Source organism: Biomphalaria glabrata, chromosome 1 (genome assembly GCF_947242115.1).
Source record: "Biomphalaria glabrata chromosome 1, xgBioGlab47.1, whole genome shotgun sequence".
Classification (NCBI taxonomy): domain Eukaryota; kingdom Metazoa; phylum Mollusca; class Gastropoda; family Planorbidae; genus Biomphalaria; species Biomphalaria glabrata.
In genome coordinates, this window is record NC_074711.1 from 86,822,831 (window position 1) to 87,042,956 (window position 220,126).

Sequence of the window (220,126 nt, forward strand, 5' to 3'; positions counted from 1 at the left end):
TTTAATCATCTTTCACTGCATATCACACAAGCTGGTCTCTCTCTGACAACAAAACACACTTCCGGTCATTCGCGCAGATTGTAAAAATAGATTATACATACATACACACATTCATCCGTGACAATAGCCATAGAGAATAGAGCAGAATCAAATGTTCTATCTAAGGTCTTTTATTCGTATCCCAAAATAGTTTCAATATGAAGGAAATATTAGACTTTCACTCTTTGACTTGAACTGACAAAAAGACCAAAATGGGCAGATAACTAGCGGGAATCAAGGAAATGTGATATGAAGATGATTAAATGTATAGCTACTCTTAGAGAAGCACAATTATTATTATTTTTTTTTTGTTAAATTTAGTTGGCAACACTGAAATTCAATTTAGCGTCCTTGACAGTGTCTAGTTGCTCGTGTAAATCTCCACTCAAAGTTAATCTTCTTTTGTTTGTAAAGTTGTTTTCGAACTCATTTTACGATATACATAAAATTTAAGAATTAGCTGATTCTACGGGCCAGCATATACTATATCAACAATATGATCTTATGTACATAAGATGGATGGCTGCCTGGTCGTGCGGTTTGCACGCTGGACTGTCGTTCGGATTTATCGACGGTCGAGGGTTCAAACCCTGCCCGCTCCCATCCCCCGTCGTCCTGCGGGAGGTTTGGACTAGGAAGGAACATCCGAAACTTGTAAAAACAAAAAAAAAACCCAACAAAATAAGTACACATGCACCTCGAAACTAAAAGGGAAAAACAATAACAAAACAACAACAGCGAGTAGCTTTATGGAGGGGGGCGAGGGCGAAAGGGGAGCTTACCCAGTACTAGCGTCAGACTGATCATGTTATTTGACTTGTCCGCCGGTCTATTGATTAGAACTTAACCGATCTGAGTATCTCTATTTTTAACAGCTACCAACAGACACATTTTATCTTCCCTTCCCCCCCCCCCCCAATTCTCTTGCTATTATCTTTTCTTGGTGATAGCTCTTTTGTTTAAAGAGATTTTTCTTGCACAGCAGCAATAAAGAGCGCAAACATTGAAATCCAGAAATGTAAGAATTAATTCCTAACATAAAGCAAAAATTGAAACACTTTCGGTACACCATTTTAACTATTAGGCCGATAATGAATACAAAAAAGTACAAGCCTTAAACACAGACCTATATATACTATATCTAGACTGGAGATCTATTATCAATACAAAAAAAAAATAAATTTGGAAATTTTCAAAAAAGCTGAAACAAGGCGTTGTTTTGTAAAGTATTTTTTTTTTTATTTTAACCCTAACCTATGTAACATACAATAAATGTTTAAAGTAATTGAACACCGAAAATAAGAGCACTCATTCTCATAATTATTATTTTGCAATTTTTAGATAGATAATCTAGAAAGATCTAGGTAATCAATTTAAATGTACATAAGATGATTAAAATCAACAGACGTGAATTATTTCGATCTAGGATTTTCGAAACATTATCTCAAAGGAAACTAACAAGAAATGGCTTTGTTTCATTTATTTGCGAGAATAGGCCCTATATAGTTCTGTGATTAATAGCCCATTCTATTAAAAAATTCACAAAATGGTATTGTACTATTTCTAAATTTTGAAAACTAAAGATTTCTTTTCTAATATAGAAAAGATCAATTTTTATAGATTCGGTGCGACTTCCCTTACAGCTTGAATAGGAGTAACGTAGGTCTACATATCAATCTCTCTATATAGGTCTGTGAATTGATCAATCGCGGATAAGAATTTCTTTCCGCTTTCCAGTCTAGATATTGTATATATAGGTCTGTGGCCTTAACTAAATAAAGAGCTTGCTTGATTTTTATGCAAACATTAACACTGTGTCAGATCTAGCCCGTGGAGCGTAGTGTATAAGTTTATGTCTGGTTAAATTGAGTGATCCGCCAGACCAGATCGGAGGCTAATTCGCATTTATATTTATATGTAAATCTGGGACAGAATGATATGAAGTTTTTGACTAGCGCAATGCTTCTCAAAGTTTTACAAATGACGCATCTCCAGATGAAAAGAATAGCTGTAGAACCCCACTGGTGGTGACGTTTTGAACATGAACTGTAGAAACCCACTGGTGATGATGTTTTGAACATGAACTGTAGAACCCCACTGGTGATGACGTTTTGAACATGAACTGTAGAAACGCATTGGTAATGACGTTTTGAACATGAACTGTAGAAACCCACTGGTGATGACGTTTTGAACATGAACTGTAGAACCCCACTGGTGATGACGTTTTGAACATGAACTGTAGAAACCCACTGGTGATGACGTTTTGAACATGAACTGTAGAAACCCACTGATGATGACGTTTCGAATCTGAACTGTAGAAACCCACTAGTGATGACGTTTTGAACATGAACTGTAGAAACCCACTGGTGATGAGTTCATACCCTGCCCGATGCCATCTACCGTCGTCCTGCGATAGGTTTGGACTTCAAAGTGGATTATCTTCAACTCTGAAGGAACATCCGAAACATGTAAAACATTTCCCAAACAAAACAGCTGAAACAGCGTCACTTGATGTACGGTACTGATTACTTTTTTTTTATTGGTAAACTTGTCGAGAATTTATTCATACAAAACTACACCGTTTTTTGGTTCTCTATAAAAAAAACAAAGCAACAAAAGACAATATCCTCATACTTAAGTATAGAATATACCGTATCCTCCGTGAAATGGAATAACGTGGAAGTAGCGAATACTCTTGCAGAGGTATTTATTTATAGCTTTCAAACAGTCTTTAATTGTAGTCTTCGATTGGTCATTAGCCATTCATATGTTTTAGTTAAATTGCTCAAAGGAAGTGATCTTTCTAGGTAGCCTCGCAGTTGTCTATAATGTTAGCCGTGTGTATGTTTTTTAACATACAGTCTTATTACAGATTTTCATGCATGGCGGGAAAACAAACAAACTATAAATAGCTGGCTATTTGGTGCATCCGGTCTACAAAATAAAGGGAGAGAAGGAAGTGTTGAGAAACTATATTTTTAAAGTGTTCATGCTAAGTTCTGAGCAATTTCAACACAACAGAATCTTATCTTATCTTATATATTTTCTAATCTGTCCCGTTTATAACGCAACCCCCCACCCCCAACAACCCCCCCCCCCCAAAAAAAAAAAAACAAACAACAAAAAAACACAACAACAACAAGGGTGAATCATTAGAATTCTTAACTTAAAACTTATTATAAAAACAAAAAGGCAACTAGCTAGCGGGAATAAGACAAAAAATGGACGCATTGAGATGTTGCTACAATTCTAGTACCATTCCTTTCTAGTTAGTTAGCAGCAGTAAAAGGTCAAGTTAACGTCCTTGACATTATTTAGCTGAACTTGCAAATTTTCCTGTATTGATCCGGACCTTTAATTTTAAACTGCTAGAGGTGTCGTTTAAAATGCATAACGCTTTCACGTGTCGCTTACTGAACTTTAGTTATGCTCATGCGTACCTGTGTTTAATTTTAGTTGCGACATTTCATACTAGGACTAATCGATGATGTTTTGCATTATTATTCACCATGTCACTATGAACTTACATTCTCTTCACAGGTGCGAGGTGGAAGGAAAAAAGCTGGTCAAAAGTTGGAAGTAGGATAATGTACGAAGCTGTAGGCGAAGTTGACAACACGAATGTCGTGGGTTCGATTCCCCCATACCGAGCAAGTTTTTTTTTTTCAATGACCATCTGATCCGATTCCAAGAGATCCCATTCGATCAGATCCGATTACATCAGCCTCCTATTCCACCAGATCCGATTCCATCATATGCCATTCCATCAAATCCCATTCGATCAGATCCGATTACATCAGCCTCCTATTCCACCAGATCCGATTCCATCATATGCCATTCCATCAAATCCCATTCGATCAGATCCGATTACATCAGCCTCCTCTTCCGCCAGATCCGATTCCATCATATTCCATTCCATCAAATCCCATTCGATCAGATCCGATTACATCAGCCTCCTATTCCACCAGATCCGATTCCATCATATTCCATTCCATCAAATCCCATTCGATCAGATCCGATTCACTAAGATGCCATTTCATCAAGTTCCATTTCATCAGATCCCATTTCATTAGATCCTATTCGATCAGATTTGTTTCTACCAGATCCGACTCCATCAGATCGTATTCCATTAGATCCCATTTTATCAGAGCCCATTCTAACAGACCCGATTCCAAAATATCCTATTCCATCAGATTCCATTCGATCAGACCCGATTCCTTCAGATCCGATTCAGGCAGAGATCTCATTTCACCAGATCTCATTCGATCATATCCAATTCAATCAGATTCGGTTCAGATTCCATTCGATCAGATTTTATTTGAACCAAAGGAGGAAATAGATTTAAAAAAAATTCTCTTACTTGATATTGACTTAAATTAAATTACTATACATGGTAACGGAGCCGCTGTAACGCTTACAGGATGACATACAAAAGCAACGACAGACAAAACATTCTACAAAGCCATTCTATTCTACCCCCACCTAAGGCGAGGCTCTATCCGTCTCAACAGACCCAATTCACATAGCCCACGGATGGCTAAGAGACTTTGAAAAAAAAATGTCTACATTTGTGTCAAGACACGGGGATATAACGTGAGCGTGTGAGGACTCCCTCGCTTTTGAACTAAGGCTGTCGCTCCACTGGCACTGAGTGCGGGGTGTTGGTCGGTGTATCACTCACGTAACGAAACTATTGTTTTCTTCAATTCATTATCTTCTGTTTTCCGGTTCCGTAAATAGCTTTGTGTGACGTTAAAAAAAAACAGAACGAAACGGAAGATACAAATCAAATAAACAACATGGCCTACATTAGTAGCATACACTATCTAGCGTTTTTTTTAAAACTTGGAATAAGAGAATTCTAATGTGATTTGGTTTCGGAGACCGGCTTCATTGTTAAGAACTATTTAACATAGGTCTATATAACGGATTGTTTTGTGTATCAAGTGTGACACAACAGATATAGACTTCATGGATTTGGGAGACAAGTAAGGAACATTTCATTCTTTTATACCATACATATGTCTATAAAAAGGTGTATATCAATGTCTATTATGGTCTATATCTATGTTTATCATGTCTATATCTATATTTATGTCTAAATTTATATCAATGTCTATGTCTATATTTATTTCTAAGTCTATATCTATGTCTATATTTATGTCCATATCCACACAATCTATGTCTATATCTAAGTTTATATCTATGTCTTTATCTATGTCTATATCTTTGTCTATATCTAAGTCTATATGTCCATATTTATGTCTATATGTCCATATCTATGTGTATATATGTCCATATCTTTGTGTCTATATGTCCATATCTGTCTATATGTCCATATCTATGTCTATATCTATGTCTAATTGTCTATATTTATATCTTTGTCTATATCTATGTCTGTTTATCTATGTCTATATCTATGTCCATATCTAGGTCTATATCTAGGTCTATATCTATGCATGGTGTGATAGTAAGTGTATGTGTTTTGCGTGGCTGGTAGTGCTGTGTGTGTGCCTGTGTATGAAATGACCAGTGGACCTTGAGTGTACATGGTTGAGTGAACAGCAGTGTGTCAGGACTGTGTGTACAAGGAGGTCAGTTTAGAGAACAAGTGGCTGGAGTAAAGAACAGAAATAGAGACTAATAAAATCATTGTGTTTATTGAAGCCCATGTTGTTTTACTGTGTCTATTACTCATGGCATGGCTGCCTTGTCGTACGGTATGCGCGATGGACTGTCGTTCAGTCATCTTGATATTCCAGGGTTTACACCCTGCCCGCTGTCATCCCCACGTCGCCAGGCAGGAGGTTTGGACTAGGGTTCAAATCATCTTCAGCCCTGAAGAAACATCCAAAACATGTCAAACATCTAAAATTCTAATCACTACTCTAATGGGCACCTGAAATAGGTTTCATCTAGTAATCCTGGTATTTTAAAGTTTAATCTTTTTTTTTTCTCATTTACAAGACCTTGTATTCCTTTCTGTCCTCCTTTCTGTCCTCCTCTCTGTCCTCCTTTCTGTCCTCCTCTCTGTCCTCCTTTCTGTCCTCCTTTCTGTCATCCTCTCTGTCCTCCTCTCTGTCATCCTTTCTGTCCTCCTTTCTGTCCTCCTTTCTATCCTCTGTCCTCCTCTCTGTCCTCCTCTCTGTCATCCTTTCTGTCATCCTCTCTGTTCTCCTCTCTGTCATCCTTTCTGTCCTCCTTTCTGTCCTCCTTTCTGTCATCCTTTCTGTCCTCCTTTCTGTCCTCCTCTCTGTCCTCCTTTCTGTCATCCTTTCTGTCCTCCTCTCTGTCATCCTTTCTGTCCTCCTCTGTCATCCTTTCTGTCCTCCTCTCTGTCCTCCTTTCTATCCTCTGTCCTCCGTTCTGTCCTCCTCTCTGTCCTCCTTTCTACCCTCTGTCCTCCTTTCTGTCCTCCTCTCTGTCATCCTTTCTGTCCTCCTTTCTGTCCTCCTTTCTGTCATCCTTTCTGTCCTCCTTTCTGTCCTCCTCTCTGTCCTCCTTTCTGTCATCCTTTCTGTCCTCCTCTCTGTCATCCTCTCTGTCATCCTTTCTGTCCTCCTCTCTGTCCTTCTTTCTATCCTCTGTCCTCCGTTCTGTCCTCCTTTCTACCCTCTGTCCTCCTTTCTGTCCTCCTCTCTGTCATCCTCTCTGTCATCCTTTCTGTCCTCCTCTCTGTCATCCTCTCTGTCCTCCTTTCTGTCCTCCTTTCTATCCTCTGTCCTCAATTCTGTCCTCCTCTCTGTCCTCCTTTCTGTCATCCTTTCTGTCCTCCTCTCTGCCCCCCTTTGTGTGTACAGGTGTCAGGTAGCAATACGTTTATACATTAGTGGCGTACGTCATTCGTATCAACTTACATCACATCTGAGGTGTCAACGTTTACCAACTTACATTTCAAACACAAGTCAAAGTAATGAGAAGATAATTTATCTTGCAAAAAAAAAAAAAAGTGAAAATTAACCCTGAGTCGCTGTGTAGTTAGCAGTTAGGACTGGTCTTTGAGAGGCTCTCAAATTTGAGCCCAGCTTGAGGTCATCCTGCAGGACGGTTGGGCTACGAAAGGTTTAGCACAGTGATGCCCAAAATACGGCCTGCGGGCCACACCAGTTCCACGACGTGGCTCTATCGTCCCACCGAAAAGTCAGCAGAAAGTGTAAAAAATTCCATCCTAAAAAAAAGTTTGGAAAATGCATCTTTTCCAACGTTAGGGCCCTCACTATTAACCTTAAACATATTAGTTTTTATGAAATGGGACTCTGAATGTAGAATCTACCAGGAACATAAGCCAACATATTTAAGTTCTAAAGAAACATAAATAAAGGCATTATGAAATACATCTGATGACATGCTTGGTTTGAGCAGCAAATAAAAGATTGTTAAACTACGCTTAGAGATTGGAGGATTGATGTGAATATTTACCAAAAAGAGACAAGAAAATGAGTCGGTGGTAAATCAGCATACACTGTTGCTCACATTTTACGTAGAGAAATGAAGCCTCTTTCCGACGCGTAAAAAAGATAAAATTCCAATGTCTCATTAATTAATGTAAGTTTCTAATCAAATTGTCTCAGGTCGATTTCATTTTATTTCTGTACCCTTTTATTCATGTGGCCCGCGACACGAGTGCTGGAAATTAAAATGGCCCGCAGGTCGAATTAGGGTGGGCATCACTGGTTTAGCATAATAATCTTATGACGTCACGTCATCATCATCATCTTTCCTTTGGGTTCCTCGAACATAGGGCCTCAGTAAAAACACGCCACTCTCCACGGTCTCTTGCTAGTTTGTTTAATGGCTCCCCACCTCTTTCCGGTCCTCTCGGTTTCATCTAGCACACTGCACCGCCATGTTCTCTTTGGTCTTTCTCTATGTCTTGTTCCCTAGGCTAGGGGTTCCACTCTAAGCCTGTCTAGCTCTGTTGCTGGTATCTTTTCTAAGGGTGTGACCAGTCCATCTCCACTTCCTCTCTAAGTTCTGTACCTCTTTATTCCTCTGCCCACCCATCTCCCACAGTTTGGTGTTTTTTATTCTGTCATACCAGTGTATTTTAAAGACATTTCTCAGATATAACGTCAGCATTATACAAATTATGACCTCTTATCTTTACAAATTTAAAATGCTTGTTGATCTAGATGATGTTAATTATAGACACCTTTGCTGCACAGATGGCACGTCGTGAGGCAATATGAATTGAGATTTGTCACATGTGCATTACCTCGACAATAAACAATATTATTCATTAAAAGAGTCTTAATGATTATTTTTTGTTTATTTTACTTATATACTGTACCAATTGGAATTTAGACTTATATATTTATTAAGTACATTATATCATGTGGGATGTTAAAATGCAAGGGCCCAGAAAGATGTCTAGCCCATCGGCACCCAAATCCCTAGCTACGCCCTTGGTTCGAACCCTGCCTGCCTGCCGCAGTACACTGCCACCCTGCAGGTAGTTTGGATAGAGCGTAATAATCTTTATTTTTGAATTGACTTCTGAAAACGTACAAGACAATGAGCAGCTCAAAAAATTAGGAGAAATAAAAAAAGGTGTGGGGTAATTTATTTTGTTTTAAAGAAGATAGGGGAAAAAAAAACCCAGCAACAACTAATCTTGAAAAGAAGAATATAGTTATATAGGTAGGTGCCAGTGCTGACAAACTTTTTTTTTTTTTTTTTAGAATGTGATAATTCGGTAGCTATAAATAGCCCGAACTGTTAATTATGCATACACCACGCGGTGTCACCACTCATCTGTTGAGGGTTTCGGGACTGATCACGTGCAATTCTTGGTATTAGTGCGCATGTCATTATCTTCCCGACCTATGTCGTTGTTAGTAATCGCTTCTTCGTTTCAGGATACAGTTTATTGGGAAGATATGTATATTATTGAAAGCTGGTTTAATATCGAAAAGAAATACAATTCACCACTAAAGTTTAACAATTATTTTACTTACCAAATATAGTTATGATACCATAAATATTGTTGCTATTTTGCAATGTATTTTTTTGGATAATAAAGTGGGGAACCCCCCCCCCCCACTAAATTATGGGGAAAAAAAACATCATCATATTTGTCCTAAAAGGTGCTCAGACAAATATGGCAGATAACGTTTTGTCCTGATAGAGGTCAAACATGGTAGACAGGAAGGAGTCGAATTAGTTTAGTCATCCTTGTCATTTGCAACACTGTGTTCTCTGTAACAACCTGAAACAAAGAATCTCCATCCAATGTTATCAAGTCGACATATGGTTCTATGCAAGTCGCTTTTGAAAAAAAGATAAATTACCATAATATCTCGCCTACTGTTAAGATTAATTTTGGTAAAACTACTAGTGCTAAATCAGCATCTACATTCATTGTTTTAAAACCGTATCGCTTTCCCTCTTCGGTACTTACAGGGGAATGATAGTAAAGTAAATAAACTTCGAAGACGGTACTGTAAGAGAGGATACTTTGAAGAAGATACTTTGAAGACGAACTTGAAAGATTATGCTTGATCAATGAGGCATATCTCACTAAACCAGCTTTCATCGATTGATCTTTCACCATCCTTTCTCGCTTAATCCACGTAGTTTTTTTTTTATATTGTGAGGCGTTCACAGCGGGTGGGGTAATATCCTTAAAACCCATGGGCTGACCATGTCTGCATAGATGCATGTGGAGAAGAACGTCATTTAAGGATGATCCCTTATTGGTAAACTGAAGGGGAAATTAAGAACACATTAGCCTATAAAGTGGCATAACACCCATTGCCAGAAGCAGCTCATAGCGCTCGGGGCCACTTTCCTTGAAAGATAGTCGCTTATTACTTCTCACAAGACATACAGGCAGACAGCATGCGCAGCGGATGAGTGGTTAAGTGCTTGTCTTCCGAACCTGGGGTCCTGGGTTCGAATCGCAGCGAAGACTGGGATTTTGAATTTCTGGATTTTTAGGGCACCCCTGATTCCATCCAACTCTAATGGATACCTGAAATTAATTGGGGAAAGTAAAGGCGGTTGGTCGTTGTGCTGGCCACAAGACACCCTTCTCGTTAACCGTAGCGAAAGAAACAGATGACCTTAACATCATCCGCCCTATAGATCGCAAGGTCTGAAAGGGGAACTACAAGTAGAGAGACTCTTTATATCATTACTTAAAAGGAGTTGTTATTGAATTGAGTGGAAGAACATTCTTATCTGTAAATGGTAGTATATACATTGGAGTGTCTTGCATAAATGCTCTAATATTTTATTATATATACACGATGACTCGATTTGGTTTTGATTACTTTCAACCATCTTGTTCCTTGGCTCCTGGGAGGTGGGAGGAACCACCACCATATTTTAAAATCCAGTCTCTTGATGACCTGATAAACCACACGGCTAGCTTAGAGTTGATAGGCTTATGCACCGCTTGGCTCATTGAGTAGATAAGTATAGTCCAAAGAGTCTTGAGATTTCTTCTCAGCATCGCCCAGACCAAAGCTTATTCTAACAAAAAAAGGGGGAGTGAAATGAGGCAAATGCTGTGGGGGAGGAAGGCTTTTTTTTTCTTCCTGGTGCGCTGGGGAAGTATTAATCTGTTAAGATCATGCAAGCAAAACCGCTTTCAATGTCAGGCGTCTGTAGTCTTTATGACTCCGTTGTTCAAGAACGTGTGGACTTAGTGCTCTGATACCGAAGAGAATCGAGTACAAGTATTGCGAACTGTACACTTGTTGCTAGGAAATCGATTCCACTATTCAACACAACATATAAAACATCCTAAGTTTAACCATAGTCCGCCCCAGATAGTTTTAACTATTGACGATGCCAACGTTGATTTTACCCCCATGAAACTAAATTGATTTTTTTTCGATTTATAAACTTTAATTTGTGTTGTGTAGAAAGAGCACTTATTCTCTTATAATTCAATACCAAATATATTATTTTCTGATTACAAACAAAAAAAAAAGGTTACTGAAATGTAATCATAAGAGGATAATGAAATACAAATGAGCAAAACTGATAATACTATCGAAACGAGAAAAATAATTACGGAGAGAAAGAGTTAATATATTTGATAGACCAGTTAGAGATGATCGCATTGAGATTTGATTTCAAGACTTTTCGTGTCCATGTTCTACTCGAAACACTTACTCCAAATAGAAATATAATTCATATTGCGACATTATCTATTTCATTGCCACACTAGCTGACAATGACCCGCGGCCTGCAGGCCTTTGTTTGGATCTTACTGATCTAGTGACTTTGATTTAGATCTAATGTCAAACATGGCGAATGTTCCCTTAACAGTTTTAAAAATATTTTGACAGCAAAATGAAAGTGGAGTGTGAAATCGGGTTTACCCGATTTTTTTTAAAAAAAGTTTCATTCTTTAATAGAGATAAATTTAGGTACTTTTTATTTTTTTTTTAGGGCCTTCTGGTTGTGGGAGCGATATGAAATATACACTACGGTCTCCGCCATGATCAAAGCAGCATTTATGCCAAGTTTTATCAAGAATGGCCAAACTGTTTTGATTTCTATGTGGGACATACATACATACTAATTACATTCTACATTATATATTACATTACACATAAATAAATATTCATACACATACAAACTTAAATAGAGACTAATGGAAAGGACGTAACATGAAATGTCAAATCATACATCATTCCCAGATTCCTCGAAATCTAAAAAGTTATGAAATAAATATATCAACTGGAAATTATTACTATCTTTCGTAGTTGACCGGATTAACCAAAAGAGACATTAAACCCAAACAAATAGAAATTAAAATAAATATTACAAATATATTATAGCTTTTATATAGCGCTACTTTCATGCTTATAGCATGCTCAGAGCGCCTTTGGTCCAATCTCTTTTGTGGACCTGTTGGTGTGTGTGTGTGTGTGGGGGGGGGTATGGGGTATCTAGGAGTTGGTTTTCCGTGCTGCAATTAGGCGCTCAGTAAACACTGACTCTGCCCGAGTCGGGTGTCGAACCTCGAGCCCTCTTCTAGGTAGCCAAGCCAAGTTCAAGAGCACTTAGCCTCTCGACCACGCTTCCCAAATAAACAAGTTAACCTCTGGACAAACAGCTTATAGCAAGTTCTATTGATTTACTCAAGGTTAAATTAAACAATCCCTTGAGCACTCTACTTTCATACGCTATTCGACCACCCTACCACACAGATATCTTTCCTTTTCTTTTTTCACGCCTTCATAGCCGGATGGATGAAGGAAAGAATTTCTATTTATGTAATATCAGACCTAAGAAATAAATAGATCATTAGTTTGGTGTCTGGTGCATGTCAAGCTTGATCTGATTACATGACGTCATTGTCCACTTGCGCTCAGCAATTCTCCCCCCCCCCCCCACGCTCCATAGTTTGTCCCTGTCTGAGACTACCTCTCTAATGCTTAAGCTTAAATTCTTTCGCAAAGGTCAGCTGGTCAACTAGGCTAATGCCTCTTATCCCATGACAGCTGTGTAGATAACACAAGGTCTAGGTTGACTGCCCTCTCAATTTCACCGTTAAAAGAAACTCGCGCGGGGGAACCTGAATGAATAAACAAATCTTCGTGGATTCTGGCTTTTAGAGAAGTCCTTATTGTCTTGCTAATTGTCTCGCTTATTGTCTTGCTTATTGTCTTGCTTATTGTCTTGCTTATTGTCTCGCTTATTGTCTTGCTTATTGTCTTGCTTATTGTCTTGCTTATTGTCTCGCTTATTGTCTCGCTTATTGTCTTGCTTATTGTCTTGCTTATTGTCTCGCTTATTGTCTTGCTTATTGTCTCGCTTATTGTCTTGCTTATTGTCTTGCTTATTGTCTTGCTTATTGTCTTGCTTATTGTCTTGCTTATTGTCTTGCTTATTGTCTCGCTTATTGTCTCGCTTATTGTCTCGCTTATTGTCTCGCTTATTGTCTCGCTTATTGTCTCGCTTATTGTCTTGCTTATTGTCTTGCTTATTGTCTTGCTTATTGTCTCGCTTATTGTCTCGCTTATTGTCTTGCTTATTGTCTCGCTTATTGTCTTGCTTATTGTCTTGCTTATTGTCTTGCTTATTGTCTTGCTTATTGTCTTGCTTATTGTCTCGCTTATTGTCTCGCTTATTGTCTTGCTTATTGTCTCGCTTATTGTCTCGCTTATTGTCTTGCTTATTGTCTTGCTTATTGTCTTGCTTATTGTCTTGCTTATTGTCTTGCTTATTGTCTCGCTTATTGTCTCGCTTATTGTCTCGCTTATTGTCTCGCTTATTGTCTTGCTTATTGTCTTGCTTATTGTCTTGCTTATTGTCTCGCTTATTGTCTTGCTTATTGTCTTGCTTATTGTCTTGCTTATTGTCTCGCTTATTGTCTCGCTTATTGTCTTGCTTATTGTCTTGCTTATTGTCTTGCTTATTGTCTCGCTTATTGTCTCGCTTATTGTCTCGCTTATTGTCTTGCTTATTGTCTTGCTTATTGTCTTGCTTATTGTCTTGCTTATTGTCTCGCTTATTGTCTTGCTTATTGTCTCGCTTATTGTCTCGCTTATTGTCTCGCTTATTGTCTTGCTTATTGTCTTGCTTATTGTCTTGCTTATTGTCTCGCTTATTGTCTCGCTTATTGTCTCGCTTATTGTCTTGCTTATTGTCTTGCTTATTGTCTTGCTTATTGTCTTGCTTATTGTCTCGCTTATTGTCTCGCTTATTGTCTCGCTTATTGTCTCGCTTATTGTCTCGCTTATTGTCTTGCTTATTGTCTTGCTTATTGTCTTGCTTATTGTCTTGCTTATTGTCTTGCTTATTGTCTCGCTTATTGTCTCGCTTATTGTCTCGCTTATTGTCTCGCTTATTGTCTTGCTTATTGTCTTGCTTATTGTCTTGCTTATTGTCTCGCTTATTGTCTCGCTTATTGTCTCGCTTATTGTCTTGCTTATTGTCTTGCTTATTGTCTTGCTTATTGTCTCGCTTATTGTCTCGCTTATTGTCTCGCTTATTGTCTTGCTTATTGTCTTGCTTATTGTCTTGCTTATTGTCTTGCTTATTGTCTTGCTTATTGTCTCGCTTATTGTCTCGCTTATTGTCTCGCTTATTGTCTTGCTTATTGTCTTGATTATTGTCTTGCTTATTGTCTCGCTTATTGTCTCGCTTATTGTCTCGCTTATTGTCTTGCTTATTGTCTTGCTTATTGTCTCGCTTATTGTCTCGCTTATTGTCTCGCTTATTGTCTCGCTTATTGTCTCGCTTATTGTCTTGCTTATTGTCTTGCTTATTGTCTCGCTTATTGTCTCGCTTATTGTCTTGCTTATTGTCTTGCTTATTGTCTTGCTTATTGTCTCGCTTATTGTCTTGCTTATTGTCTTGCTTATTGTCTTGCTTATTGTCTTGCTTATTGTCTCGCTTATTGTCTTGCTTATTGTCTTGCTTATTGTCTCGCTTATTGTCTCGCTTATTGTCTTGCTTATTGTCTTGCTTATTGTCTCGCTTATTGTCTCGCTTATTGTCTCGCTTATTGTCTTGCTTATTGTCTCGCTTATTGTCTTGCTTATTGTCTTGCTTATTGTCTCGCTTATTGTCTTGCTTATTGTCTTGCTTATTGTCTCGCTTATTGTCTTGCTTATTGTCTTGCTTATTGTCTTGCTTATTGTCTTGCTTATTGTCTTGCTTATTGTCTCGCTTATTGTCTCGCTTATTGTCTCGCTTATTGTCTCGCTTATTGTCTTGCTTATTGTCTTGCTTATTGTCTCGCTTATTGTCTCGCTTATTGTCTTGCTTATTGTCTTGCTTATTGTCTTGCTTATTGTCTTGCTTATTGTCTTGATTATTGTCTTGCTTATTGTCTTGATTATTGTCTTGATTATTGTCTTGCTTATTGTCTTGCTTATTGTCTTGCTTATTGTCTCGCTTATTGTCTCGCTTATTGTCTTGCTTATTGTCTTGCTTATTGTCTTGCTTATTGTCTTGCTTATTGTCTTGCTTATTGTCTTGCTTATTGTCTTGCTTATTGTCTTGCTTATTGTCTTGCTTATTGTCTTGCTTATTGTCTTGCTTATTGTCTCGCTTATTGTCTTGCTTATTGTCTTGCTTATTGTCTTGCTTATTGTCTCGCTTATTGTCTCGCTTATTGTCTTGCTTATTGTCTCGCTTATTGTCTCGCTTATTGTCTTGCTTATTGTCTCGCTTATTGTCTCGCTTATTGTCTTGCTTATTGTCTCGCTTATTGTCTTGCTTATTGTCTCGCTTATTGTCTCGCTTATTGTCTTGCTTATTGTCTCGCTTATTGTCTCGCTTATTGTCTCGCTTATTGTCTTGCTTATTGTCTTGCTTATTGTCTCGCTTATTGTCTTGCTTATTGTCTTGCTTATTGTCTTGCTTATTGTCTTGCTTATTGTCTTGCTTATTGTCTTGCTTATTGTCTTGCTTATTGTCTTGCTTATTGTCTTGCTTATTGTCTTGCTTATTGTCTCGCTTATTGTCTCGCTTATTGTCTCGCTTATTGTCTCGCTTATTGTCTTGCTTATTGTCTTGCTTATTGTCTTGCTTATTGTCTTGCTTATTGTCTTGCTTATTGTCTTGCTTATTGTCTTGCTTATTGTCTTGCTTATTGTCTTGCTTATTGTCTCGATTATTGTCTCGCTTATTGTCTTGCTTATTGTCTTGCTTATTGTCTTGCTTATTGTCTTGATTATTGTCTTGCTTATTGTCTTGATTATTGTCTTGCTTATTGTCTCGATTATTGTCTCGCTTATTGTCTTGCTTATTGTCTTGCTTATTGTCTTGCTTATTGTCTTGCTTATTGTCTTGCTTATTGTCTTGCTTATTGTCTTGCTTATTGTCTTGCTTATTGTCTTGCTTATTGTCTCGCTTATTGTCTCGCTTATTGTCTTGCTTATTGTCTTGCTTATTGTCTTGCTTATTGTCTTGCTTATTGTCTTGATTATTGTCTTGATTATTGTCTCGATTATTGTCTTGCTTATTGTCTTGCTTATTGTCTTGCTTATTGTCTTGCTTATTGTCTTGCTTATTGTCTTGCTTATTGTCTTGCTTATTGTCTTGCTTATTGTCTTGCTTATTGTCTTGCTTATTGTCTTGCTTATTGTCTTGCTTATTGTCTCGCTTATTGTCTTGCTTATTGTCTTGCTTATTGTCTCGCTTATTGTCTTGCTTATTGTCTTGCTTATTGTCTTGCTTATTGTCTTGCTTATTGTCTTGCTTATTGTCTTGCTTATTGTCTTGCTTATTGTCTTGCTTATTGTCTTGATTATTGTCTCGCTTATTGTCTTGCTTATTGTCTTGCTTATTGTCTTGCTTATTGTCTTGATTATTGTCTTGCTTATTGTCTTGATTATTGTCTTGCTTATTGTCTTGATTATTGTCTCGCTTATTGTCTTGCTTATTGTCTTGCTTATTGTCTTGCTTATTGTCTTGCTTATTGTCTTGCTTATTGTCTTGCTTATTGTCTTGCTTATTGTCTTGCTTATTGTCTTGCTTATTGTCTTGCTTATTGTCTTGCTTATTGTCTCGCTTATTGTCTTGCTTATTGTCTTGCTTATTGTCTTGCTTATTGTCTTGATTATTGTCTTGCTTATTGTCTTGATTATTGTCTCGCTTATTGTCTCGCTTATTGTCTTGCTTATTGTCTTGCTTATTGTCTTGCTTATTGTCTTGCTTATTGTCTTGCTTATTGTCTTGCTTATTGTCTTGCTTATTGTCTCGCTTATTGTCTTGCTTATTGTCTTGCTTATTGTCTCGCTTATTGTCTTGCTTATTGTCTTGCTTTTTGTCTTGCTTTTTGTCTTGCTTATTGTCTTGCTTATTGTCTTGCTTATTGTCTTGCTTATTGTCTTGCTTATTGTCTTGCTTATTGTCTCGCTTATTGTCTTGCTTATTGTCTTGCTTATTGTCTTGCTTATTGTCTTGCTTATTGTCTTGCTTATTGTCTTGCTTATTGTCTTGCTTATTGTCGTAAATAAAAACAATGACCTTGAGGGGGACTTAAAAAAGGTCAAGAGGGAGACAATCCAACCACTAAATTCTGAGATATTACTTCTGTCACGGTAAATCAAAAACAATAAATATTGATGTCACATTGGTTAAACTCGCGTTGTCACAATATTTGTCAATGGTTTTGCGTGTTCCGGGCGTACCCAGTTGAAGATATCTACTTCTTAGTCCGAACCTCCGGCAAGACGACGGGGGATGGCTTCAGGCGGGGTTTGAACCCGGGACCATCGAGAACAATGAACGACTGTCCAGAGCGAATAGCTTTACCTACTCCCTTCTAAGACTATCTTTCTTTAAAATTGTACACTAGAAATGGAATGTCAAACTCTCTCGCCTAAATTTGGTTTCGTCACCAAGTAGGCGGGACAATTCTCTTGTCTCTTTTTGTTATGTTATAATACAGTAGAACTGCTAGCACAGTTTCAATGCATTCATATGCTATATCAACCGATGCTACCAGTAGTACTAGAACAGTTGAAACATCATTTTCTAACATTTTTTTTGGTCTTAAACGTTATGAATATATTAACGAGTTTGAAAGAAAAAAAATCTCGACGAATGCAAGGCTGGCTTAAAACTGAGCATTATTTTAAATATTAGCCAGTAAAGTAAAGTTCCCCTTTCAGACCTTGTGGTCTGTAGGGCAGATGATATAAAGGTCATCTGTAGCTTACGGTTAACGACGGTGTCATGTGGCCAGCACAACTACCAGCCGCTTTTACTTTTTCCCTACTAATGCCAGGTATCCATTAAAGCTGGGTGGACTCGGAGACGCCCAAAGATCCCGAAACTAAAAATCCCAGTCAACAGGATTCGAACTAGAGATCACACAAACTATTATAATTTAGATATTCAACTTGTACAACCTTTCTACCAGACAGACAGAGTGAATGGATATAATCTTGGTACAAAGATAGTCGGAGAGATAGAAACACCGAGACGCTGTAGTAGTTGTTTACACTGTAAGCCTAAAGAAACATTTACATTACATCGGGAGTAGAGGATTTCGGCGAATACTTATTCTGCTGCTTCTTGAATATAATTAACTCAGCTTAATATACTTGTACGAAGATGATAAAAAAATCCTGGACAACTCTCCACACTGTGTCTCGTGCCTGTCTGCCTGTTATCTCCCCCTCTCCCCATTAAATCAAACGCCAAATCATTACTGGAATGAGAACTAACTCAATTCTGAATGCTCTACTTTTTTTTTTTTTTCTGGTTTCTTCCTTAAGGCGATCAAGTGGTAAACGTCTGCAATCTCTTTCAGCGCATTATGGAACTAACAATGTAAATTAGTATTTAGAATGTTAGACCACTTTGACAGCAATATGTACCCCTATTCATATTGTGCTAATATGTTCATATTGCGTCATTGTTTGTTGCGTATGTTTTTGTGAGAAAGTGCGTTAAAAAGGATGTGACGTAATAAAAAAAAAGGAGAGTCTTCAATGTCTACTTGTATCAACACATACTCTCTGTTCATTAATGGTTACTATTTATTTTTATTTATTTCTCTGTGACAGCAGAAGACATACCATGTGGCATAACTTATGGACTGTGGATATAAAAACAAGTAGATTATGACGAAGGCCTACTACTCTCTTAAGAAATACAATGCCCTCCTTTATGAAGCCAACGACTGTTTTGTAAGAGCGATTATTTTGCTCTGAATGAATAACGAATGATAGATTTAAACCAAAATGGAACATTAATACTCCGCCCCTATCCTCATACACACACACACACACACAAATTCTGGTTAAAGTTTAAACGAATGTATAAATCTACTCAGAGTATATGCAATTCTTTATGATAGTCCTTTATATTATCTCGTCTTATTTAATGCAGACGTTACTTCAAAAAAGATGATTACGTCATACGCGTCATGCATTTAGTCATGCATATTAACCAACGACCTAAATTCTGCCAAGTCACTGGTTTTCCTGGCTAGCTCAGGCAACCCATTCCATGCTCTAATAGCATATGGATCGAGGAATGTGCCTTTCTATCCAGACTTACTACAAAACGGTTCTCAAAATGTTCTTGGACGTCTATTTATTAATTAAAATCTTTAATGAATAGGGCCTAAAAGCGGGAAAATCCTCTGGCGTATTTCTGTTCAAGATAAAGATTGTCTAGACCTCTAGCTAAATTTAAATTTATTTTTATTAAAATTTGACAAATTATAACGGTCAAACCAGTTCCCCAGTGTGGCCAATAAGCTGCAACTTTCCCAAAGTTACACCGACTGTCAAATTTCTTGGAAAATTGTTAGAGCCGTTTTCGAGAACCGCGTCAAAACGGGTTTCCGCCTTTTTTGGTTTTTTGATGACACGATGAAGATTTCGCAATCCGAAAAGAGGAATTGTAATAAATATATCCACTAAATCACTGAATCACCAATCTCAGTCTACAGTGTTTCAATCGGACATCATGGGTCATGGTGTCAGAGCTGTGAAGCGCTTGACTCTCAAACTTAGTTTAAATCCCGATGAATTTAAGAATGTTTAATTAGGACGACCATTGAGCTCCCCCTCCCCCTCCCCCCATCTGTAATGGACTGTGTTTGCTGTTGCTGACGCTCCTTGATTTGTAGCACCAAGCCGCTGGTATACAGCTAAACCGTTGTCTTTATTTTATCTATATTCTAATAAAATCTATTGTTGTGACACGGTTACTGTGTGGTCAACCGTGACACACGGTCAAGCGTTGGGTAGGGGACTTGGGGGAAGTGAGGAGTGTGTAAACAAGAAGAGAGGAAGTCAGCGAGTGAAGTAGGAGATCTGTATATAATGTCTGGATTGTCTGCCGTGTATATATGTTATGTTGAAATGGTTCACAATTAAAAGGCACTTTAAACGTAAAAGGACTTGTTTCTTCACAGCTATGTTTAGTATTGTTCGCACAGAAGTTACTAAAGTTTTACTAGTTAAGTTATGCCTACAGCGGTTTAGTTATCGACCAGCAATTTGGTTCTTTAAGTCAACGACCGTCCACAATACCCCGCTGTAATAAACACTTGACATTAGTTGTGGAAACTAAAGGGCAGTTGGTCATTGTGCTGGCCACATGACATTCTCGTTAAAACTCAGCCGTATACTTACATTAGGTTTACACCTTCTGTCCTATGGATCACAAGGTCCTGAATGGACATTTTTTTTACTTTGTATTCATAACATTATTTCTTGTAGTATTAAAAAAATCTTATTTATAGTAGTAAACTTACCTGCTGTTTAAAAAGTACAAATTTAAAGCAAATATTAGTGGTGGGAAGACAACATTAAAGAATGGACGGGCCTGCCATTGAAAGAGGTTCTCCCCAAAGCAAAAGAAATAAGAAGAATGGAGAAAGACGGTTGACAGATCTTGTGTGGTGCCTAAGACTAAGAGATAGGTGAGGTGAGGGTGATGTTCCAATACAAATGGAGTCTCTTATTTAGCTTTTGTTGAAACCAAGCAAATATTAAATCTTCTACAGTCTGACCTATTTATACATTTAAAATCAAGCGGAATAAAAAAATTAAAAAGCAGGAAAACCCACAGCAATAGCCCCTGGCATAGAAAGTCACGTGTAAACTTTAATGACTAATCAATTTTGCTCCGAGTGCACTGATAGAATCACTATGTTCTCTGCAGCCGAACTGAAAAAAAAAAGAAATAAAAATATCTTCTTTTCAAATATAATTTATATACCTAATTGTGTCAATGCAAATAAACATACCAAAATACATTTTTCGTCCGATATAGTAACTAATCAAGTATGAATACGCTATAATATATATTATAAATATTATTTCGATTAGGCCTGTATATTTTGTTAGGTCGAGGTTGGCTCCAATGTTTGACATAGGGTCGACTGGGTTACTGACTCAAAGTCTTATAAGCTACAGACGCTCCTTCCAAAGAGAGTATATTTACGTGCAACGCGTATCATTGTGCTAATCTTGTTGTGCATGTTAATTAGAGTTAATTAAACTCTGCTAAGTCGTTAGTTACGTTGGCTGATCCATCAACTCGCTACAAGCTCGTATTGAGCAGTAGGTCGCACAGATATTAACCCTATTTCTCCGTCACTGGGTTTACTGGACTCCAATGACCAGGATATCGATACGCAAGTCAATATGCTAAACACAGCAGTCACAGATACAGCCCTGGAAATATTAGGGAAGCTCCGCCCGCCCAAAAAACCCTGGGTAACAGAGGATATACTCCAACTCTGTGACAAGCGACGGGAGCTTAAAGGGAAAAAGCTGTCCGACCCAAAATATGTCCAAGAATACAAAAGCGTCAACAAACGGATTAGAAAGGGAATGAAAGAAGCGAAGAAAAAGTGGATAGAGAATAGGTGTCAAGAAATTGAACAGGGACTTAATAGAAACAACAGCAAAAAAGCGTACCAATTAGTAAAGGACCTCACTACTTCAAAGCATGGAAGAACCAACACAATACAAGACAAAAACAACAAATGCTTAACCGAGGACAAAGATGTGTTGAAAAGATGGACGGAATACTGTTCAGAGTTGTATAACTTTGAAATATCAGGAGATCCAGAGATACTAAATGTCCCGACAGTTTCCAACATTGACGACTATCCGATTCTTCGCTCGGAAGTAGCAGCAGCAGTAAAAGCCCTGAAAAAGGGAAAATCGGCCGGAGTTGACAACATTCCTGGCGAACTTCTTCAGGCGGGAGGAGAAACTATGATAAACGCACTCTATATGATTTGCAACAAGATCTGGCAATCAGGAGATTAGCCCAAACCCTGGACCCAATCACTCATAATAACCCTTCCAAAGAAAGGCAACTTACAACTCTGTCAAAACTATCGCACCATCAGCCTCATAAGTCATCCCAGCAAAGTACTGTTAAAAATCATATTAAACCGGCTAAAACCGATAGCAGACAACATCATATCAGAAGAACAAGCATTATTTTAGACAAGGTCGCAGCACAACAGAGCAAATCCTAAACCTCAGAATACTCTGTGAGAAATATCTCCAACACCAAGAGAATCTTTTCCATGTCTTTATTGATTTCAAGAAAGCTTTCGATCGAGTATGGCACGGAGCACTCTGGGCGACAATGGAAAAGTACAACATTAATAAAAACATAATCAAAGTTATCCAGAACCTCTACAAGGAGGCCACCAGTGCGGTGTACTTCAACAATAATATTGGGGACTGGTTCAAAACCACAGTTGGAGTAAGACAAGGCTGCCTACTGTCACCAACACTCTTCAATATCTTCCTTGAAAGGATAATGGAAGATGCCCTCGAGGGCTATGAAGGTACTGTTAGCATTGGAGGAAGAAGAATTACTAACTTGCGCTTCGCAGATGACATTGACGGCCTAGCAGGGACAGAAGAAGAACTAGCTGACCTGGTGATGCGCATTGACAAGACTTCCGCAGCATATGGCATGCAAATAAATGCCGAAAAAACTCAAATTATGACCAATAGCCACCAGGGCTTTAAAAGAGGCATCAGTATTGGAGGTGAAAAGCTGACTAGTGTTAGCAGCTTCAAATACCTCGGAGCTATTGTCTCAGATGAGGGAACAAAACCCGAATTATTGGCCCGAATAGCACAGTCCACAGCAGCCCTTTCAAAACTTAAAATAATATGGAAAGATAAGGGCTTAGCCCTCGGCACCAAAATCAGACTGATGCGCTCTCTGGTCATGGCCACATTTTTATATGCTTGTGAGTCGTGGACGTTGAATGCAGAGCTTGAGAGGAGGATCCTAGCAATGGAATTGAGATGCTACAGAAGGATCCTAGGCATCACATTCAAAGACCGCATCACAAACCAAGAAATCAGAGACAGGGTTACTGTAGCGATCGGAGCTCATGACGACCTGCTTACTATTGTGAAAAAACGAAAGCTTAAAACCTTTGGCCACATTACGAGATCTACGGGGCTCGCAAAGACCTTTCTCCAGGGAACAGTGCCAGGGAAAAGAAGAAGAGGCAGACAGAAAAAGCGATGGGAGGACAACATTAAAGAATGGACAGGCCTGCCATTGAGAGAGGTTCTGAACAAGGCAAAAAAAAGGGAGGAATGGAGAAAGACGGTCGACAAATCTTGCCTGGTGCCCCAACGGTCCAACAGACTAAGGGATAGGTAAAGGTAAAGGGTAAGGGTTTACAATATCGCCCACCTTCTTAGATTTGTCGTCTCGGACAAAATCTACATCAAGACATGGGGGTGTGAAGATTTACCGATGCATGTGGGGGTCTATCGTTCGGAGCGGCAGTGGGCTTGTATTGCTCATCATGATGGAGCCATAATAAAGATGTAGCGTATCGGTTTTAGTAAAAGTTCCACTTTCACATCTTGCGATCTATACGGCAGATGATGGTGTAAAGTTCCTCTGTTTCTATGGCCTATATAAACTATCAACCGCCTTTACTTTTTCCTAACTAATGTTAGATATTCATTAGAGTTTGGTCGACTCAGGGGCGCCCTTAAAATCCCAAATCTCAAAATCCCAGTCTTCATCAGGATTCAAACCCGAAACCCCTCGAATCGGATGCCAAGCGCTTTATCACTCGGCCACCGCGCCACCCCTCAGTGTTATTGATAGATAGGAAAACATTGTTAGCTCTCTGGGAAGCTTCATATATTGAGGGTGACAAAACATAGATTAACAAAATGGAAGCCACAAACCACCATGAATTTATGGAGCTACAAGAAAAAAGCTTAACTGATACAAAGAATTTCTATGTATCTTTTCATTACACAATAACTAGATCTAGCTGGGAAACAAATTGCATAGGATATAACAGCGCTGGCAGAAGAAAAGCGTCAGAGAAAAATGCAAGGCCAATGACTCCAGCTGGAATAACCTGCCCAGTGTGCAGCCAACATTTCGGGCTCACACAGGCCTCAGCAGCCACACGCGGAGGCACAAAACTTTTAGTACGAAGCCCTCAGCCCCCTGGTTTAAAAAAAAAGTGGTCATCGAACCACGATGGACGAACCATAAATATACAACATAACCAGAATTATTTTCTTGATATTGAGAGCTGGAAAACTAGTTTCTCCTCTATATTGACAAAACATGTTTTACAAAGCTTATATTACTCACTCTTTTCACAATTACTCATTGTCGTTGACAACACACACACACACACACACGCACACGCGCGCGCGCACACACACACACAAAATTGTTGAAAAATTTAACCAAGGCGTTAATAACTTAGTTGGAATTAATTATTAATTGTTGTTTTTATTCAGAAAAGGGAAATAAATCTTGCACTTTTGAGAGAAATAACAGTTATTTCCCTCTTTTAAGCTTTGTTTTTACAAAAGTATTCTTTTTTTTTTTTTATATTTTGCTTTTTACATTATTGAAATTAAATTTGAGTAGGAACGCATACAAGCTTGATTTTAAAAATTTTAATTTTGAAATAATATTAAATTTGGATTGGGGCATTCTCAAAATTTAGAACCGCTGTGCTGGCTACAAACAAAGCAATACAAAACAACTCTTGGACCATAAAATGATGTTATTAAAGGAAAAAGACTCACAGATAACCCAGAATTGTATTGATTTATATCCTCTGTTCGACTCAATAGCACTGTCATTACCAGAAGTCAGAAAACGTTGAGTCAACTAGACACTATGACCTTAAGCGCTGTCCTGAATTAGTTGACACTGCTAGGTGAGACACACTTTCTATTATCAGACTAACGTCTCGTTGATGGAGGCGTACTGCTAGGTGAGACACACTTTCTATTATCAGACTAACATCTCGTTGATGGAGGCGTACTGCTAGGTGAGACACACTTTCTATTATCAGACTAACGTCTCGTTGATGGAGGCGTACTGCTAGGTGAGACACACTTTCTTTTATCAGACTAACGTCTCGTTGATGGAGGCGTACTGCTATGTGAGACACACTTTCTATTATCAGACTAACGTCTCGTTGATGGAGGCGTACTGCTAGGTGAGACACACTGTCTATTATTAGACTAACATCTCGTTGATGGAGGCGTACTGCTAGGTGAGACACACTGTCTATTATCAGACTAACGTCTCGTTGATGGAGGCGTACTGCTAGGTGAGACACACTTTCTATTATCAGACTAACGTCTCGTTGATGGAGGCGTACTGCTAGGTGAGACACACTTTCTATTATCAGACTAACGTCTCGTTGATGGAGGCGTACTGCTAGGTGAGACACACTGTCTATTATCAGACTAACGTCTCGTTGATGGAGGCGTACTGCTAGGTGAGACACACTTTCTATTATCAGACTAACGTCTCGTTGATGGAGGCGTACTGCTAGGTGAGACACACTGTCTATTATCAGACTAACGTCTCGTTGATGGAGGCGTACTGCTAGGTGAGACACACTTTCTATTATCAGACTAACGTCTCGTTGATGGAGGCGTACTGCTAGGTGAGACACACTTTCTATTATCAGACTAACGTCTCGTTGATGGAGGCGTACTGCTAGGTGAGACACACTTTCTATTATCAGACTAACGTCTCGTTGATGGAGGCGTACTGCTAGGTGAGACACACTTTCTATTATCAGACTAACGTCTCGCTGATGGAGGGGTACTGCTAGGTGAGACACACTTTCTATTATCAGACTAACGTCTCGCTGATGGAGGGGTACTGCTAGGTGAGACACACTTTCTATTATCAGACTAACGTCTCGTTGATGGAGGCGTACTACTAGGTGAGACACACTTTCTATTATCAGACTAACGTCTCGTTGATGGAGGCGTACTGCTAAGTGAGACACACTTTCTATTATCAGACTAACGTCTCGTTGATGGAGGCGTACTGCTAGGTGAGACACACTTTCTATTATCAGACTAACGTCTCGTTGATGGAGGCGTACTGCTAGGTGAGACACACTTTCTATTATCAGACTAACGTCTCGCTGATGGAGGCGTACTGCTAGGTGAGACACACTTTCTATTATCAGGCTAACGTCTCGTTGATGGAGGCGTACTGCTAGGTGAGACACACTTTCTATTATCAGACTAACGTCTCGTTGATGGAGGCGTACTGCTAGGTGAGACACACTTTCTATTATCAGACTAACGTCTCGTTGATGGAGGCCCATGCTAGGTGAGACACACTTTCTATTATCAGACTAACGTCTCGCTGATGGAGGCGTACTGCTAGGTGAGACACACTTTCTATTATCAGGCTAACGTCTCGTTGATGGAGGCGTACTGCTAGGTGAGACACACTTTCTATTATCAGACTAACGTCTCGTTGATGGAGGCGTACTGCTAGGTGAGACACACTTTCTATTATCAGACTAACGTCTCGTTGATGGAGGCCCATGCTAGGTGAGACACACTTTCTATTATCAGACTAACGTCTCGTTGATGGAGGCGTACTGCTAAGTGAGACACACTTTCTATTATCAGACTAACGTCTCGTTGATGGAGGCGTACTGCTAGGTGAGACACACTTTCTATTATCAGACTAAGGTCTCGTTGATGGAGGCCCATGCTAGGTGAGACACACTTTCTATTATCAGACTAACGTCTCGTTGATGGAGGCGTACTGCTAGGTGAGACACACTTTCTATTATCAGACTAACGTCTCGCTGATGGAGGCGTACTGCTAGGTGAGACACACTTTCTATTATCAGGCTAACGTCTCGTTGATGGAGGCGTACTGCTAGGTGAGACACACTTTCTATTATCAGACTAACGTCTCGTTGATGGAGGCGTACTGCTAGGTGAGACACACTTTCTATTATCAGACTAACGTCTCGTTGATGGAGGCCCATGCTAGGTGAGACACACTTTCTATTATCAGACTAACGTCTCGCTGATGGAGGCGTACTGCTAGGTGAGACACACTTTCTATTATCAGGCTAACGTCTCGTTGATGGAGGCGTACTGCTAGGTGAGACACACTTTCTATTATCAGACTAACGTCTCGCTGATGGAGGCGTACTGCTAGGTGAGACACACTTTCTATTATCAGGCTAACGTCTCGTTGATGGAGGCGTACTGCTAGGTGAGACACACTTTCTATTATCAGACTAACGTCTCGTTGATGGAGGCGTACTGCTAGGTGAGACACACTTTCTATTATCAGACTAACGTCTCGTTGATGGAGGCCCATGCTAGGTGAGACACACTTTCTATTATCAGACTAACGTCTCGCTGATGGAGGCGTACTGCTAGGTGAGACACACTTTCTATTATCAGGCTAACGTCTCGTTGATGGAGGCGTACTGCTAGGTGAGACACACTTTCTATTATCAGACTAACGTCTCGTTGATGGAGGCGTACTGCTAGGTGAGACACACTTTCTATTATCAGACTAACGTCTCGTTGATGGAGGCCCATGCTAGGTGAGACACACTTTCTATTATCAGACTAACGTCTCGTTGATGGAGGCGTACTGCTAGGTGAGACACACTTTCTATTATAAGACTAACGTCTCGTTGATGGAGGCGTACTGCTAGGTGAGACACACTTTCTATTATCAGACTAACGTCTCGTTGATGGAGGCGTACTGCTAGGTGAGACACACTTTCTATTATAAGACTAACGTCTCGTTGATGGAGGCGTACTGCTAGGTGAGACACACTTTCTATTATCAGACTATCGTCTCGTTGATGGAGGCGTACTGCTAGGTGAGACACACTTTCTATTATCAGGCTAACGTCTCGTTGATGGAGGCGTACTTCTAGGTGAGACACACTTTCTATTATCAGACTAACGTCTCGTTGATGGAGGCGTACTGCTAGGTGAGACACACTGTCTATTAAAAAAATCGAAACTTCTGATTCTTCAAAGGAGCTATTCAGTATCACCGCTGAAATGTTAGGGGGAGCAAATAACGAACGTTTGTCGTGATCTATCCCAGTATCTGAACTCCCCGATTTTTTCAATAAATTCTTCATTGGCAAGATTGAGTATATCAGAAATGACATGCCATCCCTCTCGTCACAGCTTGACCACTCTCCAACATTAGCAAAGCAAGAATGTAGTGCAAGGCCCCCACCAATTGGGGGCTCTAAGCAGTTTGTCTATGTCTGAGGCTGACCTGTGCCAATAAGATCATTGAGATATCAATCCCAACAATACTTTTGATATTCAATGCTTTATTTTATAAAAAATCCTGTTTTCCACAGTCAAAGCACGTGATCCATTAGTTATTACACTTGCCATCTTGTACAAGCCGACCAGACACTTTCAACACAGTTTTTGATAGAATTGAATAAATACTGGCTTGTGTTTGTCTTTGACTGAGTGTTTCGAAATATTGCCATTAAGAATAATCTTCGTTTACTTTAAACTTTTTAGAATGACATTTAAAGACAATGTTTCATTAGTCTCTTCATGATAAGTGATAAGAATCAAAAGTATAAATGCTTCTAGATCTATAGATATTTACAATTATTTATTTAAATGTATTTTCATTTTTAAATGTGTAATGTGTGGGCTCACCTGATTTCTTTAGGTGTCGGCGGGCCGCATAAAACACTCTGGCATGTGGCCCGCGGGACGTAATTTGCCCACCCCTGCGCTAGGCCATGAAGTTATGATAGCCAGATTCTCTGCCACTTTTGGTTTAGCAGGAATCGTTCTTAAGTGGCTTGATTCCTACCTGACTGAACGCACCCAAAGTGTCGTTGGGACAGAATCTACAAGCTTACTCTTGAAGTACGGAGTACCTCAAGGATCAGTTCTAGGCCCAGTACTGTTCACTATGTATACATATCCACTCAGCGGTATCATACGGCCAACCGGCATCGTATACCACTTCTTTGCCAATGACTCACATGAGCGTAGGATTGGCGGTTTCCATATTGAATAACACCCCAAAATGACAATAGTTGTCTATATATTTCAGGAGATTTGTATGAGTTTTCAAAAGATTTTAATAATTTCCTGAGATTTCTAGGACTTTGTCGTATATTTTGCAATTTCAGGAGATTTCCAGAAGGTAAATCAGGCCTCGGAAAATCTGTTATGAGTTATAAAATGGTTTAATTTAATAATTTACACCCAAAATTAACGCGGGTCCTATGAAAGTGTGGAGCCCACTGCGGTTGGATAGGTTGCTGTGGCCTATGACCGGCCCTGCAAAATAGCGGCGTATGCTACGCCTTGGGTCGACTAGTTCTGAATATTAACAATAGGATAACAACATCAACAACGTCCTCCAGCCAAAGAATACTCCCACTTCTGCAACACTTTGACCCCACAAGTCTAACTTTTATTGCACAAAGGTCAAAGTTCACACGGGTTGCATGATTTAAAAAAAAAAAAAACAAAGAATTTTAACCGTCACGTGAATCATTCTACTTTATTTGCTCTGGATTTGAAAAGTCGTACAATTGGGTACATGTTATTTATAGGTTGTCTACAAATATGGATTCCATTGACAGCATTTTTATTTAAATAATATTAGATACAAATCCATATAAAAGTAAAGCCATACACATTATCATTTTGTTCCTCGATTTGAAAGCTCAGTTTATAATCTCATCATTCAAAATATTGACATACTAACACACTTTGTTAGGAACCCTCTAAGGTGCAGTTTAAAATTATTTTTTTTTTGACATAATGTGTAGGCAACATTTCAGACAAAACTTTAGGCAATAAATAGTGGATGTTTTAACATTCGTTTTTTGACTAAATGTGTCTCAACAAAAAGGCAGATTTGAGGAGTCAGTTATAGAGATCAGGTCTCAAACAAAGAATTCCTATGCCGAATTGGGAGTCGACCACTTAACGACGTAGTGACCGAGTTTCGCGTGAGGTTTGCTGGACATGTCCTCCGACAGAATGATTTAAGCAAAAAAGTTGCGATGACATGGAGGCCAATACGAGGAAAGCGCAAACAGGGACGTCCTCGTATAACTTGGCGTCACACTTTAATGGAGGTCCTCAAAGCAGTGGACACCAGGTGGGAAGAGGCGTCAGATCTTTGACATCTTGAGAGATCTTTGTATAGACAGCTTGCCGCCTAATGCGCCTAACTGCACTGGAGGATCTATGTCTAAATAAGTAGGCAACATTTCAGGCAACACTTTAGGCAATATTTAGTGTATGTTATCCTTTGCCGTTTTAAAATTCTAACATCTCTTAACGAGGTATAGGCCGCAAACCCCCACATTTCATTGCATTTAAGACTCAAACAAACATTTACTGCTGCAGGGGTGAACGACTGTATAGAAAATACGAAAAACATGCTTATATGTAACCCTGCCGGACCAAGTAAAATAAAGGACGTCTGGGCAACGAGGCCTTCATCAGCTACAAAACAAACAAAACAACTTGGTCCGGCAGGGTTACATATAGCCATGTTTTTCGTATTTTCGTTGCGTTAGTATCGAAAATGTCTGGTTTTAAGGGTTTTATATTTTGTGGGACGAATAAGAAATTTACATTTATGCAGAGAGTGACGTACTTGTTTTTAGTTTGAATAGCTTACTGTTTTCAATCATGATTATTCATAGGCGTCATTCAGACATCTCGCGAAATACTTTTTCGTGTGTGTGTGTGTAGAGACCTAGTCTGGAGAGACACTCCCATCCACGTACAGCGCAGGAATATCGGTTCTGGTGGTCGAGGAAGCAGCTATTTTTCTTTTGAATCTCTTTTCTTCCAGAGGACATTGCTTCTCAAGAGTGTCTAGTGTATTTATGTTGTTGTCCTGTTGTACTATTGTCTATGTGAAAGAGAGTCAGAGAGAGAGAGAGGATATAGTGAGAGTGAAAGAAGAAGTGATTGAGACAGAGAGAGATCGAGAGAGAGAAAGTGAAAAAAGGAAGAGAGAGATTGAGAAAGAGGGAGAGAGAGAGACAGAGAAAGTGAGAGAGAGAGAGAGAGATCGAGAGAGAGAGAGAAAGAGGAGTGATCGAAAGAAACAGAGATAGAGAGAGATCGAGAGAGAGGGAAAGAGAGAGAAGGGGGAGAGATCGAGAGAAAGAGAGCGAGAGAGAGGGAGAGACAGAAAGATTTTAGAAATGGGCCTAGCTGTTTGTTGGTGTTATTAGATTTTTGGTAAAGCAAGTGTTGGCGGGATTTGCTAACAGTACCAATCAAACAATTTTTTTTATGAGTATCGTCTGCACCGATCACTTCCTCCCAAGTTTCTGCTAGGCGGATTGGCCAAGTCTTAGGAAAGTTTGCAATTTATAATTTTATCAGACAACAAACAAGACAGCAATCAGACACAATTACTTTAGAGAAGGTCGATGTGCAGGCTGGGTCCCCGATCTTCACCTATGACCATATTTCCACAGATATGTATTAACTTACCTCATTAGTCGTAAATAAAACGTTTATCAAAAGAATAAAATCAGATCCATCCGCCATTAACATTTTTTTTAGAGCAACTCTGTGACCATCATTCTCTAATCAAAGAACGATAACTGGATTTAAAAAAATATGACATCAAAGGTTTGATAGCAAGTCTTTGATTATAATTTTGCATTGTTCGTAATTACAAAACATTTTGAAAATAATTATCATTTTAGAAACAAAATTAATTTCTTTATGGAGACTTTGAAAACATTAAAACAAAAATTTATACCAATCATAGATCTTAAATAAGTCTTTGATAAAGGTTTCTGTGACAAGTCAAAAACTCGCTGTCAGAGTCACTCTAAATTATCACAGCATTAATTATTATTTTTCATTATTTATTTATTTTATTTTAATTATTTCCCCATCCTAACCCTGAATTCTCCACCCTCACCACCTTTTCCGCTCCAGGCTAGACTTAGTTGACCACATTGGAGATAGCTAAAGCGCGTCCTTTCATTCATCTGCCCTTGATCGGGGAAAGGTAAACACACAATCTCTTTTATCTTGCCCGCCGGATGTCTGAAGGACGGTCGCGGTTGACACCACCTTGGAGAAAATTAGGCCAGTCCTTTCATTTATCTGCCCTTGACCGGGGCAAAGATAGACACGTTCTCTTTAGTCTTATCCGCGGATGTCCGCCGCGATTGACCCCCCCCCCTTGGGTGGAATGCAGGTCACTCTTCCCCCCACGTCTCTCTTTGATCTAAGAGATTACACGGATCAATACACCGCGTGGTACTCCAAGGTGTGACGCTTGTCGGACTTCACCCACGTGTAAGCTAATTCTTAGCCTAGGACGTTTCCTGTGTTCGCCCACATTTCCCAGGCATATATAAAGTAAACCAACTCAAATCAGACTCTCTTTCATTTTCATTCGAGCTGATCTATCGAGTCTGGACTATATCACTTATTCTTTCTCCTAGAGGAATACCTGGTGGTAAGCCGAACTTAATCACAAGTTCCATCTTAATTACTCTGTGTATATTTCCATTGGATTTTATCATGTGTATTTTGCTTAGTTCATTTATATTTAATTAGTGCATTGTGTATTTCTCACTGGCGTAAGTAGAAAACATAAACATGTCCTATGTATTTATTTATGTATTGCATTAATCTATTAATGCTACGTTGCTCAATTGATCGTTGATGCAACCATGTATATATTTGTACATCTTAGTCTACTTCCTTTATCTCGGTTGACCGCCTTGATAATTTTACTAGCGCACTGATACTGCGTCTAGAAAAGAGATAGGAATTATCTCCCCTGTAAGGAATTATCTCCCCTGTAGTCATTCTACTCTTATGAGAGTTACCCCGCTCGAACGGACACACTCTCCATTCAAGCGTGCTCCATTGTTCTCGACCCACGGTCATATGTAAACAATCATCTGGGTCGCTGACCACCGCCCAATTCAACCCCCCCCTTTTTCTTTCTCTATCCACCTGTGTTGTTTATGTGAGATTATTATCTCCCCTTCCATGTACATTTATAATTATTTCCCCTTTTATGTACATTTGTATATTGCTACTATCGGCCATCTATTTTCCAAATCCCATTTGTCATCATCTCCCCGCTGTGCTCTTAAGCAATTTTACCAATCTGACGAATGCACCTCAGTCGAGGGCATCGATAAGATGCATGAGAGACATGTCCTGACTTGTCTTTATTTATCCGCAGCCTCCCTCAGGTGTCTGCCTATTTATTTGCTGTTGCTGTTCAGTGTCTACACGACACTACTCAACTCTACTACTTGGCGCTATCGGCATTGCCCGCCTATTCGACAGCCCACCTGTCAAGCTATTAGGTGCGACGTCCCTATGGGCTCAGGTCTGTGTGAGACGTCATAGCTACGCCAACCCTCTGCAACTCACTGGACATATCCTGTCAACTACGCTGCCCACGGCAGATCCGCTCTGCCCGCAGTAACCTTGTGCCCACGGTAGCCGGCCACCCGCCCTACTGTGCCCACTACAGATAATAGATTTTGGGGATTGAGACTCCACAAGAACTATATCGCCGGCGTCCCTCTATCCGCTAGAGCGCCACCTCCAGCTGCAGAACCTCAAGCCAGGACACAGCCAGCTGCGACATCAACAGGAATACCAGCTAAGTCAGAGGACAAAGTGACATACTCTCTTATTATGTGCAAGAGTGATGATTAAATATAGGATATACTAGAGATAGATGCAAACCCTCCCCCTTTTATTATTATATGTATATTTATGTAAATAAATATCCTTTATTTTAACTTTTGTATCTATCTTTCATTGCTTTGTCTCGTTGCGTGTCTGCTCCCGATTCATATGCTGATAAGTGGGGGTGTGATAGCATTAAAAATAATCATCCCCTAGACATAAAACGTACCAAACACACGTCACATTTCCCCACCTGTCACAGTTTCTACCTGATTCTTTATGAGGTGCATAACATACAAACGTTCTATAGAATGCACACACATAAAGCAAACCTAGATTGTCACATAATTCTGTATTTCAGCAGAATTTTAATAATACTATAATGTAGATCTTAGGCAGGAACTCAACAAGTCTTCAACTGCTCTCTTGCGCACATTCCAATTGGCTTCCCGTGAAAGCAAAAAAAAAAAAATGACTACGATTGACCACACTTTGTCATCAGTACATCTACAATCAAGAAATGCCCTTGTACCTTAGCCGACTGATCACTCCATATGTCCCTCAAAGAGCCCTGCGCTCCATGGACTCAACGCTTCCAGTGATGCCACGTTTTTACCCCAAAAGTTACGGTTCGCTGGCTTTTTTAGTACACGGACCAAAGGTTTGGAAATCACTCCCCATTGATCTCAGACAGACAACATGCTTCACTACATTCAAGAAGAACATTAAGACGTATCTGTTTAAACTTTTTTTTTACATTAGTCTTGTCGATTTAGCTGTCTTGATTATGTTTGTAATCGCAGCGCCTTGAGCCTACATCATGTTTGTTAACAGCGCGCTATACATTAAATTATTATTATAAACGAAAGAGGATCAGATAAGAAGAAAAAGTAAAAGATTCCATTTCACGGAAGTCCATCTCTGAAGATCAACTCTAATACCTCAAACTGTCCATACTTGGGCGGGACATACATGGAGTTTTTAGTGCTGAAGCAAATTAGGAGCGACCAGGTACCAAAGTAACATCCACGAGACTCTGGATGGTGATACGGGACCAAATAGCTACACTCGTTTGAACGCTCTTGGGAGAGTTAAAGTGGATGATTGGTACCTGGTCGCTGCTAGGCGATGGCTCCTGGTCGGGTCAGTTGTTCGAGTCCTCTTCTAGGCCTGTCTTATTTTAGCCATTTTCTCTTCACCTTTTTCTCTCATTTTATTGCCCCTGTTACATGGGCACGACATGGCTTCAATTGTGCCGAAGTGCCGAAAACCCAAAATAAAAAAAAATATCAAATTATATGATACATGGGCACGACATGACTTAAAGTGTGCCGAAGTGCCGAAAATCCAAAATAAAAAAAATATCAAACTATATTATACATGGGCACGACATGACTTAAAGTGTGCCGATGTGCCTAAAACCCAAAATATCAAAAATGTCAAATTATATGATACATGGGCACGACATGATTTAAATTGTGCTAATGTGCCGAAAACCCTAAATATAAAAAAAAAATGTCAAATTATAAGTTACATACCATATTTATTGATACTTGTGAGGAACTGTTGTACTACTAAAAACATACCGTGTTTGTGTCCTTTCTAATAAAGTGCTCACCTTCTATACTACCCGACTGCTGGTGTGCAAGGTAGAACTACAACACTGACGAACGCTTTGGGATTATTTTCGAGTTTATTTGAACGAATTTCGCGTTGTAGCCCACTCGAACTGAAAGAATTTTATGATTGCTTAGTCCAACGTTGCCTGTGCCGAAGAACGCCTGTACATTTGAAGAGTTCCCATTTCAGGCCTTGCGATCTATAGGGCAGATAATGTTAAGGTCATCTGTTTCTTTGGCCAACGGTTAAAAAACCGGGAGTGAGATAGGAAAGAGAGAGAGAGAGAGACGAGAGGAGAGAGAGAGAGAGAGAAGTAGATGGAGAAAGAGAGTGTGGGAGAAACAGAAAACATAATAAAAACTATTGCTCTATGTCTGACGTAATGCTATCAACACTTTGGACACTGAATCCGTTTAGATATATCTTTATTTATAGGCCCCGCGCGCTCTATGCGAAAACTGAACCGGTGTTAACTGTAAAAATTCCCCAGCACAGATCCGCAGATTCAAGGTGTCTGTTCTACATCTTGAACGTATAGCCGAAGTCTCAGTACTTCTGCTAGACAATAAGAAAAAAGGTGTACACATCTATAGGAGCAGACACAACGAGTCTACATGTACAGGTTCATAGATTAAGGTAAGTCAGGTTACCAAGTCTCATGTCAGCCCACTCCTCGTAAAGATTAGGCCCAGACTCACAATTTATAGACGCATTCATTTTAAATGTGACATTGACGTTTTTTTTTTCTACTAGACGCCGTACGGACGTTATTACGCCTATTATATATTGTAGAAGATAGAGTAAAGTTTATCCTGATCTTAATATAGCGTAGAAGATTATATGTTTCTGCTGTTTAACATAGAAGATTGAGTTCGATATTTGATAGTTATTTGCCTGAAAGTTCGATCCCTGATATTTCGATGTATGATAGTTCGATGCCTGATACTTCGAAGCCTGAAATTCAATGTCTGATAGTTCCATGTGTGATAGTTCGATGTCTGATAGTTCAATGCCTGTCTGATAGTTCGATGCCTGATAGTTCAATGTCTGTCTGATAGTTCGATGTCTGATAGTTCGATGTCTGATAGTTCAATGTCTGTCTGATAGTTCGATGTCTGATAGTTCAATGTCTGTCTGATAGTACGATGTCTGATAGTTCAATGTCTGTCTGATAGTTCGATGTCTGATGTAGTATACATATAAATATATTGAGACAAATTTCTGATCAGATTTTCTTGAGCCTACACATACAAACTTATTGGGGTGTTTTGGTGTGTTGTCCTTATCTAGTTTCTTATTAGTGTCTTAATGTGGTGTCTTGATGTAGTGTCTAGATGTTGTGTCTTGATGTGTGTCTTTATATGGTGTTTTGATGTGGTGTCTTGATGTGTTCTCTTCTGTAGTGATTTATGAGTGTCTTGAATCTTGATGTGTTATGTTAATGTGGTTGGTTTCGTGATGTAGTTTCTTGATGTGGTATCTAGATGTGGTGCCTTGATGTTGTGTATTCATGTAGTGTTCCCATGTGCTGTTTTGATGCTGTATCTTTATGTAGTGTCTTGATGTAATGTCTTGATGTGCTGTTTTGATGCTGTATCTTTATGTAGTGTCTTGATGTAATGTCTTGATGTGCTGTTTTGATGCTGTATCTTTATGTAGTGTCTTGATGTAATGTCTTGATGTGCTGTTTTGATGCTGTATCTTTATGTAGTGTCTTGATGTAATGTCTTGATGTGCTGTTTTGATGCTGTATCTTTATGTAGTGTCTTGATGTAATGTCTTGATGTGCTGTTTTGATGCTGTATCTTTATGTAGTGTCTTGATGTAATGTCTTGATGTGCTGTTTTGATGCTGTATCTTTATGTAGTGTCTTGATGTATTGTCTTGATGTGCTGTTTAAATGCTGTATCTTTATGTAGTGTCTTGATGTAATGTCTAGATGTGCTGTTTTGATGTTGTTCCTTGATGTGGCGTCTTGATATATTACATTGATGTCGTGTCTTGATGTAAAGTCTTGATGTGGTGTCTTGATGTGGTGTCTTGATTAAGTATTGATGTAGTGTCTTGATGTGGTGTCTTGATGTGGTGTCTTGATGTGGTGTATTGATGTGGTGTCTTGATGTTGTGTGTTCATGTAGTGTTCCCATGTGCTGTTTTGATGCTGTATCTTTATGTATTGTCTTGATGTAATGTCTTGATGTGCTGTTTTGATGTCGTTCCTTGGTGTGGCGTCTTGATATATTACATTGATGTCGTGTCTTGATGTAAAGTCTTGATATGGTGATTTGATGTGATGTCGTGATGTGGTGTCTTGATGTGGTGTCTTGATGTGGTGTCTTGATTAAGTATTGATGTGATGTCTTGATGTGATGTCTTGATTAAGTATTGATGTGGTGTCTTGATGTGGTGTCTTGATGTGGTGTCTTGACGTGGTGTCTTGATGTGGTGTCTTGATGTGGTGTCTTGATGTGGTGTCTTGACGTGGTGTCTTGATGTGGTGTCTTGATGTGGTGTCTTGATGTGGTGTCTTTACATTTTCCTACTAACAGACAACTCTAAATTAACGTTCTATACTAACAAATTGTTTCCCTTGCTTGGACTTGTTTTAGTTTTGTTTGTGTGCTCCTAATTTTTCCAAAACTGTTTTGTACTTGCCGTGTACCAAGAATCTCTTATTCTTCTCTCAAAATACACTACAATACCTACGCTTCCCCCCTCCCCCGACACGTAGTTTATATATATATATATATATATTTATTTATTTTGACTTTTGATTTTTTTCCTTTCATATCCCCACACATAAAAGCAAAGCTTAAATTAGCGTAGCGGAAAATGTCAAAGAACCTGTCAACCAGAAATTCGATTAACTCTTGAACCAAAATATATGTCTTTTACTGTCGGCTATAAGTCTTCGATAAATTCTATAAAAGGCACATTCTTATTCCATATGCTAGGACAACTTTGTATAACCACTCCTTCCCGTGTGCTATTAGAGCATGAAATGGGTTGCCCGAAAAAGGCAGGAAAACCAATGACTTGGCCGATTTTAAGTCACTGGGGCCCCTCTCCACGTAGCTGATGTATCCTAAGAACGGTAAATGCCAATGCAGTTTGTGATCAGCAGCGTCGCAGGTTCTATTTAGGCATTTTGTAGGTCGTGGAGGGCTTATATCCATTGCCACTTCGGAATCATGGCAAAATAAGCTTATTGATAACTATTTTTAATATTAACACTGAATTTTATTTCATCCTAGAGAAGGCACATGGGCCACTGTTGACTCAGTATTTTATTTCTATAAAGGTAAATTTCTTGCAAAGTTAGCCGCAGAAATATTTAGTTTCTGATTATCATTTCTTTGGGAACGTGGCGGCTGACTGATAAACTGCTTTTTAAAACTCAAAACCCTGTAAAGACTAGAATTTTGAATTTCTGTATTTTTGGGGGCACCTCTGAGTCGACTCAACTGTATTGGGTATCTGACATAGGTTAAGGAAGAGTAAAGGCGTTGTGCTAGCCACGTGACACCCTCGTTAATCGTGGGCCACAGAAATGGCTGACCTTTACTGCCCCCGAGATCTCAGTTAAATCATTTGAAGCTTGTAAAGAAAAAAAAGTGTACATAATGTATACGGTTAAAAACTATGTGGGCAAGCTTAAATGTATAAAAGAACTATAAATGTATTTTGAAATTTAAAAATTATGAAAGAAACATGGTGCTAGAAATTATGACAGTTTAAAATCTTTTCGTAATAATTCTTAAGACATCAGTTATTACCTGACGTATATGAAAATAAATAGTCAACCAAACTAGAATCTTTGGACATTGCTAATGTTTATTGCGACAATAATGTTTTACAAAACCCAAAGTTTACGACAACAAAATACAATAAATCTAGTCTATGAAGTCGTCGATGTGGCTCTCAGCAAGAGGCATCATGGGACTGACTTTTTATGTACTGTCCTACGTCACGAGATGTCAAGCCGTGAATATAGAGAGACGTTTATTTGATGGTTCCGCTTTGCGTCTTAGGGCAGACGATAAGTTCTGGAGTTGCTGTTTGATGTACAGTAAGTGGCCTGGTAGGGAGTTGGACAGCTTGGCTAATGGACATTTGGTTTGCAGGCAGTTTGGTTAATCGAGAGGCTGGATTATAGGCAGATTAATTAGTGGACAGCTTGGTTTGTAGAAAGGTTGGTTAGTAAACTTGTGGTCAGTAAACAGTTTGGTTTGTGGTCAGCGATCGTGTTGATTAGTAGACAGTTTGGTCAGTGAACATGATGATTATTAGAAATGTTGGTTAGTAGACAGGTTAGTTATTTTAATATTCTTTATTAGACCAATAGTTAATTAACTAGCTGTTTAATTTTTAGCGGCCCCCGAAAGGGGAAAAGACGCTATTAGTTTTGAGTGAAATGTCTGTCCGTCTGTCCGTCCCGTTTAGATCTCGTAATTAATATTCTTTATTAGACCAATAGTTAATTAACTAGCTGTTTAATTTTTAGCGGCCCCCGAAAGGGGAAAAGACGCTATTAGTTTTGAGTGAAATGTCTGTCCGTCTGTCCGTCCCGTTTAGATCTCGTAAACTAGAAAAGATATTGAAAATCCGACATCATAATATTTTAGTCCACTTAAAGTTCTGATGCAACGGCTACTCTTTTCTTTTCTAAAAGCGAAAAATCTAATTTTTAAAATCACTTATGCAACAATTTTTATAATAAAAATACACCACTTTTACAACTATTCACTATTTATAGTAACAAATGCTGGAGGCTACTTTCTATGTGTCAAAAGCACTTATGCAAACGGTTTTTGAATTTTTGTGAGGAATTAGATATTCATTATAAGACATCAGTTAGGCCAGGTTCACATTTAACTTCACATTCACATTGCCCTATCCTTTGATTTGGTGGACCGCTGGGGCACCACACAAGATCTGTCAACCTTCTTTCTCCATGTTCTCTGTCATTTGTCTTTGATCGAATTTAATTCTGATGTTCTTTCTGAAAATATTGATACCTGCCCTTTTGCCTGCCTGGGTGGACCACTTCAGGGGCCGATTTTGAGTTTTTGGTTTTATTGGTTCATGTGTTGTCATGTAAAAGAAATAATTGTGTAAAATTTCAGCTTGATCCGAGATTGGGTGTCGGAGAGATACGTTTACAAACTTTTTACCAGACAGACAGAGGGACAGACAAAGTGAGTTAATAAAAGCTTTGTAAAAATGTTTATCGCGATGGTTTAAAGTGGTTGCTTAGAAAACATGTTTGTGAGATGTTGGACGTTAGACAGAGTAATTTAGTTTGACCGTTTGTTCAGTCTAAGGTTAATTGGTGACTTGTCGACACTGTTTTCTGCTTCATTTTCTTATACAACAGATCGAATGAGGAGCGCCTCTGCCCTAAACGTTTAAAATCTCGTATAATTACATTTCTAAGCTTGAATAGTTTCATGAAAACACATGTTTAAATAATGTATTAAATCAGTGTTTCCCAAACTGTGTTTCGCTGAACCCTAGTATTCTTCGAGGTCTGAATATATGCTCCACTTGGAATATTTAACTCTAAGGTCACCTATGAATTGACCTCTCTTAACAAATAAGCAAAGTGTTCCAGTAAATACTCAGAATGTGCGAAGTGTTCCGTTACTGAGAAAAAAGTTTTGGAAACACTGTATTAAATTATATAAACATTTAAATTGCGAAACATGTGTGTAGTCCATATACACCGTGTAACGCCTTACGGTTACCTTTTTTTGTTAGCCTATTATCATTGGGAAAAAGATAAATTTAAAAAGTTGGCCAATGTATTCTCACGAAACAAAGAAATCTAAAAAAGAATCATGTTACATGTTCAGAAATGAAAGGGAGAGAATGTAATTACAGTATTTAAGGCCCCTGTATCTACGAAATACTTTCGCCCTTATCACTGTTTGGACACTGTAATCATCTTTTTTTGAAGTAACGTCTGCATTTCTTAGGATTCATCGGATAACAACCTGATATTTTTAAAAAAACTTTATTATATTATAACATTGTGTCTGGATACAGATGCACACTGGGGTAAATACCATTATGTAAAATTAGGTATATTATGTTATGATGTCTTAAGAGTCATCATTAGGATTACGGTAAAAGTCATAATTTCTATCACCATGTTTCTTTCATTTTTATTTTTTGATTTCCAAATACATTTATAAATCTTATATACATTTAGCTTTACACATACATTTTTGCAACCGTACACACTATGTACAATTTTATGTTTACAAGCTTTGCACAAAATGCGGGGAAATATGTAGTTTCGTTTGCGGATTTTAATTAGTGAAGGCCCTGGGCAGTATTTTAATGGAGGCGCCTATCTTGTTCAAGCTTCAATATAAATTCACGTATAATCTAATATATATATATATCTAAAATACCACTGACCGACTTACTAACTGACTGACTGGCTGACTGGCTGACTGACTGACTGACTGACTGGCTGACTGACTGACTGACTGGCTGACTGACTGGCTGACTGACTGGCTGACTGACTGGCTGACTGACTGACTAACTGACTGACTGACTGGCTGACTGACTAACTGACTGACTGGCTGACTGGCTGACTGACTGACTGGCTGACTGACTGACTGACTGACTGGATGACTGACTGACCGACTGACTGGCTGACTGACTGACTGACTGACTGACTGACTGACTGACTGGCTGACTGACTGACTAGCTGACTGACTGGCTGACTGACTGACTGGCTGACTGACTGGCTGACTGACTGACTGGCTGACTGGCCGACTGACTGGCTGACTGACTGACTGACTAACTCACTGACTGGCTGACTGTCTGACTGGCTGGCTGACTGACTGACTGACTGACTGAGTGACTGGCTGACTGAGTGACTGGCTGACTGAGTGACTGACTGACTGGCTGACTGACTGACTGACTAACTGACTGACTATCTGACTGACTGACTCACTGACTAACTAACTGAGCGACTGATTGACTGACTGAATAACTTAACTGACTGACTGACTGACTAACTAACTGACTGACTGGCTGACTAACTGACTGGCTGACTGACTGACTGGCCATAAGAGATCTTAAGGAAATAGTCATCTCTATACTATTTCGGCTAGGACTTTTATTTTAATTACCTTTGAAAACTTTAAAAGAAGAAAGTTGAATAATTCCTTTGTTTATTTGTTTATTTACTACTACTACTACTAATCTTTAAGATCCATAAGGACATTTGTCTAACAACGTATGCATTACACCAAACAAAAGACATTATAACTATAGAAAACCAAAATATACATTCACAACAGACTCACTCGTAATTTAAATGCGAAAAGGTTTTACTATATCACATAGTTTCTATTTAATGATTTGATTTCCCGGGGAACAAGAGTGAATGTGTCTATTTGTCTTTATTATCGGTGTCTTGTATCTCTTTTGTGATGGTAAAATCACAAAATCCTGACCTAAAAGGTGATTTTTTTATTTCTAAAGTCTATTTAGCCTTTTTTTTATGAATCTTTGTCTCAAACAGCTGCCCAAATGGGGTTTGTGTTTCAACAATGACTTTACCAGCAGCATTTAGGATTCTATGAAATTTTTTTTTTATTTTTAATGTTCAGATTGCCATGCCAGGCAGGGATGTTAAAACTTAATATATTGCAGATGTAATCAATATGCTTTAATATAAATATCGTATTCCGTATTGACCGCTTTTGTTGTTTGGCTGTGTGGTAGGCGAACCAAACGATTGCCACGATGGACCTAGCTTCGAACTCTGTCCCCCACCGTCCCCTGCCCCTGCTGGAGGTTTAAGTTAAGTTAGATCGTAATCATTGTTTTCTAAAGGAAATGTAACTCGTGAAGTCAGAAGTAAACTATTATTTCAAACTCTCGAATATAATACTACCACTAATACAAATAATGCTACTAAAGAAAAACGCCAAGTCATCAAATATTTATTTGGAAGATTATTCTAATTTTCTCATATGCTTTGCCTTATTAATTTATATTTAATCATAATATCTTTGCATAGATACCTATCAGACGTGACCTATTTATGTATACATTTTACGGCCGTACAAAAAACAATTCAGTTTCATTCGTTACAAGGCCAAATGTTACTTCGAATCGATCCACGCCCGACTCCACTGTAAGTGTCCAACAGACCATCTATACACCGAAGTCAAAGGTCAAAGGTAAACTATTATTTATATCGCAGCGAAAATAGGTATTGAAGGACTGATTCAACACTTTTGACAGCTAGCTAGGAAAGAGATAAAAGCTCTTCTGCTTGAACAGTCCCGTATATAAATATAATATGCAAATATACGATACCAATTATGAAGTGCTTAGCAATGAAATTAGACAAAGAGTCAGCCGCTCTGACATATGCTACTAGCTCGCCACACAACGGAAAATTGTTCTAAGGATAGCTTATTATCTCATCACGTGACGCTTATCTACTTGCAACTTATGTGAATGAAGACATGTCCTAAAGAATGCAACTCAAAGAGGACATGTCACAGCACATCCCAAACCTAGATATATAACAGAATTTCCTTCAAAACAGAAGATAATTAAGTCCTACTCATAATCGATGTGTTTATCTGTTCGTCCATGCCAATTATAAACTTAAAGTCTGATAATTCTTGGTTTTCTGTGGCCCTAATGACATTAGGGAATAGAATAAAGAGTACTTTAACAAATTATTCCTACCATATGGAATTAGAAATTTACCTTTCCCTTGTGAATTTCTGAGTTTTGTTTCTCTAATTTTTGGCTCAGTTTATTATTTGTTTTTAATTTTATTATCTTAAATTAAAGAGAGATGTGTCTGTAAATGTGCAATTCTACCCCATATTTGAGCCTACTTTTTAAAAAACATTTTTCTTGTTTATATTTTACTCGTTAAAATTATGTTGCCGTTACAAGTGTCAATGCAGAATTTAGGGGCAATAACTAAGATTTAGCTCTCGAATTAGCAGACGACCTGTTTGTGTTTGTAAAATTAAGGTAAGATGTGCAGCAGAAATGTTTGGGGAGAGAGGCCATAGCCAATGTCCTATAATATGTAAAATTATGAAGCTCTATTATCTCTTTTATCTCCCTCTGGTCTACTCACTCTTTATCTCTTTCACTCTTCCTCTTGCGTCTCTCTCTCTTTTACACGTTGACTTCCATGCTGTCGAAATAAAGACAAAAAGACATTGTCAAACTTTTCTCTTCCCGAATACTGCTTTCTTTTGAAATCTCTTTTTACATTTGTGATGTGCATTTAAAAAAGTACCAACAATAAAAATTCTCCGTTTTCGATACTAGGCGAAACAAAATCAAGCATCCAATTTAACTTCAATTTGTTTTTCTATTACTTGGATTTTATTAAAACTTTCCCGGTCTCAATGTTTTAATAAATTTTACAAAATTAAAAAAAAAAATGAAAGAAAAAAAAATCTCTTGTGCCCTGGAGAAAATATCGCGTGCTCAATGTGCTGACAGATCAATCAAGTTTTGTTTCCTTTCTAGTGTAAAAAAAAAGTAATCTCATTCCACATTCTTCTTTGCTCACAATTCACGACATTTGTTTCTAGTTTTTTGGTTGGAAACCAGAGGTAACACCATCTTAAGTTAATCCAGTTTACGACTTCCGAGTCAGCGACGTCATTACAAAGCTTATATTAACTCAACTGTCTGTCTGGTAAAAAGTGTGTACACGTTTTTTTTTTCCTACACCCATTCTCAGATCAAGCTGAAACTTCGCACAATTATCCATTGGCATAGACAAGACATGAATCAATAAAAAAATTACCAGTTAATTAATTAATTACTGGTTATTCATTATTTTGCTTAATTGCAACAAGGGAAACTAATACTTCAGTATTCACTAAGTATGACTAAATTCGTTGGGTTCTGTCCCCCTTTAATAATTGTAACGCTATATCAAGTTGATATGATACTTTTAAAAAAATATTTATGGCGCCTAACAAAACACACATCAATAAACAAAAATACTCAATTAGTCAATTAATTATTGGTCATTAATTATTTTGTTTGATATCGAATTAGAGAAACAACTTATACATTATTGGTAGATATAGTTTTAAGGACGGGATTCTTCCCCTTGAGATAAGCTTTTTTTTTTAAAAAAGTATTTTTAAAAATAATTTGCTTGTCTTAGAACTGAAACCAAAACTTGAACCGAGTCTAACTACAGCTTTCAACTTGATACACTTGTCTTTGTTAAGGCTTCCGCGCGGTGTTGATTCTTGGAAATATATCTAGTGTAGATCCACGTCTGACTGGAAGTAACACTGAACTCGAACTACTTCAGTAACACCGGCGAAAGGCCGAAACAATCAAATATGTAGTCGACGCTGATGTTGTTCTATAAATATATTTAATAATCAAGAAGGGAATCGTCCGATGTCAGCTATGTCCGTAAATCCGTATATCTATTCTACTGCTGTACAAGAAGCGTCTTCTTTGTAGCGTCACTTAGAGCGTTCTTGTTTTTTAACCCACTTTACGTCATCGTCGCTAAGTAAAACTTTACCCTATTTCCGAAACAAATAACTAATTCCTAATCATGTCATAACAACTTACACAGCGTTGATTACCCGCATACATACTTTGAGTATAATGATGTCTTTTTTTTTTGTTGGAAAGCTATTCAGTTCTAGTAGCCACAATAAGGGATAGATGCATCACCATCAATAAGAGGTAGGGGGTCGTTTAAAAACGATTTGCATTAACATTAGATAATAATGTTCTTCAGACCAAGGGAAGTTAATACGAGACTTTTATTTCCCGTACAAAACGTTTAGCAATGTCTTGTGTAACTTGCATCATGTCAAACAGCCGCAGCAATAACATTGGTTGGCATCACGGAGTCTACGAACATCTGTCTTGCGGTCCACGAACATCTAGGTTGGGGTCCACGAGCATATCTATGATGGTCCACGAACATCTGGCTTATGGTCCACGAAAAATCTGGATTACGGTCCACGAAAAATCTGGATTACGGTCCACGAAAAATCTGGATTACGGTCCACGAAAAATCTGGATTACGGTCCACGAAAAATCTGGATTACGGTCCACGAACATCTGGCTTATGGTCCACGAAAAATCTGGATTACGGTCCACGAACATCTGGCTTATGGTCCACGAAAAATCTGGATTACGGTCCACGAAAAATCTGGATTACGGTCCACGAAAAATCTGGATTACGGTCCACGAAAATCTGGTTTATGGTCTACGAACATCTAGCTTATAGTCCACGAACATACCTTTAATTGTCCACGAACATTCTATAATTGTCCAAGAACATCTCTATAATGGTCCAAGATTATCTGGCTTATGATTTACGAACAATTAGGTAATGCAGCTACTGAAATTTTCTGGCACTGATTTTAAAAATGTTTTTTTTTGTGCAAAATTTTACTCTGAATGCAAACTTTGCAAACCCGAATTACATTAATAAGTAAGTCTTGAATAGACTCGCATTTAAAGTTTATTTTTTTTGCACCGCATGTACTTTTCGCACACTTAGGGCTCAATTCCAAGTCCTTATTGAACACAAGATTTGCGAGTGGTCCTGGCATTGAACACACAACAATTACCCAAACTTATGCAAGAAGACCAGGATTCCATTTTGCAAGAACTACTTTTCAGAGCTTAAAGTCACAGTGACCTGACTTAAATATGGTGGTGAACGTGTTTATCACGTGGCGGAAACAGAACTGCGACTTAATAAATCAAGTCCGAGAGTCTACTAGGTGCCCATCCATTAACTTTATTGTAAGGGTTTCATTCGAGACGTAGCCTAAAGAAATGGGATAAAGATGACAGCTGGTGTAACCATTAAAAAAAAAACATCTTCATTAGGCTGAGCGGGAAGACGACCAGTAAAAAAAAATGCAATGATCACGTGACTGATTGAGCAGAAGTAAGGCAAACAAGGAAACAGTTATGCCGGAAACGAGTTTTTTTTTTTAAGTTCCAAAAAGAGGCAATAGTCAAAAGTCACGTAACATTTGGATCACTTTGTCTTGCTTGATGCTGATTTTTGTTTTCCTTTAAAACAACTTGTAATTGACATTCAGATCACAAGGTTTCTTAGTCTCTTGAACCGTTGGGGCACCACACAGATTCCCATTTGACTAGAGTAACACCTTTAGTAAAATCACTAAATTTAGAAAACCTTTAGAAGAGAAGACTCAAAAGTAATGTAGCAATTATACATAAAACACTGAACCATAATCTTCAAATACAAAGACAAAATCTAATAAAATACTCTGAAAGACACAAAGATAAAGGCACATTCCTCGTCCCATATGTTAGGACAAATTTGTACAAATGCTCCTTCTTCCCTAGTGCTATTAGAGCATGGAATGGGTTACCTGAGTCAGCCAGGAAAAACAGTGACTTGGCAGAATTTAAGTCATTGGTTAACATGCATTCCTAGATGCATGACGCGTAGGACGTAATCATCTTCTTTTTTTGAAGTAACGTCTGTATTATATAAGATAAGATAATAAGATGATTTGTTGACTCTCTTCACTCGTCATTGTCAAACCAGGATGTCTCTTGCATTTGACGAGCGTGTCCATTCCTTGACATTATCTTCCCATCGCTTCTTTTGTCTTCCTCTTTGTCTTTTTCCTGGTTCTGTTCGCCGTAGAAGGGTCTTAGCGAGCCTTACGGATCCCGTAATATAACCGTACATATTTAGCTTGCGTTTTTTGACGAATGTCAGAGAATCATCGCCATTGTGATCCATTTTATGATTTCCTTATTTCTGATGTGGTCTTTTTAGGTGACACCTAGAATCCTTCTGTAACATTTCGTTCCGTGTCTAGGATCCTCCTATCTAAATCTTTGATAGACTCCAGGACTCGCAAGCGTACAGCAAGTAAGTCGCCATGACCTAGGAGCGCAACAGCCTGACTTTTGTGTCTTTTGTCTTCGCGCATGACCACTGGCAATTAACTCCTTCTCCCATTCAACGCAATAACCGTTATCCAGACTATGACTCTGCAGTCATGAGAAACAAAGAGTTGTGTAAGATGAACGATACTTGCTTGGAAACAGAATGAATCTGAAACTGACGAAGGCTGGGGTGGGTTTAAATACAATTATTGTGTATTTTGCATGTTTGTAGAGTTGAAATGCTTTGAATATAGGAAGTCAAAATCTGATAAAGGTATTTGCAATAGGCATTTCGATGTTGAATTGGAAATGCGGTAGGGCATATATTTATAAATAGAAATTATTTTGTTTCAAAGAGTGTTTTTGAGCTCTTATTTTAATTTTTTTTTTAAAATAATTTTGTATATGTTAATATATCAATTTGAGTGGTAAATATATTTTATGTGATCAGCACATTACTGAAGGGATCTTTTACGCTTGAAATATGTATAGTGTTTGTACTGAAGCACTATCAGGAGTCAGCCAGCTCCATCAGAACTACGTCAGGTCGTCGCGAAGTGGGCGACTGCTGTCAATCAAAACAAGAACAGAGCGATACAAAAACTCGTTCGTACCTCACTCGGTCACAATTATATCACCGCCACTCGTTGAACAGGGAACATGAAAAGCACCAAGATGCCTATGCTTAATGAACTCTTTTTGTTTTATTACGGCGTCGTATACTATATTTTTCTGTTGTGTTGTCTTTATATGAGAAAAGAGTCCTTGTAATCACAAGTTTCCGTAAGGATCAATAAAGCAGTCTTAGTCTTAGTCTTATTAATTATTTTTTTTTACTTTTCATAATGTAAAATTACGAGAAAATAACTCGCTTAGTTGGTGAATATTTCATTGCTCATTTGTCGTTCAAATCGCACATCTGCAGTTTAAAAAATAGTCTCTTCTTCCCGATAAAAAACATTTTGAGAATCGTCTCCCCCTTCCTGGCAAAGAACATTTACCTCCCTTTGAAGATGTGAAGACAATGCCGGTGATTTGTTAGTTGGTGTTTAACTAGTTTTCTGACTTGAAAAAAAAAAAAGCAACAATAAATTATAGTTCTCAGTGACAACACCTACGTCTGGTGCTCTTCAAGTTTCACCGTTCTTACAGATTTTTCGAGAATTTGTGATTCCGTTGTGGTATTTATGGAAGTTGTCAGTTTTTAAACGGTAGAGAAATAGGGTTAAATATAACACACATTGTTAATGAGTCAGATCGGAGGTATGGCAATAAAAGAACAAAATATGGAACAGATACCTCCCCACCACCCAAAAAAACATTTTTTTTTAGCCACTTCCATGAATGTTGAGGCCGCCTGTGATTTGGCATTAAGAGTTTTATAGTCTTTATAGTCTCATTATCAACAACAAGAGAGATATAAATAATAAGTGTAATTGTATCAATGGGTCTGGATCAGTCATGAAATTATATATGCACAGTTGACCTTGACCTACTAAATCTGTGCGATTAGAAATATTTGACCAATTTGTTTTTTGTTTACCGTTATTTCATGCTGTTAGCTTTCTCGGTGCGCTTTGATCCTATCTCTTACCTGGGCCAGTTAGTGAAATGTGGGCGGGGGGGGGGGGGGGAAGAAATATCTGGGTTAACTTTACCGTATTCGCTTTTTCAAAGCATATTAAAAAAAAAAAGGGAACGACCTGAATTCGAATTTAAGGTTCAAGCCTCAGGCCGACACACTGACCACTCTGCTAGTGAGATACCTATGAAAATAGAAGATTCTATAGTTATCTATTGTTTGTTACAAATTTTCATTTAAGCGACCTATAAAGGGGATTAATTCAGCTCAAACCACCACTTCAGACAAGAACGATTTATTTTCCTTGTTCTAGATTCCAAACAAAATAGTTAATTACCAAAAATTGTTCAACTAATTTGTTCATTGTTTAGATTGATTCTTATATTATCAGGTTAAAGAAATAATTTTGCATCATTTCAGCTTGAGCCGACATTTGGTGTTGGAGAAATTACATTCACAAACTGTTTACCAAACACAATGGTCCTTTAACATCTGCAGGAAAGTATTATCAAGACCAGGGGTTCTCAGCCTGTGGAACGAGACTCTCTTGGGGGTCGAATGACGATTTGCCAGGGTGTTGCCTAAGACCATCGAAAATATGGATTGTTATTGTCTATTCTTCTATTGCTGTATGTGTGTGTGGGGAGGGGGGGGTCGCGGCAGAGTGGGGGTTTCTAAAAAGGGGTCGCCAAGCTTAAAAGGTTGAGAACCGCTGATCTAGAAAGAACATTGCTTAAATAGCGCTTACGTAAAATCGCAAGGTCACTTTAAACCCGAGTCTCTGTGCTGTCTTACACATTACACTTGCCAAAATTTTATCTTGACAGAACACATTTTTATGATTTTTTTTTCACATCTTATTAAAAAAAAAACCCAACAAAACAAGTAGTCTAAGTGCCATTGTATCAATAATTTTGATTCAAATCATAGAATTAATTTCGAATAGATCTAGACTAGCAATAATACATTTCTGCGTTTGGAAATATTTTTTACCAACCGTTTTAGCTTTTTGCACAATTTCAATCTTTTAGCATGATGAATGCGCTATTCTACCATCACTTGTGTGGACCAGACGGGGTGGGGGTGGAGGGTGGTGAAGGAGGGGGTATATGGGTGAAGGTTTTTTTTTCAAAAACTATTTTTTAAAAAGTGGCTAGATTTGAATTCTAGCTAGAGGCTCAAGCCTCCTTAATGGAAGGACGACACGCTAGTCACTGAGCTAGACAAGTGCTTATGAGAAAAAAAAAAGGTTTTATAGTTATCTATTGTAAGTTTCGAATTTTTAGTCGACGATCTAATTCTCTACACAAGGCTTATCTCCCCCTTATCAGGCAATTTCTCTAAATAAAACCAAATGAAATTAATTACGAATAAATGATAAAACAACTGGTGAATTTTCCGGATTGCTTCACGTGTCGCTAGAGACAATGACCGATTTTATGCAAAGTTTCAAAAGTTTCCGAGATTGGGAAGCTTGGTTTGTAGCCTGTTATAGGCTCTGATTATTTATGTCTTTCTGGACTTCTGGTAAAGCTTTCCTTTCAGTCCTTGCGATCTATGGGGCAGACGATGTTAAGGTCACCTGGCTGTAGAAACAAATGACCTTACTAGACTTATCTACATATTCATATTGCGTGTATTTTGAACAGTTAAAAAAAAGATAAAGATGATTTTTAATTCAAGAGGCTTGGCTTGGAGACAGGAAATGGAAAATTATGGGCTCAAGGCCGGATTTAAGTAAGTAAAGGCCCTGGGCAGTATTTTTTTTTTCTGGATGGAGGCACATAAAATATTTTGATTAGTTTAATAAAAATGTACAGTATAGCATAAATACATTTTAAAGCATGTTATATTTTGTGAAGAAAGACACATACAAGTCAGCTTCATTTAACCTGCCTTTTTTAAATGGTTAATGGCCTATTTTTGTTAAATTCTATACAATATATTTTTGATACAGTGGCTGATGATTAGTGTTAGTATAATCCAAAATAAACACTACGGTTGGACCGTAACTTAGGTATGATATTTAATCTAAAGTCTTCTTTGCTAACAGCTTATGTTTAGACAAGGGGCACAACTCAAAAAGAAACAAAAAGCGTACATCTTGCAATACATACATCAACTGTTGGGGATCCCCTTGAGGATAGGGCCTAGGACGGCTGGACAGTCTGAACAGCCGTAAATCTGACCCTGGGGGGCGAAGGAAGGGAACCCAGACGAAAACGGTAGACAGCTAAAGGATTGCTGCATGTCTAAGATTAATTCTAAAAATGGCATAACCTCTTGTTGAATACTGTCAGTATGGGGGAATTCTCGTACGAGGAGAATCCAAAAATAGCAATCTTTTAGGTGTATCCGGTGGATAAGGTTATATTTAGAGAAGTATTCGAACATTTTTTTATTTTTTTTTTTATGTTTTTGCAATTTTCATCACAACGTTAAGCATACTTAATTAAATTTTATCTGTATAAACAAGTAAACTACTTTAAAAAAAAACAAATAAAACGTATATCTAATGTAATCGTTTCAATTATTCTGAATTAATAATAATAATAATAATAATAATCTTTATTGTCCGTATGCAAATTTGTCTTACAATTTGTGCATTACCAAACAAAAAATATTATAACTATAAGAAACCAAAGTGTACATTCACACCTGGCTCACTCATAATTAACATGTGACAAAGTTTATACCAGATTGTTCTTATTTAATGATTTGATTGCCAGGGGTACAAAAGAGTGTTTGTGTCTGTTTGTCTTTGCTATCGGTGTCTTGTATCTCTTTTGTGATGCAGCTGCCCAAATGGGTTTTGTTTTTTTGCCAATGATTTTACCAGCAGCATTTAGGATTCTATAAAGTTTATTTTTATTTTTAATGCTCAGATTGCCATACCAGACAGTGATATTGAAACTTAAAATATTACAGATATGAGCGTGATAAAACATAGCCAAGGCCTTTTCGCTAACATTCAACGAGAACAGTTTTCTTAGTAATCGTAATCTTTGCTGCCCTTTATTGCTGATATAATCAGTATTTGCAGTAAAATTTAGTTTATTGTCTAGGATAAACAGTTGTTAACATTGACATTATCATGTAATTGAAGGCTCAGTGGCTGAGTGGTTAAGCGCTTGGCTTCCGTACCGGGGTCCGCGGGTTGGAATCCTGGTGAAGACCGGAATTTTTAATTTCGGGATTTTCGGGCGCCTCTGAGTCCACCCAGCTGTAATGTGTACCTGACATGAGTTGGGGAAAAGTAAAGGCGGGTGGTCGTTGTGCTGGCCACATGACACCCTCGATAACCGTAGGCCACAGAAACAGATGACCTTTACATCATCTGCCCTATAGACCATAAGATCTGAAAGGGAACTAATCATGTAATTAATTTGAAATAGATAAAAACTAACAATAATAAAACTATGTGATTGGAAATTTTTTTACCAATTGATTTTGTTCAACGAAATTGTTTTGCTGCGGATAGGGGGGAGAAGAAAAAGAAAGGCAAGGCTCCCGCAGGACGGTGGGGGGGGGGGGGGCGTCAACGGACAGTGCTCGAGACTATTGAGACGACAGCCCAGAGCGCATACCATCGAACAGGCAGCCATCCAGTAATCTCATGGACATTCAAAATAGTGTTGGCTACTCAATTCTCACATCCACTAGAGATAAAGAGTACTCTAAGCCAGTCCGACCAGACATTTCTTTTGGAGCGACACTCAGATTCGTGTGCGACGTCATGGGTGACATTCGTCTTCGTCATAATGACGTGGCATATCTCGTTGTCAACATGGGGAATAAAACTGTCTGTCAGATATCTAAACCCGCGCTCATGGAGTTATGTACAGGTGTTAACTTCCACAGGGATTCTCAAATGTGTCATGTCTGGAAGCCAGGATGTATCTTAAGTACATTGTATTAAATGTAAAGCAATTTTTTAAATACAATTACTTGTGTATAGCGCATCTTTATGCATGGGCGCCCGCAGGATTTTTCGCAGGGCGATGCAAGCTGCCACCTATGGCTCAAAGTCGTAGCCCCCTCCCCCGCTTTATACTTATGCAATATTAAGTGCACGGTAATACTTGTTTTATGACATTAAAAAAAAAAACCAACTAAACATGTGAACAAAGTATTTGCCTGGTCGGGATGTCTGCCTGGTCGTGCGTTTTTTTTGCGCTGGACTGCCGTTCAGATTTATCGATGGTCCCGGGTTCAAACCCTGCCCGCTCCCATCCCCCGTCGTCCTGCGGGAGGTTTGGACTAGGAAGTAATTATCTTCAACTCTGAAGGAACATCCGAAACATGTCAAACATTTTTTTTTACAAGTATTTACTGTACGCGTCGGTGAGTTTATCCGTGCGGCCCGTCCCTCCCAACGGTCGATCAAATAAAAACTGCAAAAGTTGACTGTGACTGCCGAAACTGTCAAAAACTTTACAAATGAAATGCTTCTCGTCACGGTGGACAAGCTGGCAATGAAGGCTTATCAAGCTGTTCTGATATTCTTCTTCACGTTGCAGCTATTGCATCGTTTTAGGATGAAGACTAAACAAGTGGAACTGAGCATGATTATTGCTCGAAAAGCGTGACGTAATAAAGAAGATTAAAACAACAATATACGTAATGTAAAACCGTGTTCTGTAATAACTCACAAAATCCAAAAAATTTGCTTTTTTTCTCGGTATGCCAATCGTCTGCAAATCCTCTACAGAACCAACTCAATACCAAGTTCGTGCTGATAACGCGAATGTCGTGGGTTCGATCCCCATACTGGCCACCAATGTCAAGTCCTAGGGTGATTTGATAATGTATTATATCAGGGCCTCTTCTGGCCTTATTAGAATGTTCTCTGTGCTTCAAATTAAATTACTTTGCCTTTATCAAGCTTGTTGTGGCGTAGTGCTACTAAGGTTGCTGAGTAATCAGATCACGACACAAGTATACAGAAGTAACACTTTCTCGGCAGACAAATATTTAATAATCATTCAAAATAGTACATAATAACTTAGGCAAATCCAGCCATCAGGAGATGTATATTGTGTCAAACATAAATCCAAATAGAATAATCTTGGATGTACAAGTATCATATCAAATCTCATAAGTCATTTTACAGTATACGATATTACACAGAGAAAAAATATATCGCTCCTTACTCCACTGGAGCTCAGAATCAACTCTTGGTTTTCACCCCGTGTTCAGTCACAGTTTCAATAATTTCTTCTTAGCAGAAGTCAACTGATTGGTAGGTGTAACAGGTTGGCTAAAATATGACTGCTCAGAACTCAGAGGGGTACTCTTACATTGTCAGCCATCCACTCCTGATACGCCTAGGCTAGCCTATGTTAACATATCTTAACAACTGTACTTCAGTCACCAGTAGAAGCACTACTTTTTTATTTGTTATTTAGATTTTAATTAATTTGAATTAGCAAAACAAAAAAAAAATGGCTAAAATGTGGCTACTCAGAATCCAGGGGGGTGCAAGTGCACCACCTTGCACCCCCATGCGGGCGCCCATGTCTTTATGTTAAAGTCATGCTCAGCGCACTCTGGTCCAATCTCTTTTGTGAGTGGGTTGGTGGAAGGTAAGGCATCTGGGTGAAGGTTTCAAATGCTCAGCAAAAAAACTCATCCCGAGTCGGGATTGGAACTCGAGCCCCACAGAGTCTAGATCAGCGAGACTATTCGTTATAGAAGGCCTCCACACTGACCTGCAACGTCACAACCTGTGGGCCATGTAGACCAATAGCTCGTTGCCTGGTCGTATAGACATGTGACGTGGCAAGGAGATATTGGTCTCCGCTGCACACAGGTTGTGACGTTGAAGGTCAGTGTTTAGGCCTTCTAAGACGATTGGTATGGGTTTAAGCCACTCAGACACGCATCCCAAGCATTGTGGGATAGGAAGGTTGTATGAAACATTTCTACCTTTTAAAGCGTTTCTTTTTTTTTTTTTTGTTACATATTACGTTGGTAGACTAGGAGTGTCTCGTTAATTAGGTCTTTTCGTCCATATCTTACTTAATTTTTATAAATTACGGACGGGCCTTTTGAACAGATGATAAGAAGCTTCTAAGTAGTTAGTCTAGTCGTGCATGTTAGAGACCGAAACTCTGCTAGGTCGTTGATTTTCCTAGACGATTCAGGCATGCTTAAATGAAACTTTAGACGAAAAAAGCATTTGTAAGAATTCACCCTAGCCGACCTGCGTATGGAAAAACAAATTAGCATGTATCTTTTTGTCTTTCTGAGTATTTTATTAGCTTGTGTTTTGTATTTATAAGGTATGGTGCAGTGTTTTATTGCTTTTTTTTTCTACTTTATGGTCCTCTATCGTGGAGACTACGTGGCGTGACTTCAAGTTTAGTGATTTTTTAAAAAAACTAATGCTCTTACGCTAGCCAAAGGTAAATATTCATTAGTTGTAAATCTTACGACTATATCTTATGTCTTTTCTTCTTTTTATAATATGTTGCTTGATGTGAAGCTTCAAACTGATGACGTGTATTCTAGTATTGCTATAATTATGGTCACATAGTCTTGTAGAATAATGTTCTTGTTTGATTTGCAAAAAAAAAAAATCCATTTAATACGCCCATATGCTTTTAAAATAAAATATTTATTAATTATTTCGTTAAAGTTGGAATTACTTGATAACATCTGTATGTTATGGGGGGGGGGGGGGTGTTCCCATGTTATATGGAAAGGGAGTATTTATTGTTAGTTGTATAGGTAGAGTAAAAGTAAAGTTCCCCTATTAGACCTTCCAACCTATTGGGCAGATGTTGCATAGGTCATCTGTGGCCTGCGGTTAACGAGGGTGTCATGTTTCCAGCACAACGACCAACCGCCTTTACTTTTCCCCAACTAATGTCACGTACCCAATAGAGCTGGGTGGACTCCGAGGCGCCCTGAAGATCCCAAAAGTAAAAATCCCAGTCTTCACCAGGATTCGAACCCGTGACCCCCGGTTCGGAAGCCAAGCGCTCACCACTCAGCCACCGCGCCTCCAAATATCATTTATAATTAGTTTTATTCACAAAAATTTATTGAAGTTATTTCAAGTTTTATATGTTAAATATATAATAAGCGTACATAGGTTCACCTGTCTACCAGCAGTTTGGTGTTATAGGTCAACGACCGTCGACAAGTATCTCCGTACACAAAGATGAGCTCTCTCGGCTATTTTCATGTACACACGGATGAACACTTTTTGATCCTAATCTTCTTCTTCTTCTACTTCTTCTAGCCAGCTTATGGTGCTGAGCTGTCAGCTCTTTTGCAGACTGTGCCAAGGAAAAATAGTGTGCTGTTTTCTTCAGTTGTTCAGCACTGCCGTACAGGGTGTTGGTTATGTTGGGCTGGAGTGGTAGTAGGGTCTGCCTAAGGTGGATTAGGAAGGGGCATTCAAAGAGGATATGGTTTACGGTTTCATAAGGGTGGGCGCGGTGTCTACAAAGGGGGAGTTGTGTGGGATTTATTTTATTGAGATGGTAATGTGACAGAGGTGTGTGTCCTGTCCTTAGTTGGAAGATTGTAGATTGCTCTTTGCAGGGCAGGAAGTTAATACCGTCCAGTTTGTTAGGCATGTTCATTTCTTTGTACATGGCTCTGCCTGTGTTTCCTGTTGCCCATTGGTTGAGGCACTCCTCTTTGTGGTTGTTGATTAACATTGACCTTAGCGTGAGGTAGTTAACAGGTCTTTCTGGTTGTTCCATAGTTGATCCTGCCTTTGAAAGCTTATCTGCCCTTTCATTTCCCATGGCGCCGATGTGTCCAGGGATCCACAGTAATGTAATGTTGATGTTTAATTTAGTCCTTATAGTTGTACACAAAAAAGCTATATTCGCTAAATTAATCTAATAATCTAGTTCAGTGCTAACCGCTATATCTACGTACTCAACGAAGAGCACTATCTGATGCTAATCACACAAATTATGTGAAAATAAACCTAGATAAACCACGAACTGTCGTCTTACTCGGCCTGTTTTAATGTAGTCTCCGCTGGGTGACACCACCCCCTCCATCTTTACAAATTACTTGTTTTTTTTTTCTTTCAGTACTGTCATCGATCGTATTTGCCGTATTTTTAGTCCACTAAAGACCCTGTCTGAAAACTGAGCTAAGTCTATTGATCGACCCTGGGAGACTGACAGGGGGTGATTATTAATGTACTTAATCCTGGCATTCAAATCTTGTTTATTTAATCTTCCGAAGTGTTTCAACTTTCGTAGAAGATCGCCTCAAGCTAACAACTTTAGTTTCAGCTGTATAATCAAATATATTTGTACAACTCTGTGTCTGGTAAAAAAAAAAGTTTGTACACGTTTTTTCTCCCACTTCCCATTCTCTGTTCAAGTTTGAAACATTGGCGCAATCATTCATCGGCCTACATTGCCCTACACAAGACATGAATCAATCAAAAAATGAACCAATTAGTCAATTCATTGTTTTGTTTGTTACCGTACCTTCCAACAAGGGAAAGTAACTCTTCAGTATTCACATATACCGGTAAATATGTAGGGTTTATTCCCTTAGGTAATTGACCACGTTATTTCTCCCACACCCATTCTCGTATCAAGTTGAAACAAAAAAAAAAACAACTTATTGTACCTAATACGACATAAACGAATTAAAAAAATTAACCAATTAGTCAATTAATTATTGGTAATTAATTACCCTGTTTGATATCGAATATGGGAAATAACTTCTACATTATTAAGATATATAGTTGCAAGTGCGGATTTCTTTTCTCTAGATAAGCTTTTTTTTTTTTTTTCTTTAAAAGGATTTTTTTTTTTAATTTATTTTGCTTGTTTACAAATATAATCAATATTTCTGAAGTTATTGCCCGAATATTCAAACCATCTGCACATTTATATCACAATATGCCTGTCCTAATCATTTCTTCAAATAATTTCTTTTTTTTTTTATCATACCGGCAAGCAATCTTGTTCAACATTCTTGTCTTTCATTATATTATTAGCGTCTGCCAGTCTCTTATATTATCTGCCTTTATATTATACTGCCTCTCATACAATTAGACTGTCTGTTGCTCTAATTTATAGCCTGCCATCCACTTCGTCCATCTATCCATTCATTACTTTTGTAACTTCTCAAGAGCAAGACTTCAGCAGACGATCGGCTCACAATAGTCGCTCTTCGTTCAAGAAATGTCAACAAAAAAAAAACCCAGATAAAAATTTTTTTTTTTATATCCTTTAACTACACCACAGTCTAGGTCAACGAGGAATAGATTTCACAAAATAGCAGTCAAAGGCTTAATGTGATTCGGTCTTGCTTGGTGTACAGACCAGGACGTCTGCTCGGGTGTCCAGTGTTTGGATTAGATCCCAAGTAATCTTCTTAGTACTAGATCTAGTTCAATCTGACCAGGCCGTTGTCGTTTCTCTTTTCTAGTGTACATTCATATTTTCTCGTAATGTCGCTGACTTGTCGGTGGTTTTGGTTGTATGTTTTCAAAATATAAAAAAATTACATTGGAGAAAGAGAGGAAGTAGGTCGCAATTGTAAGTAATCAATGTCAAGGTCATGTCTTGGTAGTCTTTAAATTGTGTTGGTACAGCTGACGTACGATGTGATCTTGAGCTGATGGCTAACTGCTAGGCTTGTCTTAAGAGTCCGAAGATTAAATAAGGAATGGAATGTTTCCCGTGGCAACGCAGCCCCAGCTTTGACCTACATATTTTGCCACATCCAGCTCAGGCATAACCATTGTCCGCATCATGGTCGATTTAGATGATGAAAGTCAACGAAATATTTTCAGCGCATTTTCTAAACATTGTGACCCTCAGAAAAGAATGAACATTCCATAAGCTGGACTAAAGTTCAGAAGCGTGAAGGGCAAGAAACTTTGAGGCATACATTTACATTGAGGAGGAATCATAGAGAGATAAACGCGTCAACGACTAGTGCCATGAAACTAGAACTTTAAACAGCTATAACAATAGATAAACATTGAAATAGGCTGTACAATAAATAGTTAAACATTTAAACAGACAGTATACAATAGATAGATAAACATTTAAATAGGCTGAACAATGAATAGTTAAACATTTAAACAGACAGTACGATAGATAGATTTAACTCTTTCTCTCCGTAATTATTTACCACATTCTGGTGGAATCAACGTTGGTATCGTTAGGTAGGAGAGAAAGAGTTAAACACCTAGTACCAAAGAGAATTATTTAAAGCATTTTCCCTAGGTCCATCTTTTATACTTATGCTTATGTGTTGTACAGCATCATTACAGCCCTCAGACAACGCCGCTTGCGCCTGGCTTGGACATGTTCTCCGGATGGAGGACAAGCGCATCCCGAAAGTCATCCTCTATGGTCAACTCGCGACTGGCACAAGAAAAACTGGTCGCCCCCACCTCCGTTACATAGATGTAATAAAACGTGACCTCAAATCAGTGAACATCAATACAGACAATTGGGAAGACATAGCTCTAGACCGCAACAGGTGGAGAGAGACAGTGACCAAGAAAGCTATGGACAGTGAAAGTACATGGTCTCAGCTCAGGAAGAAAAACGCACAATCCGAAAAACGGTCAGCTCCTCTACCACCGAAGCAAAAGCCACCTTAACCTGCGCTATCTGTGGACGGGAGTGTCTCTCCAAAAATAGGGCTCCACAGCCACATGAGGAAGTGTGCTCTGAGATGAACCATAGTCGTTCTACGACTGAAGGAGGCCAATGAATGTCTTGTACAACTATTTGAGTGTAACTAAAATGCACAATATAGACCTAATGTGACACTATAAAACAACCTGGCAACACTTTTAAATAGTTTCCTCCTATTAAAATCCAATTAAAACAATTGTTTTTACAGTCATAAAATATTTTTTTCAAAAAGTACTTATTTACATTGAAATGGTGCAGTGACAATTTGTTTCTACTGTAAGGAGTTTGTTTGGACATCTGCATTCAACTTTGTGGTTTAGTTTGTCAATTTTTAAAACAATAAAGATTTTTTTGGTATTATAATTTTGTTTAAATATATTTTTTTAAGGAAATCTGAAACTGTTCCGTCTTGTTCAAACTTACTTACTTAGACTTAGGTCCTCCCGCGCCGTTCGGCGCAATGGGCGGCAAGCTGTCTCCATAAAGATCTGTCTCTGGCAATGTCTGAAGCCTCCTCTCACCTGGTGTCCACTGTTCTGAGGTCTTCCATGAAGGTGTGTCGCCAAGTAATACGAGGATGTCCCTGTTTGCGCTTTCCTCGTTTTGGCTTCCATGTTATCACAACTCTTGGTGTGCGTAATTCATTTTGACGTAGAACATGTCCCGCAAACCTCATGCGACGCTCAGTCACAACCTCACTAAGTGTTCGACTCCCAGTTCGGCATAGGATTTCCTTGTTTGAGACCCGATCTGTGTAACTGACTCCCAAAATCCGTCTCAGCCATCTCTGTTGAGCCACATCTAGTCTTTTCTCAATTTTGACAGATGACTTCCACGTCTCACATGCATATGTAGCAGTTGGAATGACGATTGTGTTGAGAAGGTGTATTTTTGTCTCGAGCCCAATGGCTTGGCTAGTCCAAATAGGCTGCAGCCTTTGGAAAATGCTCCCTGCCTTTCCTATTCGGCACGCTACATCATGGTAAGCATCTCCATCATTTGTTATGATGCTGCTAAGGTATCTACCTTGTTCAAACTAACTCATTAAATTAAAAAAAAAGTTTAAGAATAAAGCTATTAATCTTTGTTCACACACAAAAAAATGGACTAATTGTTTTCTCATTTTTTTTTGGTTACCATTAAGCCAAAATAGTTTCTGAATTCACCTTAGATTGTACATCCAATAACAGATTCTGAAAACGAGGCTTACTATAATGGTTTGCTTTCATCTCATACAGAATTCATTGAAATCTAATCTAATAAGGCACGTGCTAAGAACAGACAAATGCCAGCGAGGATTGGATTAATAATTTGTTTGATTTCTTCGTCAAAGAAAATCTTTAATTGATATTCGATACAAGAGACACATTTTTTTTTTCTTTTCAAACTTGTAACTTGGGGAATACAACCTGATACAATATTAGATAAAAAGAAGCAAATCAGCATACCGCTACAATGACATAATTACAAGACAAAAAAAAAAGCCTTCCAGGACGAAGGGATGACATTTTACACAGTTTAAAAGATTTCATTAAAGAAAACTCTGGACACTTTTTTTTTTTTTTTATAGACGACAGACAGTCGAATGGACAATTGTGATTATCTCCCTTTGTTATAAAGTTAGTATTGTTTCCATTTACTTCTTGAAGACGGAGTAATTATCTCCCCCTGTCACTCACTTGTCTGCGAGTCTTTCAGGACACGGACAATTTTTAGTTAGGAATGGCTTTTAATGAAGGCATATGCGTGTGTGTGTGTTTCAATGTGTGTGTGTGTGAGAGAGAGAGCGAGAGAGAGAGAGAGAGAGAGTCTGCTAGTGTGTGGGTGTATTGAAGGCATACGTTTGAATGCGGAAAGATATAAAATATATGATGGGTGAAATTCCTTGTATACCTAAGCGAATTTCCGAAAATTAAAATGGACAAGACTGGCTTTTAACAGAATTGTAAATATGGATTTATTCCTAATAACTTTGGAAAATGTGTTTCTGTCTATCAAGTCCCTAATTGCTTTAGTTGTCATGGCATCTACTTTAGACATCACAATTCAAAATCTATTGCGCCATTAGAGAATCACTGGAATAGAGTTTCTTCTTAGATTTTGGTGGCTGCCCAGACGTGTGGTATGCGCTCTGAACTATCGTTCGACGGTCTTGTTGGTCCTGGGTTCGAACCCTGCCCACCACCTTTCCCCGTCGCCCTGCGGGAAATTTGTGCTAGCATGTCACATTCACCTATCACTTATCGTGTTGAACCGTTGGGGCACCATACATGATCTGTTTTTTTTTCTTGAGCCAGTCGCAAATTGTCCGTAGAGGATGACTTTCGGGATACGATTGTCCTCCATCCGGCGAACATGTCCAAGCCAGCGCAAGCGACGTTGTCTGAGGGCTGTAAAGATGCTGGAAATACCTGTTCGCGCAAGGGTCTCAGTATTGCACACTTTTTCTTTCCATGTGATTTTCCTACGGAGCCATCCGCAAATGGATTGAGTTTAGTTTTCTCTCTTGCTTTGCGTGGGTGGTCCATGATTCACTGCCAAACAGTAGGCCATACAAGGCATGCGATATGAGTACACTACTGTATGGCAGTGAGTCATGGACCACCTACGCAAAGCAAGGGAGACAACTAAACTTTTTTTTATTTATTTATTTATTTTTTTTATTTTTTTTTTCGTTTATTTCAAAGTATACTTATTACACTTATAACTTAGTGCTACCCGTATTTCTTTTTATTGAAATAAAAATGGTGTATGTTATTTGGACTCAAAGGCCAGCATAATAAACAATCCCCCAAATATGTCAAGTATTGGACTTTGAGGGACAGGAAAATCGAATTTTTGATTTTTTTTTTCTTGATTTTAAATACAAAATAGTTTTTATTTTTTAGTTGGCATCAGTGTTCTTTCATTAAGGAGTCATTTACATTGTTAAGTTGACCTTTTTCACCTAATTTCTCCAATTTTTTAAAATTTGTATGGTCTAAAGTTTTTTTATAAATTGGATTCGCAATGGTTGGGTGGTAAAGCGCTGGTCTTCCGAACCGGGTGTCCCTGGTTCGGATCCTGTTAAAACAGGTATTTTTACTTTCGGGACGCCTCTGAGCCCACTCAGCTCTAATGGATTCTTGACATCTTTTGGGGAAAACTGAAGGCGGTCGGTCGTTGTGCTGGCCACATGACACCTTCTTTAAACATGTGGCCATAGATAGAAAGACACATTCCTCGTTCCATATGCTAGGACAAATCTGTACAAATGCTCATTCTTCCCTAGTGCTATTAGAGCATGGAATGGGTTGCCTGAGCTAGCCAGGAAAACAAGTGACTCGGAATTTAAGTCAGTGGTTAATATGCATGACTGGATGCATGACGCGTAGGACGTAATCATCATCTTTTTTTTTTGAAGTAACGTCTGAAAGGGAACTTTTTTTTCCTTTAAGTTACTTTATACCCCCCCCCCTCCCTTTTTTTTTCATACAACTATATTAACCTTAACATTTTAAGCTATTAGAAATGCAGACAAAACCAATTCAATTACTTTGTTAAGAGTTTTAAGATACTTTCTCATAATTATTGTTTCCAGAGAAAGAACTCTCACACCTAAAAAGATACAAACCTGAGCAGGAAATGTTTCTGTGGCCTTTTCTAGATCATCAACTATACGCTCATCTCTCTTGGCCTCTTGTACAGGAGAGCATTGATCCGAATTTCAATTTCCCTACGTCTCGTTAACACAGTGTAGTGACCCGATAGGCAACCGCTGAGTACTGTAAGGGGAAACTATGTATCTTCTAGGTTGTAACTACGCATTACTGGACAAGGGTCCATTTCAACATATGAACAGGTGGTTAAGAAGTAAGCTTACATAATTATATTCAATTATAGTGTTATAGACAGACTATGTAGCCACACACAGCTTGGGTTTTTCTTGGCTTTTATATAGATTCCACGTGGGTTGAAAAAGTTGTTGAAATTTCAGATAGAGAGATAATTATATTAGAATTGTTTCCTTTTCTTTTTAAATTAACGGTAAGTTGACTAGTTTTAAAATCGCTTTTCAAGTTAAAATTACGTTTTAACACAATACTACCGAACTGAACATTGAATTTGTCAAAACGAAGTGAAACAAGGTAATTAGATGGAATTGGAGGAACCTGTTGTCTTTGAAGCCAGAAAAATGCCAAGTATTAAGGGTAACAAAAAAAAATCAAAAATTAAAGTAAAACAAATAAAAACTACTTACGTTATTCATGGTAAATCACTCATAAGGACTAAATACTCAAAATCTGGGTGTAATAATGAATGAAAAATTATCATGGAACCTTCATATTAATGCAATTATTACAAAATTAAGCAAAACATTGGGGTTTTTGAAATTTTTACAAATCAAATAAGAACATAGAACTAAAACGATTAACTTTAGTTAGGCCAATATTAGAATATGCATCATCTGTTTGGGATTCGTCAACTCAAGAAAACATAAAGAAACTAGAACAAATACAAAATAGAGCAGTGAGATTTATAACAAACGAAAACTCCAATTTGATTAGAGTAATAGTAATAGACTAACACCATTAGAAAAATCACTAAACTTAGAGACACTTCAGGACAGAAGAATAAAAGTAATGTACCTATAATACACAAAACAAGTGTCTCCACAAAGATCTGTCACTGGCAATATCTGAAGGCTCTTCCCACCTGGTGTCCACTGCTCTGAGGACCTCCATGAAAGTGTGGCGCCAGGTTGTACTAGAATGTCCCTGTTTCCGCTTTTCTCGTATTGGCCTCCATGTCATCACAACTCTTGATATAGGCCTACTTAGTTCATTTTGTCGGAGAACATGTCCTGCAAACCTCATGCGACGCTCTGTCACAACCTCACTAAGGGTTCGACTCCCAGTTTGAGTAGTTTTCTTACTTTGAGATCCGATCTCTTTAACTGACTCCTAAAATCCGTCTTAGCCATCTTTGTTGAGCCACATTTAGTCTTTTCTCAATTTCGGCAGACGACTTCCATGTCTCGCATTCTCATGTTGCTGTTGGGATGACGATTGCGTCAAGTTGGTATGTTTTTGTCTCAAGTCCAATGTCTTGGCTTGTCCAAATAGTTCGAAGCCTTTGGAAAATGCTCCCTGCCTTTCCTATCCGGCACGGTACATTGTAGTAGGCATCCCCATCTGTTGACTTATCATGATGGATAAATGCTGAACTAATAATGTACTCTATTAATAGCCCCTGGGGAGCATGATGGCCGAGTTATAAAGCGCTTGGCTACAGAACTGATGGGTAAGAGTTTTGTCTTCCAAGGAATATGTGAAGCAGTGGCTATTGTTTTCAAATTTGGTGAAATTTATTTAGCAAAAAAAAACAAAAAACCCCACACATTTAAAAACATTTTTTTGTTTTTTTTCAAGTCATGATTCTGTCACAGGGGAGATTATCTCAAAACCTAGACTTCACAAAGATGCAAGAGATAATATGAAGCGTTTCTTTGGGAGAATTCACAGTTGTCTCCTCATTCAAAGACTGCAATAATTCTTTTCAGACAACTTCAGTGTAAACAAGGCTGTTAAATTCAGTTCTCAGAGCTAATTAAGACAATGAAGAAAAAAAAATTCAAAGACATCTCAGCCCTCGGGGTGTAATAATATTAGCCTAATTTGTTATCCATTTTATATGGAGCTGCATACGTATGTGCGAATGGGTAACCACAATGTCACACAAGTTTAAAAGTGCAGGTTGTTTTCTTTGAACAACTCTTTTCAGCTTCTGAATCCTAGGGCGTACATTGTTCTTTCTCACTACCGCTCTTTGACGCCCGCTTGGATTTTTTTCTGTACTTTTATCTGGCTTCATTTGTCCTGGCTGTAACCATGACAATTCCCGCTATTTTGTCCTGGTTTTATTCTTTTTTTTAAATTTGTCCTGTCCAACAGGGAAGCACTAGCTCTCGATCGCTCCTCATGGAGCCGTGAATGTCGGAGTCACGAGATACGAAGCAAGGAAAGTAGCTAGCATGAAAGAGCGCCGGACCAACAAAAAGCTGAGAGAAGAAGCAGGCCTATCCGCAACTGACCAAACCTACCCGTGCCACGTATGCGGCCTGCCTTTTAAAACGAGGATTGGACTTTACGGTCATCTTCGTGTTCATAGGAAATGAGAAATGTGGTCATATTCGACCTCTATCTTTGCACCACTATCTTTAAAAGTAAAGCAAAGTTCCCCTTTCAGACGGTGTGGTCTATAGGGCAGATGATGTAAAGTTCACCTGTTTCTGTGGCCTACGGTTAACGAGGGTGCCATGTGGCCATCACAACGACCAACCGCCTTTACTTTCCCAAACTAGTGTCAGGTACCCATTAGAGCTGGGTGGAGAGGCGCCCAAAGATCTCGAAATTAAAAATCCAAGTCTTCACCAGGATTCGAACCCGGAACCCGCGGTTCAGAAAGCCAAGCGCTTTACCGCTCAGTCACCGCGCCTCCACCACTATCTTTGCTTTCAATATAAGAAAAACTGAAAGTGAAAACAATTAAAAAATATGAAAACATAAGATTAGAGATTATTGGACAATGGAAGTAATCTAAAATAACAATATACCCTGTTGTTATGTCAACTAAGTTTAAAGTGACAACAGTCAAAGCCCTAACTAAACATACCAAAGAAGATACTCATTACCTGTCAGAGGATGGTACTGCTGCAGACCTCGCACATCACCAGACAATTTCTCAGTGGACACTGTTAAGAGGAATTAAATGAACTTTGTTTCCCTTTAACGACGTTCGACGTTATACCCTGGCAGTGCCAGAGAATGAACATTAATTCATTTCTACAATAATAATATAAGTAATGAACATTAATTCATTTCAACAATACTAATATAACCAATTTCTTTAAAGGCAATTTAAATTACGGATGAAATAAGGCGTCTTTTGAAAGTTAGATATTAAAGCCAAGCTGTATATCCTGAAGAAGAAAAAGTGGCCTTTTCTTTTTCTTTTCCGGAACCAATTATTTATCGCGTCCTTGACATTTACAATCCGTCTTCAGAGTCTTGGAATTGCGGTAATAATCCTCTTAGCTTGATTTGCGGCCTAGTCAAAGTCCCACCCCACTTTTTTTTTTATATTGCTGACTGTGACGTTGGTATAGGTCCTAACCTGTCCTGGTCCAGCTACTGAAACGTCCGTCCTCCGTCACTGGATGATACAGGATGACACCGTGTGTGACACCTCTCAAGAAAAAAGAAATGTCTACAAAATAAAATGTCCAAACGTCATCCCAGACTTCACAAACACGAAGGTTCTTTGAAGACAAACCGCGGGGACATACGGCATGAGATTCAGGGGGGAAAAAAACTGACATTACTAAATTCCAATTTGAAAGGGCGACAACCTAAATGATTTACATTATAATAAAGCCGACAAGTGAAGAGAAACCACAGTGATAAATTTAAAAATAAAATTAACAAGAGCAAATCAATGCAAACCAAATATAAGATGAATACTAAACTTTTTAAATTGAAAGGGATAGAATATATGTATTAGGGGGATCCTTAACAATTTTAAATTAATTTTGCGGTGTAAAAAAAGTTATTATCAGTAACATTAAAAATAAAAAAAAACATAGCTTATCAGCCCTTCCTTCATTGCTAACACCGGATACGCCAAAAAACAAAATACCTTGCTATTTATTGATTTACCGCCCCTTATGCCAATCTCCAATAGACACCTTGTGCTAACACGAGTCTGGAATCCTTCTACGGTTTTGATGGCAATCTTTTATCGGCCGTACAAATAACAGTGTGTTTGGTTGGATGGTGCCTGACATGTAAATAAGTTTTCAATCCGCAGATTTATATTTAAAAATGAGCTGGACACTGACCCCCACACCCCTTTTCTCATTCACCTTTGCCAGACAGCACCGCCCCCCCCCCCGTTCCCGATTTCCCGCGCTTTTACGCCATAGCTTATTTCCTTTCTGCCTCAAAAGAGAACAGCATCGGCACAGATAAGTTAACTTAATTAAGCCTATTTGTTTTAGTTAGTCCGGCTGGGTTACATATAGGCATGTTTATTGTTTTGCTCTCAATAAATAAACAAAACTTTCTCTCTCTCTCTCTCTCTCTCTCACACACACACATACACACACATATATCTCCCCCCTCCCCCCGCTCCTAACGTCTGACTTCATTTTACTGTCCTGGAAAATTTAAAGCCATTGTAAAATGTTTGTAGAATGTTTTTACATTTTTTTGGATGTTTCTTCAGAGTTGAAAATAATTTACTTACTAGTCCGAACCTCCCGCAGGACGACATGGGGATGGCAGCGGGCAAGGTATGAACCCGGGACCATCGACAAGTCCGAATAACAGTCCAGCGCTCATACCTCACAACCATGCAACCGCCATTGTTTATATTAGTGTAGGTTTTTTTTTAGGATACATTTTATATTCATATACTCTGTATATTCTTAATGAATATTAGGCCTACATACACTTCTAAGTTTTATGTAGCTTACCATTGGTTCAATTAAACATAGTCAGGAAAGGTAAGCGCGATATTGTCTTTTTATCCTTACAATCTGCCTAAGAATGTCTCTACAAAAACAAATTTATGTTTAAACTAACAAAATATAAAAATAAACACAAAAAAAGTGTATCTGATGGGAAAGAAGTCCGTCATTGAAACATCTATCAATAATGTACCAGTGATTTCTCATTCGGTATTAACATAATAATAGTGTGCCGTTACTGAATTGACTAACCCAGTATTTTTATTTGGTACAATGAGTAATTGTTTAAAGTTTTAACATGATCAGAGAATGAGAGAGGAAGAATTACTGTGTTTTATATATGGCGTAGAAGATACGCTTGTTTTTAATTTCAATTGAGTGTTTTTCGATTAATATTACATTTCAGCTGTTCCGTGTTGTCAAAGAATATAATTTTGTCTATTAAAATGAATACAGCACAAACACACCGAAGAAGACACATTCAAAACTCATTAATCCAATTAGAAAAACTTCCATATCGTAAGGAAGAAACACAAGGAATGAAATGGTCAAACCAAACAAATAGTTTTTACAGAATTTCTTCCTTCCCAAATAGGTTCTCTGCCCCTTTCATACCTATGGCTATTTTTATCAGTCACAAGGCGACTATGGATCATCTCAGAGAAATGGAAGGTTTTCCCTGGGCATTAGCTATTCTCGGGACGATGTCGACCACACAGCAGTTCCCCCCTCTCTACTCAGCGGATGTTCCCAAAGGAATGGCAACTGCCGATACAGTTTGGGATTGGTGGGGTCGCAGGCACTGCTAGGGTGAAGCAATGTGTGCTGCAAACTGCCTAAGTGTCGTCGGCTCCTGGTTTTCCCCAAGGGTTGACTCTCAAAGCCTTTCCCATGATTGGGCATAGCTGCATAGAAGAAGTGGTTTGAATTCGGAGTCTTCCTTCTTCCAAGGTGGGTAGCCAGCCAAGGCCAGTGAGCCTCTCCCGCTCGAAGCCTACTGGTGTATGTGCCAGTTACGCCTTTGCCCATTCTTCTGATAGTGTAAACAGTTCCGCTAGACCCAATATGTGAGCCTCACGTCAAGGCCAGGAACTTTTACTCAGAGGCTATTTGAAAGGCATGCCATTGGAAGCATATATCCATTACAATTTTCTGCAAGATCAACATTACGGAACACCTCTAGATATACTGGATGAAGCCCAATTCACTTGAATCTATTCGAACTAGCAGTTACACGTACAATGGCAATAACCGAAACTGTGACGTCATAAAACACAAAATTATCATTCCGAGGTGTCATTCAATATGAAAACCACCAATGCTACTCGCAATAAAAACAACCAAAAAAAAATTATATTGTCAGCGTTCATGTAATACAAATGTAATAATAGGGCAAATTTGAACCAAAATAGGAAGTTCTAATGCTTTATTTACTTTAATAGTCACTGGCATATAAATATCTCGACCTCTTAAAAAAAAAAATTAAAAGCGACATTTTGCTAGCCGATAGTACCAGATCTGAATGTTTATCTGCTTTTTGTTGGAAAACTACTATCTACTGTAGATGGCTCGTAACGTGAATTTGACACTGATTTTGTACTTAGTGAGGTATGAATAAAATGCAAAGATAAATTTATTTTCTAATATAAAATCTTAATTTTCACTTATCCTTACCCAGACTGGGTTTCGCATAGGCCCTGCTATGTGTAGGACCGGCCGTGTCCACAACTAAAAAAATATGATCAAGTTACAATTATGCATACTAAATATTTAAAAAGATTAGAGAAAATGAGATTCCATGTACAATTGCTATATTGTGTCAATTGCCTAGCAATTAACTAAGTTAATTTTCTTAAAGTCTTGAAAAGAGGGTAAAGGTCAGGGGCTCCCCATATTTTTTTCCGGCCCTGCATTTAAGAATCCTAAATAATCTCACATTTTAATGCACGCGAAACCAACGATAATCGGATCTCATTTTAATGTTAACATAATCCGCCTCTTTTATTAAATATTTTTTTTTTTTCACTTTTCTGTCGCTTTTTTTTCTTTCTATCATTAAAGCTCTCTCTTTCTCTTTGTCTCTTATAGTTTTTACAAACTCTTTAAGTAGTTTACGCCAATTATATTCAATTCTTCGCTCTTGAAAGGGGAAGGAACCTGGCGGTAATGGAAAATAAAGATTCTACCTGACTTTAATAGAGTTATCCTTGTTAACAGCTGTGAGTTTGAATACACTACCCGCCATGACGTCTATTATCTCATTATTCCAAAACTTTCAAGCACCGGAAGTGCTGGCGCTCTATTTAGATTAATATGCAAATTTTGTTTAGCTATTATGTTTTAAAAATAAATATAACAAAAACTGAAATTGCCATTTCTTTTTCTAGTCATAATGTTAAAGTTATAATTTTCAAATTATAGGGCACGTATTTGAGCACTAATTTTTACAAAGCTTTTTATCAACTCTGTCTGTCTGTTTGGTACAAATTTTGGACACTTTCCCCTGCATCAATGATCGGATCAAGTTGAAACTTTGCACAATTATTTTATTTTGCCTAATAAAGCATGAATCAATTACAAAAAAAAAAAAAGCATTAACCCAGTAGTCTTTACTTGTTATTAACTTCTTAAATTATTTTGTTTGATACCAAAAAGAGAAATAAATCTTACAGTATTTTGATATATGGCTAAATATTGGGGTCAAGTCCATTAATTATCATAAAGAACGGACCGGGCTCTTGATATCCTACTAAGAACAGCTGCTGACCGGGAAAAATGGGTGGGATTTGGTGACGCGAACCGTCACAGCACCCCTACGACGAATGTGAAGGGAAACAGATGACCTTAACATCGTCTGCCCTATAGATGGCAAGGTCTGACAGGGAGACTTGACTTCTGTTACTAGTACAATAGCAGTGATATTTTTTTCTTGTAAGGAACAACTTTTGCCTTGGGGTAAACGTAGTGTATGAATTGTGCAAACTAATGTCTATTCGTTAAAAATCTTTATTCCTTTTTTTTTTGTTTTTTTTTTACCTGTAATTATTATATCATCTCGATATTTTTTTAAATTCTAATAAGAAAATTGCACATGAAATCTCACAAATTTTTTCACTACTTTGATTTGACCAATCAAAAAAGTGTTTCAAATGAATGTGCTCCAGATTCTCTTTTGATGATCAAAAGATTTGATAACTCAAAAAAACAAAGATTTCCTGCTCCAGGGGTGAACAACTGTATAAAAAATACAATAAACATGCATTTATGTAACCCTGCCTGTCCAAGTAAAACAAAGGACGTTTGGGCCACGATGCCTTCATCAGCTATAAAACATTAAAAAAAAAGACAGACAATGAACAGAAAATAGGCTAAGTTAACATATCTCCGATGTTGTTCTCTTTCTAGAAAGAAAAGAAATGAGCTACGCTGGTGTACAAGCGCGGGAAATCAGATGGGGTGCGGTGATGTCAGGCAAAGATGAATGGGAAAAGGGGGTAATGTTAGTGTCCATCTCATTTTAAATAAAGGTGTGTTGGTTGTTTATCACGAGGGGTCGGAGGGTGCCTGAAATGTAAATAAGTTTGTTTTCAATCTGCAGACGGGTGTTTTTGTCGTTGCATTGTTGTATAGCAGTGACAAGGAGATCAGTGGTACCCCTATGCAGCGCCGGTCTTAGGCCACTGCAGCCTATGCGGTCGCAGTGGGCCCCGCGCTTTCAGGGTGTAATTATTAAATTGCTAAATATATGCGAAAAACTCAAGAAAATCTCCTGAATTTTTTAAAATCTCTTAAAAACTCTTTAAAATCTCCAGAAAAATAGACAAAATTGTCATTTGTGGATGTCATTAATTGCGGAAAACGCCAATCCTACGCGTGATAAAAGGAAAAAAGGCATTGTCAGCTTTTATGTAATAATCGGGCGAATTTATACCTTAACCGGAAGTTCCAATACTTTATTTACTTTTATAGTCACTAGCATATAAATATGCCATTGGTTACAAGGTTCGCAAAGAACAGATCGTAATTTTTAATTTAGTAAAGTCGATTTTTTTTTCTTATACAAAATCTTAAATTTCACTTATTATCCTTGTTCCCACACAGACTAGGCCCCGCGCAATCAGTTTCGCATAGGGCCCCGCAATTGCTCGGACCGGCCCTGCCCCTATGATGTGTGTTATTAAAATGGATAGAGATGGGCTTAGTTGCAAAATTGCGAATGTCTCTAAGGTGTTCTTGGAGTCGTGTTTTTAATGTCCTGTTTGTCTACCCTATTCTGAAGATGACATTGAGGAGTCTACCCTGTTCTGAAAATGTCATTAAAGAGTCTACCCTGTTCTAAAGATGACATTCAGGAGTCTACCCTGTTCTAAAGATGACATTCAGGAGTCTACCCTGTTCTAAAGATGACATTCAGGAGTCTACCCTGTTCTAAAGATGACATTCAGGAGTCTACCCTGTTCTAAAGATGACATTCAGGAGTCTACCATGTTCTAAAGATGACATTCAGGAGTCTACCCTGTTCTAAAGATGACATTCAGCAGTCTACCCTGTTCTAAAGATGACATTCAGGAGTCTACCATGTTCTAAAGATGACATTCAGGAGTCTACCCTGTTCTAAAGATGACATTCAGCAGTCTACCCTGTTCTAAAGATGACATTCAGGAGTCTACCATGTTCTAAAGATGACATTCATCTGTTAATGGAAGTGTGGCATCTCTTTAGGAAAGTAAATGAGTCTTTGTCTATAGATTGACAACTCACTACCCTCGTATACCGAAGGTCATTGACAGTTCAACTTTCCATGTTATGGTATGGTGGCATAATAAGATGTGAATGTACATTTTGTTTTTCTAGTTACAATGTTTTGTTTTGGTGTAAGGCACAAATTGTAAGACAAATTTCCTTACGGACAATAAAGATTATTATTATTATGTTAGAAATGAACCAGTAGTCATTCTCTGGCGCTGCCAGGGTCGAGTTTCGCTAAAGAGAAACAAAATTCATCGTAGTCCCTTTAACAGTTTCCACTGAGGAACTTTCTGGTGATGTGGCAGGTCTGCAGCAGCACCGCCCTCTTACAGGCAACGAAGATGTTCCTAGGAATGTTAAGGGCCTTGAAGGTGTCTGTGAGGTCAGTTGTTATTATCGGTAATGAGGGATTGATTTCTTCTTAAAGTAATATTGTAGGTTCATAAACGACGACCTTTGACATTATTAGAGTCAATGTTTCATTAAATAGATTTCATGTTTAAATAATTATTATAACAAACTTAAAAAACAACAACAACAACAACAGAGTTAACAAATATGATGCGGTTTCATAGTTGCCTTATTTACTAAACATCAGTTATCAGTGGCTCATCACCCCCGCCCCGCTCCCACCCTCTACAGAAGTACTTGATTAAGAACGAAAAAGACCAACTACTTTATTAAGCTAATGGATTGTGCCAAACTGTTTTGGGACACACACACTGCCCCTGGCGTGTTGACTGAACATTTCCGAGACTTAGTATCTACTTAAAGGGACAGCACATTTGTCAACATTCTGTGTACTCTGACTTGTGTGTGGGGCCTGGTGTCACCCTGCCCCGTGACATCGTCTTTCAACCGTTTCGCCTTCGCCAGCAACATCCAACAACGGGAGTGTCACACCGAGTTCTGGGGGTCTTGTTGACATATCAAGAGAATTGAAATATACCTAACTCTGTAACTAACTCAAGCGTGAGACGCGGTCCAGCAGTAACATTATGGTGTCACTCGAGTTTCCTGCACATTCCAGCTTATATCCCTGGAGTCTTTTAGTCTATTATATTTACAAAGCTTATATCAACTCTGTCTGTCTGGTAAAAAGTTTGTACAAGTTATTTCTCCCAAACCCAATATCGGATCAGGGCTTCGCGGTGGCTGAGGGGTTAAGCTTCCGAACCTGGTGTCCTGGGTTCGAATCTCGGATTGGGATTTTGAATTTCGGGATTTTTAGGGCGCCCCGGAGTCTACCCAGCTCCAATGGGTACCTTACTTTAGTTGGGGAAGTAAAGGCTGTTGGTCGTTTTTCTGGCCACCCTTAAACACTCTGATTATCATCTGCCCTATAGATCACAAGGTACATGATTATAATCACTGGTCACTGGAAACAGCTGTCAACACAAACTTGTCAGTTTATCCCCAATAATTTAATTTCAAACATTAAACCTTTGTTGTATAGTAATAAGACAGCATATGTACTAGATATACCACAGTGCACATCCAGATGGAGCCCAAAGCATCAAACTTGAAAGATATCCCAAGCTTTTTAAAATACTTTAGTAACTGGATGTTGTTTTATATAGGCCTAAAGGTTTTCTTAAACGGAACATTTATCTTATTTTGAAATATTAAAGTTCTTTTCAGAGAGTGTTGACTGGAAATCATTTAATGTATCTGGAGTGATCGTTAAATGAACTTGTGTGTTACCCGTGCTTGTAATCGTGCTAGTATTTGTAATCGTGTTCGCATTATCGTAGTCTGTGAATCGTGACCAGTCTGTACTGTGTTATTGTGTGTATCAGTCGTGTTTTATTGAAATAAAGCCTTGTTTCTAAGGTTATGAATTGACTTAGTATATTACAATTTATTTCAATAAAAAATGGACAAGTTTTTGCGTCCCAATAGACTGGATGCTGATCCTAGTTCAACTAATGCTTCAGTTACATGGAAACATTGGATTTCTTGTTTTGACAGATTCGCAACGAAGGTAGGGGCTAGTGAAAGTGAACAGTTTGACCTGCTATGCAACTTTGTGTCTCCATCCTTATATCAGTATATTTCTACCTGTTCTAAATACTCGGAAGCAAAATCTATTCTTGAGAATTTATTTGTGAAGGCCCCTAATGAAACATTGGCCAGACATTTGCTTGCAACTTGCAAACAAGAAGTCGATCAAAGTCTTGATCAATTTGTACACAAGCTGAGAGTGATGGTCAGAGATTGTCAGTTCCGAGCTGTCAGTGCTGACAAAAATGAAGAGGACGCCATTCGCGATGCCTTTGTTAGCGGCATGCGTTCGAGTGTAATTAGACAGAGGCTACTTGAGAAAAGATCCCTTGACTTGAAAATGGCTTTAGATATTGCCAAGACTCTCGACATGGCCCAAAAAGAATCCAGTTCGTTTAGTACTCCGTCTCAATTGGTAGAGTCATCTCTTTCGTCATCGGCAATCTCAACCGAAGAAATGGTGGACTCAGAAACAATCGCAACAGTGAATACTAAATGTTTCTTTTGCGGAGGTAGTCGGCATCTCAGAGCGAAATGCCCTGCCAAAGACTGCATGTGTCATTCGTGCGGGAAAAATGGACATTTTTCGAAGGTTTGCAGGTCTCGCAACACTCCTATAACCAAAACAAAAGTCAAAACATCTCCTAGCCACGAGATTAAAAGACAATCTTGTAAAGATTGTAGCTGCATTAAGGACTCTACACATCTAACATCACTAATTGCTACTTCGTCTGTACCTGGTTTAACTAAATCAACAGTACACATCTCTGTAAATGGCGTGAATCTAAAAGCCCTAATTAATACAGGTAGCGGGGAAAGCTACATTTCTTCAAACATACCAAGAGAGTACGATTGGTCAGTGACACGTTCAAAGCACACAATTTCTATGGCGTCATCTCAACTGTCAAGCGTCACAAGAGGCCACACGTTTGCATCGCTACAATACAAAGGGGAAGTTTACAATCAATTCAAACTTTCGTTACTAGATGAACTTTGCACTGATGTAGTGCTTGGGTTAGATTTCCTCGCATTACACAAAGAACTGATAATTCCATTCAACGGTGGTCGACCTGCATTTCATGTCTGCTCGCTCAATGCTGTTAAGGTAGAGGCACCAAAATTGTTTGCAAATTTATCCCCTGATTGCAGACCTATTGCTACTAAATCTCGTCGTTACTCCTTCCAAGACACACAATTTATTAAAGCTGAAGTTGAGAAATTGATACGAAACGGTATCATTGAACCTTCCAAATCACCTTGGAGAGCTCAAGTCCTTGTCACGACCAATGAGCGGCACAAAAAGCGAATGGTCGTTGATTATAGCCAAACTATAAATAGATTTACTTACCTGGACGCTTACCCCATGCCTAGAGTGGATGAAATGGTGGAGAAAATTTCCAGGTATGAAATCTTTAGCACATTGGATCTGGAGAGTGCTTATCACCAAATACCTATCCAACAGAGCGAAAAGAAATACACAGCCTTCGAAGCTTGTGGTAAACTCTACCAGTTTTGCAGAATACCCTTTGGGGTCACTAACGGTGTAGCTTGCTTCCAGAAAACCATAGACACTATTATAGAAAAAGAAAAGTTGTCTGACACGTTTGCCTATGTCGACAATGTAACAATATGTGGTACAGATGTAGACTCCCATAACAAAAATCTGTTGCATTTTCAGAAGGTAGCTCTGGAATACGGAATAACTTTCAACGAAAGTAAAAGTGTATTTGCTACTAAGAAGGTAAAGCTGCTTGGATATGAAATATCCAAAGGGCATTTGAAGCCGGACCCTGATAGATTTCAAGCTCTGCGAGATTTGCCACCTCCAAAAGATCTGAAGTCTCAGAAAAGGATTGTAGGACTCTTGGCATATTATGCTCACTGGATACCAAATTTCTCCGACAAAATGTATCCTATAATGAAAAATCAAATTTTTCCTTTACCTACAGAAGTAAAAACAGCGTTGGAAGACTTGAAAGAAGAATTGCAGAAAGCAGCAATTTTCACCATAAAGTATGACCATCCTCTAATTGTGGAAACTGACGCTTCTGACATCGCAGTAGCTGCCACTTTAAATCAGGAGGGAAGACCTATTGCATTCTTCTCTAGAACTCTTTCACCTACTGAAAGGCATGAATCTGCCATAGAGAAAGAAGCCACTGCAATAATTGAAGCCATACGCAAATGGAAGCATTATTTGTGTGGCAATCATTTTACCCTTATTACGGACCAGCGGTCTATTTCATACATATTTAAAGACACTCATGACAAGAAAATTAAAAACGATAAGATACAAAGGTGGAAATTGGAACTGGCAAGCTTCAAGTTTGATATACAGTATAGACCTGGGAACGCCAACACAGCAGCAGACACCTTGTCTAGAGGGCACTGTGCAACCATGACGAAACAAAGTAGCCTGAAGACGTACCATGACTACCTGTGTCATCCAGGTGTCACTAGACTTCTACATTATGTCAGGTCAAAGAACTTACCCTTCTCGGTTGAAGAGGTCAGACAGACCATTCAACAATGCAGAACCTGCAATAGAATTAAACCGCAATTCTATAAGGAATTTGCAGGTACGCTCATCAAGGCCACACAGCCGTTTGAAAGAATAAGTGTTGACTTTAAAGGTCCTTTGCCATCAGCTACTCGCAACAAGTATTTGTTAACAATGATTGACGAATATTCGCGGTTTCCATTCGCTTTTCCCTGTCCTGATATGACATCTAAGACAGTAATAAAGTGCTTCGACCAGTTATTTTTCCTCTTTGGAACACCCAGTTACATCCACTCTGATCGTGGCACATCATTTATGTCCACAGAAACCACAGAATATCTACATTCTAAGGGCATAGCCACTAGCAGGACAACGCCCTATAATGCCAAAGGAAATGGGCAAATTGAAAAGCTGAATAAAACATTGTGGCAGGCTATTTCATTAGCATTGGACTCAGGGAAGTTGGAACTATCACAGTGGGAATCTGTGTTGCCCCAGGCATTTCACTCAATTCGATCATTACTGTGTACTTCTACTAATGAAACTCCACACGAACGGATCTTCAAATTCAACAGAAGATCGCCAACGGGAACATCCTTGCCTACTTGGCTACAGAACCCAGGCAAAGTATTACTAAAATCCACTGTAAGATCTTCAAAATTTGACCCATTGGTACAAGAGGTTGAACTTAGCTGCAACCCACAGTACGCCCATATACGATTTCCAAACGGCCGGGAGGAGACAGTGTCGCTTAGGCACCTGGCGCCAAAGGAAAGTTCCACGAACGACTATTTCGAACCAGAGAACGGTATTCTGCCTCAAGAGGTCGGTGACTCTTTGGATCTCTCACCAGGGAGTCGCTACGTGCCTGAAACTATCAGTAATTCACAGAGTCCCACCCCAATGATGTACAACCAGCCAGAAGTCATCAGTGACTCACAGGGGAGCCACCCAATGCCAGAGGCCAATATTGACTCGAGTCCCGTACAGGACAGTTACGACTTGCAAGGAGAAAAGTCTACGCCAGAGATACCTCCGGATCCTTCCCTTCATACGCATGGTTATAATCTAAGAGCCAGAAAGAAATAAAGGAGGGGTGAATGGAATGATCGTTAAATGAACTTGTGTGTTACCCGTGCTTGTAATCGTGCTAGTATTTGTAATCGTGTTCGCATTATCGTAGTCTGTAAATCGTGACCAGTCTGTACTGTGTTATTGTGTGTATCAGTTGTGTTTTATTGAAATAAAGCCTTGTTTCTAAGGTTATGAATCGACTTAGTATATTACAGTATCTTTGTTTCAAATAAGAACTTGATCAGTTCAATTCAACTAGGTCGGTTCAAAGTTCATAATAATGTTGTAATAATCTAGTTTCTATCGGGAACAGCTCATAAGATCAAGATGTCTTCTTTGTAGACTTCGGAATATTTCATTCATGAGCAAAAAAGTAAAGTAGTTTCCCTTTCAGACCTTGTGGTCTATATGATGTAAAGGTCATCTGTTTCTGCGGCATAGAGTTAACGATGGTGTCACGTGGACAGCACAAAGACTAACCGCCTTTACTATTTTCAACTAATGTCAGGGACCCATTAGAGCTAGGTGGAGAGGCGCCCAAAGTATCTCAAAATTTAAAATCTCAGTCTTCTCCAGGATTCGAACCCTGGACCCCCGGTTCGGAAGACAATCGGTTTACCGCTCAGCCACCGCGCCTCCCATGCATGTGTTAGAGGAACACACTTTGAGAAACACTGCTATAAGTCGATGACATTCAAGAAAAGCTCCTTGTTTAAAGCATCTAGATCAGTGTTTCCCAAACATTTTTCATTAACCAAACACTTCGCACATTATGAGTATTTAGCGGAACACTTTGCTTATTTTTTAATAGAGGTAAATTCACGTGTTAGCCTACTAGTTAATTATTCCAGTAGTTCTTGGAACACTTATTCAAGCCTCAATGAACACTAGGGTTCTGCGGAACACAGTTTGGGAAACACTGATCTAGCTAATGCTGCGCAAGGGGACGCGGTGGCTGAGTGGTTTAAGCTCTCGGCTTCCTAACCTGGGGTCATGGGTTCGAATCTCGATAAAGACTGGGATTTTGAATATAGGGATTTTTAGAGCGCCCCATAAAGTCAAGGTACCTGTGATAGTAAGTGTATGTTTTTTTGAGTTGCTGGTAGTGCAGTGTGTGTGTGCCTGTGAATGAAATGACCAGTGGACCTTGAGTGTACATGGTTGAGTGAACAGCACTGTGTCAGGACTGTGTGTAAAAGGAAGTCAGTTTTAGAGAACAAGTGGCTGGAGTAAAGAACATAAAATAGAGACTCATCGGGGAAAGTGACGGTGGTGGGTCGTTGTGCTGGCCACTCCAATTGGTCTGACGGTCTGAAAGATGAACTTTAAATTCTACTCAAGATTCACTATATTCATACATAATCAAATTCCAGTACGTTATTACTACATTTATTAGTGTTGGTCTTTCCTTTAAAAAAAGTTGTATACTAATATATAAACATTTTTATCAATGTTGACCAATATAGGCCACAGTAGAGATAAATTGTTAGGGACAATGTTTCAGGGGATAGGACTCACTCTACAAATATGTCTTGTAAAAAGAAAAAAAGTTGCGCGTTTGGTGTTCAAGATGCGCTGTTTTTAATTTAGAGTGTTTTTTAACTGCACTTAAAATTCCTGTTCGACACTAAAAAAATGTGAAGTGTTACTGAGAAAATAGTTTGACTCCGAAATAAACTGGAGTCGAGAGAGGAGAGACTGATCTATACGAGACCTCTTGAAAACGTTTCTATCATTACTAATGCTTTGTGGCAGTTAGTCTTTATTTATTATGTTTCTTTTCCTCTTATCTTATCTTATAAAAAAAACAAACGTCACTTCAAAAAAGGTAATTACGTCCTACGCATGTTCTAGGTCTATCTAGTCATGTCTGTTAATCAATGACTTAAATTCTGCAAAGTCATTGGTTTTCCTGGCTGACCCAGGCAACCCATTCCATGCTCTAGTAGCACTAAGGAAGAATGAGCATTTGTACAAATTTGTCCTAGCATATAGAATAAAGAATGCACCAAGGGAAGTAACTATCTTTTTACTTATCGATAATCTGCCTTGAACCGTTACTTTACAAGATGCAGTATTGTCTTATTTCCTGTTTTACTGTCACCATACACTTTTGTATATATATATTGTTTTTTGTTTGTTTGACATGTTTCGGATGTTCCTTCAGAGTTGTAGACAATTACTTTCTATTCCAAACCTCCCGCAGGACGACGGGGGATGGGAGCGGGCAGGGTTTGAACCCGGGACTATCGATTAGTCCGAACGACAGTCCAGCGCGCAAACCGCACGACCAGGCAGCCATCCATATATGTTTTTAAAGATTTAGCTAATCTGTTTCATAGGCTGACTATCAATAATGATTATGTCCAGTTAGTCTAATAATTAAACAATTTTATTTTATTCATCTGAGGAACTGTGTAAACATATCCTCTGCCGCTAGCTTATACAATTTATCTATATTCTTAAGTTCGCCGGTATTAACAGTATAGAGGGACTTCTTTTGGTTCGACAGTTACGCTGGGTAGGGCACGTATCCCGTATGGGAGACGAACGTATGCCAAAGGCAGTCTTTTTTTGGTGTGCTAAAAGGTGGTCGACGTAACATAGGCGCCCCACGGAAACGCTTCAAAGACCAGCTTAGGCGTCAACTTTCCCTGGCTGACATAGAAGAGAAGACATAGAAAGCCGCGGGATACACATATGAGACCAAAAGAAAATCTGCTGCCGAGGACAAACGCAGACGGCATAGATATGATCTAAATCGACCACCTGCGGCCAATGATTATGCTTGCCCTGGATGTGGCAAAATATGTAGGTCTCAGCTGGGACTGCGCAGCCACTGGAAATACTGCATTCCTCACTAATCTTCGGACTCGAAGACAAGCCTTATTGTTTTGTCATGTTAAGTACTCTATTTTTACAAAGCTGATATGAAGCCACTCGGCCTGTCTGGTAACATAATTGTACACGCTATTTCTCCGAACTGAAAAAAAAAAGGAAGGGGGGTGTAAAGGAGTATAAGCTGATTTAGTCCCTTTAGAGATCGTCACTCTAAACTGTAATAAACAACATATAACTATACAATCTCCGATTTGCTTTGTTTTTTTGTAAAAAAAATTTCCGAAAAAAAATAAAAATAAAAAGGAAAGAAAGAATGCGTAGCAAAAGGAAAAACTAGCCCTGGCATTTATATACGAATATCAAAGGGTTGGCTACTTGGTTGTCCGCTATAAGCTTCTGACAATCAATATTGTCATAAGTTCCAACCCTCTATGGCCTCCTTCAGTTGTGAAGCGACTATGGATCATGTCATGGAAATGAGATGAATGCCTGGGCATTAGCCGTGGCCAGAAGGATGTCGCCCACACATCAGTTTCCCCCTCTCCATGCAGCTGATGTATCCTTAGGAACGGCAGTGCCGATACAGTTTGGGGTCAGCGGCGTCGCAGGTTCTGCCAGGGTGTAGCACTGGGTGCTGCAAACTGCCTTAGGGTCGCCAGCTTCTGATTTTTCCTAAGGGTTGACTCCCGAAGCCTCCCCCATGATTGGGTTTAGCTGCAAGGCAACAGAGGTTTGAATTTAGAGTTTTCCTTCTCTTAGGTGGGGTAGCCAGCCATGGCTAACGAGCCCCTCCTGCCCGAAGCTTACCGGTTAATGCGCCTATGACTCGCCTTTGTCCCTTCTCCTGTTAGTGATAACAGTTCCGCAAGGTTTTTATTGCTGGAAATGGTAATGGGTGTAAGCTCTCAACTATCTATAAAATGCTTCCTAATGGCATGCGTCTCAAATAGCCTCTGACAACCAGTCCAACTCCTGGCCTTCACGTGTGGCTCAGATATTGAGTCATGTGGAACTGTTCCAACGCTGCCCGCTGACATCCCCTGCCGTCTTGCAGGAACTTCCAAAATGTCTACGGCATAAACTTACACAATGTCACAATATAACACATAGTTCAATAGAAAACTGCTAGAGAAGGTTGTAGCCCAGAGCGCACAGCGCTGCCCACGAACTAAAAACACAATGTTGCAAAGTCATGTGAAAATTCTGATACCCCTTGCCTCACTAGACCCACCAGTCTCTCAAATATTTTATACGACAAACGTACGCATCACCTCGACCACATGTGGCATTCATCAAATAAAAGAAAAAGTTATTTTTTAAAAACAAAGCTTATATAACGGAAAGAACGGCACATTACTGCCACGTCTCACAGTACTACCAGATATACCTCCCTTTTTCTATTAAAAATAAACAAAATTAATTATGTACCACTAATTAATTCATTAATTGGTTTATTGTTTGGATCGAATAATGAATTATCTTCGACAAAGAATAATTGTGCAAAATTTCAACTAGATCCGAGATTGGGAAGTGTGAGAAATAACGTGGACAAGGTTTGTACCAGACAGACAGACAGACAGACAGGGTGAGCTCGTATAAGCTTTGTTAAAAAAAGAAAGAAACATCACACGCTAAATATAAGACCATAAGACCGTCTTCGAAACACATCTGTGACATTTTTTCAGATCAATGGAAGTCTTTTGTGTTGGAAGTTTTATTGATTTCATTTTTCCCCCTCTCTTTTCGACACTACTTACAGCGCTATACATTTAGGCATTGAATTTTAACGGAATGAAAATCTTTGATAATATAGTTTTTGTCCATATTTACTTTTTCATAATATAGCACTGATGGTTTTTAGTCTTTGATGCTGAGATTTTTCAATGAAACTATTCTGGTTTTAAATTAGGTTTGCGCAATTCTTCTTGACCTAGATTTCAGGAGAAAGGAATTTTTTAAAACATTGTCCTAAATAGCTTTCGTCGTAAAGAAACAGAAAAATGTGTTCTACAAATCTAGGCTGTCTCCGTTAATAAAACTCTCTAACCACTATATCCTACAGGTGATAGAGCGCTGGCGGGGGCGTGGTGTTTGAATGGTTTTTGCGCTTGGCTTCCGAACCGGGTGTCCTGGGTTCGAATCTCGGTGAAGACTTGGATTTTGGGATTTATAAGACGCCCCGCCTGGATACCTAACTTAAGTTGTGTTGCACACATGATACCCTGCTCGTTAACCTTTGGCCCAAGAAACAGATGACCTTAGCATCATTGGCCCTACAAATCGCAAGGTCAGAAAGGGGAACTTTACTGTAGAGCGCTGACACGTCTATAAACTATTAAGTGTTTCGTTTATTTAATTGCATGGATATATTGCTGGATCTGATTTATAATATTCATTACCTACAAGACCTGTTTTAATACAAATCCTCAGCTTATGAAAAAGGATACATGTAATAGGGCACATGGGCTATAAGTTTAAAACTCTCTGAAGCTAATGACTTATATTTTTTTTATTTTGTTAGAGCGTTTATTTGGTTCTTAATAACTAATGAATAAAAGAAAATGTAGGACATTTTTTTAACTCGCCCTAATTTTTCTCTTTCCCCTTCCTTCTGCTTCCCCTCTCCTTCCTCCCCCCCCCCCCCATCGTAAAAACAAGAATTTCTTAAGTTCTTATTATACATCTTAGATGAACTTCTAGGCATGAAACCTACTTTCCTAACAATCCGACCAAAATTTAAAAAAAAATTGTTTGCTTGAAAGATGGATCTACAATGCCACGAAGTGCTACATTCGTTCCGCAAGAATCTGCACAACTGAAATAAAAAAATATAAAGTTCTCCTTTCAGACCCTGTGGTCTATAGGGCAGATGATGTAAAGGTTATCAGTTGCTGTGGCCTACGGTTAACGAGGATGTCATCTGGCCAGCACAACGACCAACTGCCTTTACCTTTCCCCAAATTATGTCAGGTACCCATTAGAGCCGGGTGGACTCAGAGGCGCCCTTAAGATCCCAAAATTAAAGTTCCCAGATTTTACCAGGATTCGAACCCGGGTTCTGAAAGCCAAGCGCTTTACCACTCAGCCACCGCGCCTCCGACAACTGAAATGATTCTTCGTAAAACATTGTTCGAGTACTGACTCCTATTGCGCAACTTTTGTTTCCTGGTCGATTGTCTTTCGACAAGTTTTCCAGCTCAATCCAACCACCGAAAGCACAAATGTGCTTCATGATTTATGCTCAGCTAGAACATTGAACATGTTTCTCCAGTAGCTATTTCCATCAAGGGTGAGCTTGATTTTAAGATCTGAAATCAATTGGCAGCAAAAAGAGAATACATTACTTTGATGGTTCGAATAAGCCAGACATTTTGAAAATTCGCCATATCGTAACTTCCACACACACAAACGCAAATTGCACAGAAAAATGTCACTTCTCTTAACTCTCATCTTGAGGATATTGGTTGCAGAATCACGAACAGGTCAATCTTTCTTCCAAGTAAACACACTATTGTTACTATGTGAATGTCGTTCGTATGTTCATCTATATTGTGCATCTATATTGTTATTGTGTAGTAGTTACGCTGAGGTTGTCAATTGTAGTCAAACCGAATTTCCATTTGATTGGATCAATAAAAGTTATCTTATCTTATCTTATCTTATTTGAAGATGGTCATAAGCCATCAACTATGCAATAAAAGATGATATGCTGTCTCTCGAGTGTATCGTTTGAACCTGCATCTTCCTTCATCATCATCACTCCTTTGTGTCCCTCATGGAACATAGGGCCTCGACAAAAACACGCCACTCTCCACGGTCTCTTGCTAGCTTTTGATGGTGTCCCAGCTCTTCCCGGTCTTCTCTGCTTCTTCAAGTACACTGCGTCGCCATGTTCTTTTTGGTCTTCTTCTGCGTCTTGTTCCCTGGGGGTTCCACTCTAAGGCCTGCCTAGCTCTGTTGCTGGTATCTTTTCTAAGGGTGTGACCAATCCATCTCCACTTCCTCTCTAAGATCTGCACTTCTATGTTTTTCTGCCCACTCATCTCCCACAGTTTGATGTTTTTTACTTTGTCATACCAGTGTATTTTTAGGATATTTCTCAGGCATCTGTTGATGAAGGGTCTGTATTTTTTTTGTTGTGGCTTCAGTTGTTCTCCATGTTTCAGAACCATACAGTAGGACAGCCTTGACATTAGAGTTAAAGATTCTTAGTTTAGTCTTGTTTGAGATGTAAGGAGATTTCCAGGTTGGTTTTAGCTGTGTAAATGTCTGACGCGCTAGATTTATACTACACTCCCAAGGTATATACAATTTTCTACTTGGTCTATTGTCTGATCTTCCTTGACCGTGTCTATTTCGTCCTCCTGTAAATTTCGTCCTCCTGTAAATTTCGTCCTCTTGTAAATTTCGTCCTCCTGTAAATTTCGTCCTCCTGTAAATTTCGTCCTCCTGTAAATTTCGTCCTCCTGTAAATTAGCCAATTCGTTGACCACTTCTCAAGACATCCTACTACTTCCGCTACGTATTAGCGATTGAGGAAATTGTGAATCTTCTTAGTTCTGAGTATCCAACCTTGGTGTTGCCAAATTTTGTGTCGGCGGCCGAACTACGAAATTGACAACGTTTTTGTGTTGGAAGAAACTTCTCAGTCGCTGTTGGTTGTAGTTTTGATGCCCACGACTTGAATCAACTTTTTGATGTCTTCACAAATAGAAAGCAACAAGGGACTATTAACATAGGTACGGCAGTCAAAACATACGTGAATAAAACGTGAGTCATATTTGTGCCCTACAGCTAGCTTAGCTAGAAGGTCTTCGGGGCTCGCAAAGACCTTCCTTCAGGGAACAGTACCAGGAAAAAGAAGAAGAGGCAGACAGAGAAAGCGATGGGAAGACAATATAAAGGAATGCCATTGAGGGAGATTCTGTCCAAGGCATAAGACAGTGAGGAATGGAGAAGGATTGTCGACAAATCTTGTGTGGTGCCCCAACGGTCCAACTGACTAAGCGATAGGTGAATGATAAAGAGCAGACATAGAGCCATAGAGCTCTGAACTATTTGACATTTGATCCAAGTTTGTAATTTACTTTTTCTGTAAATATATATTTTTTTTAAATTCTGCGCGAGGCTTCCACCAATCGAAGGCCCTGGCGGCCTATCTTTAAGGCCGGACCTGCCCAGAACACCTCATACTGCAAGTGCCGCCTCTGTTTAAACTCTTTTCACTTCTGTTTCACAAAACTGATGGCTACTACGTTTCTAAATATAACCCGCCCACGGGAAACGCCTCTGTCAACACCTTAGCTTGAATCAATGAAGCATGGATTATGATCAGAAGCACTAATCCTTTCACCCCCTCCTTTACATCTCGGTTCGCGATGTGAACTGTCACTGGGTCAAAGGTCACCAATGTTCTGTTTGATTTGAATCCGAGCGTGGGAGAGCGACCGAGTATCGGGGGGAAATCTTTTGTTTTCTGGGCGGATTCGATTAGAAGAATCGCCGGTGCAGCAGATCTTAATGAGTTAATGCAACAGACGATTGCGGGGGTTTTGTTTAGACACATGTCGATTTACCTACACTTGAGACACTGTCTTGTCACACAAGGTGAGTAGAGATACTCTCAACTTATCCTTTATTATCTTGTATTATTGTCTTTGCTTTTAAATCGTCATTGCCATTTATTCTGTATTCTGTATTATAAATTGTCTCTAGAATGCAGCACCGTATCCAAGAAAAATAAATGTGCGCAGTAGTTTGTTCTGATTAGAATTAATCAGTTTGTCGTTATTAAAAAATATGACAGAATAATCTAGAACATCGCTAGAACGAACATGTATAACTAAATCCATCCCAGTGGCGCTACAGCCCATGGAGGGCCCTGTCCTGCTTTAGGATATCTCTCCATTCTGATCTATCCTTTGCTTTACGGACTTTAGCTGTTGTAGATCTACCTGTACGCCGACAAGCCACCGTAATTGTAGTCTGCCTTTGGGGACCTTACCTTTTGGTTTTTTTTTTTGCCGGTGTCTGTTCCCTGGCATTCTTTAAAGGCTGAGCACGTTCCATGTTTATCTAAAACACTGTGTTTTTCTCTCATACTCCTGTACTACTTATGGGTGCCTCTAAATGGAAGAAAACTTACTAGTTTTAAGATCAGTATTATAATCACAGCCTAAAATTGTACGATTAATAATAATGGGGATGGAGTATATTCGAATGGATTGCGGTCTACTTTACGACTTCCCTTAATAAATATCATTTATAAATTTTTTGGGAAAGGGGGGGGGGACCTTATCCGTTAGATCAGCGGTTCTCCAACTGCAAGATAAAGAGACTCATTTAATGACAAGGGGGGTTTTACTAACGAGAGAGATAAAAAGATGAATTCGTTGTATTTCAACGGTCCACTAAGACTTGTTAACATGTTTGGAAAAGTGAGATTGCGATTGGTGCACTACAATTGGTATATCAAATGCCCACTATGTCGTGCTGGAATGTGAAAGATAAACTCGCTTTCCACTCTTTAAATAAATTTACACTTTATGTCAACCATATCGTTTTAGACATTCATGTGACCTCCGAAAAAGTATTTGTGTAGTTGAGGTCGGGGCGTCGTGGCGCCGTTTGAGAATGGCTAACCTAGCTAACTACAACATACATTGTTGCACAATGTCACACCAAAATTACCGCATTAACATTCTCTTCTCTTAATGCTTTGTCTTATGTTTACCGGAAAATTGTTGGCATTCGCAATTAAATGTGTCAGGTCGGTGGGTCAGAGGTCAGAGGCGTGGAGGAAGTGAACTCTGTAAAACACAGGGACGGAGACCTGTTAATTATTCCCCTGCCTGCAACGTAGCTGTTTTTTTTTTAAGTTTATCCTGACCCTAAGAACGGCTAGGTAGCCTCTACAAATAACAACAACAACATTCATGTGACAGACAATCGCTTCTCTTGTTTTGACATCCTAGAGCTAGACCAGCGTTATTCAGATGAGCAGAAGTCTATGGCATAAATAAGAATGAATGCAGGTAGAAAGGAGGATGCATGTCTTGTGTAAGTGTTACTATCATAAAGTGGGACGTTCTTCTAAACACGAGTTATAATAGCACACGCCATTGGTTGCTTTGTTACGTTTGTTTAGAGTTTAGACAATCAAGTTGCTATTAGATACCCAGTGCTCTCTGGTCTACCTGCTACAATAGCATGTTTAGTACATTCTGGTTGTTGGTGAGGGTCGTTGACTTATAGCACCAAACTGCTGGTAGACAATTAGACCCCCGTAGTCGCATTATATTTTATATAAAACTTGTAATGACTTAGTTAAATTCTTTGTGAAAAAAACAAAGTATAATTTTTTATTACTATGTAGACAAATCTAATTTGACATGAAATGAAATAAACTTATATTTGAAACAAATCTAACAATGAAAAACACGTCTATACACTCTGGCGTTCTGGAGTCGTCTCTCGTACTTAACACAGATTACGAAAAAGCCACTTATCTTGCGTCATTCTACAAGAATAACATTAAAGTAATCCTCTCTCTCTACAACTTACAATAAATACTCCCTTTCTTTATCATCACCTTGGAAACACACACACTCCATAACACTGGTCTTTATGCTAGTATAGCATACCCGGCACTCAATGCGATTTTATCTCTTTAGTAAACACGTGAGGAATAGGGGGTATCCAGAAAAGGTTACCATGGTACCTTTAGAAGCAGAGCAAACAAAACTTAGTTCGAGCCAAACCTCAAATCCGTCGTCTACTTTGGGATTTCTGCTCGAACGACCCATCAGTTAGGTGTCTACTCTGTCGTACGTTCTAAGGACATAATCGAATACACACTACTAGTCGACCGGCGGCGTAGCATACGCCGTTATTTTGCAGGGCCAACCTTAGGCCACTGCAACCTATGCGACCGCAGTGGGCCTCGCCCTTTCCTAGGACCCGCGCTAATTATTAAATTAAACCATTTTATAACTTATAACAGATTTCCCGCGGCCTCCTGTCGATTTACCAGGAGCTCCTGGAAATCTCCTGAAATTGCAAAATATACGAAAAAGTCCTAGAAATATCTGGAAATTATTAAATCTTTTGAAAACTCATACAAATCTCCTGAAATATAAAGACAAAAAATGGTCATTTTGGGGTGACATTTAATATGGAAAATGCCAATCCTACGCGCGATAAAAAAATACGACATAATGCAATACCCGTAATTGTGGAATCTAGTGAAAGAAGCTTCTCGCGCCTCAAACTAATGAAGAATTATTTGAGGTCAACAATTCTCGTAGAAAGATTGAATTTTTTGGTAATTCTTGCTATTGAGCGTGATCTATGTAGGAAATATAATTTTTATGATTTTTAATTTTAGTTTTTATGACTTCGCTACACGCAAGACTCGTAAAGTAATTCTGTACGTAGTAAAGAATGAATAAAATGCAAAGACGAATTTATTTTCTAACACAAACTCTTAATTTTCACTTATTATCGTATTCCTACTCAAACCTGGCCCAGCGAAATCCGTTTCGCATAGGACCCCACAATGGTTATGTTTATTTAGCTATTTAGTTACGGGTGAATACCACTTGTTCTCCCCCCCCCCCTCTTTTTTTTCGTAGGGTAACTTTAGTCCGTCCGACTGGCAGAAATAAAAGAGTGATCTTCCCTTTATGTGGTGTCCAAACTCTTGAGCCATGAAGAGAATTATATATATAGATATGTTGAATTTCATAAGATTAAACTTTTATGATTTTGCTCTTGACATTACCAGAAACATTTCCCTTTCACTCCCCTAATATGCATTAACATTTTATTGATTGGTTTGCAGCTATTAGTTGATTGTTGGAGTATCGATCAGTACATAATATTAAATCTCACTTATTTTCAATCTTCTGTGCGTGCGTAGAAACGAAAGCAAACATTTCACGAGATTTCGGGCTAATATAACAAACATCTTCTACACAATTTACGTTAAAGATTCAAAGTTATGTCATTTAAGCTGTAAAAGATATATTATCAGCATAGTATATAAATTTACTGTTTAAGTGTTTATACAAGAGGAATGAATTTTCCTTTTTTTAAAAGCATACTAAAAACATTTATGTCGCCACGTGTTTTCAAGCCTTTTTTTTTTTTTTTTTCTAAATCTCAGACACCTTAAGAAAAAGACAAGAGAATAATATATAGGCCTGTGCATGCAGTTTCAACTAATTTCCTACTGCGATACATCATCCTTACCATTAGGAGCTGTCAAGCTAGGACTTCTCTGCAGTAGCAATGTCACACGTCTGTCACTTGAGAAAACTTGTGCATAAGAAGAAAACGCTTTCTCGTCTGCTGTGCATTGTGTGTCTCTTGGTTTCGTGGAAATATTTGGATTAATTAAACCAAAGGTAAAATTGTTTTTCTCCTAATAGTTGTACGTAACAGGTCTATGTTTCAGCACTATGTTAAAAGGTCTATGTTTGAGGTCTATGTTTGAGGTCTATGTTTGAGGTCTCTGTTTGAGGTATCTGTTTGAGGTCTCTGTATGAGTGCTCTGTTAGAGGTCTATGTTTGAGGTCTATGTTTTAGGTCTATGTTTTAGGTCTATGTTTGAGGTCTATGTTTGAGGGCTTTTTATTATTTTTTTGGTAAAAATTCAGATATCTGGGTAATATACATTCCAAACATTTTTTTAAATTTAAAAATTTACGATCAGCTTCTAAGGGACTCCTGTAAAAAAAAAAACAAAAAAAACCCCACAAACTAAGGTGTTTCTTCAAACCACTGGCGGATCCAGGGGGGGGGGCGGTAGGGGCGATCGCCCCCCCCCACTCGGCCGCCCCCCCCCCGTTCGGGGGGGGGGGCGGACGAATTTTAGTATAGAATTCACACAATTTGTATAATTTGTATACGAATTTATTACTTATGTTAATAATATATACTAATTATTTATGTTTCAACCTATTTTTAGATTGTTTCGCCCCCCCTTCTAGTATTTTGGCCGATTTGGTAGGGTCGGGAGGGGGCGATGGCATAAATCCGCCCCCCCCCCACCATAAACTTTCGAGTGGGGGGGGGCGGTCCTATTTACTTTTAGAAATCACAGCTTGCTAACAGAATCAATTAAATATCTATATAATTAAAACTCTTTATTGGTATTTAACAAGTCTTTATATTATGTCGTTCATCTTTGGCCGATTGGAAGGGGAGGAGCGAATACCTCTTCTGCCCTTCCCATATAAACCCTTAGAGTGGGAGGGCGGGCCTACTTTTATGGAGAAATCATAATATGTGAACAAAATTAGTCGTATATCTATATAATATAAACAGGTGGAAGGGCGATACATGCAATCACCTTCCCCCCCATCGGACAAACCAATACTTTTTCTTTTTGTATTATAGTAAGAAATTACAAAATAAAAAAATCTGTCACTAATATAATTTATATATGCTATAAAGTAAATTCTTATATCAAGTCGCCCAACCTCTATTCTTTAATGCAAAATGCAATCATTAGCAGAAATTATAAAAAGGAGGGAGGATTAATCATTTTCATTTTACCGCCCTTCCCCTTTCCAGACAGAGTTTGTGTAATTTCACATGAATTTATCATAACTATTTTAAGAAAGACTTTGCTTTGGAAAAGTTATAATTCAAACGAAATTTTTCAATATAACAGTCACGGTTGAGATGAGTTCAAAAGCCAGATAATCTTTTCCTAGTCGACTTTTTCCAACCTTTACTCTATCTCATATTTTTCTAGTTAAATAAATTTAGGACTATAACTCACAATTTATGCTTACATTTTATTGAATATTATTAATCGAATTTTTTTTTCGGCGGCGATCCTCAATCTAAATATGTTGGGTATCTTATCTTTTCAAAGAACAAATCGGTTGTATTTGCAATGTGTTAAGGGACTATAAATTCATATTAGAATATTTTTCTACATTATTTAAAAGGTCCTTTATAATAGAATGAATAATGAGATGTAGGTCAGGAGAATGCGTTACTGCAGTGAAGAATGTCAAAAAACGCTTTTAGCGTTGAGGCTTCGCCCCGAACCTCACTGATGAATAATAAGCTGTAGATGTCAGGAGAATGCGTTTCTGCAGTGAAGAATGCAAGAAAACGCTTTTGGAGTCGGGGCTTCGCCCCGAACCCCACTAATAAATATGAGCTGTAGATGTCAGGAGAATGCGTTTCAGTCGTGAAAAATTAAAGAAAACGCTTTTGCTGATAAACAATGAGCTGTAGATGTCAGGAGAATGCGTTTCTGCAATGAAAAATGCAAGAAAACGGTTTTGGCGTCGGGGCTTCGCCCCGAACCCCACTAATAAGTAATAAGCTGTAGATGTCATGAGAATGCGTTTCTGCAGTGAAAAATACAAGAAAACGTCGGGGCTTAGCCCCGAACCCCACTAATAAGTAATAAGCTGTAGATATCAGGAGAATGCGTTTCAGTCGTGAAAAATTGAAGAAAACGCTTGTGGCGTCGGGGCGAAGTTATCAGTGAGCTGTAGATGTCAGGAGAATGCGTTTCTGCAGTGAAAAATGCAAGAAAGCCCGAACCCCACAGAGGAAACTTACAGCGCTTTCCCAGACCCCCAAGTGTGCAAGAGAAAGGCCTCAACATGACTGTTTTTTTCCCTGTTTTTTTTTTCGCCGAAGATTGAGAAACAGTCTTATTTTATTCTCATATATATATATATATATATATATATATATATATATATATATATATATATATGCTGTACGCACGTTTATGCATAGGGTTAGGGTTTACTGGGCGTTAGGGTTAGGGTTTGGAAAAAAATCGCCCCCCCCCCCACTCCAAAGTTCTGGATCCGCCAGTGCTTCAAACATAAAATAAAGAATTCATTTGAAACGAAGTGATTTAACAACGAATTATAAAAGAATTTTTTTTTCTTAAACAAAGCTTCTAAGTGTAGTTCTATTGCTTAGTTTGGATCAGTCATGTAATTAAAATGTGTAATAGATCTAGAATAACATTAATAAATCTGTGCGATTAGATTTGTTTTTTACCGATTGTTTTGTTTAGCGCTATGATCCTATCACTTATCTGGATCAGTTGTAAAGGGATTGGTGTGGGGGAGAAAGAACGGGGGATATGGGTGGTCGCTTTTAAATTTATAAATAAAAAAAAGATGAAATACCTGAATTCGAACTCGTGGGCTAAAGCATTCTCAGGCGTCACAAGCCACTCTGCTAGTCTCGTCCTATTTCATGTTTGTGTTCACTAACACCACGGCCTATAAAGGGGACTAACTCAGCTTATACCACCACTTCAGTCAAGTACAATGTCTTTCCCTTGTTCGAGATACCAAAGCAAAATAATTAATTACCGATAGCTGATTAACTAATTGGTATTTCTGAAAGTTGATTCTCGTGTTTTCAGGTAAAAGAAATAATGCAATTTAAGCTTGATCCGAGATTGGGTGTGTGTGTGGGGGGGTGGGGTGTGGGGGTGGGGGTGGGGGGGGGGGTAATAAGTGTGCAAACTTTTTTACCAGACAGACAAAGTGGGTTGATATAAGCTTTGTAAGAAATGTTTTAGAAATCGTTTAGAAAAATTGATTTTAGTAAATAGATTCTAAAGAACCAAAGTAAATCTATTGATTTAAAATAATTGATTTAAAAAAAAATTAATTTGAAATACTTTGACGTTGACCCAGTTACAAGCAACTCTCACCCAAAACAAGTGTTCATCTTTCGCGCCTACTCGGACACCTGCCTACCCGGACACCTGCCTACCCGGATACCTGCCTTACCGGACACCTGCCTACCCGGACACCTGCCTACCCGGACACCTGCCTACCCGGACACCTGCCTACCCAGATACCTGCCTACCCGGATAACTGCATACCCGGACACCTGCCTACCCGGACACCTGCCTACCCGGATACCTATCAGTCTGCATTCTTTCAAATTCTTCATAAATCGTTTACAGCATCGCCCTTTCTGAACTTCAAAATACGAAAAGTCAGCATGACACGATGCAACCCATGTGTTTTGGGGGATGACCTTGTCTCCGCAAGCAATAATTAATTTTCAAAGCATGGTTAAATCTAATTTGTAAACCTACAGTTAGACAAGTCTAGAGTGTGACCAACTTTTCCAGAAATAGCTTATCCTGTTCAAATCAGTTAAAATGTGGTGTTGTGGCTTTCTATAAGCATAAACTTAAGTATAAATTTTTAAGTATATATAAGTTGAAGTATAATTATAAGTGTAAACTTAATTATAAACGTGGTATAAATATAATAAATTAAAGATTAAGAGTAAGTATAAAATAAGTGGTAAGTATGGATACAACGTTAGTATTAGTATGATCTTAAATATAAACATAATTATATAAGTATAAACATAGTATATAGGTATAAACATAAGTATATAAGTATAAACATGAAAATGTAAGTATAAACATAATAAACATAAACATGAACATAATAAGGCTTGTTTTCGAGTCCGAAGATTAGTAAGGAATGCAGTACTTTCCGTGACCGCGCAGCCCCAGCTTTGACCCACACACCTTGCCATATCCCGGGCAAGCACAACCATTGTCCGCAGGTGGTCGATTTAGATTTTCTTTTCTCCGTCTGCGTCTGTCCCCTCGGCAGAGGATTTTCTTTTGGTCTCAAAGCTGTCTCCCGCGGCCCTTGGCATACGTTCGCCTCCCGTACGGATTACATGCCCTGGCCAGCGTAACTGTCGGACCATAAGAAGTCCTCTCTATACTGTCCATACTGCGTTCACAAGGACATCGCTGTTTGTAGTGCGGTCTTGCTACCGTATGTCCGTCTTTGGTGAAAGCTCTCAAGTAGTCTAAGTTGCTTTCTGTATAGTACCCACGTCTCGGATCCATATAGAAGGGTAGAGAGAACCACCGCCTGGTAGACATTGATTTTTGTAGGCAGGCGGAGCGATCTATTCCGCCAAACTCTCCCCTGAAGGAGTCCAAAATCGCTACTAACTCTGGCCAGACGGTTGTCAACTTCCCTTGAAAATGGGGGCGTCATTTGATAGTATGCTACCCAGATATGTGAAGTGGTCTACCACGTTAAGTATAAACAAAAGTATTAGTATAAACAAGTATAAACGTAAGTATAAAACACTTTCGGTAGGGATAAAACTAAACCAAAACAAAACAAGAAAAATAAATTTTAAAAAACCTTTAAAAAAAAAGCTTATATTAAGTGTACTTGCATCAATTAGTTTGGATTAGCCATGTAATTAAATTTGTAATAGATCTAGACCAACAATAATATATCTGTGCGGTTACAAACATTTTTACGAATGGTTTTTGTTTAGCGCAATTTCATGCTTTTACATTTCTCAATACGCTTCCATGCTATCACTATCACTTGTCTGGGCCAGTTGGGAAAGAAAAGGTGTATGGTTGGATGTTACTGTGATCGAACGCGAGGCCTAAAGCCTCCTCTAGCTAATGTACCAGAGAAATCCTAATGAAAATAGAAGGTTCTATAGTTATCTGTTAGTTTCTCTATTCAAAGTATTAGGTGACTAATACAGCTTATACCACTACATCAGTCAAGTACAATTTCTTTCCCTTGTTCTAGATAACAAACAAAATAATTAATTACCAATAATTAATTAGCTAGGTTTTTTTTTGTTTTTATTGATTCTTGTTTCGCCAAGTAAATAATTGTGCTTGATCCGAGAATGGGTCTGGGAGAAATAACGTGTACACATTTTTTTACCAGACAGACAGACAGACAGAATGAGTTGATATAAGCTTTGTAAAAAAAAAATATCATAGCGTTTTAGAGTTAAATGAAGGCTTAGAGATTGCAAAACATTGAAACAGAAAATATTTGAAAACACCCATCGCTAATGACAACTAATGCAAGAAGAACAAAGTAAAAAGTCACATTCCTTATTCCATACCTAGGACAAATTGCTACGAGTTCCCCATCTTCCCAATTACCGTTAGAGCACGAGTTGTACGAATGTAGCAGCACAACTAAAACATATCACTATTGACCAGAATGTCATTCAATGGCAGGCCCGTTCATTACAAAGATTATTTTCCATTTGTTTGGATCAATAAAATTTATTTACTTTCGCAGCATATTATTATTATTATAGCTTTTATATAGCGCTACTTTCGCAGCCTATTATTATTATTATGTTAGAAATGAACGAGTAGTCATTCTCTGGCGCTGCCAGGGTCGAGTTTCGCTAAAGAGAAACAAAATTCATCGTAGTCCCTTTAACAGTTTCCACTGAGGAATTTTCTGGTGATGTGGCAGTTCTGCAGCAGTACCGCCCTCTGACAGGCAACGAAGATGTTCCTAGGAATGTTAAGGGCCTTGAAGGTGTCTGTGAGGTCAGTTGTTATTATCCCCTCGGTTGATATAACAATGGGGTATATTGTTATTTTGGACAATTTCATAGACGCTTAATCTCCAAGCCTAGGTTCCCATATTTTCTTTGTTTTTCTATCTCAGTTTTTCTTAAATTATGAGACAGTGGTACGGCGATATCGATAATGGTAGCGGTTTTTTCTTTTTTATCGATGAACAGCAGATCCGGGCAATTGAAATCTACCGTTTTGTCGGTCAGAATAGGCCTATCCCAGTACAGCAGATGTTCAGTAGACTCGAGAACCTCTTGCGGAGAGTATTTATAATAAGGGGAAGTGTCCTTACCGATCAATTTGTACGTCAAAGCCAGGTGTTGGTGTATTAACTTTGCAACTTGGTTATGGCGACCTAGGTAGGCTGATTCTGATAGGGCTGGACATCCTGCCATAATGTGTTCAATCGACTCGCCCACATTTCCACATTTTCGGCATTTGTCGACAACATTGAGTTTCAGGATATGCTTCTCGTAATTTTTTGTCCTGATTACTCTGTCCTGTATTGCTGTAACAAAGCCTTCTGTTTCAGGGTAGAGATGACCTGCTTTGAGCCATGTTAAGGAAGCAGCCTTGTCGATGTTGTCCCCATGTAATGAAGCCGGAAATTTTCCGTGGAGTGTTTTTTCTTCCCATTGGCGAATCTCATGCCCTACGTCGTCCAAACCGATATTGACATCAGCATTGTGTAGGTTCAGAGGGGTTGCATCGGAGTCGTATTTCCGTAGGAAGGAAACTAATTTGTTGCTGGAGGCGAGCAGTTTTGATCGTATTTTTAAAACTTGCATCTTACACAATTTGAAGATGTTCTGCAATCCACGACCCCCATCCTTCCTGGGCAGGTATAACCTTATGGTGGAGGACTTGGGGTGTAGACATCGAAACTTGGTTAGTAATTTTCTAGTGAGTCTGTCAATGTCATGTAGGTCGGTGTCAGTCCATTTGATCACACCGAACGTGTAAAGGAGCACAGGGACGGCCCAGCTGTTAATTGCAGTGATGAGATTACTGCCAGACAGTTTGGTGTTGAGGATTTTATTAACTCTTTGCCTATATTTGCCAAGAAAGTCCTTTTTAATTTCTTATGGTTTATCTTGGCATTCTGGTTTATTCCAAGATATTTATAAATAGAGGCGGAGTTCAATTCCTCGATGCCTTTAAATTCAATGTTGGTGTTCGTTGCCTTGCCCTTTTTAATGCTTATGATGCCACACTTATCCAGGCCAAAAGACATACAGATATCGTCACTAAAGCATTTTACCGTTTTGATTAAGGTGTGTAATTTTTGCTCGGTTTCTGCATATAGCTTTAGATCATCCATGTATAATAAGTGGGACACACATTTTGTACATTTAGTGTTTTTATTATTATTATTATTATTATAGCTTTTATATAGCGCTACTTTCATGCTTATAGCATGCTCAGAGCGCTTTGGGTCCAATCTCATTTGGCCAAACATTCTTCCTGTCTCTTGTATGACCAGGTGCTTACATGCAGCATATACTAATGATAAGTTAAGTTCATGATCTTAGAGCATACTCATACCTTCAGTGGGTTCGAATCTCTGAATCTATAGACTGAATTAGTCTGCTCTACATATTGACACCTCAGCTCCAAATGTCATGCCGTTATAGAAATTGTATGTTTAGCGACCTTGACAGCTAAAGACAACAATTAACTTTGGCCTGGTGCCATTTATTTCCCTGGCACAATATCTGAGATGTATTGGACATCTAAGCATGCTTTATTTTCTCACAATGAAATTAATGATGCCTTGAATCTCTCCACAAAATCTGCATAGCTACTGATTAATCGCCTAATAACATTTAACAATATTTATCACTACATAATATATTTAAACAAGGGCCCACAATAAGGACAATGATAAAGATGATTCATTTAAATATGTACAAGATATTTGATTTTCATCTTAAAAACTACATGCATTTACAATTAATTGAAAAAAAAAACACAACAACAACAGGGGAGGCTATATTTAGCAAGGGAGATGATTTTCTTTTCTTTATACGGGCTATATTTATAGCATTTCTGCAAGCGTTTAGATATATCCTAAATTAATGTTATAAAGTTATTTGTATTACGACATTTGCTGAAGGGTGAGGAAATGGGGTGCCTACGGCCGAGAGAAAGAAATAAAAATCTACCCTGTCAGCTAGTCCTAGGACAGATGAATATACATGCACAAAACTGTGGCAAACTCTGCCGCTCCAGAATAGGCTTGATCAGTCACTCCAGATCCTGCCCCCATCTCAAGACGTAACCAAAGCCAGTGACTCTTATGGGCGCATCCATTGTCATCCGAGACAAAATGAGCCATATAATATATATATATATATATATATATATATATATATTGACAAATCTAAAAACACGTGAATAAATTTATATCAATTTTACTAGAGACTAAACGTCCATAAACTACTTTTATTTTTATGTATAACGAAAAAGAAAGAGTGCATTTTGTGTATATACAATGCAAAGTTATCACCTAACAATATTAAATAATCAGTGTTTATCACTACCCATTTCACATGCAGCTTTCAATGTCTATATAATGATGATAAATTCTTGACCCTTAGGCAAGGACCTGCTCTTCTACATGCCTTTCACCCACCATCAATGCAATGATCTTTCGGTAGCAATCGTATGTCAGGGTGACACTGAACACTATCTGCACAGCAATCGGTCCATTAAATACATATGAAAATGAGCAGTGTATAAATAACCATAACATTAATATACCTCTGTTCCCTCCGGTATTATGACGTCAGACAGCCTAAAAATACAGTTATGTCGGCAACCCTTTATAACACTTACAAGTCTCTTTTGGATGGTTTGGGGAAAAGTGGTTGGTATAGTATTGTGATGGTTGTTATAGTATTGTGATGGTTGGTATTGTATTGTGATGGTTGGTATAGTGTTGTGATGGTTGGTGTAGTGTTGTGATGGTTGGTATACAATTGTGATGGTTGGTATTGTATTGTGATGGTTGGTATAGTATTGTAGTGGTTGGTGTAGTGTTGTGATGGTTTGTATAGTATTGTGATGGTTGGTATAGTATTGTGATGGTTGGTATAGTATTGTGATGGTTGGTAGTATGAAGTTCCTAGCGTCAGATATTTGGGCTGAAAATTTCCCAGTATCCTTAGCTTCGCCGATTGACTGACCTCTTCCAGTTAGATCTAGATTTAGAATTCAGACCTAGATAGACTAGAATTAAATGACTTGTTTTGTTAGGCCGCATCAATCCGGTTACGAATCATGATTTAACTCTTTCACTCTCGATCTACAGAAACCACATTACAATAGTTTAGCGAATTAGGTAGTTAGAATTTTTTAAAATAAAAAATTGACAACAGACTATTAAAATCAAGTTAGTGCAATGTATAGCATCGTACAGGGCCGGCATAGGCCCCTGTTTGGTGGGGGCCTCGCACAGGACAAAGAAATTATTTTTTTTTGTGAAAAAATTGCGAAACATAGATCAAATCTCATGCATAGCAAAACTCTATGGCTCTATGTCTACTAGCCTCTTTCTCAACATAGCAGAACTCTATGGCTCTACGTCTGCTAGCCTCGTTCTCAACATAGCAGAACTCTATGGCTCTACGTCTGCTAGCTTCTTTCTCAACATAGCAGAATTCTACGGCTCTACGTCTGCTAGCCTCTTTCTCAACATAGCAAATCTCTATGGCTCTACGTCTGCTAGCCTCGTTCTCAACATAGCAGAACTCTATGGCTCTACGTCTGCTAGCCTCTTTCTCAACATAGCAAAACTCTATGGCTCTACGTCTGCTAGCCTCTTTCTCAACATAGCAGAACTCTATGGCTCTACGTCTGCTAGCCTCGTTCCCAACATAGCAGAACTCTATGGCTCTACGTCTTCTAGCCTCGTTCTCAACATAGCAGAACTCTATGGCTCTACGTCTTCTAGCCTCGTTCTCAACATAGCAGAACTCTATGGCTCTACGTCTGCTAGCCTCGTTCTCAACATAGCAGAACTCTATGGCTCTACGTCTGCTAGCCTCTTTCTCAACATAGCAAAACTCTATGGCTCTACGTCTGCTAGCCTCTTTCTCAACATAGCAGAACTCTATGGCTCTACGTCTGCTAGCCTCGTTCCCAACATAGCAGAACTCTATGGCTCTACGTCTTCTAGCCTCGTTCTCAACATAGCAAAACTCTATGGCTCTACGTCTGCTAGCCTCGTTCTCAACATAGCAGAACTCTATGGCTCTACGTCTGCTAGCCTCGTTCTCAACATAGCAGAACTCTATGGCTCTACGTCTGCTAGCCTCGTTCTCAACATAGCAGAACTCTATGGCTCTACGTCTGCTAGCCTCGTTCTCAACATAGCAGAACTCTATGGCTCTACGTCTGCTAGCCTCGTTCTCAACATAGCAGAACTCTATGGCTCTACGTCTGCTAGCCTCTTTCTCAACATAGCAGAACTCTATGGCTCTACGTCTGCTAGCCTCTTTCTCAACATAGCAGAACTCTATGACTCTACGTCTGCTAGCCTCGTTCCCAACATAGCAGAACTCTATGGCTCTACGTCTTCTAGCCTCGTTCTCAACATAGCAGAACTCTATGGCTCTACGTCTTCTAGCCTCGTTCTCAACATAGCAGAACTCTATGGCTCTACGTCTGCTAGCCTCGTTCTCAACATAGCAGAACTCTATGGCTCTACGTCTGCTAGCCTCGTTCTCAACATAGCAGAACTCTATGGCTCTACGTCTGCTAGCCTCGTTCCCAACATAGCAGAACTCTATGGCTCTACGTCTTCTAGCCTCGTTCTCAACATAGCAGAACTCTATGGCTCTACGTCTGCTAGCCTCGTTCTCAACATAGCAGAACTCTATGGCTCTACGTCTGCTAGCCTCGTTCTCAACATAGCAGAACTCTATGGCTCTACGTCTGCTAGCTTCGTTCTCAACATAGAAGAACTCTATGGCTCTACGTCTGCTAGCCTCGTTCTCAACATAGCAGAACTCTATGGCTCTACGTCTGCTAGCCTCTTTCTCAACATAGCAAAACTCTATGGCTCTACGTCTGCTAGCCTCTTTCTCAACATAGCAGAACTCTATGGCTCTACGTCTGCTAGCCTCGTTCTCAACATAGCAGAACTCTATGGCTCTACGTCTGCTAGCCTCGTTCTCAACATAGCAGAACTCTATGGCTCTACGTCTGCTAGCCTCGTTCTCAACATAGCAGAACTCTATGGCTCTACGTCTGCTAGCCTCGTTCTCAACATAGCAGAACTCTATGGCTCTACGTCTGCTAGCCTCGTTCTCAACATAGCAGAACTCTATGGCTCTACGTCTGCTAGCCTCGTTCTCAACATAGCAGAACTCTATGGCTCTACGTCTGCTAGCCTCTTTCTCAACATAGCAGAACTCTATGGCTCTACGTCTGCTAGCCTCTTTCTCAACATTGCAGAACTCTATGACTCTACGTCTGCTAGCCTCGTTCCCTACATAGCAGAACTCTATGGCTCTACGTCTTCTAGCCTCGTTCTCAACATAGCAGAACTCTATGGCTCTACGTCTGCTAGCCTCTTTCTCAACATAGCAGAACTCTATGGCTCTACGTCTGCTAGCCTCTTTCTCAACATAGCAGAACTCTATGACTCTACGTCTGCTAGCCTCGTTCCCAACATAGCAGAACTCTATGGCTCTACGTCTTCTAGCCTCGTTCTCAACATAGCAGAACTCTATGGCTCTACGTCTTCTAGCCTCGTTCTCAACATAGCAGAACTCTATGGCTCTACGTCTGCTAGCCTCGTTCTCAACATAGCAGAACTCTATGGCTCTACGTCTGCTAGCCTCGTTCTCAACATAGCAGAACTCTATGGCTCTACGTCTGCTAGCCTCGTTCCCAACATAGCAGAACTCTATGGCTCTACGTCTTCTAGCCTCGTTCTCAACATAGCAGAACTCTATGGCTCTACGTCTGCTAGCCTCGTTCTCAACATAGCAGAACTCTATGGCTCTACGTCTGCTAGCCTCGTTCTCAACATAGCAGAACTCTATGGCTCTACGTCTGCTAGCTTCGTTCTCAACATAGAAGAACTCTATGGCTCTACGTCTGCTAGCCTCGTTCTCAACATAGCAGAACTCTATGGCTCTACGTCTGCTAGCCTCTTTCTCAACATAGCAAAACTCTATGGCTCTACGTCTGCTAGCCTCTTTCTCAACATAGCAGAACTCTATGGCTCTACGTCTGCTAGCCTCGTTCTCAACATAGCAGAACTCTTTGGCTCTACGTCTGCTAGCCTCGTTCTCAACATAGCAGAACTCTATGGCTCTACGTCTGCTAGCCTCGTTCTCAACATAGCAGAACTCTATGGCTCTACGTCTGCTAGCCTCGTTCTCAACATAGCAGAACTCTATGGCTCTACGTCTGCTAGCCTCGTTCTCAACATAGCAGAACTCTATGGCTCTACGTCTGCTAGCCTCTTTCTCAACATAGCAGAACTCTATGGCTCTACGTCTGCTAGCCTCTTTCTCAACATTGCAGAACTCTATGGCTCTACGTCTGCTAGCCTCGTTCCCAACATAGCAGAACTCTATGGCTCTACGTCTTCTAGCCTCGTTCTCAACATAGCAGAACTCTATGGCTCTACGTCTTCTAGCCTCGTTCTCAACATAGCAGAACTCTATGGCTCTACGTCTGCTAGCCTCGTTCTCAACATAGCAGAACTCTATGGCTCTACGTCTGCTAGCCTCGTTCTCAACATAGCAGAACTCTATGGCTCTACGTCTGCTAGCCTCGTTCCCAACATAGCAGAACTCTATGGCTCTACGTCTGCTAGCTTCGTTCCCAACATAGCAGAACTCTATGGCTCTACGTCTGCTAGCCTCGTTCTCAACATAGCAGAACTCTATGGCTCTACGTCTTCTAGCCTCTTTCTCAACATAGCAGAACTCTATGGCTCTACGTCTGCTAGCCTCGTTCCCAACATAGCAGAACTCTATGGCTCTACGTCTGCTAGCCTCGTTCTCAACATAGCAGAACTCTATGGCTCTACGTCTGCTAGCCTCTTTCTCAACATAGCAGAACTCTATGGCTCTACGTCTGCTAGCCTCGTTCTCAACATAGCAGAACTCTATGGCTCTACGTCTTCTAGCCTCGTTCCCAACATAGCAGAACTCTATGGCTCTACGTCTTCTAGCCTCGTTCTCAACATAGCAGAACTCTATGGCTCTACGTCTTCTAGCCTCGTTCTCAACATAGCAGAACTCTATGGCTCTACGTCTGCTAGCCTCGTTCTCAACATAGCAGAACTCTATGGCTCTACGTCTTCTAGCCTCTTTCTCAACATAGCAGAACTCTATGGCTCTACGTCTGCTAGCCTCGTTCTCAACATAGCAGAACTCTATGGCTCTACGTCTGCTAGCCTCGTTCTCAACATAGCAGAACTCTATGGCTCTACGTCTGCTAGCCTCGTTCTCAACATAGCAGAACTCTATGGCTCTACGTCTGCTAGCCTCGTTCTCAACATAGAAGAACTCTACGGCTCTACGTCTGCTAGCCTCTTTCTCAACATAGCAGAACTCTACGGCTCTACGTCTGCTAGCCTCGTTCCCAACATAGCAGAACTCTATGGCTCTACGTCTTCTAGCCTCTTTCTCAACATAGCAGAACTCTATGGCTCTACGTCTGCTAGCCTCGTTCTCAACATAGCAGAACTCTATGGCTCTACGTCTGCTAGCCTCGTTCTCAACATAGCAGAACTCTATGGCTCTACGTCTGCTAGCCTCGTTCCCAACATAGCAGAACTCTATGGCTCTACGTCTGCTAGCTTCGTTCCCAACATAGCAGAACTCTATGGCTCTACGTCTGCTAGCCTCGTTCTCAACATAGCAGAACTCTATGGCTCTACGTCTTCTAGTCTCTTTCTCAACATAGCAGAACTCTATGGCTCTACGTCTGCTAGCCTCGTTCCCAACATAGCAGAACTCTATGGCTCTACGTCTGCTAGCCTCGTTCTCAACATAGCAGAACTCTATGGCTCTACGTCTGCTAGCCTCTTTCTCAACATAGCAGAACTCTATGGCTCTACGTCTGCTAGCCTCTTTCTCAACATAGCAGAACTCTATGGCTCTACGTCTTCTAGCCTCGTTCCCAACATAGCAGAACTCTATGGCTCTACGTCTTCTAGCCTCGTTCTCAACATAGCAGAACTCTATGGCTCTACGTCTTCTAGCCTCGTTCTCAACATAGCAGAACTCTATGGCTCTACGTCTGCTAGCCTCGTTCTCAACATAGCAGAACTCTATGGCTCTACGTCTTCTAGCCTCTTTCTCAACATAGCAGAACTCTATGGCTCTACGTCTGCTAGCCTCGTTCTCAACATAGCAGAACTCTATGGCTCTACGTCTGCTAGCCTCGTTCTCAACATAGCAGAACTCTATGGCTCTACGTCTGCTAGCCTCGTTCTCAACATAGCAGAACTCTATGGCTCTACGTCTGCTAGCCTCGTTCTCAACATAGAAGAACTCTACGGCTCTACGTCTGCTAGCCTCTTTCTCAACATAGCAGAACTCTACGGCTCTACGTCTGCTAGCCTCTTTCTCAACATAGCAGATCTCTATGGCTCTACGTCTGCTAGCCTCGTTCCCAACATAGCAGAACTCTATGGCTCTACGTCTTCTAGCCTCGTTCTCAACATAGCAGAACTCTATGGCTCTACGTCTGCTAGCCTCGTTCTCAACATAGCAGAACTCTATGGCTCTACGTCTGCTAGCCTCGTTCTCAACATAGCAGAACTCTATGGCTCTACGTCTGCTAGCCTCTTTCTCAACATAGCAAAACTCTATGGCTCTACGTCTGCTAGCCTCGTTCCCAACATAGAAGAACTCTATGACTCCATGTCTACTAGCCTAGCTCTTATTCTCATCGTGATCAAGGTTTATTCGCGAATGTTTAGATCTACTTGTTAGACTACAGATGTTAGAAGACCATTTGTTTCTTCCTTTTGGTGAAGTGTCGAAACGTTATTTTCTAGCCTGGTGATCATGAATCGTCCATAAAGTACATACATGCCATCGGCGCTATATGACTAACTTATTTGTTCATCTTAATGGTTTGTTTTTCTATATTACCTTCGCCTAGGTCGTCCAATTAACTAAAGCCGGCCCTGCTGCGTGGCCGAGAGGCAAGAAACGCTTGATTACTCAAGAGACTGGGTTCGAATTACGATCAGATTTTTTTAAAAGTTGCTTTTGTGTAAAGGCAGCACGGAAATTCTGAAAATGTTAAGCAACTTTATTTCCTCATTGTGGACTAACCTAGAAGAAACGAAGCAGAAATATCTATTACTATGTTAAAACCAAATCTGATTTGTTGCTTTGAAGTCCATCTGGTGTTTACATAAATTAACCAAAAATTAAAGTATAATTACCAGCTAAGCCAAAAAAAAAAAAGTAAATTTTTAAGTTTACTTTGGGTTTAAAAACACGGCCACGTTTTGAGAGATACTTTTAATAATGTGCGATATTACCTTCACCTTGCCTTACCCTTAGTCTGTTGAACCGCTGGGTCGCCACATATTCATCTGTCGACCGTCATTCCCCTTTTCTCCTTGTCTTTTGAACTGACCAGAATGTCGTTCAATGACAGGCCCGTTCATTACAAAGATTATATCAGCTCGGTCTGTCTGGTAAAAAGTGTGTACACGTTATTTCTCCCACACCCATTCTCAGATCGAGCTGAAACTTCGCGTAATTGTTCATTGACATAGACATGATATGAAACAGTAAAAAAGGTAACCAATCAGACTGTTAATTACTGGAATTCATTATTTTGTTTAATTGCAACAAGGGAAATTAATACTTCAGTATTCATAGAAATGGCTAAGGGTTTAACTAGGGATTTGGGGGTCCGGGGGGGGATTGACCTCTTTGGGGGCCCCTTGCATTTTGACTTTCGACATATGACATGAGATAATGTACGCAAAAATATATAAGCCCAAAATCAAATTGGTTCAGTATATCAGTAAACTTAACAAAAAATAATCATTAAGACTCTTTTAATGAATAATACCGTTGTTTATTAGTTAAATAATGCACAAGTGACAAATCTCAATTGATATCGCTTCACGTCGTGCATTCTGTGCAGCAAAGAAATCTATAACATCATCTACATCGATACTTTCTAGTATTTGTGACTTCACTGACATTAAAGCCATGATAAGACTTTCTTGCGTCATTGTGCTCCTGAGATAGTTTTTGATGAACTTGAGCTTTGAGAATGATCTCTCACATGACGTAATGGAAGTGGTCTGAGGTAGCGGTATTTTGAGGAGGTTGCAAGGTTTGAGCACACGTAATTACCATATGAAGCCTGTTTCCTCAATATGTCTATTGGTGAGTTTATTACTGGTTGATGAAAAGTGCTCGTGCATCAATGACATCATTGAATAAAGTGATTTGCCATTTATTTCATCATACAAACAGGAAAAGTAGCGTGTCTTCATCTAACAGGTGTCTTGGTTCAAGAAGAAACCCAAAGGTATCCATTTTCTTTCCAGCCTTTGGAATCTGCCCTTCATCTCCATATGAAATCTGTCCAGCACTTCTGTCGCAACAAGTTTGAATTGCAGTTCTATTGACATTCCTACATTAGAACTCAACTTCCCATCAAGTCTTTTCTTTCTTCTGGTTGTTTTGATTACAGGGAATCCATAGTATTCACTACCTTCTTTTGCTTTTTCGATGGATTGGTTTTTGTCAGTTTCTCATCATTTTGCAGAAAGCATGAAAGTGTACTAATTTCTTCAGCAGCTTTCCGTATATGCAGTCCAGACTTTTGTAGTTTCTTTTGAACTATATTAATTGGGCGCAGGAGCTTTGACCAGAATTCCAGATAGGTAAAAAATTCTTAATTTTCCACTGCATGAAGAAGATTCTGTGCTAATATTATATGATATTACGTCATTGTTGGTTGTTTATGTTTTGTGCGAAAGCAAAAGTATTCAAAGCATACAAAAGTGGGAAAGATCCATATCTCGTTATGCTCGAGTATAGAAATACTCCGATAAGCGGACTGCCGTATTCACCATCACAACTGCTGACGAGTAGAAGACTCAGGGAATCATTCTCCCACTGATCCCAAACTATTGAAACCATCGGTAGCTGAAAATGCAGAGACATTACTCAACGAACGACAGATGAAAAGCTAAGTGAAATACGATGCAAAAGCAAGACTACCTAAAGATTATTCTGTCGGAGAGTTCGTCTAGGTCAAACATGGCAGAAAGCAGTTGTCATATAAAATATTCAGCACCCAGATCTTACATCATAAAGACAAACGATGGAAAAACATACAGAAGAAATCAACGCTTTTTGAATAAGAGTTTCGATGAAGACATCTCTGGGTACTATGATACAGATGGAGACAATGAACTGCAAACTGTTGGAACAAACGAAACAGACAGTTATAGACCAACGTCTAGAGAGTCCAGACAACCAGAAGTGGACGAATTGTTAAAGTTCCTAGTAGATATCACTCTTAAGAACTTTAAAAGGAAGGATGTGATAATAACTTCAAAAGGAAGGATGTGCTAATATTATATGATATTACGTCATTGTTTGTTGTTTATGTTTTGTGCGAAAGCAAAAGGATTAGATGGAAATAAAAAGAGAGTTTCCATTGGATTGAGGAAAGATGAATAGAGGGGTAATAACTGGAGTGTGAAGTTTAATTCTGAAATTATAGACGCCAAACCCGAATAATGGACTATTTGTAATAGACTAAACCAACACGAGCTTCAATAAACACAATGATTTTATTCGTCCATATTTATGCTCTTTACTCCAGCCACTTGTTCTCTATCCTCTGACTTCTTTTTACACACTGTCCCTGACACACTGCTGTTCACTCAAGCATGTACACTCAAGGTCCACTGGTCATTTCATACACAGGCACACACACTGCATTACCAGCCACGCAAAACACATACACTTATATCACATCTCCCTCCTTAAAAGCTTTGAGATATCAATTGACTATACAAATGATTTCTGTCTTACTATAAACAAATGAGTAAACTGAATACATGTTTAACACAACAGAATGTTCAATTGTTAATATTATCAATAGTAACAATATAAATTATAAAATGTGTAGTAAAAAAACAACAACAGTCTAGGTTTACAAATAGACATTAATTATATACAAATTGCATAATAATAAAAAGATATACATGTATCTAATTATCTGCGTCAGGGTAACGTACTGGTGGCCGAACTTGCCTACCATATCGAGTTATTACTGGCGGCGGATTGGTAGTGTTATCTTCTTATCTTATATAATACAGACGTTACGTTACTTCGCGTCCTACGCGTCATGCATGTTAGTCTGTTCCTGTTGCACACTTGTATCGCTCACGTTCTCTGGCTGTGTGGTTTGACCATTAATGACTGTCTCTGGGGTGTCCATTTCAAAAATATCAGGCATGGCCCTTGATTTTGTACATGTGTCTCTTAACATCCTTCTATTTCTTCGGTAAGTTATCCCATTCGGTATTTTTACCCAGTATGATCTCGGGGTCTCCGCTTCTGAGATGACCACTGCTGGTTCCCATAAATCACCAGGCTTCTTTTGCATCCACACTTTGCTCCCAGGCTGAATGTGTGGTCGCTCGGTGCGCCTCGCTGTTTTGTTGTAATATTTTGCTTGACTACTTTTTCTTGTTTTCCAAGCATTTTCTTTTTTGTCTGGGATTTGAGGTCTGAGATAGGCCTCCGTTGTCGGAAGATTTGTCCTCAGACGGCGGTCCATGAGCAGCCGTGCAGTTGAAGGTCCATCAGGGCATGGAGCATTTCGAAATTGCAAGATGGCCATATATGTGTCTTGACCCGACGTTCTAGCTTTATTTAGAAGCTGTTTCACTGTTTGTATGGCCCGTTCTGCCATACCATTAGATTGTGGAAATCTGGGGCTAGACGTAATGTGCTTAAATCCCCAGCTTTTAGAAAATTTCAGAAATTCTTGACAAGCAAATGAGGGTCCATTGTCACTAATTAATTCCCTTGGAATACCATGTCGAGCATATTGTGATTTCATATGTATGATCACATCTGAAGCTTTTAGTGTTGGGATAAGATGTATCTCAAAAAAATTACTATAGTAATCTACAAGTAGCATATAGTTTTTACCGAGATACTCAAAATTATCAGCTCCAATTTTTTCCCAAGGAAGTACAGCAGTATCATGTGGTAACAATGGCTCCTTTTGCTGGGACTTCTGGTGTTCGTTACACACTGCACATGTTGATACCATGTCTATAATCTGCTTAGACATTCCAGGCCAGAAGAACACCTCCTTAGCTGTAACAAGACATCTATCTCGCCCAAGATGACCTTGGTGCAGTCTTTGAAGCATTTCTTTTTGCAATACTTTTGGTACTATTAATCTTTCTCCTTTAAAAAGTAATCCATTGCTTTCACTAAGTTCTTCTTTAAATCCTGAATATGCTCGAATTTCTTGTGTAATTTCAGCTCTCTTGTTTGGCCAGCCTATCATAATATTATTCTTTAACAGCCTTAAAACAGCATCATCTGCAGTGGCCTGCTGAAAAATGTTCATATATTCATCTGACATGGGTAAACTATTGACGATCAGATGAACTTGTGCATCCCAGTCATCACTTGAGGGATATTTGATTGGAAGCGATGCTCTTGACAGTGTGTCTGGAATAGACATTTCTTTGCCTGGCTTGTATTCCAGCAGTATTTCATATTTCATTAGTCGAAGAAGCATCCGCTGAAGCCTAGGTGGTGTAGATGCCAAAGGCTTTTTGATAATCGCTTCCAAAGGTTTGTGATCTGTTTCAACCTTTATTGGACGTCCATACACATAGTAATGGAAACGTTCAACTCTGAAGACAATGGCAAGCATTTTTTTTTCTATTTGTGCATCTCGTTTTTCACAGTCTGTAAGAGAACTTGAGGCGTAAGCCACTGACCTTTCATTCTGCATTAATACTGCTCTAAGTCCCTCCCGTGAAGCATCCACAGACAACTTGACTGGCTGTGAAACATCATAAAAGGCTAAAACTGGGGCGGTTGTGATCAAACTCTTTAAATAATCAACAGCCTTCTGATGTTGTTCAACCCATATCCACTCGTTGTCTTGTTTAAGTAACTCTCTTAATGGGGCAGTTATTTCTGACAAGTTCTGTAAGAATTTACCAAGATAATTAATCATACCCAAAAATCTTTCTAGTTCCTTGCGATCTGTAGGGTATGGCATGGATTGTATTGCTTCAATCTTTGAGTCATCAGGCTTTATACCACTATCTGTAATGATATGTCCTACAAACTTGACTTGTCGTACTCTTAGGCTACATTTAGATGGCTTCAGTTTGATTCCTTTCCTTCTTGCTATGTCAAGAACTTGCCTAAGTCTATCATCATGCTCTTCTATTGTTCTACCTGCTATCAGTATTTCGTCCATGTATGTCTCAACCCCTTGTATAACGTCGAAAGCTTGGTGGAAACGTTTAGCAAATACTTCTGCAGAAGAGTTTAGCCCAAATGGTAGACGAAGGAACTTGTAGCATTATTAAGAATACCTTTTGGATCTTTTATACTCGATTCTGTAAATTTTGCTTCAAGGTTAATCAGTGTAGCCATAAAATACTCGCCATTTAAATCTATTATTAGTAAAAGTAACAAGATACCTGGAATTCGATGTATATCATGAAGTTTTATTCGTGGCAACAAAGTTTAAAATGTAAAACTAACTTTGTAAAACTAACTTTAAAAAAAAAACATTTGATCTCTGTGCGAAAAATATTTTTTAAATGTCAACAAAGTCAACGTACTGATAGACATAGATCTAGGTTTAGTCTTTGTGATAAATTTAATCCACCCGTTGACACTATTTGTCAATCAAATATATTAATTAATGAATTTACAAATAAATTTCGGACACCCATTTAGATCTGAATGGAAGACCTCAATTTCAAATTCTAATTTAAAGATTACATTTCCGGATTAAATGTAAATATGAAATTTTAAGACTTCCAAATAAAGTTTCATTTAAAAATTTAATAAGTTGATTTAATTTAAAGAATTAATTTGAAGATTCAATTTAAAGAGCTTTAATGGTGGCATCGTTACCCCATATGTGAAGGTACATTATTTGATCGTGATGGGGGCGTTACCAACAGAAGCTTTGAGTAAACGATGTTAAAAGGGGAGAGTAAACTTAATACTTAAAAAAAAAAGTTATACAAGGGGAGGAACTGCACATTTGCTGCCATATATGCCTATTTCAATATTGTAAAATTTTCTGGTTAAAAACAAAAGACTTTAAAGAAAAGTAAAGTTCCCCTTTCAGACCTTGTGGTCTATAGGGTAGATGATGTAAAGGTCTACGGTTTACGGTGGTGTTATGTGGCCAGCACAATGACCAACCGCCTTTACTTTTCCCCAACTAATGTCAGGTACCCTTAAGAGCTGGGTGGACTCAGCGGCGCCAAAAGATCTCGAAATTAAAAATAGAAGTCTTCACCAGGATTCGAACCCGGGACTTCCGGTTCGGAAGCCAAGCGCTTTACCGCTCGGCCACCGCGCCCCCTATTTATTAATTAACTAATTGGTTATTTTTTTTTATTGATTAATGTATTGTCTTTAACAAAGGAATAATTGTGACCCGAGTCTGGGAAGTTGGGGAAATAACAAGCAGAAGATTTGCACCAGGCAGAGTTGATATAAGCTTTGTAAATACTTTTGACTGACGGTGTGAGATCCACCCCCAGAAGAAACGAAAGCCTCACGTTTTGACAGAACTCACACCGCGCTAATAGTGTGCGTAAAATGTATTTTAACTGTTTGTAAGTCAATGTTGAAGTGTGTGAATGCGCTTGTGGTGAGTACTCTCTCGACTCACACCGTAACATTTTAACACCTAGTCCTGTTCTGTGCCAGTTTGTCATGTTCTCTAAGTCCTGGCTCATAAAAAAAAACAAGCAGCTATTGCTCACTCATGGACATAAAGATGTTTAAAAATAGAATGTTTTTACCTGCTATTTAAAGGGCAGTAATCGACAAAATTCTTTCTAGTAAGTAGAAATAGGAGAAAAGTTTCCACTTTGCAAATTTTTTGTTTCAGCATAGAGGACTTTTTATTTCAACAGGAGAATTGGGGTTATCAAATAATTTGTTGAAATCCACAATAATATCGTAAATAAAATGTCTTTTTTTTCTCTTCTTCTGTTTTTTTTGTTTTTTTTTACAAAGATTATATCAACTAACTCTGTCTGTTCTCTGTCTGGCCCCCACTAAAATAAAAATGAACACCTAATTTCTCCCACTACCCATTTTTGGACGAAGTTGAAACTTTGTACAATTATTAATTGTCCCTACAAAAATATGAATCAATCAAAAAATTAGTTTATTTGTTAATTAAACAGTGGTAATTTATTACTTTAGTTTGATATTGGAAAAGGGAAATACATCTTACATTATTGAGAAAATGGTTATAAAGGTGGAGCTATTTCCCTTAGATATTTTTTTTTAACGTTTTTTTTTTGTTTTCTTTTTAGGAAGCGATTTAACCAAAAATATCAATATGATTATCATTCTTCACAGACTTGCCATGAAGGTGTCCATACAAATATCAAGAAAGCCCTTCTAGTTTGGATAATACTGCCGTATGCAACATTCTGTTGTATTACAACTTTTGGTTTATAAAGACATTTTTGTCATTCTTAAATGACTTTGTGAAATGTGCATGATTCTATTTACAAACTGAAAGAATCTCTAAACGCTTTTAACAAGCCAGGCATTGCCAGACTTCATTACACCAAGACAGTTCGTACTATCGGATATATTCGATGTCCTTACACGACAAAGATACGCTAGTTCACGACAGGGCGTTCCTAATCCACAATGCCTCACACCGGAAGCAGACGATCACGTCTGACGACTTCACAGCGGATACATTTCCGGTTTTCATTGTTCGCTGTGGCCTTGACCTTCCATGCATCTTCTTTGGCCATGGCTGTCATTACAGAGACGGCACTGCAGCCGAGTACGGAAAAACCATTGGGGTTGAGTCTGTACAAAATGCATATCATCAGCGCACGGTGCCATGCAAGCTGCAAAGAAAAGGTAACTCATATGTTTGTGTCTGCTAAATCTATAACTAACTTGCAATGTTAGTCAAACAATTTCAATGGGTCAGAAACATTTTTTTCGCATTTTTACGGCTGGTAAAAATGTCGTGATTAAGAAGTGTTCGCTTGTAGCATGCTCGGAAGAAGTAAATACAGCTCCAGATTTCCAGATTTACGACAGTGCGTCTACCAAGGGCACTAACCCTCCACAAACTCAAAGATGTAAACTTTTTTAAAAACATAAATTTATTAAATATTTAAAAAAAAAAAAAAAAAAAAAAAAAAAAAAAAAGCAATGACACATGTAAGAAACGTTACACTAACATCTTTCTTCTAAAATATAGCATGCTTATAGATCTAAGCATTTTCATGCATAAATGGATCTTTATTGAGGGCTTTTGAAAAATTGTTGGGGCGTCCACAAAAATCCTGCCTCGGGCCTTCACATACTAAATCCGGCCCTGCCTCTTCAATTCGTGCCAGTTCACTAGACTCTGTCCTTAGGTACCCAAATACTGGTTCTCTTGCTTCTCTGTTGCCCTAATTTTTTCTTTAGCAACTGTTTCCACATGTGCACTACGTCGAGGTAGAGACGCAATGCTCAGGCCGATTATATAAAACTAGTCGACCGGCGGCGTACCATACGCCACTATTTTGCAGGGCCAACCTTAGGCCACTGCAACCTGTGCGACCTCAGTGGGCCCAGCACTATTATAGGACCTGCGCTAATTTTAGGAGTATAAATTATTAAATTAAACTAGTTTATAACTTCTAACAGATTTCCCGCGGCCTCCTGTCGATTTAACAGGAGGTCCTGGAAATCTCCTGAAATTGCAAAATATACGAAAAAGACCTGGAAATATCCGGAAAATTATTAAAATCTTTTGAAAACCCATACAAATCTCCTGAGATATACAGACGAAAATTGACTTTTTTTTTTTTTTCGCCCTTAAATTACCTAGAATAACTCCCTCCGTCCGAGTTGCAAAAATTAAAAGAGTGATCTTTCCATTGTGTCCAAACTCTTGAGCGTGCTCTGTCGCCTCGATAGTTACTACAGAGTAGATTACCTCCCCCCCCCTTTTTTTTTTAACGTGAGGTAGAAATAAAACAAAAAAAAAGGTGATAGTGCAACGGTCCTGCATGTTGTGTTTACGTGTTCTCTCTCTCCCCCCCCCCTGCCATGTTGAAACGTCAAAACGAATGAAAATAACTTACTTTTAAAAGACTAATAAGAGTTGTTTTATTCAACTAATGCTTAAAATCGACAATTTCTTTTCGCAAAAAAAAAACAAACAACAAAACAAACTAAAACAAAACTACTAAATATGTTAATTTTGTGAACCATGTTAATTATACATTCGTATTGTATGATCTGAATTACTAATGCAGCCGTCATTTCACCTTGTTCAAATTATCTAAAATTCTCGACCTATATAGTGACATTTGTACAATACGCAAAAAACATTGTAGTTGTTTTCAAGGTGAGAATTTTGAGCGTCACAAGCTCTCACTGAAAAGGAGTTTGATGATGATGATGATGATGATGATGATAATGATGAATTCCTTAAAGGAACTCGAGGAAAAACAAACAACACACTATTCCTTATAATTGCATACCGTGGAGCCAAACAAAACAAGATTACAAAGAGAGTTTGTGTTACACAAACTCAGAGGCGGCCCCCGTCGAAGTCGGATCCCTGTCGGATCTGCATATTCGCAAATAATATTCAAGAGGTGATTTAATTTTGATGGTCAAAAGTAATAATGTTTCAAAGATTCATTTGCTGTAAACTTAAATTTAAATTAAATAAACAATTTTAGATTAGTTTTAGTATATTAAAACATTGCAATATTGATCAAAACGTTTGGAAATGAAAATCTACACTTTTTTTTTTACACTTTAAGTTTAGAAATTGAAATTCTACATCTTAATCTAGTCTATTTTAGTCTAAACTAGATCTAAATCAAGATATTCCTTTTTTAAACGCGAGTTACATAACGAGGCTTAATAAACATTACTATACCGAGTTCTTTTTTCATTTCATTTGAAGAATTAATTCCATATAACGTCAAAAGAAAAAAAAAACACTACGTCACACGGCCTAGTTAGACTAAAAATCGCATTCATCATTACGAGCCATTTATCAACTGGTCATAGACTTTGGTGCACCGAGTGCGTTCTTTAAGCATTTCTTTTAAAGAATTCATTCCATATGACGTCAAAGGAAAAAAAAACACTACGTCACACGGCCTAGCTAGACTAAAAATCATCATTACGAGCCATTTATCGAGTGATCATAGACATTGGTGCACCGATCGCGTTCTTTTAACATTTCTTTTAATTAAAGAATTCATTCCATATCACGTCAAAGGAAAAAAAAAACACTACGTCACACGGCCTAGCTAGACTAAAAATCACCTTCATCATTACGAGCCATTTATCGAGTGTTCATAGACATTGGTGCACCGAGTGCGTTCTTTTAACATTACTTTTAAAGAATTAATTCCATATGACGTCAAAGGAAAAAAAAAACACTACGTCACACGGCCTAGCTAGACTAAAAATCACCTTCATCATTACGAGCCATTTATCGAGTGTTCATAGACATTGGTGCACCGAGTGCGTTCTTTTAACATTACATTTAAAGAGTTCATTCATATGACGTCAAAGAAAAAAAAATTCCATTACCTCACAATAGGCTAGTACCGGTACCCTAAAAAGTCTTTATTTACACGAGATATTTGACGAGGGTTCATATACATTGGTGCACTGAGTTCTAATAGAATTTATTTAAAAAGGATCAAAGCCGCATTGTTTTTGCATTTTGTCTGTCAGTCGGTCTGTCCGTCATCTTGATATAAAAAAACAACTAAAAGTTATTAAAATTGATTAACCTTTATTTTACGTTTCAAAACATCGCAATAATTTTTAGGTATGAATACAATTGAAAAGTTTATATAATAGATTGTTCCGGATGTTTGTATAAATAGTAAAAGAAAAAGAGAATTTCAGATAAATGTATTTTCATACCTTACTTTGGTGTTTGGATTCTGTTTTCCTTAAAAATCGGAACATAATATTAACGATAATTAGATTTTTTAATGTTTTAGGTACTGTAAGAGAGTAGTGAGTTAAAATATTTTTCATAAAAATCCGAAAAAACATTATTTCGTAAATGAGAAGATTATTTGTTTATTAATTAGAAGAGAGGAGTTCAAACAATTATTTGGCGTTAGTAGATTTTTAAATAAATTCGGAAATTTCTGGCGACGATTTGTAAGAAACAAAATCCGGAACATTCTTTATCGATTACAAAACTTCTATGTTATGTTTCAGCAAGAAAATTAAATGTCTAAAAAGTAATTTTCAGTAATCAATTCTAGTAAATTACTTTTTTTTAAAGCCCTGAACAACCTATTGTCGATATTTTTAAAATTTGTTTAATGATAAAAATACGGAACAATTTGATATTGATAACCAAATTATAGTGACGCATTGTCAAATAATATAAGTGTAATATTAGTAAATTATGCGATTTCAAACAATCATTAGGCATAATTCATGTTTTATAAAACAATATCCGGAACATTTTTACACTTAATGAAATATAAGTCAGTATAGAGATTTTGATTTAGCATTAATATGCTATTTACATAAAAAACGGAACAACATATTATTGATATTGATATTTATTTGCAACGTTTAAGAATGGAAATTGAATGTAATATAAATTAGAAGAGCAAACACACATTTGTTGGGGTTGATTAGTTTTGCAAAAAAAAAAATCCGGAACAATCAATTTTTAGATACTTAAAACTATTGAGATGATACGGGAGGAACATTAAAGGGTAAATCAAATTTTCAATAGCTCTAGTTTTTTTAATCTAATCGTGACGGACAGACCGAGCAACAGACAAAACGCACAAAAATAATGTTCTTTTATTCGGATGGGGGCACTAAACAAAAAATAAATAAAATCTGATTTTTTTAAAAAGTTTAAGGAATTGGTTTAGCACCTGAACATGTTGCGACGTTACGCTACTGCACGAAAATCGCTGCATAAAAAGTCCATTTAAAAAAATGTGCGTGATATTTACATACAAAGTGCATTATTAGCCTTTATAAACAAACAGAAATGTTTTCTTTTAATTTTAGCAGCTAGTTGACCAGAAAAAACATCTTTTATGTCATCTTTAACTATTATTTATATTTGTTGTAAACATTTCTTGTACATTTTAAAAATATATTTGACTTTGTGATACTGAAAATACACGAATATTGTCCTTCTTAGTTAGCATATTGTGACATTGCCTCCCTTACATTTACGTAATTGTTTTAGAATTGGTGTATTTTTATGAAAAAATCTCTTGCATAATTAATTTTATAAATTAAACGGTTTGCTTTTAGAAAACCAAAAGTAGCCGTTGCACCTAAACTTTTGAAGCCGCATTTAATGATGAAATAATATTTTTCATATCTCTTCTAGTTTTCGAGATCTGAGTGTGACAAACGGACATTTTGCACAAACCTAATAGCGGCTTTTTCCCCTTACGGGGGCCGCTAAAAATAAACTAAACAAAAGCCTAATGCAGTGCGTTGATGCTATTTACTTTCTTTGCGTTTGAATTTAAGGAAATTTACACTATTCAAGCTATTGATGCGTTGTAAATGATAACATTTAAAAAAAAAATTGAAACTTATTCTAGAGCGTAGCGTCGCTAGGGATTTCAGGGCCCGGGTGCTTGATTTTTTTTAGGGGGTCCCTGCATCATGACACTCGACATCATGACGTGAGATTATTGCGTAATATTTAATGTGAAAACAAATTTCGGATACTCATTTGGGGGCCCTCCTAAAGTGGGTCCCGGGGGGGGGGATTTTCAGATTTGGATCCCACCCTCCTAGCTACACCACTGTTTAAATTTTTTTTTTTTAATTCTTAATAGTATTTGAATGTGGACACATGGACAATTCGTGGACGGCCGACAACTCTCATGGTGTTGAAAGAAATGGAAGAGCACTGCTAAAAGCAAGGACAACTTACATTGGAGAGTGGGATGAGAGGGGGGGGGAGTCTAATTATAGACCAATAATAGGGGGGAGATAATCCTTAGGACAATGATCGTGTGTTGTTTGTACTCTTTCCCAATCAACCAACTAGCGCCGCCTCTGGTAGTACAGGCTCCTTTATGATTGAAGGAATACAACTACTGTCAACCTTGCGAACATGCATACACGTGCGCATCTAAACGCAAGCATACATTGCTGGCAATATTAAACTTGCAGCGAATACCAAACTTAGAAAAAAACACAGTCAGCGCCGATACTCGATGTATATACCTGCACATAATGAGTCGAAAATATATCATTAACTGACATTTCTACTTTGTGTGTTTGTATAAACGACAACTTGTATCTCGACCCAGGCTTACAAATATCAAACAGAAAAACTAAACTTTCACTCCTTCCCAAAAAAAAAACAAACTCAATTTAAATTTATATTATATAGTAAACGTAAACAGGTACAATGTTCGACATACAAGTGTTTACTATATGTGTTTTACTCTAAGTAAAATAAAAACTTTATTCTCCACCAGTGATTGACATCTATATGGTTGTGATAGTAACAAATCCACAAGCAAAGGCTGAAAGAAGCATTCAAGCCTTTCAGAGTAGATACAAAAATAAGTTCCCCTTTCAGACCTTGTGGTCTATAGGGCAGATGTTGTAAAGGTCATCGGTTTCTGTGGCCTACGGTTAACAAGGGTGTCATGTGGCCAGCACAACGACCAATCACCTTTACTTCCCCAACTAATGTCAGGTACCTATTAGAGCTGGGTGGACTAAGAGGCGCCCAACGATTCCGAAATTAAAACCCCCAGTCTTCACCAGGATTCGAACCCAGGACCCCAGGTTTGGAAGCCAAGCGCTTTACCGCTCAGCCACCGCGCCTCCCTTGAGAGTAAATGCTACACAAAATTCTGGGTATCAGGAAAAGAAGAAAAGTCAACATATTGGTTAGCAAAAAGAAGTCCTCAATTCTGTGAAGAGAAGAAAGCAGAGCTGGTTCGGGCATATTCCTTCAAGGTACAGTGGAGAACGCACGAAAAAAAGGACGTCCAAAGAAGAGCTGGCTGGACAACGTCAAAGAATGGACAGGCTTCTGTCTTTGATATCCTTCTAACAACAGCTGTTGACCAGGAAAAGTGGAGGGATGGTTACGCGAACTGTCACAGCGCCCCGCTACGACTAAAGTCAAGAAACTCAGGCAGATTGTGGCGGATGTCAGGTGGCGGCCCACATCTAAGGGTCTGACAAGGCGTGGTAGCACGACCATGTCCAGACTTAGGATTGGCCACACCTACATCACGCACTCTTTTGTACTGAAGAGAGAGGAGCCCCCACTTTGTGAGTACTGTGACTCTCGCCTCACCGTGGAACATATCCTCGTTGATTGCCCCAGATACCAGGATGTCAGGGCGAAATATTTTAGAGCCACTAATTTAAAAACACTATTTGATAATGTCGACCCTGGGAAGGTACTGGGCTTTATCCGGGAAGTGGGGCTATCTACGAAGATCTGATTTATGAATTTGTGAACATGCACTATTTACATTAGATTTTTACCAAATATTAAAATTTTTACTACCTTTACTATTTTAACTGTGAATAGACCTTGATTTTAATGATATGACTGTATAGAATCTGGCCCTTGTTGTTTAGAGAGAGAGAGTAGTCCATAAGGGACTGCAGGCACGACATGGCCTAAATTGTGCCGATGTGCCTCAAATCAAAATCAAAATCAAACTAAAGTCAAGAGACAGATGATGATGAGCTACCCGCGCCGCTGTTTAGTGACGGGTGAACACTTCCTGAAAGACACAGTTGTCCAAATGGGGGTGGGTTTGGGCAAACGACTGTGTGCCCATGTCTGGAGAGCGAGGAAGGCGCGGGTGCGGGCGGGGGGAGGGTTAGAGAGTCGACGTGCGTACGTGGTGTCCCACATGGTTGGGTGACGTAGAGAATTATATATACAGACAAGTTCATTGATAAGAAAAACAAAATTGTCTGATGGAGTTCAGACTTTCATTTCAATGTGCACAAAATTAATCCCATCTTTGACCCGTTTCATTATACTGTCTTGGCTATGTACGACCCTATTAAATATGCCAACTTATTTTGCATAAAATTGCACGTTTAGTTTTTAAGGTGTTCTTTCTAATTGTTGCCCTCTATGATTCAGTGCTTACCGAAATGTAACACAAGTGACAGCACGGAGCCCTGTAAGGAGGAATGCGTAAGTAGTCTAGCTCAATATCGTTGTCTATGTGTGTATGTATGTGTGTCTATGTTTTATGTCTTGTTCTACGAACGCTCAGAAACACACTCGAACATACGACTAGTCTTGAAACAGAACTGATGCATGCGGGGGGCGAGCGAACCCTAAAGAACACTGCCAGATTCCTTCAACGTGCTGTAAGGGATTAATCTCAGTACGCAGCCTTAGTGCATGGAGGCTTTCAAATGTAGTGACCCCCCCCCCCCCACACACACACACTTCTCAGCCTAAACGTGGCTCCCTGGTGGAAACAGACCAATAAAGAAGCAAAATAAGTCCCGGTTGGGTAGCCCAAGAACTTTTTTTCATTGCACTGGTGTGGATGCAAGAGAGGCCCAACATTCATTTCACAATCCACACGGTGATCATCATTTGGTCATTTTAAAACGGCGACCCGCACGGCAGCTGTTGTACATTGAAAGAAAATGGAAAAACGTTTTCCGCGTGAGCTCGGCCTTCGGTCTCGCCTCCAGTCCTGAAAGTCTTGGGATACGAGACACCGGTAACAGAGGTGTAACAAATTTACATCTTCCTGGATCTCTCTCAGACAGAACAGTTGTTTAAACAGACGATAGTGGGGAGCTGATGTTGGTCTAGAGAGCAGGGTTTCCCAAACATTTTTCTTAACGGAACACTTCGCACATTTTGATTATTTAGCTGAACACTTCGCACATTCTGATTATTTAGAGGAACACTTCGCACATTCTGAGGAACATTTGCTTATGTTTTTTTTTAGAGCGATTAGTAAACATGGTGGAATACTAGTTAATAATTCTAGTAGTTTGTGGAGGCTTCGAGGAACATAGTTTGGGAAACACTGGTTTAGAGTTTCGAGAGTCTTCGACTCGACTTCTGAAACAATTACAAATGTGTAGTAACCCCCGAGTGTCTTAGGATAACAGGCCGAGTGAAAAAAAAAGCAGGTGTTACAGATTCGCGTTCTTTTTGGAACCCTTTTCAAACAGAAAGATCGATGAAAGGGCGCTGCCATTGGCTTAGAGTCTGAAAAGCTCTAGAAAATATATACCCTAAAGGAGAATGACAAATGTGTTTTTGAGTATTGACCCCATGTCTTAAGTAACCCCATGTCTTAAGTAACCCCATGTCTTAAGTAACCCCATGTCTTAAGTAACCCCATGTCTTTAGTAACCCCATGTCTTTAGTAACCCAATGTCTTTAGTAACCCAATGTCTTTAGTAACCCAATGTCTTTAGTAACCCAATGTCTTTAGTAACCCAATGTCTTTAGTAACCCCATGTCTTTAGTAACCCCAAGTCTTCTATCAGAGGGTTGATATTATAAAGACGGAACAATTGTTTTCCAGACAACAGTTTGCTGTACACGTTAAGGACTTTCCATCAAATTTGAAGAGAATTTTTTCTTGGCCCAAACCTCCCGCTGGACGGCGTGGCATGGCTGCGCGAAGGGCTATGAGTCCGGGTCGATCGTGACCTACGAATGACAGTCCAGAGCGCATATCACAGTATATATTGCTATTTTTGTGTATGAACCTATTATTCTGTGACCTAACAATGTAGTCAAGTAACATTTATTATTGCAATGGTTTGACAGTAACATCACTTTTTTAAATTTCTCAGGCAATACAGCGATGTGTCAGCAATTGCGAGACCACTGGTCGAATCTTACGAGATGAATCCAGGTCACCAGGTAAGACTTCCTGTTGAATAATGAGTCAAAAATACAAGTTTTATTGACATGGTTATTTTTTATTTTTTTTTCTATAAACGACAAGTCATATCTCGCCCCAGGCTTGTGACCAGCCATATTTCATTCAGCTTGTGAAGATTGTCTGAAAAAAAAAGTAATTTTTCCCTTTCAGACTAAGCGTTCAATAGGGCAGATGATGTTAAGGTCATCTGTTTCTTTGGCCAACGGTTAACGAGCAAAGTGTTATGTGGCCAGTTCAGTGACCGTTCGCCTTTACTTTCCCCCAACTTAAGTTAGGTACCCATTAGAGTTGGGTGGACTCAGGGAGCCCTAAAAATCCCGAAGTTCAAAACCCCAGTCTTCACCGAGATTGGAACTCAGTACTCCAGTTTCGGAGCCTGAGCGCTTAACCACTTAGCCACCGCGCCCCCCCCCCCCGAAGATTGTCTAGTTCTAGCTGTTCTTGTGATTGTGTCTTTTGTAAGGGGAACAACGCTTCCGTTCTGTTGTGTGCTCTGGTCCTTACTGCTAGACTGAAAGACCTTTTTGTTTCATGTTCACAATAATGCGTCTCTGTGCTACTGTCGATGGTGTGCACTGTTAAGTGATGACAGTGGTGCGCATAGCACAGTTACAACAATATGTTGTCCTGTACGAAACTTTTTGGGATTCCTTCCGATTTTCAGCGTAGAGCGCATTTGAAATAACCAACAAATTAGAAATTTTGTTATCATAATAGATCAGTGGTTCTCAAATTTTGGTACACGGACCAACAGGGGTCCGCGAGAAGACCTCAGGGGGTCCATAGAAAAATAACAATTGTATAAAATTATAATTTGTTTAAACCAGTTTCATCCAATTAGATAATTTGAATTATAATCAACAGGCCCCTAATTACTGTTTAAGGACAGCTTAAACCCCCAAATAGAAATTACATGTTTTAATAATAAAAAATGCTTTTTTATTATGTGTCAGCATGCAAATAAGAAAAAAATAAATATTTTTTCTTTATATCTTATCAACTTTTTGAGAAAAATTTTTTTTTTGGGCTATGATGAAAAAATAGCTATTTTTCATGTCAAGATTTCTTGAAAACTACTAAAGCTAGTTCAATAAAACTTCAGCTGTTGATTATTCAATACTAGTAGAAGATTGTGAAGCAGAATAAACTAAATTCGTTAAATAGAAAAAAAAGTTATAGCCCTAAGCATGGTTGCGGCCCATTATTTCAAGTTTTTATAGGGGGGTAGGCATAGAAAAAAATTAATTACTCTTAAAATTTTCAACCTTTTCTATTTATTCTGCTTCACTTTCATACCTATATATAGAACATTATTTGTGCCAAATTTAAAGACAAAATATTCATAAATAAATTTTTTATCACGCCAACTCTGAACAAAAAAATATGAAAATGGCTAATAGGAGAAAACGGCAAAAAACGACAATCTCTGTGATAAAAACTAAGTTATTGTGTTTTTAAAAACATTTCTGCTATACAGTTAATATCTCTATTGTTCATCTGTGTTCCTAATATTATTTTTTTAACTTTTCAACGCTTTTTGTACTGTTATATCCTATCTGTTTTGACGATACGATGCGATTTCTCAGATTCTAGGAATACTACATTGATGTAATTTATGGAGGAAAATATTCTAAACTTGCTATATAACCTTAAACTGAGTAGTTCACCTTCACTATATGATGAAACTAGCTTTATATACTGCTATTTCAAGACTTCTTTTACCAAAAAAAGCAATTTTAGGATGATAATATGGTGGAAAGTCTCATCAACATTTTGGATTTGTCGAGCGTTCCTCGAAAGAATTACGCCTTAAATACTAGTCTAGTTTCATTCACAGCTTTTCAACTAATTATGTTTTAAAAACAGTGCAGGAAAATGGTTGAGGTAGACCCATGGATGATATAGAAAACTTTAGGTCACCTTACGCCTATCAGCCCTATGTGAAACTATGGCTATATTATATATAGATCTATATATACAAACAAATCCTGGTACTGGTACTTTAAATTATTTTTGAAATTTCTTAGGCTTTAGATCTAAAAATAAGATTCAAGCTTTTCATCAATTCCATAAATGTCTAAGTGACAGTATTGTCCTGAAGACTAAATGAATTAAATCTACTTTCTAGATCTAACTAGATCTACTATCATTTCACATTTGCTACACTAGATCTATGACTACTATGGTACTATTAGATTTAGTTAGATCTAGGTCTGCTTTTATTATGGATTATTAGTAGACCTAAATCTAAAATGCTAAGAGTAGATCTAGATTATAATCTAGACTAGACTATTGCTAGTAGACTAGCTAGATCTAGACTAGAGAACTAGGTGTAGTTACTAGTACTAAGTACTAAAACTTTATCAAGCCACGTAGCTTCTCAGCAAAGGGTTGGAAGGCTAAAAATACCCGCGCAGTTGTTTACATGTGTCTCCAGGTCAATATTTGTAAAGTGTTTTCTGATTGGTTTAAACCACATAATGATGTATCTTTAAACCAATGAAAACGTTTGTTTTATTTGTTTTCAGGTTTTATTTATGGAACATAGAGGATTTTTTTTCATGTATTGTGGTGAAAAAATTATTGAAATCGGACCAAAAATAAAAAAGTTATAAAATTTTTAAAAATTGCATACTAATTAGGTGACATATAAATGTCTAGTATACAAAATATAAAAAAATATTTAAAATACTTCCACTTTGAATTTTGACATGCTTTATGCACTAAATAAATTGGAAAACACTAACCATAGATAAACACCAAAAAAGGACATAAATGAGCTTTTCATAGAAACTTTACACAACCAAAGTTTAGATCAAATCATTAAAAAGCCAACTAGATTAAACAACACATTAGATCTCTTCTTAACCAACAGACCTGGATTAGTAGTTGATTATGAAATTATCCCTGGTCTATCAGACCATGAGATCATAAAAATACACAGTCAGATAAAAGCAGTAGCCAATACAAAACCCAAAAGAAAAATCTTACTCTGGAATAAATGTAACCTAACACAACTACACCAAGCTGCACTAAAATTTCAACAAACATTCTTATTAGAAAAAGACATTAACCAACCAGTCGATGACCTCTGGAATTTCATTAAAAACCATCTTAAAAGCATTATAGAAAATCATATACCAACTAAATACACATCAAACAAAATAAATAAATGCTGGTTTAATAATAGACTAAAGAAGCTTTGTAAACAGAAGGAAAACCTCTATAGAAAATTTAAAGAAACTAATGCAGAAAGAGTTTACAAAAAGTATATAAAAATTAAACACTTAACCCAAAAAGTAAGCAGACAGCTGCAGAGTGAATACATAAACAATGTAATATCTAAAGATAACAACAAAAACCTATGGTCATACATTAAGTCTAAGAAAATGGAAACAACAGGTGTAGCGCCATTAAAAGATGAACATAACATAATACATAATGATAATGAAACTAAAGCAAACATTCTAAACAAATACTTTGCATCAGCATTCTCAGCCCCAGGAGACAAAGACATATTACTGAATTTGAACCAAGTAGACAACATAGAAGATATAGTAGTACAAGAAAATGGAATTCAAAAACTATTAGCCAACACCAAACCAAATAAAGCTTCTGGACCTGATGGTATTCCAGCTAGATTACTCAAAGAACTAAGTAATGAGCTAGCCCCAGTGTTCAAAATACTCTTTCAGGCTTCACTTAACCAGGGCAGAGTACCAAAGGACTGGAAAGAAGCTAATGTCACCCCCCTATTTAAAAAAGGAGAAAAATCTGACCCAGGGAACTACAGACCAGTATCACTTACCAGCATCACATGTAAAATCCTAGAACACATAATATGTAGCAACATCATAAACCACTTACACAAACATAATGTCCTCACACCATACCAACATGGCTTTAGGAAATATAGATCATGTGAAACACAACTAATAGGACTAATTGATGATTTTTCAAAAGGTTTAGATAATAGTCAACAAATAGATGCTATCTTACTAGATTTTTCTAAGGCTTTTGACAAAGTTCACCACCATAGTTTGCTTAAAAAATTAAAATATTTCGGCATTAATGGTCCACTGCATCAGTGGATTAAAGAGTTTCTGATAGGGAGAGAACAAACTGTAATAATAAATGGCTCTAAATCAACACCGATAACAGTAAACTCAGGTGTACCTCAAGGTACAGTCTTGGGTCCACTACTATTTTTAATTTACATAAATGATTTACCAAATTGCATTAGTTCAGGAACAAAAGTCAGATTATTTGCAGACGATTGCATAATATATAGAACAATAAAAACAACACAAGACACAGATATTTTACAAAGAGAATTAGATGAATTACAGAAATGGGAATCAAATTGGAGCATGTCTTTCCACCCAGAAAAATGTCAGTTGTTAAGAGTAACAAAAAAACTAAAACTAATTAATTCCACTTATCTTATTCATGGCAAACCAGTATCACAGACTAAAAACGCAAAATACCTAGGTGTTATAATAAATGAAAAACTATCATGGAATCCACATATTGATGAAACTACAAAAAAAATCAAACAAAGCATTAGGATTTATTAAAAGAAATTTCTATAAATCAAATAAGAACATAAAACTAAAATGTTACTTAACCTTGGTTAGGCCAATAATAGAATATGCATCCTCCATTTGGGACCCCTCAACTCAAGAAAACATTAAGAAACTGGAACAGACACAAAATAGAGCAGTGAGATTCATAACAAACGAATATTCACATTTGACTAGAGTAGCACCTTTAGTAAAATCACTAAATTTAGAAAGCCTTAAGGACAGAAGGCTCAAAAGTAAAGTAGCAATCATACATAAAACACTGAACCATAATCTTCAAATACAAAAACAAAATTTAATAAAATACTCTGAAAGACACAAAGATAAAGGCACATTCCTCGTCCCATATGCTAGGACAAATTTGTACAAATACTCCTTCTTCCCTAGTGCTATTAGAGCATGGAATGGGTTGCCTGAGCTAGCCAGGAAAACCAGTGACTTGGCAGAATTTAAGTCATTGGTTAATATGCATGACTAAATGCATGACGCGTAGGACGTAATCATCTTCTTTTTTGAAGTAACGTCTGTATTATATAAGATAAGATAATTGTTCAGAAATGAATACTGTATAATATTCAGTAATAAAAAAAGAAAATTTTGACCCATAGGGGGGTTTAAGCTGTCCTTAAGATGAGTGTCAGGAACTATTCTTGACTATTGTTGAAGCAGCTTGGAAAAACAATAATGATTAATAACAGTCCTGTGATAGAGTTCCAATTTTGCGCATGAAAATCAAAATTTACTTAAATTTACAAACGAATCCATCTCCCCATCAGTCTCTACTTACCGCGCCAAAAGAAGTAGGCCAAGCTTCGTTTTAAATCTTTCTCTCCTAACTGACGACACCAACGTTGATTCCTCCAGAATTTGGTAACAAAAAAACGGAGAGAAAGAGTTAAAACTTCTAGCCCACAACCCTGAGACGCAGGAGCGGACTGGGTGTCAAAATCGGCCCGGGCATTAATATGCTATTCGGCCCACAAATTCTATATCATATGATGGGCATCCATTTCTAGGTCTGCCTGTCCTCAAAATCATCATGTTAAGTTTGATAATGTAGCGATATGTATGCATACAGTGAACTCTGTATCTTTATAAGAAATATAGACCTTATGTTGCTTTTTAATCGCTAAGTATGTAGGCCCTAAAAGGATGAAGCCTACAAGTAGCACTGTCTACTTATGAAGGCTATTACATTATTTCGGAAAATGTGTTAAATTAAAATGGTATTACACTGTAGAGTCTGTGAAAGGTTTGTTTTTTTTAACACAACGCTCAGGGGGCCTTTTTATAAGATAATATTATAAAACCTTTAACAACTTTATACCTGCCATATTGGCATAGATGCGGCCATTTCGGTTGCTCTACTAGCCTATTTGGGTACTGGCCCACCGGGCATTTGCCCAAATGCCCATATAGCCAGTCCGCCCTTGCTGAGACGCCACGACGCCACGACATCAGTCTAGGTATTCATCGTGCTCACTGTAAGATGAATTGTTACGTTATACAGTGGTGCCGGGTAATTCGTGTTTCTTAAATTGTTTTTCGCCCACCTGAACTTTAGATTGTTGACAAAGCGTGAGCAGATGTCTGTAGAAGAGCAACAGTGTAGTAGAAATAGTGGCAATGAACTGAGACCTGATGACGCAAGAGAGGCCGCACCACGTCAGGCAAAATGACGTAAATATGCCCCTGAATATTTGCAATTCGTATTTCTACCTTACAAAGGCAACAGCCAGAATGCGTCTCATGTTTCAACACGTTATCTAAGGAAAGTTTGAGACCTGCTCAACTGTCTCGTAAGAAATCATACGGAACCAAATACGAAACCTGTAGATTTCTGTAAACTTGCAATTACAGTATATAAACAAATCATCAGAAAATTATTAGTGATGCGACAAGAAGCTCTCAAGGCTTTGTATATTATAGGAGAGTTTCATTATGCCAGCGGTGTTAAAAAATATACCATTTGGGTAGACAAATCAGCTGCCGTCGTGGGTACGTATTTATAATAATAATAATAATAATAATGTAATTTATCGAGCGCTGTTAGCAAACATAATGCAGGCTGAGATATAGAATGACAAACTAATCTAAAAAAAATTTTAAACAGGTAGGTCTTAATGTTCTTCTTGAAAGTAGTATAGCATGTTGTCTTTCTGAGATGAATAGGGAGTGAGTTCCAAACCTTTGTTTACCTTTACCTTTACCTATCCCTTAGTCTGTTGGACCGTTGGGGCACCAGGCAAGATTTGTCGACCGTCTTTCTCCATTCCTCCCTTTTTTTTGCCTTGTTCAGAACCTCTCTCAATGGCAGGCCTGTCCATTCTTTAATGTTGTCCTCCCATCGCTTTTTCTGTCTGCCTCTTCTTCTTTTCCCTGGCACTGTTCCCTGAAGAAAGGTCTTTGCGAGCCCCGTAGATCTCGTAATGTGGCCAAAGGTTTTAAGCTTTCTTTTTTTCACAATAGTAAGCAGGTCGTCATGAGCTCCGATCGCTACAGTAACCCTGTCTCTGATTTCTTGGTTTGTGATGCGGTCTTTGAATGTGATGCCTAGGATCCTTCTGTAGCATCTCAATTCCATTGCTAGGATCCTCCTCTCAAGCTCTGCATTCAACGTCCACGACTCACAAGCATATAAAAATGTGGCCATGACCAGAGAGCGCATCAGTCTAATTTTGGTGCCGAGGGCTAAGCCCTTATCTTTCCATATTATTTTAAGTTTTGAAAGGGCTGCTGTGGACTGTGCTATTCGGGCCAATAATTCGGGTTTTGTTCCCTCATCTGAGACAATAGCTCCGAGGTATTTGAAGCTGTTAACTCTAGTTAGCTTTTCACCTCCAATACTGATGCCTCTTTTAAAGCCCTGATGGCTATTGGTCATAATTTGAGTTACGTGCACTAAAAAGCCCGCAAGCCGTGACTATTGAGGGAAAAACGTGGCATCAGTAGAAGCGTTGAGTACTTGGAGCGCAGCGTTCTCTAATGAACATATGGAGTGATCAGTTCGTTAAGGTACAAGGGGCATTACTTTATTGTAGATACACTGATGACAAAGTGTGGCCAACTTGTAGTCGATTCTCGCTGTGACAAGAAGCCAATGGAGTGTACACAAGAGAGAAGTAGCAGAATCTCGTCTTTATTTCCGTAGGACAATGCTTGGAGCGTTTATTCTGAATTCATTGCAGTTTTTTTGTCATCAGGTGTACCTGTTAGCACAGGGTTGTAGTATATATAAGTTTGAGAGCCTCTGATATAGATTGTCATCAAAAACATTTTAAGAGTTTCAAATAATCTTTATGGCAATATTACCATGCCCTGGGTCTGTCACACAGCATATTATGTGTCAAAAAAAGAAACTTTTTATGATGTTTACACAAAAATGAAATTGCTTTTGTAGGCCTTCAAAACGAAGAGATTTCAATCTGTGATAATTAAAGATTTCCCGATCTGTCAAGAGGCAATTGTATCTAGATCTAACTTTTTAAAAGCCACCTAGTAAACTATGTATCGTCACAATGGACCTCATTCACCAATCTTAAACAAACAACATTTAGCCACGTGATTCTCTATATCTTCCATTCAAATTATGTAATCCATAATGGCTGTCACGTGATACGTATTTTTCATTGTTTTATCAATATTATGACGTGGCTAAATGTGTTTATTTACGACTGGTGAATGAGGTCCATTGGCTTCAATGGTATGTCCTGTATTTACAAGTACTATTCATACTGTTGACCTTTTTTCTTACTTTACAAACTCTTCACCGCATAAGGCATAAAACGAGAGTATGCTGCTGTTATCCTTTTGTGTTTATGTGTGAACGTATCAGGGTTCTAGTCCTGTTAAACGCTATCGTTAATTTCGACAATTAAGAAATTATCAACTACTACAGGACAATAAAAAAGTTTGTGTTTACAAACAAACTCATGGGCGACCACCGAATATACCCATTTCGTATTATTCATTTACCAAATCCTGAAAACGTGATGTTTTCGAAAAACAAATATTGAAGGACAATAAAAAAGTTTGTGTTCACTAACAAACTCATGGGCGACCACCGAATATACCCATCTTGTATTATTCATTTACCAAATCCTGAAAACGTGATGTTTTCGAAAAACAAATATTGAAGGACAATAAAAAAGTTTTTGTTCACTAACAAACTCATGGGCGACAACCGAACATACCCATCTTGTATTATTCATTTACCAAATCCTGAAAACGTGATGTTTTCAAAAAACAAATATTGAAGGACAATAAAAAAGTTTGTGTTCACTAACAAACTCATGGGCGACAACCGAACATACCCATCTTGTATTATTCATTTACCGAATCCTGAAAACGTGATGTTATCGAAAAACAAATATTGAAGGACAATAAAAAAAGTTTGTGTTCACTAACAAACTCATGGGCGACCACCGAATATACCCATTTCGTATTATTCATTTACCGAATCCTGAAAACGTGATGTTATCGAAAAACAAATATTGAAGGACAATAAAAAAGTTTGTGTTCACTAACAAACTCATGGGCGACAACCGAACATACCCATCTTGTATTATTCATTTACCGAATCCTGAAAACGTGATGTTATCGAAAAACAAATATTGAAGGACAATAAAAAAAGTTTGTGTTCACTAACAAACTCATGGGCGACCACCGAATATACCCATTTCGTATTATTCATTTACCGAATCCTGAAAACGTGATGATATCGAAAAACAAATATTGAAGAACATATAATCTTGTTCATATAATCTTGTTCATATAATCTTGTTCATATAATCTTGCTTTATTCTGATAAAAAAAATAAAAGGAAAGTTTAAAAAAATGAGCTTTTATTTCTATTTAAATAAAGAGCTACGCTGACGAGGGCAACAACACAAAATGAGGCGCACTGTGAGAAATAGATTGGCATTCATTGTGTTATGATGACATGACATATAGCATGTATTGAAATAAACCGAAAATAATCTTAACATTTGTTACAGAATCAAAAAATAATTACAAAAAAAAAAACAAAAAAAAAAAAAAACAAGATTACAAAGAGAGTTTGTGTTACACAAACTCAGAGGCGGCCCCCGTCGAAGTCGGATCCCTGTCGGATCTGCATATTCGCAAATAATATTCAAGAGGTGATTTAATTTTGATGTAAAATGTTTTACACGTTTCGGATGTTCCTTCAGAGTTGAAGATAATTACTTCCTAGTCCAAACCTCCCGCAGGACGACGGGGGATGGGAGCGGGCAGGGTTTGAACCCTGGGCCATCCATAAATCTGAACGACAGTCCAGCGCGCAAACCGCACGACCAGGCAGCCATCCGATGGTCAAAAGTAATAATGTTTCAAAGATTCATTTGCCGTAAATTGAAATTTAAATTTAATAAAAAAATAGTAGATTAGTTTTAGTATATTAAAACATTACAATATTGATCAAAACGTTTGGAAATGAAAATCTACACTTTTTTTTTACACTTTAAGTTTAGAAATTGAAATTCTACATCTTAATCTAGTCTATTTTAGTCTAAACTAGATCTAGAATTTCTAGATCTAGACTCTAAAATAATTTTAATTAGAATATAAATCCAGATCTAGATATACTGTAATAAAAATCTAGATCTAGTTTAAAAAATCTAGATTAGATCTAAATCAAGATATCATTCCTTTTTTAAACGCGAGTCACATAACGAGGCTTAATAAACATTACTATACCGAGTTCTTTTTTCATTTCATTTGAAGAATTAATTCCATATAACGTCAGAGGGAAAAAAAAAACACTACGTCACACGGCCTAGCTAGACTAAAAATCGCCTTCATCTATAAGAGCCTTTTATCGAGTGTTCATAGACATTGGTGCACCGAGTGCGTTCTTTTAGTATTTCATTTAAAGAATTCATTCCATATGACGTCAAAGGAAAAAAAAACACTACGTCACAAGGCCTAGCTAGACTAAAAATCACCTTTATCAACACGAAACATTTCTCGAGTGTTCATAGACATTGGTGCACCGAGTGCGTTATTTTAGCATTTCATTTAAAGAATTCATTCCATGTGACGTCAAAGGAAAAAAAAAACACTACGTCACACGGCTTAGTTAGACTAAAATATGTTTTCATTAATACAAGCAATTTTTTCGAGGGTTAATAGACATTGGTGCACCGAGTGCGTTCTTTTAACATTACATTTAAAGAGTCCATTCATATGACGTCAAAGAAAAAAAATTCCATTACCTCACAATAGGCTAGTACCGGTACCATAAAAAAAATGTCTTTATTTACACGAGATATTTAACGAGGGTTCATAGACATTGGTGCACTGAGTTCTAATAGATATTATTTAAAAAGGATCAAAGCCACATTGTTTTTGCGTTTTGTCTGTCAGTCGGTCTGTCCGTTATCTTGATATAAAAAAAAAAACAACTAAAAGTTATTAAAAATTGATTAACCTTTATTTTACGTTTCAAAACATCGCAATAATTTTTAGGTATGAACACAATTGAAAAGTTTATATAATAGATTGTTCCGGATGTTTGTATAAATAGTAAAAGAAAAAGAGAATTTCAGATAAATGTAATACCGTTAATTAAATTTTTTGGATGGTCTCGTATAAAAATTAGATGTACTACAGCCACGTGGAGAGATTTTCATACCTTACTTTGGTGTTTGGATTCTGTTTTCCTTAAAAATCGGAACATAATATTAACGATAATTAGATTTTTTAATGTTTTAGGTAGAAAGTTAAATGTACTGTAAGAGAGTAGTGAGTTAAAATATTTTTCATAAAAATCCGTAAAAACATTATTTCGTAAATGAGAAGATTATTTGTTTATTAATTAGAAGAGGGAGTTCAAACAATTATTTGGCGTTAGTAGATTTTTAAATAAATTCGGAAATTTCTGGCGACGATTTGTAAGAAACAAAATCCGGAACTTTCTTTATCGATTACAAAACTTCTATGTTATGTTTTACAAGAAAATTAAATGTCTAAAAAGTAATTTTCAGTAATTAATTCTAGTAAATTACTTTTTTTAAAAGCCTTATATAAGTCAGTATAGAGATTATGATTTAGCATTAGTATGCTATTTACATAAAAAACGGAACAACATATTATTGATAATGTGTTTTTGCAACGTTAAAGCATGGAAATTGAATGTAATATAAGTTAGAAGAGCAAACAAACATTTGTTGGCGTTGATTAGTTTTGCACAAAAAAATCCGGAACATTCAATTTTAGATACTTAAAACTATTGAGATGTTATGGGAGGAACATTAAAGGGTAAATCAGATTTTCAATAGCTTTTAGAGTTCTAGTTTTTTAAATCTAATCGTGACGGACAGACCGACCAACAGACAAAACGCACAAAAATAATCTTCTTTTATTCGGATGGGGGCACTAAACAAAGAATAAATAAAATCTGATTTTTTAAAAAAGTTTAAGGAATTGGTTTAGCACCTGATCATGTTGCGACGTTACGCTACTGCACGAAAATCGCTGCATAAAAAGTCCATTTAAAATAATGTGCGTGATATTTACATACAAAGTGCATTATTAGCCTTTATAAACAAACAGAAATGTTTTCTTTTAATTTTAGCAGCTAGTTGACCAGAAAAAACGTCTTTAACTATTATTTGTATTTGTTGTAAACATTTCCTGTACATTTTATAAATATATTTGACTTAGTGATACTGAAAATACACAAAAATTGTCCATCTTTGTTAGCATATTGTAACATTGCCTCCCTTACATTTACGTAATTGTTTTAGAATTGGTGTATTTTTATGAAAAAATCGCTTGCATAATAAATTTTATAAATTAAACGGTTTGCTTTTAGAAAACCAAAAGTAGCCGTTGCACCTAAACTTTTCAAGCCGGATTTAATGATGAAATAATATTTTTCATATCTCTTCTAGTTTTCGAGATCTGAGTGTGACAGACGGACAGACGGACAGACGGACATTTTGCACAAACCTAATAGCGGCTTTTTCCCCTTACGGGGGCCGCTAAAAAACAACGCAATAAATGATACAATTGTAATGGTTAATTAGCCACTAAACATAACAATTTGTTATCTGGAATAAAAAGCAAGTATTGGATTAGCTCGTTGCTTCTGCAATAACACCTTTTACTTTTGCTAACTCCTTTTCATGGGTTCAAAAGGGTGGCTAGATACTGGACAGTTTATAAATATATTTGGAAAAAAACCTTATTAGCCACACATAAACCCTGGTTTGACCGTTATAATTTTTCATATTTAAATTAAATTTTGCATAAGTCCTGTTTTTTATGTAGGCTGAGGGGGAAATCTCTCGGCTTCCAAACCGAGTGGTCCCGGGTTCGAATCCTGGTGAAGACTGGTATTTTTAATTTCGGAATCTTTAGGGCTCATCTGAGTCCACCCAGCTCTGATGGGTACCTGACGTTAGTTGGGCGAATGTAATGATCGTTGGCTTTTGTGCTGGCCACATGACACCCTCGTTAGTCGAAGGGCCATAGAATATCTTTATATCATCGCAAGATGTTAGTGTGATGCTCTTTTTTTCACAATCTTATATCAGCTCACTATGTCTGTCTGTCTGTCTGTCTTGTAAAAACTTTGTGCATGTTATTTCTCGCGGATCAAACTGAAATTTCGCACAATTATTTCTTATACCTGCCAACACAAGAATCAATTTAACATAAAAAAAATCAGCCAGTTAATTAACTATTAGTAATTAATTATTTTGTTTTGTATCTCGAACAAGGGAAAGAAATTTTCCTTGACTGATAAAGTGGCATAAGTCAAATTAGCCCCCTTTATTGTTTGTAGGAAAAAAAAGGTAAATAACTCTAAATAATTATAAAATCGACTTTCATAAGCAGTTCCCTGGAGCAGTGGTTAGCTTGTAGGCTTGAGGAGACTGAGGAGGCCTTTAAAATAAATTTAAAAAGCGACCACCCCCTTTCTTTCTGGCCTCTACCCCTTTCCAACTGGTCTAGACAAGAGATAGGATCATGGCGTATTGAGAAAGCCAAAAACATGAAAGTGCTCTGAACACAAACAATTGGTAAAAATATTTATGAGCGCACAGATTTATCCTTATCAATTTAGATGTATTACAAATTTAATTTCATGACTGACCCAAACTAATGGACCTCATTCACCAATCGCAAACAAATAACATTTAGTCACGTGTTAATATAGATAAAACAACGAAAAAAACTGGCATGTGATAGCCATTGTGTATTAAAAATTAGATCGTAATTTGTATAGAAGAGATAGAGAATTACGTGGCTAAATGATGTTTGTTTACGATTATTAAATGAGGTCCAGTGATGCAACCACACTTAATAAAAGCGTTTTTTTTTTTTAAATAATTTTTTTGTTTGGTATTTTTTTTCCCCCCTATTCTATTTCAGCGGGAATTCCCGCACTCGACTAAAATGTTTCTTTGTATTCAGTAAGGAGTTAGATGAACAAATAGAATTAAGCTATTTGTAGTAAAGTTTTCGTTTTGTACGTAGACTGATGTAAAGTTGTCCGCAGCATTGTTCAGCTGTTTCAAAAAGAACATTCTACTATACACAATACTATAGATTCACTGTCATTCATTTTGTGTAGACCGGGATTATCTCGATAAACGTCCTGACACAGTAATCTCCTCTTTGGGAGTGATTCGATTTCGTAAGAATCTAGTTTAGATCGTTCAATCAATACATTATGGTAACGGTGAAAAAGAATCGGAATCGATTCTGCAGTAATGTCGAGGCGATATAAAGAGAAACGGAAGAAACGAAGAAGGAAGATTACGCGGCAGATTTAAAATAGAGAAACTAAGCAATGTCAAGGACGACTTATCGAAAGGTCATCCTTGTCAACAAAATAAAGTAAAACAGTTTGTGCAAACTTACAAATTGGATTCTATATTGCAAAAAAAAAAAGGGATACAAATATTACAAAAGGTAAACTTAAAAAGATACATAAATTATCAATACTTCTGTACACCAGATACACCTTCGATGAAGTCCAGTAGGGAATCGGCGCCGTAGGCGCCATTATCTCGTTGATGGTTAGAAAGGCTTTTATCCAACCACCAGGCCTGGACATGGGGCTCTTCACCCCTGTCCTGTCTGAGGGCACCCAACGGTAGGCGGCCATATTGGTTGACTGACTGGTAAAACCGAGCCGTGCCGTGTACACAGCGCACCGTCCCCGTTCCTGGACCCCACTCGCTATAAGTGGTCGAGTACAGCGCTGACTGCGGGGAGCCTGTCTCATATTCCTATACTGTAACCGCCACTATTCCGTGCAGGGACCGCCACTCCAGCTAATGGGACACTGATGACGGCCCCCGTTTGTGGAACGGCGTGGCGGACTTTTTGGACTGGGTTGCAGGTTACTTGTTCCATCCCCACCCCGAGTGAGATAAAAAAAAAAAAAAAAAAAGCTCACCCAGGGAGACCTGCTAGAAGGCCTGGTTCGCTACTCGTTCTTAGCCTGTCCAGATCCACCTCTGGATGTTTCCACCGGAGGGCCACGCTGAGGCGACGGGTAGCTGGAATATCCTCCGGACCAGAAACACCAAAAAAGCTAGCCCTCTATAGTTATCATCCAGAAATGAAAATCTGAAATATATCGACAATGTTGTTGTTTTTTCCCACAATTATTCCTGGATGAGTTGGGTTGTTTTTTTTAACACCGGATTTACCAAAAAGCTATTTTTAGTTTTCCCGCCATGTTAAAAATCTCCAATTGATTAAGACTAAAATTAGGATTAATACTAAGACTAACACTAAGGCTAAGACTGCTTTATTGATCCTTATGGAGATTTGTTGTGATTACAAGGACTCTTTTCTCCTATAAAGACAACACAACAACAAATAACTAGAGATATATGCTACACTTCAAGAAAGCATGCGAGAGTTGAGGGTCAAAAGTTGTTAAGGTTGTCATGACCTAAGTTCTGCTGATGCTTCTGTCTTCTCCAGATCCTGTATATGTGAAAGGCCAGAAGATGCAGTTCACAGTGTCCACGCCGTCTGCCGCTTGCATGTATTCTCCGAGTGGTCAGGAGGACACGACAGAAGGTTCAACCATTATCCTGGGATGGAATGTCACTGTAGCAGACGATCAGACTTCAAGTTTAACTCTGTACTGTGTAGTAGAGGTGTATGAGGAGAATTTGGTGACAGGAGAGGTCAAAAACTGGACATCACTTGACTATGTATGTAATTAAAAAATAACCTGTGCTAATCTTAAACAATTAGTGCTCACAATTTTTTTTCATTGAATGATGTGCTCTGTAATTCTTCATTGATTGATGTTCTCTCCCACTCTTGACTCTCTGTTCTCTCCTACTCTTGACTCTCTGTTCTCTCCCACTCTTGACTCTCTGTTCTCTCCCACTCTTGACTCTCTGTTCTCTCCCACTCTTGACTCTCTGTTCTCTCCCACTCTTGACTCTCTGTTCTCTCTCACTCTTGACTCTCTGTTCTCTCTCACTCTTGATTCTCTGTTCTCTCCCACTCTTGACTCTCTGTTCTCTCCCACTCTTGACTCTCTGTTCTCTCTCACTCTTGACTCTCTGTTCTCTCCCACTCTTGACTCTCTGTTCTCTCCCACTCTTGACTCTCTGTTCTCTCCCACTCTTGACTCTCTATTCTCTCCCACTCTTGATTCTCTGTTCTCTCCCACTCTGACTCTCTGTTCTCTCCCACTCTTGACTCTCTGTTCTCTCTCACTCTTGACTCTCTGTTCTCTCCCACTCTTGACTATCTGTTCTCTCTCACTCTTGACTCTCTGTTCTCTCCCACTCTTGACTCTCTGTTCTCTCCCACTCTTGACTCTCTGTTCTCTCCCACTCTTGACTCTCTGTTCTCTCTCACTCTTGACTATCTGTTCTCTCTCACTCTTGACTCTCTGTTCTCTCTCACTCTTGACTCTCTGTTCTCTCCCACTCTTGACTCTCTGTTCTCTCCCACTCTTGACTCTCTGTTCTCTCCCACTCTTGACTCTCTGTTCTCTCCCACTCTTGACTCTCTGTTCTCTCCCACTCTTGACTCTCTGTTCTCTCCCACTCTTGACTCTCTGTTCTCTCTCACTCTTGACTCTCTGTTCTCTCCCACTCTTGACTATCTGTTCTCTCTCACTCTTGACTCTCTGTTCTCTCCCACTCTTGACTCTCTGTTCTCTCCCACTCTTGACTCTCTGTTCTCTCTCACTCTTGACTATCTGTTCTCTCTCACTCTTGACTCTCTGTTCTCTCTCACTCTTGACTCTCTGTTCTCTCCCACTCTTGACTCTCTGTTCTCTCCCACTCTTGACTCTCTGTTCTCTCCCATTCTTGACTCTCTGTTCTCTCCCACTCTTGACTCTCTGTCTCTCCCACTCTTGACTCTCTGTTCTCTCCCACTCTTGACTCTCTGTTCTCTATCACTCTGACTCTCTCTTATATTATAAAATGTCAGCTAGTACATCGCAAGTAAACTTCACAGTTCAGTCAATGTCAGTTTGCAAAACAAAATATCACAGCAACCAATCTCTCTCTTTCTACATCTGGACATTTGTTTATCAGTTTATCGATTTATTCATCTTGTTGCTTCTCTACACCATCTTGTTCTCTCTCTCTCTTTTCTTTCTCTCTTTTTCTCTCTCTTTGTCTCTCTCTCTTTGTCTTTCTTTCTTTCTTTCTATCTCTCTCCCTCTCTTTCTCTTTCTCTCTGCCTCTGTCTCCTTTTCTCTCTCTCTTTCTTTCTCTATATCTGTCTCTCTCTTCCTCTGCCTCTCTCTCTCTCTCTCTCTTTATATCTTTGTCATTATTTTTATTTGTTTTGTCTAGTATTATCACTGCATATCAGAACATCGCTTATGTTAATGAGCTTGGCCCTTATATGACATCCCTAGAAGTTAACCCCGAATGTTTTTCTTTCTTTCCGTGGAGTTGTCCTTCCATTCTTTCTTTCCGTGGAGTTGTCCTTCCATTCTTTCTTTTCGTGGAGTTGTCCTTACATTCTTTCTCTCCGTGGAGTTGTCCTTCCATTCTTTCTCTCCGTGGAGTTGTCCTTCCATTCTTTCTCTCCGTGGAGTTGTCCTTCCATTCTTTCTTTCCGCGGAGTTGTCCTTCCATTCTTTCTTTCCGCGGAGTTGTCCTTCCATTCTTTCTCTCCGCGGAGTTGTCCTTCCATTCTTTCTCTCCGCGGAGTTGTCCTTCCATTCTTTCTGTTATCTGTCCAATGTTGGTCTCGATAGAGAAAAACATCGGACAGATAAGTTAACTTAAGAATATTTTGTGTTAATTGTTGTTTTTATTTTTTGTTTGTTTTGTAGCTGATGAAGGCCTCGTGGCCCAAACGTCCTTTGTTTTACTTGGTCCGGCAGGGTTACATATATGCACGTTTTTCGTATTTTCTATACAGTTTTTAATGATAGGACTGTATAGAATTTGGCCCTTGATGTTTAGAGAGAGAGTGGTCCTTGAGGGACTGCGGGCACGACATGGCCTAAATTGTGCCGATGTGCCTAAAATCAAAATCAAATCATTCTATACAGTCGTTTACCCATGCAGCAGTAAATCTTTGTTTTTTTGAGTCTTTGTTACTTTGGAGCCCTGAGTTGTGAGGTTCTTTAAGTTCGTTGTGTCGCGTGGTGCAGTTTGAAGAGAGCCTGGATTGTCGTTCAGATTTATCGATGGTCCCGGGTTCAAACCCTGCCCGCTCCCATCCCCCGTGGTCCTGCGGGATGTTTGGACTAGGAAGTAATTGTCTTCAACTCTGAAGGAACATCCCAAACATGTGAAACATTTACAAACATTTTTACAATCGATCATATATTTTTTCAAAACAACATACTTTCTCTTTGGTGTGGGCCCATTGCATGTGTGATTGATTGACCAGTGTGTTAGGCCTGTAGTGTGTGTATGTGTGTAGTGAACACACTGACCTGTAGAGGTGACTTGAAAAATAAAAGTTTCCCTTTCAGACCTTGTGGTCTATAGGCCAGATGATGTAAAGGCCATCTGTTTCTTTAAACCTACAGTTGACGAGGGTGTCGTGTGGCCAGCACAACGACCAAATTAAAAAATCCCAGTCTTCACCGGGATTCGAACCCCGGACCCCGCTCAGCCACAGCAGAATGGCTAGACTGGATGATTTTTCTGGAGGGTCAAATATAAGTAGTGGCAAAATGTCTGAGCTTTGTTAAAGTTATTTGTATGTCGAAATGTTGAGAACGACTTGTATTACTAACGAAAATTCATTAATTTTCAAAATTAGCAAACTAGTGCTGAACCAGGTTGAACCACGTTGAACCATTAATGTTTCATTTTGTTCCCTTTGTGTGTTTTTTTTCTTTTCTTTTTATTTTCACCTCTCTCTTTTTTATCACTTCCACTCTTTCTCTCCCACTTACATTCTCTTTGTCTCTTTTCTCTCTCTCGTCTCTCTCTTTTTTATCACTTCCACTCTTTCTCTCCCACTTACATTCTCTTTGTCTCTTTTCTCTCTCTCGTCTCTCTCTTTTTTATCACTTCCACTCTTTCTCTCCCACTTACATTCTCTTTGTCTCTTTTCTCTCTCTCGTCTCTCTCTTTTTTATCACTTCCACTCTTTCTCTCCCACTTACATTCTCTTTGTCTCTTTTCTCTCTCTCGTCTCTCTCTTTTTTATCCCTTCCACTCTTTCTCTCCCACTTACATTCTCTTTGTCTCTTTTCTCTCTCTCGTCTCTCTCTTTTTTATCACTTCCACTCTTTCTCTACCACTTACATTCTCTTTGTCTCTTTTCTCTCTCTTCTCTCTCTTTTCTGTTCTCTCTTTTTTGTGTGATTTTACATAGACCACGAAGAAAAAAACAACAACTTACATCTCTTGACTTCTTCCTTTCAAGACGAACCAAAGTTTCTTGCTGATCTCCAACCTCAGTCATAACAGCCAGTACAAGTTTAGAGTCAGCGTTGTTTCCTCCAGGGGGCTCATTACCACGCCTGTTACGTCCAAGTTCATCCAACCCCCTAAAGGTAAACACTATTTCGGATGTTTTTAGTTATAAATTTTATTTTTACTTCGTGATAGACTGGCAATAACCATTTCATGCTCCTTCTTATTAGAGCATGGAATGGGTTGCTTGAGTCAGCCAGGAAAACCAATGACTTGGCAGAATTTAGGTCATTGGTTAACAGGTGTCACGTGTTTATTATGTTTGTTTGATTTGATGATCTTGATGATTATAAACTTGTGACATATGCGGATTCGGAGGTGCCTTGATTATAGTTCAAACACTTTAACAAGTAATGAAGTAACAAAGTGCTGATACGTTTTCTTTAGTTTTAATTATTTAAAACTTGAACTTGAAACAATAAATGTATGCACAAAAATATATAAAACAGATACAGGATTCAGTAAAAATGATCAATAAACTGAGTAACTATTTACTTTAAAACTAGCGACTTCTAAGTCTAACTTTCTAGCTCTCTCCCGTCCCAAGCTAACACTCCGCCTTTTATATCTTTCTTTAGAATAAAGAACCATGACATCTCAATACCCTTCCTTGACTCTTTGACCCGTTTACATTTAATTTTCTTTTAATTGTTTTTGTAATTCAACCTACGTTAATTATGTTTCCCTGCTGTAGCCTTGAACTAAGTTTTAATCGACGTCTTTCTGGCATTTAAGCGTGGGTACGCTGACCTGATTTGAGATAGGTACAATGTCCTCATTTTGTGAACAATGGGGTGTCACTAGGGACGTGATAACATGCATGACTAGATGAATGACGCGTAGAACGCAATCATCTTTTTTTTTTTTAAATAACGTTTTTAAGAAGATAAGATATCTGTCCATTGACTTTCATCGTAAGGGTGCTGTAACAGTTCCCGTAACCAAATCTTTCCACTTTTCTCCGTCGGAAGGTCATCTAAGTAGGATATCAGGATATCATTGTCCAGCCAGCTTTTTTTTTCGGACAATCCCTTTCTCCGTGCTCCTTCACTGGACCTTGAAAGATGGCAGTGAGTCATGTCCTACAACCTGACTGAACCAGCTCAGTTGTGGTCACTTCACAGTATTGAGGAGTGTCTCCTTTTAGCCAGCCAGAGTGTTGACTTATAACAGTAGAAACTCATTCATTCATCTTCTTTTCCTGGTATCCTATACCAAGCATCTTCCCTTAGCATTTACTCTCAAAAGCTTGAAGTCTTCTAACTGCCTCGGCGTTCAGTGTCCAACATTTACAGCCATATAGCTGTACACAGACCATCAGCAATATTACCAGTATCGAAATTGTGCATTTGGTCACATAAGAGATATGATTAGAACATTTAGGCGTTTAGAGTATCGCGCCACTTGAAAGAAGAACTATGATCTTAAAAGGTCAAAGGACACAAATTAAAGCTTCTCTATTTCTCGTCAGCTTGATGTCAGAACAAAACTATTCTTAGCTTCAGTTTGACCTACTTACTTACAGCCCGTCACCACTATTAGAGTTTGGGCCACCAACAATAGATCTCCATGGTACCCTGTCCTTGGCCATACTTTTCATCTTGTTCCAGGTGTAACCAAACTGTGTCTGCCTCTAGGTTACAAAGACAGTTTGTGTGGAAACACAAACTCAAAATCTGCCCACGAAGTGGTCCACCCAGGCAGGTAAAAAGGCAGCCTTCAATATTTTAAGAAAAATCTAGTTTGGTGCCCCAACGGTCCAGCAGATTAAGGGATAGGTGAACGTGAAGGTGAAGTTCAATATGAACCTGGCCTAACTGATGTCATTTAATGATTATCTAATTGATCTAATTATTTTGTAAAGGGTCAATCTCTTATTGAAATCCCTTTTTTTTTCTACAAAAAATCTAAATCCGTTTGCATAAATATGTTAATAATGCGGTACATAGCTCCCTTACTAAATAGCCTCCCGTATTTGTTACTATTAATAGTGAATGGTTGTAAAAATTGTGTATTTTTTATGAAAATAAACTGCTTGCATAGTTGATTTTAAAAATTAAATTTTTCGCTTTCAGAAAAGAAAAAAGGAGCCGTTGCTTGAGGAAATTGAATGGCCTAAAAATATATCATGATGTCGAATTATCAATATCTTTTCTTGTTTACGAGATCTAAAGGGGACGGACGGACGGACGGACGGACAGACATACCACACAAAACTAATAGCGTTTTAGACATCGTTTTAGATATCTTAAGTGGATTTTGTTGGGGGGGGGGGGAGGGGAGCAACACTTTTTGATGACAAATGAGTCTGACTTGAAAGGTAAGTCACTTTAAAGGTTTAGGGTCTCTTGGTACTCAAGGATGTCCAAATGAAGATGTCAGGTAGGCTTAACTTTCACTTAACATAGCCAGACGACGTTTAGAAAGGAATCTGTAATAAAAATTTGCATTTACGATTTCTTTTAAACTGTCAACTTTAGTGTCACATTCTTGGTGAGAAGCTTTTGTAGCTCGTATTTACTGTAGGTTGGAGTTCAGCACATGGTCCATTGTAGGCCTTGACCCCTGTAGGACATGGTTCGTTGTAGGTCTTGACCCGTGTATGACATGGTCCATTGTAGGTCTTGACCTCTGTAGGACATGGTCCGTTGTAGGTCTTGACCCCTGTATGACATGGTCCATTGTAGGTCTTGCCACCTGTATGACATGATCCATTGTAGGCTTTGACCCCTGTAGGAAATGGTCCATCGTAGGCCTTGACCCCTGTAGGACATGGTTCATTGTAGGCATTGACCCCTGTAGGACATAGTCCATTGTAGGCCTTGCCACCAGTAGGGCATGGTCCATTGTAGGTCTTGATCCCTGTATGACATGGTCCATTGTAGGCCTTGACCCCTGTATGACATGGTCCATTGTAGGCCTTGACCCCTGTATGACATGGTCCATTGTAGGCCTTGACCCCTGTAGGACATGGTCCATCGTAGGCCTTGTCGCCTGTTAGACTTGTTCCATTGCTACTGTAGGTTTGCGTCTATTGTATTTTGAGTCCTGTATAACCAGCAGCAAACCGCCACCTTTTTTTTTGTCAAGGTCTTTGTTCTACTATAGTTAACAATAGTCTATTAGTGCATTTGGTATGGTCTCATCGGACTTGTAGAATGCACTTCGTAATTTAGACTCACTAATCATGTAATAATCATATAGTTCCCCGAATATTTCTAAATGTAGGTCTCCTGCTGCGTCTTAAATTCTGCTGTCAGTGCATCATGCAATAAATGTTTCACACAATTATGTCAGCGATTTTTCTCTAATCCGGAAATTCGCCAGTCACGAATTTAAATTGTTTATGGGAAGACAACTGTTGTAATGCTATCATAGACATAAATAAATATAGACTGGCCGAAGGAAGTAACTTCATGTAACTTGAAAACATGTATATCTATTGTATTAGGATTTCCGAATTATAAAAAAATTGCATGATCTTCATTCTTAGAGATTAAACAAAACACTAGTGAAAATAATGTAATACTTATATAGGTTATGGCTGAAATAGATATGAATACTTAACTTTTATACTGCTCATAAATAAAGTACACAAAATTGCAAGTCACAAATTTTCGTTTCATAAAACTCTTTAATCGGCCAGTCTATATTTATCTATGTCTATGAATGCTATTAACTAAACCAACTTAAATATAGACACATTTTGAAAACTGTCATGTCTAAAGTAACAAATAATAATAATAATAATATAATGAAATAGTCCATTAGCACCTTGCACCATAACGTAGACATTACGAGTTCTGTGGTTTAGTTTTGTCTGGCAACGGTATGGCTTTATAAAAATTCCTCGCAACTTCGAGGATCATCTACAGTGGATTCGATACGTTAATGATATTTATAATGAGCCGTGATGCCGGTATATCGCGGATACTGAGAAAGAGTCTAATCAACGATGAGTAACCAAAATATTTCATTAAATACATTAAAATTTCATACAATTCTTCAATATTTCTATCACTTGTCAACAAAGAAAATTGTGCACATCTTTTTCATTTCGTTGTCAAATTCTTTTCCATTTCTTTTTAGATAAGATAAGATAAGATAAGATAATTTTTTTTTATCCAATCAAATGGAAATTCAGTTTGACTACAATCGACTACCTCAGCGTAACTAATGTAACAATAACATTATAGATGCAAATACAAAACACATACACACTCATAACCAGCGCTTTAGGAGTTAGACTTCTATGAACTTCTCGATGATGACAGATGATCTTGTAACTCTCTGACCGACAGTGGGATGAAGGAGTTTTTAAAATCTTTCTGTTTTAGTTCTAATGGAAAGGCTACGGCCACTTCGTTCAGATCTGATGTAACAGTGGTTTAATGGGTGCAGGTTGTCTTTAAGAATCGTGAGTGTTTTGGAAAGGCATCTTTCATGGATAAGCTCTTCAACAGAGGATTTATTATTCTATATATCTTAAATTTGAATAATTTATTACAATATGCACACAGGTACAGCACATACGAAAGTGTTTTAATGAAAAACTTTTTAAAAAATTAGTTTACTATAAAGTATTTATTAGACTAGGTTCCCGAAAATATATTTCTCTTATTGTGTAAACTAAAAATATTTTTAATAAATTATGTACATTCTTATCATAAGCCCTAAAGGTGACCAAAAATATCATTTACAAATAGTTTTTACGTGCAGTAGTCTACATGCATTTGTATGTCCACGTATTCAACACAGGATATACTCTATTAACTCTTTCTCTCCGTAATTATTTTTTCCACGTTTTGAAAAAAATTCTTCATTTGCTCATTACTATTTCACTACCGTTGTTATGACTGGGCTTCAATAGCTTTGTCGTTTGTTATCAAAAGAATTTGTAGTTGGTGTAGAATAAAAGGGAAATGCATGCCTTTTTTTTTTATACAATTCAAAGTCAAGTTTAAAAAATTAAACTTTAATTTAATGAGGTCAAAATCAACGATGGTATCGTCGATTAGGAGAGAAAGAGTTAAAGTAAATTGTAGTGCCAGTGGAATATGTTATAGACTGTTTAATGTAAAGGGTTAGGGTTATGAACAGGTACAGAGAGGGTTTTATAAGTCCAAATACTCGTTATACTGTTTCCTCTACTAAGCGCGTGGCCTTGGAACGCATGTAAAACGAGGGAGGGGGGGGGCCTCACTGTAGATTGGTATTTGGACCCCAGACTTTACCCACACATATATAGAGGCTCGAACCCTATCTCTCTGCCTACTATAGCAGCATATTGCAAATAACGTTTCCTGATAGTTTTCAAAGTAATTCTCCAACTTAATCGTCTGCGGACTCCAAACGTAACAATTACCCTACCAGTGTTTATTAAGCTCGTCTGCTTTAACTGACATAACTTAGCGGCAGGCCGCTTCCGAACGAGACAGCCCAGAGATTTCTCACAAAGGCCGCGGGATACACATTTAAGACCAAAAGGAAATCCACTGCCGAGGACAGACGTAGACTGCGAAAATAGAACTTAAAGGGTCTTAGACCAACCACTGGCAGACAAAGGTCATGTCTGCGCTGGTCCGCTGGATACGGCCGAATATGGAATTCACAGCGCGGCTGCCTAACCACGTGTAATACAGCACTCCTTAATCTTCGGAATAGAAGACAAGCCTTAGTATTATTATTATTATTATTATTAATCTTGTAACACACAAGTTTTAATACGAATGCTCTTGGTCCTAGGGCTAATCCATTACTTATAAGCGGGACAAGATGCTCTTCATTTTTTATCGGTGGAAGGGTTCAGAAGAAAATGCCCGAGAGCAGTGGCGTAGCTAGGTTGGGGGAAGGGGAGACCACAATTGAAAGTCCCAGCTCTGCTTGAGGTGGGGCCCCCAAATGAATGTCCTAATTTTTTTTTTACATTAAATATTAAATATTACTGCCATGTCATCTCGCTATTAACATGGAGTCAAAAATACTAGAGAGAATTGATCTAGATGATGTTATAGATGTCTTTGCTGCACAGAAAGCACCATGTGAGGCGATATGAATTGAGATTTGTCACTTGTGCATTATCTCGCTAGTGAACAATTAATTAAAAGAGTCTTCGTGATTATGTTTTGTTAATGTTACTTATATACTGTACCAATTGGAATTTAGACTTAAATAATTTAAAAGTAGGCTACATTATCTCATGTCATGATGTCGAATGTTGAAATGCAGGGGGGCCCTGGAGACGTTAAAAGCCCCCTCTTTTAAAGAGGCGGTCGCTGCTGACTAGATCGAAGGCCTTTGTCAGGTCAATGAACGCAATATACAAAGGCATCCTTTGTTCTCTGCACTTTTCCTGAAGTTGGCGGATGGAGAAAATCATGTCAATCGTGGATCTCCCTGAGCGAAAGCCGCATTGTGATTCTGGATAGACCCGATCAGCGAGTTTTTGTAGCATGGGAAGTATCACTCGAGCAAAGACTGTGCCTACAGTACTTAGGAGGGAGATTCCCCTATAATTGTTGCAGTCGCTTCAGTCACCTTTGTTCTTATACAGTGTAATGATTTTAGCATCCCGCAGGTCTTGTGGCACAACATCTTCTTGCCAACATTTGCAAAGCAGTTCGTGTAGAAGTTGGATTAGAGTATTTTTGCATTGCTTTAGAATGCATTCCCAAATTAAATTAGTTATACAAATTCGAAAACTGAAATAAAATAATTTTTGGTTGGTGAAGGTGCGCGCGCGTGTGCGTGTGTTTGTGTATTCCTTTTTTTTTTCCTCCCGTGTAAATTGTAAAAAAAAAATGTTACCGCTCAATACTTTTAATATTTCAATCTATAATAAAAGCTCAATGTATTAACGGCTTTTTAATGTTAGAGTGTTTGTTCTTTTGACAGCTGAACTGCCCCAGGCACCTCGAAACATCTCTGTGTATCAGTTTGTCACGAATCAGACTTTGAAGGCTGAGGTCAAATGGCAACTACCCAACAGTAAGTACTAACACTAGTCAACAGTACTCCCCTCCCACGCCACCATTTCTAACTTCTGTCAAGGTGGGTTTTACGGGTTTATCTAGGGGAAGATTTAATGAACGGGGTTCCCAATCTCAATAGGCTAATGTATTAATCAAAGAACAACAGCGAACCAAGTTGCATACTAACCGAACTGTAAACAAGTAGTCAATGATCGTAAAACAATAACAATATTTAATACTGACAAGGTTACAAAGACAGTTTGTGTGGAAACACAAACTCAAAAACGGCCCCCGAAGTGGTCCACCCAGGCAGGTAAAAAGGCAGGTTTCAATATTTTCAGAAAGAATATCAGATTAAAATTATATCATATGCAAATGACAGAGAAGAATGGAGAAAGAAGGTTGACAGATCTTATGTGGTGCCCCAGCGGTCCAGTAGACCAAAAGATAGGTGAAAGTGAATGCAAAGTTAGATGTTAACCTGGCCTAACTGATATCTTATGATGAATATCTAATTGGTCTAAATGTTTTGGGTTGATCTCTTATTGAAATCCTCAAGAAAAAAACATTTCAGTAAAAAAAAAAATTCCCTTTAGTTAAGTGTTCTATGACTATAGGGTAGCACTGCAGTTTTACGCGATAATATGAAAAACTACCTATTAATTGTTGTTTTAAATTATGTCCAACTTATATGCATACTAAATAAATTTTTCTCTTAAAAAAAAAAAGAAAAATTAATTTTTTAAAATGTAAATGTAGTAGTTAGTATGACAGAACTTATTTAACTAAGCAACATATTTTTTTTTTTACAAAAAATCTTAAATTATTTGCCTATATGTCCTAAAAATATAGTATGTAGTCATTCCCCTACTAAAGAGCCTCCAGTGTTTGTTACTATTAATAGTGAATAGTTGTAAAAGAACTTTCATTGGTCTAAAATATTATGATGTCGGATTTTCGCTATATTTTCTAGTTTACGAGATCTAAGCGGGACGTTCGGACGGATGGACGGACAGACATTCCACACAAAACTAATAGCGTCTTTTCCCCTTTCGGGGGCCGCTAAAAAAACAAATACTTGATATTCAGAATGTAGACAAATAATAATAATAATTAAAATTATAGCTTTCATATAGCGCTACTTTCATGTTTATAGCATGCTCTGAGCGCTATGGTCCAATCTCATTTATGGGCAAGTTTTGGATGGGGAGAGGTATTGGGGTTTTCCGTGCTGCCTCATTAAACACAACTCTGCTCGAGTCTGGTGTCGAACCTCGAGCCCCCTTCATAGATAGCCAAGCCAAGTTCAAACTTAACCTCCCGACCAAGCTTCCCATACGATAATAAAGTAATGCACGCACATTCAATTTCGGCCACAGGGACCTGTGGCTCCAAAGAATACACCACGGAGATGCAAGACTCAAACTAATCAAGGCTCAGTCACGGCTCAAAACCACACTCTCCATCGTGGCCCCAAGCCCAACACCCTGAAACATGGAATAACTAGGTCTAGCGATGCCGCTAAATCACGTGATAACTTCCTATACGTAAGAACACAATCTATTAAACAAGATAAAAAAAAAAAAAAACTTCACGCGCACACGACTTCTGCTCTCTGTCTACATTCAATAACCCTGCTAGGACTTCAAAAAGATCCTTCCATAAGTAACCCTTTATCTCTATTTAAAAAAGAGATTAGTGTAATCACAAAATTTACGTGAATACTAGTCCCCTTGGTTGTGGTCACTTTTAGAAAGCATACTGCATTTTCAAAGAAAATTTTAGATTCTAATAATGGTCAAGGACGCTACGTTTAAAACTCACTGCTATCAACTAAATAAAGGTAAGTTTGTGCTGCAAGCGGAAAGAACTCCCAAATGTGATTTTGTAGTGATAAGAAGTAAGAACATGCCTTCTAAATTACATAGCTAATCAACTCTTTCTATTTTCTACACACCGGATACACCTAATTGCTAGCTATTTATAGCTTTCTTCCAAAAGATAAAAGTCTCCAATTCACTTTTTTTTGGTTAGCTTTCACAAAAAACTCCTCTCAATGCCAAAGTGATCCAAAATGCACTAAGTTTCTATAGCAATGTAGAGTGAATGATAGTTTTCTGTAAATTACCTTATTTCTTTAAGAGCATTTCTGAAACACGACACAAGAAATTGTTAATAAACACATGCTTTAAAACCTTTTTTTTTACGTTAAAAACGCATACGAAAGAAGCTGGACAATCGTTATTATACAGCACACCACACTCACCCATAATTTAATGAACTAGTTGAAACTGAAAGTTAACTAATTACAAAACTGAAGGCAAAAAAAAAAAAAAAATAAAAAAGGCGGCCTAGTTTTAATTAAAAAAAAACATTTTTATAATTAAGAAATCCTAATGTTTCTTCTTTCTCCATTTCAACGTCTGGTGACACTGTCAGTAGAAAATGTCATTATTCACTAGAAGCGGGGGAGGTGAAGGCCTTTAAATGCCAAGAACAGATGACGTCACTAACCCCAAGGGAGTGAACAGATATTTCTAAAATAACTTTGTTTTAACAGATATTTTTTTGTTCACATTAGAAAAAAAATAATAAAAAAATAACGTTTTAATAGGTGTTATTCCTCTATTTAGCGTGCAAATTCATGGGCTCCAAAAAAAAAAAACATGTTGGGATTATTATTATTATAGCTTTTATATAGCGCTACTTTCATGCTTATAGCATGCTCAGAGCGCTTTGGTCCAATCTCACTTGTGGACCAGTGGGGGGGGGGGGAAGGGGGTATCTAGGAGTTGGTTTTCCGTGCTGCCTTTAGGCGCTCAGTAAACGCTACTCTGCTCGAGTCGGGTGTCCAACCTCGAGCCCCCTTCTAGGTAGCCAAGATAAGCCAGGTTCAAGCGCACTTAGCCCCTCGACCACGCTTCCCACATTACACGCTTCTATTACACTTACATGGGGGTGATATTTTGTTTCAGATGTTGGTTGCCATTTCAAACTTTACTGGATGACGTCATCTGAGACCAAGCCGAAGCTGAGTTATAAAGAGCTGAGAGTAAGTAGCAATCAGGCGATAAATCTTATCTTATCTTATAAAATACAGACGTTACTTTAAAAAAAAAGATGATTAAGTCCTACGCGTGCTCCTATGTAAATCTAGTCATGCATGTTAATTAATGACTAAAATTCTGCCAAGTCATCGATTCTCCTGTCTGACTCAGGCAACCCATTCCATGCTTTAATAGCACTAGGAAAGAAGGAGCCTTTGTACAAATTTGTCCTAGCCTATGGAACGAGGAATGTGCCTTTATCTTTGTGTCTTTGAGTATTTTATTAAATTTTGTTTTTGTATTTGAAGATCATGGTTCAGTGTTTTATGTATAATTGCTACTTTATTTTTAAGTCTTTAGACGGCTATCTTTCATATTTTAACTTTTCATATACAATAGTTGATAGATATTATTAATTGACACGTGAATACTTTTTTATGTTGCTTCATATTAATGTATACTTAAAGAAGGATGATTTTATGCTGGCGACGACTATGTACAATACTTGACAATACATTGTTACTACGCACACTGCAATATGGTGCTGGTTTATGAGTACTGTTTGCTGCAATGATGACATGAGCATTGTTAAGAGTGGGGTTGAACTAAAGAAAGTAACTCACCGATTCTCAGATCACTGGTATCTCACCGATCGCAGAAACACAATCCAACTAAGATCAATCAATATCCCCGATAAAAAAGAAATAATGTCACAATCTCCCAATCAGATTTACACATCCCGATTCACTAACACAATCGAAAACAATCCTCAATCCTCAATCAAGAATTCCAAACCCATCACTCCAGTTTCTTAACACATGTACACACTAGTTTAGGTCAACATCATAAACAAAAATCAACCTACCTTGCACATGGAAGAAATGGTTAGTCTGGGAGGAACAGGGTTACAACTTGCAATTCTCTGTTGCTTTTAAAAATGTTTATGTCTCTATAAAGATGTCTTAGACTTAGACTTAGGTCCTCCCGCGCCGTTCGGCGCATTGGGCGACAAGCTGTCTCCATAATGATCTGTCACTGGCAATGTCTGGAGCCTCCTCCCATCTGGTGTCCACTGTTCTGAGGTCCTCCATGAAGGTGTGTCGCCAGGTAATACGAGGACGTCCCTGTTTGCGCTTTCCTCGTTTTGGCTTCCAGGTTATCGCAACTCTTGGTGTGCGTAATTCATTTTGACGTAGAACATGTCCCGCAAACCTCATGCGACGCTCAGTCACAACCTCACTAAGTGTTCGACTCCCAGTTCGGCATAGGATTTCCTTGTTTGAGATCCGGTCTGTGTAACTGACTCCCAAAATCCGTCTCAGCCATCTCTGTTGAGCCACATTTAGTCTTTTCTCAATTTTGACAGATGACTTCCACGTCTCACATGCATATGTAGCAGTTGGAATGACGATTGTGTTGAGAAGGTGTATTTTTGTCTCGAGTCCAATGGCTTGGCTAGTCCAAATAGGCTGCAGCCTTTGGAAAATGCTCCCTGCCTTTCCTATTCGACATGCTACATCATGGTAAGCATCTCCATCATTTGTTATGATGCTGCCAAGGTACGTGAACTTGTCCAGCTCTTCAAGCTTTGACTCGCCAAGTCTGATGGGGACACCCTTTGCCTTATATCCCACTCGCATAATTTTAGTCTTATCCAAGTTTATGCGGAGGCCAATTTTGGGTGCCTCTCTGTCTAGGCTCTCCGTCATTTCTTGAATGCATTTATTTGTAGCCCCGAGTAGTGCAACATCATCAGCAAAGTCCAAGTCCATCAATCGGAGTTGTTCATGCCATGGAATACCAAAGGCAGTCTGGTTCATTGCTCTCCTCATTATGTAGTCGATGGCTAGGAGGAAAAGGAAGGGAGATAAGATGCACCCCTGTCTCACACCTGTCTCGATTGTAAAAAACTCTGTTGTTCCCTCTTCTTTTTTAATGCAGCAACTAGACTGACTGGGATACCGTATTCTCTAACTATTTTCCATAGTGATTCTCGGTGGACACTATCAAACGCTTTTTTGAAGTCCACAAAACTGATCATTAGCCGTTGTTGGTACAGATGTCTATGTCTCTATAAATATGTCTATGTCTCTATAAAGGTGTCTATGTCTGTATAAAGATGCCTATGTCTCTATAATGATATCTATGTCTCTATAATGATGCCTATGTCTCTATAAAGGTGTCTATGTCTCTATAAAGATGTCTATGTCTCTATAATGATATCTATGTCTCTATAAAGGTGTCTATGTCTCTATAAAGATGTCTGTCTCTATAAAGATATCTACGTCTCCATAAATATGTCTATGTCTCTATAAAGGTGTCTATGTCTGTATAAAGATGCATATGTCTCTATAAAGATGCCTATGTATCTATAAAGATGTCTATGTCTCTATAAAGGTGTCTATGTCTCTATAAAGATGTCTATGTCTCTATAAAGATATCTATGTCTCTATAAAGTTGTCTATGTCTCAATAAAGGTGTCTATGTCTATGTCTCTATAAAGATGCCTATGTCTCTATAATGATATCTATGTCTCTATAAAGATGTCTATGTCTCTATAAAGGTGTCTATGTCTCTATAAAGGTGTCTATGTCTTTATAAAGGTGTCTATGTCTCTGTAAAGATGCCTATGTCTCTATAAAGGTGTCTATGTATCTATAAAGTTGCCTATGTCTCTATAAAGGTGTCTATGTCTCTATAAAGATGCCTATGTCTCTATAAAGGTGTCTATGTCTCTATAAAGGTGTCTATGTCTTTATAAAGATGTCTATGTATCTATAAAGGTGTCTATGTCTCTAAAAAGGTGTCTATGTCTCTATAAAGATGCCTATGTCTCTATAAAGATGTCTATGTCTCTATAAAGATGTCTTTGTCTCAATAAAGATATCTATGTCTCTATAAAGATGTCTATGTCTCTATAAAGATGTCTATGTCTCTATAAAGATATCTATGTCTCTATAAAGATGTCTATGTCTCTATAAAGATGTCTATGTCTCTATAAAGATATCTATGTCTCTATAAAGTTGTCTATGTCTCAATAAAGGTGTCTATGTCTCTATAAAGGTGTCTATGTCTCTATAAAGATGTCTATGTCTCTATAAAGATATCTATGTCTCTATAAAGATGTCTATGTTTCTATAAATATGTCTATGTCTCTATAAAGGTGTCTATGTCTGTATAAAGATGCCTATGTCTCTATAAAGATATCTGTCTGTATAAAGATGCCTATGCCTGCATAAAGATGCCTATGTTTGTATAAATATGCCTATGTATCTATGAAGATGTTAGCGCTATTTCGATGACGACACCTGGGAAGACATAGCCTCATTACTGACCTGCGACGTCACAACCTGTGGGCAGTTTAGACCAATAGCTCGTTACCACGTCACAGGTCATGACGTCAGACATGTGACGTGGCAACAAACTGTTTATCTAAACTTCCTATAGGTTGCGACGTTGCAGATCGATGTTCAGGCCTTCTGTGTCGATTGGCCTCGGTCTACCCCCAAAGCGAATACCACTCTTTTCTGCGTTAAATTTGGACGAGAATGTCTCTCCAGAATAGATTTTTAACTCTACAGTGACAAGGAAATGTGTTGTATGAGATGAACTTTGGTCGTTCTAGAACTGAATGTCAAGGACACTATGCTGTGTATTATGATATTTATTATCTAAATATGGGCAGGACACGTCTGCAGAATGGAAGACCACCGCATCCTTAGAGAACATTTGTATGGCTAACTAAGCGAAGGAAAGCGCTCGCAAGGTGGTCAAAGAAAGCGCTTCAGGGACACCCTCAAAGCTTCTCTGAAGGCGTTCAGCATAGACTCAGCCATCTGGGAGACAGTGGCACATGACAGAGCATCATGACGTCGCGCTGTGAAAACTGGCGCACAGGTTGCTGAGGAAAAGAGAACAGCGCCGGCAGAAGAAAAGCGCCAGAGAAGAAAAGCAAGGCCCACGACACTAGCTCCAGCTGGAATAATCTGCCCAGTGTGCAGCCGAACATTCCGGGCTCACATAGGTCTCACCAGCCATATGAGGAGGCACAAAATCCCAGTGCAAAGCTTTCAGTCCCCTGGATGACAAAGTGGTCATCATCGAACCACGATGAACTATATTATCTAAATTACATCACATCTCAAACAAGACTAAACTAAGAATCTTTAGCTTTAATGTCAAGGCTGTCCTACTGTATGGTTCTGAAACATGGAGAACACCTGAAGCCACAACAATAAAAAATACAGACCTTCATCAACAGATGCCTGAGAAATATCCTAAAAATACACTGGTACGACAAAGTAGAAAACACCAAACTGTGGGAGATGAGTGGACAGAAAAATATAGAAGTGCAGATCTCAGAGAGGAAGTGGAGATGGATTGGTCACACCCTTAGAAAAGATACCAGCAACAGAGCTAGGCAGGCCCTAGAGTGGAACCCCAGGGAACAAGACGCAGACGAAGACCAAAAAGAACATGGCGACGCAGTGTTCTAGAGGAAGCCGAGAGGACAGGAAAGAGCTGGGAAACCATCAAAAAACTAGTAAGAGACCTTGGAGAGTGGCGTGTTTTTGTCGAGGCCCTACGTTCCATGAGGAACCCAAAGGAATGATGATGATGACATCATTTTTTAATGTGGCGGTCACAACCCGTACTTTTTGGTGCGCTAAACTACTTCTAATATTTTCACCAATATGCGCACGTCGTGACTGCTGTACATCATACAAGTTATTGATATTCACTATAGAATTTTTTATCATCAGAGTATTTGTTAATCTGAACGACTTATTTCTATTAGCTGTCAGGCCCGGGATACGAGTCTTGCACAAACAAATTACAACATATCTGACAGTTTTATATAAAGCCATCCATTCCAAGCTTTGAATAATGAAAAGCCGCTAGGTCTTAGTTGAAAAAAAACAGTAAAAACATTAATTTCGAAAAAGAAATCTCATCTATTATCAGTATGTAACCAAGGGCGTGATTCAGTTTAAGATAACACAAACACCTGTTTTTCGAACCCAGTGGCCTAGTTACATTAATACAGACTATCTTGCCATCCATGTTTAACCCGGGACTAGAACTAGTATTCTCACAGCCACGCTCAGTCTAAAAACTGTCATCAGTAATCTCAACGGGAAATCAGGCTGTCCTTGCATTCACATGCATTTGTAAACAAACGGAACAAATAAAAAAAAAATGGAAGGTATTACTTAAACCGATGGTAACCATCTCCAATGTCGTCTTCACAATTTTTGTGTCACCTGTGACCAAGGTCGTCCCACACCTTACAGGTTAGTCACTGATGTGGAAAAAAACATGTTATCAGGTGCAACAGAAGTCACTATGTAATTATGCCGACTCGCGCATCCGTTGTGTCGCTTGGTAATCTCAAAAAAATGGGGCTGTAAATGGTTAGGTGTTAATCCTTCTAATGGATACTGCATAATATCATGGCCTTCGTTGGGAAATGTTGTGAAGAGACATATCCCAAAATAACTCATTCTATTCTAATTATCCTCGAAGTGGCCGTATCCCATAACTCTTTTCTTCATTAATTATCCTCAATGTGGTCATAACCCAAAGCTGTATTGTACAACCATTATCCTCAAGCGTTCCAATTCTTTCTACATCCGTTGTCCCAAATCTCTATTCTACATCCATTATCCTCAAAGTATCCCTATCCCAAAGCTCTTTTCGACTTCAATTATCCCAAAGCTCTATTGTACATTCATTATCCACAAAGTCTATCTTATCTTATACAATACAGACGTTACTTCAGAAAAGAAGATGATTAGTCATTCATATTAACCAATGACCTAAATTTTGCTGGTTATCCTGGCTAGCTCAGGCAACCCATTCCGTGCTCTAATAGCACTAGGGAAGAAGGAGTATTTGTACTAATTTGTCCTAGCAACGAGGAATGTGCCATTATCTATTTCAAAGCTCTATTCTAAATTCATTGTCCACTAAGTCTATTTATCCCAAAGATCTATTCTACATTCACAATCCACAAAGTCTATCTATCCCAAAGTTCTATTCTACATTCACAATCCACAAAGTCTATCTATACCGAAGTTCTACTCCATTCTATATGTTGATTCAAATGTGAAAATCGTATGTCTCAAAAGCCCACGTTAAAGAGCGTAGAACATGTTTCTACTTTTTAATCTTTGAACAAGATTCGAAATTACCGAGAAATGTGCCAACACCAACATTTATCTTATCTTATCTTATATAATACAGACGTTACTTCAAAAGAGAAGATGATTACGTCCTACGCGTCATGCATTTAGTCATGCATATTAACCAATGACTTAAATTCTGCCAAGTCACTGGTTTTCCTGGCTGACTCAGGCAACCCATTCCATGCTCTAATAGCACTAGGGATGTTTCTAATTGTTTCTACAAGCAAGGCCTTAACGATTCCCTCCCGCTTAAGAAACTAACGATTGTCAGGTTTGGCCTAATCCTATATTTCTAATAATCTCATGCATCTTGACAATTCAAGGGTAGTAACCTGTTGCATGACAGAAGTCATAACACAGTTGTCTTTTCATTAAGCTGTTGTGACGTAAAGAGAAACAAAACCTGGCATTCCAATTTTAATGCGCCGTTTTATCACCTTGCCTCCGGTGCATTAGCAGTTAAAGGGTCATAAAGTGACCCCCCGTTAAACCTTGACCCCATAAAGATCTGTGTAATTCAATCACTGGTTTTGTAAATGAATTGAATGCGAAGTCCTGTTATTTCGTAAAATGGGTCATTTTGAAACATTCACAGCGCACACAATATATGTCTTTTTTAGCAATACATACATTTTATATAGCACTCACTTTATGAAACATACACATTATATAGCACTCACTTTATATAGCACTCATTTTTATAGCACTAAATGTATGTACATATCTTGCTTTTAGATATAAATATTTTTATTTCTTAGTAGATCTTTATTGAAGCCTTCAAAAATTTGTAGGGGCCTCAACAAAAATCTCTCCCCGGGAACTCCACATACGTAAATCCGGCCCTGCGACCAAGGCTTTAGAGCCCAGTCTGCACAAAGGCCAAAATGCAGTAGTTGTATTTAAAAAAGCATCATTACTATGAGCAGTTAATATAACGCTCACGCTATTCACCACTCAATTTTGTAGTAATGACGTCATGCGTGGCCTAAATTTACATTAAAAGTTAGTAAAGATAAAGCTGAATACTATTTAAAAAAAGCTTATATCAACTCTGTCTGTCTGGATGTTTGTCTGGGTCAATTTTTGATACACTTTGTTTCTTTAACATCCATTCTCGGATTAAGTTGAAAACTTTGTTGTGCTAAAAAAAACAACAACAACCGAATGAGTCAAACAATTAACCAATTATTTAATTAGTTATTGGTAATTAATTATTTGTTTGGTATTGAAAAAAAAGGAAATTAGTGCTATTTATTGAGATATGTGGCTGTTTATGTGGAACTACGGAAACGCTTCAAAGACCAGCTTAGGCGTCAACTTTCCTTGGCTAACATAGAAGAGAGCACCTGGCTGCATGCGGCCTCAGAGCGAGATAGCTGGAGGTCACTCACGAAGGCCGCGGGATACACATTTGAGACCAAAAGAAAATCTGCTGCCGAGGACAAACGCAGACGGCGAAAAGAAAATCTAAATCGACCACCTGCGGACAATGGTTATGCTTGCCCTGGGTGTGGCAAAATATGTAGGTCACAGCTGGGACTGTGCAGCCACGGGAAATACTGCATTCTTCACTGATCTTCAGACTCGAAGACAAGCCTTAGTATTATTATTCCCCTCTTTACTGTTCATGCATGTGTCTTTTTTTCTCCCACTTCCCAATCTCGGATCAAGTTGAAATTTTGCATACTTATTCATAGTCGATGACAATTCATGATTCAATAAAACAATAACTGATTAGTTAATCAATTAGTGCTAATTAATTAATTGTGTTTAATATAAAATAAGGTGAGCTTATCCCTTATACCTCTAGGAATGTGTTTGAGAATGTTGAAACTAGTTTTCTCGTCTCTAGGACTGGTCTTCGTATACATTCGAAATCGGACAGCTGGGCTTTGACAGAAACTACACCCTGGAGATTCAAACCTACGACCGCCACTTTCGTGTGTCCAGCGCCAGGGCGTTGTACAATTTCCACACTCTAAGTTGCCTGGAATCTACACAGTACAATTACCAGTCTTGCGGTAAGTCCACATTGAGAACTATATACTATGACTATTCTAACTTCATATCTTAGTGGACACAGCTGATATTGTCACATTAAGTCAATAAGCCTCAAGCTGCGCCCCCCCCCCCCAATCCGAATCCGGCCCGTGAAGTTAAAAGAACAATTAATTCAAATATACGACACCTTCGGTCTCTGGAAATGATAGATGCCCACAAAAATGAATGAACTTTTCTCTGCGGCTCCCGAAAGGTAAGATTTCTTTAGTTTTGTGTGGTCTGTCCGTTCGTTCGTCCCATTTAGACCACATAAACTAGAAAAGATATTAAAAAATCGATATCTTTATATTTTAGATATTTCAAAATTCTGGTGCAACTGCAGATCTGGTGGGTGCCGCCTCTGAGTTTCTGATAAACACAAACTCTCTTATGTAATTTTGTTGTTTCCTATTTTAAGAAAGTTTTCTTGTTTTTTTTTCACTCCTGAGGTGAACTTTAGGTGGTCGCATTGGTACTGAGTAGATGTTAATGTTGTCATGATATGCCAAGCCACCAACAGAGGGGACTATCAGGAAAATTAAGTGTTCTTGACACCGAAGCACGCGCCATGTAGTTGCGTCTCGTTTTGTGATCTTCTTTTCCAAAAGAATTTGTTGTCTGTTTTGCTGAGCTTGCTATCATCGACCAATCGAATCGTTTGTTTATAATTATATGTTTCGGATGTTCTCTGAACTTCTTTGGAATTCAATATTACAATACCCTAGCCCAGTGATGCCCAAAATACGGCCCGTGGGCCAGATCCGACCCGCGACGTGTTTTCTTTCATCTGGCCCGCCGATACATGGCACAAAGTGTAGAAAATCACGTGTAAAATCTCCATTCAAAAGTAAGAGTTTGAAATGTTTTCTATTGTAGCTAATGAGCCCACCGACATTATCTGATACTGATCAAACGTTTAGTATTTATTCGCGGCACAAACAGCAACTTTGAAATCACAGAGAAGTTAGAAGCTTTTATGAACATGCATTAGACCCCCCACTGGCTAAGACTTTTTTTTAAAAGAAGTTTCAACCATGACAAAGGCTGCTCTAACTTGCTAATTCATTTCTGTAGCCAGACTATAAGAAGTTGGTTTCGTATAAACTTCTCATTCATTATTGTAAGGACTAGAGTCACGGGGTTTCTAATTAAATGGGTTGTTTATGTCCTTTTCTTATCTTTTTGGCGATGTGGCCCGCGACACTAGTGTCGGAAATAAAAATGGCCCGTAGGCCGAATAAGGCTGGTCATCACTGTCCTGGCCAATGCACCAGGCGGGGTGGTCAAAGCGCATGCCACACGATCAGTCCAAGCAATCATGAAGTTCTGCTTGGTCATGCTTTTCTGCATATTTTATTTTATTTTTTTATTTTAAAATTCAAAGTGTAAATCTTAAATATTGGTGTAGGCAAATTTGAATATTGGAAATATATAAGGTCATAAGATACATTTTTTTTTAGCAGGACGGTTAAATTTAAAGCAGGGGTTCTCAACCTGGGGAGGTCGATTGACGATTTGCCTGGGGTCGCCTAAGACCATCGAAAATAGGAATTGTTATTGTCTACTCTTCTATTGCTGTATGTTTGTGTGTGTGTGAGGGGGGGGTAGTAGCGGCAGAGTGGGAGATTGTAAAAAGGGGTCGTCGAGCATAAAAGGTTGAGAACCGCTGATTTAAAGGCTTATATTCTTGTTAGTATGTGCTCATCGTTTACTTTTGTCTTCTCTTACGTCAGCACCGGATGAGCCCCAGCAGTTCCAGTACATAGTACACGAGCCTTACATCGTAAACGAGACCACGCTGACCAATGTGACGTTGTTCTGGAAGCCTCCCTTGTACCTGAGGCCGAACAATACCATTGTAAAGTACGTGGTCAACTGGAGAAAGGATCCGGACATTCGATACATAAATCTGATCAAAGCCGACAGGGGAGTCACGCTTGTTCCAAATGTAAGTCACTTGCAGTGGCGTCACGCTTGTTCCAAATGTAAGTCCCTTGCAGAGGCGTCACGTTTTCTTTTCTAACGTAATGTTATTTTGACAAAGCTTTTATCAACTTGTATGTCTGTCTATCTGTCTGTCTGGTAAAAACGTTTGTACGCGTTATTTCTCCAACACCCTTTCTCGGATGAAGTTGAAACGGAACAATTATTCATTGGCATAGACAAGACATGAATCAATAACAAATAATAAAACCAACCGATTAGTCCATTAATAACTGGTAATTATTAATTTTGTTTGATGCCTACAGTATTCCCCCGATATGGCTAAATATATAAGGTTTTGTCCCCTGAAATAATTAAACACGCTATTTCTCCCGTTCCCATTCTTAAATAATGTTGAAAATTTAAACAATTATTTATTTCACCTAATAAAACATGAATCGATTAAAAAAAAAACCAATTAGTTAATTATTGGTAATTAATTATTTTGTTTGATATTGAATTAGTGAAATAATTTTTACATTATTGAAAGACATCGTTGTACGTGAGGAGTTCTTTAGATGATTTTTTTTTAGGATTTTTAAAAATTTGATTTTTAATTTTCATACACGTTTGAATGCGTGTGATTGATTGATTAGCCTTATTGGAATTGATCTCATTCCACGATAGGATAACTGTGAAATTTTACCTCTCGAGAGACGACCTTCTCCTTTTGTAACCTCCCACTTGATTAAAGGGGACCAACCCTTGATAGCCAACCACTGGTCACAGGCTAGGCATTTCTACTCACCATACGCAGCAACGGTTTCAACATTTGCCTACTTCTGCTGTGTCACCATCTGCGTCACTTCCGTTATGTTTGCCCTCTCCTTGAACCTATCCTGTGCTTTTTTGTTTTCTTCCAACTGTTCGTATCAATCTTGTAGAGCTCACATCGCGCTTACATACGTCAGTGTAACATAGAGCTTACATCGCGCTTACATACATCAGTGTAAGGTAGAGCTCACATCGCGCTTACATACATCAGTGTAAGGTAGAGCTCACATCGTGCTTACATACATCAGTGTAACGTAGAGCTTACATCGCGCTTACATACATCAGTGTAAGTTAGAGCTTACATACATACAGTGTAAGGTAGAGCTTACATCGCGCTTACATACATCAGTGTAACGTAGAGCTTACATCGCTCTTACATACATACAGATGTGTCATAGGAGTGGACGTTAGGCATCTCCCCTGTCCTGTATATAAATGGATAAAGAGCTCACATCTCAGCAGCAATAAAGCTGGCTAGAAGAAGAAGAAGAAGAAGAAGAAGTATATAAATGGATCTACTATCAAATATGAAAACTTACGAATGCAGGCTAAGGACCTTCACATATCCCACATTTATATCTCCTGATTGCCTCATATCTCATGGTCTTTTATTTCAATGTCGACATACTGTCACTAGTTTGAATCTTTCCTGCTGCCTTCCACCGTCGTCTTGGAGGAGGTTCGAGCTAGAATGAACTATATAGAACAATACAAGCTCTTATTGAGAATAACATATGAACCAAGAATGATGTTAAATTTTTAAAGTGTTAACACTGGTATCCCCAAGAATCCTTAAGCGAGATTTCTAGAAAGAAAAAAAAAACAACAACAACAAAAGATATTAAATTGTAAAATTTTGCTAATTCAGGCTGGACACGAACCTTGTGTGTAAATTTAACGCACACAAGAAAAAGAAAAACTGATCAGAGCGTATTGAAGGCTCAGGAAATTGTCTGCCGTGCTGGACTGGATTAAATACACAGCCAAATTAAAATGTCAGTTCAAGTGATAGGGACGATCAAGTCAAATATTTCTTTTTCTCTCCCTTTTTTTTTTCCCGAAAAATTTCAGGGGAGATCAGTAATCCTATGTATGAAATTGTTCAAATATTGATTGTTGCAGACGTCTTTCCCTCCTCGTAATAGGGCATGGTTTTATTTATATGAATTGAATTGTTTATTGACGAGCGTAAAAAGTTGAATTATATCTTTAATAAAACTATTTGTTTGTGAGTGTTACATTAAATAAAAATCAACTTTCTATCACCAGTAATTTAAGTTTTACTTAACAAGTTTAAGGGTTATAACGATAGCACTGCTAAGGTGCACCATCACATGTGCACCATACTAATAGTGAGCAGAATTTAAAATTTGGGTTGTCGTGACGGAAGCCGTTAAGAAGCATCAAAGATATACGTACTTGTTAGGCTTACGATAATTTGAAAAAATATTCATAGATGAACGTTAAGTGTATTTTGTAGAAAATAAATTACAAATCTTCAGAAAAATGATGTCCTTTCAAGTTATTGACCACATATGACAATGATTTGACTTTTCAGACATCAGCTCCTTATCCTCTAGGATATCTCAGTAGATTAAACGCACTCATTTTTTTTTTGCACTGACCACAGGTATTTCGAAAGAGTATTCGTGTGTGGCCAACGAGGCATTCTTGACCAAATTAAAAAAAAAAAGGAATTTCTGCAGACGACACAAACGCGTCACTTCCGGGTCACGGGGAGAAATAAGAGCAGACGAGCGCGAGATAAAACAAGACCGCCTTATCTGTACATTAGTTAATGTCTGGCAATATCCAACCCATCTCTGCCCCATCCTGCTCCCACTCCACCCATCTCTCCCCCCCCCCGTCCCTGTGTGTCTCTCCCCTCCTGGCCACTTCCTCGAGTCCTACATTTACACGAGCCATTAAAACATTTCCTCGTCTGCTAATTAAAAACCAGTTGCCGCGTGATGCGGTAAGTAGCGAGTGACTTTCAGACAAGACACTGGGTCAAACGTTAATGTGTACGTAAACCTGCGTCGTCAAGTCTAACCGATATCTCATTACTTTTTTCCCGTCACTTAATCCTTTTTTTTGTTTATTCCCCAGCTACTTAATCCCCGGTCAGTTAATCACCTTGTCACTTAATCCTTTTTTTGTGTTATTCCCAGGCTACTTAGTCCCCGGTCACTTAACACATTTTTTAAAAAAATATATTCCCTAGCTATTTAATCCCTGGTCACTTAATCACATTGTCACTTAATCTTTTAAAAAAAAATATATATTGCCCAGCTAATTAATCCCCGGTCACTTAATCACCTTGTCACTTAATCCTTTGTTTTTGTTATTCCCAGGCTACTTAGTCCCCGGTCACTTAACACCTGGTCAATTAATCTTTTTTAAAAAAATATATTCCCTAGCTATTTCATCCCTGGTCACTTAATCACCTTGTCACTTAATTTAAAAAAAAAATATATATTCCCCAGCTACTTAATCCCCGGTCACTTAATCACCTTGTCACTTAATCCTTTTTTTTGTTATCTCTAGCCACATATTCCCCGGTCACTTAACACCTGGTCAATTAATCTTTTTTTTTTAAAATATATTCCCTAGCTATTTAATCCCTGGTCACTTAATCACCTTGTCACTAAATCGTTTTAAAAAAAAATATATTCCCTATCTACTTAATCCCCGGTCACTTTATCACCTAGTCAATTAATCCTCTGATCTTTTTATCCAAGCAATTTTTGTTATTCCCAGGCTACTTAGTCCCCGGTCACTTAACACCTGGTCAATTAATCTTTTTTTTTTAAATATATTCCCTAGCTATTTAATCCCTGGTCACTTAATCACCTTGTCACTTAATCGTTTAAAAAATATATATTCCCTAGCTACTTAATCCCCGGTCACTTAATCACCTAGTCAATTAATCCTCTGATCTTTTTATTCAAGCAATGAGAATTATAGAACTATGTAAATGGGACTCCGACAAATGCAGTTGATTACGCCAAGTCCATTTCTCTTGCAGGACTGTCCCATGGGTTTAAAGCTAGTCCAACTGACTCCTTGTAGGCGCATTTATTTCTTAGCGAAGAACTTTTATTCATTTTGTACAAACTTGTTTTAAAACCAAAACCGAAAGTAACATTTATTGGCTAAAATATATATATTTATATGCAATTACAAAATGTGACCTACGGCCCACGGGCATTAGTTTGGGTATTACCGTTCTGTTCTACTGGATTGAATTTAGATCTATGTTAATCATGGAGAATGTTCCCTTCACATTTTATTTGTTTTGCCACGAAAATAAATGCAGAGTGTGAAAATGGGTTTACCCGATTTGGGTATACCTATCAAACATACAATGTAGAGATACAATTATGTATTTTTATTTTATTTTTAGGTCTTCGGTTGTGGGAGGGACATTAAACGTACACTACGGTCTCAGCCATGATCTAAGAAACATCTATGCCAAGTTTTATCAAGATTGGTCAAACGGTTTTGATTTCTATGCGGAACATACATGCATACGCCCTTACATTCTGCTTTATATATTAGATATTTCAACTTCAATATAGATGGGTGTAGAAACATGAGGGAAGAAAGTTGAACTATTAAATCGAAATAGAACTTTCTGTTGAACCCCACGTCTTTCTGTCACTCGTATCCTTGACGTCCACTCTGGAGCTATTAACTGCGATGACGTTAACTCATCGTTACATCGTAATCTGTTCAGCCAACACAATCAAATTATCCGCGACAGCCTTACATATGACTACACCAGAATCTATTCAGCCAATCGAAACATGTACACACTGTCGGCGGCGGGTAGGGTTTGAACTGTGGACCACCGTGATGACAGTTAAGAGCGCGTATAAAACAACCAAGTATCGCCTTGGTAGAGTTTATGTATATGTAATCTACACGTGCACCTCGGTGGCTGAGTGGTTAAGCGCTCGGCTTCCGAACATGGGGTCTTGGGTTCGAATCTCGGTGAAGACTGGGATTTTGAATTTCGGGATATTTAGGGCGCATCTGAGTCCACCCAACTCTAGTGGGTACCTGACTTTAGTTGGGGAAAGTAAAGGCGGTTGGTCGTTGTGCTGGCCACATAACACCCTGCTTGTTAACCGTTGGCCATAGAAACAGATGACCTTAACATCATCTGCCCCATAGATCGCAAGGTCTGAAGGGGACACTTTACTTTACTGTACACGTGCGCCTCTAGGGACACATGTCACATATAATCACAAAAACTAAATACATTTCCTATTATTATGTACCTGTGCAGTATTTCACGTGACTATGCAGACCCTGTTGCGACCTACATATTTCGTCACACCCTGATGCAGACAAAGTCATTGTCAGCCAGGAGTCTGTTAAAATTCTCTTTTTTTTCGTCTGCGCCTGTCTTTCGGCCACAGATTTTCCTTGAGCTTCACACGTCTGCCCCGTGACCTTGGTCACATCCCTCCAGCTGTCTCCCGCAGAGCTGGTCTGCTGCCAGATGATTTCCACTATGTCCATGAGGGCGAAATGGTGCCTAGTTTGATCTTTATTGCCCTTTCGAGTGATGGGGGAAGATGCTTGAGAAGGTGGCGCCTTTGTTGCTCCATTCCCCTTTTCTAATGTGGAAAATATGTTGTACAAAGCTTACATGAGCTCACTCTGTCTGTTTGGTACGACATGTGTACACGTTATTTCTCCCACTTTCCATTCTCGGATCAGGTTGAAACTTTGCGCAATAATTCGTTGTTCCTAACAAAACATAAATCAATCCAAAAAATTAACCCTTTAGTTAATTAAATAGTGGTAATAAATTAATTTAGTTTGATATCGAAAAAAGGGGAAATAATTCTTACAGTATTATTATGAGTACCAGTATTGTAAATATGTAGTTCTTCCCCTTAGATAATCTTTGTTTTTTTTTTTAAGTATTTGTTTATTATTTTACGTATAATATTCTGCATCTGAACACAATTCGTCAATATTTGTGTTTGTGTGGATGTATACTGAGGGAAGATCAAGTAATCTAAATGTTAAACAATCCTCTAATTTATACCGATTCTGCTGCTCTCAGCTTATTTTTATTAGGACTATCTTTGACAGCCGGCGATTACAGGTCAGGCCTGGGGCGGGGCTTAAGGGTTCAAGGACGTCTTTTGATTGACATCAAAACATTAGTGAGAGACTTCTTATGACGTAGTGTATGACATGACGGGAGCAAAACTGGCCTTGAGACAAGCCCTTGGTTTACTGACCTGATGCTCTGAAAACAAATGTTAGGACATATGCTTTGTTTTTTTTTAAATGTGTATATCTGGCTCATTGCTCTTTGGTTTTTGGCCATATTTAAATATGAACAACAAAATCTGGGATAAGTGTATTTTTTAAAAATCCTTAACTACTTTTAAAATGATTTTATTACTCTTAAATAAACCATTCCACATAATTTTAAAACAAAACTGGTAGCTCCACTTTCAACTCGGGTCGCAAAGCTAAATGTATCCCTATCCTTGAGTCTTAAGTATATCATTCCGAAACTATAAATTTCCCCCTTTCTTTTTTTGTCTGTCCTTGTCTGTCCGTGTCTTACTGGTTTCATTGTTCCTAATTAGTTTTAATAAGAATTTTTTTTAACAGTGATTTTATTATACAGTTTGTGAATATTTTATTTTCTATAAAACTCATTTCAGAAGCGACACTATCCTTCCTAGCTCAATGTATCTATTGACATAGACAAGCAGGGCCGGCCTTAGGCCTCTGCAGCCTATGCGGTCGCAGTGGGTCCCGTGCTTTCATCGGCCCCGCGCTAATTCTAAGTATTAAATTAAACCATTATAACGTAAATAAATTAACAGGGTTTTCGCGACCTCCTGAATTTCCAGGGTCTCCAAGAAATCTCATTAAAAGGCAAAATATACGATAAAGTCCTGAACTTTTTAAAAATTTATTCAAATCTCCTGAAGAATAGACGAAATTGACGTTTTGGTGTGCCAATAAATAAAAAGTGCATTGCGAGCTTTCATTTGATAAAAATTTATCGCAAAAACGGAAGTAGGCCTATTTTCTAATTAAAAAAAAATAATTTTGACATTATGCTTATCCCTACCCAGACTAGGCCCCGCGCGATCCGTTTTGCATGGGGCCCCTCAAATTCTAGCTCCGGCCCTGTAGACAAGTTAAAACAAAGGGAATGGAAGTCAATTTACTTTATAACTCTTTTTCTCCATCCTTTGAACCGTGTAAAAGACAGAAAGGGTGGTCTCCTTGTCCGGTGGTATGGGCCTCAGACTGACTCTCGTCACGATCGTTCCTAGATGGACAAAACCTTCTGAAATACTCTGTCGTCAATACGAAGGTTTGGTCTAGGAAGCAATAAAGTTCACCTTTGAAGTAACTTACAAACAAGGCCGGTCTTAGGCCACTGCAACCTATGCGGTCGCAGTGGATCCCGCACTTTCATAGGTCCCGTGCTAACTCTAAATCTCCCAAACACTCATGAAAATCTCCAGGTAAAATAGACAAAGTTGTCATTTTGGCGTGTCATTCAATGTAGAAAACGCGATATAAAAGGGCATTGTCACCTTTGATTTATTAAAAATGTCACTGGCATATAAATATAGTTCTAAATCTATCTCGAACTCTTTTAAAAGTGATATTGTTTTACATTTGACAGTGATTTTGTACGTAGTAAAGAATGAATAAAATGCACAGACAAATTTATTTTCTAATACAAAATCTTAATTTTCACTTATCCCTACAGTGACTGGGCCCCGCGCAATCCAATTCACATAGGACCCCGTTAGGATCGTTAGGATCGACCCTCCTTACAAATCAAGTAGATGTATTCATCTCTTTAAGATAGTCGAGATTAAAGTAATTGACATGCTTACATGAAGCTAATCTTACTGACTTAAAGGGTTTAGAGTACAGTATAAAGCAATTAGTTGTACACTGCCCGGGAAAGTGGTTATAAGCCCCCAGTGAAAGTCTTAGCTCCTCTGTACTGAGAAGTCTGTCCAGTCGTTAATTTACCAAATAAAAAATATGAAAGTCTACACGCTGTAATAATTTCTGTGTTTACGCTGACATTTGAGTGTCGTAAAGTATCCTTAGTGTGTCAGAGACACTTGTACGTGGACTTAAGGAAACATTGTCATGAAAGGGCGCGTAATAAATTAAATGTTACTGTCCTGTTACACACTGGAATGCCCTGTGACGACCCTGGTTAAAAGCTGTGACATTTTATGACAATGTCTACCACAAAAATCAGGACAGAAAACCAGGAAAACAACGAGATTTCAGCTCAGTTTTCCTTACGCACTAATTCATTCCAAAATAAAAGGCTAAGACGAAAGTTTTCTGTTGGGGTCGTGCTTTTAGTTGACACAAAACAAATTTGTATACGATCCCAACTGTCGTCACGATAGACCTGCACTAGAACCCTGCCCGACATCATCTCTTTCCGTCCAGCACTATATGCGAGTCCCTACGGACAAAGGCTCCGTACTGAGATTTTAATCTCCTGTAACACGGTCCAGGTATCTAACTTGCACACACCCCCTCCCCCAGCCACCCATTTGGGAAGCTTTAAAATTTAGAGTTATTCAACTTTATCTTTGCAATCCAAGTCTGAGCTGGACAAAAAGGTTCCGTCCACACGAGGATGTTATCGGATACGTGGGCTGTCCAGCACTAAATTCTGGCAAGGATCTAATACTTTCTCATTTCTGGAAGAGCGTGAATTATGACCTCCCCCCCCCCCCCAAAAAAAAAAGGGATTGACAAAGCACGATGAAAGGGATGCCAAACATTTTACCCTAATTGGGTAGATTTATTTTTAAAACAAGCAAAATAGTAAAAAATTCTTTAAAAAAAAAAAAAACAAAAAAAAAAAACAAAGCTTATCTAAGGAAAACTAATCCGTCCATACAACTTAATGCTATAGAAGCTATTTCCCAAATTCGATATGAAACAAAATAGTTAATTACCAATAATAAATTGACTAATTGGTTAACTTTTGTGCTGATACATATTTTGTTAAGTACAATAAATAATTGTTGAAAGTATCAACTTGATCGGTGAATGCGTGAGGGAGAAATAGCGTTAACAATTATGTAAGAGGACTAAACCCAACACATTTAGCCATATCTGTAAAAACTGAAGATTCGTTCCCCTTGTTTTTATCTAACAAAATAAATAATTACAATTAATTTTTTTTTTATTGATTCATGCCTTGTCTGCGCAAATGAATAATTGTGAAAAGTTTCAACTTGATGCGAGAAGGCGTGTGGGAGAAATAAGGTGTAGACACGTTTTACCAGACATCAGACAGATAGACAGACAGAGGGAGTTGATCTTAGCTTTGTAAATAACCTTTGAATAAAACACACACAAACACACACACACTGCTCCCATTTATGACGCCTCTGTTTCAAACTAACCCTAACGTTTTTAAGAGAAATGTTTTATATAGGCCAGTGATCCCCAAATTATAGCCCTCTGGACGTGTCCGGCCGTTGACAAAATTCTCAAAATTTTATTGATAGTTTCGGTCAAAGTTCAGTCATGGAAATCAATAAAAGAAAACTTTACACTTTCATCCAGGTTTTGTTATATCATTATATATCTCTTAGGGATAACATATTATCTCTTTACGGCAGATGCTATAAAATTTGTGTGAGCATATTTCTATTGGTTGATTAGATTCTGATGTAACCAGAAGAAAGTCTTTCAATGATGGGGTATGAAAGAGTTGAACGCATGATGAAAGCTGATGGAGACGGAAGACGAACTGGGGGTGTTTCTAGCATAAAAACCAAGTTTTTGAAGTGAATTGAAACATAGCTTAAATCGTTCGCTATCCTTTTATTTTATCTATATTTACATACTTATAAGTTGAACAAACAATACTAATAAAAATAATAATACTAAGGCTTGTCTTCGAGTCCGAAGATTAACGAGGAATTCAGTATTTCCCGTGGCTACGCAGCACCAACTGTGACCTACATATTTTGCCTCCATCAGCGCAGGCATAATCATCGTCAGCCAGTGGTCGATTTAGATGTTCTTTTCGCCGTCTGCGTCTTTCCTCGGCAGCGGGGTTTCTTTGGGTCTCAAATGTGTTTCTCACGCTCGTTGTAAGTGACCTCCTGCTGTCTCTTTCTGAGCCCGCATGCGACCCGGCGCTCCCTTATATGTCAGTTTAAAGCAAGTTGGCGCCTAAGCTGGTCTTTTAAGATATTTAGAAAGTTGTATATATTGTTGTAAACCTGGTGGTGACACAGATGGGGGTAGTGCTGTGTGTTTTTAGCCTACCCAAATCGCCCCAGTCCAGCGCAAGACGAGCGGTCAACCGTGACCAGTGACACTACATGCCAGTTCGGCAAGGACCAGTGTCGTAAATATTACGCACGCAAGTCACGGCGAAAGTGATCAACTGGAGTGGTCAAGAAGGTTCGAGTAGGCCAGTAGAGACCCTATATAAGAGAGAGTGTGTTTGAGTCCAGGCATTTCACGTTACCTCGCAATGTGACCAGTACCAGGTGAGAAACAGCACGTTGTGTGAAGTCAGGCGGAGAAAGGCTTGGGTTTTGGACAGTTAGTGTAATATTGTTGCCAACTGTACAGTGTTGTAATGTATTTCAAATTAAATTGCTACTGATACTTTGGAGGTTCGTTGTGTCGTGTGGTGCAGTTTGAAAAGAGCCTGGATAGTAGGAGAGACGTAACAATATCTGTAAAATAAATTCCAAGTTAACTCAAAGAGAAGTTCTTTCTAAGCTTCTTTTAAGTTTATGTAACAAGTAAATTAATACGTCTATAAGGATAAGTTAAACGAGTTGTCTGGAGCTATAACCCAATACTGAGTAGAATTAACAGTACAACACATTATTTGACAGCGGCGGAAAATAACATTAAGGCTGCGTCTGGCCAGCACTAATTATCAACATGCCCTAATCTGTAGCTAATTCAATATTTATTTATTCATTTTGGGTTTTCCAAGGAGACGTCAACAGAGATGGTTCAAGCCGCTGGAGGCCAAACATGAATAGTTTAATTTCCATAAAGTTATCGTTCGATAACTTTGGTATAACTTTGGTATAACTTTGGTATAACTTGGTATAACTTTAGTATTACATTGTTTTTGTTTCTAACGCTTTGTGTGTGTGTAATGGCAGGAAACGAATGAGGTGACCTTGACCGACATTCACTGGAACGCAGAGTATGTCGCAACCGTGGCAGCCGAGTCCAAGGCAGGAACTGGACATAAGGTTTCCCTTACCTTTGTTACGGGTGAGTTTTCTGGCGTCTCTGACTTCTGTGCCTTGGGAGATGACTTTTGTCTTGTGGTGTGATAACAGGGCATTAAGATCGGGAGCTAGTCTTATCTTGTTGTGTAACAACAGGGCATTGGGTGATGGCGCTTATCTTATCTCGTGACGTGCTAACAGGGCATTGGGTGATGGCGCTAATCTTATCTCGTGACATGCTAACAGGGCATTGGGTGATGGTGCTAACAGGGCATTGGGTGATGGTGCTAATCTTATCTCGTGACGTGCTAACTGGGCATTGGGTGATGGTGCTAATCTTATCTCGTGACGTGCTAACAGGGCATTGGGTGATGGTGCTAATCTTATCTCGTGACGTGCCAACAGGGCATTGGATGATGGTGCTAATCTTATCTCGTTACGTGCTAACAGGGCGCAGGGAATGGAAGCCAATCTTATCTCGTGGTGTAACAACAGGGCATTGGGGTGGCGCTAATCTTATCTTTTGGTCTGAAAACGGAATGGGATGTAGTGCTATCATTATCTTGTGGGCGTGACAACTGGGCATTGGAAGATAGACTATTGTGGTGTTGTGTGACTACTGGGCATTGGAAGATAGACTATTGTGGTGTTGTGGGACTACTGGGCGTTGAGATAGACTATTGTGGTGTTGTGTGACTACTGGGCATTGGAAGATAGACTATTGTGGTGTTGTGGGACTACTGGGCGTTGAGATAGACTATTGTGGTGTTGTGGGACTACTGGGCATTGGAAGATAGACTATTGTGGTGTTGTGGGACTACTGGGCGTTGAGATAGACTATTGTGGTGTTGTGGGACTACTGGGCATTGGAAGATAGACTATTGTGGTGTTGTGGGACTACTGGGCGTTGAGATAGACTATTGTGGTGTTGTAGGACTACTGGGCGTTGAGATAGACTATTGTGGTGTTGTGGGACTACTGGGCATTGGAAGATAGACTATTGTGGTGTTGTGGGACTACTGGGCATTAGAAGATAGACTATTGTGGTGTTGTGGGACTACTGGGCGTTGAGATAGACTATTGTGGTGTTGTGGGACTACTGGGCATTGGAAGATAGACTATTGTGGTGTTGTGGGACTACTGGGCGTTGAGATAGACTATTGTGGTGTTGTAGGACTACTGGGCATTGGAAGATAGACTATTGTGGTGTTGTGGGACTACTGGGCATTGGAAGATAGACTATTGTGGTGTTGTGGGACTACTGGGCATTGGAAGAAAGACTATTGTGGTGTTGTGGGACTACTGGGCGTTGAGATAGACTATTGTGGTGTTGTGGGACTACTGGGCATTGGAAGATAGACTATTGTGGTGTTGTGGGACTACTGGGCATTGGAAGATAGACTATAGTGGTCTTGTGGGACTACTGGGCATTGGAAGATAGACTATTGTGGTGTTGTAGGACTACTGGGCATTGGAAGATAGACTATTGTGGTGTTGTAGGACTACTGGGCGTTGAGATAGACTATTGTGGTGTTGTGGGACTACTGGGCGTTGAGATAGATTATTGTGGTGTTGTAGGACTACTGGGCATTGGAAGATAGACTATTGTGGTGTTGTAGGACTACTGGGCGTTTAGATAGACTATTGTGGTGTTGTGGGACTACTGGGCGTTGAGATAGATTATTGTGGTGTTGTAGGACTACTGGGCATTGGAAGATAGACTATTGTGGTGTTGTAGGACTACTGGGCGTTGAGATAGACTATTGTGGTGTTGTGGGACTACTGGGCGTTGAGATAGATTATTGTGGTGTTGTAGGACTACTGGGCGTTGAGATAGACTATTGTGGTGTTGTGGGACTACTGGGCATTGGAAGATAGACTATTGTGGTGTTGTGTGATTACTGGGCGTTGAGATAGACTATTGTGGTGTTGTGTGGCTACTGGGCATTGGAAGATAGACTATTGTGGTGTTGTGTGACTACTGGGCATTGGAAGATAGACTATTGTGGTGTTGTGTGGCTACTGGGCATTGGAAGATAGACTATTGTGGTGTTGTGGGACTACTGGGCATTGGAAGATAGACTATTGTAGTGTTGTGGGACTACTGGGCATTGGAAGATAGACTATTGTGGTGTTGTGGGACTACTGTGCATTGGAAGATAGACTATTGTGGTGTTGTAGGACTACTGGGCATTGGAAGATAGACTATTGTGGTGTTGTGGGACTACTGGGCATTGGAAGATAGACTATTGTGGTGTTGTAGGACTACTGGGCATTGGAAGATAGACTATTGTGGTGTTGTGGGACTACTGGGCATTGGAAGATAGACTATTGTGGTGTTGTGGGACTACTGGGCATTGGAAGATAGACTATTGTGGTGTTGTGGGACTACTGGGCATTGGAAGATAGACTATTGTGGTGTTGTGGGACTACTGGGCATTGGAAGATAGACTATTGTGGTGTTGTAGGACTACTGGGCATTGGAAGATAGACTATTGTGGTGTTGTGTGATTACTTGGCGTTGAGATAGACTATTGTGGTGTTGTGGGACTACTGGGCATTGGAAGATAGACTATTGTGGTGTTGTGGGACTACTGGGCATTGAGATAGACTATTGTGGTGTTGTAGGACTACTGGGCGTTGAGATAGACTATTGTGGTGTTGTGGGACTACTGGGCGTTGAGATAGACTATTGTGGTGTTGTGGGACTACTGGGCGTTGAGAGAGACTATTGTGGTGTTGTGGGACTACTGGGCGTTGAGATAGACTATTGTGGTGTTGTGGGACTACTGGGCGTTGAGATAGACTATTGTGGTGTTGTGGGACTACTGGGCGTTGAGAGAGACTATTGTGGTGTTGTGGGACTACTGGGCGTTGAGATAGACTATTGTGGTGTTGTGGGACTACTGGGCGTCGAGATAGACTATTGTGGTGTTGTGTGACTACTGGGCGTTAGAAGATAGACTATTGTGGTGTTGTGGGACTACTGGGCGTTAGATTTCTCTATGCTCACATCTATATTTCTGTTACAGGAGAAGGATACAATTCACAATTCGGGGAAGATTCAGAGGACGAGGCTGTCATAGGTATGGAACGACTTTTATTGTCCTCTGCTGTAATAGATTCAAAACCAAAAGTTGTATCTAGGTCGCTGTCTCGCACGCCCTCTTACATTGCTTCGTAAAACTATTCCTTTTTTTAAATTCCAGTAGAATAGTAAAACGGGGGCGCGGTGGCTGAGTGGTTAAGCGCTTTGCTTCCGAACCTGGGGTCCTGGGTTCTAATTTCGGTGGAGACCTGTTATTTTGAATTCCGGGATTTTTAGGGCGCCCCTGAGTCCACCCAACTCTAATGGGTAACTGACCTAAGTTGGAGAAAGTAAAGGCGGTTGGTCATTGTGCTGGCCACATGACAACGTCGTTAACGTAGGCCAAATAAACAGATGACCAGTAACATCATCTGCCCTATAGATCACAAGATCTCAAAAGGGGTAATTACTTTTACTTTACTAGAATAGTAAAACACGCATTGCGAAGATCTAGCCATCAAGTGCATTCAAAGCAGATTGTTTTTCTGAGGCTTGGGATTTTTTTAGTATTTTTTTTTCTGCTAATGTAACAGATAAAATATCAAGAATAACAAAACAGGTTAACTTAATAGATTCTCTATAGCAGCGGTTCTCAACCTTTTATGCTCGGCGACCCCTTTTTACAACTCTGCCGCGACCCCCTCCCCGCACACACACATACAGCAATAGATGAGTAATAACAATCCACATTTTGGATCGTCTTAGGCGACCCCTGGCTAATCGTCAATCGACCCCCAAGGGGGTCGCGATCCACAGGTTGAGAACCCCTGCTCTATAGTAAATAGTCAAAGGAAAAACTAATAAGCTAGTCTAGCTTATTTACCTTACTAGACCTCACCAGGTGCAGTGTACAGAGGACGTGGTGGTCTAACTAGAGCCGTTTTTGAAGCTAGTTTAAAATGAACTAATCTTATCTTATATAATACAGACGTTGCTTCAAAAAAGAAGATGATTACGTCCTACGCGTCATGCATTTAGTCATGCACATTAACCAATGACTTAAATTCTGCCAAGTCACTGGTTTTCCTGGCTAGCTCAGGCAACCCATTCCATGCTCTAATAGCACTAGGGAAGAAGGAGCATTTGTACAAATTTGTCCTAGCATATGGGACGAGGAATGTGCCTTTATCTTTGTGTCTTTCAGAGTATTTTATTAGATTTTGTTTTTGTATTTGAAGATTATGGTTCAGTGTTTTATGTATGATTGCTACTTTATTTTTGAGTCTTCTGTCCTGAAGGCTTTCCAAATTTAGTGATTTTACTAAAGGTGTTACTCTAGTCAAATGTGAATATTCGTTTGTTATGAATCTCACTGCTCTATTTTTTTGGCTGTTCCAGTTTCTTAAAATTTTCTTGAGTTGAGGGGTCCCAAACAGAGGATACATATATTCTATTATTGGCCTAACCAATAGAACATTCTTGCTTAGTGCTATTAGGGCTTCAAATGGGTTGCCTGAGTCAGACAGGACAACCAATGCTTTTACGTCTGTTTCCAACAAACTTTTTTTTTTTTGGTGTTTGTTTTCTAGCGGCTCAAGTCTTACAGAACACAGAGAACGTTTACTTCGCCACCATCATTCCCGCCATCTTGACAGCAGGGTCCATAACTGTGTGCGTCATTTATTTCATCAAGTTTAAAAAGCAAACCCAGCATTTGTCAGGCAGGGGCGCTTCCAAGAGAGAGGTTAGTATTTCTGTAACCAAAAAAATCAGTGCTGCGCTGGCGCTGTTATTGTCTGCTCCGACCTTGCTGGCCTCCACCGTGGATCATCTCCATTTAAAGCAGCGGTTCTCAACCTTTTATGCTCAGCGACCCCTTTTTACAATCCCCCCCCACTTAGCCGCGGACCCCCCCCCCGCACACACAAAGCAATTGAAGAATAGACAATAACAATCCATTTTTTCAATGGTCTTTGGCGACCCCTGGCAAATTGTCAATCGACCCCCAAGGGGGGTCGCGACCCACAGGTTGAGAACCCCTGATTTAAAGCGTGGCATATGTTGCAAGACACCACTGCTTAACCGACCCCTCCAAAAAAATACATGAAAAAGCTGACACCTTTATTTATGTTCTGTGAGAATAGGCTTAGGATAGACTACTACTATCAAATGGACGGTCGTTGTCCTGAGCGCTCAATTAACCCGTAGACAAGATTTACATGTCAGCTTATCACTTCTCTGGGAAAACTTTGGTCTTTCAATTCGGTCTTTAAATTAAGTAGCCGAAATGCGTCAGCACGAACCACGACAAGACATAAAAAACCATGTCTAACCAATGAATATGCTCAAGACAGAAATAGAAACTAGATCTAACCTTGACCCCTGCTTTAGCTGTCGGACAAGCAGTCGACCAACGACTAAGACCCAAAAAAAAAATGTCCAGACCTGACCTCGCATCACCTATCCAGAGACGACTTGGTATCTCACCTGCCCATACAAATTCGTTTTTTTTTCGCCTCTGCTAATGTATTAGTAGCTCTGGGCGATTTCTTTTCACAGTATTGACCTCACCTTTGTCATTTGTCACCAAGATACATTTCAAACTGTCTTGTAAGCAAAAGAATAAACTACAAGTTCAAAAATAGCATTTGATCTATTTATAGTTTAAAATGGACTCTTTATGGCCACTGCAAAAGGAGACATTGACATTTGCGAGACTTTTAGCAAGAAACGTAGACATGATTAGAGCTTCAAACACTTGACTTAATGTCTTTCTCTCCTAAGTAGATAATTAGTTCATGATTATCCAGGCCGGTCTTAGGCCACTGCAACCTATGCGGTCGCAGTGGGCCCCGCGCTTTCATAGGCCCCGCGTTAATTCAAGGTGTAATTATTAAATTGCAAAAGAAATATACGAAAAACTCATGGAAATCTCCTGAATGTATTAAAATCTCCTGAAAACTCATAAAAATCTCCAGAAAAATAGACAAAATTGTCATATGTGGGTGTCATTCATTGCGGAAAACGCCCAATCCTACGCGCGATAAAAGAAAAAAAAAGCATTGTCAGCTTTCATGTAATAAAATGTAAAAATCGGGCAAATTTTACCTTAATACTTTATATGTCATTGGTTACAAGGTTCGTAAAGTACAGATTGCAATTTTTAACTTAGTAAAGAATGAATAAATCTCAAAGTCGAATTTTTTTCTTCAAGAAAATCTTAATTTTCGCTTATTATCCTTATTCCCACACAAACTAGGCCCCCGCGCAATCAGTTTCGCATAGGGCCCCGAAATCGCTAGGACCGGCCCTGATCATTATCGTCCTTTTCTGCTTTGATGAATGTCCATAACACTAGCGTTGATTTCTGCATCTAGTATAGACATGACATCGTGTACCTGTAGTAACCAAGCGTCTATTATTTTGTTTTAAAATACTGCTCTGGCCAGGTTGAACGTCTACTGATGAACTGCGTTAATACCCTGCAGTGTTTCTATCAGGATACTTTTTCAGAATAAGTTGAGCAACTCAGGGAAGGGGAAAGTATACATCCTCGACAACTCATGAGATTACTGCCCCCTGTTTTCATTCTTTTACACCTTTCGGACGCTCTCTGAAAATGTAGCTTATGACTTGAAAGCCGTTACCAAGGGGTTTTAGCATCTGTCACAAGTTCTTCGTTCTCTTTGAGAGATTGGGTTGGGGGTTTTCTTCTAGCCTGTATTTTGCTGCTGAGCTGTCAGCTCTTTTGCAGACTGTGCCAAGGAAAAATAGTGTGCAGTTTTCTTCAGTGGGTTAGGGTTAGTATGCTTATAGTTTATGTTGCTAGTTTCTGACGTTGCTAATTTCTGACGTACCCTCTAGATAAAGAAGATAATCTTGCATTAGGGGAGGGATGTTGAAAAGTTGGACACCTTACACCTCTCTATGCCTCATTCACGGGACACCTAACACCTCTCTGTGCCCCATTCACGGGGCACCTAACATCTCCCTGTGCCCCATTCACGGGGCACCTTACACCTCTCTGTGCCCCTTTCACATTACATTAAAAGTAAAAATGTTAAGTCTTGACATCATAAAGTAACACTAGTCACGTGATTTCAGCAGGCTATAAACCCACTGTATGAGTACACCTTGGGAAAGCAGCACTTGACAGAGATTGAGCCCCTGATCGTCACAGACGAGTTCGAAGTGGACTACACCTGCCTGAAGCTGACCACCACGCTGGGGGAGGGCGCCTTCGGCAGGGTGATGAAGGCCGAGTACATTCCCAAGGGATCCTATCAGAGCAGACAAGGAACCGGGGTGCGGACGGTGGCTGTCAAAATGCTGAAAGGTAAAATGCTTATAAAATAATGACGTATGAACCTACAGATTGTCTGCTTTGCTGAAAAAGTAAACTACATTTCAGTTATTAAAATAAGAGACACATTTTTTTGTAGATCTAAAATTAGTTCGTAGGGTCGCGAGTTCGAATCCTGGTGAAGGCTGGGATTTTTTAATTTCGGGATCTTTAGGGCGCCTCTGACTCTACCCCGCTGTAATGGATACCTGACATTAGTCGTGGAAAACGTATAGGCGGTTGGTCGTTGTGCTAGCCACATGATACCCTTGTTAACCGTGGGCTACAAAAAGGAGACCTTTATATCATCTGCCCTATAGACCCCGCATGGTCTTTGATTTCTTTGGTTCTTTGATGAAGTTAACCTTTTGCATACTATTTAAGCGATTCTACTGTCAGAAGACACTGAGGTAATTTGCGACAAATCGTAATTCGTCTATATGAAAAACACATTTTTTTCTTTATTAAACTAGATGTAACACGTGGCTGCTTTGGAATAATGATATCTACCAGGAGATTAGTTCTATTTAAAAAAAAAAACTCATTACTTATTGAGCTCTCTAGGTCACCTTGTCATCGAGGTTTTAGTTTACAGTCTAATTGACAGGAAAACATAACTCCACGAAAGATGGTCTTAACGAAATAGATTAATCACCCACACACATCCACACCCACACACATCCACACCCACATACCTTTTTATATGACACACATTCACACATCCACGCACAAACACAGCTTTTTGTGCACTCTTGACAGAATCAATCAGGCATAGAAGGATTTTCTTAAAAAAGTCAGTTCAGGCCTTATACAAAAACGTGTACACCAATAACAAAGCATGGTCTTACTAGTCAGCTATTATGACCTCCTTCAGTCGCAAAGAGAGTATGCATAATCTCCTGGAAATTAATTATAGTTTACTAGTCGACATGCGGCGTAGCATAACGCCGCTATTTTGCAGGGCCGGCCTTAGGCCACTGCACCCTATGCGAACGCAGTGGGCCCCGCACTTTCATAGGGCCCGCGCTTTTTCTAGGTGTATACATTATTAAATCAAACCATTTTATAACTTATAACAGATTTCCCGCGGCCTCCTGTCGATTTACCAGGAGCTCCTGGAAATCTCCTTAAACTACAAAATATACGAAAAAGTCCTGGAAATATCCGGAAACTATGAAAATCTTTTGAAAACTCATACAAATCTCCTGAAATATATAAACAAAAATTGTCATTTTGGGGTGTCATTCAATATTGAAAACTCAATCCTACGCGCGATAAAAAAACGCCATTATGCAATACCCGAAATTGTGGAATCTAGTGAAAAAGGCATCTCGCACCTCAAACTAATGAAGAATTACTTGAGGTCAACAGTTCTCGTAGATAGATTGAAACATTTGGTAATTCTTGCTATTGAGCGTAATCTATGTAGGAAACAGAATTCTTATGATATACTTTATAACTTCGCTACACGCAAGACTCGTAAACTAATTTTGTGTTTAGTAAAGAAAGAATAATATGCAAAGACGAATATATTTTCTAATACAAACTCTTAATTTTCACTTGTTTTCTTTCCATGACTTTTGGTTCACAATGGTTAAGTCCAGCCCTGCTGTTTAATGACCGGTGAATACTACTTATTCTCCCCCCCCCCTTTTTTCTCTTTTTTATTTCGCCTCTAAAATTACGTGGGGTAACTCTAGTCCGTCCGAGTAGTACAACTGAACAAGACGGTGTAATGGATTTTTGTTTATAAAAACGTCGTTTTCTAAATTTAAAAAAAAATCGCATTATACAAAGCTTATTTGTCTGATACAAATCTTCCCATTTTCTCGGATGAAGATGAAACTTTCCACAATTATTCATTGTCCCTGAAAAAAACATAAATCAATAAAAAAAAAATTAACCTAATAGTTAATTAAATACTGGTAATTAATTAATATTGCCACATATAAAGCGGGGAATACATCTTTCAGTAATAAGATATTTGGCTGTAAACCTGGAGCTCCTCCTCCTAAATATGCCCTTTTTTTTTTAAAAGCATTTTTTTTTTAAAAAGCATTAATTTTTAAAAGCATTTTTTTTAAAAGCATTTTTTTTAAAAGCATTTTTTTTTAAAAAAGCATTAATTTTTAAAAGCATTTTTTTTAAAAAGCATTTTTTTTAAAAGCATTTTTTTTTAAAGCATTTTTTTTAAAGCATTTTTTTTTAAAAAGCATTTTTTTTAAAAGCATTTTTTTTTAAAAAGCATTTTTTTTAAAAGCATTTTTTTTAAAAGCATTTTTTTTTTAAAAAAGTTTCTTGTTTTTTTTTAGTATCAAAAGGACTTTTGTTATCTTCACAACTGCTCATATAATTTATATTAAAAAGTATGTTGTATTTTATACCTAAAAAAAGGTATGTAAAGTACGCTTTCAGTCCTTGCAATCTATGTATGGAACGGATGATGTAAAAGCAATCTCTTTTTGTGGCCCACGTTTAACGAGGGTGTCATGTGGCCAGCACAATGACCAACCGCCCTTACCTTTCCGCAACTAAGGTCGGGCGCGCACTATAGTTGGGCGTCCTAAAAATCACAGTCTTCACCCGGATTCGTATGCGAGACGCCCAGTTTGGAAGCCAAGCGCTTTAACACTCAACCTCCACGCCCCATCACATCTACACCCCACACCCCCCCCCCCCCCTTTCTTTGGCTTATTAATTAATGTGTACATCCATATCCCCCCCCCCCCCGCTCGTTTAGTAATCCAACTTGGCAACGAAAAATTTGATTATTGTGGTCTGTTTTTGTTTGTAACTTGTTTGTTTGTGTCTGGCCAGAGCACGCGACTCCAGAGGAAAGGCGGTTCCTACTTCTTGAAATCGGGACCATGAAGACATTAGGGAATCACCCGAATCTGGTCAGCATCGTGGCCTGCATCACCAACAGCACCAGACCCTGTCTGATCATGGAGTACTGCCCGCTAGGTGATCTGAGGAACTACTTGCGTCAGCATAGGTTAAAGGTTAGCCACATTTTCATTTATTTACAACGCCCACTTGTATTGTCCTTGCGCATCAACGAATAGCTCACGTCCCGTTTAAGCCAGTGGTTCTCAACCTTTTAAGTTCGGCGACCCCTTTTAACAATTCACACACTCTGCCGCGACCCCTCCTCCCCCCCCCCCCACACACTCATACAGCAACAGAAGAGTAGACAATAACAATCCATATTTTTTGATGGTCTTAGGCGACTCCTGGCTAATTGTCCATCGACCCCCAAAGGGGTCGCGACCCACAGGTCGAGAACCCCTGCGTTAAGTGAACGTACGTAGATTGGGCAACGTGAAGGATCTAATAAATCTGTTGAGATTGTTCATTCACAGTGTGGCTGATTGATCATACACAGTGTGGCTTATCCTGTGCAGTCACCCTAATTAATTATAGTTGATCATTAACACCGTATTGATCTACAATAAAAAAAAAATTTAAAAAAATAAAAAAAAAATAATAAAGAAAACAACATCTCATATTTAGCTACTTCAATCATTATTACATCTTACATCTGAGTAAGAATACCTTGATTGCTACTACAAGGAACGAACCATCATCCAACAATGGAGTGGTAGCCCTAGGACAACCTGTCACGTGATTGGAAGGGTATAGCTTATTTAACAACAAAGCCAATTTTGTGGCCTTCGTTATCATCACTAGAAGCAACAGTAAGCTTCCATAGAGCTACACATTGCCCAATGAAAGTAATGATTTAATGCAACGACTCAGAAACTTTAATCGTAACTATTCGCGAAAGTATAACTCAGACTTCCCTATGAAAAGGGACATGGACCTCACCTTATGTAACAAAAATTATGTAGCTATATATATGAGTTTATGTATTATAAATTGTATGGCCTTATTTGCGCTCTTAAAACGCAAATTAAAACTTGCTTGAAGCTGTAACGATTCCTACATTGACCTTGTGTTACACATCAATGCGTCGTGTGAATACAGAAATGCGTCATCACATCTGATAATAGCCACGCAATGTAATTACCTCTTCCAGAGTGCAGAGTCTTAAACAAATTAAACTTTCTTAACGGAGCCAGGATAGTTTCATTAGCGTATTGACCCTAACCACTTCCTCTTCTTCTACACTTGACCAGACCCTCAAAGAGCGCAGGTTTGAGTCAATAAAATGAGTCTCTTTACCTTGAGTCTAAACTCTCTTATTGATTGAACACTCCAGCGACCCATCTGGAATAGGAATTAATCCAATTTTTTTTTCAAAGGTGTAATAGATCTAATCGATCTGTTTACTGATTAGAAAAAGATTTATTCGTTGTAAACACGATTTGAAAGCTTGATGGAGAAAAATTATTTCCCAGAATCCATTTCCACTAGTAAACTAAGAAGATGTATTCTATTTCAACTCAAGAAAATTTTAAGAAACTGGAACAGACACAAAATAGAGCAGTGAGATTCATAACAAACGAATATTCACATTTAACTAGAGTAACGCCTTTAGTAAAATCACTAAATTTAGAAAACCTTCAGGACAGAAGACTTTAAAGTAAAGTAGCAATTATACGTAAAACACTGAACCATTATCTTCAAATACTAAAACAAAATCTAATAAAATACTCTGAAAGACACAAAGATAAAGGCACCTTTCTTGTCCCATATGCTAGGAAAAATTAGTACAAATATTCCTTCTTCCCTAGTGCTATTAGAGCATGGAATGGGTTGCCTGAGCTAGCCAGGAAAACCTGTGACTTGGCAGAATTTAAGTCATTGGTTAATATGCATGACTGAATGCTTGACGCGTAGGACGTAATCATCTTCTTTTTTAAAGTAACGTCTGTGTTATATAAAATAAGATAAGAATCTGTGACTTTTTTAACTGGGTGCCTTCCCTTTCAGTCTTTACGGTCCACTGAATAAATTTAATTTCTGTCTTAAAATTTGCTACATTTCACTTCACATAATAAAATAGCGATAACCCTAGTTAAATTTCCGGTTTCTTGTCTGAAGTGAGATTGATTGATTTAAAGCTAAGTCATGCTATTCGTTCTAGTATCACTGTATCTTTATGACAATTACAACTAGATATAAATACCGCGATGTAGGCACCTGTCTATAACTCGCTACAATTCTGCTACCAGGTGTCCATGCGCATCGTGGTAATGGGGAAGTCTACTATAAAAAATAAAAAGCACAAATAGATTCTAGAACTAAAACAATATTTTATTTATTTTGTTTAGCAACAGTATTAATATGCTCCTTATAGTGTTCCTTTGCGTCTTTTCCATACACTCTAAACAAACTCCGTGTTTGAAAATTATCAACTGGACCGGCCTTAGGCATAGGCTAACTAGTCAGACGCCTATAGCCTCCGATTGGCGAGGGCCTGGCAGAGAACTTCATTAATTAGAGAAGAAAAAAAGCGAAACTTGTGCTCACTGACGCTGCTGGAGTACACTAGGTTTTAAATTAATTGGCTTCTTTTATTTTTTTTTCGCTGTTTATGTTTTTTTTCGATATCATTTGGGGCCACAAAATCTTTTTGCGTAGGGCCTCCAATTAACTAAGGCCGTCCCTGCTTACAAGTACAAAAAAAATAACATAATAAAGCTCGTACAAGTGTCCCTTCTTCCCTATTGCTATTTTAGGATGGAATGGGTGACCTGAGTCAGCCAGGAAAACTAACGACTTGGCAGAGTTTAAGTCATTTATTAACATGCATGACTAGATGCATGACGCGTAGGACGTAGTAATCTTCTTTTTTGAAGTAACGTCTGCATTATATAAGATAATTATCTTCGTTACTGAAAGAACGTCTGTAATTTATAAGACGCTTTATGCTTCTCTTTCAAGAAAAACATAAAAAAACACCAAAACTTTTATAAAGTGTGAACATATCAATTATTTAAGATCAGTCATTTCATTAAATTCGTTAGAGATATTAACTAATAATAAGAATTCTGTGCTGTTGGAAATATTTGTATGAATTGTTTTTGGTTAGCTCATGCTTTTAGTTTTCTCACTAAGCTATGATCCTATCACTTGTCTGGAACTGTTTGGAAATGAGAGGGGGGAAGAAAGGGGATGGGGTGGGGCTATCTGGGTAAATTCTACTCCGATCGCTTTGTAAATACATTAAAAGAAACCTGTTCATTTATGGCTCAAGCCTCCTTAAGGGTACTAATTCAGCTTATACTAAGTCTAAGACTGCTTAATTGATCCTTGTGGAAACTTGTTGTGATTACAAGGACTCTTTTCTCATATAAAAACAACACAACAGAAACATTCACATAAATAGAACAGACACAACATAAAGAGTTCATTCAGCGACTACACACATGCATCTTGGTCCTTTTCATGTTTCTTGATCAAGGAGTGGCGTTGATACAGTCTGACCGAGTAAGGAACGAACGAGTTTTTGTACCGCTCGGTTCTAGTTTTGATTGACAGCAGTCGCCCACTTCTCGACGACCTGGCGTAGTTCTGATGGAGCGGGTGGCTGTTGTCTTCCAAGATTTTTTTCACCACATCTGTCAAGTATGCCTTATTTCCCTTGTTCGATGCCAAACCAAAAATAATTAATTACTAATAGTTAATGAATGAATGAATATTTTTATTTCATTGCTAGTTGTTTGTGTCAGGTATTAGAAATAAGAAATAACGGAATATTTCAGCTTGATCCGAGATTTGGATGTGGGGAAAATAAGGTACACAATCTTTTGACCAGACAGAGTGAGCTTTGTAGTAAAAAAAAAATCGAAGACAATATATTAATAACTTAACATTCTCTTAAGTCAGAATGTCGGGAGGTGGACAAGTTCAAGAAGGAATGAATGGAAGGTCAAGTTAACTTACGGCCACGAGCAGAAGACTGTAAAGCTGCAAATCAAGAAGCCATTGAAAAACAATATTCACGTCAAACACTGAGCTAAGCGACTCGGCCTTTCAAGAAATATATAAATATAGCTAGATCTACATCTACAATTTTAGCTGAAGAAATCATTGAAAAATTGTCTCTACGATATTTATAGTAAAAACTCTCTCACTCTCTCACGCTCTCTCTCTCTCTGTCTGTCTCTCTCTCTCTAGCTCTCTCTCTAGCTCTCTCTCTAACTCTCTCTCTCTCTCTCTCGCTCTCTCTCTCTCTCTCTGTCTGTCTCTCTCTCTCTAGCTCTCTCTCTAGCTCTCTCTCTAACTCTCTCTCTCTCTCTCGCTCTCTCTCTCTCTCTCTGTCTGTCTGTCTGTCTCTCTCTCTCTCTAGCTCTCTCTCTAACTCTCTCTCTCTCTCTCTCGCTCTCTCTCTCTCTCTCTCTGTCTGTCTCTCTCTCTCTAGCTCTCTCTCTAACTCTCTCTCACTCTCTCACGCTCTCTCTCTCTCTCTCTCTGTCTGTCTCTCTCTCTCTAGCTCTCTCTCTAGCTCTCTCTCTAACTCTCTCTCTCTCTCTCTCTCGCTCTCTCTCTCTCTCTCTCTGTCTGTCTGTCTGTCTCTCTCTCTCTCTAGCTCTCTCTCTCTCTCACTCTCTCTCTCTCGCTCTCTCTCTCTCACCGCCTCTCTATAATGTCGTGTGTCTTATTGATATTTTGTTTTTCACATACATGGTTGACCTTGAATGACATTCACAAAGTTTGAACCCTAAGCCCTGCTTACACAGAACCAGGGACACCTAATTGTGTAATGCAGCAGCTAGGGTCGATTTTCTTGTTTCTATGAATAGTGGTCAGGGAAACTTTGGGGCAGTTCATTACAAGCTTTTGTTGTGACCTTAATGACCGCAAATGCACAATAAAATATAATTAAACACTGATTGCCCTTCCCCCGTGAAGAACTGGGCCGAGTTGTGAACCTATATATTTTGCCGGATTAACATTCTGTCGTCATCGAGAAGTACATAGAAGTCTATTTATAAAGCGCTGGCTTTGAGTGTGTATGTTGTTTTGTGTGTGAATTTTGTTCGTATGTGCATTTATATCGTGCATCTATATGTTACTGTACAGTAGTTACGCTGAGGTTATCAATTGTAGTCAAACTGAATTTGTCCATTTGATTAGATCAATAAAAATTATCTTATCTTTAAAAAAAAACAAACAAAATGTGTCACTGACATTTTATAACTGTATTCTATGTTTTGTAAACACGAGCTGACCTGAACAAAATAAACTCCACACAACTCCCCCTTTGCAGACACTGCGCCCACCCCTTTGAAACCGTAAACCATATCCTCTTTGAATGCCCCTCCCTAATCCACCTTAGGCAGACCCTACTTCCACTACAGCCCAACATAGCCAACACCCTGTACGGCAGTGCTGAACAACTGAAGAAAACAGCACACTATTTTTCCTTGGCACAGTCTGCAAAAGAGCTGACAGCTCAGCAGCAATAAAGCTGGCTAGAAGAAGAAGAAAAAGTAAACACGAGCTGATATTGCAAGACAACAAAATTAAAACAAAAAGAACACATATTAAATTAAAAAAAAAACCCACTTATTTTAGTATATTCTCTAAAATAATCATGTTGAAAAGAAAAGTAAAATAGGTTTAGTCGAATCACGGGTAGATCGTACAACATTTTATCTCTGAGCGTTGATAAACACCTCTTTGTCTTATCTTATCTTATATATAACAGACGTTAATTAGAAAAAAGAGATGATTACGCCCTACACATTTCATGTGTCAATCTAATCATGCATGTTAATCAATGACTTAAAGTCTGCTAAGTCGTTGGTTTTTCTGGCTGATTCAGGCAACCCATTTCATTCTCTAATAGCACTAGAAAAGAAGGAGCACTTGTACGAATTTGTTCTAGTATACGAAATAAGAAATGTGCCTCTATCTTTGTGTCTTTCTGAGTATTTTATTATGTTATCTTTTTATATTTGTAACTTCTGGTTCAGTGTTTTATGTATTAGAGCTACTTTCTATTCTTCTGTCTTGAAGTGTCTCTAAGTTGAGTGATTTTACTCATGGTGTTACTCTCTAATCAAATTAAAATATTTGTTCCTTATAAATCTAACTGCTCTATTTTAGTATTTGTTCTAGTTTCTTTATGTTTTCTTCAGTTGAGGAGTTCCAAACATTTTAATGGTTTTTGTTTTTTTTTTTAATTTTTTTTTTTTTAAACGAGGTTACTCCAGAAATAACTTTTTTTTCCCCCATGTATAATTAAATCCTTAATGTATATACTCGTCTGTACACAAGCTCAAAACTACGAGAAGCCATTGTATAGAAAAGCTTCCTGTTTGCACGTCTCTTGAGACATTGACGCGTACACCACCGTCCTCGTGACAATAATCTAACACATGCCCTTTATAAAAACAAATACATACATCTTTAAAACTATAATTGTCGCCATGTTTACTACTTTAATAATATAATATACTGTAATCTTTATTTTTATTACCACCAGCGTACGATCTATCTAGCTTCCTGATAGTGTCACAGGCTCTATTTTCGTACAATGACAATTTTTTTACCGTTATTCTGAGATAAAAAAACGCATGGCGGTGTTAAAGTGCATTAGTTAATATTTCATCCAGAGATTTTTAGTTAGAAACATCAACAGAGGATTTTCTTTTTCACACTGCTGCAAAGTCCGCAGTGAAACCAGGCTCAGCACACTGTTGGGGAGATGAGTCCGAAGTTTTGCCGATTCCAGCACCGATTCCAGCATCCATTTCATAATCGATACGAAAGAGTTGTCTAACTCTTCTCTTGTGTGAAATCAAATATCTCAACACGTCCCCTTTTAGCACATTTCTTTTTTAAAGCTTACTCACTCTGTCTGTCAGTTTGTCTGTCTGGGTAAAACGTGTGTACACGTTATTTCTCCGACAACAAACTCAGATCAAGTTGAAATTATGCATAATCATTTCTTTTACCTGACAACACAATCAATAAAAAAAAAATTAATTTCATTAAATTTTGGTGATAAATTATTTTGTTTGGTATATCGAACAAGGGTAAGAAAGTGTACTTGACTGAAGTGGTTGGGGTACAAAAGGATTTAGTCGCCTTTATATGTCACCACTCTCAACGGACCTCATTCACCAATCGTAAACAAACAACATTTAGCCACGTGATAAAACAATGGAAAAAAAACTGTCACGTGACCGCCTGTGTGTATAACGTAATTTGTATAGAAGAGATAGAGAATCACGTGGCTAAATGTTGTTTGTTTACGACTGGTGAATGAGGTCCGTTGAAACAAACTATATATATATATATTACTATACAATCTTCTCAAGTCACAAGTACCACACTTGCAGAGTTGTTAGCGCGTCTGCCCTAGGAGGCGTAAGCCACAAGTAAAAACTAGTTATTGGAGAGTTCCGTACCAATAAATAGTTGTTGTATTTTCTGAGTGTCAGGTGTACAGAGTATAGGATGTGTCGATAAGTAATTTTATTTTTTGGTTTCAATTACATGATAATTAGTTTGCACTTTTAATCCACAAGACTCAGATATTTTTTTTGTTTTAAGGAAATGTGTCTTACGATTTGTGCATTAAGTTGAAAAAACAACAACAAAACAGTATAATTATAAGATCACCAAAATATACATTAACTCCCGACTCAACCACAATTTACAAGTGGAATGCTTAGATCAGATAGTTGAATTGTATTTAATGATTCTATCGCCAGGGGAACAAGAGTTTTTGTGTTTGTCTTTACTATCGGCGTCTTGTGTCTCTTTTCTGATGGGAAAATCACTAAATCCTGGCCCAAATTGTGATTTTTTTTTATTGCTTGAAAGTATGCATAAATTATTGGTTATACTATTTTTTTACTTTTCTTCTATATATGTAAAACAGAGTTGTTTCCCTTACTTAATGAGAATGAGGTAGCACCAGTCTGTTCTTTTGCTAATTATTGACGGCATGTGGTGATTGCAATACAATACATTTGATTGTCTCTCGACAGGTCAACTACCTGACCTCCAGCTCCTCTGGGGTCTTCAGTGGGAACGTGTCCAGTTTGTTGTCCTACAGCAATGCGGGCACTGAGAATCTGATTATCAACAGTCCAGAATCACACGGTCAGTTCGCTGTAATGATTGGTCTGCAGTTTGTTTAATTAACTCTTTATGTCATAGTTTCATTAAAGGAATGCTTGTTGTATAGTAGACGATAGTTGATGATGTTGGCGAGGTTTACCGTAGTCTCTCAATTGAGTTGCTATCAGTAAAACGAAGCCTAACCTCTCACTTTTGTAGAACATAGCTAAAATGTGTTAATCTCTCGGATACGACTTTTCACTTCGTTTGTTCCCTTCGGATATAATGTGTGTCTGTCAGATAGTACTTAGACATAATGAGTGTCTCTCAGATAGTACTTAGACATAATGAGTGTCTCTCAGATAGTACTTAGACATAATGAGTGTCTCTCAGATAGTACTTAGACATAATGAGTATCTCTCAGATAGTACTTAGACATAATGAGTATCTCTCAGATAGTACTTAGACATAATGAGTGTCTCTCAGATAGTACTTAGACACAATGAGTGTCTCTCAGATAGTACTTAGACATAATGAGTGTCTCTCAGATAGTACTTAGACATAATGAGTGTCTCGTAGCTAGTAGTTAGACTATATCAACGCCAATCGTTGATCAGGAAACATGAAAAGGACCAAGATGCATGTGTAGTCGCTGAATGAACTCTGTATATTGTGTCTGTTTTATTTATGTGTATGTTTCTGTTGTGTTGTTTTTATATGAGAAAAGAGTCCTTGTAATCACAACAAATTCCCATAAGGATCAATAAATTAGTGTAACTCTTAGTCACAATGAGTGTCTCTCAGATAGTACTTAGTCACAATGAGTGTCTCTCAGATAGTACTTAGTCACAATGAGTGTCTATCAGATAGTACTTAGTCACAATGAGTGTCTATCAGATAGTACTTAGTCACAATGAGTGTCTCTCAGATAGTACTTAGTCACAATGTGTGTCTCTCAGATAGTACTTAGTCATAATGAGTGTCTCTCAGATAGTACTTAGACATAATGAGTGTCTCTCAGATAGTAATTAGACCTAATAAGTGTCTCTCAGATAGTACTTAGACACAATGAGTGTCTCTCAGATAGTACTTAGTCATAATGAGTGTCTATCAGATAGTACTTAGTCATAATGAGTGTCTCTCAGATAGTACTTAGACATAATGAGTGTCTCTCAGATAGTACTTAGACATAATAAGTGTCTCTCAGATAGTATTTAGACATAATAAGTGTCTTTGAGATAGTAATTAGACATGATGAATGTCTCTCAGTTAGTACTTAGACATAATAAGTGTCTCTCAGATAGTATTTAGACATAATAAGTGTCTTTGAGATAGTTATTAGACATAATGAGTGTCTCTCAGATAGTACTTAGACATAATAAGTGTCTCTCAGATAGTATTTAGACATAATAAGTGTCTTTGAGATAGTAATTAGACATGATGAGTGTCTCTCAGATAGAACTTAGACACAATGAGTGTCTCTCAGATAGTACTTAGACACAATGAGTGTCTCTCAGATAGTACTTAGACATAATTTGTGTCTGTCAGATAGTACTTAAACACACCTTATGTGTATCTTAGGTAGCTAGTTATAGATAGAGTATGTCTTTTAGTTGGTAAATATAAGTAATATATATATATAAGTAATTTATGTGCTTTACAGACAATACTTTGGGAAAATCCGCTTTTCAGATGTTATATTAAAGACTAGAAGATGGAAAAATATCTAATGTATTGCTACATAATACACATGTCTTATTGTTGAGAAGGGTGGGTAGAAGTCATGCATTCGGTTGCCTGAGCCAGCCAGGAAAACCAATGACTTGGCAGAATTTAAGTCATTCGTTAACATGCATGACTAGATGCATAACGCGTAGGTCGTAATCATCTCCTTTTTCGAAGTAACGTCTGCATTTTATAAGATAAGATAGGATATAACTATACTTATATGTCTGAGTCTGTCTGGTAGTACAAAGTTTTTACCTACGTGTGTGTGTGTGTGTGTGTGTGTTAATACGTTGTAATACTCAGTGTGTCTTTCTATAAATAGAAACGATGTGTCTAGCAGAGCAAGAGCTGCTGTCGCAGACGGTGCTTCTGTCCTACGCAAGGCAGATCGCCCTTGGAATGGTGAGACATCATCTCAAACTCTTTGCCCATTTCACATAATATATAGTCTATAATCTATTTTTGCTTCATTTCGAATATCGTAATAAGATTTGAATTAGCTAGGTCAGTAAGGAGAATATGAACAGATCTACATGTCATTTACAAAGACCTCAGCACAAATGAAGAGATTAGAAACAGGATTAATGCAACAATTGGACCCAAAGATGGCCTACTATCCACTGTCGAAAAACGGAAACTATGGCCACATCACAAGGTACCCAGGGCTCGCAAAGCCCTTCCTTCAGGGAACAGTATCGGGAAAAAGAAGACTAGGCAGACAGAGAAAGCGATGAGAAGAAAACATGAAAGAATGGACGGTCTTCTCATTATATAAAATCCTATCCAAGGCAAAAGACTGATAGGAATGGAGAAAGACGGTCGACAGATCTTGTATGGTGCCCTAACCGTTGTATAGACTAAGGTAAAGATTCGTTCACTCACAGCAAACATGGGCGCCACATACATTTAAAATGCACATACTGTAGATATCACATATACATACATTATATAAGCACGTCTTTTTATCTTATAGATTACAGACGCTACTTCAAAAGAGAAGATAATCATGCCCTCTGCATTCCATGTGTCAGTTTAGAAAAAAAAAGAGATAATGACGTCCTATATATTTCATGTGTCAATCTAGTCCTACTGAATAACCCTCTAGAATAAGATTTCACAACTCAGATTTTACTGGAGACTTGAACACAACGTGCTATCTTGGGGTTCATTCAAGTGCTGTTCTGTTTCTAAGTTTAGCTCATCGGTGATGCTGCCACGGAAGAAAGAAAAAAAAATATTTAGCGAAAAATGGACCTCATTCACCAATCGTAAACAAACAACATATAGCCACGTGATAATATTGATAAAATAACAGGAAAAAAAACTGTCACGTGACAGCCTGTGTGTATTACGTAATTTATATAGAGGAGATAGAGAATCACGTGGGTAAAATGTTGTTTGTTTACGATTGGTGAATGAGGTCCATTGTTTATCTCCAGAAAAATTGTTTATCTCCAGAAAAAAATTGTCTATCTCCAGAAAAATTGTCTGGCTCCAGAAAAATTGTCTAGCTCCAGAAAAATTGTTTAGCTCCAGAAAAATTGTTTAGCTCCAGAAAAATTGTTTAGCTCCAGAAAAATTGTTTAGCTCCAGAAAAAATTGTCTAGCTCCAGAAAAATTGTCTAGCTCCAGAAAAATTGTTTATCTCCAGAAAAAAATTGTCAATCTCCAGAAACGCACCATTCAGTGTTTCAGCACTTAGCGCCACATTTGAATTTACTGCCTCCAATTAAAATTCTTACAAACTAATTACAATTCTTTGCTTCAACATCGCCCCCCCCCCCCAACATAAACAAATTTGGCATTTTTATTACTTTTGTGAATCAAAGACTTTGGAGTAACTGCAATGGCTTTCCGAAACCTGCTAAATCTTAGCTTTTCTCCTCTCTTCAGCTTTTTTTAAAGTATAAAAACTAACTCACTTTTTTACAAAGCTTACTCACTCCGTCCGTCTGTCTGTCTGTCTGGTAAAAATTTAGTACACGATATTTCTTCATCTTCCCATTCTTGGATCAAGTTAAAACTTAGCACATATATACAAAACACGAATCAATGAAAAAAAAACAACAAATTAATTAATCAGCTTTTTTTAGCAAAGAAACTAACCCCCTTTTTTGCAAAGCTTACTCACTCCGTCCATCTGTCTGGAAAAACACTTGTTCTCGTTATTACTTAAACTTCCCATTCTTGGATCAAGTTGAAACTTAGCACATATATACAAAAATACGAATCAATGAAAAAAAACAACAAATTAATTAATTGATTAGTGATAATTAAATTAATTTTGTTAGACACAGAAAAGGGAAATAAATCTTATACTATTGAGATATATAATGTGCAGTTCTTTCTTTTATATAATCTTTGTTTTTTTTTGTTTTTTTTTTTAAGTGTTTTTGTTGCTTGTTTAACATTTACATTTTAGGCCTTCCATTTCGTTAATACCAGCCACCTTTGTTTGTCTCTAGGAGTACCTGAATCAGAACCGGTTCATCCACCGCGATCTGGCAGCACGTAACATCCTGATGGTCTCATCAAAGTGTGTCAAAATTTCGGACTTTGGCTTGTCCAGGGATGTGTACGAGACCAATGCCTACCAGCCTACTTCAGCCAGAAAACTGCCCTTCAAGTGGATGCCGATTGAGTCGATTTTTGATCAGGTTTTTACCATCAAGAGTGACGTGTGAGTGTTGTTCTTTGAGTTGGCGATACCTACAACCTAAGTGTATTAAGTATGGCTTATTTGAATTAATCCTGTGCACTCCCTGGGGAGCATAGGGCCGCCCCTCACATCTCTACACCGAACTCGGTTCTGAGCAGCTTTCGTCCTCTGCTCCCATGTCATTCCAGTATCCTCAGCTTCACTGATGACTGACCTCTTCCAGGTTAGCTTGGGTCTGCCCACTTTCCTCTTTCCTTGTGGGTTCCAGTCAAGTGCCTGCCTTGCAACATTGGTAGCTGGATTTTTGCAGGGTCTGACCTATCCAGCTCCACTTTCGCCTTTTTTGATATCTTGGGCTATGGGCTTTTGCCTAGTACCCTCTCACAAATTGACAGTAGTTATCTTTTCTGGCCACTCTAATTCCCAATAACCGGCTGTAGGCTTCTGCTAGCAACCACATCTCCACTACATCAACCTCATATATTGCTAAGTTTTGGTGTTCATTATTGATGCTGTCGATATTAAAGAACGTAACTTTATTGTTTTTGTATGAACTACTGAGACATTAGAAACTTATACACTAACACTTTTTTTTTTGTGTGCTTTATTTTCTATTCCCCCTCTTTCTTTCTTTATTAAATTTGTACATTATGCCTCTTTTTTATAATTCTATTTTTCTTTTTTTCTCCATGAAGTATCGGTATATAAATAGCTTGACAGTGTTTTGCATATCATAACAGATAAATTGAGCTTTATCTCATCTGCACCCTTAGATCGCAAAGAGACGCTTCAATTTTACTACTTAAAATATTTTAGAGATTGTATTTAAAAAGTTACTACATTTGAACTAGGTTGTTAATTTATTTTTTAAAAATATTTTCTCCATCATGTCAGATGGTCCTACGGCATCTTACTGTGGGAGATTGTTACCCTGGGTGGCTGCCCTTACCCAGGGGTACCTAACTGTGATCTCTTTCGTCTGTTGAGTGAAGGGTACCGGTTGGAGAGACCTAACAACTGCTCAGCAGACATGTAAGTAGAACAGGAATAGTTTGTTTGTTGTTTTTTTGGAAGAGATACGTCATCATTCAAACAGATTATTTACTTGAAGCTTTTTACAACCTAACTATGAACCACCTAACTATGAACTATAAACCACCTAACTATGAACCACCTAACTATGAACAACCTAGCTATGAACAACCTAATTATGAACAACCTAACTGTGAACAACCTAATTATGAACAACCTAATTATGAACAACCTAACTATGAACCACCTAGCTATGAACCACCTAACTATGAACCACCTAACTATAAACAACCTAATTATGAACAACCTAACTATGAATTACCTAACTATGAACCACCTAACTATGAACCACCTAAATTTGAACAACCTAACTATGAACAACCTAACTATGAACCACCTAAATTTGAACAACCTTACTATGAACAACCTAAATTTGAACAACCTAACTATGAACAACCTAAATTTGAACAACCTAACTATGAACAACCTAAATTTGAACAACCTAACTATGAACAACCTAACTATGAACAACCTAAATTTGAACAACCTAACTATGAACAACCTAAATTTGAACAACCTAACTATGAACAACCTAAATTTGAACAACCTAACTATGAACAACCTAACTATGAACAACCTAAATTTGAACAACCTAACTATGAACAACCTAACTATGAACAACCTAAATTTGAACACCCTAACTATGAACAACCTAATTATGAAGCACCTAACTATGAACAACCTAACTATGAACAACCTAAATTGGAACAACCTAACTATGAACCACCTAACTATGAATTACCTAACTATGAACCACCTAACTATAAACAACCTAATTATGAACAACCTAACTATGAACCACCTAACTATGAATTACCTAACTATGAACCACCTAACTATGAACCACCTAAATTTGAACAACCTAACTATGAACAACCTAAATTTGAACAACCTAACTATGAACCACTTAAATTTGAACAACCTAACTATGAACAACCTAACTATGAACCACCTAAATTTGAACAACCTTACTATGAACAACCTAAATTTGAACAACCTAACTATGAACAACCTAAATTTGAACAACCTAACTATGAACAACCTAAATTTGAACAACCTAACTATGAACAACCTAAATTTGAACACCCTAACTATGAACAACCTTACTATGAAGCACCTAAATTTGAACAACCTAACTATGAACAACCTAAATTTGAACAACCTAACTATGAATAACCTAAATTTGAACAACCTTACTATGAACCACCTAACTATGATCCACCTAAATTTAAACAACCTAACTATGAACAAACTAAATTGGAACAACCTAACTATGAACAACCTAACTATGAACCACCTAACTATTAACCACCTAAATTTGAACAACCTAACTATGAACCACCTAAATTTGAACAACCTAACTATGAACAACCTAACTATGAAGAACCTAACTATGAATTACCTAAATATGAACAACCTAACTATGAATTACCTAAATATGAACAACCTATGAACAACCTTTGAACAATCTAACTATAAACAACCTAACTATGAACAACATATGAACAACCTTTGAACAACCTAACTACGAACAACCTAACTATAAACAACCAAACTAGGACCAATCTAACAATGTACAGCCTAACTATCCATGTATAAATCGATTAATTGCATAAAACAGTTACTTGTGAATATCTCATATCAGGTTTTATTTTGAGTTTATACATTGCATATCGTAACAATGTTACATTATAATATAAAGTTAACTAAACTCGATAATACATCCATTTCACTGGATCTCAAGCGTTGCACTTAATTGAATATAGCAGTTGGCAGAGTTCTAGGTATTATCATTAATTTTAATTAATTTAAAAATTCCTCCATTGAAAAAGAAAAACGACTCTAAACATTTTCCTAGAAATTTAGCTAGCTAGCTAGCCAGGAAAACCAGTGACTTGGCTGAATTTAAGTCATTGGTTAATATGCATGACTAAATGCATGACGCGTGGGACGTAATCATATTCTTTTTTGAAGTAACGTCTGTATTATATAAGATAAGATAAGATAATTTGACAGTTTGTGTTAATCTTTAAGAACATAATTTCTAGCTAATATTCCACACAGTTATAATAATAAATAAAAAAGAATAAGAAAATATTATAAACAAACAAATCAGGCTTATACGAAGTGTAGTTGTTTCAAGCATTGAGTAATCTTGTCGCGTCCATTGTCTTTCGACACGGAAGGAGCCATACATTGATCATGATTTTTTAAAACTTGGGAATACTTCTCTGACACAAAGACATCGACTAAATAAACGAATAAAAAAAATCCTATATCAGATGACAAAGGTTACAATCTTCTGAAGTACTCTATACATGAAAGATGCCTTTCCAAAACAAACACGATTTCTTAGTTACATCAGTTCTTGACAAAATGGTCGGCTCTTCTTCATTGAGGCTAAAAACTTTCTTATCCAAATGTCTGTCAGAGTGTTTCAAATGTCATTAGTTGTCACCATAAGTACATAGAGAAGCATTATTCATAAAGCTGTAATTGTGTGTATATTCCTTCCATGTGAATGCTGTTCGTGTTTGCAGCTATATTGTTATTGTTATAGTGGTAATGTTGAGGTATACAATGAAGTCTTTTTAGCTCTCTTTCTTGTCTGTTATCTATCTATCTATCTATCTATCTATCTATCTATCGATCTATCGATCGATCTATCTATCTATCTATATCTATCTATCTACCTACATACCTACCTACCTACCTACCTATCTATCTATCTCTCTATCTCTCTATCTATCTATCTATCTCTCTATCTATCTATCTATCTCTCTATCTCTCTATCTATCTATCTATCTATCTATCTATCTATCTATCTCTCTATCTATCTATCTATCTATCTATCTATCTATCTATCTATCTATCTGTATTCTAATATATATTCTCATAGTGCCTTGAGGTGTTCATAGCGCTCTAAGAATGCATGTATTGGTTTGAATGTCTCCAGATATAAGATCATGCTGGCTTGCTGGCATCCCTGCATTGACGACAGACCTACGTTCACGCAGCTCAAGAAGAAGATTGAGAGCCTCCTGGAGGCGTCCTGCTCTTATATTGATTTGTCCACAGAGGTCAGTGCGGACTACTATCGGAGTGACAGCAGCGATGACCAGTAAGTGCTCATTCCCCTTTTAGCCGAACTAGCGATAAATCATTGCGTCTTGATGACACACGTATTATAGAAAATAGAAAATTATTTTCTTGTTATCTCCCCTTTAAATTCTCTGAAGTGTTTTATGCCAAACTTTATTCTTAACATTTCTCCTTTGAGACCAAGCTGTCTATAAGACGGGTGATGTTAAGGTCGTCTGTTTCTTTGGCCAGGGGTTAACAACCTCGGTGTCATTTGGCCAGCACAACGACCTAAGGCTTTTTAGACCATAGGGTAGATGATGTAATGGTCATCTTTTTCTGCGGCCCACGGTTAATGAGTGTGTCATGTGACCAGCACAACAATTAAACCTCTTTATTTTTTCCCCAACTAAATTCAGGTGCCCATTTGAGTTGTGGTGGACTAAGGGCAACCTAAAAATGTCAAAGTTCAAAATCTGAGATTCAAATCCAGGACCCCTGGTTCAGAAGCCACCTCGCTCACTCTGACTTCTCTTTCTACTGCATAAATATGAATACATATAAACTGATGCATGATTGATGGCTGCCAGGTCACGTGGCATGCACTTCAGACTGTCATGGTGGTCCAAAGTTCGAGTCCTGCCTGCTCTCATCCCCTTCTACCCTACTGAGCTAGGACAATAGTATAATCTCCATTTCTGAAGGAATTTTTAAATCTGTATAGAAACAAATCGATAGAGGCCAAGATTACTTCAGTTCTTTCACAAAGTTCTCTTTCTATAGCAACACTAGTAGGGACAAAATGCCATTACTTTTGTGCTGTCCGTTTGTCTATTGTCATTGTGCTGTCCGTTTGTCTATTTTCATTGTGCTGTCCGTTTGTCTTTTTTTCATTGTGCTGTCTGTTTGTCTATTTTCATTGTGATGTCTGTTTGTCTATTTTCAGTTATAAAAAACAAACTTCTGTCCTCCTTCAAATATTTAAGAATATTGAAATTTGATAGATGTCTAGATCTTAGCATTCTCAATATTATTACTTTTTAAAATTACTTTTTGAAATTACTATGAAAAAATGCATTTCTTTGAAATTTAAAATGAATGTTTTCTTATCCTCCATGCAGAGAGAGTGATTTTATGTCCGGCAGAAGTGTCAGGAGAAAGATGTCGGAACAAGCCGCCAATTCCTCATTAGATGGATCAGTAAGCCATGTCTTGCGCAATAGCAAAAGATACTCTCGGTTTGATTCGTCCTCCATCCATGAAGATGGCATCGGCAAGATTTGTCCATTTTATCCGGTGTCTAAAGGGCCTTTCGTTTTGGAAACCAACGGCCCCATCCCTGGACTTTCAGAGGAGCTTCTGCACAAAGCTCTGTCTTCTGTGGATCTAGCTAAAAACAGATTGAGCGGGAATTCCCGTTATGAAGACAACTCACAGTTATCGTGTGACACAAACGCGAATACCATTCAGACCATTTCCCAAATAGTGGATGAAGCAGCCTCAGAACAATCAGCTGAATCAGAGCCACGTAACAAAACCTCCCATCTTCCTGTCCCACACCGTCCAGCAGCGATACGACCAGAGCATTCTTCTAAAGCAAAGACTTCTAGTGCCCCACGAAAGTGGGACATGTACGGAATGGACTTTGTGTACCCTAATCCCCAACAGACATTGTCATTCGGGGAGAGCGCAGAGAAGCCAAAGAATGGCAGCCCATGTAGGTCAACTTAAACCTGTTACCATGCATAGTTCATCCGTGGGGCACTCTGCAAGAGAATGCAGCTGTCCATCCAACTAAGCCAACAGTCTTTTGTAGACAACAAATATTAATGTACAATTTATTATATCTAGTCCCTTGATATTACTCATTGCTCTAGTCTAATTCGGTTTCGTTTCTTTTGTTCCGGACACAATTCTAAAGTAAAAGAAAAAACGTGACCCTTTTTGCCCTTTATGTGTTTAAGCGCCCTCTCCCTGTGCTTTGAGATAGACGGCTCATCTAAATCCTTATAGATCAGGGGTTCTCAACCTGTGGGTCGCGACCCCTTTGGGGGTCGATTGACGATTTGCCAGGGGTCGCCTAAGACCATCGAAAAAATGAATTGTTTTTGTCTATTCTTCTATTACTGTATGTGTGAGTGGGGGGGGGTCGCGGCAGAGTGGGGTATTGTAAAAAGGGGTCGCCAAGCCTAAAAGGTTGAGAACCGCTGTTATAGATGGTCTATCTGAACTTTTTTACAAGGTACACGTTTTGTTTATTATATTTGATAATGTGATTCAAAGAATGTGCTCCATGACAATGTGAGATTCACTTTCTTTGTCAGTGACTTCATTTGACTTACTCTGTGATACTAGTGAATTTTTATTTTGTTTTTCAACATACCGTTACTTATTGGATTCACTCGACCAGACCCCAACCATTTTGGACCCCGATCATTTTGGACCCCAACCATTTTGGACCCCGATCATTTTGGACCCCAATCATATTGAACCCCAACAATTTTGGACCCTGATCATTTTGGACCCTGATCATTTTGGACCCCGATCATTTTGGACCCCAATCATTTTGGACCCCAACAATTTTGGACCCTGATCATTTTGGATCCTGATCATTTTGGACCCTGATCATTTTGGATCCCAATCATTTTGGACCCCGATCATTTTGGACCCCAACCATTTCGGACCCCAACCATTTCGGACCCCAACCATTAAGGTTTTCCATTCATTTAAAAAATAAACTCGGAGTGACTAACTGCTTTTATTGCTGCTTTCTTATTGGCATTGGTGGCTTCTCTAATATGTTTTCAAATGTTGGGTTACTAATGCTTTATGACATTTCGAGGAAGCCTTGAGACGGGGCCCTCCATTGCAGAAAAAAATGTGCAGCAATATGAGTCAGATGTCATTAATCATCTAAACATTTTGTGCATCTCTAATGAGTTCATATAATGTCGGCTACACCTTGCTCATGAAAGGAAGCAATGTTGCCAAGTCAGCAGTTTACACAGTATTATGTTGACATGTCTTGTTTTTTTAAGGTCATTTACCCCCCCCCCCCCCCCCCCGTTCAGATGGTGTCTTACTTCCATAATTAGAGTCGGTCGTTATTGCTTCTGTCAATTTAAGAAAGTAAGTCATCTGTGTGTGTGTGTGTGTGAAACTATACAAACTGTTAAGTTTTTACTTCCTTTCCTTTCTACGCCCTTATTCTCTCTCTCTTAGCCTTTATTCATTGTATAATCCTCTATTCACTTTCTGCGTCGTAACTTCACGTACTAACTACTTCTTTAGCACCCTTTATTTCCTTTCTACGCCCTTATATCCTTTCTAAGCCCTTATTTACTTCTACGCCCTTATTTTCTCTTAATGCCCTTTTTCTCTCAATGCCCTTATTTCCTTTTTAAGCCCTTATTTACTCCTAAGCCCTTATTTTCTCTCAATGCCCTTATTTTCTTTCTACGCCCTTTTTTCTCTCTCAATGCCCTTATTTTCTTTCTAAGCCCTTATTTACTTCTATGCCCTTATTTTCTCTCAATGCCCTTATTTCCTTCTATGCCCTTATTTCATTTCTACGCCCTTATTTCCTTCTACGCCCTTATTTCACTCAATGCCCTTATTTCCTTTCAATGCCCTTTTTTTCTCTCAATGCCCTTATGTTCTTTCTACGCCCCTATTTTCTCTCTAAGCCCACACTCCCACTCTACGCCATTTCTTTTTTAAACAAAAGCCAGGCCTCGGGATTTGAACCCTGGACAATCAAGTTAACAGACGAGGGCTTTACCGTTTGCACTAACACTTGATGTGTTTTTACACAAACACCTTGAAGTCATACAGCTAAATATATTTAAGTTATTCCAGTAAGATATTTATATTTTAACTTTTATTATGATATTAAAGGGAATTAAGTTTCCCGTAAATACAATCCATATGGATGCCACTGTGCAGGTTTTATCAAAGTCTAAATAAAATTATTCATTCTCCTATACACCAAATTGACGGATTTAGGTTAACATCTAGCAATATAAACGAAAGAAACAGACATCATTTTGCAGGCTATATTTAGATTCGTTCCTGCACATTAAGTAATTCGGTGTCACACTTTTTTTTTTCTAAATGTTTGACACAGAAATGTTCAACATGTTAAATTCGAAAAGAAAGAGTTATACCATTGGGGTAAAAAAAAAACAACAACTTCAAACTAAGTTCTGAAACAATGAGTGATGGCATATAAGTTATACCTCGTCCCGCCCCCATCTCGCCGTGTCCACCTTCACCAACTGTCAAGTTTAGCTAGGTGGGTTTGTAGGGTCGGAGTGTCCATGGTTTGTGCCTTGGCCTGGCCTGTCTATTTATGTTTACGTTTATTAACTTCCTGTTGCTTCCAAATGAGGTGTACACGCGCTGTCTGATTGTTCTGCTGAGAGATATAGAGCCATTGTTTGTCTAAAAAGCTCATTTATTAGGGAATTTTGGGCGGTCGAGTGGTTTGTTCGCTGGGTCTTTTTATTGCTGCGGCCGTGGTTCAAAAACACATCTAGGTCACCGCTGTCCTTCGCAGTGCCACGCATGTCCCTTATAATTCTTAGATAGATTTATATGGTAACTGTAATGCTTAAGATATATGGATACGCTGATATATGTAGTAACTGTAGGATATATGTATAAACTGTATATGGTCACTGTAATGTTTAAGATATATATATAAACTGAAATTTATAGTAACTTTACTGTTTAGGATATGTACAAACTGATATAGATATGGTAATTCTAATATTGAAGATGTATGTAAAACGTATCGCGTTGGTGGGTTTATGTTTCATATTGTTACACTTCTCTTATGTGCCTCAGTTTCTAAATGGCATTGTTTCATTGGAATTACTCTTGCCTGTCTGTCGTTTAGGTAAAACTAACTCGCCTGTCTGTTGTGTAGGTCAGAATTTCTCGACTGTTTATCATCTGGATCAAACTTACTAGCCTGTCTGTCGTGCAGATCAGACTTACTAGCCTGTCTGTCGTGTAGGTCAAACTTACTAGCCTGTCTGTCGTGTGGGTCAAACTTACTAGCCTGTCTGTCGTGTAGGTCAAACTTACTAGCCTGTCTGTCGTGTAGGTCAAACTTACTAGCCTGTCTGTCGTGCAGATCAATCTTACTAGCTTGTCTGTCGTGCAGATCAGACTTACTAGCTTGTCTGTCGTGTAGGTCAGACTTACTAGCCTGTCTGTCGTGTAGGTCAAACTTACTAGCCTGTCTGTCGTGCAGATCAGACTTACTAGCTTGTCTGTCGTGTAGGTCAAACTTACTAGCCTGTCTGTCGTGCAGGTCAAACTTACTAACCTGTCTGTCGTGTAGGTCAAACTTACTAGCCTGTCTGTCGTGCAGATCAGACTTACTAGCTTGTCTGTCGTGTAGGTCAAACTTACTAGCCTGTCTGTCGTGTAGGTCAAACTTACTAGCCTGTCTGTCGTGTAGGTCAAACTTACTAGCCTGTCTGTCGTGCAGATCAGACTTACTAGCTTGTCTGTCGTGAAGATCAGACTTACTAGCTTGTCTGTCGTGTAGGTCAGACTTACTAGCCTGTCTGTCGTGTAGGTCAAACTTACTAGCCTGTCTGTCGTGCAGATCAGACTTACTATCTTGTCTGTCGTGTAGGTCAAACTTACTAGCCTGTCTGTCGTGCAGGTCAAACTTAATAGCCTGTCTGTCGTGTAGGTCAAACTTACTAGCCTGTCTGTCGTGCAGATCAGACTTACTAGCTTGTCTGTCGTGTAGGTCAAACTTACTAGCCTGTCTGTCGTGTAGGTCAAACTTACTAGCCTGTCTGTCGTGTAGGTCAAACCTACTAGCCTGTCTGTCGTGCAGGTCAGACTTACTAGCCTGTCTGTCGTGTAGGTCAAACTTACTAGCCTGTCTGTCGTGTAGGTCAAACTTACTAGCCTGTCTGTCGTGTAGGTCAAACTTACTAGCCTGTCTGTCGTGCAGGTCAGACTTACTAGCCTGTCTGTCGTGTAGGTCAAACTTACTAGCCTGTCTGTCGTGCAGGTCAGACTTACTAGCCTGTCTGTCGTGTAGGTCAAACTTACTAGCCTGTCTGTCGTATATGTCATGCTAGGTTAAGAAGGTCCATTATATTTACAAACGCTAAAAAATTACAGCTTTTGAAGATGGAGCGATAAGCCCGCGTTCAATAAGCCCGTGTTCACATTGACACACATTTGTGTTCAAACATAATCGCACAAACCATTCGTCATACAGAATATATCACTTGACATGCATCATATATCTCCTGACATGCATTATATATCTTCTGACATAGTCATGTTTCGGCTGTCACGGGACATGCTATGTATATATCTCTCTCTCTCACACACACACACACACACACACCCTCAAATACACTTTCTCACACAACACATTCTCTCTCACAGTCATAACCAAACACTAGCACACACTCACCCAGGCATGACTACACGCGTACGCACGAACAGACGTCCATACTAACAGGGATAAACGCACATATGCATTGAAATCTACACTCTCAAGCAAATGGCATTCCTGTATTTAATTTAAAAATCATAAAAGTTATACTCGTACAAGTTCAAAGTTCATGTTGTTTATAAAATAGTGTTGGTTTTTTTAACTGACCACGTGACCTTCTCAAGTTTATATATATATATTTTTGATTTAACCTTTTTTCCCCTTTTTGTTTGCATTAAATAGATGAAAAATGTCCGGTGAATTATATATGTATATAGATCTATATATTGTGCCTAAACTTATACTTTTATACACCCTTGTCATAAATGCTTTTATTATGAACCTGTTTGTCTGTATCAGTATAAATGTTTATATCATAAACCATATCACTATTTCTATTAATATACAATAGGTCGACGTAAACGCCATTTTTGTAAGCCTCTACTGATTAACTCATTTGTTATAAACCTTATTGTATATAAGCCCTCATTTTTTTTATCAACATAATTGTATGAAACACATAATTAAGAACTTATGATATAAGCTGGGAGCTCTAATGATTATGGGTATGATTATGACTATGATTATGGCTATGTTTATGACTATGATTATGGCTATGATTATGACTATGATTATGGCTATGATTATGACTATGATTATGGCTATTATTATGATTATGGCTATGATTATGACTATGATTATGACTATGATTATGGCTATGATTATGACTATGATTATGGCTATGATTATGATTATGACTATGATTATGACTATGATTATGGCTATCATTATGACTATGATTATGGCTATCATTATGACTATGATTATGACTATGATTATGGCTATGATTATGACTATGATTATGACTATGATTATGGCTATGATTATGACTATGATTATGGCTATGATTATGACTATGATTATGGTGTTTATTTATTTGCTTGTTCACATTCATTCCTCATGTTCTTTGCTTGTATTGTGTATTTTGATTGATGCTATACCATTTCAACAAGTTCATACGATGAGTGATGCACAGCTTACAGATTATCTAGTCAAATAAATGTCCGGAATACGTGCACTGTGTTACATGGCTTTTATTCTTGCGACTTGTTGAAGTAACTAAATGAAGGAGTCAAATATGAAAGAGAGAGAGAGAGAGGCAGTGGAACGGAATGAAAGAGGGAGTAAAAGAGAGAGGGAGGAGGAGAAAGAGGAAGGGGAAGTGAAAGAGAGAGACAGGGAGAAAAAGAGGGATGGGGAGAAAGAGAGGAAGCGGAGTAAAAAAGATAAGGAGGGGGAGCAAAAGAGAGAGGAGGAGAAAGAGGGGGGTTCAGTAAGAGAGAGGGAGGGAGTGTAAAAAAGAGAGAGACTGCAAACAGTAGAAATACAACAACAGTGAAAGCCCTTGAGCGTATGTGTGCGTGTGATAAGAGTGAGTAGTGATGCGTCCGGAGGGCAGAAATAGCTTTGAAAGCGAGTGCAATCATTTGTTATGTTGAGCGGAGAGAGAGAGACAAGATATTGAAAAGGGAGACAACAAGAGGGAGAGAGAGAGCCGATGATCCCAGGGAGTACAGCGTATCAAACTAGCAGATAATCTAAGTAGGTCTGTTGAAGGTTCAAAAAACGCCGCCGACTCTTTATCTTGGTAAATCCATGACAGTCGCAGCGACACGTAAATAAGGCATTGCTGTCCTAAATGGAATTTATGTTGAGAAGAAAAAGAAACACAACTCTTCATCAAACAAGGGCAAAGATATCTAAATATGCTAATAACGATTGTCAAATTTCTCTTCTGTTGAGCCAGTTGTCAGAGAGCTATGACCTCACGTGGGGGCGTGAGTGTGTGGCGTAGTAACCTTTAACCCTTCAGCTGAGACGCGCTGGTTAAACGAGTGACTTCCGGTCAAGAAAGTCTGTCGTGTACACGCACGGGGCCACATCACACTCCATCGTAGATCTCCTCGATCCAGGAGCCGCGCTTCCGGTGACGCAGGCGATGAGCTTAAAGTTGACAAAGCAGCCGACTCGACCAGTGAGACCTCTCTTGCCCTGAAAACCAATAAAGTCAGCAGGTGAATGTAGGTCTAACACAAGAAAGTGACTCGATGCTTTTGTTAGTGAGTTAAATCTATTTGAAAAAGATATGTAAGGCACGGCGTTAAAATCCCGATCTAAATAATAATAATAATAATAATAATAATAATAATAATAATCTTTATTATCCGTAAGGAAATTTGTCTTACAATTTGTGCATTACACCAAACAAAAAACATTATAACTATAAGAAACCAAAGTGTACATTCACACCAGACTCACTCATAATTTACATGTGACAAAGTTTATAACAGATTGTTCTTATTTAATGATTTGATTGCCAGGGGAACAAAAGAGTGTTTGTGTCTGTTTGTCTTTGCTATCGGTGTCTTGTATCTCTTTTGTGATGGTAAAATCACAAAGTCCTGACACAAAGGGTGATTCTTTATTTCGAGGATCTTGTTAGCTTTTTTATAGATGTTTGTCTCAAACAACTGCCCAAATGGGGTTTGTTTTTTGCCAATGATTTTGCCAGCAGCATTTAGGATTCTATTAAGTTTATTTTTATTTTTAATGCTCAGATTGCCATACCAGGCAGTGATATTGAAACTTAAAATATTGCAGATGTGAGCGTGATAAAACATAGCCAAGGCCTTTTCGCTAACATTAAACAATGTGTGCATTGCTTGACCTGACCACGTAAATCTTGTTGCGAATGGCATATTTTGCAGATTCTGCTGCAGACAAAGCCGTTGACCGCTATCTAAGTTAGATCAAGTGTATATGGCAATAAGCATTTGGGCATTCTTGGCTGCATTTCTTGCAGACAGAAAGTTTTACTAGAAATCTGCACACCCAAAGAAAGACAGAAGGAAGGACAAAATATTACAAAGGAGGACGGAAGACAGGATAAGGTATTACAAAGGAGGACGGAAGACAGAACAAGGTATTACAAAGGAGGACGGAAGAGAGGACAAGGTATTACAAAGGAGGACGGAAGACAGGACAAGGTATTACAAAGGAGGACGGAAGACAGGATAAAGTATTACAAAGGAGGACGGAAGACAGAACAAGGTATTATAAAGGAGGACGGAATAGTGGACAAGGTATTACAAAGGAGGACGGAATAGTGGACAAGGTATTACAAAGGAGGACGGAATAGTGGACACGGTATTACAAAGGAGGACGGAATAGTGGACAAGGTATTACAAAGGAGGACGGAATAGTGGACAAGGTATTACAAAGGATGACGGAATAGTAGACAATGTATTACAAAGGAGGACGGAATAGTGGACAAGGTATTTCAAGGGATGTAAAAACATAACAAACTAATATTGAACAGAATCAGAGTATGTCATTCATTTCAATTTCATATTTTTTTAGACCTCAAATTTTTTGTTGTTATGATTCCTCTCATTAACATATTAAACTCTTCACAGATTGTTGGACGTGAGTTTCGAAAACGGTTCTAACGATTTTCCTAGAAATTTGATAGTTTTTTTGTTTTTTTTTACATCTCTGACAAAACAAACAATTACTATCTAATTGGCAAAACAATGAAAACAGCGTACGGCCATTATGGAGTGCAGGTACTTTGTTGGAAGCATTCAAAGAGACTCTTAAATCCGTCTTTAGATATTTCTATCTTCTTCTTCTAACAAGCTTTTTGCTGCTAAACTTTAAGCTCTTTTCTTACTTCCAAATATGTTTATAATTAGTTAAACAAATTCATTTAATCGCCAAGTTGTCGAAAGTCTATAAAAAAATCTCACCAGACCATTAATTCTTTGGCATGTTGGTGTCCTGGTCACTTTGTCGAACAGAGGCTCCAGAAAACTCCGCCCTTTACAGACGTGGAGGAAATCAATGACGCCACACATGGGGTACATCTTCCTCTTGAAGATGCTTGAACTCCGTCTGTTGTACACTAACCGATTCCCTGTTAATGTCGGTTCCATTTTGTAACGCCTGTACAAGTAGTTTGTGTATTCTGAGAAAGATCAGGGAACATGGCATTTCATTCGGAATGTTTCTATCTATCTATCTATCTATCTATCTATCTATCTATCTATCTATCTGTATGTCTGTCTATCAGAGGCGCGGTGGCTTAGCCGCAAAGCTCTTGGCTTCCTAACCGGGGTACGGGTTTCGAATCCTGGTGAAGAATGAGATTTTAAATTTTGGGATCTTTGGGCGCCTCTGAGTCCACCCAAATCTAATGGATACATGACATTAGTTGGGGAAAAGTAAAAGCGGTTGGTCGTTGTGCTGGCCACATGACAACCTCGTTAACCGTAGGACAAAGAAACAGATGACCTTTATGTCATCTGCCTTTTAGACCACAAGGTTTGAAAGGGGATCTATCTATCTATCTATCTAACTATCTACCTACCTACCTACCTACATACCTACCTACCTACCTACCTACCTACCTATCTACCTACCTACCTATCTACATATCTATCTATCTATCTATCATCTATCTATCTATCTATCTATCTATCTATCTATCTATCTATCTATCTATCTATCTACCTACCTACCTTCTATCTATCTATCTATCTATCTATCTATCTATCTATCTATCTATCTATCTATCTATCTATCTGTATGTCTGTAACTCTTCCTGCCTACCTATCTACCAACCATTCAGTTTAGTCTGTAGGACTGTCTATTTATGTATTCGTATATCGGGAGATAATGTGTTACCGCATCAATTGCGCTTTTTTCTAAAGGCCAGGATATAGACGCAAACAAGACCGTCTTGTACAACATGGTTATGCACCTTCATTACAGACTTGAAAGCAGGGGAAACCACTATGAAGAAGTCTAGCGGCTCTGTCAATAACAACGTGCACTGAATGGCCCGGGAGTACCTAGGTAAGGCTACACAAAATCTTAAAGTCTCTTCTGGATCCAGATCAGTGGCGTAACTAAGGGGGGGGAGGGGGGGGAGAATTTTAAAATCCCCCCGGGCCCCCACATAGGGGGGGCCCCCAAATGGGTGTCCGAAATTTATTTGTAAATACATAAATTAATATACTGATTGACAAATAGTGTCAAAGGGTGTCTTTTTTTTTCAACATTTATGGATTAAATTTTTCACAAAGACCAAACCTAGATCTAGGTCTATCAGTACGTTGACTTTGTTGACATTTTAAAAATATTTTTTCCCACAGAGATCAAATTTTTTTTTAAAGTTAGTTTTACATTTTAAACTTTGTTGCCACGAATAAAACTGCATAACATACAGCGAATTCCAGGTATCTTGTTACCTTTACTAATAATAGATCTAAATGGCGAGTATTTTATGGCTACACTAATTAACCTTGAAGCAAAATTTAGAGAATCGAGTATAACAGATCCAAAAGTTATTCTTAATAATTCTAGAATAGTCCATTATTCGGGTGTGGCGTCTATAATTTCAGAATTAAACTTCACACTCGAGTTATTATCCCTCTATTCATCTTTCCTCAATCCAATGGAAACTCTATTTTTATTTCCATCTAATCCTTTTGCTTTCGCACAAAACATAAACAACAAACAATGACGTAATATCATATAATATTAGCACATTCTTCCTTTTGAAGTTATTATCACACCCTTCCTTTTAAAGTTCTTAAATTTGCGGGGCCCTATGCGAAACGGATCGAGCGGGGCCTAGTCTGGGTAGGGATGAGCATAATGTCAATATTTTTTTTTTTTTTTTTTGAATTAGAAAATAGGCCTAATTTCGTCTTTGCAATACATTTTTATCAAATGAAAGCTCGCAATGCCACTTTTTTTTTATAGGCAGCCCAAAATGTCAATTTCTTCTATTCTTCAGGAGATTTGAATAAATTCAAAAAAAGTTCAGGACTTTATCGTATATTTTGACTTTTCATGAGATTTCCTGGAGGCCCTGGAAAATCAGGAGGTCGCGAAAACCCTGTTTTTTATATACGTTATAGTGGTTTAATTTAATAATGTACACTTAGAATTAGCGCGGGTCCTATGAAAGCGCGGGGCCCACTGCGACCGCTTAGGCTGCAGTGGCCTAAGGCCGGCCCTGTCTACTAGGAACTTTAACAATTCGTCCACTCCTGGTTGTCTTGACTGGCACAACAAGTTCTCTAGACGTTGGTCTATAACTGTCTGTTTCGTTTGTTCCAACAGTTTGCAGTTCATAGTCTTAATCGGTATCATAGTACCCAGAGATGTCTTCATCGAAACTCTTATTCAAAAAGCGTTGATTTCTTCTGTATGTTTTTCCGTTTGTCCGTTTGTCTTTATGATGTAAGATCTGGGTGCTGAATGTTTTTTATGACAACTGCTTTCTGCCATGTTTGACCTAGACGAACTCTCCGACAGAATAATCTTTAGGTAGTCTTGCTTTTGCATTGTAATTCACTTTGCTTTTCATCTGTCGTTCGTTGAGTAATGTCTCTGCATTTTCAGCTACCGATTCAGTTGGAATGATTCCCTGAGTTTTCTACTCGTCAGCAGTTGTGATGGTGAATATGGCAGTCCACTTTTCGGAGTATTTCTATACTCGAGAATAACGAGATATGGATCTTTCCCACTTTTGTATGCTCTGAATCCTTTTGCTTGCGCACAAAACATAAACAACCAACAATGACGTAATACCATATAATATTAGCACAGAATCTTCTTCATGCAGTGGAAAATTAAGAATTTTTTGCCTATCTTGAATTCTGGTCAAAGCTCTTGCGCCCAATTAATATAGTTCAGAAGAAACTACAAAAGTCTGGACTGCATATACGGGAAGCTGCTAAAGAAATTAGTACCCATTCATGCTTTCTGCAGAATGATGAGAAATTGACAAAAACCCAATCCATCGAAAAAGCAAAAGAAGGTAGTGAATACTATGGATTCCCTGTAATCAAAACAACCAGAAGAAAGAAAAGACTTAATGGGAAGTTGAGTTCTAATGTAGGACTGTCAATAGAACTGCAATTCAAACGTGTTGCGACAGAAGTGCTGGACAGATTTCATATGGAGATGAAGGGCAGATTCCAAAGGCTGGAAAGAAAATGGATACCTTTGGGTTTCTTCTTGAACCTAGACACCTGTTAGATGAAGACCCGCTTATGACAAACTGTGCTACTTTTCCCTTTTTTGTATGATGAAATAAATGGCAAATCGCTTTTTTCAATGATGTCATTGATGCACGAGCACTTTTCATCAACAAACCAGTAATACAATCACCAATAGACATATTGAAGAAACAGGCTTCATATGGTAATTACGTGTGCTCAGACTTTGCAACCTCCTCCGATTACTGCTAACTCAGGCCACTTCCATTACGTCATGTGAGAGATCATTCTCAAAGCTCAAGTTCATCAAAAGCTATCTCAGGAGCACAATGACACAAGAAAGGCTTATCATGGCTTTAATGTCAGTGAAGTCACAAATACTAGAAAGTATCGATGTAGTTGATGTTATAGATGTCTTTGCTGCACAGAATGCACGACGTGAAGCGATATCAATTTAGATTTGTCACTTGTGCATTATTTAACTAATAAACAAAGGTATTATTCATTAAAAGAGTCTTGATTACTTTTTGTTAAATTTACTGATATACTGAACCAATTTGATTTGGGGCTTATATATTTTTGCGTACATTATTCCATGTCATATGTCGAATGTTAAAATGCAAGGGGCCCCCAAAGAGGTCAATCCCCCCGGGCCCCCAAATCCCTAGTTACGCCCCTGATCCAGATGCATAGACCTAAATTAAGGCTCTTTTTTACCACCGTTATAAGGAAAAATTAATTTCTGTTTTGTTGTGAATTACAGAATGGTTAAAATATTTGAAACTCCGCCTGAAAAAGGAGGAGGGTTTGCCGTGGGCCTACCCTACCTTGTTAAAAAAAAAAAACACCAGCTACAGAAATGCACAAGGGCAAAGTGGACTTGGGAGAGGAAGGATGGCTGCCTGGTCGTGCGGTATGTGCGCTGGACTGTCGTTCAGTCATCTCGATGGTCCAAGATTCAACCCTGCCCACTGCCATCCCTTGTCGTCCTTCGGGAGGTTTGGACTAGGAAGCAGATTATCTTCCGAAACATCCGAAACATGTAACACATTTTGAAGCATTAGAAGAATCAAAAACCCCATTAGTAACGAACCATGCTGAGATTACTCCCTCAGAGAGCGTGAAAGAAAGCGGGCAGTGAGTTTTAAGGTGGCCTTGCCCCCGTAGAAGGACAGCCCTAATGCCGCACGCGAACCAGTTCTCTCTCTTTTAAATCCTTGTCCTGAACGCCCTTAACACTGAACGCGACATTCATAAAGAGTGTGGTCTATTGTTTCTACGTCCTCGATGCAGAGGCTACACCGTGTGTCGTAGGTTTCTCGAAACCGTCCGAAGTAAACATCTATTGGACAGTGACTGACTCGGAATTGGGCTAGGACGGCCTGCTCCGCACGATTAAGCTGTCACCACGCATCCTTTCGGTCTGGTCTACTGAGCTGCCTATAGAGCTCCACGGAAGAGTCCCAACAGTCGTACCAAAGTGTCAACAATTGGGTGTCGACTAGGCATCACACACTCTCGTAAGTGCACGGTTCATCATGTAGGGTTGCCGTTTGCGCCGAGGTTTTCGCTAAAAGGTTAGCCCTCTCAAGACTGACCAGCCTACATTAGAAGAAGGACCATCATAAAGTTGTATGACACAAGTCGATAAAAGTAACTTCAAAACCAACAGGCTGACCAGTCAGATAGCAGAGTACTTTAGACTTCAGGTTTTAGCAGTGGAAGTAAAAAGATCAAAGCTAATGTAAATCTAGATTATCTAAGAGCTAGATCAAACTCTTTATCTAAAACTAGGCTAATTCAGTATTGAAAATCTGATGTAAATATAGACTTTTAAAAAAATTGTACAAACCAAAAAGAATAAAAAGAAAGCAAGGAGTCTAGTTCACATCTATTTTTGATCTCCGTTGAATGTTTATGTGTTGATTTATGTTGATTAAAAGAAATTACTGCTACCCTTATGACGCCATTTTTATGTGTGTGCTAACAGGAAATATATATTTTTTTTACTAAAGAAAAACGCGGAAAAAACATCCTGAAACAAAACCTTTATATATTTCTCAGCGTTAAACTGAGAATCTGACATTTGTTCCATTGAAAGTTGAAGCGTATTTGAAAATTGCCATCTACTTGTTACGTGATAAAGAAGGGCTGGGTACTTACAAAAAAAAAAAATATATATAGTTTTAGGAAAAAGATTGGCCTCCTTCATTTCTTAAACGACTATGGTTCATATGTCAAACAGCTATGGTTCATCTCCTCAAACGGCTAATAAAAAGGTAATAGTTTATAATGTCAAACGGCTATGGTTCATCTAATGAAAAGGCTATGGTTCATATGTCAAACAGCTATGGTTCATCTAATGAAAAGGTTATGGTTCATACATCAAACAGCTATGGTTCATCTAATGAAAAGTTTATGGTTCATACGTCAAACAGCTATGGTTCATCTAATGAAAAGGCTATGGTTCATCTAATGAAAAGGCTATGGTTCATACATCAAACAGCTATGGTTCATCTAATGAAAAGGCTATGGTTCATACGTCAAACAGCTATGGTTCATCTAATGAAAAGGCTATGGTTCATCTAATGAAAAGGTTATGGTTCATACTTCAAACAGCTATGGTTCGTCTAATGAAAAGGTTATGGTTCGTCTAATGAAAAGGTTATGGTTCATCTAATGAAAAGGCTATGGTTCATCTCGTCAAACAGATAAGGTTTATCTCGTCAAACGGCTATGGTTCATATCGTCAAACAGCTATGGTTTACCTCGTCAAACAGCTATGGTTCACCTCGTCAAACAGCTATGGTTCACCTCGTCAAACAGCTATGGTTCATCTCGTCAAACGGCAATGGTTCATCTCGTGGGTCACTTTTCCTTGAGATTTGTCTAGCCGTATATTCTGTAGAGACAGTCCCCAACTGGTGTCGTTTGATGCTAGGGGAGAATGTCATGAAATAACCCAATGTTAAACTTTATGTGATACCCAATGTTACACCCAATGTTACATTAAATGTTTAACCCTGTGTTTAAGTTAAGTCTTCCTTCGAACAGTGGAGGGCGGCGAAAAGGAAAAGGTCGTCCGGAGAAAAGTTGTCCGGACCGGACTGTCTCTTTATATTCTGCTAAGACCGGCCGCTGTCGGGAAACGTGGAGGGCTGTGCTTATCCTTACCTAACCGTTACAGCACCACGTAAGTCAAGGGGCAGATAATAATGAAAACATCTGTGTGTGCATTGGTCTGTCTGCTCTGGCTTTAATGCTTTTAGCTTTTAACTCTTCCTCTCCTAACTGACGATACCAACGTTGATTCCACCAGAATTTGGTAAATAATTACGGAGAGAAAGAGTTAAGACGTAAACGCGGCTGACGCTCAGACTATCATGCAAAAAAAGTACAGAACCAAAGGCTACGTGTTCCCACGGAGGCCGGTTAAAAATAGTTCGTCTGGAACATAAAGAGAGATAATCATTAGAAATGATCACTAAAAGGCATTATACTTGATTGTTTCCCTTGCCTCTATCGCATCGTCAGCTGAAATTTTGCTGTTATTTCTGACAACCCAGGAATCAATAAAAAAAATAAAAAATTATCAGTTAGTTAATTAACTATTGGATTTTTTTTTGGTATATCGAACAAGGGAAAGAAATCGTACTAGACAATTGTGGTTGAAATAATCCCTTTGAGGTCTCGAGCCCTGAGTGAACAATTTTTGTATGCATAAAAAAAACGTTCATATAAACATCTTCCTATCTTATCTTATATATTACAGACGTTACTTCAAAATAATAATAATAATAATAATAACGCCCTACGCATTTTATGTGTCAATATAGTCACACCCTTCTCATTTAACCCATTCCCAACTGGTCCAGACAAGTGATATTATCATTAGCGCATTGGAAAGCTAAAAGCTAAACAAAAACAACTGGTAAAAATATTTCCAATCGCAAAGATGTATTGTACCCATTAAAGTCCCTACATAATCAAATGACAAATCTCCATTCTACTTGACCTAACACTTAGTATGAGCTTTTTTTTTTAAAAAAATATTTTTCTTTTAAATGTTTTTCTTGTTTAAATTTGGTATGGGCGATTTCTTTAATTGTTCTAATCGAGTTTTGTAACATATTTTATTCGTAAAGAAGCAGCTAAGAAAACTCTTTTATAAGCTTCAACGCTTTTTAGAACCTAAACCATTCGTCAGTCAAAACGTACATTGTACATGATTCTACTTGTTCATTAGAGTAGGCTACAATGAAATACTCATTCCGAAATTAAAAATCCCAGTCTTCATAAGGATTCTAGCCTTGTACCTCTTGGTTCAGAAGCCAAGCGATTTAACGCCTTTACCGCCAGCAATCAGTAGCTAGTTTTGACTTTAGTATGTTATCCCACGAGAATATTAATTCCAAACCTTAAAAAAGATAAATCCTTTCGTTAACTCTTTCTCTCCTAATCGACGGTACCATCGTTGATTTGACCTCATTAAATTAAACGAATGTTTAATTTTATAAACTTGAGTTTGTGTTATATAAAAAGAGCATGCATTTTCCATTAATTCTGTACCAAATACAACATTTTCTGACCACAAACAACAAAGCTATTGAAGCCTAAATCATAACAGGGGAGTTAAACAGTAACGAGCAAAATGAAGAAAATGAAGAATTCCTTCGAAACGCGGAAAAATAATAAAGGAGAGAAAGAGTTATGTGAATAAAGACAAGAAAACAACATTGGCAGAAGAAAAGCGTCACAGGAGAAAATCAAGGCAACTCAAGCTCCAGCTGGAATAGTCTGCCCAGTACATTCCAACATTCCAGGTTCTTAACTCTTTCTCTCCTAACTGACGATACCAGCGTTGATTCCACCAGAATGTGGTAAATAATTACGGAGAGAAAGTGTTAACGCGTTTACCGCCACCAATCAGTAGCTAGTTTTGACTTTAGTATGTTATCCCAGCAGAATATTAAGGCAGCTATCAACAGATACAGAAAAGTTTGGCACAGCCTCAGCCCTTAAAGAAAATTAATTATATTTGTCAGTGTTATTGAGTTGGAGTTGAAATAAGTCACATGATCTTGATGTTACCGAGTCACGTGACAAACAAAAAATAATGTCAAAATATACTTATTAATAACTGTATAACCTCTTAATAGGTGAAGGTCAAGGTACAATCTCGCCTTTGAGGATTAGCTAAACCCAGGTTCGTTTTGATGTAACTAGACCCCAGGTCTAGGGATAGTTTCAATTAGCTTAATACCTAGTCCCAAGTTTTTATTTGCTATAATACTAAAACTACAATGATCTATTTGAACATTTTTAATGTCAGCTCTTTGCAATTATATATATTAATTATGTATATATGTATATATATTTGATTGGTTGGTTGGTTGGA

The 220,126-nt window shown here is 38.4% G+C and overlaps 3 protein-coding genes and 1 long non-coding RNA gene across 7 annotated transcripts; 2 read left to right on the plus strand and 2 right to left on the minus strand.

Moving 5' to 3' along the window:
* The first annotated feature begins 4,696 nt into the window (after positions 1–4,696).
* LOC106054275 (tyrosine-protein kinase receptor torso-like) lies at positions 4,697–208,730 on the plus strand. 4 transcript variants are annotated; one of them, XM_056018349.1, is made up of 22 exons: positions 4,697–5,027; positions 91,086–91,326; positions 113,899–114,466; positions 121,719–121,772; positions 123,413–123,482; positions 139,059–139,294; positions 142,953–143,082; positions 149,897–149,989; positions 152,949–153,025; positions 161,061–161,229; positions 162,982–163,196; positions 174,193–174,307; positions 177,297–177,350; positions 178,882–179,036; positions 181,397–181,628; positions 184,452–184,636; positions 192,548–192,662; positions 194,671–194,750; positions 196,814–197,028; positions 197,902–198,039; positions 201,056–201,220; positions 202,302–208,730. In XM_056018349.1, exons 3-22 carry the CDS (start codon positions 114,245–114,247, stop codon positions 202,909–202,911), a joined length of 3,330 nt encoding a protein of 1,109 aa, XP_055874324.1. In that variant the 5' UTR covers positions 4,697–5,027; positions 91,086–91,326; positions 113,899–114,244; the 3' UTR covers positions 202,912–208,730. The 4 variants fall into 4 exon arrangements, with proteins under 4 accessions (XP_055874324.1, XP_055874323.1, XP_055874326.1 ...); XM_056018348.1 differs by lacking the exon at positions 4,697–5,027 and adding an exon at positions 40,990–41,138; XM_056018351.1 differs by lacking the exon at positions 4,697–5,027 and adding an exon at positions 40,990–41,138 and having other exon boundaries at positions 181,400–181,628.
* On the minus strand, positions 109,683–111,803 carry LOC129926538 (uncharacterized protein K02A2.6-like). Its single transcript, XM_056031343.1, has one exon. The coding sequence runs from the start codon at positions 111,801–111,803 to the stop codon at positions 109,683–109,685; it is 2,121 nt and encodes a 706-aa protein (XP_055887318.1).
* LOC129926569 (DNA-directed RNA polymerase subunit beta'-like) lies at positions 207,906–208,648 on the plus strand. Its single transcript, XM_056031422.1, has 2 exons — positions 207,906–207,912; positions 208,200–208,648. Exons 1-2 carry the CDS (start codon positions 207,906–207,908, stop codon positions 208,646–208,648), a joined length of 456 nt encoding a protein of 151 aa, XP_055887397.1.
* A 3-nt stretch (positions 208,731–208,733) lies between the features above and the next one.
* On the minus strand, positions 208,734–216,714 carry LOC106054302 (uncharacterized). Its single transcript, XR_008776246.1, has 3 exons — positions 216,581–216,714; positions 211,465–211,682; positions 208,734–209,707 (listed from the first exon to the last, which is right to left on the minus strand). It is a non-coding gene; the product is annotated as an uncharacterized LOC106054302 (long non-coding RNA).
* Between the last annotated feature and the right edge of the window lie 3,412 nt (positions 216,715–220,126).

Excerpts from the sequence above, each read along its gene's own strand:
- LOC129926538 (XM_056031343.1), bottom strand. The coding sequence starts at position 111,803 with ATGGACGAAATACTGATAGCAGGTAGAACAATAGAAGAGCATGATGAT.
- LOC106054275 (XM_056018349.1), top strand. The coding sequence starts at position 114,245 with ATGCCTCACACCGGAAGCAGACGATCACGTCTGACGACTTCACAGCGG. Across the intron at positions 163,197-174,192 it reads GAGTCACGCTTGTTCCAAAT|GAAACGAATGAGGTGACCTT; the intron begins GTAAGTCACTTG and ends GTGTAATGGCAG. Across the intron at positions 174,308-177,296 it reads TTCCCTTACCTTTGTTACGG|GAGAAGGATACAATTCACAA; the intron begins GTGAGTTTTCTG and ends TTTCTGTTACAG.